The 208,911-nt window shown below is 40.9% G+C and overlaps 4 protein-coding genes and 1 long non-coding RNA gene across 8 annotated transcripts; 1 reads left to right on the top strand and 4 right to left on the bottom strand.

Moving 5' to 3' along the window:
- Nucleotides 1-267: 267 nt before the first annotated feature.
- On the bottom strand, nucleotides 268-73,952 carry LOC148819902 (uncharacterized). Its single transcript, XR_016094190.1, has 5 exons — nucleotides 73,677-73,952; nucleotides 50,644-50,715; nucleotides 45,786-45,840; nucleotides 36,145-36,314; nucleotides 268-436 (listed from the first exon to the last, which is right to left on the bottom strand). It is a non-coding gene; the product is annotated as an uncharacterized LOC148819902 (long non-coding RNA).
- A 7,751-nt stretch (nucleotides 73,953-81,703) lies between these two features.
- On the bottom strand, nucleotides 81,704-135,651 carry anapc1 (anaphase promoting complex subunit 1). The gene is made up of 48 exons (XM_088934386.1): nucleotides 135,446-135,651; nucleotides 134,309-134,545; nucleotides 133,536-133,697; nucleotides 133,223-133,265; nucleotides 132,787-132,887; nucleotides 129,376-129,458; nucleotides 128,651-128,724; nucleotides 127,993-128,138; nucleotides 127,212-127,435; nucleotides 126,529-126,738; nucleotides 126,172-126,267; nucleotides 125,131-125,221; nucleotides 124,579-124,644; nucleotides 123,812-123,949; nucleotides 122,243-122,383; nucleotides 121,597-121,657; nucleotides 119,318-119,505; nucleotides 117,390-117,464; nucleotides 115,664-115,929; nucleotides 113,668-113,759; nucleotides 111,778-111,926; nucleotides 108,440-108,518; nucleotides 107,326-107,365; nucleotides 106,813-106,886; nucleotides 105,162-105,340; nucleotides 104,338-104,564; nucleotides 103,204-103,322; nucleotides 100,909-101,180; nucleotides 98,589-98,823; nucleotides 97,966-98,057; nucleotides 97,564-97,698; nucleotides 97,000-97,082; nucleotides 96,773-96,851; nucleotides 96,182-96,256; nucleotides 95,049-95,119; nucleotides 94,645-94,735; nucleotides 94,274-94,327; nucleotides 92,903-93,096; nucleotides 90,855-90,941; nucleotides 89,861-89,978; nucleotides 88,377-88,454; nucleotides 88,107-88,174; nucleotides 87,407-87,545; nucleotides 85,737-85,823; nucleotides 85,332-85,427; nucleotides 84,522-84,720; nucleotides 82,853-82,984; nucleotides 81,704-82,049 (listed from the first exon to the last, which is right to left on the bottom strand). The coding sequence occupies exons 2-48, from the start codon at nucleotides 134,519-134,521 to the stop codon at nucleotides 81,907-81,909; spliced, it is 5,865 nt and encodes a 1,954-aa protein (XP_088790512.1). The 5' UTR covers nucleotides 134,522-134,545; nucleotides 135,446-135,651; the 3' UTR covers nucleotides 81,704-81,906.
- Nucleotides 135,652-151,495: 15,844 nt separating this feature from the next.
- vip (vasoactive intestinal peptide) lies at nucleotides 151,496-158,913 on the top strand. Of its 4 annotated transcripts, XM_088933947.1 has the most exons (7): nucleotides 151,496-151,669; nucleotides 152,464-152,580; nucleotides 153,442-153,564; nucleotides 153,836-153,940; nucleotides 155,656-155,787; nucleotides 156,121-156,235; nucleotides 157,339-158,913. In XM_088933947.1, the coding sequence occupies exons 2-7, from the start codon at nucleotides 152,474-152,476 to the stop codon at nucleotides 157,345-157,347; spliced, it is 591 nt and encodes a 196-aa protein (XP_088790073.1). In that variant the 5' UTR covers nucleotides 151,496-151,669; nucleotides 152,464-152,473; the 3' UTR covers nucleotides 157,348-158,913. The 4 variants fall into 4 exon arrangements, with proteins under 4 accessions (XP_088790073.1, XP_088790075.1, XP_088790072.1 ...); XM_088933949.1 differs by lacking the exon at nucleotides 153,442-153,564 and having other exon boundaries at nucleotides 151,515-151,669; XM_088933946.1 differs by lacking the exon at nucleotides 156,121-156,235 and having other exon boundaries at nucleotides 151,515-151,669.
- Nucleotides 158,914-193,078: 34,165 nt separating this feature from the next.
- Nucleotides 193,079-198,111, bottom strand: fbxo5 (F-box protein 5). The gene is made up of 5 exons (XM_088934311.1): nucleotides 198,056-198,111; nucleotides 196,136-196,848; nucleotides 195,420-195,501; nucleotides 194,237-194,386; nucleotides 193,079-193,684 (listed from the first exon to the last, which is right to left on the bottom strand). The coding sequence occupies exons 2-5, from the start codon at nucleotides 196,822-196,824 to the stop codon at nucleotides 193,433-193,435; spliced, it is 1,173 nt and encodes a 390-aa protein (XP_088790437.1). The 5' UTR covers nucleotides 196,825-196,848; nucleotides 198,056-198,111; the 3' UTR covers nucleotides 193,079-193,432.
- Nucleotides 198,112-198,723: 612 nt separating this feature from the next.
- Nucleotides 198,724-205,989, bottom strand: mtrf1l (mitochondrial translational release factor 1-like). The gene is made up of 7 exons (XM_088934049.1): nucleotides 205,281-205,989; nucleotides 203,095-203,174; nucleotides 202,304-202,487; nucleotides 201,799-201,962; nucleotides 200,990-201,107; nucleotides 200,019-200,155; nucleotides 198,724-199,581 (listed from the first exon to the last, which is right to left on the bottom strand). The coding sequence occupies exons 1-7, from the start codon at nucleotides 205,729-205,731 to the stop codon at nucleotides 199,378-199,380; spliced, it is 1,338 nt and encodes a 445-aa protein (XP_088790175.1). The 5' UTR covers nucleotides 205,732-205,989; the 3' UTR covers nucleotides 198,724-199,377.
- Nucleotides 205,990-208,911: the final 2,922 nt, after the last annotated feature.

Here is a 208,911-nt window from a genome sequence, read left to right as displayed (position 1 = left end):
AGCATTTTAGACCTGTTCAATTCAGGGAGTTTCATATTTTCCTCAACACCTGTCAAAATGACTCTTATTCCTTGTTAAGTTATTCCTTTAAAATAAAGAGAGCGCATTGAATAAAATAAAACTGAAAACAATAAAAGTGTGATATTCTGTTCATTAGATTAGCTGTGGTGGTTTGTGGCGATTACAATGTCAATATCATCCATGCGCTATCTCCAGCCAGAGTGGTTAAAGAAAGGAACAGCATGTTTAACCTCTGAAATACCAGACTTAATCAGCGCCGGCGTGTTACGTCTGAGTCAGTGTGTGTTCTCGGCGGCGGAGGCAGGCGTGTTGTGTGGGGGAGCAAGAGTCCATACTCGCTCGTCGACATGAGTTCGCATGGTGAGATTGTATTGCAGGTGGCAGTCTGCTGTCTCCACTCCAGCCCTCTGTCACCCTGAGAAAGAGACACGCAGTGAATCAGCCAGCTCTAACGGGGTTATTCCCAGTCTGCGTCTTAATGCAGGAGTGAGATGAATAATACTCATTTTTGTGATCTGATTTGGTAAATAAAATATATCTAATACTGTAGATTAGACAACTAGTTCCCCTGCAGAGCAGCAGACAGGTTACTCCTACACATTCATTACAATAAAACCCCTAAATTCTGCTCACACTCTTGTTTCTATTATAAAGAGTAAAATCACTGTTTGGAGGGACACATTCTCCTAAGTAAAATCAGGGAGGAATGAACATTAGGATTCAGGGGCTCAGACTTCCTAGGACCGTCTTGTTTCCCAATTGTACATACAGTACTAGCAACCCTGTAACTTCACATTTCTGGAAAAGAACAAACGGCTTCATAATACAATCTGTTTCATCGAGTGAGGTAAACCTGTTGATCACAAAAGCTTGGATTCATTTATATTGCATAAGTGCTACCAATAGTTTGTACCTTACATAAGGCAAATCATCTTTCTTACTTAAATCTTCCTTTATATAATCAGTGCCTAAAAAGGTAAAATAATGTAGAAAAGAGAAAATAAGCATATCTATATAACTAGCTTGAGATTACACTGAGAAAATATTTCAGCTTGTGTGACAAGAGCAAAACTGCCACTGTATGCCCTTCTAAAATCTTAGGAGTTGGATTTTTTTTTTAATTCACAGTTTCTTTCTAAATCTAGGTCAGATTTTATGAATATGTACGATCATTATGTACATGGCATGTTTATCTGTGTCTGCATTTCAGAAAGAGAAAAAAAAAAACCAAACGAGCTTCTGGCAAAATACGTTTAAAAATAGCACCTTAGATGGTAAACAAAACATTGTCAAACAGGAAGTGAGCAGTCAATATCTAAATGAATGTGCTTGTGTTACTGAAATTGCAGAAAAAACAGTATAATTCCAGCAAATATATTATTTTTTCTTTACATCTGTCTTGTTGCAGCTAAATATTTACACAATTTCTCGCAGTCAGCAAACTTACTAACTCAAATACATGCACCCAGCACACAAACATAGATTATATTAATACATATGTATATCTAAAGTATATGCATGCATATGTTAGCATTATTTCCATTGGTTCTGTAATGTATATTGCTGCATATAAAATAATATATTGGAAAACATTATTAATTGCTTCATTTTATTGGTTACTTAAAATGTGGGAATGTTTCAAGTAGCAAGAGAAAAGCAACACAAGACCACCAGTGTTAAAATGCTTGGGGCTTTTTGTAAATGTGTTTTAATCATCTTCACAAAAGAAATGGACTCATGGAGCAGTATCAGAACTGCAGGCTTCTGAGCTCTCACTTTGTTCAATCTGGGGTGAAGCCACACAAACAGAATCTCATGTTCCAGGAAGACAACAAAACCAAACACATTTCTGAAGAAAACTGAAAAATCATTTTTTTTTTTTAGTTTTAATCTTGAAACAGCCTCTAGGTAAGATGAGTTTGCAAAAATTACTGTAGCCATTTTACATTTGTGTAAAGCTCAGAAATCTATCAAATATGAGAGGTAATACAATTATTTTATATACATGCACACAGTTCTAAAAAAAACAAGTTTGAGAGGGAGATATTGGTTTTAAAATACAGAGCAGTAGGCAGCATAGTGTATGAATACATTCTACTACATACTTTCCATGTTGATGATAAGTGTCTATAGAGGAACTGCCACTTAATCAGCTCAGGCAGAGGAAGAAAGATGACAAAGCCAGTACATCCCTGACCAGTGCAAGTGGAAACTTTAACACAGCAAAGTGTCAGCTTTAACCAAGAAGTAATCACCATGCAAATTGATGCGATTTTTCATTTGAATTGCAAAGCAGATCTCTTACAGTTATAAGTGAAAAGCAGAATAATTGAGTTCTATATGAAAAATCCTAATCAGGCCTATTTAGAATCTACAATAATTTAATTTATTGCCATTCTAAACAAACAGATAACCGTGTTTGTCTATACATATATTATGTTCTATGTAATTAAACAACATGCCTGATGATTTCAGTCAAATATTCCAAAGAGAGTTCACAAGAAATTACATGATGCATTGTCTTTCATTAAAAAGAAAAACTGCTTGAGAACATTCTCATAATACTCAAATGTCAATATATTCTAGTGCTCTGATATTTTAGAATAAGGTTGCAGAGTCTACAGATGCTACACAGGCCACCAATTTAAGACAAGAAAAGGCTTTATTCTTGACAACATGCAGCCCTGAAAAAAAATCTGGTTTGCTCGGTTTAATATGCATTTGTTGTTGCTGAAAAGGTTAAAAGATTTTTCCTATCGAAACTGAGTGGGTTGTGAAAGAACATTTTAATGAAGAAAATTTCCCCTCCACAGCTATATATTATCACCAAAGCCATCAAAGTTTCAGAATGACTTATTTATATTTATTTATATAAAAAACAAAGATTAGACAAGTAGACCAAAATTCAAGAGTATATGCTATTTTCTTTAACTTTGGGTTGTAAAAGGTACTGGCAGGATTTACTCACAAATTTATAATGAATTGTAAATTTGTACTACAGTACAGTATGCAGGCTATATTACAAAAAACATTTTAAAACCTCTACAGTTAAAAAACACACTACTGCATTTTTAAATAAAATCAATACACTATATTACAACAACAAATATTTAAAAAGTCTACCATTTATGCAGGTCCTTGCCTGCTATGAAGTTTGGGGATGGCAAATATTAATATTTTAATAATACAGTACCATACAGCATCCTGCTTCGCAACTGCACTTGAATGCAAAAATTACATCACTTATCAAAAGGAAAAAACGGCATATTTACAGCATATCTGAATGGTTAAAAAACAGCAGACATCACTCATCTGCTGTCTCACTTTGATGAGCACAAGGTTGCGTGGTTATAAAAATTTAAAACTCTCTGCTGTGGGCAGACCTGATGAGTTTTTTCCCCTTTTCTCACAGCACTACAGAAAAAGTGAGAGGTTAGGGCGAGCTCTTTTGCAAGACCATTCAGTGTCTTCCACGCTAATTTTAAAACCCCACACTAAATGACAGTTCCAGCTGAACAATTTTTATGCTCACAACTAGAAGGAAGAAAAACTCTCTCGAGTGCAAAATTGAAATTGCAGAGATAAAAAACAGGAACAATCAAGCAAATAAACTGGCAATGTTAGCAATACCAAGCACTTAAATTCAGACGAAACATTTTGGGTTTGCCTCCGTATTATTTCAGAACGAGTTTCAACTCCCAAGTTAAATTAAACACATTTGAGAAACTGTTGGTATTTGTAACGGCAAGTTACTGTCACTCCTACATAAGGCAACCTCAACGATCAATACTGAAACTAAAAAAAAAGGAGGATACCACAATACATTCTCTTCTATAACCTTTAGTGTTAGATTTTATGTAAACAAAACGTTTCTCATTTTAGACAAACTCTCTGAAACCTTTAATAGAAAAATTACACAAAGAGGCTAGGTGCAATTGCAATTCTCTTCCAGGCAACCAAATAAGAAATTTACTTCTTATACAGAAAAATCAAATAAAACACTTACTGAAATTTATAGACATTTAAAAAACTGCAGAAACCATACAAAATTAAAACAATTATAAATTTGAGTTGCAGATCAGGAGAAGTGCCAGTAATTGTTTTTTTTTTGTGTGTTAGTTTTTTATTTTTTTACAAAAATATTTTAAAAACACAAATATGAAAGCATGAAGAAATAATAGATTAATTTGTAATTACTAGTCCAGCATATTTCCCTACAATTTAAAAGCATGTGCTCTGGGAACTAAACTGTGGTCATGTTGTCATTCTAGTTTCATGTTATCTCAGCTATTTCATTTGGATGTAAAGCTTACATTTTAACAGACCCCACACAATTTCACCCGAAGGACAGTGACAATGTATTGTGAGAAATACCACTAATGGAAGTACCCTCCTGTACTGTTATCCGTGCCCACACACTGCATGAGAAATAAGCTCCAGGCAACCATGAGCTATTCTGAAACCGATCAACAAGTCTCCCCACATTTGATAAAACTCCTCACAGTCAAATCATTTTGTGCTCGTTCCTCAAAAGTCAAATCTTCCATCATCTGCCCCGTGTACAGCAGAAGGCATGTGCAGTTTAATCCAAAGAAATCTCCTTCTTTTTTGTCATAAATTCTATGGGGACCTCTTACATTTTAAGGGAATTTAAAATGAAAAAAAAACAGGGGTATATAAGATTAACATTCTTTTTTTATTTGACAAATTGTGGACCTACAGTAATACATAATCTCATACAAAACCATTATTACCAATGAAACCATACATACAGTATTAAAAGCCCTGACCTTTTCTGGTTTCTGAAAACAACATTTAGCATTAACAGCAAAATATTGTAGTCATACTGTAACTTCATCTTATGAAATAATTAATCTCACAAAATATTTTTTTAAATGAATGTTAGCATCTTAGAGCTGGTCACTGAACCATTTTAGATTAAGACAATTTCAGTGAGATTACTGTGCTTTTATATTCTCTTCCAACAGAAAATAAAGCAAACTAAAATAATATTTAAGAAATCAAATTTTGTAAAAAAAAAAACTAACTACAATTTCATTTCCTGAAATGCAATTAACAATAACCCAATACTTCAGATTACAGGATGTTCTTATTTTTATGATTTTGTGAACAACTGCGAGTTTTAACAGAGTTGCTGCAGGCTTTCCACTTTTTCAGCTTATAGCAAGCCTTAAAATGTCTGTGTTCTAGAAGAACACAAAACCACAGGTGGGTGTCCTCTGTTACAGACTGAGATATCATGTCTTATTTTCAAAGTATCTGATATTGTTGTACCAACAAAAAATAAAACCACATTAATGAAGCTCTTTTGTTGTTTTCTGTTTTGTTGTGTAAATTGTATACTTTCATTTAATCATTAATACAGAGCAATTGAAACAGGGCCAAATTTGCCTATTAAGGCTCGGCAGTGCATTAAATTTTTCTCATATTAGCCCACACACTTTCGGTGTTTAGAAACCCTCTACATCTTAGTAATCAGGTGACGGTTTAATTAGCTGGTTTGTTTTCTAAATGGGTCATTAAATATTTTTAAGCTTGTCTCCTCTTTAACATACCTCTGTTGTATTGACTAAAAACATGTACTAGATGTGAAACATTTAAAATATTAATTAGTTTTCGGTTTAAAATTACTGTCCCTTTTTAAATATAGTTAAGTTTAGTTATAATTTGAATTTCCTGAACAGGAAAAAAAATCAATTTGAGATTCAGACTAAAATTAGATTAAAAAAAGCTTAATATCTGTGTATATAACACAGACTGTAAAATTAAATATAATAAGTGACATTATATTAGAAGAACAAAAAGTACCTTAGCAAGATATTTGTACATGTAGTTATTTTTGTTTGTTTAAAGGAGAGAGGCTGGTCACAGCATTCTGCACAGCTGTCAAATGAAAGTGTTTTTACTACCTCTAATCTGATAAGCATAATCAGAACACTCAAGAATGCACAAAAGAATATACTGAAACAGCCCCTGTTAAAATAACTGAATAGTGCCATGTTTTGCATGCCAGAATCTTATTTTAAAAAAGGCAGACTCTTCTAAAAAAAAACAACTGCTATTTTTATGAAAAAATGCAAGAAAAGAAAAGCTGTCTAATTTAATTTCTGGTTGCATTAGTATTCACACATTTCCAGCCAGCCCGTTTTTTTTCAACTGAGGTGCACATATGTAAATACCACGTGCATACTGTTAGTCTATTTCTACAGCCTTGACATTAGTAAATAGACACGCACTGAGACTCATGCTGCTCTCTGCTGACGGCCTCAGCTCCAGCTGCCTGCCCATGAGAACTGACACACAAGTAAATCGGGTGCAAAGCCGGGCAGCAGGGCACCAGCAGAAACCAGGAGGGAATCGCCAAGGGCCCTGGATATTCCACGGATAACCACGGGTTGTTGCCCGTTTCAAGAGAAGCCAACAAAAAAAGCAGTTCATGTGCCCAAAACAAGGAGAGCAGGACTTTCGAGCTGGGAAGTGCCAAGTGTCCATGTGGCAAGACCGGCCCACACGAACAGCTGGATGTGACTTGGAGTGGCACTGACTGGGCTGGGCAGTGCCACATGCCCTCCTGCCATCCTCAGCCCTGCTGGAACCCCCCCCCCCGGCATTTCACCGCCTTACGCTGCTGTCTGGAATTAGCAGGTGATCCTCAGGACGAGCCTGCCTAGTCCATTCGCCTCCATGAGGTCAGTTGTTAGTTCACATGAATTAACTAAGTTAGGAGATACAGATTTCTAAGTCACCAGCATAGAAAAGAGGGCCCGTGAATTAAACACAAACATTCAGAAATGTGTGATTTTCTATTTATTTTAAAGGATGTTATCATTCCCAGAACTCTATTCTCTGTGTTCGAACAGATAACCAAGATATAAGCTGTGAATTCAGTGAAATATTTACTCCTTCTATATGAGAGAAGACAGCAGAAAACAAAACCGAGAATCTGCTTGTGGTTTTCACAAAACGCACTTACACTATTTTAAACCAGGCTTTTGCCATACTAGGGAGAGGAATTGGTATTTCGTCTCTGACATTTAAACATCCTATGGGTTTCATTCGTACCAGCTGTGTTGAGCATTTAGACTAAACCCACGCGCATCCCGGCTAGTGGTGTCTGCTTCATCATTTCTCAAATCTAGACCTTTTGTGGGTGCCACCAGCATTTGACAAGACACTGGCAAGTAAACAAGCTTTATTCTTCTTAATTCTTAATTCCTGCCATCTTCTGCTGTCCCACTTTCAAGAAACTCAAGCCCCAGCTTCACTTGATGTTGATGTGTTGCCCTTCAGTGGCAAACTACATAATGGAAAAAGGAAAAGAATGACAGTGTGGAATTCTCCTGAAAACAAAATACCAAATGTCACACCTTCCCAAAACTGGACGACACACCAGTGACCTGATTATTGGATGATGGATTGTGTAAATACTAAATCAGGTCACAAATTGAGAACGGTCTTCTCAAGCTAAATCCTTTCCTCATTGCATCCAAAAAGAAGGTGGCAAAGGTACCTTAGTAAATAATATTTGGAATACAACAAGCTAAATGTGGCATGTAGGAATTGCTACACTTTGAATTCTTAAGTCTATATCTGTCCATCCATTTTCGAACTGCTTTATCTAATGCAGGGTCATTGGGGAGACAGAGCCTGACCCGGTGAGCAACAGGCACAACCTGACAGGATGCCAGTCCATCACAGGGCACGCACAGACACAGATAGGGACTTGCACTCACTCACACTGGGGACGGTTTTCCCAGAAGCCAGGTTATTTACCAATGTCTCTTTCGACTGCAGGAGGAGACCAAAGCACCTGGAGGAGACCCATGCAAACACGGGGAGAACGTGCAAACCCCAAAAAGATAGCATCCCTAGAACCCAGGGCCCCGTGAGGCAGCAATCGGAAACTGCTGAGTCACTGTACTGCCCCATCTGTGTAAATGTTATATCTAGGTAATATTCATTTCCACACCTACCAGGAGTGCCAACGCTGCACACTGAAACGTGACTCAGCTGTAGGGCCTCCCTTGGAGAAGAATGTCCGACAATCAGCTGCTCTGAGCCACAGACAAGGTCCTAACCTGGACCCCTGAGCGCCAGCGTGTCTCCACAAGATTTACACAACTTTCACCCCATTTTGTCTCTTGTGGCAAATATCGTCTCCAAACCAAGACACAGAGCCTATCAACAATACCCTGCCACCGAGGTACAGATGAACAGCCCTTCAGGTCTCGTCTTCGCCTGGCTAAGTATCCAAGTTTTCCTAAAACAGTGCAAGAATTACTGGGGGAGGGAGGTATGTACAACCTTCAAGAGACCTACCTTCAGGAAGATCACAGTAGTAGGAATATTGGGCGCAGATTAATTTGTTGTTATATTCCTGCATGGGTCCCGAGTACTACACCTCAACTACGACTTTGACCGAATCTTCTCCTCCCTACTTTTCAATGAACATTTAATAAATACATTTTTCTTGTGGGGTGTTGTTCTTCACAAACTGTAAGAACCAGTGGATAGATCAAAATGAAGTATCTGTGCTTTCTGTAGCTGGATAGTTTCTTGTGGCAACTGTGGAATGCATCTGGTTGCAAAAGCAGAAACTTTGTGTGAATTAGGGCATCTTCCAGCGAATGCACAGTTGGTTCTGCCAGTACACAAAAAAGAAACTATTGTATAAAGAGGCAAAAGGCCAACCAGGTTCTACAATGATATGACAAAGCCTGCTGCGCTTGGATCAAAGACTATAAATAACATATCTGTCTGTCACTAACATCACAAGGAAAGGCTCAGTTATTGCAAAACCTGAAATGTCAGCTTGCTCATTCCTTGACTCATGAGGTAAAGGTACTACATATACAATACTACATATTGTTCACATAGCTCCTTGCTGCTTTTAATTTCAGTGATTTCTTTGGATTGTTATTAATGTACTGTACAATATGTGGTTCACAGTTTTATTTGGTAGATGTTCATTTTATTCCATAAGGGTAAGGATAAGTTTAATCAAGTTTATTTGTTACATGTTGTATGAAAACATACAAACAGAAAAAAAATACAGTATGAAACTCCAAATGGCAAGTGTGATGTTCACGTGTCTGCATGCCATGTTGACAAAGATTCACTGGTTTAAGATGAATATGTGTGGGCAGCTATGAACCAGTTTCTATAGATACGATACACAGGGCACTACAACAATCCTTTGGCACAGGTATTTGCCTGTGTTTCACCGTGTCTTTCAGGTCAGTAAACGGATTAGATTGGTGGATTTAATGCAGATATGACTTCGGCCATATCTGTTTAAACTGTGTTGTTTCTGTAGTATTTCAACTTGGCCATTGAAAACGTATTTCTATCACTGCCGAGCACAAATGGTGATAATGATGGAAGAACTGGGTCTGACTTAAAAAAATAGAAGCATGAAGACCAATTGCTGGGAAAGACTAATTCAATTGAGAAATATGAAATTGTTAGGGGCACAAAGTGGTATCCATTACACAGAACAGTTGTTTTAATTTTCTTAAATTTAAGAAATGTCTCAAATGTCTTACATTTTCTTAAATTTTGGTCTATTAACAAAAAATACCAAGAGTTACTTTGGATTTAAAGTGTCCATGTTTATGATGTATACCTAAGGAATTATTTTGGATATTTTAAATTTAAAATGCCTGCAAAAAGTAAAAAAAAAAAAATGTTTTCAGAAAAGACCTGACAGCAGCCATATTTTTCTGAAGAACATTTCTTTGTCCCTTTCCTACTTCAAGGTGAGCCTGAACTGGTATTTGATTCAGATATTTTTTTACATTAAAGTTTCCATTAAAGCTTAATTTTTCATTATAATTCTTCTAAGGACATGGGACTGGGGCAAAGTCCTGTTTCCTTTGTAAAGTTAAAAAAACAAACCTGTCAGTATCTATTTACAAAAGTTCTGTAAAATCCATGCAGCACCAGTACTAGCTTATCAGACTATTTTAACAGACTTTTCTTGTCAGACTTTCAACCAAATACACAAAGTTTATCATTATTTGTATTTAATTCCAGCAATTCCTTTTGTTTTTGCGTTTAACAGGGAATCGTATTTATGTTTTTATACAGTTTCGGTAAAAGTCAGCTGTGTCCGTCTTGAAAGTGTTATTTAAATGTAACAGTACTTCCTCCATCACGCGAACTGCAGAATTTAAAAAAGCGGATTGCAACATTAACTTTGAACCACAACAAGAACACCTCTGTCAATGAATTGCTACGTTCACAACCGAATAGCAGACAATTGCGCTGTGAAACTTCAGCTGAGTTTCAGTTTGTCTCGGCTTTGCACGAAAAAAAGAGCTGTGTATGGATGTCTTAACCATTGAGCCTTTTAAAGACTACACCATTGTGCCACGGTTATTACTGTACGTCATCACCTTATTTTCACAGACTGCATTGTCACTACTCATCTCTTCTGCACCTTCATTGCACTGTTGCCCAATTTAAGGCTCATTCCTGCCTTAGGTTGTAAAATTTCAACTCCCACGATATTAACACCCCGATCTGACAAATAGTATTTATTCAAAAAAACTCTGTAGTATTCAAAAGCAGTACATTTGTAATTATTCTCCTGGTTTCTTTAACAGCATAAACCTGATTCCCTAACAAATTCAGCCACCTCCAACCATAGCATAGAATCATTTCACCTTTAAGCCAAACTAATAAAGTTAACTAGTGCTATTTTCAAACTAAAGTGACACTAACAGGTTTCTCAAGCTCAAACTGTGTGGACTACAAATCTGAAACAATCAACTTTGTTTTTCCCCTGTTAGTGATTAAATGTGATTCATTAAAAGGTTTCTTCAGATGCTTGCCTTTTTTGAAGCTTAGGCCTTATTTTATATTGTGAGCAGCAAACACTAAATATACCAGACAGTGTGATTCAAATCACAAGTTTCTTTTTCATACAGTATGTACTGTAGTTGAAGTGGCTACAATTTTCATTTTCTTTAAATGTAGCCCCAGTTTATATAAAGAGGTGTCTTTGTAAAACACAATTTTGGTGAGATTAATTGATTTCAGTTGATCAATCCCAACTTCACAGCGTGACGGTTTTGTTTTTTACAAAAAAACAATCACTTTCAATTTGTTGTCGACACAAGATATATTTTGCTTGTTCCAGAGATTAATAGAACGTTGTCATTTTCTTCCTGTGTTTTCGCTCTGGCCTGGGATTCTAAACCATTTTTAGAAAGTAAGCCAGAGAATTATTTTTAATTTTGGAATTAACGACAGATGAAGAAAAAGAACATTGTTAGGACATCAGAAAGGCCAGAAGAGAAGAGGAGGATGTCTGGCCCATCGTGGTCATTTCATTCTATTTCTCTACAGTCCCATCGGCTACTGATTTTACTCAGAAGTGCATGACTGCCCTGGAAGTTCCCTGCAAAGACACAATTTGTAGTCTTCGGAATGGATTAAGTAGCCAGTTCTCACACTGCAAAATCGGGAAGTTCGTGTGAACCCCAAACTCCACACAGGCAAGCACCCCTAAACTCAGATCTGACCCAGCACTCCTGAGCTATCAGGATTGCACACTGAAGTATTAAAACAAATTAGTAAAACCGTTTGTGTACCCCTTTCCTTGTAAGCAGACATTAATTCTGGAACCTGCAAGAAATACAGAATAATCTGCCAGTATCCTGTTTGCACACTTTGTATGCGTCTGAAGGTGATAAAAAGCAAATTGGCGTTTTATAGGTTACAGTAACGCTGCTTACCCAGAACTGACCATCACCCAAAGGAATATCAGATTTCCCGAAGTCATATTATTATTATTATTATTGAAGAAGACAAAAGTAAATCCTAAGACATATACAGTACACTCTCCATCTGCATTTCCAACTAGGTATATTTGCAATATGGGAAAAATGCTACAAAAATATATTTGCTTGTTAAACAAAGAGGAGCCTCATAGTGTAATGTTCTTCCAACTCCACAGTCTGATTTTCTTCATTTTAAAGTGTCGTTTGGTGCCATTTTCAACTTTTCAATCCATAGTATCATGCACAGTCCACAAAGAACATGGGCTTGTTTTGGTAATAGCTGGTTCAAAGAACACATTGTCTGAACAGCTACTTAAAATGATCACACCCCTTATCTTTAAAAGCAGACCTAACCACCAAGTTCTGATTATTTTCAGAAGTGTAATGACACCGAAAGGACAATCCAATCCAAGTCTCTTCTTATTTGGGTCACCACTAAAGCTGTGAAACTGGATCCTAGGCACAAGGACAACATTAGTTTCATTTAAAAATAAAATTTAAATTACTGTATATTCCAAATGCATCACTAACAAAATTAAAGTATTACCTTCAGTCCTGAGGTTGGCTGCTGAAATGGTTTCAGCTCTAAAAAAGAGAAGTTAAACAAAACCTGATCCAATTTAGAGATAAAAAAAATTTAAATAGATGATAAGTCATTCAAAAGCTGTTTTGATCAACGTTAAAGGATACCCCTCTTTTTTTCTGAACTGATTATGGCCTACATGTCAGTAAATATCTCAGGCTTAACAAAGATGTTCTGATTTTCTCCTGAAATTATTCTTGTACATCTCCTTCGCAGTTCCTCTTTGCTTTTGTGTAAACAAGTCCCTATCAGCTTCTGAAAAGCTGTCCTAACAGAAAACCAGCCATAGTTTGTATGACTAACAGACAAAAACATCCACAAGTGTAAATTTAAACATATTTAATATTAAACACAGCATCAGCAACACAAAAGCCTTAAAGTATAAAAGTACTGCAAAAATATCATAGGCAAAAACTGAAATTCATATCTGTTTCCAACAGCAGAAAGAAACAGTATAGCTGACAACCTTATACAAAAACTGCATGAAAGATGCAGAACAAAATGCCTCTGAATTTGATATTTACCAGTCTGTCACACAGTCTCATAGTCTCCCAGTTTAGTTCCAGGATGGATGACAATGGCTTTCTCTGCACTTGTAATCCAGCGAGCATTGTAGATGCGGGAATTCTATCATTGCCACTTGCTGTGGCATTTAAAATAGACGGCTGGCTAACACGATTCTTTTAACCCTACGCGCTCTCATTTTTTTCCAGTGACTAAGAATGAAATAAGTGAAAAGGATCAGTATTTTTTCTGTAACCACAGACAGTGGATTTGAGGCGGTGGATGAGTGATTCATAAAACTCATACCATCCTACATAACTTCACTTTGAACCCTGCGTTAGTTTCACTTTTTCCATTCTGTTTTGCAAAACGCAAAAGTGGAAACAAAACCAAACTTTCACTGAACCGGAACACTTATCCCAGATAAAGTCGACTGCGCCGCATCTGCCTACAGCTCATTCCCTTTGCTATTTCACAGCCACAATTTTAAATGTGCTTTATCACACTCCTATCTCATTTACAACCGGAACTCTTCTCATATTTGTCTTTGAATGCAAAAAAAACCCTCAAATATTCTGAATTCACACTTTAGAACACCTCATATACACAACATCAGAAGAAATGAGGTTAATAGCAAATCTCCAAAATATTTTTTCTGAACATAGTAGCGGTCTCTGACTTTATTCTCCAAGCCAAACATGATGTACCATGTGTCAATAAAGAATTAGAAGAATATTTAATCTGGTTAAAAATAAAATTGGGTTTTAAAAATACTGGTACTGTATGACACTCTTTTGCATACCTATGTAGTTGCATAAAATAATTCGTAATATCAAATAATTGATATTACAGCAAGGGCAGTGCCAAGATTAAACCTGTAGATCTCTGAAAGATTGCTTATTGGAGTGCTGTACATTACTTAAAAAGGATAAGTTTATCTCACCACCTAAAACACTTAATCTGCATGTGGCTTGACTTGCACTTAATCTGCATGTGGCAATAACTTGAATTTTTATCAGTTAAGATTTATTAAACATTATAGATTAATATACAGTATTAAAAATATTATAATTTAAGAAAAACAATGCTGCCTACAGTAGCTTTGGTATACAGGTTTTCCACTGCAGTTATGAAACCTCTCTCTTACTGGTGCCTCCACCTTGTTGTTTCAGAGAAGAAAACTCAGAAATGCCTAGAAATTACATAGCAGAATGATGGAAAAGATTAGCCAGGCTTACGGCTTAGTTTCTCTGTATCCCTTTTTACTTTTGCAGGTCTTATAATCTTTCCTGCAACACTTCTCTAAGAACAACAAGCACAGACAACCTGACAGACATTCAAAATAATCGGTTTGGAATATGAAATTAAAGAAGAACCTTACTGGAAATCGGTAAAGGTGTAGCAGAATGCTGCAGTACTTGTTACCTAATAATGGGACCTTTGTTGTGTGAAATGTATCGGCACTAAGCTTCGTTTGAGATACTTAGCTAAACCCAGCTACAGGAAAAATTGAGGACTGAGCTGGATCTGTACAATTCCTTGCAATCATGCATAAGCAGCTTCTTTAAAAAACAGTTATGCCACAATTATCATCTATAATTATCATTCCATTATTACGCTATGTACATCTGTGGGTGCCTCATGGCAATTTAATATAATGTTTGTACAGAAACCAGTGTAAATAAACAATTTCAGATTTTGATTCATAAGAAACAAACTCAATGTAAAACAAATCCTTGACAACAAAAAAATTAGCCTCACTCTGGCTTTTAAAAAAGCAATCAACATGAATGTTGCATTATTATTATTATTAATAATAATAATAATGATAATAATAATAATAATAATGCACATAAGGATTCAGCTGCTTCTCTGTTGAGTCGGCACAATCATGGTTTTTAGATAATCTCCAATTGCCTTGAATGTATTTTTACTGTAAAACTTGTTATTTTAATAAAACGATTTGTCCTGATGAAGAAGGGTTTGGAACACTACTAGTAGTACATTACTACTAGTACTACATTACTACTGCCAGTAAAACTCCTGATGCAACATACATCTGTACAGCACAGTACAAGGTACAAGTACCAGTGTGTAAGAACTTAATGTTTTTTTTCCCCATAGTTACCTAATTAAATTGTAATATTACATTACAACCACGCAACCTTCTGTAAAATGCTGTAAATGTGCACAATTTAAAAATGTGTTTGCACAGTCCTAATGAATTGTCACCAGTACTTACAATATTCTTTTCCTGGGGTTCCAATGGATTCTTACTTCTTGAAAGTAAGTAAAAATCACAGCAAGCTTACAAGGAGTAAGCAATACAATGTGTGAAGCAATACTGGAACATTTCTTGCCATTCCTTCATGTTTCAGTACAATAATAACAGGGTTAACTACAATTACTACATTTCATTACAGTCAAATCTGAATTCATTACAAATGCACTACTGCTCTGTTTTCATACCTCACTTGTAAAATGGTGCAGCTTACCAATAACAAGACACTACATTCATGTGGGAAAATGGAATAGTGTTTCGGTCCAGAAGTCCTTGGGTTTTTTTTCTGTGGATGTGCTGTATGTTTGAAAGTTAGTGTTTCAGCTTGTACTGGAACGTGTCTCATAGTAAGTACTGCAGTAAGATATGATGTTAGAAGATCGCTGCTTTTTTCTATGTCTTAACTCCAGGTCATACCAGGCAAATTACACATGAAACCAAGACTGAACCCCAATTAGCTCATCTTCAGATAAAAACTTAATTCAAATGAGAAATAACTGTTGCAGTCCAGAGCAAATATAATTGTATTCTGAATTCTTTGGGCTCAGTCCAAAATTGCTCCTGTTTACCTGTTCTGCTTTTGAGTTTTCTGCAGTAGTCTTATAAATGGAGGTGAATAAGATATAATTGTATACTATTTTATTGCACATATTAGTATGGAAAGCAGGATTTCCATTTAAAAATAATAAAAGGTAAAAACCACTAAAACAGAAACACACATAAGAATTAAGAAGCTTAATTAAACAAGCAAGAAAACGGGCAGTGTCAGACAAATTGCTTTAACATTTGATTGTTTTTATACTAATTATTCTGTTGCTTTAAAAGACAAAAAACATTTCTTTTTCGACAATTCTCTTAGTTTATTGTTTATTAGGAAAATAAACATTTTAAATTTTTGGGGCACCTTTACTGCGGTGATTTTCATTTCACTTTCTGTATTGTTTAAAATTATTAAATATATATAAACAAGCTCTGTTAAGAATTTAATTCTAAATTAAATCAAGAACACAGAATACACAAAAAAATCTGAAACAGGAAAACGACTCATTGCATTTTTCTACAAGTATCTAAAATTGATAATAAGGACAAATAAAACCAAATTTAAAATTGAGAAGCTCTCCCACCAAACTAAATGGTTGATGTTTTTATTATTTTCAGACATACTTTACACACAGTAAACCTTATGAAAGAAGCATAATTATTGCACAGTTTGAAGTTTAGTGTATTCTTAGAATGTTTTTAGCCTTAGTGCGTGTGTACTTCATCTAAATGCAAATTCTTGTGATAAGAAATGTTACACCAACGACAAACTTGTGAGGCTCTTGTTGTTGTCAGGACTGCCTGTTACTTGATTTCCTGGAAAAAAGTATATAAAATGTTGCATTTATCACATTTTGATCAAGCAAAACTTCCAATTTGTTTAGTAAAATTCTGTATAAACATGGCCCCAGATGGAATTGTTTTTTTTTCTCTGGGTGTTAGAATTAGGAATGTACATTATTACTACCTGCTACTTCTTTTAAAGAAAAAGAATGCTTGTGTGCTTGGACACGTGCATCGCCCTATTTAAACTGGGTTAAATGCCACCACAGCAGTAGTTTCCCAAGAACATTTGAACTGTTTCTGTTTCAGTGGATTGGAGAAACTAAAACTCAGAAATGAACAATAAGAGTGTGTGCTCTTAAAACTCCAAAAAGCTAGTAATACCTAGAATATCCCTAAAGGGAGGAACAAAGGCTCTTTGGTAAAATATTGTGCAATTTTTTCATTTGGCAGAAGGTAGATTCTTCTACTATATGCAAAATAATTAATTAAATGAAAAACAACACAAGTCATTTGATTCATTTGCTGCAAGACCACTCAGTTCAGCTGTGATCAAGACTAACCCACATTTCTTTATTAACATCTCCACCTACTGTCTCTAAGAAGTACTGCGTCAAAAGTTATCAAACAAAAACTGGATACAGTCACAGCTGGGTTTCAAAAACACATTGCAGTTCAGAGTCTGTCACCCCCGACACCATAACATAAACACCTACATTTAGAACAAATGTGTTTGTAGCTGTCAGACATACACCTTGTTTCATCTAGAAGATTTACCATTATTATATGGACCATAATTTCAAACTGGAATAAAATCACTTTAATTAAGACATGAGCTACTATTCAAGAGAACACTGTTGGATGGTTGGTCCGATGCACATTACAGTTACATGAGTGGAAATTACCTTTCCTTTTCCTAAGGAACAACATGTTGACTCAGTCACTGCTACAACTGTCACTCTCCAGGGAAATGAAAGGAAAACTGACTGAATGGGTCTAGAACTGTTATGGCCTGCATTGTGCACGTTGCAGGTTCTGCACACTGCATGTAAATAGCAGTGATATCAAAAAAGATCAATTATGTTATAGATAGCACTACAGTATGATATACTGCAAAACAGGTGTAACAAGGTACAGGACTTTAAGTACAGTTTAAAAACCATTTGACAGTGTGGATAACTTTAATGCAAGTACGATTCCATCACATTCTCCTTGGAACCAGATTGTGAAATACCAGTTATTGCTAATTCACCTCACAAAAGAGTCTCTAAACCAAGCTTTGAAAAGTTAGCAGCCCTAATTTGAATCCTTTGAATCCCAAGATGCCTTTATTGCTACATTAAATTAATGACTAGATTACATATTCAGGTTTACTGCCTAATGTCTATACAGATCGTAGTCGTTGCTTATGTCAGTAATAATGTCAAGAGAGAACCAGATCCTGCATTTGTAGGTTGATATAAATTCGACTTTCCACCATCAGTCTAGTCTGTGAAACAGCGTAGAGGAAGCTGGATTAATGTGGACAATCTTCACTCTTGACAAATCTACAAAATTTTCTGGACCACTGCCCCGAAGAATAGAAACAGAATAGAAAATAACACCGTCCAAACTAAGAGAATTACTGTGAATGGACAAAGTCTTAAAATGATTCTGCTTGAAAACTAGTTATTCTAATCAAGTTATTCTATACTTGCTCAACTAAAGGGTTTCCTTCTATAACATGCAAGACCCAGAAAGTACAGTAGACTGCTCCAGGCTTTTATCCCCCTTACAAAAGGAAAAACGAGCTGCCTTCTGTTCCCTTAAGATACTCACAGGTACAGTAAATCTGCCTCCACAGTGCAAAGCCTTCTGGCTATTTGATGACTAAGGAATTGGTGTCGGTACAAAGGACACAAGGACTAGGTACACAAATGTAATAATAATTAATTGCAATTCTATAGCATTCTTCACGCCTGAAGAACCTAAAGCCACTTACAAATATGAGGAGACACACTTTATTCACCAGCGAAGCGCAGTGTGAGCCACATTTTACAGCACGTCAGGTGGAGAAGTGAAAAATGGCTTCATCAAATGAATTCCGGATGAAGTTGAAGTAGACCAGATTGCAGGAGGTCAGAGTGAATTTAGCCAGTACTGGGATAAATGCCCCTACAGTGCCATGAGATATTTGATAACCAGCATCTAGGATCTCAGTTAAAACGTTTCCTTCTGAAGGACAGAACCTCCCACAGCACAGGGTCCCTGGTCAATATGAATAGAATATGGACCTACTGGGGCCAACAATACCACCATCGTCAAATTATTCTTTGAGGATTATACTGAACAAGCTGGCCTAAATGACTTACCACTCACATCTGGAAACAACAGCCACTTTAATCAGATCAGGAAGGAACTGCTTCAATTTATTATCAATTTATTATGGTAGCGCATTAGTCGAATTTAGACTTCGAGCAGCTACATCCGACCCTCAGAACATCACCACAAAAATACCAGAGGGATGAAAGTGTAACAGGAGAACTGGCAGTCTCATTTTGATCTTATACTGCCTTACTGCACAGAATGTTGTACAGTTTTCTTCTGTTGAAGATAAAGGCATGTTATTGTGGGACAGTAAAAACAAAAGCAGGTCAGTGTACACAGTGTTCAGATAATGAAAGGCCTCGGCAATTATAACCCACAGCAAAGCAAAAAAAAAAACAGCCATGGAAACGAACGTTTTAGCAAAAGAATCTGTATGGGCGTTGGACGAGACCCTCCCATCCACCGCCACCAAAAAATGTTTAGCATGCAACAATTTGAATAGATCTCTGTCAGAGTGCAACATGAGTTTCAGAAGACACATCTGCCTCTTCTTACTGTCAGTAGTATGACAGAGACTCCCGAAGTCCCAAACGCCCACATCATCTTCACTGCCGCCCACACTATCGATAAGAAGCCCTCTCATTACTACACTGAAGTGACTGTGGAAGACTCAGAGAAAGATCTTGCTATTTCAGCTCCTGGTGAGTGGCAAAGGCTACTCATACTCTGTTATTCTACAGTAAGTATCATATACCACCATGCTCTTCATCCAGCTCTGCTGCCTGGGTAACCAATGGGTCATCAATAAGACAGGATCTCATTAATGGCCTCCTTACTCCTCCCTGTAGAAGTTAGTGATGCACTAACAGCACAACTGCTCACTCATGGAGAACATCAGAAAGCTGAACAGTTTCATGTTTAACGTGAAAGCAATGAAAATGCCTAGTAATTTTCGGAAATATCATCCAAGCTTGTTTTCTTCACTTTTCATACAGACTTGGACCATTCTCAAATATCTGAACTGCTGCTCTCGGTTTAAAGGTGAGGCTGAGAAAGCCAGAAGAGGAAAATAAAATTCCCTTACCACTACTGGTTTTGATGCTTACCTCACCTTTCCCCAAGCTTGCATTTTTATGGCTTCACAATCTTCACCTATGACGTCTGCCCGTGCTTTGAGACGCGTTCTTGTCTACTGAAGATCATCAAGGACAGGCGAGGCACAGCCGGGCTACAGACGGCGTGCCCACGGCTGTGCTACTTTCCTGTGCTGTGTGGGGAGTGCAGTCTAAGCCCCACTCCAGCTGGATGTGGGGAGACTCTGCGTTGGTGGGGACACTGTCTGGAGTTCAGCACTGACTCGGGAAGGTAATTCCCCACCTACAGAGCAGTTTCAGTTGAAACAGTCTGCACACACACACACAAATGCAAGTGTTTCTTTTTATTTTTTTGGGGTGGGTTGCAACTGTAAAAAGCAAAGAGATACAGGAATTTAGGTTTTATGATTCACCTCATATGTTTCACATTTCCTCCCTATGGACTGTGTGACCGAGTCTACAATTACAGGAGGGGAGCAGACAGAAGGGTGAGCTCATGGTTTTGTTTTTTTGACATTGTGGGGTTTGAGCTCTCTTTGTTTCGAGTCCTCCCCCTTGTTACCAGGGCTCTCCTCATCTTTGTCCTGGTTAGTTCTCTCGCTCCTGATTCTTCGACATGCATTCTTCTGGAAGAAATCTGTGCATTTTCCCCAGAAGTTGCCGCCATGGGTTTGCCTGTGTTTTGCCCAGGAGTGAACATGGAGGAGACAGCAGGTAGTGTGCTGCTGTGTGTAGTTGTGTTCTGGATTTGAGCCACCAGCTCAAGCATACTTTATCTCCACGCGCCTTGGCCACATCAGAAACCCTATGTGAGGAGCTCAGGCTGTGGGCTTTAGTGCTAAATGCTTAACTATGAAATATTGATGCTTTTGTTGCACATTTAAACTCTGCAACATCCTGAAACTCAGGAAACACAATAGAGATAAGTAAGGGAACAGCAGGGGAGTTATTACATGTCACTGCTCAGTTAACTTGACAATGGGCATCCGACACTTTGTCAATCTAGAATCACCGATTATTTGTTATTTATGTGCTCAGTTTGGAAATGCAAATGATATAAGACTCGGCCGTCTGGTAACAAGGCCGGTACCCTCACAGGGAGACCGACCCTATCCGACCCACTCTTCTTCGGACTCACTTCAAGCTCCACGGAGCCCTACAGGAGGGTTTGTACCGATAGGAGGTGCAGAACATCTCTCACTGACGTCACGATGAGCTTGCAGGCGCCCGGCACCTGGCTGGAGTCCCACCTGCACCTAAAACTGCGAGGCTGTGGCCGAAAAAGACCCAGCTGAGCCTGGGCAGTGGCTGCCAGGTATGGACTGCCAGTGGGGGCAGCTGGTCAGATCTGCCAAGAAGACGGCCAGGCCCCATTACAGAGATCAACCTGCCCACTGACTGACCCCTCACAGAATATAATCTATAAAGGCACAACGGCACTGTATTACAGTGAATAAACTGTCCATCTACTAAGTTCTATATAATGCCAAACAGTACATTAAACAAATAACAGTGTCTAGCACAGTGATACACTGCATTCATTTCATTTAAACTGAAAAGCAGATGCACAAAATACTAGATATAGCAGTGTTTACAAGTGCACATCACCTTACATTCCTTTTATTAGAAGGGAGACATGATATGATCTCATCCTTGAACAGCAAACCACATCCACCATTTTATAATCAAGCATCTTCTTGCAACACGTTTCAAAAATGGTGATTAATTGCTCAAATGCCCTAGACTTGGGAGGCTTTATAGTATTTTGTGCATCTGCTTTTCAGTTTAAATGAAATGAATGCAGTGTATCACTGTGCTAGACACTGTAATTAATGTAATGTACTGTTTGGCGTTTATATAGATACATTTAAATTATAAATATAAACAGAAATAAGGCAAATCTCAGCTTTTTTATATACTGTAGCATTGGGTGTGGTCTTTGCAGAATGGGAACTCTCCTAATGTTATCACCTCTTTCTAATGCATTTTTATCCCCTTTCATTAGAATCAGACCAATACTTTCAGACCATACAGTACATGCACATTTCTTATAGAAATACCGACCTTCTTCTCCCCCCTAGGAAGCTTAAATTTCCACACACTTTCTCAAGTGGACCAATCTTGAAAACCAAACTCATGAAACACTGGCTTCACAATTTTAATCAGTGCTGCGGGTCAGAGGAACAGTGAGTCATCTGATGTGTTACAGTGTAGACCACTAGCTCAGTACAGCTGTCCGCGCTTTGTCACTGCTCTTGAAAAAAGGTGAAAGGCTGTAGGTCAGAGCACAAACGCCTGAATGACTGGAGACACAGAAAAGGAAGTAGGGTGAAGGCGAAACTTCAGTATTCAAGAGACCCGGTAGCAACCATCATTTGTTTTGTGTTCAGCGATCAACACACAGTTGCTGGCCTCTAAAGCACCAAGGGGGTAGAGAGCAGGTTTCTTTCAGAGTTCAGGGCAACGTGCAACACATCTGCTGTAACTCGCTGAGCCTTCATCCCTGCCATCATGAAACTAGATGAATAAAACAGATATACAAGATAGAAAAAAACGAGACAAAAAATGTCTGACTGTACTGAAGCACTTCAAGAAACCAAAATCAGTTTTCATCGTTGGAAACCTGTTTAAGCACAGCCACAATTTTAATCAGGCCACAGCGGGTCCAGTGTCGGTTTGGACACCACAAAAGGAAACCCCAGCACTGGTCCAGCACAGGCCAAACTTGGCTTTGTCTCGCATGCCTTAGGCCAGTGCTGGAGCCCAGCAGGAGGCTGCATTTAAAGCAGACATCACACAGGCAGCACATCATTCTGGGCCTCAATATCTCCTTCTGACCATTTTAATGTCTTTGCATTATCCAAATCTCTCACCCACAGAGGCTAACACACCGCAGGTTAGTCCATCTTTAAATCGAGCAATCTTTTGTTGATGCAGAGTCTTTTATTATCTTTTAGAATTCTTCCGTTTTTACTGTACATCTAGGAATTAAAAAAAAACTATCATTCTTAGGACATTAATCAGTCGAAATATGGAAAGAGGCATTTTCTTTAGACTCAAAGTAACAGTAGAGCACTTATTAAACCAGAAAGATCCACGTATAAAAAAATCTCCATCACCATTATTAGTAGTAGCATGGATTGACTGTGGCAGTTCTGAGATATCTTACAGCACTAATGTGCTTGCAATGCAAGCATACAGAAAACTGTAACAAATGCTTCACTGGCTTGTATTTAATAAATTGTGCTCATGAAGCACATTTACTGATAGTTACAGTGACCAAATCAGAGAACAATACCTCCCCACCAGGAGGGCTATGAAAGTGCCATCTAAGAATATAATGAGTAAATAAGCTCAAAATGAAAGCCACTGACAGCGAACAATGCAGAAGCAACTCCCACAACCCACTTTTGTTTCATAAGAAATTGAAAAAAACATGTTTTTCATATTAACTACAAATCTTGTGTAAGTACCTGACATCATTTCTTAAAACACTATACTGTAAATTCCCCTCGCGTCCCTGGTCTCCTGAATTACATTTTCATATCTTACTACATCTAAAGCAAAGTCAGAGTATACCGAGGCTCAGAGTCACTACAGGAGAAAAAAGTATGTCACAAGCAGTAGTGAAAACACATTTTACAAATGGTATGGCTGCTCTGTGCATTTCATTCCTCTTATTTGCTCCTTCATTTAACTTCCTAAATTTAATTGAAATTAAATTTTATCTCTAATCTTTTTTTTTTGTCTTAGGACTTAGGGAAAATATTAACACATCCGAGTTTTGCTGCTCACTAAAGCAGAGATTTAAGAAATAGATTCAATGTTAACACATACTGTACAAAATGTTGCCTGTTCTGAGAAACAGGCAGCCCGCAACATCACTATTAATCATAGCAAGATGAATTTGCTCTTAGAAAAAAGACAACAGATGAATGTGAAATGACAGAGAAGGCACATCTGGGCATATTAGAAATTCTTCTATATCATTCTCTTTCAAATCACCAATATCTATTAAAGGAAATCAAAAGGGGAAGATATTTTTTACCTTTATTTACAACAGCTATCTTGGTATTGGAGACATGTGGGTAAGATTCATGCAATCTAGAAACATGATTTTTAAAAGCTCTTAGAAACTTTACTGACTCCATTACATATAGGATACCAGACCTTACTTAAAAAGGGGTTTTTGATTACTGTACTTTATCTGTGCATACAAATAAAATGTGTCTAAAAGTATTTTGTACAGGATAATTATATTTCTCCTGTGAGATATGGAGCTGTCAGGGAATACTGCAGCATTCATTGATGTTTTTTTGTTTTCTGCCCTAACATCATACAAAAATGAATTTCATGTATACATTGTATATACAGTATAGTGGTACTGTTCTGTTTATCACTCCAATAAATGCATGTGTTTATTCTTATAATATTTTTTGTTCATTTAATTCATTATCAGTTTTTGCACAACTGGTTCATTAAAAAGATCTTAAAGGGCTTTGAGATAAAGGGTTGAATGAGATGCAAAGAAAATTAAAAATTAAATTTCTTTAATTGAAGATATTTAATTGGCTTTGTTTATGCTAGTGATACCAAATATGGGTCAAATCCCCATTCACTTAATTTAGCTTTTAAGAAAGATTTTTTTTAAATCTATTATTTTATGATGTAATATTATTGGAAGGTAACAAAAGAGCTCAAATGTCTTTACATACAAGAGGGGTCCCTCTTCATCCACCATTGAAGTACAGCCCCCACCTGGGTGACACTGAGCAGCCCCACTGCACAGTAGATCAGGGTGAGACATGAGAAACCGCTTCACAAACTGAGCACTTTCGGGAGGCCAGATTGAGAAAGCCCAGAGCAAAGTATTGCCTGGCTACTGGGATTAACATCCCTATGTACAGTCTTTAATGACTAATTAGTCAGGACTTCATTTTAGCATTTTTTGCATTTAAAAAAGTGTCCCTGTTCACTATACTAGGACACTGGTTTGGAAGCTCTGGACCAGGGGGAAAAGAACCACCTACTGCTCCACCAAAGCACATTACAGCTCCATCCCAGATGTACAGAAGGCAATGAGTTGAATTGTTCCATCAGCAGAACTCTTTCATGAAACATGGCCCACCGGACTGCTTATGTACTGTATACCCTTCGATACCCATGACAAGCCTTGTGCTGGTTTGTAATTTTACAAAGTTATGGATACAGACTGAACAGTACCAAAGCAGGTTCTGCTGGTGGCTGGCTGTACCACGCCAGAGACGCACATCCAAAGCAAATCAGAACCAGAAGAGAGCACCACAAGTCTTTCAGATGTAACGTTAGTAGACGAGCAAAGAAGAAGCTGGAGCTATCAGTCTGGCCAGTGGATCTGAGGAGGTTTCCAATGAATACAGCAAAAGGTTTAAGGCTGAATGGAAGATTCCTTATCATAGTCTGCTTCATTTGTATGAATACAGCATTCCAGAAGCTTCTAAAGGCCACAGACAGTGGATCCATCAAAGGAAAAGACTGTCCACCAAAGACTCAGTGTAAATTAAGATGGAGGCTAAGGCTAAGGAACACAGACAGTCTGATCGGTTTCAGGACCTTCCACACGTGACCCACCAACATATATTGTCACCTGGATGGCGATTTTCTCACATGTGCCAGAATTTGGACTAGAGAAAGGCATTAGCAGCACAACAGATGAGGTCTAATTTCCTGTTCCGAGCAGCGACCTGCTGTGAGTCACGCCACCTCACAGACAAGTATTTTCCAAAGGAGTCTGACCTGATGCCAACGCATACCGAGACTCCTATCAGTCAGGAGAACTATTAGTATAGACCGGACTTCGTAGCGCCCCAGCTCCCACTGCAGATCGGTCCTGTCCTTCCTCCTCACCCTTCGGAGACTGCCCTGCCCACAGTGTCTGTACCTGTCTCGCCAGATCACCGGATTGCCAGGATGAGGGGTGAGGTCACACATCCATGGCGATTACAGCCACCTCTGGATAAAGATGTGGTAATGAATGCAGTAAGCAAACAAACTCATCAACAATGCGTGCAATAGGTTGGCTCATCCAAGATCTCTGCGTGACTCTACATAATCTAAGACAGTTACAGGAACTACAATATCTAAATAAGATTTTACTAGATTGCCTGCTTTTTCATTGTGGTCAAATACACATAACCACTGAACATTCCCCATACTAGGGAAATGTACCAGAGTAAAACAGTAATATATATAAGTATAGTTTTGTGTATAATCAACTATGTTTCTTTATTAAAGGTCTAAACTTCAATAAGAATTAACTAAATTTTAAGATTAGGGTCTCAGAGTAAAGTGCTCAGATACACACAGCCATCACATATACTATTTACAGTATCGGAAATCAGAGCAATATACTGTATAATAAATTCACAGGATGTCAGAGAATAAATGTGGCTTGCTATCTCAAACCATGCCTTTTGCACCTTTTGTGAAGTGTGTTCATTTTACTGAACATCTCAATAATCCGTTTGTTATCTCACATGGTCAAATCATACGAATATAACATTTACAACCAAGAGGAGGCCATCCAATCCATCTCGCCCCTTGGTCCTTAGTAGCTAACCGATCCAGGGATCTCATCCTGCTGCTTCATGAAAGAAAGCAGGGTATCTTCTTCAAAAACATGGCCGGGTAGCTTATTCCACACTCCTACAGAAATGTTTCTTGTATTGGAGAGTTCCAATGGTTTGACTTTGTCAGTGCCCTTGAGGATTTTGAAAACTTGAACCAGGTCTCCTGGCAACCTGCTCTTTTCAAGACTAAGAAGCGTCAGGTCTTTCATCCTGTCAGTGTAGGACATTCCCTTGGAGTGTATCTGATTGCTCGTATTTTGATGGATTCTAGAGCAGCAATACCTTTTCTGGTATTATGGTGACCAAAATGGTACACAATATTCTAAATAAGGTGATGCACAATTTTAACATAATACGCCTTTGTTTAAATAATATGCTTTCATCTATATATTCTAATATTATTCACCTTGTTAACTGTTTCTCCACATTGTCAAGAAGATGTACAGTATGTGATATCGACAAACACCTAAGTCTTTTTCTTAAGTACCCTCTTCTAGTCCCCTAGCTTCTAACTAGGTTTTGTATTTAGAGTTTAGATTTTTTCCACCTTCATAAAACCCTCTGCACTTGGTCAATCTTGAATTTTATCTAAATCTTTTTAAATTTAATTTGCTGTGTATGCAAACCCTCATATTTTGTTATCATACCAAATTTAGTACGATAGGCAAACGTAACTAATTTACTAACTATAACAGAAACGAAATATAAATTAAGAAGAGAGTGGTACAATACAGATAAACTGGTAAACTTCACACACATCACAATGGTTTAGGAATCTCTGCCTGTTTTCAAAAAACTTTCTTATAATCTACAGTGATTTTCACATAAAAGCAAGACATATGCCTGAACATTCAAAATAAAATTAGCAGTACCACTGTTGAGTTCAACTCTAACTGTTAAGGCTTTCCAAATGAATTCCGGTTAAATGTCCAAATTTAAAACTTAAGTACAAAAATGTCTAAAATAAATTAGTCATTACAAAAGTGATAAAATCAATTCACCAAAATATTTAACTGAGACAGTAAATAATTAAGGTAAAGTCTGAAGCTCAATGATCATGGTATTCTCTCTTTCCTAATCACTTCAATGTAAAAAAAACACAACTAAACAGCAGCAAATCATAAAAATGATCAGTTCCGTTCTTAAGGACAGCTATTAATTTACTTCAGCTCTTCTATTACACCTTTACTGGCCACAGAAATCAGATTTCTTTTCTCACTTAACTTGGTTTCTTAAGAATGTACAACAGGATCTTAATTTTGTCATTGGAATCTGCAGCAGTAAGATAGCCTATCCTCTATTAGAGCAGACAATTCAAGCAAATTTCCCTCACCAACGCCGTGCTGCACTGTAATCTCAGACTGTGCATGTGTGTAAATTCTGTAATATCCATATTCCAGCGGTGCTGTTGTTCAACAATTATTCAGTCTTCCTGAGCCCTTAAAGGTTTCAAGTAGTGCATGGATCCCACTCTTACTAGGAGTAACTGTTGTCTGTTGTGGGGTTTTTCCAGCAGTACCTGGTATACCAGCCGCGTCACACTGAACTTGCCCGACTGTTAATGTTCATGTGCATGAAGACATACAGGGTGGTGCAGTGGTTAGTATTACTGCCTTGCAGTGCTGGGGCCCTGGGTTCAATTCTGGACCTAGAGTGCTATGTGATTAGTTTGCATGTTGTCACTGTGTTCATGTGGGTTTTCACTGAGGGCTCTAATTTTCTCCCACAGTCCAAAGACATTTGGGTAAGTGAAATGGCTTCTGGGAAAACTGGCCTTGGTGCGAGTGTGTATGTGTTTGTGTGCAGCCTGTGACGGACTAGCTGTCCAGGGCTAGGGTTAGTGCCTAGCTGTTAGCTGCCCTGTAACCTCGAACTGGAGAAAATGGGATGAGTGGATCTTTTAGAGCATTTGAACTTGCTGTTGGTCGAAAAACACAAAACTGAAGCTGAAACTGAAAAATACTTGGCTTGATATCTTATTGTTTAAGCTACATACTTGGCTACATCTAGGTGTAAGTGTAATATGAATTTGTGATTAAGCACAATATACAGTAGCCTTGTTTTTTATTCAGCAAGAGAATTGATTTACCTTTTGTAACAAGAACCTAACTTAAGTTAATCATGGCCAAAGACACACCCCTCATTAAAACAGTGTTTTGTTTCAATTAGAGATAGATAGGAGACAACCTGAAAGAGGATCACACTATGTTGCAATGGGAGTCTTTATTTCTATCCCAGTTATCATAAATTGCTCTTCTTCTTGAAGGTTAGCTGTCTCCAATGGCTGACCTTTTAATCTAGAGTTTAAAGTGCTTGTCTCCACGAGGGAAAAATACTGCTGTACATCTAGAATAGATGGGTAGTTTACATGACTTGGTCCTGCTTTTCATTTATTCTTTTACAAAGCTAACTACTGCCAATTTATTTGGCTGATATTTGTATCCAAAGCAACTTATTTTTCCACCCATTTATACAGCTAGGTATTTTTCTGGAATAATTTGGCTGTGTCTCCTGGACTTTGAACCCCAAATCTTCCCACTCCCAAGTCGAAACCTAACCACTTCTCCACCTTAGACCTTAACAAATAAATTATGCTTTCCATGTCTCAATCGGATGTTAACTGAAAGGCACTTCTAGATGTGCAGGAACCTGGTACTGGAAGACTGGAGCTGCCTGTCTATGCTCTAGATGTGTAGCCCCTTTCTTCAGCAAAGGATAATGTCCATCAAGCAGAAATTCAAAAGCAATAACCTCAGCATGAAAACAAGTCAAGTCAAAATGATCCCCTCCTATGTTTTTGAGCTGACAACACAATTTGACTTGACATATAAACATATTGTATACACAGCAATCTTCACGTCATTCCGCCATTATCAGTGAATCATATCCTTACACCACCAAATTAACAGTTTGGCAACACTAACGTAGAAAGAAATTGGTACGCAGTGCTTCGGTTCTTCTGAGAAATACAAGACTTATCTGAGGAAGAAGAGCGTAAAACTAAAAACACTGAACTAACTTCCGCTACTCGATCATTTTTAAAAGGGTCTCATCCCGAAGTGTTTAAGAAACTGAAATTTAAGTGCATGAAACACCATTAAAAACCTCTCACATAGGAAATTGTTTTTTCTTTTACAAAAGAAATCAATATGTCTGTTGCTCAAGGAGTCACAGCACACAGTGCAGCTTAATGGCAGAACTCACTCCAATACAACAAAAATCCTGCAGCCCTCAAATTGCAAAGAACTTGCTGCTCATCTGCAAAAGTGCAACTCAGACTTCCGCCAGATTGGCAACAACCAAGACCCCACTGAAACAAGCCCAGATCACAGCAGACGGCAGTCCTTTCCAGCCAGTGTCGAGAGCTTTCAGTCCCGGGAAAGAACAAGTGCCACCAAACTCACTTACCCACTTCTTCTCATCTTTTCTTTCTCAAACGTTAGAAAGCTAATCTCGGGCGGCCGCTTTGAAATGAATGAAAATTAAACACACTGTGGTGAAAATGGCTCAGATTTGCAGCTGATTGGTTACAATCTGCAAAACAAAATGTTCGCTTCCCTGGAATGCCACATCACAGAATTCTTTGCCATATTTATTTATGGTACCTCATGGACCAGAATCTTAATTCAGAGTCATCTGCCCACTTCAGCTATTTTCTTTTTTTGGGGGGGGAGACTGGAGGCTGGCAGTGATAAACCTAAGCTGATAACAGATGCATTTTTTCTGCCTAGCAACAGAGCATGTGGGGACTGTGCTGACTCATTTTAGACAAGTTGCCCACGCAGCCCTGTGCTGACTGTAATGAACAGATACAGCAGCTCGGGGCGGGGTGTGTACCACACTCAGTTTCCACAGAAAGTCATTACTAAAATCGCCTGCAGTTTGAAGAAGACCTTCTATAACTGTCAACATTTACTGTAACTGGGTTAACCAGAACTAGGCGCGTGGGGTACTGACTATACCACCAGGATATGGTCTTTCACACAGACTGTGACTGATGCCACATGGTTCAGTGCTGAGGTGGCACCCCAAGACAGAGCAGACACTCTCAGACTTCAAGAAGCTATATCACCTGGTTTATAAATTACTGGTCCTGATTTAGAGTAACTAATCACTTTGTAAAGTAGTGTAATCTAGCGTCCTAAAAGCTTACTGTTGGATGCCATTCACAGTGAAAGCAGGCTAAAAGGCACAGTAAAGCCCAGTGAAATCAGGGTAAAGGCACAGTGAAGTGTGGTAAAGCCCAGTACATTCAGTGTGGTAGCACAGTACAGAGCAGTAAAGCCCAGTGATTGCAGGATAGAAGCACAGCACAGTGCAATGTAGCCCAGTGAAATAATGATAAAAGCACAGTACACTGCAATAAAGCCCAATGGCATTAGGGTACAAGCACAGTACAGTGCAGTGCAGTAAAGCCCAATGAAATCACAATATAACTAAAGTCCAGTCCAGTAAAGGCCAGTGCAATCATGGTAAAAGCACAGTGCAGCGCAGTAAATCCCAGTAAAATAAGGGTAAAAGCTCCTTAAAGTGGTGACAAGTTCAACGTAGTTAACAGTTCATTGATCAGAGGATCTCATCCAGCCATTCCACCCAAAAACCCAAGGTATCAGGGTAGCTGAAACCAGGGTAACAGCATAACTGCTTGTTCCATACTCGTACAACTCTTCCATAAAGAAGTACCCCCTTTTGCTAGCTTTTTAATGCACTCCCATAGAGATTCCACCTGTGTCCTCTGGTTAGTGTCTCAATGTTGAATTGAGGATTCTGAAGACTTGTATCAGTATGATAATACTTAGTATCACACTACAATAACAATAGGAAACCATGGGGAACACACATGGAAAGTGCAATTAAAACACCATGCCAATTTACTGCAGTAAACTTTCATAATACTCTGATAAACAAACCTTCTTTACTCATCAGCTCGATCAACTGGCTAATTTCTGGTCAAACGTGGCAACTTTAACACACTTGTTCCTTTTTAATTTTTTACCCCCAGACTCCATTAGAGCCTGACGTTTCGTTTCGACTGCAGCGACACCACTATGCCACACAGCCACAGAACTGAGATATAAGAGATATAACGATATTGTGTCGTCTGCCTTTCAACAAGCCCATATACAGTATAGTCCTCAGCACCTCGGTAATATCTAGCAAATGCAAAAACTAAAACTGGTAGAGACCAACGACGGACATGACTTCCATCTGCTTATGCTGCTACAGAGCAATTCTTTCTTACTCAGACCACAACACGTGCTTATGCTGAGTCAATCTGATCATTTTATTAATTTGATACCAGTGCATTATTCTGGAAATCGATGGCCTGTTTCAGAACAGGTTCAGTATGCTCTCCTCTTTATTTAATTGCATTCCACAAGAGCCTGGACATGTGTCACATGCCACAGTATACTCCTTCTGTTGTCTTTACATCCTCCTAGCACTCACGTTAATCTGCACCAACTGATCTTTTGTGCACCTCTTCTGGCATATACAGTATCTCACAGACTCAGACACATGTGACACAGAGGGCTAAGCCAATATTTTCTACCACAGTTATCAGACAACCTATCTGAAAGAAGATCTGTATAAAGTGTGTGAGCTGTAGCACAAGTTTTAAACTACAAAGTGCCTTTGCCCTGCCATAATGAGCAATCCCACCCTCTCCAATTTGTATTTCTTCCACAATGAACACATTTTGGTGACACGAATTGACACTGCAATGAATAACTAACTTTGGAGTGGATTAACCTTTATTGTCCTTAAGGGAATTTGTGTTCCCCATCAAGAGCTCATAAACATATAACATACAGGTATAAGACAATAATACAATACAACAACAGTGTAATACCATAATACAAAACAGTATTCAAAAATATGCACAGCCCAATCAGAACTCTTCCAGTACCATAAGATTAAAAAAACAGCCAATGACCTTTTCCAAGAATCTACAACAACAATAAGATCTTGCAAACAACTTTTTCATTGTTCAACAAATGAATGCTTTTAGGTATAAAAGAAATACATGCTCTCTGAGTCTTTATAGAGGGGATCTAGTACCTCCCAGAGGATATTCTGAAAAGATTGGTTGAGAGTGGTCATCTAAGATTTGATGTTGCTCGGTTAGACATGTTGAGTCCAAGGATACGCTGGTAATCCTGCCACTGGTTCTGATAACTTTGCTCAGTTTAGTTTTTGTTCTACAATGACAAGGCACCTCCCCAGGTCTGAACACAAAAGGTTAGAATGCTCTGAATAAAAAAGTATCAACATTGCGCTTTCTACATTAAAAGTCCATATGGTACTTTAACGTATTTGTTAACGTATTTGTGTCTTCAAATATCTTGCCTCCATAATGGTAGTCCAAGGCAATTAACACTCGATAACAGTGTCAATAGTGTATATTTATATCAATGTACTGTTTCAGTAACAGTTCCATTAACAGTTAAAGGATCATATGGAGAGAAAACTTCTTTCTAAAATCAATTATCATTTCCTGTGTTTTGTTTGTGTTAAAAAACAGGGACCTATCCTGATACCAGTTACAAAAAAATATGTATCTCCTGTAATTGTTGTGGTCATCATTCAAAGTCGAATCAAGGTAACATCATCCGATTAATAATCAAACAGTTTTCATAGTGGCTTACACAATCATTAGTGTATAATGTGAAAAGCAATGGGGACAGCACAGAGACCTTAATTTTGCACTGGGTTCTCAGAAGAAATACATTTTTACCAAGAAGTCAGTCCCTTTTTTGTATTTATTGAAAAAAAACAATGCAAATAACCCCACGAAGTTTTGTTGTTCAGACTTAAACAATATCACCTTTTACTTATGTGCGTTCCACATAATTTAGAGATATTCATTGCGCTTAAATCTGTATTTATGCGGCAATTTAAACACAGGAAGAGCCACAGAGAGCGACTGTGAAAATCTGTCATAACCTCCATGATCTAATTCAAAAGCCCATGTGGTACTGTATATGTACTGTACTGTAACGCACTGTATGCAGGATGAATTCAGACCAAGACAGTGTTCTGAAAGCCAAAGAAAACAAAAACCAAGGAAAACACACAAATGGATGGAATTTCCTGTCATAGTTGAACAATTATACATTCAAGTTCAATTTAGGACTGCCCCCTCTTTCAAATAAATGTCGAGAGGGTCAAAGGCCTTCACTAACAAGAAGAGCAACCTATACCAGCATGGCATCCTTCAACAGCACCACCTACCCCATCCCCAGTACTTCACACTTCCTTCCTTACTGAACCAACAGCTGCACACAGAGGTGCAATGGGTAGACAGAATGCAGAGTTGAACCAGCTTATTTAAACGTCCAGGAATCGGATCTGAAACGCGGAATATCTAAATACAGTGCAGCTGCAGTTTCAAGGCTCCCTCATGTTGCGGGCAGTTCAGCTCACAGGCTTGAACTGCCCAGAAAGATTTCAAGTTCAAGTTCACGTTTGTCATTCCAGCCATATACAAGTATACAGTGGAATGAAATATAATTCCTCCTGGTCCACGGTGCAAATACAGACAGGACACTGACATAGACATTGTAGACAGGATACACATAGTGCAAAGTGCAGATAGTGCAAATTACTAAGGCTAATATATAATACAATATACACAACACACTGAGGGGATTTAAACTCTGTTTCTGGAATTGGAGTGGATGCAAGTAGATTCCAGGGTGTTGAGGAGCCTGACAGCCTGCGGGAAGAAGCAGTTCCAGAGTCTGGTGGAGCTGGCCCGTACACTGCGATATCTTTTTCCAGATGGTAGGACGGCAAAGAGTTTATGGGAGGGGTGGGAGGGGTCATCTACTATACTGGAGGCCCTGTGTACACAGCGTTTGTGATGAGTGACAGAAATGGAAGGGAGGGAGGCTCCAATGATCTTTTCAGCTTCAGATTTATCTGGGCCTAGTACTGCCCAAATGAGGTTGGGTGAAGGCAGTCAAGTAAGAATCGTCCCCAGCTGCAAAGGCCACTCCCAAGAATAGCCACGCCACGCCACGCCACACACAAGACTGAGGATTTATCAGCACAAAAGACACTCCCATCCTCTGAGTAGCACGTGAAGCTTCCTGTCTCCGTCTACAGTGTGTAAAGACACAAGCAGCCTGATGGCACATGCTTAAAAGAAATGGCTCATTCTCCCCTGTATTGGTAGGAGAGGCAGTGTCAAAACAGGCTGAATAACTCAGTGCAATAAATATCTGCAAACACACATTTAAAAGTATTATTTATAATTTAATACAATGAAAGAAACTGCTTACCATTCATTTGAAAATAATCTGTTTTTCTAATAATAGCAGTAGAAACAGTCATAACAAGAATGACCTTGCAATGCTAAGAGGCCAAAATGATTGCACACTACTGTCATATCTGATACCACACCTTTTGACAAAGCTTTATCTAATCAAAACTAAAGAATTTCTATGACTTTTACTCATTATCTTGAATATTGAGCTCCTGAAGTGAATTACATATGCTGACATAATCCTGAAAAGACTCACTGTTTAGCGTGTAATCTGGATTACGATACCTATTATGAATGTGGAAGTATAAAAGCAAGATTCTACCTACAGTATTAACACACAAACTGAATGGTGGTCATGATCTCGAAATGTTTAAAAACACGGCTAATGAGATTTTCACTACATACAAGCCTTAACACGCTACATACATTTCACATAGCCCTGACATTGTATAAGGAAGATATTCTTTCTGAAAACGCTTACAGTAAAGAAAGCAGGTAAAGAAAGGAGGTAATTTTTTCAATTAAAAAGAAAACCCTGCAGTGAAAACAATAATGGAAAGCTATCTTATAAATACCTTCACTCTGCTCTGCAAAACCTTGCTATGCTGACAACTGACAACTGACCCAAACCGAACAAACCAAAAGGTACAGGCTGGGGATACAGCCACACACATGCAGGGTATGCCACTTCTTTATCTCACGCTGTGAAATATACTGTATTTATTGATATAAAACTTATTTGGCCTATCACAGCATTGCATCGTAAAACTACACAGTATATCTGACTTGTGACATGGCCAAATTACCACGCGACAAGCATTAAATTAAGTCAAAGAGCCTGCTGTTATGCGTTATTCCTGACTACTTTTCACATAGTATTTGGAGCTATCTTGCCAACGTTCCTGTTATCCTAAAACCTCTCGGAAAAAGACGCACCCCCATCTCTCTGCAAGCAGTTTCCAGAAAATTTAGTATCCAATTTGAGCTTACAAACAAAACCACATACCCCCTTCATAACCAGGGGAATATCAACCGTTATGTAAACAAAACCAAATGAAATAATGCTTACCAAATGTCCTTGATCTTCGTTTTTACTTTAGAAGAAACGCATATAAGAAAAAAGGACTGGTTGGAGGTCTGTCCCTCACTAGTTTCAATTCATAGTGACTAAAACACACTCATTTCCCACACATGTTGAACAATGTCCCACACAGTCTTTCCCTCCCGGGCTCTAGCTATCCAAATGACTAAGACAAAAAAAAACAGTTGAGAGCTAAATGGAACATAATTGCTCATGTATGCTGACTCACAAACCACTACTTCCTCTTCGAAGCGTTCTTTTCATACCTCACAAGATGACTGGCCAAGTTCTCAGGATCTCGCCGTCTCCGAGGGTTGCTTTGCTGGGGATGATTCCTGGGTGACACCAAGGCTTGGAAGTCTTTCTACATCCACCGGGAGCCCCACCCTTTCTGCACTCCACGGACCCAAAATAATCAAGGCGAGATGTGCTCTCCCTAGAAAGACAAGCATGCAGCATGTATCACTTTGTTGCCTCACCATGAAAGAAGATGCATTCAGCTCTGAGACCTAACAAAGCTCTATAGTGGTTCGATGAAGGAAAGAGAGACACTTTGCTCTGAGATCTTTGCAACACTAAATTGTACAGTACGTATGAACTTTACGTAACTTTTTGTTACCGTTTGATGCTCTTTTGATAAAACTCGATAAAAGCCAAGACACTTAAATTAAGTGTGACAAACAGAGTTGCTTGTGGGTTTTATTGAATGAACAAGCTGCCATTACAAGGAAGTCACAAGTTGGATGCATCTGTTAAAAGATACGCAGAAAAAAAAGAGACAAAATATATTGTGTATATGTTGCAGGTTTACAGCGTAAGGATATTTGTTCTTTATTTAACAGTTTGTTAACTTATATGCTTATCGCTTTTGAGTACAACTGGCACAACTGCTTCTTAATACAGCTGTGCAAAGATCAGAAGAACAGGCGTTATGCCAAATTTGGAGAAGTTAAGAAGGAATCTCTGGGAAAACACAGCTAAGTAAAAATAGGCACTTCCTAAAAAGAGTTCCCAGGCAGTAGCCTCTCTTGGGATGAGTTTGGGGTGGAAAACTGGACAAATGTCATGACACGTTATTCAAGAGAACTGCCATACCAGAGATTCAAGACACTTAAACTGCACGGACAGCACTGGTAAAAATGACCCTACATTAGTGAAGGAGAGACAGCACATGTTTAAGTTAAGTGAAGAAACAAATTTGAGGTAAAACATATAAAATATTCTGGTTCCAGTGTTGGTGTATTTGTAGGAAAACCCTTAACACCATGTATAACCCCATAAAGGAATAGTTTGATGAGCTGAGTGGAACTACACAAATAGATTTTATGTAGAATCTGAAAGCCTTTAATAATTCAATTAATTCATGGAAAGCCGACATTTATAATTTGCTGAGGGGGCTCAAAATTTACACATGTGAATTGTTAGCTTAAAATTAGAAACATAGCACATTGGTTTACCAATAAGCCTTATCAAACAAACTAGGTTTCCATTTTTGCACTGTAGCATTAGTGTTGAGCAAACATCTTGTTTCACTTCGGACCGAAAACTCTGTCATTAGCAAGGCAATGAAAAAGGAAAATACACATGAATTTTGAAGAAAAGCAGCATCTGTAGCATCAAATGGGAGAAGTTTGCAAAGAAACTGAACTACCCCCCATGCTCCCAAAACATTTTAGTAAGTTATAACTGGAACTTAAGGAGCAGTATTCTTCCTAAGTATGAAGAAAACTCTTATTTGAATGGTGGTAGAGAAAACATTATTTTCTCCTTTACTCTTCTTTCCTTGATAAGAATATGATGACAAATGGTCAAGTCTTACTTTAAGGAGAAGGCAAAGCTATTTTTAATTGTTAGAGAGAAAAAGACCAGCAACCCAAATTTCCTCTGCCAACATGAAAGAAGATGGCAAAGATAAGAACTGAGAATAACAGAAATAACTTATACACACAAGGGAAATTGACTACAGCAGATAATAAATTATCCACCTTCTTTTAATGTAACAAAGAAATGATTTTAGAACTCAAATTCCATTGTCCCCAGTTTCTTCACTTCAGTAATAATAAGGATGCTTTATTCTCCCTTATCTTTTTTTATACAGCTTATCAAATGCTTTCCAGAGAGCACCAGGAACAAAAATTAATCAGATTCTCTTTTTTAATTGAGGCATTGGCTGGATGGGGAGCACATTATTTCATTACTAGTTTAAAGTGACACCAGGAACAATGACATCAATGTGAAGAAGAAAAAGGTAAAGAGACATGCCTTTCAGCTACTCAGAACCTTATTTACACACCTCATGCTTGTGCTACATTTATTCCATCTGTTATTAGATGCTTGAACCAATATGACAAGTTTACCTATGAGTAACCGATACTTTTCGTCATCTGTTTATCTTCACCCACTCGCCCAAAGATGACTGTAATGTGGTCAAGGAGCTGAACACTTACAAAAATAACATGTGCAGCATACGTCAAGCAGACAGCTTTTTCAAAGCAATTCAAAACGGTAATTGAACTGCAGACGTTTCACACAATACAGGTGGACATTTCATAAAACCATTTCGGAGGTCTATCTTAAGAGGAGTCTTCCTTCTCTTTTAACAATGACATAAAGGGCCAAACAGCCCTTTATAGCAATAAGATCAGATGTACAGAGGGGCTTTGATACTCAAAACAGATAAAACAAGAAAAACACATATCAGACTTCAAAAGGCTTTGTTTAATCTGTCAGATAAAGCAACTGAGAACAAATTCTCATGTGCAACTAACACCTAGAGGGTTACCCAATTAAACAACACGGCCTGGGACTGGAGCAACCCAAGTGAAGCATATTCGCCAAGATACACCAGCACAGCTCCCACAGGGCAGGAGCTCCTAACCACCACTCCACTGTGGTCTCGAGACATAATGGAAAAATATGAGGGATATCCTAAGATCCATATTCTTTGTGCTCCTGTCATCCAAAGGTGCTTAAGGAGGTCGCAAGTTCACAAATGGATTATATTATGCAGCATTCAAACCAAAAGGAACATTATAGTATAAAGATTATAGTACCTATAGTATTGTGATATATAGTGTACTGGAAATACTGTAGTTCACATGGCAATAATTACACATGATCGAATGATAAGTGTAAAAATGAAATGTTGCCTACTGTTGCCTAGTGCCATGGGGAGATGGCACATCTGGCCAACAGCCAACCTGTTTGTGCCAAACCAGCACAAGGCTTACGTAAGTATAGCCTGAGAGATGAAACTTGCGGTGAACAACAGCACTCCTGGGAAGGACATCACACGTGACAAGTTGGGTCCAAAGCAATGCTTCATGGAAAGAAGGCCACTCTTACAGACAGACTACAGCCTGACTTCACGTTTCACCCTGGGCCATACTGTACAGTAGATGAGGCCCTGTAAATGATCAGTGAAATTCGCACTGTGGACAACAGACATGGTAGAGCAAAAAAAAAACTCTCCAAAGTTTATGGAAAATTCCTTAGTGGAAATTCCCCACATGACCTGCAACAGCCCAGCAATAATCTGGTGGATGATCGCACTGCAAGAACAGGCCTCAGCATATCTTCAAGACCAACAGGCTTCACCTCCGTATACCTATGGGCAAAGTGCACATGGAGCCGCTTGGAATCCTTTGCTGAGAAGGGGCAAGAAAGAGAAAAAAAGGCTGAAACAGGCAGCAGAAACGAAAGAATGGGATGACCAAGCCTGGAAGAAAGTCCACGTTTCAGCCAGTAATCAGTGGGAGCTTGCTGGAAGGTGGGCAGTGTAGAGCAGCTACAGTAAAGCAGGCAGTATGGCTTATATGGCCACCTGTCTCTACTTTATCTAGTTATAGTTACAGTATATTTGGAACAACCTTCCACAATCCTTCATTACTAAACTGTATGGGAGAGTGGAAAATATGTCAAGCTCAATTTAAGCAAAGAGGTCACACACCAGTCATGAATGCCCTGAAGAGTTGCATTCACTTATCTTTGCATATTTTCTGGAATAATTGATTATACTGCAATTTGGGTAGAGCACTTTAAAGCTTAAAACCTCATAAATGAGTGGATTCCTAGAAATGGAAGAATTTGACATGTTCAGACTGAACATGGGTCTGTTCAAGAGACCGAATTTCAGTTATTTAATTTAAGCAGGACAGTGAGAGTTTCCTTCAGTGCAGTGGAGAGCTGTATTTGGGGAATGAACATGATATTTTTACCAAAGCTTGGTAATTATACATACTGTATGAAAACACCTATTTTTAATTCCTTAAAGAATAAGCTGCAGTACTTTTGGAAAAAACATTGGCTGGGAAAAGATTTTTGGAAATTGCTATTCATGAATGTGAAGCTGAGTAAATAGCCAACAGTTATCTCACATTTTATGGGCCAAAACTACACAATCCTTGCAGGTATTAAGCCAGCATTTGACATTGGTAATGACTGGGAAACTGTTTTTTTTTACTCTCTTGGGGTGGGGACAGAGGAATTAGTCTTTAACTGACTACAGAGTTCACATAAAACACAATAAACTAAAAACTAAAAGATTTCAAGCTTTGTTACTGTAACAGGCATTTTTATTGAATACAGTATGTCAATTTCTGAGGACAATTTGCTGGCTTTGCCAAAAATACTTGACATTTTAATGTTCTTTAGATTTCTTCCTGCTGTGTTGTTTCCACCATTAATAAAAGCAACTACAAAGAAATTACAAGCAAAGGGAAGAGTTCAACAGGGAACTAGAAACATAAATAAGAGAAGTAAAAAAGCTTGAGGAGAGAAAACTGCCTCTGCCCTGCGAGGATTAGAGGGTTTAAACTGACATCTTTAAACACTGACCAGCATCTGCATACGAGCTCTAAATATGCACTACAGACCTTTTTCACTCATGTCCAAGATAATCCACTGTGTCAGAAAGGGTAGCATCTTGTTACTGATTCAGTGAGATTAACAGTTTTGCCAGATAAACTGAAACTACTGGCGTGTCTGACTGCTTGAAGCCTATATCTAGACAAACGCTGAACAGAGCAGTAATGTCTGCCCTGGGCCAGTCTAATAGAGGTATTTCTGATGACCACCACTTAAACAAACAATGAGGCTATGCCATATGGTCATACCACGTGCTCTGTATATACTGTATATAGTATTTACTGTGTACATGGATGGTAACCATTGTGGAAACAGAGGACATAGTGGCCTTCGGTGAGGAGGGGAAGTCTGAATCGGAGAAGGGTGAGGTGGAGGAGGATCTCTGGAGGAGAAAAGGAGGCAGTGGAGGGATGACATGGAGGAAAGAGGGAGTGGAAGAGTTGAGAAAGGAAAAAATGGCTTACAATGAGACAATAGATGAAAACAGCAGCAGTTGGCAAAGGAAGGTGCTGAAGAGCAGGGAGCAAAAGAGATTCACAGCAGGGCTCATTTTGAACATCTTATATTTCTTAAGATGAAATATATTTCTGAAGATGCACAGCAATCCCGTTCCCCGTTTATGTTTTTTGACACAGCTCAAGAATTATTGAGCTAAATAAGTTTTTTCCTTCTCTTTTTAAATATACTGTAAAAGATCATATGCTTTAATGATCAAATAGCTCACAAATATAAAGAGAACTGCAGCAGTACTATTTAGTATATCACACATACTGTACTTCAATTCACAGTATTTCACTTATATTAAAATGTAAATGGTTTGTATATGTAATAAGAGAACAAAAGACTTCTGCAAAGCACTGTACATACTTCCTTAAGCAAACAAAATACTAGCCTACATTAGTACAACTGTTTTTGTCTATTAGGTTTGGTCAAGAATTCTGCGTTCTTCAGATTTGAAATAGCAAGAAAGGCAAGTCAAAATGCTCAGAGTTACTCACTGCGGCAGAAGGGAGGTGGAGAGGGGAGACAGCTTCTCTTTCTAGTATCTGATAGCAAGGTATCATCTCAAAAAACGACTGGTGCAGATACACAGACAGTGTGTTACTGCTGTAGAGCAATATGTGTAAGAACTGTACCTAGTTTGCATTTATGGATATCAGTCATCTTTAAAATGTGACATTCAGTAAATTCTTCACTTGCTGTGTGATCTGAAAATAGCACTAAGTTAGCCACTGGAAGAATCACATTTTTATGACACAGCCAACAACTACGTGAGTGGTATGGACTAAATAAGAAAGACTGCAGAAGAGTTAGTAATGATCTCTGCACACCCCCTGTACCTGGTGCACAAACATTTCAAAAAAAGTATTCACCTGCTAGACTGCCAATTTGACACGGCCATTGCCAAGCTTTCTACACATGAGGATAATGTTCATCCCGCAAACTATAATCTTTCATTATCTCTCCAGGAAGTTTAAATCAGAGGACTGTAACCTGGGGTTACAGAATACTCATGTGCAGGTGACCACAGTTGTACTGGAGAGGAGCATGCAGACACAAATACTGGATGCTCTCCAAAAGATCCTGCCGTTTGAGCAATATCGTACAGGGGGGAATTAGTCTTATGTTATGGGCTCTTCACACGATTTTCAAAACTTAAATCCTGAAAAATGGTGACCCGGGAAGTTATTTCAAGGCCAAAAACAAAGGACAGATCCCAGTGGATGAACATCCAGAACTGACAAAGTGAGGCTGTGCTGGATGTGTCCAGAACGAGCTCCTGCCAGATTGTAACGGATTCGGGTTCCCGAGCTTGTGCCCTCGCCGCTCCTAACCCAGTTCGTCCCTCATCGCCTGGGCACGAACCCGGGTCTCTGGCGTCACTCAACAAGGGTCTTGCTGGGTGAGCTAAAGAAGACCTTCCTCAGCCTGGGCGGACAAGATCACTGTTATGCATAGGGGCGTATTCATTACACAGATGACCCTTAGAATATAAAGTTACTCTGATACTCCAACTGCCCTTTACGGAAATAGGCTCACTTTCTCTTCTTAACTAACGTGACAGTAACTACTGTTCTCGGAGAGAGGAGGGAGGCTTGAGGTACAGCTGAAAAAGGCACCTAGGACACAACACCCCATTTACCAGCTACATGGTGGAGAGCAGTGATGACAGACTGCAGCACTGGTCCAGCTGTGTTCACTTATGTAATATATTACAACATAAAATTAACTTCCAAGAAGTTCTGCTATTATTTTTCCACTACTTTCTTCTTCTGAAGCTGCTGATTTACTCAATATTGGTGCAAAGAAACCGAAACTAATCACCTTCAGTCAGACTCATTTCAGTAGAACCTATTACGGTATCTTCACTCTATATATAAATGAAAAAAAAACTGTTTCTGTATCATTTCTCACTGCATAACATTAGTTTATGACTAATATCAATCACATCAGATATTTTCAGAGCACTGTGGCTTCTACTCACTCAGCATAGTAACTCCTTCAGTGTTTCAATGTTTCTGTTTTAGAAATATCTCTTGACATTTAAGGGTCAGTCCAGGTAAGCATTTTGTATGTTAAAAAAAGAACCAAATCTTTGCATCAAGCTATTTTAAGATCTTGGCGATTGAATAATTTGTTAACTTAAAAGAAACGGAACTTTGCAAGCTGAATTAATCAGTGACATGTTTGCTCTTTGCCTTTTGGACTTTTGTCTGGAGACACTGGGAGCTTGTGAAGGACCTTATTGAGCACTATAGTCTCTTGCCAAGTGTGTTCCGTGTCCCAGTCTCTCTCACTCTATCACCTCTTACACAATAAAATTCCCGTTTAAAAGAGGTATTTTGGAAACCCCATATCAACCAGATTCACTGTCTTCATCTACCAAAAATGAGCAGGTTGCTTCCAACAAAAAGTGTCAGGCTGCTGCTGCAGAAAACTTCAACTTGAGCTTGTCTTGCAAACAAGTAATTCCACATTACCAAGACATATCATCTGCTACAATTTCAAGAAACGAGCAGCGCAGTTTATTAGACTGAATTTAATCTGACATACTGTATGCAGTTTCTTCAGTCTTAGTTGTCTGTAGTCAGTAATTATTATCAGCTTGCTTTTGTTTTTACAGACATCTGGTGCAATACTTGCACTGTTAATTTTTATGAATGCAATTAAACATGGCTGTTTAATTCTAATGGACACATAAACCATAACGTTGAATGATATCATTTATAAATCTGTCATGAGAGCAACTCGGCACTGTTACTTTTCCCTAGAGCAAATACAAAGCTGGAGCTCACACTGTTACTGGCTCTGGCTCCTTTCTTCCATGGGTTCTGGGGTTCCTGGCTCAAGTGTGGACCACATGAGAAGGTCTTGACAAATCCCTTGATCAACGGCAGAAGCCAGGAAACAGAAAGTGTTACAGCCTGCAGCGCTGTTCACTCTGATACTGCAGCCACCAGGCAGGCAAGCCTGCAACAGACAACCTCGAAGGTCTTTACTAAATATTCCTTGACTTTTATTTCACATTTGGTTTGGTTAAAGATAAAAAAACATTTTTTTGGGAAGGAAATGACTTGCAAGGACTTGTTTTGATGTGAGTGTTCATTATTGTACTGTGAAGAACGGCGCAGAACAATCATCCCTACACATTTCTGGCATATGGTGTGATTTCTCTACAAATACTTAGGGTCATTTGCAAGATATTACTTTTTGTTTTGATTTCTTTACGAAAAGGCAGTTCTACGCGGCAGGCTATGAAAGACAAAATCCTGTCCTCACTTAAATTCGTAAATGAATAAAGAGCACCAGTGCTTAAAGAGGACATCATCGCAAGCTGCTTTCGCAACGTGTCTACCCGCACACTTATTTTAAGCCTGGGAACTTCCTTTTGCGAGCCTCTTTTTTAAATGGTGTGCATCCTTCAGAGTGCAGCTCTCAAGGCCCAACGGAATGACAGTGTCGTAAATCACTAAGCACCTCCTCTGAAACCCCAGACTGGGAGAGCCCACAGACTCTCCTGCCGTGTGACAAAGCCCGTGGTCCAATCCCAACTGCTCCCGTTTCGCTCGCAGACGCTTCTGTCAAATTATACACTCCGCGTCAGGCTCAAACTGAAGTGTGTAATGACCAGTTTAAAGGGTTTAAGGGACTAAAATGGAAGTTGAGAGGCCCTGCTTTTCACCGTAAAAAAACGCTGAGACGTGATGCCTTATATGGCTACAAGGACATTATGTTCTTGTTGTTTTGGGTAATTTTATTTCAGGCAATACATTTGAACAACTTAAGCAGCACATGAAAGGCTGCCTATATGGCAAATTTGTACATATAGTCATGATCCAGCAGATCCTTGTATCTAAAGCAAGTTAGTGAAAACAGGGGGTGCTGGCTGCACTTCCTGTACATCAGGCCCTTGGTTTTTCACCCCATCTGAAGGACTGAGCCTCTGGAGCTCCTGCAGCTTTCTCACTGCTTGTTACCCAGAGCTAGAGGCAAAGCTGAAGGCTAAGGCTTGAAATGGGAACTGGCTAGTAACAAAACCAGTACCTTACTGTACCTCCCTGGACAGCCTTATGGCAGAAGAGACACTCCATGTTGTTTCACTGCACGCTACATAACAATACACAGCTTCAGACATTTTTAAAGACATTCAGAATTGAGCTGCAGTACATTCAAATCTAAACAAGTGGCAAGGGACTTGTATGACTTGGCAGACTGATGAATTCATCCTGCCTTTCTGATGTGACAGATCTTGTGCCCACATGTGTTGGGAGGATGTTGCAAATGTGTCTTTGAGTGCAGGAGCTGAAATACAGCTGGAATTGGGACTAGTTACACCAGATTATAATTAAGGAAAAAAACTAATGCCTTCTAGATGTAAAAAAGACTTTTTCCTGCCTTCTTCTCCCAAAGAAACTCAATATGTAGATCTTAGACTTTCGATCTTGCTAAGTGCAAACTTTAATAAAAAAAAAACAGATTGCGATCTGCCTCTGACTCCATTATTCAGCTAGCACAAATGTCACTGTTTTAAAATACTCACAGGATTTCAGTCATATTTTACAGTATATTTTCTCCAGCAGACAATGGCTTCGCTCCTAAAACAGAAACAAAATTTGTAATTAATTTTTGCCATATTGGAAATATTCATCAACATATAGAGAAAAGACTCAAAAACATCATTTTTTTGCACTGTAAGTTATTATTTTTTTTAAATAGTTGTAACTCATTTTGAGAAGAGAGGTGAACATATTCAGCCTTATTTTGCACATATTTCCTGATAAGCTCTTCTATAATTCTTGTAATTTGAAAAGTACTTGGCAGTGAAAAATCTTCATGTTGCAAATAGGAGGGGACTTTTGAGAATCACGGTAAACGATTGCTCTTGTGATTAATAAACCACTTTCATTTAGGCACTTTCAAAATGTCTTAGACGAGCTTTTACGGCTAGCAATCACACTGCGGTAATTTCAGAAATTATGCAATCAATAAATACTTCAATTAAAGAAACCTTTGCAGCTTTCTGTGGCAAACACCTGTATGATAGCTACAAAGTCAAGGCAAATATTTCAATACAAGGCAGGAGCATGCTATCAAAATACACTTCGGAAGCCAGTGTGTTGTTTTAAAACGTTTGGAAACAATACCTTGCCTAACTGATTTTAAGGTGTGCAGTATAACCAGATTGGACTGACTTCCAGAAACGTCTGTGAATCCCATATTTCCTGTGTTCCCAGGATGGGCTTCAGGATTGTCGTGACCCTTACTAGGAACAAGCTGCTTTCTTCGATGGGATGGAAAATGTTACCTTGCTGGATTACAATGTACCACCATCCACGTTTATGAGCCTGAATGTGCCACCTTACTTAGTCACTCATAGTGCATCGTGTTCAAATGTACACCATGTAACTTAGCATTAAATGAACCCTGCAGCTTGTTAGACCATCCTGTTAAATATACACAACATTATGAGCTCATAAGATGCCATTACACATACAACAACAATTTATTAACAACATACGCAAGCTTGCACCACTCACTTTCTCCATTTTTTTGAAAGATCAAAAAATAACTTTTCTAAAGAAGCAGGACCACAAAGTAATTAATTATGACAAGTTTCAAATCATTTGCTCATGTACACATTTTGTGTTAATTGTTCTTCTCTTTGAAAAAGGTTCTCTCAAATCCTGTCTTTGCAATGGATTAAAACTCAAGACAGAACATATTCCTTATGAAGTGAATGTATTTCATACACTTGAAAAAGTCTTGACAAAACCCCCCCCCCAAAGGAAAAAAAAACGCTTACAGTGCATGGTGTTTGCGCTGTACGTCACCTTTATACCAAAGACAATTCAGATCTTTAAACCGCAGCATGGATTACAGATGGGAACATTTCCTATCCTACTTCAATGGATTACATAATCCAGTCCACTTCACTGAAAAACATTGTTTCCCCAGAAACTCTAAAGCTTGAATATTTAAATTGGGTTTGCGTCAATCTTGTTACAGGTGTTAATATTTCACATTTAAAATACTGATCACAGAAGCTTTTTATAAGGACAGTTAAGGAAAGTTATTTAATACTAAAACAGTGAAGACTGCAGCAGCTATTTATAGTCCACAATAACAATCCCTAGTCAAAATATAGCAGATTTATTTGTAATTATTCACACTGTCTTTACGTCATAACATAATAACAGATGCTGGAAAAAAATAAACACATTTGGAACATTTTATTCTTCCAGCATCCTCTAATGCTGAAAATTCCATAGCAGCACAAAGCTCATCTTGTGCAAATGCTCAGCACCTGCTATGGTCACTCATATGGCTGGTTTTCATTTCAAAGAAGCTTCCTGTTCTTTGAGGGTGATCTTTGAAGACGTGGCCCTAAAGATAAGACTGAACAGCACTCTTATTTGTTTTTCACATGGCCTTCAGCTACAGCAGAACTAGTGCAGTCAGACAGTGATATGAGGCTACTGAGGCCAGGTGCTTTGCCTGAATACTTTGTGAGTAATAGGAAATGGGGTGGTGAGTCAGGGAAACAAGCTGCAGAAGAACTGCCACCCTTTGTGTCAGAGTGAAAACCAGCTCTTGGTCCACAATATAACAGAGATGTTCTTGTGAGGCAGGTTTTTTACAGTAGCCAGAATAAAATACCATGTCAAAAAGGCAAAGACATACAGTCTTCCTATTTTCTTTTCACATTATTGATTCAAACCTCACAGGTGAATACATTCAACCACAATTGACCCATTAGCCCATTTCCAGAGTGAAATCACTTATTTGAAGCACTTATGGCAGAAGCAGATATAACCAGTGAGCACTGTAGCTACGCCTAAACAAGCACATCCCAGGACTCCTTGTATCTATCCAAGGTCATGGAACGGGCCCTTCAGAGCACAGCCAGGGTGAATGTCACAGCCACATGTCACCTGTCAAACCCTGACACAGAAATCATCTACAGTATCTCTGCAAGGCATTGATACACCCATCATCCCATAGATACTCCAACTAACTTTGCAATGCTTTCTTTCATTTTGGAGCTAATAACTACCACAAAGTTCCTCACACTTTTTTCAGTGAAGGGGGGGATTAATCTACAGCTGAGGAAAGGTTGGGCAAAAGCTGAAAGTCTCTTCAGATGGAGGGTGAAAGATTTGAAAGATCTGGACACAGGGAATGTCTATGACAACTCTTAAACATTTACATGCTCAGTTCTCTGGTGACTCTAGGTCTCTACCCTTTGAGACTGATCGTCACCCCATTGCAGACCAAAGTGATGACCTCCGGGTCCACTGTTGTCAGCTTATGGTCAAGTCAGGTTATAAGAATATTAGGATATGGAATGCAAGAAAAGACGCACTGAGATCCTATATTCTTAAGGAGAATATAAGTTATGACTTTTTCACAGCAGACAAAGTCATCTATTGTCGCCTTTGTCACCTAATCTCCCTGAACTCCAAACCCAGCCACCAATCCATTCACGGAGCACATGTAAGAAAACCCTGTCCACCTCCTTTTGAACATGTAAGAGGCAGGTGTGAAAGGAATAAAGATCTTGTACAGACACCAGCAGGCACAGAATCACGCCAGCTTCAGATCCTAACTGAGCTGGAGGCTTTTTAAAACCGCCACTGGCAGCTCAGCCAAGATGACAAAAAAATTCTATTTTTTTGGTTTTTCCGCACAAAACCATTATTCTTCTCTTTGTGTAGATGGTCCCTGGACATTTTAGCCGCTGTTCGAATGGCATTCGTAAGCTGATATTTCAAAGATGTTAAAGACTGTATGATTGTGGCTATTCACTGAGATGAGCAGTGCTGCTGTAATCTCAGAGTGGTCTCTTTAGCTCAGCTCTATCTGACGCAGGATATCTCAGTTAGGGAAATGTAAATAACCAGTCAGTGTAGCTTGTGAAGCAAACATGTGAAGCTGTGGTCAGGACAGTCATGTCACCAGGAAAAACGAGTTCCTTTTATTTAGAGAACAAGAAATCAGGACAATAAGGGTTTCGGTATAGTGGTTGGAAACAGCATACTTTATATATTTGATACTCTGTAAGCCAGTGAATCCCTTAGTGTGCAAACAAGGACCCTTCTGAACATTTACAATGGAAAGTCTGCACAGCATGTCCACATTTCCACAAGAATCTAGTTAGATTCATTGTTTTCACTGACTAGACTATTCTGTTACGACTTCACAAACCTCGAATTTGTCTTTCTCAAATAGTGCACCTGTTCAGAGGCGAACAGTGTGGCGCAGTCCCAGGTTAACTTCAATACTACAGTTTAACAGGAGTAACTCACTTATTTCCGTTCTGTTTTATTTTGAAAGTTCACCATACATCGGATAGACAACGTATAGCTCTGTACCAGGAAAAGTGCCTCCAGGCTACCGAGTGTCCAAGAAAACAGAAAAGAAAAACAATTAAAAAAACTTAATAGCTGGGCCGCATCCCAAACAAAGGCGAGGGGAGTGGGGCAGGTTTCTCAGAACAAGATTTAAAATAGATTCTTACGGTCATAAACCAGAAGCGAACTAAACCTTGGCGTCCGTTTCTTTTTTTGTGATTTGTTTTTTCTCTTGCCACAAACTGAGAGGTGGGGCCTCTGAGGGCTGAAGCCCTGCTACATTTCCAAAGGCCACCAGCACCATCCTGACGAGAGCGTCCAGTGACCACGCTGGAAGAGCTCTCAGAAAGGACTCCAGTGTTACAAAACAAGTAACTGGTATAAAATCAAGTGTGGGGCCTTCACGATATTCCACCAATTATCGGTACCAATCAGGAGCAAACCAGACAACGCAAGGCATAAATATTGTTTTTTCCCTGTTCTAACAATATTTTGGAACAAGTCTCACTGAGAAGAGGCCGAGGAGACAACAAGGAAAAGGACAAAAATGAAGGAATATAACAGTCTAACAAGACTCACACAGCAGGTATCCCGCTGCAACATAAATGTTGAGTAATGTCATCATTATACTGAAGGGGCAGGAGAGAAATGATGACATGTTCAAATGTACAAACATTTACACAGAAACTGGATAACAAGCTGGAAATATTTCAGCGGTTTGCAAACCCAAATTAGATCAAAGCAAGTCTGTAATGCAAGTCTGTAAACCTTTTCTGTGTGTTAACTCTATTTGTGTTGTGTTTTGTTAAAAGCATTGTAAAGTACAGTAGTATATGGCCTAAGATGCAGGATCTGACCATTAGAGAAAAACGGAGTTGGTTTCTTACATTCTTGTTAGACTTCTCTGAACGACATTCAGAGCTCAGAAACTATAAATCCAAGGGAAAATAAAACAAGCCAATAGTATAAATTCTCTTCCTGTGGCAACAACCTTATAACTCTGCAGGCTCTACAGATAGATCAGTTAATTACAAAAGCACAACCCACCATTCACTCCAGATATCTTCTGATATTGAATATCTTACAGGAAGCCTGGTTTTCCTCCATTTCCATCTTGCGCTTAAATGAGAGAGAAATAGGAAATGTAAGGCAACTGGCATCAGAACTAAGAATCATCATCATAAACCCTTGCATTGATATAGTGGATTTCACCCCAGAGGATCCCCAAATGTTTAGCATACAGGAGAGGCCCCACTTCATCCACTCAGGAAGTACCACTGCCGCTCTTGAGCGGGGGTCTCAGTACCCTCCGGAGGAACGCAGAGTCGCTGCTGGTGGAGCTGAATTAAGGGGAGGCCAGACATGTGATCTCCAGTGTGGAACTAAACCAGGTCAAATGGGTTAACACTCCGTACTCGTCAAAAGGGGAAAATCCGGGGGATACCAAGATTTCAGATTTCAGTAAGACTTGGACTGCTTTGTTTATTTGCAACAAAGGCCGGGCAGGCAAGCTTGCGAGACGCTTCTTGTCCTCATACACCAGAAACCTAAATGCAGTGTTAGCAATCAGCAGAACCGCGCTTCTGAACTGGCCAGACTTGTCCGCACGTGAGCGAGTGCCAGCGTGGAGCTTCTGAAACAACGCCCCCCAGAACAGAAGGCACTGGGACCCCACACTGGCATCAGCAACTGCATCACGCTTGACTGGAGCTCTTCAGGCAACAACTGCAACCCACAGCACCACCATTAAGACGAGATGGGGCGCAACACATTCTTTTTAAGATGACTAACAGAAAAAATCACAGTTCTCATATTTTTTCCCCATACGTGATGAAGGTTTAAGATACTACCTGGCTTTAGACAATTTCGAAATCTAATCTATCAGGGTGAAGTCACCAGCCTGGCTGCTCTCTGTGGCCGACCACAGACAACTTGCTGTCATTTATTTGAAAGATAAACAACTTCAGGGATTGGTAAATAGCACAGGGTTGTTTGGCGTGGTTTTGAAGATGTTCATTTATAATAAAAAAAAACATTAGACATGATCGTTTTCAGGTTTGACGAAAGACGTTTTTTTCGTGGAAACGAAATGTTAAAAAGATAAGGCCACCACATGTTTCTTTGGTGGGTGTTTCAAACAAAGCCAATATATCACTTGCTCATATAATGACTGCTGTTCCCACCTTATTTTGCATTTCAGACTCCACAGGGTATCACTTTGGCCACAACAAAACATGTTTTTTTTCTTTTACATGATTCACATTTTTTAATTATCTTTACAGGTTTTTGAAATTTTCACACATGCCCCAAAAAAGAACAATTTATTATGAGTTATGTTTACCCTCTTACAAACTCACTGTAGCCGCAGAATAAATGTTGCCATTCTACCTGTATCTTGTTCTTCAGTCCTTCCAAAACGTACTCCTGACAGCACGTACAGAGTTCCCACTTTCACTGGTCATGTTAGATCACCAGGACCTTCCTCGCCCTTTCTAGAGGGCATTGCTCACTTTTCTTGCTCCTTTATGACAATTAATCATTACCTTTTGTATTCCTCCCTTTACTTTGTTTCTCCACAAACGCATAAACAAAGTCAAGCCGGTGGATTTCTTCAGAATAAAACCGTGAAACACAAACCAGACAGCACAGTTGGAAACAGCGTGGAAGTGTATTTATAACTGTAACCGAGGATAAGAAGCAGTTCTTTACCCAAAGGGTTGTGGAGGTATGGAACAAGCTGCCCAGCCAAGTTGTTGAAGCCGATGCCCTGGCTGCTCTGAAGAAACCGCTGGATGAGATTCTTGAATCAATTCAGTCATAAATATCTTAGACCTGGTAATCTCAGACCTGGCCAAGGGAACAGTGTTATTTCCAATCCCCACCAGAACAAACTCACAAACGCCAATGGAAGCTGGAGAGAAGGCATTCAAGTTCAAATCAAGTTGTGATGACATGGATTCGACTCTTGCCATTCACTGAATGCCGCCATTACTCACATATTGTAAGGTTTACTCATTTCTCCAGCTGAACAAGCGGCAATGCATTTAATAAGATGAGTTTTCGTAATGTTGTGTGAGATGTTCTTTAAAGCATTTACTTGACATATTTGCATTCACAGTGAATTCCCAGCCTGCACCATGGCTTTGCTTGCAAAAACAACTTCTACGCTTTCACGAGTACAGAAAATAGTATTTGTTTTTCTCTGCCCTGGCATAAACAAAAGTAGAGCACTTTTTTCTTTTAAGCTGCAGGTGACAAACCACAAAATGCAGCATTTTCACAACAGCAGATGTAAATGTATCTTTTTTTCTTACATCATAAACCAAACCTGGAGAGATTAAACACGTCTCCGACTTTGATCTTTCAAACCCAAAAGAAGAAAGTCAAACAGGCTGATTGAGATGGGCTTTGTTTCGAGGAAATTAATGTGTATCCTTCTACTGCTCTAGTAAAATGCGTGTCTGTTGCAACCTCGCAAGCTATATATTTGTAAAACTGTCAAAGTTTGCTACTTTATCGATACTAGATATTTTTCGTTAACTAGTTCTGTTAAAGACTTTTTTAAAAATCAAAAGAGTTTGGAGTTTTATTTTACTCAGAGACACTTTCAGATGCCTCCTGTCTCAAACCCTAGCAGGTCTCAGCCATTGATTAGCCCCTTAGGGACAAGCCAGTTGAACCCTGTAGCCAAACTAATGCATGTGTTCATTATCAGAAAGCTCCTTGCTCCTGGTAAGAGATGCAGCAACCTGGAGCCTTTCTTTCTTGGACGCCATGTTCACACTAACTAGAATCATTTAGAGACACCAATTAACCTCTCTAGCAAGGAAAGTGGAGACAAATCAGAGCACCTTTACAAAATGAACACAAGTACTCGGCAGAACATGCAAACTCCACACAGAAAGTCCCCCAGTCCACACAGGAACTCAGGATCCACCAGGCGAGAGGCAGCTGTGCTGACTGTTGTTCCACTGCACTGCCTGTATTGTACAGAATTAATGTAATTCATGTAACATACATGTCTTATAATCACAGATTTCCTTTTTTTCATAATTTACAGTAATGGTCTGCTCATGAGTGGAAAAAGACAGGGCTTTTCATACCACAAGACGATCTTCAGGGAGCAAAACAAAAGCTCTCTGTTCACGCCACGGTGCATCACATGCCGTTTTACAGAGATGATTGAAAGAGCTCCCAAAGAAGGATTTCTCCTGTTTGAGATCCATTACCTTATTTCACGGAAGCCCTGTGGCAAGAGCTGCTGCGGCTGCAGCTCGCCCTTCTGTGATAACTCAAGAGGGAACCGAGACATTTAGACAAGAAAAAAGGGAACATCTACATGTGAATCAGCCAAACACACTCGAATTGAGTCAGCATACACTCATGCATTAAGCACCTGCAGTCTGGTTCTCTGCACAACAAACAGCCAGGCTTGAGCTTGACCAGACGAGCTCCCGGTAACGTGAGCCCAGCCCCCTCGTCCCAGACTGATCCCTGGAGCTCCCTCTCTCATTCCCCCAGGAGCTGCTCGTGTCCGTCAGTCAGGTTTTTAGGAAGGACGGATCGATCCTCTCGCAGTTTTGTCGCTCGGGTTTCCTTTGGGCTTTTAGAGGCAGAAGGTTTGTAGGCAGAAAACGAAACAAACAGGCAGAAGACAAGTTAAAACACGAGTCTCTGTGTAAAAGTGGTCTTGTCGTGCAAGTGAAAGGAGATTTTCACTCCTAAAATAAACTGCAAGCGGGTGTAAACAAAATATAATTGTGCAGGCCCAAGATGAATAAAGTAGCCTAAGCAGGGGTGCATGTAAGCCGAGTGTCCCATGATACAATTCACTGAGCTGGTGCCACCCAGCTTACAGCTCTTCTTTGTTCACAATGGAGTCAATACAGAGGAGACCGTAATTATGAACAGTGTTTCTGGAATGCAGACATAATTGTTTTCTTAATACATACGACGAGATAAGGGAGAATGATTCTTTTCTGTGAAATTTTTTTTATCCTTTCAACAGGCCCATTGAGAAGACAGGCTGCTCTTTTTGATAGGTCCCCATCCCAGCTGAAGTTAAGGATCTTTTCGCAAAATATACCAACTGGAGGAAGGCATGACGTGAAACCCAAATGTCTCATTTCAGACCTCATGCTACCCAGGCCTCCCTCAAAAAAGCAGGCACTGCAGGCTGCTGATGATACAGTGAGTCTCCAGCACTTAAGAGCAAATTCCTAGAAATCAAAAAAGATTTGAGTGAAAGAACACATGTCAAAATGTTTTCTTCCCTTGTATTGGAAACAACAACACTGGGGAAAACACGTATTTTGGCCAACAATACAAAGTGAGCTTTACCATACTTAGTACTTTTAAAATCCCTACTGTTGATGCCTGAACTTCAGGTACTGGTGTGGCTGTGAAGAGCACGGATCTGTTCTTGCCTTGACCTGAGTTGTCTGTGGTACAGTATGTCTGGAGCGGTTCACTCATAACCCGATTGTTCCCCTCATCTGCAAGCAACAACAGCACGTTTTCCCAATTCAGGTTCATCTTCACTCATGCGCACTGATATCTGCTGCGCTGCGATTTGAACAATTTCCCCACGACCCGTCTGAATCTCGGTGACCTTCTAAGAAACGTGACTGTCTTGAACTCTAGGAAACGTGTTAAACTTCAGAGACTCTTTGAACAGCTGTCCCGCAGTGTACAGTCACAGTCTGAGAGGGGGGAAAAAGCCGAATGTGAACAAAAGAGCCTGCGCCTTTGTTTCGTATGCTAACAAACAGCGTCCAAGATGCTTTGCTGCACGGTGACGGTAGGGATTTAAAGACAGAAACAGGCCTCCGGAGAAGTCTATAAGCTGGTTATTTCAGGAACTTGCTTGGCAAAATCAAGAAAACCCAAACTCTTTCACCAGCACCTGCGCTTTTCTTGTTAAATTTGGAAACTACAATCCGCCCAGTGTCTGGGAAGCTATGAAAGGAAACCACAAGAGGCCTGGGTGCATTTCTGAGTCACTGCGCCCGCCACTCAATCACATTCAAGCGCCACTATCCATCCAGCCACCTGCTGAGGTGCTGGTCCGCCACCTCTTGGTGTGACGCCCTCCAGAAACCCCCCTCCACAGACATACGACTGCTCCCACCATTACAATTCATTGTCAGGCCTGCACCTCTCCCGTCTCTCTCCGAGTAAAGACAAACCCCCACTTTCAGCTCAACCCTCATCTCCACAAGGGTCACAACAAGCGAATGTGCACAAGGTATGACTCCTGCGTGTGAGCTGGAGTGCCAGCAAGCGTTTAGGTCTCTATAAAGCTCTCATTATTGCAGCTGTTCTTACAAATCTACAAAAAGTCACACCGAAACAGAAAAACAAGTGTCACGTATCACTGTTAGTACAGCTGGAGGGTCTAAAAGGACTCCCCCCCCCCCCACCTCCTTGTAAGAAAGAGAGCTTAAGCACAGAAATTGGATGTGTGCAAAAGAAAGCAAATAATGTATTAATGTATTCATAGCTATACAATGAAGAGAAATGGAAAAATAGCAGTTTATGTTCACTTTGACCCACAAAAGTTTACAATTTTGTGAAAAGATGTTGCCTTGGACACCAGTATCACTCACATAGTGCTGACTATGCCTGACTCACTGTGTAAGAAAAAGCCATGTGTGAGCAAGGAATGTACAGTAAAAGGTTTTTGAAAACTTTCTCTTTAAAAGTATATATAACCTTAAAACAACAATTAAGAACCCTTCATGTCCTACAAGCAGGGCCTTAAAAATGCTTCCGTTAACAAAATATTCATTCTGTGTTGAATTTTAAGCATTCACTGAAGCATTCACCCAATTAAATTGTCAGACTTGGTCACTTCTAGCAAACATGAAATGCAGTTTCACAGAGATACAGGACACAAAACCTTCATATTTCCAAAATGAGTCACGATAGGAGTTTGTAAGGCTTGTGAGAAACCGCTTGTTTGGTATGTAGTTGACCTTAAACGACCTGCTAACCTTGAACATAGTGTAATAAGATAGCAGAATGTCCCATACTGACTGTCCCAGACTGACGAAACTGAACCTTTTTAGTCTTGAACAGAGAAAACAATGAGAGGAGCTAATCTGAGTGTTTGAAAATCAGTCCAATGGACATCATCAGAATGAACAGGGAAACACAGACCAGAGGGCACGACTAGAAACTACATGGAAGAGCATCTAATTTGAAGAATAGGAAGCACATTTCACATCAGGTGGGAACAAGCTGTCCAACCTTGCTGATACTCTGGCTTCATATCAGAAGAAGGATGAGCTCCCTGAATCAATTAGCTACTAGCAAACAAGTGAGCTAAACAGATTTCTTATTTGCAACCTCTCTTATGTTCAAATGATGCAGTCACTGCAAAGCAGAAATATGCCAAAGGAAATCTGGTGTAATTATCAAATAGCTGTAATAAATATCTAACTGTAAAACTACTAATAAAACTGACATTCAGATGATGCCTGAAGTGAGAGGTGATGTTTTTAATTGTAAGATTTCTTCTGAAACACTAAGGGATATTAAAATAAAAAATATGCTTAAACACCACTATTTACACATTTTCACCAACAGTACAAACATTCTCTTAGAGTGTGTACAAGTGCAAAAGAAAAGGGAATCATGGGCTCTGGTACATTACTGTTGTACCCTTGATCAAAGCCCTCTCCTCAGTTTTCGCCTGTAAGTCTCCTGCTGCACAGAAGGTCTACTCTCTAGGGCTTCGTTGTAGATAGCAGTATGTTTCTCAAGTGGCTCATCTAGTTCAATAAAGGATTAAATTGATCCTCCAAACAAGGAAGCCTGCTGCGGGTATTTCTGTTTGCTTGCCTTCCAGTTCCAATTTACATCCACCACAACTGCAAATTACAACCCCAGTGTCCAAAGTCTCTTTGTCCAACAGGTCTCTTACTTCTACCTGGTGGAGACCAGCCACAACGTAGCTGGCTTGTGATTTGCTGGAAGTATATACTGCACGTCATCTGGCTTGACAACCTACTTTACTTGCAATAACAAACAGAAACACATACATATAAGTGGAAGGTCATGCACAAAAACTAAGTGAAAGGATAAAGAGATATTTTTAAAAGGTTTTTAAAATGCAAAGAGGCCCCAGACCAGTTTTTGTCGTAGAAAACTGTAACCTTGCTGCACATCTACGGTCAGGAACAAGGTTTCTGCACGAGTAAAACTACGTGTGATCTAAGAATATCTCTGTCTCCACCCAATGTTGAAAGAGAGGTTGTTCTGCTAGAGATAGAGACCTGTAAGCAAACACTGTTGTGTCTGGAGATTTGCTAGTTTCCTGGGAGTCTTCACTGAGCAGAAGCAGCTAGGGGTCTCCGTCACACCAGACGGTCCCGGGAGTCCATGAGTCACTCATTTACCAAACGGCGCCATTACAGAACACTCCCAGAACAGTGCACCTGTGAAACAAAGAGCTGGTCTACATTCTGAGGGCAAAGTAATAGTGAATGAGTTGGTATGGTAAGTTTAAAGAGGAATACGAAGTATTAACCCATACCCACTTCCAAATTTTCTTCTTCTACACTTCTTTATGCCGCATACAGTTGATATAACTGGGAGAGAACTGATTTTAGGAAAGAAAGTCACATCAGGAAACATTAGGCCAGACGAGTGTACATATAAAAGTCAACAGCTCTCCTAAACCAACTAGTAATGTTCTGCAAAGTATAAATTCCCTAGTTATGAATGGCAGCAAAGATCACAAGCCCAGTCAAACAAGAATACAGAAGAGAGAAGTCAACTATTGAGGTTCACAGTTGTCAGTTCAACAAAAACGTTGGGAATTGTTGCCATCTATTGGCACAAGTATGAATTGCAGCCTTTTTGTCACACGTACAGTGCAATTCCAAAGACCAGATTCTGAACAGTTTAAATGCTATGCCAGAAGAAAAACAATTTAGAGAGCACCCTGCTACTGTTACATTCATAATGCTTTTGAAATTTTAAGAATGACACATAGCTTTCAAACAACAGCAAGAAAGCCTGCATTAAAACCAATTTCTCTACAATTCACAAAATACAATCCTTCAAACATGACAACTAATTAAATGGTAATGGAGCAGTTCTGATGCACGGTCCCTGACACTGGGCCATCCAGATTCCCAACCCTGTTCAGGCCCCTGAGCCGAGAGACACTATATACAGTGCCTATAGAAAGTCTACAACCCCCTTGGATCTTTTCACATGTTATTGTGTTACAGCATAGAACCATGATGTATTTAACTGAGAATGTTTACCACTCATCAACACAAAGTACCGTATAATGTCAAATTAAAAAAAAAGATCCAGACATTTTACTAAATTAATTAAAAATTAAAAACAGAAAATAATTGAATGCATAAGTATTCACCCCCTTGCTTTGACACACCTACATTACCTCTGAAGTGACCAACCCTCTTCTCCAAGTCACAGAATTACTTGACTGGAGTCCACCTGTGTACAGCTGAGGTGTTTCACATGAAATCAGAATAAATACACCTGTGTCTGGGAGCTTCCCTGCTTAGTTAGTGCATTTCCAAGGAAACACTACCCCATGAAGATCAAGGAACATTCCAAGCAGATCCGAGACAAGGTTCTTGAAAAATACCATTCAGGGCAAGGATATAAGAAAATGCCCAAGGCACTGAATATACCTCAAAGCACAGTGAAGGCCATCATAAAAAAGCTGAGGGAACAACTGTGAACCTGCCCAGAACTGGCCTTCCTCTAAAACTGAGTGTCCGTGCAAGAAGAGCCGTAGTAAGGGAGTTCACCAAGAGGCCTATGAAGATTCTATGTTCTGATGAGTCCAAAATTGAACTTTATGTTTGGCGCAAACCTAAAACAGCCCATCTCACTGAGAGCACCATCCCCACAGTGAAGCACGGTGGTGGCAGCATCATGCTTTGGGGATGCTGCTCTGCGGCAGGGACTGGAAAACTCATAAAGATAGAAGGAAACATGGATGGAGCTCAGTACAGAAAATACCTGGAGGAAAATGTACTGCAATCCACAAGAGCACTGGGACTTGGAAGACGATTCAACCCCCAAAAGGATAATGGCCCGAAACATACAGCAAAAGCCACACTGGAGTGGCTTAAAACCAAAAAGGTCAATGTCCAGGAGTGGCCCAGTCAAAGCCCAGACAGACCTCGACAAAACTGAGCATCTGTGGAATTACTTAAAAATTGCTGCTCACAAGTGCCCATTCAACTTGATGGAGCTTCAGCGATTTTGCCAAGAAGAATGGGCACAAATTCTTATTTTCTGTTTTTTAATTGAGTGAAATGTCTGGATATTTTTTTTTTTACTTTGGCATTATAGAGTACTTTGTGCTAATGAGTGGCAACAATTCTCAGTTAAATCCATCATGGTTCCATGCTGTAACACAATAAAATGTGAAAAGGTCCAAGGGGGGTGTAGACTTCTATAGGCACTGTCCCTCCCTGTCACAGACATCAACAAGTGTGTAGAACTACATGATGACCAAATACTGAACACAGAGTTGAGACTGTATTAACAAACGTTGGCTCCCCTGGTTGTGAATCTACAGTAAGTGAGGTCTACTGTTTGATCAAGTCTCTTCCAATACACCAGCTGTAAGCATTCAGATTGTCTGCCTTGTGTGGAGAGTGAAAAGGAACTGGCTTTTCACACCCTGGACATTGAAATTAAATGGACACAGGGGATAATAAGGAGCACTTCTTACAATTCTACACAAAATCCAGACAGCAAAAAGTAAGCCATCAGATTCAGCTGCAGCTCACAGTTTCAGAAGACGTGACCTTAGAATTACAGGCTTACTGACCGTCTGTTAAGACCTTACTTGGGACACTCAAATTATTACAATGACACTCACTGTTGTCAAACTGGGAAGTGGTCCTCTGTGGAATTGTCCATCTTAGATGTACAGTTCTGCTCTGTACAGCTGACAGCCTCAAAATAATGGGTTTTGCAGGAACATTAAGCACCATTTTTGTTAGTCCACTAGATGGCAGTGTAACACCTAGTTATAAGACCTGGTTATAAGTTATAGGACTCCCAAAGATCAATATGGTCTTAGCAATAGAAGCAAACATTTTGATTGTTTGCATTGTAGACTCAGGTGGTGCTACATGTAAATTTCAAGTGGTGAGTTATGTCAATATGCATTGTCTGCAAAGAAACAAGTTTATATAATTCTTTCTTTAGAAGTTGCAACTTCATCAAATATCAAATTGACTAGATGGCACGTAAGGATTTTCCAGTTAGAGAAATAGAGCACTTTGGTTGGAATAAAAGCCAGCCCCTCTCCTCCAAGACCCCTCCCACAGCTGAACACAACACCACTGCTTGTAAACACAGTTCTGCCGTGCTTAACATCTGAGAGAGGTGCTGTACTATTAGACAACCCACTCTCAAGTCAATTACATCTAATAGACAGGGTGTAATTTAGTGTAATGGAGCAGCAGATGAAACCAAATTGTAATGCTGGTATAAACCCAGGGCAGGAATAGAGCATGAGCTTATTTATGATGGTGAAATACCTAGAAAAATAATTTAGTTAAATAATCTTACAGTAATTGTAAGTAAATGTATTGTACTACCTTCACTCACGCATTTCAGCAAAGCTTTAGGCAACTACAGAGATGCACTGCTGAATCATACAGGAATAATTCTTAAAGGCCTTAAGTAGACTTCAGGTCAAATCAATTTTGTTTCCATTTCTTCTTATTTCTCCATCTGTTAGGTCTTCTCTTTGAAAAAGCAGATTTCATTCATCAAGATTTTTTTTATGACAGGAAATCAAGAAGATGATTGGAATAGAACAAAGTTGAATTTAGAGTTCGACGTCGCAAAATAAAACTCCAAGCGAGATATTTACAGTGCCCAGTGAATGCACACTATTATCAGGTAAAAAAGGGGTGCACCTTTGCAGGGACTGAACAATTCTTGCCCTTAATTCTGTTACATATGGGACCACAAAATAAGTTAGACCATCTCTCACCATACTCCAAATACTCCAAGATTCTTTTGTGAGTATAGTTAAGATTTTGGCCTTCGTTCATGAAGTTTTTCATCTGCAGCTTCACCACAAGAGTCAAGTATCGCAGGTGGTGACCCTTCTGTTTGCATTTTTCTGAATGAATTTCCTGTAGAAGACACAGCACTTCATCCAGGCCAGATGGGAGATAATAAAAGTGATTGCTTAACCACATCCTGAAATTCTTTCCACAGTATCCAAAACATTCATTTTTCCTCACAGACACATTTGCTGCTCTGCTGAGACAACTATCCCAAAGAGGAGTACAGAGACAGGTCATGTCTGATTGCTAATAACCCCTATTTTATCTATAGGTTTTCCTTTTCTCAATGATGAACATCTACCCAAGGCTTATGCAATAAACCTAACGCACATTTATCTATTTAAGTATAAGTATTTAAGCTCATTGCACAAAAGGACAGAGTTCTGAGATCATCTTCCACGAAAAGCACTTGATAAAATAAAGATTATTATAGTAACGATTTTGCTATCCCATGACAGACCTGGTCCTATATTCACCTAAAGACCACTGTATCACTGCACTGAATGGTATTTGTCATGCAGGGGCCTACACTCCAGAGACTGCTCAACCGAATTTTGCTCGAGTGCAACCACCTTTTCCCTACACTGAGGGGCACAGATGGCCAGGTGCTGCCAGGGCTGGGAGGAGGTGCTCATCCACCCAGCCCGTAAATCGGCAGCTTCTGCCTGAGGCCCTGCAGGGCAAAACAGTCCTGCTTTCTGAGGATCTGGAGGCTCGAAAAACTCTTTTTGCTGTTGTGAGATTAATAACAGGCAATGAAAGACTGCAATAGATCAATGGATTGATTCTGTATGTCAAAACATAACTTACCCTAGCTCTCCAAGTTCCGCTTATCAACTACCCTTTAATGACAATATCATAGAGGAACACAGGAGCGGTTACGAACAGGAGGACCTCATCTGGTTTTTCAGTATCTTGTATCAAGGATGCAGCTGTTTCTTGATTTCATGGTATCAGCATCAACAGCTTGTTTCATATTCTACATGTCTCTCCCCCTGCATGCCAGGCACCTTCTCATTTCAGTTGATAAACTCATCCTTTGTTCAACCAGATGAGTCAAGTGAGAATAAATACACATTTCAATTTTTCCTTCATCTATTCCATTTGCAAACGGCAAATGAAATGCAAGTTCCTAATATCCTGACAGCAGCTGGTGACATTAATAGACACGACAGTGCGCTGTGCTAGAGCTAGAAAACCGCAGGCGCCTCTCCGATCAGACGACTGCAAGGAGAGACAGGTATGTTCTTCTCTGCATTGTCAGCAGATGGCGCTAAGCCCATTTAAGAACCGAGGAAAACGCTTTTTAGAAAGCTTGCTCTCACCTACGTGGCAACTCCTGTGCCAAGCTGTAACGGAGATGAATTGCACATCCAGATAAACTTGACATGATCTGGAAAAAAAACCCATCCAAAAACAAAATACCTTATATTCAGTATGAAACTCGAACGACTGGCCCAAACTATTGCCATGCTACCTTAGGCAGAAGAAAATGGCCCCAGTGGCTTCTGATTGCTTCAGCCAGCAAACTGCTCCCTTTAAAACACAGATCAGTCCCTAGAGTCCAGGACGCTGTGGGTGTGAATCTGAGCTGTGAGCTGACTGTGACCACAGGCTACCAAGGGGACGGCACAGACCTGGCCATCAGGCTCCATCAGGCTCGACATACTCAAAGGGCTCCCTCAGCTCCCAAGGCGACGGCGAACTTGCGGAGTCACTGGAGGGAGAAATACCAGCCTTTCCTGCCACCCCTGGCTGTGTTGTCGGCACTGGGGGCTCCACGGCATGGAAGATCAAGCAGATGACAGGACGCATTACAGAAGAGGTGATGGATTTGTCTTCATCTGCGTGGCCCTGCAGGACTGGTGGAAAGCCGAGAAGTGTTGAGTGCCAGTAGACAAGATAGGGAGTGTACAAACAGGAAATCGTCTGGCTATTCCAAACCTGAAGAATTAAAAACACGAGCTTGATGAGGAAGAATAAGTATGACCACTGTCTGCACTGCACTAACTGTACTAGCAGTGGTGTGTACTGACGGTAGTACACCATAGTGGCGTACTAACCACCACGCAGAATGTGTGGTTTTCTTAGATCTTTCAAAGATGATGCTAGATTACACTGTTCCAGAAAAAGCCACAGACAAGCAGATGGGCAAGGTATGCAACAAACCCCATAGACTTCATAACCTATCTACAGTTCTTGTAGGTGTGTGAGCATGTTATACAAGCTTTTGCATTACAACAGTCCCATGGATAGTTTCCAGAACTATCAGAATATGCAGAGTAGCCTCTCTAAGGTGTCCAATAGCTAAGCTTCAGTGTCCTGCTTGTAAAAGCATGAGAATCTAGGCAATTCTGCCTCTTCATTCTACCCCATTAGTGTGCATTACAAGTGAAGAGCACCCAACAATTTATACTGATCAAGGGAACATCCTGCATACTGGCTTCTAATTTTCCAGGGGGAAGCATCTCTGTCACATTGTTCACAGAACAGCAGGAAAGCCTTTTTAGTTTGTTGTTATGTAGTATGTTAGGACTTTTTCCAGCCCGATTTTAACCCCCACCCCATTTGTTATATTATACAATGATTTTCAAACCAATCTCTGCTCAATTCTTGCGGACTCACTAACTGCTGGGCCTTCTTTGCACTCTTCCAAACAATTTCATGCAAACTGGAGCTCTCTGGCCAGTCTTTACTAATGAGTTAACACAGCAGGCGGTATCATCCAAGATCAGACAGCTTTATTTGTTCACCTCCTGTAGCAATGAAAAAAAAATCAAAGAGCTATCTTGTGAGGCTACGCAATTTGAGTACAAAGAAACTGTACATTATTACAAACCAACGCTATTTTCTAAACTTCAAGGTTTTAATGCCACTAGAGATGAGAAAAGGAGGAAACAAAAGGCTATTTTTACTAAATCCTTAGCAGTCCTGTCAACCATCAGTAGAGATCTAATGAGCACAAATGTGGACTGGAAGCTGAAGTACAGAACAAGACAAGAAGGGAACAAGAGAGAACTACAGACCTCACACATCTTCAGGGAGCTGGTGCCATTTTTAGTTGGTTCCATGAACTTGAGGAAAAACTTGCAGAAAGCAAGCATGTGTGAACATGATCCTTTGTGATTAGAGAACCTATTAAGTTACAGTGCTAAGTTAGCCAGCATGCTACAGAAAGCATCAGATGTTATAATGTGCAGCACTGCTAAAGGGTACAGAAAGAAAGAACAAGAATACCATTACCCTAACAATTAAACCGCATATTTTGCATTTTTATGTACTTGATTTGTTTATTGTCTGAATGAAAGGCCTCCTGTTTCAGTTACCTCTTTAAGGACTGACAGTTCTGTCAATCTCACCTCAGTAAGTCTGCAAGTCCCTGCATAAATCTGTGGTGCACCTACTAAATATAGCTGAACCACAATAAGTCATACAAGATTTAACAGATGAATAACGCACAATTTTGTTCTTTGCTACACACCCTGTTCTTCCCCAGTGTCTTTGTATTTTTTTAGACACAACCTTGGAGAACCCAAATATTGTGACACACAATGTAATACAAAATAAGCTTCTTTTAGCTTTTTGTAGTGTCTACAATATAGTACCCTCCATAAGTAGTGGGACAATGAAGTCAAAAGTGCTATTTTTGCTGTATACCCTAGCAATTTGGATTTGAGAAGAAAAGGTGAATATAAAGCAAAAGTATACCATGCCACCTTTTATTTCTGGGTACTTTTGTGCCTACATGTTGCACTGTTTTAAAATAATAGCACATTTTGTAATCAATCCCACCATTCCAGGTGAGCATAAGCATTGCAACAATTGGCTGCCAGGTGTCTTCTTATTGGTGACATTTTTCCTGTTGAATTTAATGTGCAGAGAGAAGAGCTGAAAATGTGTAGTGTGGAATTTAGCCTTTAAAAAAGTCATAAGGCCTAAACCAACCTGAAAACTAGAGACCTGTCCAAGAAAGAAAAGAAGAATTCCATCAGAACCACAGCACAGAAACCAGCCATAGCAAAACCACCAATCTGGATATCTTGAGAAAGAAACCACTGGGGGACTTGGCCATTGGCAATGGCTAGACAGGTAGAGGAAAACAACTGCAGTCGATGATGAAAAATTATCAGAGCTTTGAAGAAAAACTCAAAAACAACTGTCGCTGTAATCATCAACAAACTTCCACAGTGCAGGGATGTAGGTATCACAATCTACTTCACAGTATCTTTTTCCTTATTTATACCTGCCCAGTGCGCTATAGCCCTGTACTGCACAGGGAGAACAAGAAACTTCATGCACTCCCTTGTCACATTCGGCTATGTCAGCTGTTCTTCCAGGCAGGACAGTGTGGACTGCAAGAGGAGTTGTACACCTGGCAAGTCCCTGAGGTCAGGAACCAGCCCGGCTCCTGTCAGCCCAGCCCCACAAGGGCCAGCTCCAGATCCCCTGAGGGGGCTCGACCAGTGAAGAACACACACACACGTCCCCAGGATTTCCCATGTGGTGACAAGGTGGGTGTTGGCAAGCTTGGGCTCTCGCTGCAAGACTGTGACTTGTCTGAGGGGACCTGATAAAAGTATCCAACATTCAGCAGATGTCTTCAAAATGAACAGTGAAACATGAACAGGAGGACAAGTGGAAACCATGTGGAAGCGCATTTAAAATCAAGATTAGGAGGCACGTCTTTATGCAAAGGGTTGTGAAGGTACAGAACAAGCTACTTGGCCATGTGGTTGAAGCCAGTACTTTGCCTTCTCTGAAGAAATGGCTAGATGAGACCCTGAATCACTTAACTACTAACTACAAAATGGGCTAAATGACCGCTACTCGTCTGTAACCTTTGATATGTTTTCATGTTCGGTTTTGGGGTGTAGCTCAGGGTATAGGGGCCCTAATGTGACTGGTCAGGCACCTACCTGCAGGCTTGCTGTGAAGTCAGACATGGACGTGCCACCCCTCCAATTGGCAGTTCACTCTCCTGTGAAGTGCCGTCGGGCACGCAGTGTGAGACACTCAGGTGTTTCAGAGGAGCATGTCTGCAGGTCCTCATTTCCTCTGTGCGGTAAAGGGGCCACAGCCACAGAGCTGAATCTTAAAGAACTGGCAGCTCTAAACTGTGTAGCTGAGGGAATGAAACAAATTGTTGATTCCGAAGTCGTTTGGGCTCACAACATCTAGACCTTCAACCTTCACTCAGGGAAGACCAGGCTCATGGGAGACCCAGGTTTACAGCTAACTTCAATCAGGCTTAATGCACAATACCAGTGAGTTCAAAGATGGGACTAGTGTTTTTTAATTATGATCAACCAGAGAATTATTTGCTATGTATTTTGTGTAAACATAAAGTAAAAGCAAAACCAGGGCATTAAAATAAAGATTCTTTTTCAAATAAAACCATATTTGAAAAATATTTGCATATATTTGGCTATAGCCAAAATTGAAGTTTGTAAGCACACAAATATGAAATGATACTGTTACACAAGCTGATACCTTCACAAGCTATTTTTTTTAAAAAGCATGACACTTGTGACTAGAGAAAAACAAAAGACCTAAGTGAAAGAAAGTCTAGAACAGTGAAATAAGGCACAGTGAACACACATCAGATAATTCCCTTGTCTCTCATTATTTCATTACTTCACTTCTGAGTGAAAGATATTAAATCAACAAGGTTTGTATGAACCAAGATCCTAAAATGTCATCAGATATCTGATCAAATTTCCACCATTCATTCCTATGAATTATACTGCATGAGCCATCAAAGCCAGAAACCAATTCAAAAAGTAGTTATCACAGGGAACAGTCACGGTCAGATATTTGTACAGCTTTCAAAATACAGTGAACACAGCTCACTCAGAGCATGCTGCTCTCGGGCAGCTTTGCGTTACTTCTGTAGTGAATCATCGTGCTTCCCAGATGAGTTGTAACTTCATATTTAAAACCACTCTTTTACATGCCAGGCTATCTGCCATAAACCTTATTTTCCCTGGGAGGATCTACTCTAGTTAGTTTACACTAGGGAGCAGGTATCTGCCCCCTGGAAAAGGAAGAGCAGAGAAACAGCTTCTATAACTTCATTGTGTAACCGGTATCCACATAGACCTGAGACACTGAGGTGCAGAATGATTCATCGTGCTCCCTACCTCACATTATAAAAAAGCATACTGGTACACACTTCAGATTAAACCACAGACCTGTTGCAACCTTGAAATCATTTTAGAACGAAGTAATTTTAGCTCAGAAGTTGGGTAAGCAGAAGCAGGGAGCAGAAAAAACATTTATTTAGGATGGCATGAAATGCAGCATCGAAGCGCACACTCTTTTGAGGTTTACAAATTTCCATTCGAATTTCTCGTTTCGAGATTTTTAGTACCAGCGTGCTTTTGCCTCTAGCGAACTAACAGCGTCTTAACTGGTAGAAGTCACTACTACTGACGTAACAACTCATTCTGCTTTCCAAATGAGTTGGAAAACCGTAAAAATCTCAAAAACATATCAGGCCGCATTGTAACGGCCAATTTGCATTTGCTATTTTAAAACCTAGCAATTTTTTTTTATGAATGCAGGTTTCAGGCCGACCGCTTCCTGTTCTTTATGAAGAAGTTGTAGTTCAATAGCAGGATTTACTGGAAGCTGCTGATAGGAGCATCAAAAGGTTCATAATAAAATGCACTACAACATGCAGGAGAATGGTAGCGCACCACATAAAAGCTGTTTGTGTTTCACAAGTGTTTTCTACACTGTTTTCGGTAATGTAAAAAATAATACATACTTATGCTGTGGTGAGCCATGCTGTAGTTTATTCTCTTAATCAAAATCAAAGAAAAACAATTTCTCTACCACTGAAAGCCTAACTTTGTGGAAATGTAGCATAATGATTTTCATTTAAAGAGTAAAATTCAGGCACAGGGCAAAGAGGAACATTTTTACAGCAAAATCTCACCTTTTTTATTTTAACAGTTTCTGTGCAAAATAAGAGCCTAAGGTAACTCTTAGAAGACGTACTGTACAAATCTGTAACTTGTGTGTATAGTTAAATCTGGCATATTTAACCTGAAAGGAATGATTCGATTTCTCCAGTTAATCATAAAACAGTCAAAAAGGATTCTGTCCGTTTTAGGGTCACCAATCACTTACGTGTTTTTTCTACAGAAGCAATCCGGGCTAATCTTTTTTTTTCCAGCTCCCAAATGCACTCTTCTCAGACATCACACGTCCATCCCCCAAAACACCAAAGTCTGATGACGTGCGTAAAGGATTTCCTTTGTACTTCATGCCACAAACGCTAGCCAGTCCATTGACAAAAACGTGCAGCCAACCCTGTGCAATAAAGAAACGTCAATTTGATGTCAAAAGACAGGTGGAGATGTGCTCAGATAACAGTGGGGAGGCAGGTGTTTGCAGGCAGGGCTCTCTGTAGTCCACCCAGCTGCAGATCTGCACTGGTAGTCTAGTAGAAGCTACCAGAATTTCAATTTAAAACCAACAAATCCATGTATTCTAAACTAGAGGACCTAAATCATAAAGGATGTCAGTATTGCTACAGTACATTACTGTAGTGCTGCGATCATGTTTCATACGAGTACATGTCCAGCTGCTGTACTGTAAATGTTCTTTCACAATAAGCCACAATATTGCAGGACTTTTTTTACATTTTCGTCGCCCTCTTTATGGGCGGTATGTTTGATACTTTCTGAGTTTATAAAAAAAAGTCTCAAATTCAAGATTTCCGACAGCAGTCTTAATTTTGAGATTTTAGAAACGCATTTACAAGAAACAGAAAAAAAAAACAGCTATAGTAACGCCGCCCAAAACACCTTTAATCAAAGGTCACATCGCAGTTCTTAGAGGCATCAAACACAGCAGTGGAAAGCACCCCTCTGTTCACAGAATCAGTCATGAACAGAACCTGGGTGTTCGAATGGGGCACACTGCATGAATGAAATTGTGTCAATGGGGAATCCCAGAAAACACAATCTGAAAAAAAAAGCTTACAAAGACTAAGCAGAAAAAAAAACAGATTAAGCATAAAGACTGAAATAAAACAGCAGTCACAAACAAAAGGAGGCCGCTTTATCTAGCCCATATGAATGGGTAATGCTATAATGGCTGTATCCTAGCAGCTCTGAATAAGCAGGCTCCCTATGGGGAACCAGGTGAGCAGAAATCAATCATGCGTGCCATGAAAGCAGTATGCAAGCAGCTGATGTTGTAAAAGGGGGAATTTTTGTAAAAAGGAGAACAGTTCCCATCCAAATCCAGTTGTCCAAAACCTCTTACTTGTAATATGGGTGTAAAAGATTGAAATCTGTATACAGCATTGAACTAATGAAGGATTACAAATAAGGAGGCCACTGGGGTCCTCTAACTTGTTTGGTAGTTAACAGCTAATCTATCTGAGGGTTTTATCCAGCCGTTTCATATGAGAAACCCGAGTATCGGCTTGAACATGGATGGGCAGCTTGTTTCAGACTCCCACAATCCTCTGTGTTGATAGCAACTGTACTTGATCGCCTACAAGGACAGGTTTTGAATTATTATTCCTCAGCAGTAATTTGGAAAGATCAATGATCTTGTTAAAGTTAAGCAACACTGCGTCAGGCTTTGTTTCATCATTTTTATTTTCCTGGGGAGAAAAACATTTAATGCAAAATAAGGCAAAGAAGCCTTAAGTGCCACATATGGATGGTTCAAAGCAGACAGGTTTTGCCATTTTTTTTGTATTCTAAAGTGATTTGTTCATCATCAGTACTATGTTTTATTAGGGGGAACGTACTGGACACTGTACTCCACAATACCACCGTGATCCAAGCTTGGATTCAAGATCTATGACCAGAGAACCGCATCACACAAGACACAGAGATTCACAAGAACAAATTAAAGGCTGCAGCTGCTTAAATTATACGAAACTTCCCCTGATCACTTCCTTCCTCTTACAAGAAGTAAGTTTTGAAATCACGCTTTTAATGCAACAGTGTGTCACCATGGTCAACAACCATGATGGCCAGAGAATGAATGAGGTATTAAGACATATTGCAAGGAGAGCAGCAATACACCAGATTCAGTGTTGCAAGTGACTGCAAAGAAAGAATACACCTCTTTAGTCTAGAGTACAGTAAATGCAGCAAAATGCAGGTGAAGTAGACCTTTGAATGCCAGGCCAAAGACTTTCCCTGTCCACAACATCCATACTCTTTCACTTCTATTGGAAAGGGTAGTTATACTGCTGCTTCAGCTACTTCAGTGTGTGCATGATGCGGTACGTTTCAGAATTCATTCTGTAAAGCCAGTTCTCGATAACAGGCCAAATACAGCAACTGCTGAACTCCACTGGTCCTGGGGGTTACCAGACATCCACTGGGACATTTCCAAAGCTCTTAGCCTCAGAGAAAAACATGCATGAATGTTCACCCAGCAACAGCCTGCTGCAAATCTATCAAAGAAAAAAATACATATTTTTAATCTGCATTGAGAAATTAGCGGTTTATTTGGATTTACAAAAGGGGAACAAGCGATGTACTGCTGCACACTTTGTAGGAGCTGAATGGCAGCGACTGGAGAAAATGCGCATGTGTCCATATGGGTCGGCACTATCCCGGTCACTTCACAGGGCCCGGTCTGCAGGGCAGAACTGCAAGAAGGGCACCACTCCTCAAACTTCCAACACAGCATGGGAGTGATGCTGCAAACATCTGGGAAAGGGTTTTGCGGTCAGACAGGACAATACTGAAATATTTTTGTCTAAATTCCAAGCATCATGCCTGGCACAAACCCAGAACAATGCATCACTCAGTAAACTCCATTCTTGCGGCCAACCAAAAGCTTGACAGTATTAAGTTATAATCCAGCTTCTCATCAGGAAGGAAGGGACTGGGAAGCTTGTCTAGACTGAGGGGAAAACAGATGGAGCAAAACATGGGAAACCCCCCTTCAGTCTGCTAGAGAACAACACTGGGACCAAAACACCTTCCAGTTCCACAGCCACTCGAAGCACAAGGCAGACTACCCCGGAGTTGCTCAGCAAGAAGAAAATGAATGTGTCTGAGTAGCACAAAACGTGGCCCAAGTGAAAGAAAATCTCTGGTAACACTTAAAAAGTGCTCTCCATTGAAAATCCCTAAGCAACCTGTCGGAGCCTGAGCAGGTTTGGACAACACAATTCAACAAAACGGAACATGATAGGAAAGGGTATATATGTTTATAAGGCATTGTAAATATACAGTAGTATTTAATTGTTTTTATATTGATATAGAAGCAATGTAGACCATATCATCAATTTTCAATTCTGCATCTTTTTAGAATGAATCAGGACAGGCCTGCAGGATCTGGATGTTCCACAAGTCATCTCACTTCGCCTTAACCTAAATATAGACACTGAATCAAGCGGTGCTAATCGCAACGCATCAAAAACGGCGCAGTTAATTTTGCATACTGCATGTTGCATTTAAGCTGTGAGTCAACCAGCTTCAGGAGCACAGGCTTCAGAGTCCTGTACCGCAATATAACAAGCTGGGTCACTTTGACTTGTAGTCTTTCACACCTGCAGCGGAATCTGATAAAAGCTGCTGTCCTCACGTACACTTTTAAGTGTAAGTGTATGCGAACCTCGTACAGGCAGGCCGGGTGCTGCCCGCTTACATTTTGAAGTCATACCGGTAGTGCGAATCTGTAACAGCAGAAAATCATAAGTTTGAAGCCAGATTTCTTAACAGTAAGCTTGCCCCCGTCTTCTAGCGTCGCCTCCAGAAACCTTCATCTTACAATTTACAACACGTGTTTGAAGCCCGCACGAAGCCGCGCCTCAGATTCAGTCAAATTGGGTACCGCGCCGGGACCTTCTGATAACCGTTCAAGTACCTTTTTGGCCGTCTTGCGCTCTTATTCCTATGGCTGAAGGTACTTGTTTTGAGCAGCACTAAAGCGATATCTCAACGCACGCCGTTTCGGTACAACAAAACACGTTTTTCTCACTACACGCACCCATGAAGCGGCAGAGAAAGGCGGGCCCCGACCCGCAGACGCGCTCTCCTCCCTGCCCGCCTCCCTCTCCCAGGAGGAGCGAGGAGCTCGGGGGCGTGCAGAGGTGACCGAAATGGAAAGAAAGAATTGCCTGTTCCGCCGAGAACCAGCCTTTCATCTCGCCGTCGGAGCGAGTTGCAACCTCTACTTTCATTTTAAAAGTCGAGGCAAGGGATTTTATAAAGAAAAGGAGGGGCGGAGCGGGGGGGTGAGGAGGTGAGGCGCTGCGTAATTGAGGCCTCCGCGTTTAAACCAGAAGACGCAAGGCTTTGCACTGGCGTTTGACGCGGTCGTAAGAGTAGCCGGCGCACTGCGAAGCGGCTTCATGCTCGGCGTGTATAATTGTCAAACCGCAGTGCACTTACTGCAGCTTCTCCCTAGATACAGTACAGCAGGTGCTACATTTAGAACACACCCACATACTTCGCTCGGCAAAGCATCAGGCAAAACGAAACTGCGTGACTCGGCAGTCTGGCCAATTCAGCGCGATCTGTTTCTTCTATGAAATAGATGGAGAGGAACAGGAAGCCCAACTTACTATCTCACTGCCTCCACCACACACTTCCTCTTACGATAAATCTCTTTGAATCAACCAGCAGACCAACAGACGTTTTTTTTAACAAAAAAAGTTTAAATTTAAAGTCGGCCTGCCTGTAAATGCACGTTGTCGGTATCTTTTTACGAGATTAGCAGGACACAGTAACAGCTAAATATTCATACCATGGCGAATTCCAGTCCATTTATGTATAATAAAGATAATTTCTGTTACCCCGTGGCTAGTTTGAATTCATTTTCAAGTATATTTTATATAAAAGAGACCCATTTAATTCACTGTTTCTTAAATTTATGACAACGTTTTTGAGTCTGCCAAATGAAGTTTCCAAACCATGACACAAGTTGAAAGCGAATTAATACGAGCGCTTTTCCTTAAAATGAAAAGTTTTTTTTTCCAAATTGATGAGAAACAGTTCTACTTACCAGGCATTTGCTTGCTGTTCCTAAGTTTACAGCCTTCATACCGGTGGGTAGGCTCTGGTGGTGGTAACAGTAGTTGGATCTGATTGTATAGTGCAGAGCAGTGTTGAATAAACTCGAGAGGAAATGGCATGAACGCAGACTGCTCTAACAGACTCTCAGCGTGCACATTTTAGTGGTTTTGTGAAGCTTACAGTCAGGAGGTGTTTTTCGCTGGTTATTCTCTCCGAGTTCTGCTTTTTCTAAGCACTAGTCATTCGCAGCCTTCAATGGTATAACCACGACTTTCCCCTTAAGGGTTTGCGCAAAGCGGTCACACCCACCCAAAGCAGAACACAGGCAGGGCTCCTGTAACTGCCGCGCTCCGAAAGCCCTGGAAAAGCGATCACCTCACGCTTTCGTGCTTTGTTCCAGACAGACAGGTTCACAAAAGGTGCTTAAATGCTCGTGTGACGATTATATAACCAGCAACCAGTTGCTTATTCCTCGGTAGGAAGAAAAAGACTGAAAACGAAGGATGAGCCTATTAAAAAAAGGGGGGACTGCCGCGGAGACTGCGTGCCGCGTAGGAATCTGCAAACTTCTAAAAACTTTTTCAGACGGCGTTGTCAGCTCTTGGAAAAAATGTAACCATGTCACTGTGGGAAAGGAAAAACTTACATCAGTCTTCCTTGCTTAGAATCATGTGATCGCCCGCAGTGCACATTTTTCCATTAAATTAATCATCTCTGCTAACATCAGTGCTGAGTACTTCGAAATACTGTACTGCAGGTATCGCAGGTAGCCACCAGAGACTGCGAGACAGGTAATGCAGTTCGGCGCAGGTTTGACTACATAGACTAAATAATAAGAAATCCCGTTTAGTTTATGAGCCCTTCTGAACAAGCACAATACACGATAGCAAACCAGATGCAAAAGAAGCAAAAAAGTGAAATAAAAGAAGAAACTGAATTGGTCAAACAAGAGCTCGAAGTAAAATACACATGAAAAGCTCTTGTGTAAAGATAGGTGTTACAGCGAGTTCAAAATTGTCTTCAGTTACCGAGTCTCTGGGCGATAAGATCCTGGACTTATCGAGCTGGACTACACGCAATAAATAACTCCTGAACATAACCCTGGCTGCACCACTCAAAGTCTTATATGTGTTATAATAATAAAAAACTTTGTTTTATATAGCGCCTTTAAAGGTGGCTTCTCAAAGCGTTTTACAGAATGACAACAGCAATAAATAAGAAGAATACACAAGATAAAACACAATTACAATACACAGAGGAGACCGTGGATGGTGGTACTAAGTATAGTAGGAGCAGAGGGGTAAAGAATGGAACCAGTTCAGTAAAGGCTCTTCTAAAGAAGAAGGTTTTGAGTCTGGATGTGAAGGACTTTAGGGGAGGAGACTCTCTGATATCCTTGGGGAGAGAGTTCCAGAGCCTGGGGGCATAACAGGAAAAGGGTCTGTCACCCCTAGAGTGTAGACGGGCTTGGGGGACACTTAGGAGACCAAAATTAGAAGACCAAAGGTTGTGAGGTAGGGAGTAGGGTGATAATAGATCAGACAGGAACTGAGGTGCCAAGCCATGCAGAGCCTGATAGGTGAGCATGAAAATGTTAAAGTCCACACGGAATTTGTCAGGAAGCCAGTGCAAGGACTCCAGGACAGGAGTAATGTGAACACTTGCACTAGACCTGGTCAGGATTCTTGCTGCCGAATTTTGGACATACTGCACTTTGTTCAATGTAGATTTGGTACCCCAGGTCTTCAGGAGAAACATATAAATAGTCCTCTATGGTAGGTAGGTGAGGTCCCCTTTTCAGGCCATAAAGGCCCATGGGGGGAATGGGGGGTAAGGGCCACCAGTTTTCTCAACCATCCGACACTGGAGGTGGAGGTGATGTGGTCAGCATCAGGAGCTGGCCTATGACCCCCTGAAGGATTAACCCCCCTGTACTCATTTGGACAGCAGGCTGAGTGGACCTGGGAGCCATCTGGAAGGAATTAGAGAAAGCTACATGTACTGTAAATGTTGTGGAACACGTTGAATAAAGTGGAGTGGTATCATACTGTAGACAGATCAGCCAAGATATCTGAACCGGCTTCTGAGAGTCAAATAGGTGCCAAGCCAATGAAGAAGAGCCCTGGTGTTCCCTAAATAACGTCCATGTGATCCAGCAGGATGCTGTGATCGTCAGTATCTATCCAGAAGGAGAATATGGAGTGTCTTAGAGCCAGAAACCATCAGGACATCATTATCTGCCTGAACAAGGGTCACTTTAGTGCCAAGTTCCTGTCAAAACCTTGTTGGAAAAGGTTCAATGGTGATAGACCATAACTGAGATACCGCTGTCCATTCCAGGATTTTTGCAAACTGAATAAGGACTTGGGAGTCCTTGTCAGATTTCCTTTTGACCAGATTGCAGGGAGCCAATGATGAGGTTAGTTTAAGCCGTTACAGCTTCCACTTCAGTTTCAGACAAGATGGAATTAGTTTGTCAAGACAGAACAGGACTTCCCAACAAAGCCAGCCAGCAGCCATATCACCCTGCAACTCACAGCTAGCAGCCCACTGCAGCTCAGCAGGTATGAACCTGGTCAGTACCTCGATGGGAGACCTCCTGGGAAAAACAGGCTGCTGATAGAAGAGGTGTTAGTTGGGCCAGTAGGGGGTGCTCACTCTGTGGTCTCTGTGGGTCCTAATGCCCCAGTATGGTGATGGGGAAACTATACTGTAAAAAGCTGCTGTCCTTCAGATGAGACTTAAAACCGAGGTTCTGATTTTCTGTGGTCATTAAAACCACAGGGAACTGTAACCACTGTGTCTTAGCCAAATTTGCCCCTGGCCTTTACCTATCATGGCCTCCTAATAATCCCCATCTCTGAACTGGCTTCATCACTCTGCTCTCCTCCCCACTGAGAACTGGTCCGTGGGGTGTGTACTGGCGCACTATACCTGCTGTTACATCTTCCAGGTGGTGTTGGAGGGGAGTCCCCATTATCTGTAGGGCACTTTTAGTGGAGTGGCCAGAAAAGTGCTATATAAGTGTAAGCAATTATTATTAAAACAGACAGCGCTGAGCTACTGAAGTAAAGAGCATGTATCTCCTTTCAAGGTAGCAATATGTGTCCTTTAGTACATGAACATCTTTGAGGATTTATAGAGGCAATGCAAAGGTCTAGTAATGATGTCACTGTTCGCCTTCCAAGCCCTGTTTACATTTAGTGTAATATCGAGTGTGCAAAACAAGGTCTGAGTGGGCGCTTTGGAGCATTTGATGCAGCAGCACAATGCCTGCGTGGAAGAAAATCAGTCATGCCAGAAAACAGTGTTCAAAATCAGCCAGATGGTTCAATACAATTGAAAGTAAGTCTGTATGGTGATTAACTGCATCACTGTGATTCATTTTGCATTTCCACATCCATAGTACAATGTCTAGGTATGACTAGAAATACCTACAAAAAACAAAGATGCAATTAGCTCATGTACAGTACACCTTCCCAGGCACTTATTTGCCTTGGTCTCAACCTTTTTTTATTATTCAAATATACTATAATTTCAACATTTTACCTTGTGCAGATAGGTCCAAAAAGCTCCATGCTGTTAACAGTGAATGGCCTAGGATTTCTAAGGGACTTATAAAACATAGGTCTTGTTTAACTCATTTGTTATAATTCTCTGATCAAGCTAAGGATGTGGTGCATTCAGACATTCAGGAGGCTTTTGATAAAGGTTTTCATAAAAAATTACTTATAAATCGCAGGTGTTAGGCACCTGAGCTCAGTGAATTAGTAGCCTTACATTTGTAGCCTTACTTATATTTAGTATGGTCACACAACTTCAGCTTCACTATTGTTAAAACCATCAAACTTGAGTTCCAAAATGTGTAAACTTAACACTGAAACTGGGAAACAGTCATCAGATCTAAAAGCTGGCAAGTATTGATATTATTTTTCAATTTCGGGGGCTGTATTAGCAGATACCCTTAGACCAGTACTGTGACTGTTCACTGTTCCAGTTCAGTGACATGCCATTCTGTTGCAGAGTCTTTGTGAAGTCCAGATGCACACTATTTTGTGGGCCATGGTGCCAAGCACAACATTTAAAACTTTGTTGCACATCCCAGTCATTTCATATTGAATACAGGTATTTTCCCTCATTATTATTTCTGGCTAGCAAGTTTAAAATGGACATTTTTACCCTCGGAGCTTTCCTTCTAACAAAATGTGTTTGAGGACAAGGTACTGTAGAATTCATATGTTTTTTTCAGAGTAATGATTCATAAGCCTCATCAGATCCCATTTTAGTATTTTGATGGGTAGTACAAACTTCTAAAAAGTATTTTAAGTGTATATAGTCAGTATAAGAACACATAAAGCTCAGGTGCATGTTTATTTTGTGAGCCAGATATATTTAGTACAATTAAATATGTGCTGATCCTAAAAAATAAAACTGCACTTCACGTTAATGTGTTTGTCACTACAAAAAACATTGTCTTTGAAATAATGTGGTTAGTTCCTGTCATTTATGATAATAATCACCACCACACCACCGACCTACCCATTCAGACAAGCTAAGCTGACATAATCAGGGAGGCGAGATAAAAAGGTTTTCAGAGAATGAAACTTCCACACCTATAAACAGTTAGAAAAGAGAGCCAGAAGGGAAGTAAACAAACTGAAAGATTTCACATTCCTTGCCCACTTGCACTACATATTGTGCTGTTCACAGGGTTTGTGCACTGCAGGGTCTTGGACACATTTAACACTAAGAGGTCCTAATTCTAATAATAAAATTAAGGCGGCAGACATTTGAACTGAAAGTTCAGTTTTCTAGTACATCTATATTATGCGATATAGGTTTGTCTGAACACAACAGAATAGTCATTTTAGGACTGAAACACTGAACTGCACTGAAACACAAATACAAAAAAACCCAACAGATTCTGCCTTCCTTGGCCAATTGCAAAATTCTTGCTTTTTTTATGTGAACAACACATCTGCCTTTCTGAGCAATTACTCTGGAATGTGTTTACTCTGGAAAGAATTTGCTCAGGATTGCAGCCTGCATCTGTAGGTTAAATTTTGAAAACCAAAAGTTTCAAAGTATATTGGGGAGGGATTTTAGACTTTTAAAACACACAGAAAGCCAATCATTTCACACTTCACTTAAAGACGAGCTTTCTATTCATTTGTCAAGTTTGAATGCCATGTTTGAATATATTCCTATTCTAAACACATTCATCATGAAATGCTCCGTACCGCTTAAGAGCATAGCAGAGGTTACAAACAAGACGAGGGCATTTGACCCAACTACCAACAGTTGGTATATAGTAGTTAATTGATTGCACAATCTCATCCAGCTTCTTGAAAGAAGCCAGGATATTGGCTTCATCCACATGGCTAAGCAGCTTGTTGCAGATTCCCACAACCCAAGATGCTGCTGAACAGAAGGCACCTCAGATGCTGGAGCAGCTGCCTAAACACTACAGGGATGATGCAGGACTCACTTGGGGCATCTCCTTCAACTGCTTCCAAATCACCTATCCTGTGCCGTCTTTCCAGTGGCAAACATCAAGGTCTAGAAAACAAAGCTTTTCTGTAAATGCTTGAAAGCAAGACAGCTTGTCAAAGGGGGCAGAGATGATGAGAGGAGTGCACTTTCTTAATGCCTTCGCAACAAGACTACAAACACAAGAGGAGCATCAAACTCTACTCGTCTTTACCCTGCAAAACGAAAGCTTTGAACTTGACCGGAGATGTGGAATTGCCACGAATACTGTGTGACCGATACTTCCGTTGGCCTATGTCTGCTTACATCTGCAGAACATCAGCTCAGCAAGGCAGCCCATGAAAAGACTGGAAACAACACGAAAGAGAAACATGAAAGCATTCACTTCTCCTCCTTTCAGCTGTAAAGCACAAAAGAGATAATTAAGAGACCTTAATTAATCCTGTAATTAAGGTTTTGGTACGACATCCAAACAGGATGCTCAGAAGAACTGCCACGCGTAGTGCTACAAAGAAAAGGTTAAGGCCGCAACCCCATCCACTACCAGCCCTTTGCCTCCTCCTGAGCTGCTACAGTGTCTTATTAACTATTTTAAGATCTCCTACCACATCCTCTGTGGTCGGGCTCCCAAGCGAGAGAGGAACAATAGGGACTTCCTGAATTAAGTTCTGACATTTCCCAACCCTGCTGTCACCAGGGCCATCAGCACGCTCAGAGCACAGTGGCAAAAGCAGGTCAGCGGCACTTAACTTAATATCAGACAGGAAGTCCTGGGAAAAGGAATCCGTGAAATGATTCAATTCGAAAGAAGGGAAGCTGAGAAATTATGATAAATTGAGTTCTTGTGAAACAGGATGCGGGCAGGATAATTGTGTTACTGAAAACGTTATTTTCTTGCAAAGCAAACAGACCCCAACCCCTCCTCCCTTCCCTCATGAAACCGATGGGCCTAGAGAAGCGCTGAAGGTTCGAGGGCAGCATGTCATGTGGCGTCTCCAGAATTTCAAGTCCCCAGTAATGAACTCTTCAGTGCAGAAGTGAAGTTGACATTTCTGTTCCACTAATCGTGGCAGTGACTCTATGCATTTTTAAAATTACTATCAACAGGTCCACTTCAGAAATACTGAACTGTAATAAAATACATCTTAAACTCCGGTCACACTATTCAAGGCAGAGAAGATGTTCAGAGTCAGGCAAGGCCCAGTATTCTTTGCAGCAAAGCAATACCTGCAGGTTAAGTACTAATAAATGATAATATGTTTTATTTTATATAGCACCTTTAAAATTGGTTTCTCAAATATCTCTTTAAAGACAAAAAACACAGGAGAGGAGATAGCATAATTAACATGATTACAACCAGGTTTTGAATGGAGTAGGAGTGTAAAGGGGCAGAACCAATTAAATAAAAGTACTTCAAAAGAGGAAGGGTTCAAATCTCGATTTGAAAGTGCACAGGGAAGATGCCTCTCTGATATCCTTAGGGATAGAATTCCAGAGGTATGGGGCATAGCAGGAGAAGGCCCTGTCACCCATAGAGTGTAGAGTGTCACCCATAGAGTGGGCTTGGGGGACAGACAGTAGACCAGAGGCAGATGGACAAAGGCTGCAAGTCAACACGAAACCCGTTGGGAAGCCAGTGCAAAGATGCCAGGGTAGGGGTAATGTGATCACTTGCACTAGATCTGGTCAGGGTTGTGGCTCCCGAATTCTGCACATACAGAAGTGTGTTCAAAATGAAATCAGAACAGGCCTCTTTCTTTTAAGTGCAGGCAGAACAGACCAGTTTCTTCTTTAAATGGAACACAGTGTTAAGGAAAAGAGTTTTGGCAGTTCTTATCAGTCTTGTTTTTATTGTATTCACAGATTCCCACAAGACTCTACATCCTGTTGTCCATCCACTGGGAACACGTGTACAAAAAGGGAACACAAAATTCATGCTGCAGGTAAGAACTTCTCTCCTCAAAGGCCTTGGTCATATTTCTGTCATTTCTCTGGTTTTCTTTGGCTCTTATCTTTGGCCCGTATCTATTCATGCACAAATGTCAGCATGTAGCTGAAGTGCTCTTTTTTTGGAAAGTATTAAGCAAGATCTGGTTGCCATGGTAGCAAAAATCAATACTATATCTTTCCCATTTAAGAATTAGAATAGCACAAATCTTTGGATACATAAACTTTTGAATTACCTTTAAATACTTTGCATTTAAGTTTATGACACATGGGTGACAAGTTTTCTCATAAGTAGACTCTTCAATGATAATTCTTAATGTTAAGCCAAAAGTCTGAGCGACAAGCTCTAAAAACAGCTTTAATTTAATTGAAGCTGTTTTTAGAGCTTAAATCCTGGATTTCACAGGAACCATCCAGGTCCCAGAAAATCATTCCGTGAAAGAATAAAAAAAATGAGCAACAAGTGGCACAACAGAAAAAATGCTTGATGTTTCTCTTCCAAGTTGTTTTGTCACTGACACAAACTAAGCAATGTGCAGACACACAGGGTAAATAAATAACAAAAGCACTAAGTTTAATGTGTGCATTTTTTTATTCATACCATTGTATCCACAGAGGCAAAAAAAAAACACTTTCACATCCAAAGTATTCAAACTTTATGTACAACATTGTAAGAAACGATACTGCAATAATATTCTAGGCTTATGGAATGGAATAGTCCATCAGCCTTATGCATTCATCACGACTGCCAAGTGTTATGTGCTAAAAAAGTTGCCACCACTTTAGAAAGCTGGAAAGCAGCTCATGATATTACCGAAGGGGTGGCTGGTGGTTTTCAAGAGCAGTGGGGTCAGACGAAGGAGAGCACGCACAGGAACTCCCAGCCGAGTGAACTTCAGAAGGAGGTCAGCAAATGACGCAGCACCTTGGGACACAGAGAACAGCTGCTACTACAGATCCCTGTTTGTGGACTTGAGAACATAAAGCTTGCAAACGAGAGGAGGCACTGAACTCATCACACACAATCTGGCAACAGCTAATCGTATATCGTAACAGGATGTGTTCATGTTAGAAGATTTACTGTTTATCCACCTCTGCATTCGTTAATTTAGAAAACACAGGAACGCCTTAAGCAGCCCGTTTTTTCATCAATACTCTTTTGTGAGAGCACTGAACAAAATTACAGAAGACACTTCTCAAAAGCTTTCAAAAACAGACTTGACTGAGGCACACAGGTTCTGAAAGAGGTTTTTGAGCTGCGCCGTACAATCAAGTAAGGTGAAAGCAGGAGACACTCCAGCCAGAACTACTGTACAGAGGATGTGCTCAGATAGATATTGAGTACCCCGTTGTTTGACTGACTCCTCAGAAAATTGACTCCTCAGAAATGAGATACTGTATGAAGGCAGTTCCTAAATAGAAAAAAATAACTAAGTCAGATAAAAAGTACTATGAGACATGTGCCCACACAGGACTTGAGGAAAGGCTGAATACTTGCTTGGCAAATCTAGAATGATCTGTTCGGGGGGGGGGGGGGTGTAGACAATATCGGACAGATTGTAGCTTTGAATCCGGAAGTGATAATGTGGGATTCCAGCCAGACAGCCCCACCCAGAGCAGCGCAGGCTCCAGGTCTCCCATTCTGCCATTCTGCCAACCACAAGGAGTGTGTGTCTACGAAGCCCCAGCAGTGGACCCTGATCACGATAATCTTGCATGAGGGATTACCTTCAAGCTCCACGTCTGCCATCTCAGCAGGGGTGGGTATGGAGTGGTACACCAGAAAGCAGGCCAGCATGTTGGTTTCCGACTCGCCGTGAGCCTGGCCGCCCATGTAGGAGCGGAGGGCATCGCTGTTGGCTGTGGGCGAAATCCAATCAGTAAAATCTAATAAAAGCACGAGGCTTTCACAATTGTGGAGCATTTCCTAGGTTATAGGGATTGCTTCACACTAATACGGATGCATGGCAAAAATGTTTAAAAGGTACATGGGACATTTAGTTTATCACATGATCAATAATCATTTCGGTAGGGCAAGATTAGCTAACCAGTGGGGGTCCTGCCACATCTTATGGCAGTTCACAACGGGCTTAACATTTAAACTCTCATGCTATGTCCAATGCATGTCCAACATATTGAATTTTTTTAAATAATTCCACCAGCACTACTAAAAACCCAACATTTATTTACGCCCTTGGTGAACTGGAAATATTTTTTTTACAATTAAAAATCAGGCATAAGATCACAAGAAGTTGCTGACAAAATTGTATGACACAATAAAACACTTGTGTGAATTTCAATATTGCATGTATAAAAACACGTGTCAAAAATATGTATCCATTTCTAAAAGCTAGATGTTCAAATTTATCCACACCCTGGAAATTAGTATTTGTGGGTATTTTTGGCTTTGATGGCCTTGAAAAAGTGCATCCTGTAGCCTCTTAAGCTTCCTCAGTTGTAAATGGGCACCAGGAGCAGACGATGCATTTCTATTCTTCACAGAAGGATGACTTTCTTTTTCCAAACGAGCTTCACCTTTCTGTGCGAGTCACGGTCCTACTGAAACTGTCCAAAAACTCAAATGTTTCATCCAACAATATCACCTGGCCCCATTTGACCTGGCGGTCCCGTAGCTGCTGTTTGGTAGGCTCACGTGTTTTCTTTTTTTTTTTTGTTACCACAGAACTCATGGATCTTGAGGTCAAGAAAGGTAGCCATGGAGATAATGTATTCTAATTTTGCAAAGGTTTTGTTCCCCAGTTTCCCCAGTTGTGAATCTTGGAGTTACCAGCTCCCAGTTCAAAACTGAACACAAATTTGGGTGAAATTTGCTTAAATAATTCTTCCTGGTCAGGTAGCCCCAAACATACTTATATTAGTAACTTGAATGTGTTATGGATTTTCTAATGCTCACATTAGAGCTTCTGACAGCTGGTCTTGACCTGAGGTCTCCAGAAAATTCAGACTTTCCCATTATGACACATTGTGTGCAGTTTGCTTCTGTGCTCAGCCTCCTTTAAGGCCCCATCGCAACAAGGGGACTACAAGTAGCTCCTAGAATTCTATACTAACTTTCCTGGCGATATTGATATGAACTACCAGATGAAAGAAAAGAATTCGATGATCGCATTGACAGTTTACAGTTTTCAATGTTTACAGGAATTAATACATTTGAACATTATGTATTCAGAAGTATTACTATTCTTTTTCAGTTTCGTTATATACGTCTTTCATTACTATTCATGAACTGCTTGTTTGCATCTTCTTTGCTTAATCAACCCTGAGTTACTGTTCATCAAGTGGATGAATAATTTTGCAGATTACATTACACGAAATGAAGAGCCTCTGATTCATGATAAGTCCTGTGCTTTTGCGGTTGAAAAGATGTGGTCCTCACCATACAGCCACTGGTCCAGGGTGGTATCGGCAGTGCATTTCATGAGGGGCAGGAACTCCGAGTTCAAGAGGAGGCCTTTCCCCTGTGGTGCTCTCAGCCTCTCCTGCAGGACCCTGCAGCTACAGAATTCTAGAACCAGCTTGATCTGCCAAAGGTCAAAGGTCTCACAGGCTTCCTTCTTCTGCAGTCTTTTGACTGCCTGGAACGAGAGTGTGCCATCAAATCATGATGAGCGAGCTCACAGCACTCTGCTCAGGGCAACTACAGAAGCTAGAGGAATGGACTGCCCAAAGAATCCTCTCTGAGCAGTCTGTGTTCCTGGGTCTCAGTGGTATAGTTTTGAAATCAGGCTTTCTTTCTATGCCTGCACTTGGCAATAATTGCATCAAGGCAGGCTTTTTAGCAGAAGATTGCCAGTAAATCTACTTTCAAAATTACCGAGTGTCAAAGAGTCAGCTGATATTCATTATCTACATACTGTAACCACCTTTTAAAGACTTTGTCTCAGTTTTTGAATGAAGCAGAAAAAGTCTTCAAATCTAGTGCTATATCTAGGTAAGTAATAACCATAATAGCTAGCAATTATGGAAGACATGTATTTCTGGCAATAAGTGTCAAGTTAAAAATCTCCATTATACATTTTACAGTATTTACAAAGAGTGGCCCCTTATTATACAGGAATGTAGGGAAACGTTATGATAGTTAAAACCTCACTTGAAACCAAAGAGAGAGTCATTAACACATTGATGGTGAAGTACTGGAAACTTTCTCCATTTCAAATCCTTATGAGTTTATGACTAAGAAACTCACCTGATCTATTGCAATGTAGGTTGGTAACATTTCTGGATTCTCTTGGGTAACACATTCATAGAGAATTGCAGAAAATAAAGCCAGGACATCTTTTTTCTAGAAGATAAAGGCCAGTTCAAATATCGACTTAAACTTGTCAAGGGCCAGAAAAAAAAACAGTAGCATGGACATTCACAGTGAATGTAGAAAATAAGCCATTTATTCTTGATTTACTGTTAAATCACATTGATGTTTTTTCCTCCAAAGTCCAATGGACAGCCTAAAAACCAACTAAAATCGAGTTTGAAGTACAAAAGTTAAACAGAATTTTCTCATGTTTATATAAAATGTAATACATATAAATATATACACAGAAACAGGGCTCTGTACCATTCAAAAATGGCAATTTCCACCCAATGTACTTACATGCTTCAGGTTTTCAGCAGGTTTGCAGAAATATTCCGCAAATGAAACCAAGGCAGCGTCAGACGTAAAGGCTGAGATTGCTTCGGGCTGTTGGAAAGTTATTTCAGGGTTGTCTTTAGAGGACTTAAAGTTTACAAATTCATATAATCAGCGCACATGCTGGCCAAACCAATTTTAAACCGACTCGCCATCACAAGATAATGCACTGAATGTTTGCTTCATTTTTCACTACTGCGATAGCACAGTATTATCATGAGGGCTGTGGCACACAAGGAAAGGACAGTCTAGCTGCCTAGAGGGAGTACGAATGGAAAACTGAGCACAGTAGGGACTTCTTTACACAAAGGGTCGTGGGAGTATGCAACAAGCTGCCCAACCATGTGGTCAATGTTGACACACTGGCTACTTTCAAGAAAAGGTTGGATGAGCCTACTAATTAATTAATGGGCTAGATGGGATGGAAGCCTCACTCCCATTATCAAACTTCGTTTTAAGGTGACAACTGCACAGCACTGCTTGACACTCCTGATGGCTCTAATCTAATGCTATAGCCCACGTATGGAACAAGTGGCCTGTAGGCTCCATTTGAGCTGTGAAAGGGTGCCAACAGAGCCAGAGCCAAGCTGTTTGTTAGTTTGCAGCAACACTGCTTTTGGATTGCACATTTACATTTACTGTGGGGAAGAGTTTTTGTAAATCCTGAAAAGAATTTGGTAATTATATCATCTGCACCACTGTATTTTAAAAAATACAGGACAAGTGTACAATATCTCGAATTATATATTTTCATTACTGCTGCAAGGATGTCTAGACATAAAAGCAAAAACTGATATTAAGAAAAGCCCTCAATGATCACAAAACACTGCTGCATAAAAAAGTACTTTTTGCAATGCTACCCTTTATCCTCATCAGCTTCATTTTTGTGAAAGCCTGATCAGATACAATGCAAACTGCGCAACTAACTTGCATTGACCTCAAGCATATAATTTCTCTGAATTTTAATATTTTGTCAAACACGTTCGAAACACAATTCTCACTGAAATGCATGTTCACACAGACTAACTATACAGAGAAAAGGAAGGTAGGTTAGCAAAGGTACAACCTAAGAAAATATGCAGTTTATTTTTATTTTGCATGATTTTACCAATCAATGGCTTTTTTTGTAAACATTCCACAATGACAGCCGAGTGTATAAAATCTATATCTGTCTTACAGAAAACTCACTGGTGGCATGGGAAATTTTTCTGTGGCTTAAAGTAATACATAATGACAAATTTCCAGGCAACTAGATCTTGATCAATTTTTAAACGCAAATGTATTTCTTTTGTGAAAAGCTTATTTCAATCTTTAATGTAAGATCCTCTATCGCCAGAGAAAATAACTATCTTTAAAGACCAGCAAGCCTCTGCAGTCATAAACACTTTGTTCAACGACTTAATTCACTGCATCCAGAAGCTGAAATAAGCGTATATTTTTTTGGTTTAGCTCCCCATTTCATCACTTATTAGTTTCTCACCAGTGGTCCTTAATAATAGGATTAAGGAAAAAAAAAGATTTTTCTGGAATTGCAATGCGCATAACCAAGTCTCACTTCTACCTCACCCACAAGAAAGGCTTTGATATAAACCTGCCTGGAAACCAGTCAAACACCCATGGAAAAACACCCTTACCTTAAAGGAGTGCACCTCGGGATTCCTTGGATTGACATTCTGTGCCAGCAGGCTCTGCCAGCCTCTGGGGTCGTCCTTGTACGGAAGCTGTCCTGCCCGCAGTTTAACGTACAGCATGCCATCTCGAGAGAGGATGGACCTAAACACAGATCTGGGATTTCTCATTCCGCTCACGAATCTTCACTTAAACCCCCTGAAACATCTCGCCTTCACAGTTATCGCACTTAGCTGCCCAGTTGCCAGCTCATCATAGCGCTTTAGCAAAGCAACTCTGACTGATTTGATAACACGCCGCGGCCTCGATTAGTTTTTCAGGCAGGCGAGAAAGTAAACGGGTTAACAGCTGACACCAGGGTAGGCTTCTAGTAATGGCGATTGCGGTGGACAGACATCGCAGAAACAATGAAATTGTGCATCTCTAATGAGTTCAACCAGCCCAGCAGCTGCAAAGCAGGAACTGCCAAGAGTTCCTCTGCCCTGGTGTACAGCGATCATTGTGTTCCCGGGACGAGATGACCATTTTATCCCTATCCGTGTTGATCCAGACTAACTCCAGCCTGCTATTTAAGGGCATCACTTGGCTTTCTATGTTCCACCAGAACAAATGCTCCACCAGCTTAATGAAGCGGGATTTTTCTACAGGTCTGGGATAGTACACACAAATTCACATGTGTTTGAATATCGATGACGTAATACTTACTGCAAATGCTGAGTTCCTTTGTTAAGATCTATGGATATCTCCCAGTATCTTGGTCCTTTCACTTTAAGCTGCAATGATGAATACGTTTCAATGAGATTTAACTCTTTACTCTTGGAAAAAGCAGCTAGAGACTTGTACAGAGCAGTAGGAAACAGATTTGAAGGAAGCAGTGAGCAAACACATTTCCCTCCTCTTCCTTGCAAATCGGGACAGGCCCCAAGCTGTGCTGCTCATTTTGGTTTTTTCTTTTGACCCCCTCGTGTTCTGTACCTGCTTCAGGAGGTGCAGTTCTGGCAACATTGCTGGGGCCATGAGCTCCACTGTGGTCTCCTCGTACCACTGCGACTCCTTTCCAAAAACAACAAGGGAAAACCAAGAGGAGACGTGAAACCCAGAGCAACAAGCTGACAGTCAACATTTGGATAGAGGCTCTGTGGAAAGACTAATATTTCTAGCTATGCAATCCTATTTAAGATAAAAATTATATATAAAGTCAGGGCTACAAGCCTTACAAAGAGCTTGCTTTGCCACAGGCCCATCTAGAAAGATCTTTATTTTTTTAAACTGCAATCACCACATAAGTGACATCTTTAGAAAGGGTTTTCAGGTCTCGACCAGGATGAATAGAAGTCTAACTGGTCAGAGCAGTAGTTTCCGGGTTGAAATAGAACACTGGTCTGATGGGTGTGGTAGAAACCCTCATTTTCTTTGGGCTTCAAGTGAGTTTGTCTCTACCAAACACCAAAAAATCAGGTTGGTTAAAACGTATTTAAATATCATCCACCTTTAAACACATACTATCCTAATCAGCAATCATCTTAAGAGCACACTAAAGGAACAAGTCCTGCTCTGTGGAATGGCACCATCCCTGCGGTGTGGCGGAGTGGTGGCTCTGTGGCTCAGGATCTGCACCTGTGGCTGGAAGGCTGCCGGTTCGTATCCCGCGGCCAGCAGAGGAATACTACTCCATTGGGCCCCTGAGCAAGGCACCTAACCCCAACTGCTCTAGGGGCCCCATATAAATGGCTGACCCTGCGCTCTGACCCCAAGCTTCTCTCCCTGTCTGTGTGTCTCATGGAGAGCAAGCTGGGGTATGCAAAAAGACAAATTCCTAATACAAGAAATTGTATATGGCCAATTAAGTGATCTTATCCCTGCCATAATCTTAAGTAACATCACTGATTGAATTGTATTCATGCCATGGCCTGCATTTTAGCCTAAGGTCCTAAAGGAGAAAAACCTTAAGAAGCTGGTTCCTGATACAAAAAAAGCTTGAGAGACACTACACCAGGTGTCAGCCTTTGCACTTACAAGTTTTGTGACCACAGAATTGAGTTAAACACCTTTTATGCAAAAAATAGAATAGGAAATAGATTAAATTGAACAACGCTATAAATTTAAACAGCTTTAATAAAACTGATGCTTTTTCACCACACAACAGACATCTAATTATTGCTTCACATTACTAGACAAGTCAGAAAATCTCATTTGCCCATCATCGGTTCCACAGCGATGACCCGTTGGCACAGCAGGGCTCTCCCTGGAGCTGCCTGAGGTGCCTTTGCTCAAGGCTACAGCAGCAGCATCTGTGACTTACAGGAGTTGGACCCAGAAACTTCCAGTGTGGAGTCCAGAGCCTCACTGAGACAAACAGAGTAATTGGATGAACAACGCGAGAAGGAAATGGACCTTAACATTAGCAAACGACTGAACAAGGTGGCAGTGGTCCAGAAATGCTACAGGACGGTCGGTACCTTGTAGGTGACCTCCAGCAGGGCATAGCAGGGCTTGCTGGTGTCCACGTCCACAGGGACCAGCAGGCGCGGCTCCACGGCAAGCACACAGAGGTGCCTGAGGGCCTGGAGGTGGTACCTATGGGGGAGAGGGAGGGTGGCGTTAGTGTCCCTGTAGTGGCTGTCCCTCTGCCAGCGAAGATCTTGCCGCCAGCAGAGATAAATTGCTCAACACCTGATGAAGTCTGAGGTCAGGCTTGAGCAGATTCATCCTGACGCCATGACCAACAACTCAGCTCTCCCATCTTTTTTATATAAAAAATTATGGACTTTTTTTTGTTTGGACTTTTCAACAAAATATGGAACTGATCTCTAAACAGAAAAAAGCCCTCAGTGTACCACTGGGTTGGGTTGGGCAGGACATTAGTTGGCAAGTGTCCTCTTGACTGGCAGAGATGTCAGTGAGAGACATGCCGCTCCTCCCGTTAGCACTCACTGCCCTGCCTGGCACTGTGGGTACAAGTTGAAACTATGTGGACATGCATTTGAAACGGCGAACAATGAGCTACAAACAACCCAATTCAGGTATGGGATTCATCCCGCCCACGTGCTGGCACAGGCACCGCTGTCGTGAGCCCGAGATGTAAAAGATACACGACTGGGGCTCCAAACCGGGTGGGAGTACTACCCAAACAAATCGTTATTTTTCACTTTAAAACTCGATGGACACTTCCGACAGGCAAACGTGCCAGAGGAGCATTCCTTTGCAGTGAGAGAAGCCTGGAAACAACTCACAGTTCCAAACTGTGTGTGTGTGTGTGTGTGTGTGAGAGAGAGATAAAAACAGGCAAGTCTGAATTATAAAAAAAGATTAAACATGCAGGTCTGGGGTTTGCTAGTATATCATAGTTCGGGAGTAAGAACACTATTCCAAAGTAGAACCGAAAACTACCACAAACAAGATCTCCTGGAAAGCACCGCCAGGAAGAGCAGCAGCAGTATCTGGCCGGCTTACCTGTTGTCAGTGCTGTGGGCCGGGAAGTGGGGATACAGAGCACACAGCAGGGCGGCGATGGCCGAGTTGGAGGTGCTGAGGGTGTACCTGTGAAATGTCCAAACTGACATGAGTCTAGGGCAGGTGGATTTATTAACATTTGTTTCGGAAGACTTTTTGATCAAAATAAGCCGATTTAAGGGATTAAATGAGAGCTAGTGCTAGTGCACATGTTTTGAGCTGGATAGGGAAACAAGTTTTACCGAAGTCTGAAAAATGTGGGCAATTCAGGTGCAAGTCTGGCTTGGTTCAGTATAACGTTGTAAGTTTTGGGACAATCGGAGTAGCAGTTACTAAGACAGCAGCGGTTTTAGGTCTGAGAACCTAATGGCAGCCAGGTCTCCAATGCTATTAATACATTAACTCCACTTCGCCATAGTGTATCATAGCCAAACAATCACAGAATACCATGCTTGGAACTAATCGACCAAACACGTTTTTCCCCAGCAAAGGTTTGCACAGGAACAAGAGAACAAAATGGCGGTCAGGTGGCCATCTTGGATTCCATGTAGTGGAATTGCGTCGTCACAAGAATAACAACTGCCAATCAGGAGCCCACTGCATAAACAGTCATGCAGGAGCAGTTTGTGCTCGTTTTATAGAGAGAGGCCATGTTTCTGCAAGCGCTTGAGCTTTTTTTATTCCACCAGGAAAGAGAACAAATTCTCACGCACAACGACAACCTGGAGGCTCCTTTTTTCTTTACGGCAGGACACTTAATGGGGGCAATCTGAGTGAGGAGTCCTGCCCATGGGATGCCACAGGGGACTGGAGCTCCCAGTGGCTCCTTCTTCCCCTCTGATACACAGCATGTTTGCTAATCGAAAACCTTAATACAGTCGCACCGCGTGAGCCAAGACAGTCAGCTGACTCAACCTGGCTGTGTCTTGGGAGAGGCTGCACCAGCTGAACCAACACCTGGCAGATCTCACTGGGAGAGGTACACACTGCTGGCTGCATGCGCTCAGTTAGAATAACTGAGCACATCTGGGCAGATGAATGAAGAGCAAAGTTACTATCTAAAGCGAAATCTTGAAAAGACTAAAAATGCACATTTTGGGGAAACGAGTGAATGCACTACGACTATACACTAAAAATGTATGTGGAAAAAAAAGGAAAATGAACTTGTACCACAATGATGTGACATAGGAAGACCTTTTCAGAAAATGTCAAACTGTTCAATAAGTGTACTTTAGCACCTATTTTAACTGACATGGGGTCCCCCTGTGTGCTGAAGGCAGTCTCATGGAGCTGAACAGCAGCACACATTAGTGCCACAAAACAAATGGCAACAGGCACTGCCAAGCTAATGTTCAATCTTGCTGGGACTTCCTCAGCAGTTCCCAGACTTCAACACGTACAGAATAAATAGATTTGTTAAAAATTCCAGGGCTAGACAGCATGGCCCCAGTGGGTTTCCTTTTAGGAGAAGTGATATAACACTGGTTAAAACTTAATATCTCAGTTTCCTGCCTTCTGGAAATTTACTCTCAACCAAAAGGCATTTCAGCAAAAAAAAAACTGAATGAATGTAGCAGGCATGAGAGAATTCCTATCGTAGCTTAGTCAAAGCAAGAGTTGTTTCCCTATGTACGAGTATGTATCAGTCAGTATGTATCATGTATCAGTCTCAGTGACTTCTGACCAGACAGAAAACTGATTTTATTATCCCCACTTGAGGTGGAAAACAAAATCAACAATTCTAAATAAAATTCTTCCCGGAGGACCTGGACTAATTTAACCTCAGTTATTAATTCTACATTTTATCTAAAGAGGCCGCCTCAGCTCCACTGTAACTGGGGATAATCATGGCTGCGATGTAGGACCTGCCATCATTGGTACTCTAAGCATAGCTCACTCTGACATCTGACATCTGACATCTGACATGGCTTCACCACGGTGAGGTTTCTTCCATGATCTTCAGCAGCTGTCATCTTTACAAATGCTTCGGTAGCCGACAAGGAATAGGAAGGGCTCCAGTCAGAACACTGAGCGGCTGCAGCACTTGCCTTCCACCCCCCAGGAAGAGGAGGCCCAGGGCCATGTGGTGGGCCATGTGGAAGCCGTAGTTCATCTCCCCACTGGTCTTCTTGTGCAGGAAGCGGCAGAGCTGGAGCGCTTTGAGATTCCCCGAGCCGGCCATCACCATGGAGAGCGACAGCAGCACCATGCTCAGACACGTCTGCAGGTTATAGTGACCCGTCTGTGGCGAGAGGAACTGTTCAAACAAGCGATACCAGCAGCTGATAACACTGAAGAGCGGGAATCATATTTAGGTCTCCAGAAAGCTCTGATAAAGCCTCTTCAAGGTTAAACCTCAAATTAAAGGCCCCTAAAAATCTATGATAATATAAGCATTTGGATGGAGAGCTGATAATTGAAAAAGGAAACTGCACATCATCTTAATGCGTCAGTAAGAACCCACTTAGAATACTGATTTCACTTTGGTCACCAAACCACAAACAAGTCGATTGCCTTAGAAAGAGCTCAGAGATGAGCGACCAGAGTGGTTTCTTTTATTAGTGGATTGTCATATAAAACTAGTCAAAGAAACTTCTCTGCTATCTAGAATAAAGGACACGGAGAGGATTTGATCAAAGCATATATCTTGCCTACTTCCAAGTATTAACTCATGACTATACTTCTGACTCAGCAGAGAAACGAGGATGGAGGGTCACAACTGGGGATTATAAGGTGAATTAATTTGGAAAAGAAAAAAAAAGAGAAAAATAGTTTGTTGTAAAAAAAGTTGTGGGTTTGGAGCAGATTAATGTCCATACTCTGGGCTCCTTCAAAAAGTGGCTGGATGTCATTTTATAATAAGCAAATATATTCAATTCCATTTTTTTTATATAGCGCCTTTCACAACAAGGTTGCTCCAAGGCACTTAACAAAGCAAGTGACGGTACATGTTGTGAATACATAACAGAAAAGACCAGAAGACAACAGAGGAGAGGAACCAAAAACTCCTTAGTAAGGAGAACAAAAACCTCTCTAGGGGTCCAAGGTCAACTGGCTGCCCAACCCCTTTGGGGATGCTAACATGATATAATTTAAAAAAGGAATAAATGAATAGGGGTATTAATCCATCCATCATGTCTCCTGTATGTCAGTACTCCAAGCAGATCTCTGTAGACCAGCAAAATCCTCCTAAACGATAGCTATATCCATGATGTCCTTCCTTATATAATATATATAACACTTTGAAACTTAAAAAGCAAGAGGCACTGAAGGGCCCCCACTCATTTTCACCCTGTCTTCTTATTTAGTGACAAAAAAATCACAAAACATTAGGCATACGCTCCTGAATGGTAGTTCTGTATATCACTGCGGTCTGTAAGGCCATATTCAAAGTCAATAGCATAAAAACCAAAACTTACAACTGAAGCCGCCGAAGTCGACAAACACTGCATGAAGGTCCTTGCAAACTTGTACTGGAAGACAGTGCCAGAAAGGAGTGTCAATAATAATAATAATAATAATAATAATAATAATAATGTTGCAGATGAAAGCAGTGCCAACTTCAGCTCCTGAAGAGCAGCAGGGTCTGCCCAGACCCATCCTACACCCACTGCCTTCAGGCTGTCAAATCCTTTCACTCAAAGGGGAAGAAAACGAAGACCTGCGGTCAAACCAGAGTTTTACAGCCGCAGCCTGCCAAGCAGAACCTACAAGGAGATAATTAGGACTGAGTGTTTAAGAGGGATGGGAAAACATGCCCCGTGCTGGACCCCTGGGCAGAACTCCTTACCAGGCAGTCGAACGCATCTGAATTAGCAGATCCTGCAAACCGGAAACCCACTGCCATACATGCGCCTGCAATGATGTAATCATGGGCTTGCCTAAGGAAAAGAAAAGAGAGTGTTGAAGCAGATACAAGAAAAGTAAGTGCTTAGTGAAATAAGGAATTCGTTACCGCTCATTGAGCATCAATTGAGAAATCAATTTCTGTTACACAGATCTCTTCCTCTAAGAGTAAGACCTTTTAGTTAAGGCATACTTTGAAAATAGTTTCTCTATCCCTTCGTCTTCCTCTGCTGTGGCAAAGGTCAGTTTGTAGCCCCACATGACCCAACACAAGATGTGAAATATCACGTCCTGCCCATTCCTCTGCCCCGGTTTCCCTCCATGAACTGTGATGAAGTCTGCACTTACACCAGCGTCTCCATATTCAAGTCCTCTGAAGCTGGTCTGTCGTCACTTAATTCAATGTTTTCTTGTATAATCTGGAAACCAGGCATACAAAGAAAAATGCCAGTTAAGTCACAAAAATCTGACTTTAATGAGTAGGCATCCTACTGCCTGCTGTTCTTGAAGAATCTGTACTTTCAGTACACATGCTATACACAGAGCCCTGGCCAGCAGTGACCTGGCACTCGAACCCGTGGTCAATAGCTGTGTGTCCTGTATCTGGAGTACTATTACAGACCTCCAGAAAAACCACAAGCTGTACACTGCTGGTGTTTATCATAAAATCATCTTGAACATGTCTTACTGTACATGTACAGTAAGAAGGAGAATCTAACAACATTACTTACATGCAGGTTTGTCAAGGAAACATTAAGGAGAGAACAAATGCAAACTTTAAACATTACTATAAAATACTGCTGTTCCATGCTACTTCATTTCTATTGTTTAAAACCTATTTCTAGTCTTACTGCACTTGATCTTTCTTGGTTTTTTGCTACAGATAATAACTGCTTTACATTTCAGGCTACGACACACACTCGCAATAACCAAGCGATGAAACTCAAGCCTAAAGGAAATCAGCCTATTACAGACTATAGAGAGGTTAATACAAAAGCAAACAGACACAGGAAATCAGAAACCGGCTAATATTTCCATGATGATATTAGTCCACTACCGTATTCCTCTAAACACTGAACTCTAATTATAGGTTAGCAGAAAGCAATGAAGGTCGCTTCCTCATTAGAAATGCTTTAATTTATTAAGAGACAGTTTAATTATCTGTAAATAAGATTTAGAAGAAGATGGATAAAAGAGAATTAAAATTCCAAATGTTATGGAGATAAAAGACAAGAGAAGTTAATCAAAGGAAAGGTACTGCTGTAGGTTTTATTAATGTGGACTACAGCACTGCTGGTATGGGTGCTAAAGCTGTAAGCGATCAGATGTACTAAGCTTACCCTTTAACTGGGCACTAAAAAGAGGCAAGAATATCTGTGATACCAAACAATAAGGTGGCCTTCTTGTCATCATGTTTTCTTCTCACTATTGCTGTACATTCAACCATCACTAAACATGTCCACTGTGGCTGGCCCACTTACTTGGGGAACATTGCTGTTGATCCACTCAGAATTTGGTAAAATCTCCTCCCACATGATAAGACATCGTGCAAGAGTCTGAAAAGACACGAGAGGAGAGGTTTCCGAAATTTTCAGAATTGTTTTGAAACTGTTCATTCATTCTGTGCATAGGTACCCATCACACGCCCTCTGATGATACTTTAGTCTTAAGAATTCAATGGTAAAGTTTTACAGGTAGTTGTTAGAAGGCACTGGATAATCTTACCAACTCCTTCTCTTCCGAGCAACAATTAGTGTTAGTAAACTTACAGAAATCTGCAGCATATACAGTTCAAAATAACTGCATTTAAAAGACTGAATTCTCATCAGTGACATCATTACCACGCAGAGAGAGATACACAAAGATTCCGAAACATGATGCATCTGCTTTTCACAGAGAGCAATAACACTGCATTCTGAAAGCTGAGAGTGAGCTTGGTCATTCTTTTAACCAATTGTAGTGTTAAAGGCATCATTCTCAACTCTTGTACACGATGACTACAGGAAGCAAAACATTTAACAGCCACCTCATATAAGATAGCGAGAGGGAACAGTCACAACTTTATTACTCACCCTCAGCAGCAAAAACTCTGGTTTAATGAAGTCTAGCAGAAACATGGTATCTGGGGCTCGCAGCCAGTCTGCAATAGACCTGTTTGATGATGAGGGCGAGAGGTACTGTCAGGAGCTGCACAGTGTCATAAAGCCTGTAAATACTACGAACCACAACACAGCAGCGGGTTTTGTCTTAAGCTCAACAGCAACAAGGAAGCAATGCAATGCAACTGCACGATACCTACCTGTTATTAGTCTTTAGGTAGATCATCGCAAGAGCAAGCGTTGCACCAGGACAGGTTACGTCCACGTTAATGGTGTCTCCCTCCTGCCGTAAACAGAAATGAGCGTGAGCTGCTGATGTCAGCAGAGCAGGTATCACGACACTTCGTACGGGCACTCGTGCAAGACTGAAATCGAGAAAGCTCTCAAAAACGTGTAGTTGCAAATATTACATTATCAGTGTTAATTTCAGTTCCTGCCACACTACCAACATTGAACCATGGTGCACCACAGAACACGCAACACAGTCTTCTTGAACTAACATCTCTAAACTCAAGAAACACTGGGGTCTTGCAGTTCTGTCACAGCTTACAATGGAAGCACAAATAATACTTTTTGACACAAACACTTTATCTGCCAGTTCTTTGCACTGAAAAATCTTTATGCACGCCACATTTTAAAGATGGGGGTATGTGATGCAACCAAACGAGTTTCTCCTGAGCCTCAAGCCTGACTGTGATAATACCGCAGCATTACGCTTCTCCTGAAAAACACAACCAAACCCTTTCGTCACCCTGTCTCTTTACCTTTATCTGGTAACTCGGGGACTTGTGTTTCTCCCTGTTGATACCGGAATGGGAACGCCTGTGTCCTCCGACCATGTACTGGTAAAGTTGCTCAGGCACATTTAGGTCAGACATGCCTGTCAGGTTACTGCCATGCTGAAAACAATATAGCTTGAAGTTAACGCTTTCATGTGGTGGCTCTCCTTCACTCAGGATTCCTACAGGAGGGTCACTCTGATAATACAGCAATCATGACAGCAGGTAAAGGATTAGCTGATAAATGGGCAGTATGACCTCCCCTTGTTTATAAAATTTTAAGATGACAGAAATGAATACTGAAGAAGGATGAGAATGCACATATATGAACAAGAAGACTATCTGCATCAACTGTTTGAATTTTTTTTAAATATCAAATACTCTTACCCCAAGACAGACCATGCCAAGAGCCAAACCCGCCGCCAGAGAGTAGGATTCTCGGTCTGTGCAGTACTCCATCTCCGGACCTGGGGGGCGGCCTACAGGAGATCACAAAAGCAAAGAACGTCAGTGCGTAGCTTCAGCCCCAGGGACAGGAGCTGCATGCCTGGGACTACAAGCACAGCTTCAAGAACTGGGGACAGAATTGCATCAGTGAAGTGCAATTTTTAATGAAGGTTAAAAACATTTCCGGAGTAAAAGTGGCTTATAGAGCTGGATCATATTCTAGTATCTACAGTTTTAACCATCATGAGTGATGGTAAGATAGTTAGCACACCAACAGCAAAGGGACCTACGGTATGTACACAGCTGGTCAGACTGGAATTTATTAGAGACCAAAGCATAAGAAAATAATGAGAATGAATTTAGGTACAAGGTGCAAGAGCTGAGCTATGAGTAATGTAATGACAATATTAAGAAGGACGTCATTTTTCACAACTGTGAGCGAAGTATAAAAAAAGAGGCTTGGTAAGTCGCTCAAGATGATGCCCAGGAACATCCCAGTTTGCAAGTCCTTCGTCTTTACCGCTGGGCCAACCTGCCACCCTCACGTCAGCCCGCACACTGACCTATCTCGGCAAGGAGGACCTCAGCATTGCGCCGGTGACCCGTCCCCTGGTACACCAGGCCTATTCCCACCACCGCTGCCACCTGGACGTTGTGCGGCACATCGAGCTCCGTGGATGTGGGTGGCAGCAGGGCCGGAATGTGGATGCTGAGCAGGCGTGTGATGGACATGTCCATGGTCCCCAGCTTGGCCGCAGAGACGCCGAGCACTAGGCCGATGCTGGTCATTTCGTGACCCTGAGGGATTCACAAAAACGGATCAGGAGAACCACCTCAGCCCCGCGCCCTGCCCTTCTCAATCTGGATCAGGAGAACCACCTCAGTCCCACACCCTGCCCTTCTCAATCTGGATCAGCAGAACCACCTCAGCCCTGCCCTTCTCAGTCAGCCCAATGCAATTACTCCTCTTAAATTTTTTTTTTCCCCCACACTGAAATAGCCTAAACCTTTTTCATGTTAGCACCAGCTCATCCACATGTAGGATAAGGAGCAGCTCCACGAGATTCATTACAGGCTGAAATGTTATTTTCGGCAGAGTGAATATACTTTTGGTAGAGCTGAATTTATGGTCAAAAAGGTAAAAATTAATATCCTTCATTTCCCAAAGCAGAAACAAACTGCCATATTAATGAACATTAATAACGCTGTAGAACCTTGTAATGAGCATTTACTTTACCAGCTGTAGCATGAACACCAGGTAGAAAGACAAGTGATCACAATGGGCATATTGAGTATATTTATAAACAAGCAAAGTAACATAATTAAAGAAACTTTAAAACTTTAACAATGACTTGAGGTCTCAACTGAAAATAAGCTAGGTGCATATATAAAAGTAGGACACATATATACAGTAAATTTTGTGTGTAAACAATCCTATTTGAATTTCTTTTTTGGCACTGTGACCTTTCGGAATGATGCCGTTGTGAAACTGCTTTGATTTCTGGACAATAACATTTTTTTCACACAGCCGCATAAAAAGATCAACTCCAATTCTTGTGGCATTAAGCAGAGCCTCGTCTCAGCACCTGCCTGTACACTCTAAGAAAAACAAGTACCCGTTTGAGAAAATCCTGCACTTTGAAGGGCTCAAAAGGGAGAAAGCACAAGGTATTAATCATTTACCGCCATATCTTTTAAAATTCAGATGTGTTAGATAACAAGTGCAACCACAGTCTTATTACAGGCAGTTTTAACTGGAAACGAAAGAGTTAATTTGCGTCAGACTCAAGGAAAATGTCAAACTGAAACACAGCTTCGCTTTTACATTTCCCTCTTTACTTTCATGTGAGAAAAAAACAGGATGAGAGCAATGCAGAGGACAATATTATGCAAAACCAGGTGTTCCACTTTGGTGTGTATTTACTGAAAAAAGTGCCTGAGAAAGCCATGAGCTCTGATACCAGTATGTGGGTTTAGATGCACTTCACTTAGTGAATGAGCTTTTTCAAAAATGATCAATTCTATTGTATTACCCTTCCTTCCCTGAGCTCCATGCATCTGCATTCTCAGAAGCAGAGATCTAAGTTTAGCAAGGGTAAAATAAAAATATCTAAGAGCTTTGAGGATGACAAAAATAATGCATCCTATTAAATAAATTAATTGGCACAATTAAATAAAACTACTCATCACCTGGAGCAAGTGATTCTGCCTCACGTTTGAAGCCATTATTCTAGCTGGGCTGGATGAACTCATTTCTTAAGTAAACCTTCTTGTGTTCTTGGCTCCTTGGCTGCTGGGCGGAGCGGTGGCTCTGTGGCTAAGGATCTGTGCCTGTGGCTGGAAGGTTGCCGGTTCAAATCCCGTGGCCGGCAGAGGAATCCTACTCGGTTGGGCCCCTGAGCAAGGCCCTTAATCCCAAATGCTCCAGGGATGCTGTACAATGGCTGACCCTGCGCTCTGACCCCAAGCTTCTATCTCCCTGTCTGTGTGTCTGTGTCTCATGGAGAGCAAGCTGGGGTATGCGAAAAGATGAATTCCTAATGCAAGAAATTGTAAATGGCTAATAAAGTGATGTTAAAATGTTAAAAAAAAGGAAATGTCAGGATGAAATCCTTGGATCAACTATCCACTGAAAACCCACACAGACTAGATGGCTCACAATGTTTCCTTTCACTTCAGACTACTTGTGTTTTCCAGCATCTCTCACAAAAATGTGCCTTAGGGTCAAATTCTAATAGTACTATCTGTTTAGCAGTTACTAGATCTTTATATTTTTGCAGCCAGCCAGTTGGAAGTTAGAAGTGCTGTGGAACACTGTCCAGTTTGCTGAACTCTACCCGAAAGGTGATTTTGGCCAGGCGTGGCGCCGGGAGGCTCTCTGACCTTGCTGAGGTAGTCATGGATGTTGAGGGTGGCCAGCTTGGTCAGGTGCCCGTTGAGGCCCAGAGCCATGAGGAAGCCGGCGTATTCATTGGCCAGCTCCGAGTTCTTGGGCTTGTTGTAGGCTATCCAGGCAGAGTCCACCTGGGAGGCTGGGGCGATCTTCAGGCCAGCCGCCACGCCGTTGTGGAAGCTGGACCAGCTGGTCATGTTGGGAGGGACGTCAATGTTGCCGCTGTTGAGATCTACGGTGGTGTTCCTGGGCGGGCCTCGACCTGCAAAACAACCACAGCAGTGTTTCACAAACTCCTTTGGACTTTGGGTCTTAGTTAATATCAACCCTGTTATCTACGGGTCTTGTTCTTGTATCTAAATACAGGGATAAGCATCTTGACCAAATCAATACCATTCTACATCATTAAGGAGCATAACAACCTCACAGCTGGTATAATTCAGGACTAAGCAGTCTTGTGTACTGTTGCGTGTGAGGAGTAGTCACACATTTAAATTTGCTATCAAAAGGTCTCTATTTGGCACCTTGAGAGCAATGGGAAAAAGTTCCTGTTCACTCAACATCTGCTAAAGAGAATGATTAGCCTTGCACAGGATCTTTTAATTGGATAATACACTCTTTTCTTCACTCTTTCATTCTTAAGAGTCTCTCTGTTGCCAGGTAGAGATCTATATCTGAAGAAGGCAGGCCTCTGACGCTCACAGAATTGTAATATCTGTAAATAATAGTAGTGAAACTGTTTTGTATTATAGTAATTTATTAAAATACCTTTTCTTGTTGATGGCTTCTGTTTGGTCATTATTACCAGGCTGTACTTGAGAAACCAAGAAGACACATGCTGTGTTGCGCTCAGTATGTCCCGATTATTGGGGATGAAATTATTATTAATCTTTACACCCGGCTTGCATAGCAAGTTGGTGACAGGACCCGATACCGAATATTGATTTCACGTTTGATGTTTTGTAAATTTAACAAGCCCAGTTTGTCACAGTCAAACTGCAGGGACCAGTCAGGTACTGTACACAGCAAAGCAAAGAACACAGAACTGCAACCAAAGCATCATAGCCTTTGAAGTACTTGAACAGCTGGACAACACAACATCTGTTGAACAGTTTTTTTTACAGAAATGTTAAGTGATGAATTCTGGCACTGGTATCCTGTTTACACATTGAACCAGATGCTCTCTCCTCCCTTCTCCCATTTGATAAGCCTGTGCTTCTAGCTACATACTCTATAAAGATCGGTCAGGTCTGGCCAGAGCATCTGGAATGACCTCAACAACAGCCACATACTGGGGAAAAAAAACCCAAATGAGATGATTAAAGCACAACGCAAACCGGATGTCTGAACATTAAGACCTGAAACAGGCAACAATCGAATTAAATGAAGCAACCACATCGTTCGCTTGTGAAAGACTCAAGTTTGCTTTGCTGTGATCCAGTTCAAAAACTTTCTCCAGTACAAAGAGATGCAATCTGACTACATACTATGTTTCTGCAGAGTAGTGAGCAAACGTTTAAGAACACTAAGTCTGGATGTATTTATTCATTGTTAGGACATGCCAAACAGGGAAACAACCAGGAGAGTTTTGAGGAACAAAGAAGGTAAGGTACACAGCAAAGCAAACATTTGGTACACATCTGCATGTTCAGGCTTATTTATTGTAGAGGCTGATATGGCTGAAACACCCAAAGCCTCCTAGGCAAGGGCTGGTGGAAGAGCAGACAGAGGCAGCTGGAGCCAGGCTGATAGGAGACTGGAAACTGGAGCAGGAACGACCAAGACCACCGGTAAACAGGCCAAGACTGCAAACTGGAGCAGGACCGACCAAGACCACCGGTAAACAGGCCGAGACTGCAAACTGGAGCAGGACCGACCAAGACCACCTCCAATCAGCAGAGAGCAGCTCAAAAACAGAGCCCCCGAGCAGTGGCGTGAAGAGGCTTAAATACTCTGCTAATCAGGGATAATGAGTGAGGCAGCTGGGAGGGCTTGCCGAATCTGGTGTGTGAGAATGTGACTGGTCTCTGAGGAGACCAAGAGCTTTGGTCTTTCTTTTGCAAGATCATGCATTTCAAATACAACAGACTGCAGATTGAAATCACAACATTTTTCATTCTTCTGATTTTACACAGATCTAATAGTTATTTGAGTGGCGCTCTCTGCACTCCTACTCAATCCACCCTGTGTCTATTCATTTAGTGAAAACACTTGCCTCAGAAGTCACAGCTGCAACACAGACAACAAATAAAGATGGGCGTTCTTCAAAACACAAAATCGCATACCGGTCAGATTGAGTTTGGGGATTGGGAGGGGCTCCGTTAGCACAGGGTGATGGGAAAACAGTGTAAACAGCCCCCTCCCTACAGGCAGGGCCATGGTGCGCTGACACAGCTGCAGCAACCTAGAAAAGAGAGAGCAATCACAGCACAGAGCTGGAGAACCTCAAGCTTTTAACACATCCATTTAACCCATTCATGCCCACATTTTTCATAAATAGGTTTCCCCTAGAATACATATCATTGTTATTTAGCTGACACATGTATCCAAAGACTTCCATGTACTATTCATGACTTCCACACAGAACCATTGCTGAACCACAACAATTTTACAGAGTGCAAAAGCTACATAAAGTGTGTGAGCAGATGTGAGTTAATTTAGACAACGTGCGAGCAAATACTGCAAAACCTGCTATGAAAAGCTAATGCAGACAGCAGATAACCTACAGTTCTAAAGTACGCATTGTGCAGTCTAGACAATCTGGTTAGCATCTATTAGAAGAAGGGAAAATACAGCTATAGGAGGGCTAGAGTTCTACTTAAATGTAACAAATACACAACCATAGAATCTCACTGGCATCCCACCACATGTACTGGACTCCAGACTTTAAGGACTTCAAAGAGAAGTTATTTAAACTGCTGTTCAGGAGTGCATTTTGCCAGCTTTGCTACCAGTGTACTGTATACCGACTCCTCAATTAGAAAGGTGAGCTTCTTTGATAATAAGAATGACTGGCGACTCTAAAGCTCCCCTGCATGCGTCAGTGTCTGTCAACCCCTACTGAGTGTTGTCCCATCTCCGGCCGTTTGCTAGTTTAGGCTCCAGCTGCTGCAGAGGTGGATGGAATGATAAAAATGGGGAGAAAAGAAAACTGGCGCCTAATTACCTTAATTACTAATTCCTAAGAACCCCCACTTCAGACAATAACCATGGTGAACCATCGGAAGCATCCCAGATCAAGGCAGGAATGTGATAACGGTCCACTTCAGTCTGCTCTTGCCAAGATCACCATAGAATCTCGAGTTCATGCTATTCTAATCTGCATCTCACCGCTAGCCTAGATTCTGAATACTTGTGCCTGGATTCCAGTTTTCACCCAGGACTGAGCGCCCCGAGCCGGAGGTCCGGGACACACTCACTTGTTCTCCTTCTCTTCGATGTACTCGTGGTCGCTGACTTCGGGCAGGTGGACCACATTGACCCTCACGGGGCGGGAGCTCTGCAGCAGCCGCCTCACTTCCTGCACCCGCAGGTCTTGGCTCCAGATCAGAGACATCACCTCGTGGTTCATGTCATTCATCCCATCATCCTCCTCTTCTGCCTCACTGGCAGACGGCATGTCGAGCGTTATTCCCTGGCCAACCGCCTGAAAGTCAAAACACGGACGCTGGTAAATCATGACTTTTAAAGGAGGAGGGCATCTCTTTCCAAGAAAACAGCCCTTTGGAAACGCACAAAGCAACACAAGCAAAAGAAAAAAATCAAGACACTAGGAGAATTGCCAAAGATGAAAGTGAAGGCAAAATGTTTAGATCTATATAGCACCAGAAGGGTTTTAATTGCTGGATTTTTCAGATAATGCATCATTCAGTTTTTCTCAAATGGAAGATTAAGTATTCTAGCCCAAAGCAGAAACGCTTTCTCTGTTGGCATGGGCGCATGCAATAATTATTTCAAGCAATTCAGTCATTTTAGGGTTGTCTCGAAAGCGCAGAGTTAATAGGAGTGATGTCACAACCCAGCGCTGCACGAAGCCGAAGGAAAAGAATCGCTATCCTGGCTCAGGGCCTAAAATTAGTTTCAAACAGAGGTGATGACAAAGATGTGTGGGTTCCAAACATCTGCCTTTTAACAATCCTTGCAGCCAACACACCCAAAGATTATTCATTTACTGCCACCTACTGTAATTCATCACACAGTGATAGCATGGCACTTGACTACTAAGCCCATGGCGCAAACGTACCGATTTCCCTTTGGCCAGCGTGAACTCGTGTGCCTGTTTGGTCAGGTCCTGCCGGCCAATCAGCAAGCACACGTCTTCTGACCACTCCGAGGACGGCTGTTCGCGACACTGGTATATGGCATCTCTGATGGGAAGAGCAACACCAAAGGGAACAGATTCCAGGTCTTTGAGCGTAAAACCTGCAGAGAAAACCACAGAACACTCCATCTGTTGCGGTCACAGGCGTGAAGAGCTAACTATTGCCTTTGTGAATTCTATTTTTATAGCTTAGAAACTGTAAAATATAATCATTTCATCATCATTTCTTGGGGGTGGGGGCAGCGTGAGTCGTTACATTCGTTCCTTGGAAGAAGCCGGGCCACTGCCTTCATCAGTGAGGCAGGGCAGCTCTTTCCAGAATCTCACAAACTCTCCTGCTCATAGTGTTAAATGCCCTTCCCCTTAGTCTCCAATCTTGTCCTGTGGGTTGTATTTCACTGGTGATCCTGAAGAAGTCCTTTGTGCTGACACTGTCAATACTTTTTTTTTTGAGGACTTTGAACAGTCGAAACAAATTTACAGACCATGATTCACATTTTTAATGCATCCTTTCACTTATACATCAAAGTATGAGCTGTTCAATATAAGCAGAAAGCCATTCATTCTACATTAAAAATGATAAAAAAACATTTTGTATTTGAATATACTGGCTCCTCGAAAATGTAATTTTGAACTCATGTATATTTCATGAATAATACCCTAGCTCAAGCTAGTAGTAATGCCAACACACTTGTCCAGGTTGAGAGCTGTATAATATTAGCACACCTATTCTGTACTCTATAGAAATTCAGCACATTTCCGAATTTATCGTGGCTAGCAGGGCAGGTGTTAGTTAAAAAATGATGCACACTGAATAAAAGAATGGCTTCAACTGCCATATAACAGCTGCACTCTATTAAGAGAAAAAAGTAAGTTCATCAACTACATGCGGTTTGTGCCACTATGGGAATGTCATAAATTGATTAGATTTGTAGAGCCTGTAGCCCATGAGTCACTCTGAAGACAGTGCAGCATTACCTGTATGTCCTAGGGTGAAAAAAACCACCGAGAACACACTGTGTTACAGAGAGTAACACTGTCTGTTTCGGATGGCAGTGCAGAGGTGAGAATGCAGGAACCACGTTAAAGGGGCAGTGCGGTGGCTCTGTGGCTCAGGATCTGCGCCTGTGGCTGGAAGGTTGCCGGTTCAAATCCCACAGCTGGCAGAGGAATCCTACTCCGCTGGGCCCCTGAGCAAGGCTCTTTACCCCAGCTGCTGCAGGGGTGCTGTATAAATGGCTGACCCTGTGCTCTGACCCCTAGCTTCTCTCCCTGTCTGTGTGTCTGTGTCTCATGGAGAGCAAGCTGGGGTATGCGAAAAGAAATTCCTAATGCAAGAAATTATATATGGCTAATAAAGTGATCTTATAAAGTGCTTCAGAACACAACAGGGTTTCACACGGCAAAAATTAAGAAAAGCCAACAAGGTGAAGGGCTGCAGTTCTGGGGGGTTGAACCTGACCAGTCCAAGAGTTCTTGCCTGGCTAAAAATATTTATTTGAAAACAAGCATATCTTTTCCTCTTTGAGAAGCCTCTTTGAGAATTTTCAGAAAAAAAACCCACACTATTTACCTGCAGATGCTAACCAGATGACAAGCTTTTCTGCCAGGCTGGAATTTGGTGCACTCAGTCTCAAACCGCTCAGTCTAGAAAACAACTATGTGTTATCCACTCTGAAATAACGTTCAACCCTTACACATACAAACAGTGAGCTCATAGGATGAGGTCCAGTTTCTGAAGGAATGAATCACCTATGACTTGCAGCTTACTGACAGTGCCACATTGTAGTGTCAGCCTGTTCTCGTATCATACAAAGCTGCACATTAATTGCCAAGCAGCTGGTGACATTTAATTTTTTTTTTCTGTTGACAGAAATGGGCTTGAAAGTAATTAAATTGAGGGAAACATTCACGTTAGCATTGGAACTTTCAAAAAAATATATTTTCAAAAAAAAAAACATGGTTTTAGGACGTATGGCCAAACTTTATGCAGTTCTAACATTAGTAACATCTTGTAAAAACTTATCACTTGCTGCTATCTCTACATTGGTATCATAGTGACCGGGTCAGTTACTAATAAAGTTACCTTTTATTTGCTGTCTGTTCATTAGGATTTTTCTTCTGTCCTGTGGAGAGAAAAATATGCATAATATGTATTTGCATTAGAAAAAAGGTTCTGGGAAAGGCCATACGACCAAGAAGGCAGCAGCTTTAGCAGTGATACAGGATCTACAAAATTAATATTTCCAAAAGAGTGTGTGGGAGTTTCTTCAGTTGGGATCTATGCATTATTTCTTCTATGCATCTATTATTTGTTTGAAAAGGTGTGCAGATGTTTCTACTTTGTCTCACAATAAAAGAAATGTAAAATATGTATTGCACATATGGAAAATAATTAAATACTTTAGCTTGTTGGCACAGGCTATCGGTACCACTTACTCATTGCTAAGACTAATGCTGGCTCACTCACGACTCTGAAACTCTCCGTCTGATAATTAAACATCTGCTTGGGCTAATGGAAGCTTTCTTGTTGAACTGATGTGAGAATTCATCATTTCATGATATCTGAACGTTTTTGTTTTTGGAGTTTATCACCTCCAAGAGGAGGATAGAAAATTTGATAATAAGGTTGTGATCTCTACAGCCCCACAATCCCAAGGCTGAGGACAATTTGTTAAAAGCCTGTCAAAAATAGGGAATATCTGAGAGCATTTGAAAAAAGCCACTACAGTAGTTGCAATACGACAGCAATCGACACAAATGTACCAGGGCTTGTGAGAGATCAGATCCTGCAGTTCCACAGTATTCCTGTGACACAGGCTAATCAATAAGCTCCGGACATCAGTCATTATAGTAGGGGGAAAACAAAGTACATTGCCTAATAGTATTAAGATTTCTTGTTCTTACAGCATTCCATATATTAACTTAAACTTCACACTGGAAAAGATAGTGACAAACACTATGTAGCATAATATATTTAGAATTTGTTGGAATGTGTGCTTTTTTAGATGCTATGGGGAAGGATGGGGGTTTCTTTTTAATAATTGCCCTAAAACTCTGGGCTACACATTCATAGACATGCATAACAAATGTGTTGCTTTCCTTCAAAGCAGGTGAGAGTCAACGATCTCATTCTATTTCACTCATTTGAGAGTGGCAGCACACCTTGCTAATAGGAAGTTTCCCAGAGGGATTCCTACCTGCTGAGATTTTCAACAAGTATTTCGAAACTTCACTGGAAACAGCGCTGTCATCCCCGACAATGTACAAAGCAAAGCTCTGCAGAGGAAAATGAACAATATGACAGCCTGCAATCCCCAAAGCACAAGCATGCACCTCAGCAGCACACTGAAAACCAGTTTCTACAAATAACAGGAGTACGTCACACTGTTAGCCATGTGTCGACATCCATTGACCTGCTAGAAACAGGCATACTGAGTCAGATTTTTTTTTTAAATGTACATCTCAAACAAAGTAAAATGAACTGAAGATGGAAGGGTTAGAAAATGTCCTTTACTGTAAAAATAATTTGTACATGTACATTACATTAAATGTACATTAAACGCGATAGATGCCTCTGAAACCCAAGGCGTTTAAAAAAGATGGGAGAAAGCAAAATCATCAGAAGGCAGTAAAAGAAAAAAATCTTGTTTTCCTGTTAAATTATTGCTTCTAAGACGAGACTTATTTAGTTCGCAGTGGCACGAGTCATAAATGTGTTGAAACTGGGCTATTTCAAGTTAAGAAAAGAAAGAACAGCCTTTCAATGAAGCTGAAGCACTCAAAGTCAGACCTCTGACTGATTCAGAGATCTGCTTTGAGGTTCAGGATCCAATCTGCTCCCACCAGGTGCGGCGTTAAGGCGCAGCTCTGTGGAGGTACGTTTGTGCGTCCGGCGTCCACATCAGAGCACAGCCCAGGTCACACCCATGTGCCAAACAACATCAGAAAGAGGATGTCCAAGCAAATGCTTGAAAGAGCACCTCAATTCGGACGTTTTACATACATCAGGTTTTCAGGCTGAAGATCAGTCCAAGCCAAAAACATGTTCATTTTGATAATATTTTAAAGGTCCACAATTTGACACCTAAATCGCCTGTACCACTTTTTCCTTCCTTTACTTCCTTCCTTGGTTCCTTTACTATTCAGAGGACCACCAATGACTAAGCTAAACTCTTATTTGTTATACTTGCTAATTCAGTTTTCCTTGGTTAGGTAAATAGGCTAACCTTATAAAAATGATACCCCAGAGCATTTCAATAAAGAAAAAAAAGATGCCGCTTTTTCTGAGATACAAGGTCAGCTTTTCTATGGCAGGCACGTCATTTCATTTAGCTTGATACAAGGAGACACTGCTGAGTTTAGTCATCTGCAGCATGTCCCTTAGTATGAATCAGTCAGTGCTTTCAAAAGCTTAATTATAAAACCGCAGCACACAACACGAAATGGCCATTTCATTTAGCACATTCTCCCTCCAGCTGTGACTGAAATAAAACACAGCAGTCACTTAACATGACTGACAACTCCCCAATTTCCACTGCTACCTGGAAAAAACAAAGGAACCAGCTTTCATTGAAGTATTCAATATAGTTAGGTTAGCTCTTTAAAATAAAAAAAATCAGTTGAGTTTGCTTTTGAGGAATGTAAAAAAGAGCTCTTTAACTTACTGGAACTTAAAGAGAAATAAAACATAAAAACATTCAACTTGGTTTAATTAAGTGACGGTATTCAGTCTTGCAGTCTTGTAAAAAAGTCTTGTAAAGATGTCTTTTTCCACTATTTTATACAGATGGGAATATTAAAACATTGAAATATTCATGAATAAAAATGGATTATTGCAATTTAAGAAGATAACCAATGAACTAGGTATGAGCACAGTAAGGAAATCAAGATATTTTATCTTTGATTCTTGTGTAAACCAAGAACTGATTTCATGACTCAATCTCTGAAAATGCAAAAAAAAATGTTTGCCGATTAGCTTAAGCATTCTGTACTCAGAAGACTACATCTATGTAAAATCCTAGTTTTTTATCTTTTTTTAAAGCACAAAAATCACACTAATATACTTATGCCAAAGCAAAACTTGTTAATGAGACAATCATTCAGTGACCACAGCAAGAGGAAAGATTCTATAGATCTACACTTATCCTACATTTCTATAATAATATTATGTGGAACACCCAAAATTTAGGAAATGTTTAAACACTTTGTCTCATACTTTGTACCATTGTTGCCCTGCTGGCTTTTTTGTGTGGTATGCTTTGTCTCATGTTTCTGGTCAGCTTTTTGAAGTTGTGGCACTGTCACCTGGTGAACCTACCAGAACATAACTATCTCTATGGCTTTATTTTTAGTTTCTCACACCTCTATGAATATCGACGTCCATGTACAGTATGTTAAAGAATCTCATGCTGAATACAATCAGGGTCACCATGTCCAACACTGACAGTACATTGTGCACATCTGTTCACACGGGAACAAGTAAAGGTTTATTCCATGGGGAAAAGAGAAGAAAAGAAAACGTTTCTTCTGCCAAGCCTTCTTCGGGTGTCTGTACAGCTGCACGTGCTCATTACCATTAGAATTCACTTCTGCTGGAAAGAATGATGGATTGAAACTTAAACCGATTTTTTCAGGGTAAGACATACAATTGTGTCCTGTATGCGAAACAAATATATTTAATTGTTAAGGTGGGTAGCTGCGTCAGCATGCGTAGGCTGCAAAGGAACAAGTAATAGGTTTATTCTGAAAAAAAGAAGAAAGAAAACACAACGTTTACGCCGTGGAGCCTTCTTCAGGTGTGAGAAAGACAAGGCGGTAAACAAAGATAATGTAGTGGGAGAACGAAGGCTGGAAGGGAGTGAAGTAGAGAACTTCAGAGAACATGTTAGGGCTGTGAAGATTAAAGATCACTGTTTCTCATTTCACCTCTGACGGCTATGACCACTCTAATCTCTCCGTCTGTGTTCTCAAAGACGGTTTTCCGAACTCATACATCAGAAAGACTACAGAAACCAAAATTATCCTGCAGCTAGGATCACACCTTCCCCCTTCTCCTAACGACAGGCTACTTTTCTTCTAAATTTTCTCCATTCGTTGAAGGTTTCATTTCACACCTCTCTACACCTATCCTGACTTCACACCTCTTGATTGGCCTCTCTTTCTGTCCCCGGCTCCTGCCTCTCGCTCCTCCTCTCTCCCAGACTTTGTTCTCCCACTACATTATCTTTGCCTACTGCCTTGTCTTTCTCACACCTGAAGAAGGCTCCACGGCTGAAATGTTGTGTTTTCTTTCTTCTCTTTTTCAGCATGGAATAAACCTATTACTTATTTAATTGTTAGGTACTGATACCTCTTGTTTGTGTCATGGTCATTCACCTTACCAAGCAGTAGCAAGTCAATTCGAAGGAATGAACCCAGAAACATGTTTACGTCCACGAGCGGCACATGAGATGCAGGCACACTAATTCAATTACAACACTAACTCAATAATGGCGGCTCTAATAGTCAAGCACAATAAACAATAAAGACTACATACCAAAACAAGCAGCTTTGTTCTTTCACAGATGCCAGGTAAATATGGGAAAGGCAATACTTCCTCACTCTTCAAACAGGAGCTCAGCCACCTCAGCAAAGACGGGGGCTCAGTGGTGAAGAAGGATGGCTTATTCATCTGGCCAATCTGAGCTACAAGAGCAGGAAAGAAAAACAGGCAACAGGAACTTCAACCACGGCCATTTTCTTGGAGTTCTTAGCAAGATGGAGTTGGAGTTTCCTAGAGATCAGGGCAAAATGTCTTCATGAGCTTACTGCCTTCGTTAGAAACTGAGAATTTCAAATGACTTTCAAGAAACAGTTGAATGAGAACCTTGGGTGCATTAACTACTATGGCCTGAGGGCCTTAGCACCCTGCAACTAACAACTGGCAGCCCACTGAAGCTCAGCAGGTGTGAGCCTGATCGGTACCTGGATGGGAGACCTCCTGGGAAAAGCTAAGGCTGCTGCTGGAAGAGGTGTTAGTGGGGCCAGTCGGGGGTGCTCAACCTACATTCTGTGTGGGTCCTTATGCCCCAGTATGGTGACGGGGACATTCAATTGTAAATAGGCGCCGTCCTTCAGATCAGATAAGAGATAAGATCACTTTATTAGCCCTATACAATTTCTTGCATTAGGAATTCATCTTTTTGTATACCCCAGCTTGCTCTCCATGAGACACAGACACACAGACAGGGAGAGAAGCTTGGGGTCAGAGCGCAGGGTCAGCCATTGTACAGCGCCCCTGGAGGAGCTGGGGTTAAGGGCCTTGCTCAGGGCCCCAGCGGGGCAGGATTCCTCTGCCGGCCGCGGGATACAAACCGGCAACCTTCCAGCCACAGGCGCAGATCCTTAGCTACTGGCGGGCGCCCCACCAGATTGGACATAAAACTGAGGTCCTGACTCTCTGTGGTAATTAAAAATCCCAGGGTGTTTCTTGAAAAGAGCAGGGCTGTTACCCCAGTGTCTTGGCCAAATTTCCCCCTGAACTTTATCAATCATGGCCTCCGAATAACCCCCCATCTCTGAACTGGCTTCATCACTCTATTCTCCTCCCCACTGATAGCTGGTGTGTGGTGAGCGTACTGGTGCATTATGGCTGCCGTCGCATCATCTAGGTGGGGCTGCACACTGGTGGTGGTGGAGGGGATCCCCATTACCTGTAAAGTGCTTTGAGTGGAGTGTCCAGAAAACCACTATATAAGTGTAAGGAATTATTACTACTTCTACCATTTATAATGGCCAACCTGGCATCCTCTCATTTGTAACCTCTCTTGTTATTCTTGTGGAAATATATTATTTAGAAAAATGAATTTTCTGACATGTTGTAAGAAGAGGGACAAAGGTGAGCCAGCACCCTGAGCACCTGTCCAGTTCTGTCTTAGATGCATTCAAGCTTCCTGCAGCACAGAAAATGACCTCTGTAGTTATTAGCAAAAGTATAACTTTCGCTGCCCCCCTGATCTGTGCAACTCCTCCCTGCAAGGCATTATGGAGCTCACAGCAGTCAAACAAGAAAAGCTCTGACGGGTGGCTGTGTTGGAAGAGCTTGCCTGCCCAACCTCATTCCCCCCACACCCACTGGTGCACTAGAGGTGGCTTGTAACTTCTTGCACTACTGTTACAATGAAATAGTCCCAATATACCTGGAACCAGGTTCACCGAAGCGATCACTTTGAAGGAAACAATGGCAGTGAATTACAAGGAGAAGAAATTATGAAGTATTAACTGCATTAACTGCTGTTAAGACAGCCAATATTTCAATACATGCGATTTAGCTCATCACAGATAACATTTAAAAACGCATTTAGAAAAGTGACAGAAGGTCATGGGGCTTTACTAGGGAAAATATGTGAAACCCTGTCCACACTCTCACCTCATAATCAGCGCTTACCTTGGTCAATCACACACACTTCTTTAAAGGTTCTAATGAAGGAGGGGTAATCACGCCAATAGAAATCAATATACTCTTCCAAGTGCAGATCCCTATGACCAAAAAAAAGAAGCATTAGCACACCAAAAGGGGCAGAGTGAGAAAACAAAAATGCACAGTCCTCTACCTGTAGTATTCCTATTAAGACTTCAATACACATACTGTAGATCATTGCAATCTGGCTGTGTTTGTATCATCTATAACCTCAAACAACTTAAAAACAGTTGGTTAAGAATGGATAAGAGATGTCAGAATTTGTCAACCAGCTACTATGGCTGAGTTATTCACTATAACACAGCCAGACGGCCTGCATGAGTAGTATTAAAACACTGAAGGACTGGCATTTAAACCGGTTTGTCTCCTCTTCCCATTGTAATTGTGCTGATTGTAATTCTAGCTTATCTGCAAGACAGAAATGGGCATTAAAACCCTTCTGCCATCTGGTTTGTAAACCTACGAGGAGCTTGATGTTCAGTTTGGCAGAGATTGTTTCAATTTAACTCCGTGAGCATTGAGCTTTGGACAGTCATCACTTTAGCATTCGGCAGTAGGGCTCTCTCAGGATTTTTAATGAGAGGTGATCAGGTTATCATTGCAAGGTTTCCTTTTCTACAGCTCTGCTACAGTCCTCTTGCCGTTTTCACAGTTGGAACGCAAGCTGTATTGACAAGGCATGTGTCATTCGCCTACTGAAACGGGAGGTTTCGCATTAATGTTTTGCACGTCCAACGACCTCTCGCTTTCTGCTTTTCACTTCTTTCGCTTTCCTGTAACAGTGTAGGAAGCGAACATCGGGCTGAAGTGCAGGTGAATGGCTCTGGAAGGGTGGGAGGATGCCAACCAGAATAACCGATGACACAAAACAGTCACGGACGAGTAAAAGTGTCGCGATTCATCACATTATTCAAATGACTGTTGCATCTCCCGTCAGCTACACAGCTAACTACCAGCTACACAGCTAAGCCCCAGTTCTCGCGCTGCACCCCGAGCCCTTCCTCCCAGTCCGCGCTTCTGTGACGAGGATTCGAGGAGCATCGTTATAAAAAAGGTAAAGGGACACCGTTGGGTGAAACGTCACCGTTCCATGAGGAACTGGGGGCGATTCCCTTCAATGGAGTCCACTCCGATGCGGACTTCAGACAAGGGCGCATTAAAAGCACTAACGAGTGACCTTGTGAAACACAGATTTAGAAATAGGACACCCTGAGCCCTTGCAGACTTGAGCGAGAACACACATACGAAGGGCTTAAGACTCCAAGACCAAGTGCATATTTGGACACGGGCCCCCTTTCCAAGCGATGTCTAAAGAGGCGCATTGCGACGTCGTTCCTTCCCCTTGGGAGCAGTGCAGTTACCTTACCGTAGTGGCGCGCAGCCATACCACACTGAAAGTTTGCAACTGACAACCCACTGAAGCTCAGCAGGTCAGTACTTGGGTGGGAGACCTCCTGGGAAAAACTAAGGTTGCTGTTGGAAGAGGTGTTGTGGGGACAGTAGAGGGTGGTCTATGTGGGTCCTAATGCCCCCATTATAGTGATGGGGACACTATACTGGAAAAAAAAAGGCACAGTTTTTCGGATGACATGTAAAACCGAGGTCTTGACTCTCTTTGGTCATTAAAAACCCCAGGGCATTTCTTGAAAAGAGTAGGGGTGTTATCCCGTCATCCAGGCCAAATTTCCCAATGGCTTTTACCAGTTAAGGCCTCCTAATTACCCCCATCTCTAAATTGGCTTCATCACTCTGTTCTCCTCCCCTGACAGCTGACACCACTGACAGCTGGTGTGTGATGAGTCTATAGATGGCACTATAGCTGCCATCGCATGATCCAGGTGGAGCCACACACTGGTGGTGGTGGTGGTGGAGGAGAGTCCCCATTACCTGTAAAGCACTTTGGGTGGAGTGTCCAGAAAAGCACCTTTATAATTGCTTACTCTTAGATTTTTATTATGACTACCTCGCCAGCTGCTGCAGGAGGAGGACAAGTGAGCGCGTGCCCTTCCGCATGAGGGTGTCCAGCTTCAGCTCCTCGTACACCAGGTGCAGGACGAAGAAGAGGGCGGGGATGTGGCCGAAGAGCGGGGCGGAGGCGTCGAGGCCGAGCGGGGGCGAGGGGTCGTCGCTGGGCGGCGGGGCCCCGAGCGGATCCAAATACAGCGCGCTAGCCAAGAGCCTCGACTCCAGCTGCCGGTGGTAGTCGGAACTCATCTGATACTCCCAGTCCTTCGCAGGCGACAACAAAAAAAAAAAAAGAGATGTGCGTGTCAATGGCGGTCACGTGCGTAGCAGCCCGCGCTACTATCGGATTCTGCTGGGCGTCGGGAGCCTGGAACTTATCACTCAGACTCGGAAACTAGGGGGATTGTCCAGTTTACATCCCAGCACTCCCTCCCAAGACCTCGGAGTCCTGCGTTATCACTAAGCAAACACAGCAGGGATGAAGCGAGGCAATATAAAGAGGCACCACTCCATCTATGGATATTTCTCCCAACTGGAAACATTTAGCTTATGGGGAAATAAAACTCTTAAGGATTAATATAGAGTTGATATGCTAGGTGGAAAGGCGTTGTAGCTCTGAAAAAGATTTATAAGACTTGACTTGTAAGATGACAAATAAGAGGATCCATCTAAGTCACTGTCTTGTTCAGTGTCTAACGGAGTCAAGGAACTCATCCAGCTGTCTCTTGAACAATGCCAGAGAACCCATAACCATTTGGGTAAAGGTGTGTCTCCTGTTCTTGGTATTAAAGGCACTGCTATGTAGTTTCCACCTGTGTCCTCATGTTCCAATCGTGTTTCAATGTTTCACTGTTGATTCTGAAAACGTCATGTGGTTGGCAGTGCCTTTGGCAATTCTGAATAGCTGGGTCAGGACCCCTCAAAGTCTTTTGTATTCAAAACTAAAAATTCAATTCTGCAAGTCTGTTAGTGAAGGACATTCCTTGGTCACAGGAACGTCTCTCGACGAGTTTCCCTTGATTCCAGAGCAGCAAAATCTTTTTCTTTCATGCTGGCCAAAACTATACAGAACATTCTAAATAAGGTCTTACTAGTGAACCGTACAATTTTAAGATTCCTCACTTTGAAATCTACACCTTTAACTATATATCCTAATTCCTTGGCATTTTTAACCGCTCCCTGCCTCAGTCTAGAAGAGTAAAAGGATTTGCAAAGCAACACACTCAAGCTGTCAAAATGACATTCAATTTTCCAGGTGTTGGCCCAGTCCATACTTTGCTCCAAGTCTAAAACTGGGCTAGATTTTAAATTTCTTACGCAGCTTTTTACAGGGTTTTCCAACAGTGCTAGTTTGGTAGAATCTAAAGACCTGGTAGGTTCATTATTATACCAGAATGTAATTTAGAAAGAACAGTGGTCCTAACAGAGACTCCTGTGGTACTCCACTAACCCATCCCAATATAAACATTTGCCAATTCAATTTTTTTTATGGATTGATGCAATTTTCCCAATAAGTGTGAAGGCCCTGGAGTGCTTATTGTAAGTAATTCTAGCACTTAAATTTAGACTCAACCTGGACAACTCCAAAGTGTATAACTTACTGTATAACTCTTAGCATAACTTACTAGTATTGTGCTTTTTTTCCTCCAAGACAGATTCTCTGCCTACTGTGACACATGTTAATTATATACGTCCTAAAAATGTAAACTTAAAAAAAGTCTTACATCGTCTGATCCCATCTCTGAAGGCCGGGCTTTTTTTGGAGCAATCACAGGGGAAAGAGATCCTTCAAAATCAAGCTGTGAAGAAATTCAAACAATGAGGCTGAAATAAAAAATCACAAGCTTTAGAATTAAACACTTCCTGGTTACGTTTTGGGTAACTTTTAAATGCATACCACTGATTCTCTCCCCTGTTAAAACATTTTCTCAAGACTGTGCAGGAAGTCATAAGCTTTTCTAATACTTCCACCTTCTTTGTCATGACTTGGTCATCATGGTTTAATAAAATCAATTCAGAACCAATGCGGGATTAGCTTGCTTTTAATTCAGACCACTTTTAATACATTCAAAATCATTGGGTCTGTCCAAGCTAAAAAAGACCCCTGTGCAATGTAATGAAAATATTGTGCAGCATGAAAAAGACAGTCATTGCATGATGCAACATTCTCAGTACATGTTATTCTCTCCATGATGCAACAAATACAAATCAACTACATGCAGCAATGTATGAAAAATGAAGGCACTGAAAACACAGAAACCAGAGGCAAAACAAAAAAAAAAAGTCCTAGAAAAAAGCAACATCCTTCTGAAGAGCTGTTAAACCACAGTTTCAACTGTGTTATAAAAAACACCGTTATCGCAGGGCTGGTACATGATCTATTTTACTAATATCAGTACAAACATTTTGTTCTCATAGACCCTCAAACCAACCGAAGATTAAGCCATCTCTTGTGAGGAGCGAGATCGGTTTTCAGCCCAGACAGAAGAACATCAGGAAGGTTACCAGCAAGAGAAGGCTGTTCAGCCTATGTGGCCCCTTCTGAAAATTGGAAATGCAGGTTGTGCAACCTTCAGTCCTCTATAAGGAGAAGGAATTGCCTAAATTAAATAATCCTGAAGAAACCTCAGTTTCCCGTGGGAACAAGTTTCCTCAAGCTCACTCTTTGCCATTCACCCTCTCTCGCTGTGCCTATGCAGCAAAAAACCAGGGATGTGCAGGCAAACCTACTGAGCTATAGAGACGGGAAGAAGATTGTGATCCTTTCTAATGAGTACAAATACAGAAATGCCCTTTTCCTTTATTTATGCCAAAGAAAGGGCCCTCCTCTTCCTACAAGACGGCTACCTCTGCTCACCACAGACATATACGGGGTGCGTATGCATCTTATTGCCCTTACGACTCCTGGCATTGCTTTCAATAGCACTCAGAAAGCAGACTAATTATTCCCCAATTACTGTTGTTGGGCTGAAGGGCTGCAAGCCTGCCTGCAAGTATGCTGAGTTACAGATGAAAGTGAAAAGGCCAAAAGAAAATGATTCTACCTACATAGTTATGATGTCAGGTTTTAAGCATCCAGTTATTTATTAAATGAATCTAAAATGGAAGCTTGAACCATGACCATCTGGTAAAAGTTCCAGAGCTCTAAACTACTACTCCAAGGTGCCTTCTAGATGTTCAGTTTCTAGGCAAGTTGATGTGAGGAGCCCAGTTCAGAGATTAAACACATCATTCCTGAAGACAATGCTTGGTGGCTTTCAGATCACCTCAGTTGAGAATTACATCACCGAACTCAGCCAGTTCTGAGCGGAACCAATTTAACTCTTCCCTCTTTAAGTGTGTGTAAAACCCATTGGTTGGTCTGATCCAGACCTTAATTTCCTACTTGCAGATTTTAATGTCATCTTTCTGATGAAGAAAACACTTGAAACCCCAAAAGGCAGGGCCTTCCACCAAAATGAGACGAGCCTAATTGTGCTGGGGCTGGGGTCTGACACATGGCGCTGCTGTCCTGGGACATGAGCGACCAGGAAGTGAAGTTTAAAACCCAACATGCTGCCCTAGGCGGCAGCTGCAGCAGCGCAGGGCACACGGATGTGCTTGTGCAGGCTGCCCTGTGCGTCAGACAGGGCAGAAAGGGGGCGCCACTCACACTGCGCATCCACGCCAGCCTGTCGGTGTTGTAGCCCATCAGAGTCATGAGGCACGTCACAAACAGGTTCCACTCGGAGTGAGAGCTGGGGCCGCCCGGTGCGTTGTGGATGTTGTACCATTTAACGAGCACCTTCACAGCCGTCTCTTTCGGCAGGATGAACTTGATTGCGAGCAGGCATTTTTTCACTGGGGCAAAGAGAGAAGAGTCACCTTCAGATACAAAACAATGGAAAAATAAACACTTATACTTGTAATTGATAGTTACACTTATACAGCACTTTTCTGGAGACTCCACTCCAAGTGCTTTACAGGTAATTGGGATCCCCTCCACCACCACCAGTGTTGAGCCCCACCTGGATGACGCGACTGCAGCCATAGTGCGCCAGAACGCTCCCCACACAGCAGCTCTCAGTGGGGAGGAGAGCAGAGTGATGAAGCTAATTCATAGATGGGGATTATTAGGTAAAGGTCGGGGGGAAATTGGGCCAGGACAATGGGGTAACACCCCTACTCTTTTCGAGAAACACTCTGGGATTTTTAATGACCACAGAGAGTCAGGACCTTGGGTTTTGCATCTCATCTGAAGGACTGCGCCTTTTTACAGTATAGTATCCCAGTCACTATACTGGGGCATTAGGAACCACTCAGACCACAGGGTGAGCGCCCCCTACTGGCCCCGCTAACACCTCTTCCAGCAGCAACCTTAGTGTTCTCCCAGGAGGTCTCCCATCCAGGTACCGACAGGCTCACACCTGCCGAGCTTCAGTGGGCTGCCAGTTCAGAGTCGCAGGGTGATACAGCTTATAGATATGCTCAGTGGTTCTGCAAACTAAGATGATCTGATTGTCTTTATCAGAATGTACGATCGCTTCACAAACAGAAGAATATTAATTTGCTAATGAATTGAATGGCAGTCAGTGGGGCTTAAATGCCATTTCATTTAACATATGAACCACAGCTTCTCTATCAATTACAAACTAATGTGTGAATAGGGAGCGGCAAATGCTAGCAATTATAACATAATGGTTTAACCCTTCCACACTTTGCTGCTCTTTAAAAATGACGACAAAACAAATTGGACAAAGTTTGAGGCAGGACATAACTACTGTGGCAGACTCATTAGAAACAAATACATTTTGTATTTTGTCATCCAAAGAGATGCAATTACATACGATTAATCCTGACAGAAGACAGGAACATCACAACTAATAGTTCCTAATTAAGGAAAACCCATTAAGAGGTACTAATGAGAGAAAGTGAAAACATTTGCCTTTGACGTGCTTCTCAATAATTCCATAAACAGAGTCTTCCTGTGCTTTAACACTGGTGCCAGGAAACAATGTGCATGGGATATAATTACACAATTGCCTTCTATGATCAGGAGCAATGAGTAGAGAGAAACGCAGAAAGCAGCTTGCCTGCAGTGATTAAATATCTGAGGCATTTTGGTTCTCAAATCCTTGACAGACACAGGTGCCCTGTAACTCAGCTCATTACTTATGCAGAGCATGTTCATCACAACTGGAGCTCAGGAAACCTGCTGGCTGGGGAGAGAAGCCCAGAGACACACCAATACAGCACTGAAAGATTAACCGCAGCACACTGGTTTTTAAAGTAATTGCTATGACGTGCAGAACCTACAGATCCATTAACTCTGACTACTGTCCAAGTTTATTATAACACTAATCGAACAGATAATACATACTGTAAGTGCTCAAAGTATGGTGGTGGGGGGCAGCCAAACTAATTAAGAATACAATGTATTTATTGAAAAACCAAAAAAATAGTGTAACCTAGGGGTTCCCTGCAATCCAGAACGCTACAATTCCAGAAAAGGAACTCCGTGCAATTATGCTTCAATTTATTCTGTCTTTCTTATTATAGCCAGCGGCTTTTAGCTTTATTGATCCCTCTGAGAGCAAGCAAGTGGGGAACACTGGCGGGGTGCTGCTATATTTACAGTCGCAGGTCGGCTCTCAATCAGCAGGTGGGACCAATTCCGGGAAGTGCTATCAGTTTAATGAAGTAATGGGCATTGTCTGCCGCATTGGTAGCAAAAAATGTGTCAACTAAGGCAAAACCTCTGGATTTAAATCTGTAATTCATACCATTAACAATTCGCAATAATGCGATATTTAGTTGAAACTCATTCACTGAGTCGCCAACAATAAGATCTTCCAAAGATCCAAAAGCCCGGAAAACAGGGGCGATTTTACTAGACGTCATTTGATGTAACAACAACAACACTGTTGAAAAACTAAAACTAACACATTTTACCCAGTTCTGATGTCGCCATCTCAGGAATGGTTATCCTTAGCATTGAGCCATTACTCATCTCCTAAAGAGGAAAAAGAAATTCATGTCACTTGCCTAACCAGGTACAGGAGCCACCCTGGGAACTAACACGACACCAAACAGGAACATCAAAAGTAGCAGTTCCTAATTAATGCTTCTAAATGCTTAATGCAGTTCCTACTTAATGCTTCAACAAATGCTTGTTAATGAGAGAAAGAAATTAGATCTTACAGAAAACATGCTGAAAATTAAACACTATAGAAAGAATAGTTAAAGTTTAACTTGAACTTCTCATATAAACCTTAATACATTACTTTAGTCTTAATTTAATAGCTGATCCCAAACACTGAAAAATACACACATCAATATGAGCTTAACTCCCAGATGGTTTGATATCTTCATTTTAAAGGGTTTTTGAACTTGGCTTTAGGATCAGCATTGATCTTTCCAAACTGTTTTAATTTATCAAGGTCTGTGAAAACACTGATTCATGTATCCTATTATTTTTAAGCATTGCTTAGTATTCGACATTATGGTTGGATGGTTCTTCACATGGTTGAAACAAATCACCTAAACATCCCACTGAGATCCCTGAATCAATTATGCTTAAGGATGCAGAGCTACTTACCAAAGTAACTCGATTGCGAACAGGGTCTCTAAGAGAATGAATATAAGCTCCTATCTGCTGAAAGGCAGTGTCATCCAACAAGGAGGATTCATGATGCTTAGGAGAGCCTCTTAATTCAGAAACAGGAGAAAGCATCACAACCTGAGAATTGTGAAAAAGGTTTTTTACAATTGACTGACCTTAAATGCTAGTAAAAATGTTGCCACAAGGATGTTTTATCAAAACCACTCCTATATTCTAATAATAAATGTCACATTCTGGTCACTGCATCATTCAAAAAAGCTAGGCTTTGTTATGCTAGATTCCCAATAACAGCAATGACCGGCAATCTGACAGAAAATTAAGGAAGAAGTGTGGGTATTGTGGTACAGGTCAGGTTTTTTTTCAAATGATGAAACAAAATATTTGTTTTGTGAAACAAAACAATAGTTTTGTATTTTTTCTCTTAAAGGCATAAATTAAGAACACAGATTCACAGATCTTTCTTATTGTAGTTTGACAAACTGCATAGTTCACAATTCCTGTTATAGTAATGAACAGATAGATAGCCTGACCTTCCAAAACTGTGTATACCCATTTAATCCGTACTGTAGTACCACATACGTTTTCTGATGGTGCTTAAAATGGATTCGATTTTAGCTGAAATCAGCAGGCATTACCCAAAAAAGAACACCAAGATGAAAAGTTATGAAGCAGATGTATATGAAGTTTAATACAAGGACTGGGATTATATTAAAGGCTACCTTCACAAACACTTTCAACAGATTACCCCAAGGTAATTCAAACTGTTTTTCTTTTTTAATTAAAACTAACAGCTCTACTGAGATTTAACAGGATGGGAAATTTATTTCAAGGATCTTCTGTTTCAGTGCTAACCTGAGAAATTGGGTAGAAAGGTAGATAATTTGGCCCAATTATGTTTTTTTTCTCTCAGCGTTTTCTTTTACCAAGGTTAAGATGAAGCCCATCAAGGTTTTTTTTCCCCCAAAATGTGTGATATACTGCTTCCCCACACAAAGGATACATTTTCCTGATAATTGGGTTGTAATTCAGACTCCCTTTATGAAGGCTGGGGTTAAAAAAAACTGTAATTTTTAGGATGTAATTGGGATCTAATTGTAAAATTGATGAGCATATTGGGAGGTTTGTTCCCAAAACTCAAAATCACACTAGAGTAGACCATTCTGCAATTAAGCTGCCTAGCACAGACGTTACTTTATTTAAAAGCAATTTACTTGGATCTTTTCCGGGTGAGTTTCTAAGGGTAGTGAGTCACCACAAGAAAATGAATTGAGCACTGAGACCAAGAGTTTAAAACTCTTCTGATTTTTTTTCTTCCCTGAAAAAAAAAAGTTAAAGAAAAAACACTGCAGTATGCAGGCTTCTCAGCAAACTTCTCCGCAAACTTTCACCCTAGTCTGAGATCTCCCCACCCATCTCTCAATCCATCACCCAGGCCAGCACTTATTGGGAAACTTTTTCAGACAAGGTTTTTGGTTGATCCTCATTGGCAAGCACTACAAACGGAACAAGAGCTTGGGGAGTGTGCCCCCTACAGACACTGCTCACCTCATCCAGACGGCCTACGTGTCTGCTCAGAGACCTGGCAGGGGTGCTGATACTGTCCAGTGGGGTGCTTGGGCGTGGCATGGGGTTCGACAAGCTGCACGAAGGAGCCGGGAGCCCAGGAATATACACCTTCCCCACCTAGGGAAGAGATCAGCAACACAGGTGGAAGGCGTCATTCACTGGCTTGCTGTTGTTTTATTTACACAAAGGCGGCAATTTCAAGTTGCACTTGTTTATACACAGTTATCGTATGAGTTGCCCGATGCTGTCACCCAGGGCAAATAATGAATACAACCACCAAAACTTTGGTTTTAAGGCATAAAGATAGATAAAGTCACAGCATCTTAATAATATGCTCAGTATACACATTGCAGATGAAGGGATTTTATGCAGTGGAAGATAAGATGTGTATAGATTATTTTATATACGTTATATAACATACCAACTACTGTACAACACTCACCTTCAAAGCTAAACCAGTAAGTACACAGGAGACTAGTGGCACAGCAATACAATTTGAATGCTCTGATGCAGCATATTAAATATCTACAAGAAACAGCTGCATAAAGTTGTTCATGGCTCATATGATTAGTTTATTTAATCAAGCACTTTGTGTGGCAATTTCCTACCAAACTCAGTCCTAATACTGCGGGTTCATGTTAAAGCAAATTCTGCACCACTTCCACTTGATGGAAACTGCAAGGCCACAAACCCACTCTCCTACCCTCTGGAGCTAAAGCGCAATTATCAGATTTCAAAAAACATACCCGGGAGATTCCAGTGTACAAAACCAGACTCCCATTGGTTTCCAGGACCAGCATGGCACTGATATTCTGTTGAAGAAAACAAGCCAGACCGGATGAGCTACGAATAATTTTGCATTTTATAAAAAAAGGTTACCCAACAAAGCAAATGATCAGAGTTAAACTGCAGTCTCCAGAACACGGGAAACAGAAGCAAAATCTTATTGCCTGTAACATATCTTTAGTCAGGTAGAAAGAGTGAAATGGCACACTCTCACTTCAAGAAGGCCCAAATTCTATTGCTGAATATTCAAACCAAGTTAAGAACTTCCAGGCCAGGAAAGGAAAATCACAGTAAAGCCATTTATAAATTATAATGGTATTTCAAGATCTGTGTACTTTACGTCCAATACTAGAAGTTGTCACGTCACTAACACTTTGTACAGTTCTAGAATTCTTGCTCTGATGTGCAAAGAGGAAAAGAGAACTGTTCAACCCTGTAGTGCTACACTTTGGAAAAAACAGTCCGTTCCTTAACCCTCAATATTTAAATTAATATCACTTGAAATGAAGTACCTCTAAGGGGGCCGCATCTTTCGCAGGGATTGTGGTGACAGAAACAAATATCAATTGAGACGAGTCATTGCTCTCAATGAATTTTACACACCTGCAACAAAAGCCAAGTTAAGCGTTAAAGTGCCAGTTTTTAAGACTTGGTATGTACATAGCCTTAAAAAACATTTTTAACAAAATAAGACAATGAAATACATTTCAATCTTAAAATATCTTACGGATATAAAATGTTACATTTTAAAGCAGTGCTGAATGGCATCATTTATGCGTCATGAGTCTGCTACTGTCTGTGTGAGAGACTGATCTAATCAACTCATTCAGAACCTTAACAAGACACAATACTGTATTCCATCGCCTTTTCTGGTTCATTACGTTTACTCATGGAAGTCCACTAGAAAGCAGGCACAACAACTCCCTGATCGCAGCCTGCAATGACGTCTTTGTATCCGCAAGAAACATGAGGCTGGTTATAATCAATACCGTTTTGTCTATCAAATTCATTAGCATTTTTTTTACATTGGAATCGCCCATTTATTTTTAGCATGTTGTATGTTTTTCATGTCTCAGCCTGTAGTTACAATCCTCATGATTCCACTCAGGGGAGAATAAGGAAGTGGAGGCAGATTCCTCCCACGTGCCCACCTTCCAGCCAATCGTCTTGTAACATGTCACCAGGATCACTGCACTGATTGGAAGAGAGGCACGTTCCTCACCGACAGCACCCAATGACTGCATGCCACAGGGGTCTCAGTGTTGCCACCAACCGAGATAACCCTAGCTGACTAATCCCACCCAGTCCAGTTGTGCATCTCTGCCTAGAGAAGCCTGGTCACCGTCAACCAGTGAAATGAACTGGGCTCGAACCCGTGACCAGAAAGCTCAACCTGAGCCTTCAACAGCTCAGCTTCTCGAGAGGCACCATGAGATTTTCTTTGACTACAGTGCTGGAGTGAGAAGACACAGGTGCAAGGAGATCGGCACAATTCTTACAGCATACAGCATGGAGATCCATGGAGATCCACACAGAAGTGGGAGCCGACTTACCTCAGCTGCTGCTGGGATTCCACCAAGAAGCACAGAAACCTGTGATCACAGAGGTCAGTCGTGGTGAACACCTTTGTTGCTTGGCAGCTCTTCTCCCTGGGACATCCAAGGGTTAAACATCGTATGTTACAAGAGACCCAGAAATCCAAAATAAAACCAAACAAAAAAATTAAACAAAAGTTTTCTAAAGGAAAAAAAAACTAAAATTAAGTATTTTAAGGGAATTGCTAGTCTTCTGTCCAGTCAGGTGGTGTGATTCAGGCAATGTCCAGCTGGATCAATGTCTCGCCGGGAAAACTGAAGCAGTCCAGGGGATTGTCGAGGGGGAGACCAGTCGAGCGGGATTAGATCCAGTACCTGGAACTGGATGCTGTCTCCGTCCAGAGCTGCTCCATGCACAGCTCCGGCACTATGGGCTCGGTCTCCGGAGCCTGGAAGGAGTCGTTCAGAGTGCTGTTTGGAGAGTGGCACACACTGTGGTTCTTGGGCGAGGGGGAGTACAGGGACGTGTTGAACCGAGGGGCTTCAGAGAAGGAAGGCATCCCAATGGCAGGGGAATAAGATCGACTACGAACAAGGAGACAGAAGCCAAACAGGGCATTGAAATCTGATCAAGAGCGACACTCACCAGTTAGTCTCTCTTACCAGTGATCCTGCCGTTCAGCAGCTTTATTCGTATAAATATTCTATAGAACCTTCAATACCCGTTTTATGGCACAGTGTGGCACAGAAAAACTAAGTGAGTAATTAACATTTATATAGATTTCTTCACATCATTTTGATTCCAATTAGCTCTTTGGTCTAGGAGCAGTAAAGATAACCCCCTAAAACTGATGAGGAACAGAACAGCACTGGTCATGTCGCCTTGTTGCGACATCTTCAAGCCCTCAACAGTCCTGACACTCGTTCATCCTCTTGTCTGGATCCCTCAAGTCAAAGGGCAGGTGTGCGGTCTGAAGGACAGTCAGTAAAGTCCCAGTGGATGAGCTGCACAAGTGCAATTCGAGCTTCCTGAAAAACAGCACTCTGGGATGGCTGACCTGAGAGCCGCCATGTTTGATATGGATGGGGAGTGGGATCGGGAGTAGAGCCCTGGAGAGGCCGTAATCCTGCTCTGGTTGTGCAGGGAGTAGCTCTGGAACGGGGAGCCAGAGGGCGAATCCATTTTGGAGACATTCCGGAGGTGGGCAGTGAAAGAGCTGGTGGCCACCAGTTTCGGTGGAGTGCCGATCTGCTCCGGGTATTTCAGAACCACAAACTGCTCCTGCCAGGGCAACAAGTGGAGTACAGGAAGAGCGAAGTGTCAGTGCATTTCATTCCTGAATCTTATTCTTTAACCGCAACTCCACAACATCTCATCAGAACAACACACACTATCCTGAGAAGCTGAGTCTACAGTCAGCATCTGAATGTAAGTGATTGTAGTATAACCTATTATATTCCTTATGCTGACCATTTTAAGTACATTTTCTAACCTTATACAAATGTTAAAAAACTAGGACACTGGCTAATACAAAAGTCTCATCACAGTGCCAGAAAAGCATCGCAGGAACCTTACACAAAGGAACCAGCATTTACGTCTACCAAAATGCAAAGCAATGAAAGAAATCACTTAATTAAAACAAGGTTTAGATTTAAACACTAATCCACAGGTGTGGCTTCCTCAGAACTAATAAAAGATTTGGAAAATACACCAAACTGGGGAAAAAAAGCTTTTAAACAGGCTGCCTGAATTAAATTCAATAAAACGAAACACAGCCTTAATTTTGACGTTAGCCACAAGACTGCTCCAAACTCAAATATAGTATACAGAAATAATACCTCCTGAGTCACTCTGCGCAGCGCCCAGACAGTGTGAGTGTACTGAACCGTGTCGTAGGTCATGATGATCGCTGGCTCGCAGCTCGTGAAAACAATCCTCAGAGTGCTGTCGGCCACATACTGCACCTGTGCGGCTTCAAACAGACCTGCGTGCAAACAAGCCAAGACAAAAAGGACAGTCCATCCATTAACACACCGATCAGCTCCAGAAAAGCTCCCTGCTTTTCCTCTGCCTTTCCTGCCTGCATCTCAAACCGGCTGGAAACTTGAAAGCTCTCCCTCTGCTCCTGTGAAACCGCAGGTGGCAGCTACGCTTTACTGAGGTGCAAAACAGCTGGTCGTTGGTTTACTCTTTGCAAAAAAAAAAAGGAAATCCACAAAGGTTTCACTGTAAAAATAAAAGTGCAACACAATCATTAAGACATCAACATGGCTAAAGATTTTAAACACCTGGAAAAGCACACGATGATCAGTCAGCAGTGAAGTAGATATTATAGGATTTGTGCAGCCTAAATCCTGGTAAGTAGATTTCATAAAGACAACAGCTAAGAGCAGTACATCACAACATAATTTAGTCTTATGATTACTGTCATTATAAACTATGGCAATACTGAATTAGAAAATAAAAATACATCAAAACAGAGATCTCAATTCTCACCTGTTGACTTGCAGATAACAGGGGCTATTTCATCCAGTGGATGTCTCATGCTAAAAATTGTTGGCAGTGGCTCTCTGGGAAAAGATTTTAAAAGTCAGATGGCATATTGCATCCTACTCTACCAGTCTCCAGGGTAATTATGAAAACTAACAATAATCTACTCCCTTTCACATACAGTAGAAAGATCTAAAAACTGCACAATAATACTCAACATTAACACACAGAGGCCCCATGTTAAAAACAAAACATAGCATGCATGTCTCCAATATCATTTCATTGTTTTCTTTGAAAACTATTTGTCAATCGGGGATTTTAGTTCATAAGACCGGGAGATAATACATTTTCTAATTTAGCCATTAAACCACAATGGTGAACTCTTCATTAAATTTGCTTTGCTGAAAACATGTTTAGAGTGACAGTCAATACCACACACTTTGGATGGATCACCTAGCTAACAGCTTCTCCTAACCCTCTTTTTGAAGATCAAAATCGTAATGACTAAATAGCAGGATAATGTTAGCTGCTTCATCTAATACTAATAAGGAGGATGATTATTTTGTCCTGATTACAAACACAGATGCGAATATCAATTATCAATTTAAAGTAAGGGAATAAAAGAATATGCTATCTTTCACAGAGGTCAACCTATAGCAGTCATTTATTGCGAAAACCTATTGCATCCAAGAGTAAAATGAAAAGGCACAACTTAAAGTAAATATTATTACCTTGGAGGACTCTGTGGGAAATCAGAAGTAGGATTTTTACGTTCAAACAGCAAGCCAAACTTGGTCGGCCACACAGCTGATACCTTAGAGAAAAACAGAAAAATATCCCCACTGTTTTTCAGCTTGATCTACGTGGATTGTGATTAGAAAAAAAATGTTGAAGCTCTACTACAATCACTCTAAATGCTATCCAGGGTCAAACATGAGATGATGCCACAAGTTTTCTAAATACTGAAGTGTTCCTAGTCTCAGATTTGAACACTCCAACATCATATAAACATAATCTTAATATTATATAGTGTCTTCCAAAATTATTGGTACAATACTGTAAAAACTGATTTCCAGTCAAGCAATTTGAATTTGCAATTATGGGATAAATGGATTAATTTAAATAAGTAAAAGGTAATGTGCTTCATTTTTGGGTAATTTCAAGCATACATTTGAAGTGACCATACGTACTGGGACACATTTAGTTATATAAATTTCATATATTAGGTGACATCTCTCATAGAGGTTAAAATAAGAGGTAATAACAATGCATGAAGTCTGCAACTTAATGAGCTCAACACGGACTGTGTGCAATCGCCTGCCTATTCTTGGGGGGTCTTAACTTGCAGCATGTCTAAATCATGCTCCGTTGAATTCACGTCTCAAGATGACTCATCTACTGGTTCACTGCTCCCCACCCCGATGTACTCTCGGCTCCACCCAACAAGTATGGAAGCATTGTCTTCTATACAAGCAGATAAAGGGCTTCTGGAAGCTTCAGAATCCTTTCTGCTGCCACCATCAATGGCTCCATTATTGGTAATGAGAAGTGAGAGAGTTGCAGAGCTGGCCCTGCATGCCAAGGCCATGATGATGTTCAGATGTGCAAAGATGAGCCAGTAGAGTTTTAGAGCAAACATTCTAAGTCCAGATGAGACAAAGATCAACCTCTACCAAAGTAATGGAAAGGCTAAACAAAGGAACTGCAGATGCTCCAAAGAACACCAACCATGAAACAGGCTGGATGTGACATCATGCACAGCTGCCTCAGGATCTGGCAATGGGCTGTTCTGACAGAATTTTTTTAGCACTAAAGTTACAAAATTAGGAGGCAAGCAATTTGCACAATAGGAAAAACCCATCCGAGTTAAAAAAACACTGAATGGGTGACTGCATAATTGATGGAGGATCTCAATATTTTCAATTTTAGGTCAAAGGAAAATTCTCATCATGTCAGGTTATAGAGATCTGAGGAATAAACAGCAAACATCATCTTGTCAAGATTCTTCAGCTTCACACCACCACCAGCTGTGTTTTTAATGAGTTGGGCCAGGTATATCAATAAGAAGTCCAGTGCAGTAGGGCTGTACATTGTCTTTAAAGATCAGCTGACACGAATGCAAACCTGTGGGCACAAGCTCTTTCTGCAGCAATACAAAACATGCATGGCAGGTTTTCACTGGAGTGAGCAGTAACTGTAATTCAATAAGAAGGTATAAAAAATAGAGACTTAATAGAGACTCAAGAAAGTCGTTTTCGCAGAGACCATTTTCCTTTCTAGCAAGTAAATAAACTCAGGTAACCTATTATTAAACTCTTTCATATCTTTAGTAACAGATTTAAAAGGACTCTCTGGGCCCTATTACCAACCAAGTTTTGATACAAGGCAGGGCTGAATTGGAGGCCTAAATGTTCTAATTATTTTATTTGTTAAACAGATTTTACACTTTCCTGTCCAATATTGTTTGCTCAAAATGATTTCGTTGTGTTGTAAATGAAATCAGGCTCAGATGACTAAACAATAAAATTGAAATCTCTTCATCCTTTTTAAATATATCCAGCTGAGCTAATAATTAAAACTAATCCAGCTCACTGAGACCTTAATTTGGAACCAAAACTGGAAGACCATCCAGCCCCCCTTAGGACTGAAGTGTAATCCCCCTGGGCACTCAGTACATACAGGATGGCTAAGCCTAACACAATATTATTCTGCTTGTGTGCCATATTTGTCATCTATTTTAGTGTATTAGGATTTGTTAAGGGAGCATCACTCATAGTGCCTGTGGTCTGATCTAACTGATTTAGCAATTTTGTCATAGATCAGTAATCACTGACAAAACACTACAAGGCGGTGTGTAAGTTAACCGTGCTTAACTTTACATAACAGTCAACAATGAAATAAACACCACACTGATCACGGACTGTTTTGGAGATGCTGTTTTGGAGGGAAATATTTTTTTGTGTACTAAAAATAAACTGCTTTTGCGTCTATCACGGCTGTGAAAGACAGATCATATACTGTATTAAACAACGGGAAGCGATCAATGCACCTTTGTGGTGCAAGAGTGTGTTAACATCCTGACACTGAGGATGCACGTTTCATTAGTTTTTTCACTGCCATTTACAACACTTCACTGAATGACTAGTGTTGTGTTCACAACTAGCAGAAGAAAGGGAATCCTTATGTAAACGTTAAGGGATTCTTTAAACAGCAAGACAGTTTCTGGTATGATAGGAAAAAGTCTGAGATCACAGAGACTGAGGTTCAGCACATTCTGCGAGATGGAGGTGAAACTCCAAGCTCTTAGTTTCATTCACTTTCTGCACAATTCATTCTCAAGTTTCAGCACCTGCATTACAACAATATTACAGACTGACTGAGACACTTTTTGTATTCATTTCCACCTGGGTTGCAAATAGGTTAGATCACCACCTTTTTTCCCATTCATTTAATTTCTCACGTCTGATTCTAAGCGGTAGCAACTTCTGCAAAAGTCTAACAGTTTACAAAAGAAGAATATACGCATGGCATCATGCATGTAGTTTCCCATATTTTTTCCTTGCTCAGTTTTCAGAAGTCCTTCTGGATGCTCTTTTTGCAGGAACACTAATTCAGCGCCCCACACAAGCAACAACCATAATTTGCCTCATAATCTGTTCAACTATAAATCTAGTATTTTCAGCAGTTCCTAAAGAGCTTGAGATTTCAGACACGCAAGTTAACTTGAAATCAACCGTTTGTGGAAGTAAAAATGTCCAATCAATTAAATCAATGGATCAATAAAGGTTTCGGAGCCCCAACTATTGTAAATGATCAGATGTTGCACAACAGAACATCTCGGTGATTACGCCAGCACGCGATACCGATCTCCTACACGAGGCGTATACAACTTGGGATTTTCCATTCCAGGCCATTTCAGGAACAATAGTTAATCCTTAATTACTTAATTCACCCTAGTGCCAAAGATCCCTATAATTATTGAGACCGAGTTATAAAAAACACTGCAATGGAGTGAAACGGAATAGCTGAAGCGGTCTATCCAGGCCTCAGACCACAGCTGTCCCAGCTCTGGCCCAGGTCACCCTGCTGGATCGACAGCTTCAACAGGGAGTCAAACGAGGTACCAAAGAGCTGTGACTCACCTGGAAGGGCAAAGGGGAGATGAAGTCTTTCCCAGTGATACTGTGAACATTCACGCACGTCCTCTGAACAACGCAAACAGTTTGCTCCACGACTTCTTGTTCTGAAAGCAAAATGTTATATATGCATCATCTAGTCTCTTGGCCAGGAGTGCGATTTTCTCCGATTCCTCATTGCACCTACCAAACCTTTTCAATAGGCTGAGTTGCATAAGCCTAGATGCCGGGATGACACAGATTAATATTTCATACATGTCATACCTTTATAATTAAACAAAGGACTTCATCTGCTCATCAGGGATATTAATCTGCAGTCATATCTGAAGCCTGATACTGTGCTGCATGTTTACAACCAACAAACACAATGAAAGCTGATACACCAACATACAGACCCAGGGTTTTAATGTCTAAACTATAAATGAAAAAAAAGCAAAATTACCTTCTCTATCTTCCTCGGGTACACCAAAATTACACCACAAGGCCTGAAATAAACCATTAAACAATTTCAAATTCCACGTACATCTATAAGCACATACATAATACACTTTCATAACCAGTTCAAAGGGCTTTAGCCATGTCAAAAAAGGATCACTGAGAGCAGTTTGAAAATAATGACTTAATGAGACTGCAAGAAAAACAAGAGAAAAACTCTATTCTGGGGCTGAATGACATATTTTATTTTCTTTGCCCCCAGGAGTAAAGCAGACGCTGAAGAACAATAGGAGGGAGTGAATTTCCTTTGTCACGTGTACCTGTAGAACAGGACTGTCCACGGTGAAAGCCTTGTATACATACGAAGCCTGATTCTTGCTCCCCCGGCTCCATATCACCATGTTCCCAGCCGCATACAGCTCCTCTTCAAACTCCACCCCATGGACCTCTCCACCAGCTCCCTTCCTCAGCTGCCAGCTCTCCTGACAGCACAACAGAAAGGGGATGATCCATAGCCCATTCTTCACAGGGATGATGATGACTGGCATTCCAGGAACCGCCAACAGTATCACAAAATACCCCTTAACGATGAAAACCTTGACTAAATCCACCACAGCTGTATTTGAGCCATGCAAGTTTGCAAGTTTAATTTTAACAGGCATCTCTTCCTCCACACAATCTTACTAATATTACCGATACTGATTATTGATATAATGTAGCTGAATTAGAGTTTTTTTGTCCTGGGATGCTTATGTTATCAATAAAGCATATTGTAACACTTGATTTATTCAGATGGATACATTTAACATTCCATGATGCAGCACGAGCTGCAGCGATTAAAAGCTCGTTAGCAAGTCAAAAGTAAGGACCTGACCAAAATGGCTTTTCATGACCATGTTAGAGAAACAGCCACATCATGCATCACTTGAAATCGACAGGGGATACCTGGAAATAAACTTCCAGCAAAGCAATGTGGGGAACAGAATCAGGGAGGGGGAAAAAAAAATTAGTTGAAAACGAGAGAACACACAAAATGCAGCAGGACAGAAATAAATCCGAAAGGGGTTGAGCAGAAGGAAATCCGAGACATTACCCTCTCCTTCTCCTGCAGCGTTACCTCCCGAAGAGACCCCACCAGCCCGGCTGCCCCATCGGAGCACCACAGCTCGGAGGCTGGCTGAAGCTGTCGCAGCTGCAGGTTCACGGCGTTGGGGTGATTCTTACAGTGCTCGCGACCGAACGGAACAAACTCCTGCAATTCGCCTGCGGCTATCATTGTGGCTCTCTCTTCATAGACGTTCGACATGAGTTCCAGATATCAGCATTATTTCTGCAGGGGAAGCCAACAGGTAAACATGATCCGGATAAAAGCCAGCCGTTTCCCCCACCCCCCAGGATATATTACATATCTGAAAGAAAATTACCACACAAAAAAAGCAGCAGGAACTGGAAAACGAGCAGAAAGCAAAAACAACATAATCTGACAAAAGATGTAATTTGTTTATAGCGTGTTATTTTTAGGTGCTTGCTCATGTTTGCGGCCCGTTGAGGAGTTAGGTTTTACAAAGTGAGAAAACACTCTTCACTTTAAACAGCTGACAAGAAAAAGCAACCCCTTCTTCCCGTCAGATGGAACCTGGGGTGGGGGTGAACTTACTGAGGTCATGTCTATCTTGGAAGAGCTTTCCAGAAAAACAATCAATGCTTTCTACATCTGGTTAAAGCAAACGAGCGAATTCTAGGAGTTTGTTGTCCGATTTCTTAATTAAAAAAGAGTGAAGCGCACTGCTCCAAATTGTGAAAGGCATGAACAACGATATCGACTACAACATGGTCAATAATGTAGTAATGTAATGTAGAAGTGATCCGCAGTAACAGCGGCTGGATGCATGTGTTGTTCCATCCTCCTGTTCCAAGCAACCTCCCAGCCTACCTATTTTAGGACTCAGATAGTAGAAGAAAGATAATAAACGAGGGCTACGGATAAGTGACAGCAGCAGCAATATTTTAGTACACAGGAACACGTGGGCATGTCGTAGCACGTTACTAGTCAACATTTCATCTAGATTCACAATCTAAGCAGTGTTGATTAAGCAAGACTAGTTTAAGCAAAACAGGAAAAGCACGCACTTTGCCTTAATGTTGAGAGCAAAACGTCATTCTCGGAAACAGCTGCACGTTGGATAGCTATTAAACTGTGCCAGGAAATAAACAAGGGATACGGACAAACCTGTTAGTAACGAATCGTCTACCGCCGGATCTCGGAGTCCCTTGATGTATTTACGTTCAGTATAAGAGGATGACAGTTTTTGACAAACTGAAACAAAACAAACACTGAATTCCGTGGGGAAAAAGACCAGACGTAAAAAAATAAGAATAACAACACAGGGATTCAAATGGACGCGGCCATCTTGATATCCCGTGAGCCTCCGCCATATCGCTCTGACCAATCAGAAGGCACAGAAAAATCAACAGCGCGGACGGGCGTCAGCCGAGCCGAATATTCCTCCCATGTAGACAACTCAGGGAAATAATTTCATGCAGGGATGGGTTTGTCTGTCTGAGAAGCGTAATTGGCGATGATATATGTTTGACTTTGCTTGCAGCATTTCATAGTTTTGCGGCGTTTTTAGAGACTTTCATCATAAACCCGCTTAACTGTTGAATCCAAAAGCACCAGAGCTTTGCAAACCATGCAATAAGGGATATCGATCTTGTGAGACAGCATCAACATCATTCGAAATATCCCTTCTCGACAATGACTTCCCAATTAAACAAAGCGCAACTTAAGTATTTCATTATTGTACATGACTCTTTTTACTAGAGAGTTAGAACAACTACAGGTCAACAAATGCTCTGTAAGGATTGTCAGAGCAAATACAGTGATAAATTAGTGATTTAACTTACAGCTAGTCCGGAAGTGGAAAGTGTTCCTCAATATATGAACTATTATTTGCCTAGGTATTATTCACATCCCCAGCATTCACTTACTTTCCAGTTTAATAATGTGTCACATGCTTTTGTCTAAAGCAACTTTGGCAGACATTGCCATGGTAAACTTATTATTAGGGTTGTTAGATTCAAAAGCAAATACATGTAGTACAAATACAGTTTATCTGCATTGTTGCAATTTTAATTGGCCATATTTAATTCTTTGCCAACAATAGACTAGATAAATAATTATTTTCTTGCAAGACTTGTTTATGTATCAATGAATCAAGGCACTGACACAGTAGAGATGGAAAACCTTGTTTTCGATAAGACGGAATGCAAGTTTAAAACGCATGAAGTAATTATATAACGTACCACATGCAGTATGCAGTTGCTATATGGATAAAATTGCCAAGCTAATCCACATGAGCACACTGTTGCACATGAGAATTTAATTAAAGTCATCAATGCTATTGAGGACAACCCTGCTTCGGTCCTTGAAAGAGGAGGGAGAGAGAGGGAAGGTCTTAAGCCCTATCCTGAAGGCACACTCTCCTGCTGGTCCCTGCCAAGCTTAATTACTTAATTGAAGACTATGTTGAACTAACAAATTGCTTGATTGGACCATAGCCATGTGTTATACTTATGCAATCAATTAGTACTGCTACATATGAAATCCATATGAATGGTATGGATTCATACGAATCCATATTCTACATATGAATAGTTAAAAAGCAGCTCCAACATGATATGCAGAAGCACTGAAACCAGTCAAATAGCTCAAATGAATGCCATTATGGCATCAATTGTGTAACTGAGAGCTTGGTTGGAACAAAAATCAATATGGATCTCCATTACCAGAATTAAATATTCCTGTTCTATGTCACCCTTAAAAATAATCAATCTGTAAAGACTTGTGTTCTGTAAGTGGAATATTGTCATGTTTTTCTTGCTATGAAACGTTTAAAAAGAAAAGGGGTATTTATGCACACCAAATGGATCTTCACCCTCACCTGTACAGAATGTGTTTTTACCTTGTTTAAGATTTTTGTGTTTGTATGTTGTAATAAAGATCAATCATCCAATTGTTACCTTTGAATCTCTCTACGTAGACTTGGAATATTCATCACAAGAGAACAATTTCAAGTTGCTGTGTAAAGATTGCAGAATTTACTCTATATCAACCCAAATGTCATTGCATTTAAAAGACGTATGTGCAATAATGAGCAATAATGTGCTCATTAAAAGACGTACGTGCAATAATAAAGCATCTTGACATTTGACGTGTTTCTCAGCTCCTTGCTGCCATCTAGGGAGGAAGGCAAATGTCACTTTAGGGTCCGAAAGCTGGAGGAAGACCCCATGATTAGGGTGGAACAAAGAATACTGGTTCTGTTCTGGATTGCCTTGCAGTTAGAACCAGAACTTTCAGTCAGGAATGGCAGACACTATTAAAATTAGCATGAGTGAAAAGTTTTATATTGGACTGTATCAACCAATAGCAACTGTATTTGTAATGCCATACCACCACTGTTTAAGGAACATAATTGTCCTGAATCACAAAGGTAATGAGTCAAAGTAATGTGTTTCCTATCCCGCACTGTTTGTTTTACCTCACCAAAAGGTCCCACCACTGCGGGGTTCTGACACTGCTGACATGAGGGAAACTCTGGTCTCTGCTTTCCAGAGCTCATTAAACAAGTCATCACTGTCACGACCGTGTTGGATGAACTGTGGTGAGTCAGACACATATTAAATCTGATAATGGGTCGGCCACAGCTCTGGTTGAGTGTCTAAACCAGCAACCTCTCTGCTTTCACCGCCAAGCATTGCTAATGTCATGGTGGTGTGGGGGAGAGGGGCTGTGATGTCTGAACCTCAGACACAGCAGCTCATTGGTCCCAGAGCTCATCAATGACTGAGAGCAGGTGACAAACACCAGTCCACTGCAGGAACCTATCCTCAGCAATGCCGGTCTCCCCCGAACAGCTGGGTGGCCAGGAACAACTGGGGTACAGTGCCTCATTCAAGGTACACCAGCACCAGGACTCGACACCCACAACCTGGCAGTCAGGGGTCCAAAGACCCACTATGCTACACTGCCCCCAACGTAATTGAAGTCAGCCAAAACAAACATATCGATTGAAGACCACAGTCCTCTTGTTTTGAAATTTTGGCAGTCAGATCAAGTGCATTTCAGGAAAGACAAGAAATAAGTTTGGAAATACGTTTTAATATTTACAACACTAACAGTGATATGACAATCATAAATGTCTCCCCCATGTTTAAATAATGAACAGATTTGTGTGCTAAATAATATGTAAATATTTAATATCTAAAAGCATAAAATTTATTCACAAATTAAGACTATGAGGAATCGAAAATGTTACTAGTTTTCACTACACTAACGTGTTACACGTTCTCTTATTTTGCTGTTCACTAAGCTAATTGTAAAATGCTGAAATATTTATTTTCGCTCAAAAATAGCCGAAACATGCTTGAGGGAATTTAAGTAGTAGACTCAGTTTGGAAAGGAAAATGTGGAGTGTATTTTGCACTAACGCGAGTTATGTCTGTGAAGTCTAACGTTAAGAAAAAGTCCCAGGAACCGAACGGTTCTTCACACGCTGGTGAAAGTATGTTGTTAAGATAAATCAGGTAAAAAAAAAAGCTACGCACGTTTTGTGAAACGTTGGATGAAGGAGCCATACATGGAATATCTCCGAGAAGAAATAATAGTTGGAGTTATACATAAAAAAATTGCAAATGCAAAATACTGTAGCGGAAGGGGGGGGTAGGCTATCACTAATTCTACATTTTGCACGCATAGTTAATGTATAATCCCTTGGTCTAGAATAATTAAGTGTGAAAGCAAGCATACTGGTATGTTAAAGGACTACACTGTTCTAGTTCCAAAATTGCACTGGTTATATTATATAAAATACTCGTTTCCTTTTTGCTGGTCTCTGTCGTCGATTGGAAATTCAGAACTTCACTTCTTTATCTGACTCCATTACTGATGGCCTTTAGTAACGGACATGAAAAATGATTCTCTGAATCCAGAGTCACACAGACCGCCACTCTCCTCCGCTCTTGAGACATTGGTTTTAGAGAAGGACACAAAGTGAATTAAAGTTTAGTTAACCCAGCGCACAGTCTTCTTCCAATATGGTCAGTCAAAAGCAACGGAAAATATCAGTGACATGTGAAAATTAAGATGTCTCATTAACGTCAAATAAGATGATATTCATCACGCCAGCGACTCCGTTCTTAACTGACAATAATGATTTGATACTGTTACCTGGCTGCACGAAGTCTGTTAATTAGGTTTCAGGATATAGAAAAAAATAGCACATTCAAAATTGAAAGAGGTAAGCACATGACAGTTTAAGGTGGAATCATGTGTACAGTATATAGACAAGTTCTTGCCGATTACTTACAGAACATGCAGCGTTTGCGTTAAGGCTTTCCAGCTGGTTGTAGGAAGCCCAATAATAAATGCCCCTATCGGATAATCGTAGCCAAACCTAACAAGAGGCCGAGAAGAAAACGGCAACAGGGCAAGAAAATGTCATCTGAAATTAAAAAAAAACCGGAACGTGATCGCCCATGTCTTAATGCTTTCCGTAACCTTCAAAATTCAGATCCCCCGAGTCTCTGCCAGGAAGGGGTTGGACTTTCGGGGGGCTGTTTTATTGCAGTTTGAAAGTGATTTCATCTGGTTTCCTTGTAACGTTTGAAATCCCAAAGCAGAAGCTAGTATTTGCAACCTGCAGGTTTGCTTCCCCATAATATGTAAGACAAATCATATCCTCTGCCTGTACTCTTAGCAAAGGTGTAGCCTGTGAAGATAACATCGTAAAAGTCTCTGGTGCCATATAACTATTTTATTTTACGTGCCCTAGATGCATTAATACCTTTCGTTGGAGTATATTTTCATGAATATTTATGACGATTTAATAACTCAGAACAAGGGATTTTTCCAGGCATATCTGCGGCGTGTATTTTGGCTTCTACGGCTTTCAATGACCTTTAATAAAACAAAAACCTTTGATAGCAGATCCGTATTGCGGCGTTTTCATACTGGAGGGTTTATCTTGAATATAATCGTTTTTGTGTATACCGACATGTGTTTATACATTTATATCTATCTTTGATTTTACAAGGCAATAGAAATTAGGAGTCCACAGGTATAAACGTGCTGGATCAATGGGAATGGAATAAGAAAAGGGGGTTTCAGCTTTGTACCGTCAACGAGGCTGTGCAGTCTTCCAATATTCGTGAGAATCCCAGGGTAGACCACAATGAAATAAAAGTCAGATTTCAGAACGCTTATTTGGTCTTATTATTTTTCTGTAATACAATTCCACCTTGCACATCTGTCAGGCACTTCAGCAGCTTGTTTTTAATACTCCCTTTTATTCCATTATTACTTTCATGTTTTCTGTGCTGCAAATGTAGGCTGTGGCAACACTATACGTGCCTGTTTTGCACGTTTATTGGGTCTTCTCAGTCCAGGACAAATCAGGACAAGATAACACCAACAACTTAGAACACACAGCTTCTGGGACAAATATTAAAGTCATATTTTTTTAAACTGCGCTGTTTACCAAGAAAAAAATAAATAAATATGGATGGATAAAGTGAGTCTTTTCCTATTTGTGAAGTGGTTTGGAGAGTTCTGTACTAACCAAATTTACAAGAAAAAACAACATCCAAGAATCAGATTCTTTGCAAATATTTATTGAGTAATTAAGTATAATACGTTTTGGCTTAACCAACTTGGTTAAGAGGTAGCATCCTAGCCAAAGGACAAGGAGACTTAACCCCCCCCATTCAAAGAGGGGAGTTAATCAAGGGGCAGTAGCAAAGGTGGAAATGTGGTTGGGGTAGGACGAATGCACCAAAATGCGAGAAGCGCCGTGTGCAAGAGGTATTTATATAATGGAAGCCGATAATTCCACTGGGTGAGATTGGCATTGTCTGTCGTTATCCCTCACGAACTGCTGTTAAGAACTTCCATTTCATGAGGAATAATGTCATCCAAGATGCTTTGTGAATGTGTATTGAATATTTAAGTGTCATAGATTTTTGGCTTTACCCAGAGGAGGTTTGATCCCCAAAAAGCCAAACTAGTGAACCCCAAAACCACCAATGGAGAAGAAGAGACAGGGGGGACAGCCAGGCGCAGTAAAATAGGAAACGCAAACATTAAAAATAAAAGATGGATGTTGAAACCTGTCGGATGCCTGCCGGTTGAGCTGGAGGGAGCTGGACAGGCAGGGGGCCGATGAGATGGCATCAAGAGGAGCAGGGGCCACGAGGGAGGAACCCGGGGGCCACTCAAACCCCAAAAGAATCAAGCGATCCCCAAAACAGACAGAAGGAACATGGTGATACAGAGATTACATTAAAAGAGAAGGCAGCCATTAAAATGTCTGGGTTGCCTGTTGAAGGAGCCAGAGGTAGGACGCTGGACAGACCCTGGGCCTGAGGACATGGAATCAAGAGCAGCAGGGGCTGAGAGGGGGCTGCCTGAGGTCGAGTGGGACGCCAGGGATTGTATAGACTGTAGGACGCCTGCTGGCTGAGCCACAGGCCCGGGCCCAAGGAGATGGCATCAAGGGCAAGAGGGGCTGGGAAGGAAATAACCAAAGCCAAGCTGGATACCAGAGAATAGAAACAGAAGAGAGTGCAGAAGAGCGGCTCAAGATTAAATTAAAGGACACGAAGGAAGAAGGCTTGTGGCTTGAACTTCTGAGGAGCACGTGCATATTGTATAAGCCAAACGTAAGACAAGTAGCATATGTTTTCTTTCGTTCTGGCTTGTTGTTATTTTCCTGCTTGTTGCCTGAAGCACAGTCCACATATAGAATGAATCTGACAAAAATGCAAGAAGAGGTGTGCGCAAGGGTTATTTTTTTTTGTGTATAGTGAAAGTCGGTAATGATTGGGATTTAGATCAGCTGGATGAGACCGGCTTGTCTATTGTTATTCCTCCCAAACGTCAGTTAAGAACTTTCATTAAATTAGAATAAAAAACAATGTTACCAGCTACTTTTAATTGGTGCAGTTATACAAAGTACAAACAGTGACCTGTGCATCAGTATCTGCTGCTGCGAAGAACCTTCATACTAAGTGACTCTTACACAACACTGAGCTATTGTTACAGAATCCACAACAGAACATTTATCCTATTATTTGCTTTATCATATTCACAGAGCTGCACTGGTAAATGCAGAGTTGAGACTGCTGGGCAGTAAATTCCAGAAGCCTTTCTTCCCCACTCGTGATTAGGTCTTTGAAATCACATTTTAATGGTCAAGTGCTTTCAGAAAATTCATCTGATGCTTTGGACATGGTTGGTCTTTTGTGGGTACCTAAAATACGAAGAATACAGCACCATCTACAAACTGAAATATCCACCATTGCCTCAAGTGGAAATGGAATGACTGTTGCTTGCAACATTGCAAAGACTGCAGACAAGAAGAAGGCCTTTTATTTGGTTTGCTTAGTGGGTAGTTTAGTGACTACGTGAATCTAGAACTTCATCTAACTGTTTCTTAAAGGACATCAGAGCTTGACACTAACCACCTGGTCTGTACGCCTCTTCTCTACTGAGTGTGAAATAGTCTCTTTCAATCTAATTTAAATCTTCCATGATCAGTGAAAAGATTTGGATTCCTTAACCTAAATGTATATGAAAGTCCACTGAGACTTGGAATTATTTTTGCTGTTTTTCTTTAAACTTCTTCTGATGCTCTAATAACTGTTTTTTCACAGTCTGGTGACCAAATCTGAACACACTATTCTAATTAAGGCCTTACTGGTGTACTGTAAAGCATGATCATAACTTTCACTGTATTTAAATTCAGTGTTTTGCTTTCCTATTGCTTCAAACCCCATTCTCTTCATGGATGGCACAATGGCACTGTAGATGCTTGCAATGCTAGGGCCCTGGGTGCAATTCCTGGAGTGCTGTGTGCGAGGAGTTTGTATGTTCATGTGGGTTTCCTGCAGGTGCTGTGGTTTCCTCCCACAATCCAAATACCGGTAGGGTAATTGCCTTCTGGGAAAATTGGTCCTGGTGTGAGTGTAACTGTGCACCCCATGATGGACTGAATCCTTTTTGATCCCTGTATTGGATAAAGTGGTTAGAAAAGGGATGGATGGACGGCCATCCTCTTCATGAGGAGATAGATGAATATTATCCATTATGATATTGATATGGCTTAAACATTATCCAGACCCCCTCATCCATAGATTTCTGCTACTCAAAATCATCCATGTGATATGTAGAATGCATGTTTCTATGTGGATTGCTTTGCATTTACTAATTTAAAATATCATTTGCCAAATGCCTGCCCAATTCTAATAAGCTAGACAAGACCTTCCCTTTCCTCATAAGTCCTCATATGTTTCTAAACTCTTCATAATATTTTTATATTTGGGACAAAATCGAACTCCTTGTATCGACAGGAACTTCTTGTATTGAAAGTTTCTCCAGACTCTTCCATCTTACTCCAATGTTTGAAGGTCAAAGCATGCATTTATAAAGGATGTCGCAGGATGTCATGTGGTTCAGGAATCTGGCCTGTTTGGGGCAGCGTTGCTCTTTTGTAATATAGTATTTTCGTCCTGACACATCTCAACAGATGTGACCAAAGATGTTAACAAGCTCTAGACAGCCAGCGAATCCTTTAAGAATTTAATAATACCTCTTAAATGCCCTATTTATCTTGTTAGTATTGAAGGAAATGCAAAATACAATTTTATTAGCATCCCAGAAGAAATTATATAATTTCATTGACTCTGATGACCTGTACTCTCAGGAGATATGCATGCCGGGCTTTTGCTCCCATTATAATTCCACGTCTTCTCTTGGGTCTTGGCATCAGCTTTGGAATCTAATGATGCTCTGAAAGCATTAGCATGGATAATGTCTTTACAATGCTTTAAACTCTGCAGCACATACGGCTTCAGTGTTTGTTAAATGATACAGTAAACAGCTGCTATTTATTTAATTCTTCTGATACAGTGGGGTTTTTTTTTAGATTATGTGCTCCTATGCACAAGTGTATAACTATTTCTTGAAGGACTAGGCTTAGGATGGGAGTGTGGAGCACTGCTCAGGGTTCTGAACCTGTAGCTGGAAGGTTGTAGGTTCAAATCCCAGGTGAGACACTGCTGTTATACCCAAGAGCAACAATTGCACTAAATCATTCCACTAAAATGCCCAGCTGGATGAATTAGTTCAAATGTCCAAAGGCCACTTGTAAAGCTGCTTGGCTTAGTGTAGAAAACTGCATTGTGAAAACAGGAGTCACAGTGGTGTGGCCTCACAGACCCAGTGTCCTGAGTTTAATTTCATCCTCTGGAGTCTGTAGATGTAAAGCCTGCATGCCTCCCATTTCCTGTGCAGGTCTTCTCCAGCAGATATACTGATCTAGTATTTTCTGCTTAGTGCGGCCATTATCCATAGGAATGTGTTGCTCATGTGCCCTGTTGGTATCTGGAACAAAGGTCACTGATCCATGGAATACAGGTTCATTGAGAAAGGTGGGCCAAAAAAAATTACCAGTACCTTATATATATATATGTAACTGACTTCATATTGGCATTTCACTATTTTAATTAACAGATTTTTAAAATGATTTTTAAGGGTTGTGTAAACCTGGAAAATGAAATCCTGTAGGTTCCAGACTGCTTGCGATTATGACATATTGCACTTTTTACAACATAATCATGAGACTGGGGAATATGTGACATTTTGACATTAGCTCATTTAGACAAGCTGTAAATTGGTACTGGTTATAGCATTATAATTAACCCTGCACCATGAAGAAATTCAGCCCTCAACTGAGTGATATCTGTCCTCCAGACTAAGGCGTCATACTCAGATGGGATCGTTAGAAAAGACTAGAAGAAGTGGTATTCGATGTGAACTTTCAAATGTAACATTGCTCTTCGGTGATCAAGGCTTATTTCTATGCAGGTTTCACATCAGCGAATGTTTTTCGGCTTAGATTTTGTTTCGATTAGTTCCAGAACTTTTTTTACTTGTGTTCGTCAGGAAAGGCAATTTCCTCATTCAGAATCCATTAATCACACCACGCACCTGGATATTTATCCCATAAAAAGGCACTAGATTGAATCATTATGGAGGTGTTAAGGTCAGTTCCTTAATTTCAAGGTGGATGTGCATGAGAAATGCCTACACAGGAAGTATGACTCATGACAGGGTCGGTTTAAACGCACAAATCTTGTTTCTGTTACTTGTTCCTTTGTCGTTTTGTATCATCATTAATCTGTCAAAATACAGGTGATAGTTGTACTTGTGTTTCTAATATGTCAGGCTGGCTTACACTAACAGCTGCTTTCTACAAGGTGGGAACCCTGTAAATTGACAGTGTACTGCTCAAAGCAAAATAAATAGCATTAATTCCACATACTAGGACACAAATGCTTGAACAACACTGTCTCTGCACCAGTATGTGCGCCTTAAAGAATAAGTAGCAGAATTTTGAAAAATGTAGCATGAAACTTCCCCATATGTTTTTATAGGGGCTCAATTAGGAACAGATTCTGGCTGAGCAACTCACATACTTAATGAAAGTTAAGTAGAACTGGAAAAATACAGTCATACATAAATTAGATGCATGGTAATAATGCTAATATTATTCAAGACTGATAGAGTTCACCCTATAAGCAGGTCATATTTTTGACATACTCTAGTTTAGCCTGTGTGAAATACTTATTCTTCACATTTAGTACTTCATGCAATTCTTTAAGGTTGTAGTCCAAACAAGCTTTGAGACCACATCGCTATGCCTCATATTTTTGCAGTGCAGTTTTCTAAATAAGCTAACCAGTTTTACAATCGGTCTGAAGGCTGAATAATACAGTTGTGTGTGCTATAGATGAACTAATTGAGACATGGGAGCCAGCACTTAAATATATAATACGAATGTATGTGGAAAGAGTGAAATATTACTAATGGCAGGATGTCAACTTCACGCACATTGACTGGGATGTTCCCAGGGGAAATGTGGAAGCCGATATTGATATTGCTTTTTAACCCAGTTAGTAAAGGCACCTGCTGAGGGTGATGTTCTTATTGACCACAACTTCACAAATAACCAGGACAGAATAGAGAGATGAGATGTGTTACAATCACTGGAAACGTGACTATGATACGGTAACCTTGAAGCAAACTAAGTCACAATGGGCTGAGCCTAAATTCAGGTTTATGTTCCTAAAAAGGCAGTCTTTGAAAGAATGAGGCACAGGAATAAGGAATTAAGAACTGGTGGAAATATCATAGACAGATATGACATGGAACATGAAACACAGATTTTACAAAATACCTAATGATGTAAAGAGGGACTTCAGAAAAAAATTCAGAGACTGTCAGAGAAATGTTTATGCATTTTGTAAAATCCCTGGTTAAATATTTAGGGATTTCATGAAAATTGTAATGTTCTCTATCAACAGAAAAGTGCTTTTGTTATACAGCAAACATATAAGGTAAAAATCACAAATGTCCAAGTCAAGAAAAATATTGCCTAAGTGTTTTAAAGGAGATATGAAGGAAAAGTGGGAAGGTAGAGATTGTCTTAAAGGCCTCTTAATTCAAACTTTGAAAATTAGTGCATCGAGTTACACCCGGCATTGAACAGAGATAAATGAATCCCAAAGAAAGACTGGGAAGAATATCACATGCCAAATGACCAGATTATAGGATGAAATCAGCATTAAGTAATATCGGAATAATGAATATGTATGACTAATTTCCCAGTTGCACTTAACCTTCATTAATGATGGGAGTTTTGCAAAAGACTGGAGAATTGCAAAAGAGACACCGGTTGAAGAAAGGAGAGATAAGTCAGATCAGAACAAAGATAAAACACAAATAAGTAATAGGTTTATTCCCTGCTGAAAAGAGAAGAAAGAGAACACAATGTTTCGGCTGTGATGCCTTCTTCAGGTGTAAGAAGGGGGCTTCTTACCCTCAGCAGGTGCCTTTACTAACTGGGTTAAAAGAAGGCTCCACAGCCGAAACGTTGTGTTTTCTCTTCTCTTTTCAGCAGGGAATAAACCCATTACTTGTTCTTTTGCAGCCTACGCCTGCTGATGCAGCTCCCCCCCTGAGCTAAAACAGAAATTTACAAGGATCAATTATATAACGACACATGTCAGCAGTAAATGTGGAGCCCAAAACAAGAACAGGGCAGGAACCTGGTCCCTGAGGTATGTAGCCACGCAGCCATGTGAACTGAAAGATAAATCTGACTACCCAAAACTAAGGGAGAATATGAGGAGAGTAATAGAAGATGACAGAGAGGCTCCAAAACCAAACTCATGACAGCCTAAGCCTAAAGAGACTCAGACATAATGAGGGAGGAAACGAATGGCTTCCATCATGAGGGAGCACACTCATAAATCTTTGAAGTTCCTGAAATGCCTGTGACCCAAAGTGTGCTCTTTCAGGCGATGTATAATATCCCCTGATTCGGTAAAAAGAACAAAATTTCCTGAACACGGCCTCATGCAGGACTCTGTTTTTAATCATCACTGTCAATTTACCAGCATGTTTCCAAGTCGTTTGCGCATAATTCATTTAATTTTTGGCCTAACCAAATCAGGCAATGTGATGTAGCACAGTGCAGCCAGTGGCTGGAAATCAAATAGTTTTAGACGCGCTGGTTTAGCCTACGCTTAGCAGAAGTTATGGGTCTTCATCTGTGTACCACAATCTGTATTTGGTGCTCAGCACTGTTCGATTCATAAACAACGACAAATATTTGGAAAGACATAAAGATTGCTTTCCACTCTACATGTAAAAAATAGAGCAGAGTCCCAAAACGATTACATCTTTCGTAAAATGATCTGCCCTTGTGTTTGCACCCTCCTACTTCTGTTTAACATACCTTCTTCTTTCTCATTGTTGGTTTAGTTACTGTAATTTTTCCGCTTACGTTAAAAGATGAAACATCATCGCTAACTGAAAGTGCTTATAAAATTACAAATCAACCTACAACTTTGAACACGCCTGTAGCAAACATTTGGATGTGAATGAAAACGTATGAAAAATACTTCTGTCCAGATCCTGCGCATTTTTTTAATCCAGCTCCAGACAGACTCAGTGATCGAAGTCACTGACGAAACAGTAAGAAACAAGTGGTAACAAGTGAGATCAGTATCTTTCATGCTAATGCTTAGTCTAAGAGAGCAGGTGCTGCTGTTTCAAAATGTCTCCTCTCTGTATTGTATAACCCCAATTATTGAATCACAATTAGTGATTTCCTAATTTTTCACACAGGTTCATTTTTGTATTCCTTTTAATTAAGCAACACCTCTGTAATACAGATGGACAATCGCATTTGTTCTTTGTTCATTCTGCCCACACCTTATTTGATTTGATTAGTATCTCTCTCATATGGATAATGAAAGTGGATAACCAAAAATTCGATTCACCATCATGAAATTGGGTGATGATTTGGTGATAAACGGTATCAATTAAGGGAAAAAGTTTTTACAATCACCTGTTATTAATTTTAGGCCTGTTTCTCAGAATGCCACACCTCTTCCTGGCTTTAAGGAAATTGTTCTTGTTCTGTTTTGTCTTAAAATGGATCTTCTTCTAGTAGAAACAGAAAAGCTTTTTATAGTAAAGAATATGGTGGGAAGGTGTTATCATGATAGCAGAAATACAGTGAAGGGATGTCAGGGACTAGGATACTACAGGGTTAGGGTATTATGATACCATAATCTGGATTCTGTATTACGATCGCTTCTTTTTCTAAAATATAGCAACAACCTCATAATTATAGTGTAGATATAAAATTGCAGATGACTCTAAAATACAACAAAATGTAAAGATTGCTGAAGGAACAAAATACAATTAGGTAATATTCAAGAGTGGACAGATTTAATGTACATAGTGTTAGATGCAGATAAGAAAATATGGACATATCAAAGAGTATGATATTTTGAGCATGAATAGGCCAACTGAAAATTTTGCAGTTTGCATTAACACTACACTATGCTCCTTTAGACAGACTAAAATGGCAAACAAAAAAAAAACAAATGACTGCAGCTGAAGGCATAGAATCCTGAATGGAAGTTACAAACAGGTGTAAAACAGACTTGGAGGGCACTTATTCCAGGTGCTAAAAATCCCCATTAAGGCACTGACAAGGTCAGCCTGTTTCAAATCTTTGGGGTCAGCTTGGAACACCAACCACAGGATACACATGGAAAATTAAGAGAAATGTATTTACCTCTGCAGTCAGGAGGAACGTCTTTATATATACTAAGTATATATATATTTGGGTAATGCTTTTATCCAAAGTGACTTGCATTTTCATTCATGAATACAGCTGGATATTTTCTGCACAAATGGTGGTGGGAGTCTGGAACAAGCTACCCAGCCATGTTATTCCATAGAATGACCGGCTTAGTTCTGTAGCGGCAACAAAACTGTAATGGACTCGTCAATCTCTTCTCATGTTCCCATGTATATTTTCACATAGATACAAACTAAAATTATTCTCAAATGAATTTGAGAAATAAATTACACATTTAATTTTGTTTTTCTTAAGCTGATATGGATATGCTGGTTGCAGACTCTAGCAATCTGGAAGTGAAGAGTGCACAGGTTACTTACTGGTGATAAAAAAATTATTTGCAACTGAATAGACAAAAATCCTTTGTCAGAAGATCAGAGCAGCTTAAGAGATCTAGGAGTCCACATAAAGAGAACACAAGGACATTGCATGATTCTTTATGATCCATTAACAATTCAGTGATTCACAATTTACTTGGCCCCAAATGTCAATTTACTCCTGTGTTGTGATGAACTGTACATATTGTATTCTGCTGCATAGATAAATATTAAATGCTTATTTTGTATATCCTAAATAAATAGCCAGATAAATTTCCTTAAGAAAAGCTAACTGAATACAGACATGTATGAAAAAGGACTAAATATCAGCAAATATGACACATATGGATTCCTGCACGCAATTATGTCAGAGGCTTCAGAGGATTCAACACCAGTAGCATAATAGTAGCAGTAGCAGTAATTAGTGTATTACAATTCTCACAACATTGGATTGCAATACACAACTGCAATGATATAAACAAATATGCCTCCAGACTTAATGTAACATTCTGTCACATTAGGGAGCTAACACTGGTTCAGAGCTGATCAAGATCACCTGACCTTTGCAGATCATATTTATATTTAGGTCTCTAGAAAACACCTATCCAATTCCAAAAAAACTACCAGTGCCTACTGTCAAGAATCTTGACATGATAATTAAACAATGAACAGAAATCTGTGGAATCACTACAGAGGAGACATGTGCATGCAATTTTATTCAACAAAACTTTTAAATGCTTTAAAATGGGAATATTACAACGTGATTTGACAACAATCAATTCCTCTAATGTGAAAAATAACAGAAACTACAGTAATATAAGTAATTTTGGTTAGGTTGAGACTGGTATTGATTTTGCAATTATTTTTTACATTTTATACGTTTTTAAATTAAATTATATTTCATGCACCCTCATCACAAAGTACTTTTATTACGGTTTTCTCATTTCAGTTACAGAGACGTCGTGAAATGCATATTCATTTCAGACATGACTTTAACCCCTTTAAAAATATCGGACAATCCCTGCAATTTAGATTGAAGTAAATATAATTCCAGGAAAGGGTTATTTTTTCTGCAGTTCTATAATTACAGATGTCCTTCTTGTAAAATACTTATGAAAATAGAAATACTGGCGTTTTAAACTCAATTTAGTTTTAAAGGGTTAACGCTGCCTCGTTGATACGAACTACGTTTTGATTGATCTGAAGCGCATATATGTTACTCAGTGGAGTCCAGTGATTAAAAAAATAATCTGAAACCAGAAGTACAAAAGAAACACCCAGAGACAAAGCTGAAAGTCAGACCCGACTGTGTGAATGAACAGGGGCTCCCGCTTACCTTGAAACTACTTGTGATCAAAACAACAAAAAAGTTGCTCGGTTTGAAAACTAGGAAATCGCTACAGAAAAAAAAGTGATATTAGTTTGGACTCTAAACTAATATCACTTTGTACGTGGAGGGCATGAATCAATATCTTGCAGGACTTTAGAAATCACATTATGTATGATATAAATTAGTTCCACTGTGGCGGATGCTTACGGATCCAGGCTTACCAACAAGCCAATGACGAACTCGCCTGTCCCAGTGGGACTGGGCATGACGTATCTAAACTGATCGAATCTGATTGCCTTCCCATTCGGCTGAAAGTATTCAGATGTATAAAATGAGGCACACTGCTCCACATCCAGCAAGAGTGCCCACAGGAGTTAAGAAGAACCATCGGCAACGTTCTGCTGAAGAGGGCGAGCTGGCTTTGCTGGGATAGTTCTGCAGCGTGGAAACCTCTCGTCTACTGTGCTTGATTCCAGCACCGCGGACAGCGCCAGCCAAACACGCCAGAAGACTTTCACTGCTCACCTGTAAGTAGCACAGTTCATCGCAATTCTCTTGCTGCCAAATGACTCTACAGTCGCAGTTTCCCTAAACCTTTGATACAAAATAAAGAGAAGGTGTACGGGATCGGTTAAAGATACACCTTCAAATAAATAAATAAAATAAAATAAATACATAAATCCGAATAATACAATATTTAAAATTCGACTCGATTGTTTTTTTAGATTTAAGAGTGATGCGTAAGTGAAGTTATTTTAATAGATACATTATATCTTTTTAGGACAATAAAAGCACATGAGCGTAGAAGTGTAGCTTCAAGTGCTGGGCATTGCAAAGACTAGCATTTTGACAGAAAGCTCCGACGAGTTTCAAAGTTACACTTAACTTTACAGTGTACCTATTGTATTTTAATCTTATAGAGTGCAGTTTGCTGATGATACTTTTTTACGTCTAAATACATTTTAAGTGCAACAGCTTTTAGAATAAGAAAATGTGAATTGTGCTTTAAATGATGAGCTACTCGCCAAATACCTGCCGCTGTCTTTAGAATAGCAGCGACTGTTTCTCGTTAAAATAAATATTGTTAAACCTGTGGCTTCTACACCAAACTGCTCAGAAAATAAATCTGAGAGGATTGCACTGTAATTGTAATGCCTGCCCTTAGAATTATTGACTAAATTCCGTGCTGAAGTTACTAAATTGCATTCAGAATATATTCAAATTTACAGAGAACGATGCGTAAGGCTACATTCAAGTGACGAGAAACAAGCTTAAAACCAAACTAAACGTCTGCTCATTGTCTCTGTTCGTTTTTGTGTAGATTGAAAGCGATGTTACAGAGAAACAGTTCCCAGCTTCTTCTGCTTATAGCCCTGTGCAGTGTGTTATATTCCAGAACAGTGGGTCTACCAGCGCTGGGAACTTATTCGTCTATGAGGTACGACTTTCTAGATATTAACTATTCTTTGAAACAATTGAGTTGTTATTAGAGAGAGACAGATGTTAACACCGATTTCGTGTTGTTTAATTGCTCTTTCTTCAGTTGATTTTTAAGTAATAGCACACAAGCCAGACGCTATTATGTGCGATTCCGACAGAGAACACAAGTTTTTCTAAATCGGTGAGCTGAATACTGTATAAGCCTTTCCTGACCTGTAACATAAACCCATACATCTTAAGGACAGAACCAAGTCTACGATAATGATGAGGAGCAGGAGGAAGACTGGTAATAGCTAAATTGCCATTGTTACAGCAGTAAGCTTTACCATACTTTTATTGAAAATACCACAACATAATGTTAAATGTTCAACTGTGCCAACAACATAGGCAATTGACAATAAAACAAAAACAAGCAGTGACACTTTAAAATAATCGGTAACTTCAATCTGACGTCTGACAATAGTCACTGATTTATAGAAAAAAACGCAAACCGAAGAGTTTAGCACCACTGATTACGGGCAAAATGCTCTTGGCTTTTTGCAGATGACCTTTTAAATGTGCTACATCCGCCTGAATGAATGCACCTCAACGACCTTAAATAGAACGGAGTTAGATTTTAATTACATCGGACAAATTATATCGTGAACCTTCAACGAACCAAGCCTTACTTGGGAATTTGCTTATTTACTTACATTGCATGCGTTTGGTGAGCAATTAACTAGATATAAAACGACAGGCTACCTGGAATGTCATTATTCTGTGACGCGGTTCGAAATCGTTGTTATTATTACCATTAATTTTAGTGCTAATCCGACACGAAGTGATTTTAAGTGAAGTGTTTCTCTCTGCTGGTCCGTAGGCTGGGAAACACGGTGGCAATTGAAGGAGACAGCGAGAACGACTGGACGAAGAGTCCATCCAAACACGATTCCGTTCCAGAGAGCTATAAGCTTTACTATGATTTATCAAACGCAATCGCTAGGTACGACGTCTTTAATCTCCATTTATGTTCAGATAGCGTACACTACGTTTTACAGTATTTTTTTGAATGCTTCATGCGTTTCATATCGCTCTATTTGAATCAACGCATCACTACAGATATCCAATATCTTCATCAAAGGCAGCCATGCCACTGTCGAGAAACATGACATGTCTGATTTCATGCATTAACGACGTAGGGTTTGTATATGGTTTTATGGTTTTGAAACGTGTAGCGTTGAGTTATTTCACTTCAAATCGTAATTTAATTTCAGACCCACACGACATGCCGACGGTCTGTTTACAAGTGGGTACAGCAAGCTTCTCGGCCAGCTATCCGCCCGACGGTACCTGGAGTCTCTAATTGGAAAAAGAGTCAGGTAAAAATGGATTTTATTTCTGGCATAAAACACATTTCAATTTCATGACTGAAGTAATTTGTCAGACAGCAAGCTGGTATTCCTAACTAGTTTTTCCTTTGTTAGAGCAATATTGTTTAAAACTACATAAGATTGAATACAATATGCACTTGCGATCACGTTTTAAGAAGATTGCAAAAAAAGTTCTTTCAGGTATTTAGTGATTTTTTTATTGATCTCAGAAATCCTCGGACTTAAGATGCTGTCTTCGACTGTCAAGAGATGAAACAACCAAACATGACTTGAGCAGGCCTATTTATGCACTCCAGTGTAGTTTCCAAAGCTGTAGTATGGGTTTTCTCCAGTTATGGCACTAAATCTAAATAACAATAAGCTTTATAAAGCAAACTAATTTGGTCAAATGCCAAGCGATTGGATAGGCATTGTTAAATATGCTTAAAGAGTCACTGAAGCTCAATTATCTCTCAGGATTTCTAAATCCTTCTTGAGTTACTTCTACAATAGAGGTTTCAATACACAGAGCTGGTATCACAGAACTTACCACACCCTGTCTGACATGTTGTATGGACATACACATATTTTCCTATTCACGAATGAACTTGTGATAGTGAAGGTCTTGTCTACATATCCACTTACTGTATAAAGGAGTGTTTATCATGTCTGATTTGAAGCTGTATTCAGATGACTGCATACTTATGTGTCTGGGCAAAAACCTCACAGAAATTAACTCTATCTGAGGCTTCTTCAGTGTGGTGTCCTTAACAAGGTGTATACTGTAGATACAGTACATATTTATAGGAAAAGCGCGTGTAGTCAAAAGCTTAGTTGAATATCTTTTTCTTTGTTGATTAAACATAACCAAGGCGAGATACAGAATGCAAAAATGGTGTTTCAGCTATTCATGTTGTTTAAATTCAGCTCTTGCACTTTTAAAAATGTTGTTCCCAATTAGGTTTTGTATTACATTTTTTGTAGATACCAAGCTTTGAATTGCTGAATTCAAATCTCACAGATTATTACAAGTGCAGAAAATCAATGATAATATTATTTCACCATTATCTGTCTATCATGAACACTGCAGTATATTCCAGGGGCAGTTAATATCATGGTACAAGTCAGCCTGTTGTATGTTATAAAATGCACGTCATGCAGTTTAGAAAGGAGAAGTACTGTATGTTACAGAAAGTAACTTTTAGCATCATTTTGTGACAGCAAGACGTTCAGCTCATGTTACATCAATGACATTACTTGTTCCAAAAACCAAAGCAGAAGTCTCCATCCGTCTATCTGACAAACTGAAGGAAAAAAATGTACACTCAGAGAGTATGGAGGTGCTGTCCAATAAAAAAAATAAATGAAAATACTAGAATAATCCATCCTTTCTACTCCAGAATGATTTATTTCTTAACACTTGTCAGCATTTTAGCACATGAGCCTACCTCAGATTAAGCTATCTTTCTGAAAAATAATGATTAAACAGCTAATAATTAGAACATTTCGGAGAACAATCCTCTCATGATGACATTACCCCAGAGCTATATTTTAGATCTCTGTTTAGAAAAAGTCTAAAGGAATATCCTCTTGGGTCGAATCACAAGTGGACTCAGAATTTAGATACCCGAGAAATGTATCTTCCCTGAGGGCTTCCATACCATCGGAACAGCACGGCTCTGAGCCTGGCTAAAAGTTGTTGTGTCTTCCATTTCCTCTCTTAGTAATGACCTGATGGAGGAACAAATGCCAGTCAAGCGCCACTCTGATGCCCTTTTTACAGACAACTACAGCCGTTTCCGAAAACAAATGGCTGTGAAGAAATATCTGAACTCCGTGCTCACAGGGAAGAGAAGGTAAAGGCAGGGATGACTGAGAGCCCAGTAGGTCTTTCTGCACTCTGTAAAAAGGGCTATGCAGCAGCTGCTGGGATACAATGTCAAACAATGTGAATGTATAGTATTTAACGATATCGATTTAAAAATGGCATATGGCATTATTTAAGGTATTTGATTGATATAGTGCCATTAAAACCAATCCTCTAAAAGCAAAATACATCTATAAATTTGTTTGGGATTTTTATGCGTTTACTGTTTATTACAGTAGTGTAATTTCATTTTTCCATTCAATACTTCCAAGCATAATTCCAGTTTTGGAGTTCAACCCGTTTGTTTTGTCACTGATAACAGCCAGGAAGATATAAACTCTCCCAACCTTCAGGATGAAGCTGCCATAAGCGAGCCCTCCTTCTCAGAGAGCTACGATGATGTCACAGTAGATGAGCTCCTCAATCACCTCCCATTGGTAGGCTCCCATTGCAGTTTGCATCGTACCTAACAATCATAGGCCCTAAAACACAAGCGTGTCACTTCTAAATCTCTCCGCCAAAAGTCAGAACTTTTCTTCAGTTTCTGACCCCTATGGTCAGAAAAGTCAGAAAACCTGACTCTCAGAGTCCAGAGTCCTTAGATGAATTTTAGGGTATTCTGTCAGTTGCCAAATTATTTCTGTTTTGAAGAAAATATTAGCCTTGTCCAGCAATTAGTTAGTTCAGTCATTCAGTGCTTCAATAGAACCTAAAACAAAGGACCAGGGACCAAAATTTCCTATTGTTGATGTAAAAACATTAAACTTTTGGTACATCAGATGGGAAGAAGTGATGAACATGGAAAGTGGCACAACGGCAGATTTCACAGGAGCTGTTCTTAAAGACAAATGAAGACCATTATGCATAGCTGCAACTGAGAGCTGTTTGGAAAAAATCTTCCATTCAGCAATTCGGTTAGATCCTAATGAATTCTAAAAAATGTTTTAGAGGTTATTTAGTGCAACTCACCCTAGCCGAGAGAACAAGAGCCTGACTGTAAGGATGAGGCTGACCAAACTTGCCTTCACTTTTACTAGGAAAGAGCCGTGGAGCTGCGACAAGAGTAGCAGCACCTGGGGTTGACACAAGGGGTGTGCAAAGGGGAGTCCTGAAGACAAGATATATATATGTAGGAGAGGGGAAGTAGGCAAGATTAGGATCTTACTTTCCTCCTAAAGGTCTGCTGTCAAATCCATTTTGTCAGAATAGATGTCCTTTAAAAGTGGTCCACTTTTAGAAAGGTTGGTTTGCTCACAATGTTGTCCTCATTTGATTGGAGAATACAGACTTCTAGTTTAAACCTTCCCTTTATGTGTGGACTTGTACAGTCATATGTTGCACAACACAGGCTCCCTTATAAAAAAGAAGAAGTGGAGTAAATTCAGAAATTACAAACTGAAAAGAAATTAATCTCTCTGCAGCAGCTGAATAAGAACAAAATGCTTATTGTCTACAAAGACCTGTTTCTATGGCTGACTCTTTATAATCTGTGAAAATAGAATTGATCTAAATCTGCCCTCTTGTGTTGTTTCTTTTTCAGACGCTCTAAAGAAAGCCTTCCGGAAAGAAGGAGGAGATAATCTGTCATTAACTTGCTGTTTAAATACCATTATAAGAACATCAGTATTAAAACCAAATGAGAAATGTTGTGAAGTTAAGAATTGTGACAAAATTGGTTCTTATATATAAAGTAAATGTTTACACTGTAAATAAACTACTTTGATTCAGAGGTGTTGACCTAAAGCTGTACATACTGTATGTTAGACAAATTATGTGGACTAGTCTTCTGTAAATTTTAGTTCAATAAATGCATTAAAATGAGTAGTATACTGGACAATGTACAATCTTATTGTAACATAATAGTAAAAACCACGTGTAGGTCAGTTTTTCAGCATTTTGCCACTTTTCTATTGGTCTAAAATAATATAATTAATAATTATAACTGGGGAGCACCATGAAATTATATGCATGTCCAATTCATATTGTAAATCAGACTACAGATTGTATGAGTCACTCTCTAACCCCATTTCTGTGACTAGATAATACTGAACAAACATTATAACACTGCCAGGCATAATGGCTTGGTTTCAATTCCCTGAAATATTTAAATATACAATTTATGCTAATATTTATACTAAAAAGGAAATACCCAACATCAACATCCAAGTATACTTTTTCACTGTACTTTTTACTTTAGAAACACAAAACAGTAGAGAAGAAAATAAATAAATTTAAAAAAGGTGATTAAAACTAAATTCAAAAGCCTTAAGCACTTTTAAACAGGCAATGAAATATTGTGCTCTGGAAATGCACAATCTGAGTTATTTATTCCCAATTTTCCTATGTTTGTGATGAAACACAAGGAGATAAATACGAAAAATATGCACTTCTTTCTGATTCTTTCATGATTCTGTTCCATTACCAAACAGAAGTAATAATAATTTAATAAAATGTTCACAATAATTTCAAATCTGAAGTGACCCTAAAAGCCTTTAGGCTCCCTGACTAAGACTGCAACCCAAAATGCACTATAATTTACAGTTAAAATAGTTTTTTTCCTTTCCTAACCTGTAAAGACATTTATTCTTTAAGCACTGGCATGTCTTTACACTTTGAACACTTTAATTGAAACTTTATTGCCTTGTTACTATTGTAAATTAACCCAGATATTAAAGAGACAATTGCTGAAAATGTAATGATTGTTGGAAATAAAAACATGGTTTCACTGCTACATTTATACCTTTATCTCTTTTTACAAAGTTCTCTTTCCCAGCAGGAGTTCTAGAATCCAACATAATGACTGCAGATTTTCTTATGTACAGTAATATGTTTGTTGCGGTTTTCCTCACCCACAGCAGTACTCAGTTAGAAGTTAGAATGCATAAATGTTTTACTTTTAGGCACAGCACAGGAGCAGCATTTAGTTCTGACATGAAATAAGATTATATTTATATCATAGATACATAGACAATGAAGATATAACTTCAAAAGTATGATGTTTAATGCCAAGTTAATGCTATTGAATATTCTCAATAAAACACTATTCCTTCTTTCTTTTCTTCAATTGAATGTAACTTCAAAAAACATGAAACTAGTAATAAAGTTTTATTAGTGCAGAACTATGTTGTTGTTGTTTATTTAATCTGATTCTATGCAAAGGCAAAAGTCTATTAGTAGTGCTTTTTATTATTTCATGAATACAAATGGTTTAGACAACCAGGAGTGAAAGTACAGAGTGAATGTTCTGAGCATCAATAATCTACAAAAGTTTGACTGACTGTATTTTTATATATACTGAATATTTCCATAGTAGACTCTTAGAGTATTATAATATAATCATAATTACAGTATAATTATATAGGCTCAAGCTCCCTCAAAACCCTGTAGTGTATAAAGTGGTTAGAAAATGGATGGGTATATACTTATAATGCTTATTATTTTGCTATTTAAATTGAGCAAAATCTTCAAAATGTTCACAAGAACTTAAGGGGAATTACATTAATTCTGAGTTGCCAATCCAGCATTGTATCAGCTGACCCATCACGTTTACCAGTCATGCCTGTCAGGTATACCTCGTCATTTACGGAATTCGATCAGGATTAACTGTTAACTTGAAATGTCTAAACTTTCTGTAGATCACACACAAAATTCCATTCCTGAATAAAGAAGGAGGAAACAGTGAGTCAAAAGGGTAGGAGAAATACCTCACATTTTTACACAAGATCAAGATGCGTTTGTCCAAAACAAGGGGTTCTTCAGGCTTTAAATCAGACAGCTCTTCCAAGGTCCAGTCTTTACAGAGGTACAACAATCTCTTCTGCAGCTGGGGCCCCTTCCTCACGCCTGCTCTGCTCATTGACTTGCGCTCTCTGCTCTTACTCTTCACAGTGCAATCGCATCCCACACTCTCTTCAGCTTAAATTGAAAGAGCGAGTCCTTTGTCACACAACTGATATATTAACCCCACAAACCACAGCACTGACACTGGATGTGCCACCTATCTGAACTCTGCTTGTCTTTGGCCTCAAACGTAGATCCTCGGGACAATCCAGGAACTATTTCACAGTCACCTTGGAGTTGGCGTGTAGCAGTGGCAAGGGCTCTCAGCCAATTCCCTGCATGCTTAGTCTAGATACCCATCCATTCTGCACTCATTCCAGCTGTGCAAGATATGCATGAATAGAAGACGTGTTCACCAAGGGGTTGAGTTGGAATCTTTCATCACATCCAAGTGACATTTAGTCCACTTCACACTCAAAAACCAGGGAAAGATCCAGAGCTGAGTGAATATGTTTAACACAAGAACTGTTAAGTACTTTAAAAGACTGGCAGTCTGTAGAAATGACTAAATGGAAACAATAATTTGACAGTGAATACTGATAATGCTAGATAATAACAAAAGTATCAAAACCACAAAAACCGACAATCAATACCAAAATTCTCATTTCTCATACTAGTTAATTGTACTATATATAGAAAGTATACATACTATTTAAAATCCAACTAGTCTGATTCATCTTCAATGATCCCACCAAACCAATCTATATTTGATCAATACATTCATTTGCAGTGTGTTATTCCAATATTTTAAGAAGGAAAGGCTGTGTCAAGAAACAAAACTGAATCTTTTTTCTGCATGTGTTTTCATGTCCTTGGTTTACCGATCTATAAATCTGCAAACACTGATCTCCAAACACTTGTTTTGACCATCTGGTCAAGTGCAGTTTAGCTGGGTTCCTGTGCATTGCTTGTGTCATCGTTCGATTGCCAGACAATGCATAGAGTGCACCTCTGGAAGATAGAAGCAGTATACAGGGACCCAACTGAGCTGTCTCCTTCAAGAGCAGCCCAGATCAAGCAATCTGAGAACATGTAAGACAAAATGAACATGCCAAAAGCATGCTTCAGCAGTGCAAGAGTAAACTAGTGTCTGGAGACTGCAATGAAAGGGCTGTTGTGCTCAGGTGCTAATCTGACCTTCGTTGACTTCACTTTAAAGGAGACAACCACTGATATCACACAACATATTACACTCGCAGTTCTGACGAGATCTACAGTGTTCTGCGCAGCATCTACTAGAAGCAGCAGCAACAGTTAAGGGTGCTGCTTGTCCTTGTGAAGCAGTCACACAGAATCCCATGCAGACTCTGCAGTCTCCAGCGTGTGGCTATTAGAAATTGCTGCAGGAGACTGGTTGTGGCTGAGTCAATAGATTCTTTATTTGAGGGCTAGAGGGGTATCTGGTATTTATTCCGCTTCAGCTCTGATTGACCTAACAGGACTAATTATTCACTTATCAGAAACATTTCAACATTTTTCCGACATCTGCAGGAGACAGTGATTGAAAGGGACCTGTAAAATCAGAGCGATCAGAGATAAAGAACATGGAAACAGGACCTTTTGAAGCTGAAATGGAGCAGAGATCAAAAAAGACCTGCAGCACAGCAACTCTTTTAGTGAAATGCTAATATGAGCATTTTCTTATTAAATTTAGAAACAGTGTATTTTTATTAGCTGTGATTTGAGTGTTGTTCAATGGTATTAGTAATCATATGACATTAAACAATTGTCAATTAGGCAAATTACTCCAATCACACATTACCCCATTTCTGTTTAAGTGGATAATGGGAGTAAATGTGATTGTACGGTCTTATTCTTATCATTATTATAAACAGCTACAACCTAGGCAATGTGCAGTGATGTAGGATGAAAGGTTTTCTGGAGTCGCTGCATATGACTTCAGAAGCAACCAGCACAGCAAACCAAACTACAGGAACAGTAGCAGAGAGAGTGCCCTCGTTATTAGAGGCAGGAAAGGAATTCCCTGTATTAGACAGAGTAAAAGAGTGGAAATGTGTCTTTTTTTCCCAGGATAAGTAGATGATAGGGTGGCCTCTTGAACTTGAAAAACACCTTGCTACTTTGGGACAAATTGTACAGTCAAGCTTATTGTCTTCTAGATGGGAAAACCTGCAAGTGCAGAGTGTAAAAAGACTCCACCATGACTCAGTTTGTTTACAAGTGTCAAAATCAAGCATCATGACTGACCTCGAGGCTAGTCACAAATGTCAAAGGGAACGTGCTGGAAGAGGTTCAGAAATGATCAATGGACTCCCAGTGAAATCCCTTTTTAAAGTCAGTGACATGTTTTGTTGACATGCAATTTAATACCAAATGTACTGGGATGCATTCCAGATTTTAGGTGCTATCCTTTGGGTTTCTGTGGATCCTCAACTGTAGGTTCATTTGCAACCCGATACAGCCAGATCCTACCAATATGGACAGAGGGTTCAGATTACAGCACTTCAACACAGAAATATCCACAGTCCACAGAAATCCACAGTGACAACTGTTGATCAGAGGTGGAAGATGAGGAGAAATACGGAATTCCATCCCAGGAAGGGCACGAATGATTACAGGCCGGACATGACGAGCAGTGGATGCTGTGTCGAAGCCTTTTATGTTGTGTTAATTAAACACGTTTTTTTTTTTTTATTGGCAAGAAGGCCTGTAATGGCCTGCTTGACGAAATGGTAAAGTGTCAACTCGCATAAAGGCTCTTTTAGCACAAGCACTGTGAATGTAAATAGGAATTCAAATATTTGTTCATTTGGTCCTGTTGTTGCAAAAGTTTCAAAACTGATTCCTGTCCCCACTTTTAGGAAGAGGCAAAAAGCAAAAAAATTATCCAAAGAGGCCGGGAGGCTAAGAAATCTTTGTCCGGTGCCAGTTTAATCTTAATTTGTCACATCAGATTCTCGTCTCTTTGAAGCCGATGGCAAAACCAACCAAAAAAAAAAGTAAAACTGCATTTTTATGACTGAAAGATAAGTGAAGGGAAAGTGATTGTTCGACGCAGGCTGCTGCTTTTGCTGAGCGCTTGTCAAATCGCAGAGCACAGACAGAAGGGCCTGCTTTGTTGCATCTGTTTCCAAAATTGCAGACTGGCTTTGCTTGGGAAGCAGCGATTCTTTTTTCCCCTTTCAAAGTCGGAGCAATTTGCACCTGCCAACAACTCGTTGCTAGCAGCCCCCCTCCCCCAGACTAGCAGAAACATGTTCCTGCAACACGCGCACCTGCAAACCTTTAGCACACACAGAATACAGCTGGATTCTGGATACAAGACTGACACAGAACTAAGTGAACACAGGTGCTCGACTGCCGACACCGATTACTGCCCAGAGATTCTTCCCACCCTCCCCATCCCAAGTAACCCCACCACTGCTCAGAGGATAGAGGATTTGAACCACAGATCTTGGGGTTATGGTGTCCACTTTACTCTCTGAGCAGAGACATGTTCCAGATTAAAACCAATGGGCATTTTGAAATGGGCTGGAGAAATTTCAAACTTAAAAGAGAGAGAGAGAAAAGGAGATTACAGTCAGAATCAGCAATCAGTCAGGACATTTCCCTCTGTGATCTGTCTGATTCTTGATTTATCTAGGAACTTTTCCTGGAAAGTAAACCCAAGCAGTTGTTTGTAACTTCTGCGGGACAACCACGAGACGTTTAGGGAAGTTGTTTAAGATTCTGGAGGAGGACAAATCTGGTTTCTTAGGCACAAATATCTAATTTTCCTAAGCGTGCATCTCACAGCCTCACAGCCTCCCTTCACCCATCTTCACCCTGGAAGCAGCTCCCTGGCTCATTCTTCCTAAGTGAGGGTAAGTTTGTCGGTCTTGACTGCCATTTCCCCAGCCTGGGCAGTTAATGCCCATCACTAAAATAATTTATATTTGTCATCTGGTCACATAAATTAGAATTTGAAAACAACAAAGCGTTGAGGTGCTGGTACACAATGAATGACACAGGCTCTTTTGACTTGGTGCTGTTTGTTTTCATTGGGAGGGCTTATTTTGTTTATCAATTTACTTACCAATTTCTTTTCTCAATACAATAAGTATTAAAATCACTCTATTGTGATTTATTTCGTTGTCCGTTACCTTTATCCCTATTGATTTAACATGGTCTTCATTCTGTTTGAGCAATATTTGACAATTTCTTTAGTTTATACAGTGAAACACGTATCATCTTACCCTGGAATATGAAATTTACATGTAAGCACTTGTAATCCATTGTACTGTGGGAATTGGGGGGGGGGGGTGCTGATCTAACAGCAGTCAATTGCTATAATTTATTAGTCACACACTGCAAATTCTGTCGCTGGAAAATATGATTGCAATGTCCCTCAGTGCATAATTAACAAATAAAGAGATTTCAGCACCTCCTAAAGAAGATTTCTCTCTTTTCAGTTCAATCTGTCATAACACTAAGATTGATTGCAATCAATACATTAACATGATTCTCAGACAAAATCTCAAAGAGGGGTCAGAGGATGATGAGAAGTGGCTGTAAGGATGGAGGGGATTTCAGCAACAGCGCCTGTTTAGTTCCAGGGCTGTGCAAAACATCCAGCAGTGAAGCCTTTTCCTTTGCGCCTGTATTTCTGGAATAGAAACCATACTGCAAGAAGGGCCCCGTTGCCACTGGGGACCAGCAAACATACGACCCCAGCTTCTGAATCCGCTCCATGTGTTCTTACACAAAATTCAGACAGATTATATTCCTTTTGTTTTACATGTACAATTTTCATTTTACTATTATTTGTGGCAAACAGCATAGAAAATGGATTAGATTTACACTTTTCTTCCATGTTCTATGGATATTAGGCAAACTTGCTCCTACTCCTCCCTGGCAAAGATCTGTACAAGAAAACACTGAAACTTGCAAAGCGGCATAATTAAAAAAGGCACAGCCAACAACCCCACCACTGCCGAACTGAGTTTCATTATAAGGAGACACCGTGGATTGCAGTTCTCTTTTTGACTAGTCGAAAAGTCCAGGCTGCCATCCCAAATACAATAACTTACAAAGGATTTTCACATCTGACTATGCTGTAATGACTTTCCACATGGGGAAAAAATAAAAAAAATAAAAATCAAACAGCTCTTGCGATCGCACGTCTCTCTGAAAGACAGACAATCCGTATCGGACAGAATGTCCACATTAGCAGGGCTGCATGTTTTGAAGGAGGCAGAGTCATTACCACCTTTCGCCAGTGGCGTTTCGTTTCAGGTGAAGAGCGTAATTACCTGCAGGAGCTCGGGGGGTAAAAATAGAAAGACCAGGAGTGCAGCTCAGCTGGAACAGCGCGTAGCGTGATCGCTGGCTTTCACGGTCATTTTCGGAGTAATTGCCTGCCATCATCAGGGTGAAAACGCCTGACTGAGACACGGATGCCACTTTTTTTTTTCCGGGTGGCTGTACAAGGGACACAGACGCTGGTGGCAAGCTCAGCTCAGAGGGCAGGAGGAGGATAACAGGAGAAGTTCCTACAGTACGTTACTGGAATCCACTTCAGTGAATAATGGAAGCTGTCACCCAGTAGTTATGTTTTGTCACAACCGGATATTAACATACATTACATGCAGTACAACCAGATAAATATACATCCTTTCCATGAATAATTCTCTCCAGTGCAGTGGTCACTGCATTATTGGCTCAATAACACATTGCTTTTGCCCTTATTGCCCATCATCACAGCCTAAAGTTATGCCCTTTTTATTTTTATTAAAATGCTCACATCTTATTTCCCCCCCCCCAACTTAAAATATTTCCGGCAATACACAGTCCCAAGTGAAGTGAACACCTGTGTTTTCTGATGTAGGAGGAGGAAAACAGCACAGGGCCTTTTTTCTTCACATATCTCTAGTAAAAAAAAAAGACAAAGCTTTTTCACACACCAGTGCAACACTTCTAACCGTCCTTATGATAATGTGTTTCTATTATTAATATTACAGTACAGTACTGGTATCTATTCTATGAACCTTATGATTCCACTTTAATGATCTGGCTCCTAAATATGAGAGCTGTCAAAAGTATTAATCATTTTATTTTCAATGGCACTTGTCTACAAAAGAACTGTAATCCACATTAAATTGCAGCAATTCCCTTTAGACTTGGCTGTTGACACAACACCTTCTGTGAGTCACAAAACACCACATCACTCATGTTTTCAAAGAATGTATACAAAAAAAATCAAATCACTTTTGGTATAAACAAATATTATCAAACACCACACAATCAAGGAAAAAAATAATTAAGCTTTGCATTTGTCTTCAGAAACGTTACCAGATCTGCACTACATCTTTTTTACTTTGATTTACTGTGAAATCAAAAGTTGGTAAGTATTTCCTATGTTTCTTACTAATGCCACATCATCGTTGTTAATGTCGTGAACAGGAGAGTAGAAAGTTGAAATCGCAAGAAATCACTGTTAAAACGTGGTAAAACCACAGCAAAACCATGTTAAAAGCTATTCTATTTTGTGACAGATCATCTGCAAAAGAAAAGTTCCCAAGAGGACAACTCTAGAGCTTTATATTGTGAGTAAGGAACGGACAACCACATATATCAGGCAATAACTGCTGTTTTTAGCCATGTATCGCTTTTCTATACTATTTTAAGAAATACTTTAATTTCAGATAGATGAATCAATTCAAAGGCAGTAGAGCATATTTGAGAAGAGGTGTGCAGAATTATGGAATCATTATGACACAATCAGGAAAAAAGCAGCCTTAAACCTCAATGAAATTTCAAGTTACAAACAGCAGAATGAGGCGAGTTCCAACATCAGTGGTTTCACAATAAAGCCGTCCTGCAGTATTGAAAACTAATCATAAGCATCTGAAATTGTGAAATAGTCCCTGGGCTTTCCTGTCTCACATTACAATATGGACATATTTGGACATTTATTACAGAACAGGGCTGTATGTGACGCGTCTCATAAACGGAACAATGAGGCAGTTAGACTGTCAGATACATCATTGCTGGTAACAGGTTGATTAAAAGGCCCCCAAAGACCACTTGCTATTGTGAAGCAGGGAGGCAGAGAGGTGTAGATCAGACAGCAGTCACCCCTCTTGTAGCTGATTCAGCTCCATCACACACCAGAAAAGTGCGTGATAAGACCTGTTCTGTGTGGAGTTCTCATTTAGAGGAAAAAAAAACAACTGAGAACGATGCGTTTTGCCCACTAAGGCAGAAAAACCAAGAACAAACAGGCCCTTCAGCCAGTTAAAAGTTACATTCTCATAACCAGTTTCTATTTCTTTCTATGGAGGTCATCCAGAAAGTAATGCCTCCATTTTTTCCCCCTCTGTCAAAATGTCTTTCACAACTGATTGCTGAGCAATTCTGTAGCGGCATTTCAAAACTATGTAAGAACTGCACACTTAAAAATACAGGGTTACTTTACTTTCTGGGTGACCTTTACACATAATCAGCAAAGATTTGTGGTAAAATCAAATCCTTCCTATACATAACCTCTTTCTCAATCAGCCTTTTAAAAAAAATTAACCAAGGCACAGAAAATGTTTTCCTGAGCTATACAGGTAATGTTTAAAGGCTTGTTTATGGTCCAGTCTCAAGTGACATGCCGGAAGTGTACATAATACTCGAATAGGTTTTATTACATCTGTTCAGTAAAGTTCAGGACCCACTTGTTTGAAAGTTGCAGGCTTTTGCTCTCCACAGTTTCTTTGTATTTGATAAAGAAGCTCACTCCAACAGGACCCTAGAATACAGTGTGAAAAACAACAATAAAAAAAACAATAAAAAAATATATATGGATGCACTTCCATAGCTTTCTTACTCTACCGTAATATTCTTATTTACGTTTTATATTAGTAAGATTGACTTCATAATAGTTTTATGCATTTCCTCTGGTGCTTTACACAGACCCTGGAACCCCCTTTCTGCACTCATTACTCTGCACATTACCCCGTGTTTTTAATTGAGCTCTAAATACTCATTTGTCTCATTAACATAGAACGGAGGCTCTCCCAAAGTGAAAAGGACAGCCTCTTGTATCTCCTCAGAAAGGAAAAAAAAAAGTTCTGGTTAGTCTACAAGTAAACAGACTGATGACTCTACAAGAAGGATTCCATTCATTCTGAAAGTAGCCTTTTGACTCCCTGGCAAAGCCTGGGATCATTTCTTTGTGGGGAAAAAAATTTCTCAACACACTTTTGAAACCTTAAGATTTTCCACATGAGGAACTGTCATTTCTCAGGGTAGACAGCCCAGCAGAGGACTGAAATGTGGGGCGCTGGAAAAAACACTAGTGGAATAGTTACAGTTGTTTGTTATTAACATCGCTGTTTCATAGACTGCCTATTTTCTGCTGGTGAAGCAGCCCACAGTGCTTACATATACCATGAAGCACTCTTTTTGAATTCATACCAAATCTACCAACCAGAAGAAAAGGTACTATTCATAAAAGCTTACAAATTTGGAAGCTTCCATGCATACAATATAGATACAACGTTTTAATAGATAACCTATATAGAGAGACAAGTAAAAGTTTATTCCATGCTGAAAAGAGAATAAAAGAAACAAGTTTCGGCTGTGGAGCCTTCTTCAGGTGACACCCAATCTCTTTTCAGCATGGAATAAACTTTGACTTGTTCCTTTGCAGTCTACGCATGCTGACGTAGCTCCCTACTTGAACTATATAGAGAGAGACAATTGTGCGATTACATTCATATTTTTAATGTGATTTACATAACTTCTCTGAATCTGGTTTAAACATTTAAAAACATGCAAAGGAAAATTTTTCATGCCCTTAGACTGCTTAGAATATTCTCCCACAGCATAGTTTCATCACAGTATGGGGCGGAGCAGTGGCACTGTGGCTCAGGATCTGCGCCTGTGGCTGGAAGGTTGCCAGTTCAAATCCTGCGGCCGGCAGAGGAATCCTACTCCGTTGGGCCCCTGAGCAAGGCCCTTAACCCCAACTGCTCCAGGGGTGCCATATAAATGGCTAACCATGCACTCTGACCCCAAGCTTCTCTCCCTGTCTGTGTCTCATGGAGAGCAAGTTGGGGTATGTGAAAAAAGAATTTTTTAATGCAAGAAATTGTATATAGCTAATAAAGTGATCTTATCTTACAACAAAACTTCACTTCAAAAAACTGGAAGGAGACCACTTATTTCAAGGAAAAGGAATATTCCAACAATGGTGGAGAAGAACGTTGTGCTTAGAGGATGTTGTTGCAGAAAAATAAATGTGGGTGTAGGAGAACATTTCTTAAAGACTGACTACACACCCACTAACACCACTTCCAGCAGCAACTTCAGTTTTCCCCAGGAGTCTCCCATCCTGGTACAGATCAGGCTCAGCCCTGCTGAGCTTCACTGTGCTGCCAGTTGAGAGCTGCAGGACTACAACATTCAGTTAAACAAAAATAAAGCACGCCATTCCTGCCTTCTTTTCTCCTTATTGTTTCTGTGATTTTTAATACAGATGTTTGAATAAACCACATCACCATTTTTCACTGTAGAACTGTGCACAAGCTGCGTGTTCAAGTGTACAATAGGTCAGATTGCCCAGAAGGACACAGCTAAGTGGCCTCCTGTATGTGTTTGTGACTCCTTCCAGCACGTGGTCTTGTTCCCCACAATGAAAAGTAGTTTCTGAAAACAGGTTGGGCTGGGAAAACACAGGTAAAGGTTAAATTACCATGCTGAAGACAGTATCTCAGCTGCTGAGCCTTCTTCAGGTGTGAAGAACTTAGACATGCTTCATGTTTAGCACCAGAAAAATGTTAAGGAGGAAATCCCTTTGTTTTACTTAACATCTTAATAATGACTCTGAATGTTGTCTAGTGAGTAAGTAAAAGTAAAACCTAAGATATCCTTCACATGTGATAGAAACCCTACAGTTACAATAATACTGATATAATAAGTATGTATTACATTTGTATGGCTATATGTGTGATACATGTGTAACAGTATGTATCCACAGAATGTTTGAATACATAACCTTTCACTTTTATCCACCCCAGAATACCATTCTAAGAGAGGCAATCTCTCGGAGAGCTACGTTCCCACAGGCTCCGCTCAACAGCGGATCAAACTAAATTGGTAGGTTTAACAGGTGTGTCTGCAAAGTCTAATCGGATTCATACCCATTTAGCATGGGAAAGGTGTTGGGGCTTCATCGAATTTATATACAAGACGTTCAGAGCCATTGGTTCCTCGTCACCATTACCGTGTTTGCTATGTAATCACAAACAATTTGTCGCGAGGCTGCCTGAAGGCGGGTTTGTAATTGCGCTTGAGGAAACAACTTCTGAGCTTTCTCTCCAGCATCAGGCACTAATGGGACCTGGTTGACTTACCAGAAAGTCAGTGACAAACGGAATAAAACGTGTCAGAATGCCAGAAGGCATGCATGCTTGCACTTAGCTTTGACAGTAACTGTAACTAGTGAATTTCTCACCACTCCTTTTGATTACACCACTCCCATGCCAACCCTGTGTAAGGAAGACTGTTTTTGCTCTGTTCATTCTTCCTAGAGTAATGTACCTCTCGTACACGTCACAGGTGTGCAAAAAGTTGATTTTTTATAGGAAGGAGAGTAACATAGTTTAGGCATAAGTCTTGTTGGTGAAGGAATAAAAAAAGTGCTATAATATATTATTGGCAATTTTAGGCCTGATTTAGATCTTTTGCTTAGAGCTGAAGCTAGATTGAAAACCACTCTCAAATACAGCAGTAGGAAATATTTTCCAATAAATTAAACTAGAAAGAGTATTAGCATCTCTTTTCTATTCTAGAGTGTTCTCTAGAATGAGTGACACCCCTGTTTTATATGGGCCACTTTCAGATCATTGTCCATACAATGTTACAAGTGATGCAATATTTTGACTTCACATTGCTCAACAGGCAGTTTTACAGGACAGTAACTTTAAGAAATGAAAGAGAAGTTCTCAGTTTTCCCAATTTGCAAAATTCAGTATGCAGTACTTGCATAACATAGTTGCCATCAGGGCTTTCTGACTTATAGGTAGCACCAGTTAAGCCAGTTGTGTACAGGTCTAATGAAATTCTAAATAGTTCAAATTAAAAACTGAAGCCTTTCCAAAAAGTGCCACCCGAATGATCTGGAACAGCATTCCTTCTGAGCCAGGTAAGAGAAAACAGCACTGAAATATAACTGTACTCCTTACCTGAAGTTAGAGGCTGAAATTATTCAAACTAATTTTCTGCACAGCGTCAATATCATACTGTAAGATGAGCAGAACTGAACTGTGTGAAAATCTTCTTTGAAAAGCAACATATTAATGACTTCCAAGTAGGGTCTCATATGTTCAAGTGCTGCTGTGCAAACAAGAAAGGAGGTTTCCTGTTTATCCGTTCATGATTTTCCATAGCTTTATAATTCCTAAAAGGAACAGAAGGCACTTGCTCACCAAGATCACAATTTGTTTAAAAAAAAGTCAAGAAGGCAACAAGTAGCAAGTAGTTTTGAAGTAATAGAAAGGTGATACCCAGGACTGGTCATGCATGATATTTACTATTCATAAGCAAATTCAAAATCTATTATACTCAACAGCTGATAGAGAGCTAGGAAATCTCATTTGGATGTAGATAGCAACACAAACGGATTAGGACTTTCAGTTTTGACACTGAATACAACACTACTAATTCTGCAAAGTTAAGGCTACAGTCCAGTAGTGTGATCTTACATATTTCATCACATTGAGGGAGCTGTCTCCGCATAAATGCTAAGCATGAAGTTCTTTATTCTCCAAAGTAAAACCCGAGTGCTATCCTCTGGACCAAAACTTCCACACGTCCTAATATAATAACCAGGAACACTGCTGTAGAAGGCACCATCCTTCAGATAATGCATTTAACCACAGTCCTAACTTGGTCACTAAAGAGCTTGCCAAAATACTGTCCAGAAGTAAGGGAGTTAACATTGGCGTCTCAGCTAACTGCCACTCTGACCTTTCCCCTAACTCACCTGGTGCAATTTCTCACTTCCCCACCCACTGTATCTGCTGTGTAGTGGGGTTGCTGTTACCGAACAGCTTGGGAATGAATTAGACACCTCACACGAGCTACTTTGGATGAAAAGCATTATATAAACATGCAAGAAGTTAGAACCAAGTTACTGCATCCAAGTACTAGTAGCATAATGTATGGGAGTCTTGTCTCTGATCACCTGTTACATAGCACTTTCATTGACAAGCTCATCTCGGAACTAGATAAATCAGCCCAGAAAAGCACCATCAGATTGTCACCACAGTGTTTCCACTTTTTTTTTTTAAATGGTCTATTTTTCAGACCACCTTCAGGCTTCTAGTACTTTCACACACCCTCCCCCCCCCCTTAGGTAAGGCTGCACAGTCCTCTTCCTTCTAGGACAAAGAGGACCTACTCAACCCACCAGCTCTTCATTAATCACACTTACTTGATCATCATCAGCTCTTCACTCTCAGTCTGGGTTAGCTGGCCCTTCGGTGTTCAGCGCAAGCTTATCCACATGGCTCAATCCTTAGGTCACTCATCACTTTCATTGGAATTCTCTGGTGCCTGGCTGTGCCAGGCCAAGTCCGGGACATTCGCTTGCAATATTCACTTAAACTCAACTTTTTTTTCCTCCTTACTAAGGAGTTTTCGGTTCCTCTCCTCCGTTGTCTTCTGGTCTTCTGTTCTGTATTCACAAAATGTACAGTTACTTGCATTGTTAAGCACCTAAGGGGCCACCTTGTTGTGAAAAGTGCCATATAAAAATAAATTGAATTGAATTGAACTTCACCAGCAGCCCACCGTTTAAACTCCCTCTATGAGACCGCCGCCCAACCACCTGCCAAGAGCAAGACCGAGGGGTACCAGGTTGTCAGGTAGTCATCCAGACATCTCCCGACTGCAGGAAGATAACAGGCTGTTCCCTTGCCAAGCAATGTCCCTCTCCTCCAGGTACTAGGGACTCCAGTCAGCCCTGGTTCGGCTGGCCAGCATGGCTCCTCAGCAGGTCACTTTCAATCCTGTTGAACCTGGCAAATAAACCACCACCCTGCCTCCCTTCCCACCTGCCTGCCTAGCCAGAAACTGTGACACCCTCCCAAGTACAGCCAGTGCTGGATACACCCAAGTATCCCTCACCGCGCCCTACACACCTGTAAACCAGGTCAATCCATGACTAACGAGCGCAATGCCCTCCAGGGCTGACCCACTCCCTCCTTCCACCACTAGAGCCTAGACTCAGACTGAAGCTCTCTTCCTCCCAGCTACTCTTTCAAGTCTCTTCATTAGCCCAGAGGAGTGGCTAATTCCACGCAGAGCCCCTCCTGCCATCGTGTCTCACATGTGGAGTTTCACTCCCCCTGAGTGTCAAGTACTGATTCACACCAGCTGTACCTCATCCTGCAGGTTTTTCCAATTAACAGGCAGCCATAATGGCTCACCGCCTTCCTTCTGACTCTGACGTTTGAGCCGAGAGGGTGGCTTTCTCCCTACATCGTAGTGACCTGAAGCAATTGCACCTGTGTTTTCAGAAAAATCAACAACAAATTGCAAAACCTGGGCCAAATGCCTAAATCTAGTTTGGGTGAATAGTTGTATAAAAAAGTTAAGAAGAAGAGGTGAAGCTCTTTGGTTGTCTTTCCTTCCCAAACAATAAACCCATGCCTTAGTAATTTTTTAAAACTATAAAAACCTTTAATGACCTAACGTCTTCTAAATGTACTGTTGTTGGATATTTGGTAACAAGCAAGATGTTAAATGAAATCACAAATCATTGCTTTATCATTGCTCAGTTTTTTAGTCTGTATTTAATGCTTAGTAGTTTTAAAACTATTTTAAAATACACTACATAACACTCATATTTTTCTTAACTGGCTTAGTAATAAAACCCACAATTGCATTCCTGCCCATCAGTGCTCCTAAGATGAATTTTGATCTGCTTCACAAGAAAAGACAGGATGGAGCTGCAAACTAAAAGCACAAAGTTGTTCTTCTCTTGTCTTCTTTTTCAGACTTGGAATCTCTGGATACACAGAACAGAGATGGCAATTCTGTTAATTGAACAGGTGGAGTAATTGAAGACTGAGCCCACCTGTGGAGGCTAATTAAGAAATCTTATCTGAACAATTGCATTCATCATTATTACACTAAAGCTTAATGAGAGAAAATGACTGGAAACCGGGAAATTAATTTTTCTTTGTCAAAACAGCTTTTAATTCATGACAGTGTGTGAGGAGTTGCTAAGTTTAAACATAAAGGTTTTTTCAGTATGTTTTTCATTTTTGTTCTTTAAAAATCAGAAGATGTCTGCCTGACTGGAAAGTTCTTAACACCATGGGCACTTCCTCATTTAACATCACATCGAGACGTATCAAAATAAGCAATATCTTTCCAGTCACTGCTGTTTTCCTATAGCGAGATCTTGGAAGATGAACAGCTTAAGATCATGTGGTGGAGGAACCAAATAAATTAGAATGAAAGATTACTTTCAGGCTTACAGTTTTTCTTTGTAAAGCCTTTTATAGGGGGAAGAACAACTTTTGAGTCCTGTGTTCAATTCTTTTTCTTTTCTTGTTTCTTCATGCATCAGCTTCCAAAAGACTGCCAACCTTTCTCCATAAAGGCCTGTGCAATGTTCTTGTGCTGTAGAAATGCTTAATGGCTCTCTTTTAACTACTCTTAACACCATAGCTCCTCTTAAAACTCAACTCACTCTGCCCACTGGTTTACTCACCAGTTGTGCTCAGTCTAATGTAGATAGTGTCTTTCTGGCTTGAATATACATCTTCAGTCTTGGAAGGAGCACTTGATAGAATATAAGGATGCAACAGAGTCTGCTAGATCCAGCTACTTTGCCCATATAATTGAGAACAACCATAACAATCCTAGATACCTGTTTTCCTCCATCAACAGACTGCTGGAGCCAAACGGCTCCTTTACATTACCTGCTTTATCCCCAACTTTCAACACTTGGAGTTTTTTACTCCAAGATTGATAACATCAGGAATCACATTTTTTCCATCGCTCATGTAGCTATTCCACCTCCTGCATGCAGGCCTACTACTGCCTCCCTTCTCTCTAGTTTCTCTCAACTTGACACTGCACGCCTTAGTAAATTGGTATCACATGTGACATCCACCACTTGCTTATTAGATCCCATTCCTGCTGTTTCATTCCAGTCCTGTTTTTCTGCCCTTTACCCCATTGTCCTTAGCATAATAAATGAGTCCTTCAGTCCTGGACTGGTACCAATAGCTTTTTTAAATGACTGCAGTTACCAAATATGGCTCTGGACAACCTAAACAGTTTTTGCCCGATATCCAGCTTGCCTTTTCTTGCTAAAATGTTAGAACGTGCTGTTGCAATTCAATCCATGCAACCACATACTTGAGTTTTGCTCTCAGAAATGTACTTAGGGTGAATGTATGTCAACACTTGAGATGGCCACTTGAAATCACAGGGGGGAATAACAAAGCATATTTGTTCTGATATGATTAAATGTACAGGGCCTTGCAAAAGTATTCACCCCTTTCATGTCCCCGCGTAGCTCCTTCGAGGTCTTGATTCCGATAGAAAACCTTCAGGAGTCTTCAAGAGTGTCACGATCGCTACTCCTCCTCTTAAGGGCGCTCCAGCCCTTCCTTGTTCTAGCTCATTCCCCACACCTGTTCCTTATTCCAGCCCCTCTTTAGTTCCACCTTAAAAGCCAGACGTAGACGTCACCCGAGGTTCCTCATTGAATCCCGTTTCGTGAGAGCCCAGGGTCCTGCCGCGTCTGGCTCCGTTATGGTTTTAACTTTCTGTTCCTGATTCCCCCCGCCGGTTCCGACCCGGTTCCTGTTCCCTATCCCCCCGGATGGATCGCCTGGCCATGGACTTTTGCCTCTGTTTTTGATTACCCGTTTGGATTTTCTAGATGGATTGTTCGCCCCGGACTCACTCCCCCTGGACACCTGCACTCCTTGGACACGCCCCCTGTCTCCATACCCTTCTCCTGCACGATTTTTTCCATACTGTGTCCTCACCAACCGGATCATGTCGTCTGCATAGGGCCCGGAAAGAACTGTTCGTGACAAAGAGTGTCTTGAAAATTGATGCCCAACATCTATCCTCAACCAACCTGACAGAGCTTGAGCAAAGTGCAAAGAGAATCGTATCCAACAAGACTTTCTTCTGTAAAGATGCTTCCACTAAGTATCGACTCTGTGTGACCAATATATTTCTCTTTTGGATTTTTCTTTGCAGTTTTTATTTTAGTTATCTCACCCATAAAACTGTTCAGTTTGTGCATTCTTGTTTTGGTTAACATATTTCAGTTAATAAATATGCAAACATGATTTACAGTTAAATAAAATTGGGACATCACTGTAAGGGTTAATACTTTTGCCAATAAATAATTTCTGTATTATATCTATACTACTTATTAACTTCATGATCACAAATTCACAGTGCTTGACTGTAAAGCAAAATAAAAACAGTTTTGACTTTTCTGCATCATTACTTTTGGAGGGTCACATAGGGCACAATGCTGAGAAGCTGGCTAATCGGTTATTGTATGAGTTTTTAAGACTAGTACTAGCTGCATATACTGGGCTGAAAATGCTTTTGATTTTGTGAGTTAATGGGTCAAACACCTGTTTTCATGTAAGTGGTTAATTATTCTTCTCATGGCATGGTTTCATTTAGATCTTTGCCCCTGTGTGGGTATAATTTAATAAGCCATATAAGGACATGGTAATCTAGTTACTCTGATGAGCATTTAATTTCTTCCAGCACCTTTTCCATCTCGAAAAGGGCAAAGGGGTGATTAATGGCTTCTCATCTGGGAAGTACTCTGAACTTTTTACCATTCAGAGAGTGATGTGAAACCCATATGTGCTATCGGTTTAAGGATTTTTCTTGGAAATTGCTGCCACAGGTGTTCTTTGGAATACAAATGTTTTATAATTCGAAATACTCTGCCTTGCAATGCATGAGATAAGTGATTACTTCTGAACAAAGATCACCATTCTGAAATCTTCACACTAAAGATTGGGTGACATGATCACAATATACTGTACAGAAGATGAAGGTTATAGAGAATAAAACCAATTTATTAAAATTGGTATGTAGAGTGTCTTTCTTTTAAAATGTTTTTACAGTTGGTTATTGCAATGCATTCTTTTATTGTGTTACCTTTTGCATTTTAAAATGAAACGATATTGTGTGTTAGAAAAGATATTGCATATTTATATCTTAAAGCTGAGGTGAAGGGATGCATTTTTTCTAGTTTAGACACTAATTTCAATGTTCACTTCTTAGTAGCTCGATAGTTCTGCTAAAAAGTTAGTTTGTCCACAAGTCAAGCAATAATTTGGTGATTTCTGTATTTGTCTCCGGTAGTTTTTTACAATACCAAAAAAAAAGAAAGTATTTGGATATATATCAGTCACTAGAACTTCCAAAAAAATGAAAAATCAATCTTTTAGTTAATTTAAATTTGAGAAAATATATACTGATGGAAAAAAAAAACGCAACACCTCCTCCTCCACACTCTGGCCCTCCCGTCTGCCTGGAACAGGCTGAAGAGTGGCTCATCCGTGAAGAGGACCTGATGCTACTGCTGACGAGTCCATCGCAGTCTCTGTCTGGCCCAAGCCAGTCAGGTGTGACATCTAGGAGGTGTGAGCAGAGAGCCTCTGACAGGTCGCCTTGCTCTAAGGCCAGCAGCATGGAGCCTCACTGTCCTGTCACTGATGCGGACATTGTGTCTGCCGGCAGTTTCAGCAGCAGTACGGGTGGCAGATCTGAAACAATCTCTCAGGTGGACCAGTCTGATGTGTTGGTCCTGCTTTGGTGTGGTCACTCGAGGGCGACTGGATCCTGCTGGTCTGCAGAAACCTTCTCTGCAGTTGGGACACAGTGGAGCGGCTTACTCCATAGTGTCTGCAGCATGCCGGTGGCCCTCTCCCTGACATTCGAGGCATTAAGGAATGCACAGAAAACTGACTAAGTGTGACCTTTTTCTTGCAGTGAGAGAAGCTTTGAATTAAGGCCTTTTTAAAGGTGACCTGATCAGGCATTGTTCCACCTGGACCTTGTTGGTGGAAAGTGCACCTATCGAGCTTTCGTGTGACTGGCAAGTTGCAATGCCTCCCTGCACAAGCTGTATTGCTGGTCAGAGGGCTCAAAACAAAATGACAACATTTTGTGAAAGTACATAAGCTATAACTATAGTATTCTCATTCCATAAAATGTTGTGTTCCCCCCATCAGTATATCCTAAATATAGTATTACACTTCAAAAAGAAATGGTCCAATCTTCTGTTGAGCTATTTAATTCACAATTCAAGAATCAATAAAAGGAATAATGTTGCTGTGGAATGGAATATTATCACTGGCAGATAAAGGAAGTGCTGAATTTGACTGCATGGTTTAGTAACGCTGCATTTTTCATTGCAGATTGCTGCTTCATACAGGTCTTTTAGAAATTCTCACATAAACATACCAATGAACTCACAGGTATTCCAGACCCTCTCGAGAATTGTGCTCAAACACTAGTGAGCCTCTTTTTAAGACACCCCTGGAGAACAGGCAAGGCTATCCCTGAAGAAGCAGGCAAAGGAGTAAAGGGAGTAGCAGATGTCCATTGGAAGTGGCAAGCTCTCACATACAGTAGGTAACTGTACACTTCCAGGTTTATCAGTCAGTGATGCCAGGAAGTGGCCTTGAGAATAGCAGGTAAGTGTCACAGGAGCCGGTTTTGAATCCTGTGGAGTGTGTTATTAAAGACCCTATGCAGACGGTATAATCTGTAAAAGACGACGGAGGAAGGTACAACAGGGTTGGGACAGGGGGCGGTGACTGTAGTGAGCAGGCGCACGGGGGAAATGTCGAAGCAACCAAGTCCAAGGAAATCCAACAGGGAAGTCCGTGTGCAGTCTGTAATCCAAGAGCCGGGAGATCCACCCAAGACAAACAGTTAAAAAGGGGAACCGGGTCGGAACTGACACAGGAACTAAAAACATAACGGGACTAGGTACTCTGAATCCCAGACCCAGGCGGTCAGGACGCCGGGGAAAAGGCCTGCCTTCGGAGAACCCGGAAAATAAGCGAGCCTTGTGGCGTCCATCTTCCAATACTGAGCCCAGAACTGCAGAGACGCCAGGCTTTTAACCAAAAAGGAAACGAGACGCAGCAGGAAACAATAGAAATTAATCATAACCAAAAGGGGTAGGAGCGCCCTCTAGAGGAGGGATCTGGAACATAACAGTAAATAAGAAAAAAGGAAGTTTTGAAACCAAGGTCCTATTGAAAAACGCTCTGCACATCAGCTGCTTACATATCCCAGTACTTTTTCCTCAAAACAGTTTTAGATAAAAGCATCCACTTAGTTCTAATGATTTCCAGTACCTTAAATTTTCTAGGTCATAAGAACACAAGCTTTTCAACCCATTTAGACCATTTGCTAATAGTAAATTGATCAGAAGATCTCATCCACCTGTTTCCTGAAGGAAGCTAGGCCATCATCTTCAACAAGGTTTGGGGAGCTCGTTCCCTACTCCCACAACATTGTGTACCTTAGTGTGTATTCAGATAGGAATGAGTTTCTAATTAGAGAAGTTACTTCAAATTGTCAGCCCACACACCCAGTACAAATTGCAGTCTAGTGGAATCATGGTCCTTTCCATGGAATAAACACAAGAAGCTTGTGAAAGAGAAAGCCGATTGTTACCCTGGGTACCAGCAAGTAAAGAAGTTGATGGACCCTATGCAGGTGGCAAAAAGGCAAGAAAGCCATTAAAGGGGTGATCCAAATATGTGGTCAAAAGGGAAAGCGAAGAAGTCCAAAAGCAAGAAAGTAAGCAACAAGTCTTCAATATCCAAAGCAAGATCTAGAAACCAAAGTCCAAAAACAAGGGAGCTGTCCAGTAACAAGAAGGCTCTGATGTGAAGCCCACAAAGTACAACCCAATACTGAACCAAGGCAGAGGTAGACAGCAGGGTTTAAATAGACAGGAGGGGAGGCGTGCTGATGGATTAATGAGGCCTAGTTTACCCACGCCTCCCCTGAGTGGATGAAGAAAGCCGAGGCCGTGCAGGTGCCCCCTGGTGGCTGGAAGCCAGTACTGTAACACTGATAACACGCAACACTTCCATAATTCATGAATGACTTAGACGTTTAGACTGTCATCATCACTGCATCTAAAGAATAAACATCTCTTTATAATCCTAAAACATGTTGCATATTTTTCCAGGGTCTTCAAGACCCAGGTGTCCTTTCTGGGATCGGCACAAAAGGGTTGTATATCGTAAACGTCTCTCACAATATTTTGATTTGGATGGATAGATAAACTGAAATGATCAAAGTAAATACTAGACAGTCCTGGAAGCTAAGGGCAGTCCCAAAACACATCCACATGTCTCAGGGAGGAGCTCCAAAAAGAACGACAGCGTGTGCCACTGATCACGAATGTCTTGTGTAAGGATCTTGACTCGTTTCATCAGAACGGTAGTATGGAGCAGCATCCAGGCTCAGCGAGGTGACCATCTGCGTGAGGTAGAGCCAGGATCAGCATGTGGAGTGTTTACTGAACTTGACTGAATGACAATTGTCAGATCTGTGTATTTCCTGTGATAATAGGCAGCACAGCAAACAACAAATCCACCTTGTAATGAAATGATTACCAGATCATCAGCCAGTCACCAGTCTATATTAAGCCAGAATATAATTTCTCAGAGGCACACAGACTGGAGTGCAACTAAACCGTTAAAGGACAATGTATGGAAGGGTATTTTAGGATCTGACGCATACTCACTATGTGATGAATAGAGACAATTGCATAGTGAGGTGTCCAACAAGATTATAAAATGGGTGTTGTCACTCACACTGCAGGCTAACAATTTAAATTCAGATGAACTGTAAGTACTTTAAATTCAGAATGTATTTTAATATTCACTATGGATCATTCGAACCATTAAATACCATAAGGAATGGGTGAGGTCACCTGGACAAGTGATTACAGTGAAGAAACTTTTTTTTCCCACATCCACAGGCATTAAAGCAGAACTTGTATTCACTGAAAATGTATCTTGCATAATTTACAATAATTCATTGTATATGCAAAAATACGGTTACAGAATAATTTGGTGCTGTAGTTCTATTCACTCTTTGCCCCTTGTTGTTGCTTTTAATTGCAAATGGAAGCTCGACTGTTGTGACATGCAGGATTGTCTTCCTGGTGCCTTTTCAAACTCATATCCACGGCGTCTGACGTCACCCACTGAACAAAAGCTAAGGAGGGCATCCACAAACAAGAACAAGCCACATTTAGCACTGGTTTTCAGGCATGTCCACAGGCATGGAGGAAGTACCAAAAATGGCGTGCCTGTCATTAAGGCCCACAGGACATTTTCAAGACACAGTGACAGAACATTTAACTGCACATTGACATTTATGTTACAGCCAACTCAACAGCAGTGCCCAAGGCTGACAGAGCTTCACCAGGGCTGCATTGTGATGGAATTTACTGCAGCCCAGATAAATGGAAGGACTCTTCAGTCACTCTTCAGACTTCTGTGTGTGTGTGTGTTGTTTGCAAATTATTGCAAAAGACAAGTCCTGTTTATATATATCACACCCATAAAAATAGAGCAATAGAACTCTTATCCTTTAAAACTCTTTTCTAGTAACAGTAGTTGAAACCTGGATGCCTAAGGAGGGTGGAGTCAGGCTTGAAGAACCACACTTTTACACGACACTCCAGGAAGAGCTTTGTAGCTGAATCCAGCCAACCTGCACGTGTTTTAGAAACATCTTAGAGAGAAGAAGAAAAGCAAATGTTTTTTTGGATTAAACATGGAAAGCTCACAAACATTTAATATTTCTTTTCTAGCACAATAACCCTGCATGAAGAATTCTGTGAAAACTCTCTTCTCACAATCTGTCTCATGCCTGGAGTAGTGAAAAGTGTTGAGATGGCCTACAACTTTTAATAAGGAATTAGACAGTCTTTGTATGTTGAATGTTCATTTTGTGTGTCAGAAGAGTGCATGTTTTGTACTACTGACTGCTGATTTCCTGAATTCCTTCTTCCGATAATTGTGCTGCAGTAGGGAAGTATTTGGGTTATAGTGTGTGTTTTTGCAAGGCTTATTACTTTTTCCCCAGGACATCAGAGAGGAAAAAGTCCCCTACTGCAATCTCACTCCCTTGAAAACGACAACAATCCTCTGATTCTCAGGTCATTCCCGCAGAGTCCTGATGACAGAGTGAGGCAAGCTTAAAATGTCTTGAAGCTGCATGGAAGTTGTCTACTTCTCTCTACCCACAACAAACTCAGCAGTATAGTTGCTCCTGCATGATCGGGGTAAGAGCGGTGGCTCTATGGCTCAGGATCTGCGGCTAGAAGGTTGCTGGTTGAAGTCCCGCAGCCGGCAGAGGAATCCTCCTTCGTTGGGCCCCTGAGCAAGGCTCTTAACCCCAGCTGCTCCAGGGGCACTTTGTAAATGGTTGACCCTGAGCTCTGGCCCCAAGCTTGTGCCTGTGCCTGTGCTTGTGTGTCTCATGGAGAGCAAGCTGGGGTATGTGAAAAGACAAATTCCTAATGTAAGACATTGTATACGGACAATAATGTGATCGCATTTCAAAGTGTTGATTCTTCCAGCCTCCCATTGCCTTCAGCAGCACAGAAGGATAGATCATGTACTGTATCTCCAGGCAGGAATTCGTTCTACCCAGACTCATCTTCAAATCCTGATCCAGACGAAGCACATCTCTTTGAGGAAAACAACACTCAGACAAAGCAAAGAATGAATTGAGAATGTCTATGTTTGAATTTCCTCTCTGAAGCTACTTTCCTCTTATTGTAGTTAAGTATCAACTGGTTTCTACTCCTCATGTCCAGTACATGTACTGTAATGTGACTCATCTGTTTCCCATGTGGCTGGACTATTACTGAAGCCAAGTATCCCAGCAGGATCAGGGCTTTGAGTGGAACAGGATGACTGTAGTTCAGTTTTTAAATCCAGCAGCTCTGCTTCTCTCACAGCATTGTTACTGATAGTCACTGTTACCAGTACTGCAAACCTATCATCTTCGGAACTTTTAAATCAAAAATCAATAACAAATGTAATGTCATAAGCAAACCTTTTTTTATTTGTTTTCTGTCTCTGATGTTTAACAGACTCTTAGTACTTAACCTAACAGTAAAAACAAATTCTACTGTTTCCTCAGATGGGTAATTGTGCTGTGGAAGTTGATGATAGTAACTTATAAATATAAAATATCTGAATAAATAGCACGATTTTTATTAATTTGTTTGTTGTCCGTAGATATCCTGTACTTTGCCTTTGGGGTTAGACTGCTGCTGACTGTGACCCTCAGAGGATAAAGTGATCATGGAAAATGGAATAATAGCTAAATACCTTTAATATTTTTGTGGGTCCCTCTGGAGGTTTCTTAAAAGAAGTGGCAGGCACTGTTCCTACAGCCTTCAACTCCCAGGTCTTGTTTATGTATGACTAATTGACCGATTTATTGCCCTGGGGAGCTGAGGAAAGTGGTTTCTGAATGACCAGTCAATCAATCATGTGGCTGCCTCAGACAGATTGTAGATATTAAAGCCCTGGGAGGAACAATTGACCCCTATGGTCCTGGCCAGGCCAGTCAGACCTGAGCTCAAGGTTCATACTCTGGGAAATTGCCTTGACGTGAGATGCTGCTGGTCACACAGGATCTACTCATCTGCTCTTGGTTATAGGCCCTGCCTCAGAAGGCCAGTGGCCTTTGCCAAGTGGTTAGGTTAAATAAAGGTATGCACTGCTCATTTTCTCATTCAAAAAGAAATCGCTTCCATATCTCCAGAAGAAATAGAGACTGTTCAGAAATTTTTTAAAAATGAGCAGGAAAGATATCTCAAAGTGAACTTGAAATACTCGAAGCAGTGTAGAAGGCTATTTCAACACAGCTTTAAATGATTCTGAAATACCACAAAATGAACCACAGGTCATTTCTAGAAATCATGAATAAATCTGATGTGTGTGCTTATAACACATCTCACAATTGGTCACACAAGGAAAAAATAGCCTAAAACCAAAATGATGAAAAAACCTCTTTGTGTGACAGACTTCTTTTCTTGTAAAAGAAAGTTTGTACTTACAGATGAAAAGAAAAACATTTGAACGCATTTAGATACAGCTATTCCACCTCTTATCTCTAATTTATTTTGGTGTATTTTGCTTTCTGTGTAACAGCAAGTTAACTATTAAACTATAAATGTTTAACAATTATTTCTGCTGTCTCTATAAGTGTGTCCAAATTGTCACTAGAGAAGATGAACAAGATGGGCTCATAATTTTTTTAGCATAATTTGCTCACAGCTTACCTGCACATAAAATAAGGGCTCACATCTGGCGATCAATGCTGGTGATTTCTGTGTAGGTTTTATTTCTCTGTGTTTTTCTCTTTAATAATTGGAAAACATTCTAATGTCCATTGTTGTGTTTGGCAGAAGAGATAAAGAGGATAAGAAGGCAGCGAAAATGTAGAGCTTTTCATTTTTTTAAAATATAACACATGAAATAATGATGTAAACCCTGTGCTTTTTTAAGCCAAAATCCTTTATTTTGGTTCTCCTACTTCAACAACTGAAAACCATGTTCATCTGCTACATAATGAGGCCTGGGCCATCTCCCTTTAGAATCTGAATAAAGGACAGAATAGAGTAGCAGTCGTCAGGTCATATAGATCCCCTTTTTCATGCAATGTGCAAAGAAGCTTAATGAGAGAAATGAAACAGCTGCAGAGCATTAAGGCATTTCTACCTTTTTCACACTGCCACAAAGCTCTTCACTGGTACTCCTGTCGAAAATGAAGCAACTTCATAAAGGGTGAGAACAGTTTCTATATATGTACTTTTCAAAATGCATTATGCATGACTCAGAAGTAATTATCAAACTCGATATATAGTGTCATCCTAAAACATGTTTATTGAGTGACCTCCTGCTCTTTTTATTAGTCTCCACTTTGGCTGACCTTAATTGATTTCCGAGTTCAGTCCTTTTAACTTAAAGTTTCAGATACTTCGAATGTTTATGTCTGGTTCTGGTTATGTCAGCCAGTGAAATAACCTTTCGTGAAACCTTGCATTATGGTGGAAACAGTCTGACTGATTTCAGCCTGAAAAATCAAACTAAGGAGTCAATATTGTTGTCGATGTGTTGTTGTATATGTACACATCAGCGAAGCTAAGTGGTCTGGCAGTTAAGATCTGCATATTACACTGAAGCAGTTACTGCCTGAAATATATAACTGAGGTCCCATTGGACATGAATCTACTGCATAATTGTTTCTGTAAGATGCAACTAATTTTGATAAGAAACCTTGGGCATACTAGACTCTACCGGGACTGGAAAACAATTCATTTAGTGCTCTAAGTCTGCTTTGTTTTTTTCTATAAACAAATTAAATATATTTGGAAATTGCCTTTGTCTGTATTAGAGATATAGAACTCTGGGATTATGGGGCCCTGGGATTATGTTGTGGTGGTGAGTTTGTGTATGTTTTGGTCTGAGTCTGTCTTCCCAAAGCAAGCAGCAATCTCCATTTGCATGAAATTAATTTTACAGGCAGAGGAAGCAAAATAAATGGAATTGATAGGGTCTCTTTTTAATAAGAAATCTGCAATTTATTTCATAATCAGCGTAAAACTAGCTTTTGCTGGCTACCAAAAGTGTCTGGCAGATTGTTTGAATAACAAATGACAAAAAACGTAAACACCTTGTGATTTTAATTGTCTAATTGAATTAATTATTGCTCAATTGGAACAATTTAACGCTTTGCCACAGTCCTAAACCACTGCAGACAAAGTAGTTTAGTAGCAGCATTACCATCCTGTTCCAAAAAACAAACAAATAACCCAGTATGGTAACCAGGAACACCGTGCTATAGAGCTGTGTGCCCTTGGACGACTTTAACTGAGGCCCTATTTGATCATTAAAAATACCTTGGCACAACAGCAGTACAAAACGACTAATTCATTCTGCTGGAGCTGAATAGTTGCTACGGGTCACACATATGTGCTGCAATTCAGAGGTGGACAGAAATAATCCCCTCCTATATGTAAAGAGTTGCTGTCTTACATAACAAAACTCATAGTTGGTTTTAGAGATGCATGTTTTGATCATTTTATTTTATAATTATAATCCTAGCTGGAATTGTTCATTTAAAAAGCACTTTGTTCTGCAGTAATTATTGAATTCTCCTTGACTTACTAACATGTCCTTCCCTATTGTGTGAGTATGAATGAGCTGTGGAGACCTCTAGGCAGCACCCAGGTCCAATAAATTTAATCACATTTGAAATGCATGACTCTAAGAGAGTAGGAGGTGGAAATAAGATGGCAGTTCCGATTCTACTCAAATCGCTTTCCCTAGAAAGCTTTGGAGAATGACCTGCCGTCCACAGTCACCAAAAATGTCTTCCACTGATTGGTTGAGTGGCATTTCAAACCAGGAAGTGGTAACTACCAGGTGGGCAGTCTGCCTGCACTGCCTGTAGAGCTGGGAGCAAACCGAGGGACAAGCCTGTGGGCACTGGATGTGAGCTGGAGAAGATTCTTAGAGAGAGACTCGCTTTGTGAAAAAGAGCACTTTAGAGTTTCTGGAAGAAACTTCAGCTAATGCCAGTAACAGCTTAAATACTTGGCTGCTTCCGTAGGACAGATGTTTAGCTAGAGCTCAGCCAGAGTTAAGCTCTTCTTCTGCATTTGGTTGAGTGCCCTTGCACTGTAAATAAAGAGCAGTGAGATGTCTTGTGTGTGCCTGTGCTCCCCCATGACCTGTCTATTATAGTTCTTGTTATGGGACTCCACATACACGTACAGGTTATGGTCTGTGGCTCAGCACACGCTTGAAGCCATTTGCAGACAGTGCACGGGAAATTAAGTTTTTATTTGAGAAAAAAAATGACTTTAAAGGGGAACTCCTGCAGGTTCCCTCTGCAGGGAAATATGTTTTGTTCTTCTTCACTCATGGTTTCCCTCACTCCAGTCTTTAATTACTTCAATATCCTCACCATTCACTAATCTGGCCTCCCTCCCTGTCACCCAAAGACGCTTTTTTATTTCTTTCTCTAATCTAATTACTTGAACCCACAATAAGCTTTGTAGAACAAAGAGCAGGAAGAGTTCTGTGAGAACAGTGCAGCCTAGGCAAGGGAGAAACAGGCGGATGTCCTCAGATACAGTATGTGGACTGGAAGGGAGTTCATTGAAAAGCCCTTGAAATGCAGCTTTCGCGTAAAACGTTTTAGGTAATGATACAAAATAATGCTTGACCTTTTGTTTACCAGCAGCTGGTGCTGTCAGACCTGTGAAGAATGTCTGACTCACAGCACACAATGCTTTCTCTTAACTGTTCCTACATTTCTATACAAGACTGCTCTGCCCATCACGGTGGATGAATTGATCCCCACCCACAGAGTGCTGCACTTCTCTATCTGTTTAACAAAATAACACAAATGCAGAAGCTTTTTCAGGGCAGTGGGAAACACAGTGTGACACAGACCGGCACACAGGCATGCTCACGAACTGCCCACTTAAAAAGCCATCTGTGGCTCCTGTGACTACGTGAGCCAAAGGCTCTTTGTGTTTGCCAACAATAATGCAATCTGCTTCAAGTGGCACTGCCCACTCGGGGTTAGCAATAAATACAGGAATGGGAAGAATGTCCGAGCTCGATCCCCTGGGCTGGGAGAGCGGAGATGTCCTGCAGAGATTTTCAGCACCTGCGCTGTCACCCTTGACCCTTCATCGGTCAGTGGTCACCATTGTTGCCAGCTGCTGTAACTCAAACCACGTTTCCTATGACTGAGAGTTTTTTACACTGGAGAGAAGGAACAGAAAATGCATTACTGTATGTTCAGTGCATATTACTGCATGACCATGAACTATGAGAGATGGGGCTCCAGAATTTCGAAGCTCCACATAGGAGGGAAAACACTTCATCCACCACTGAGGGACAGAGCCCATCTAGGAGTTGCCCAGCAGGCCCACAATTTAGCAGATCAGGTAGAGGCATTAGACATTACTTCACCAGTTGAATTAAGGGGCCATTTGTACAAGGCAGGAGAGGAATTTAGCAAGGACACTGGGGTAACAACCCTACTCTTCAGGTGCCATGGGATCTTTAATAACACGTCTGAAGGGCAGACACAGCACCTCCTACAGGACAGTTTCACCACACAGGAGTATTGTCTTTAGGGAATTCTGGCCCAGGTGGAAAATCTCCACCTCCTGCTCCTGGTCCGGCAGACTTACAGCAGCAATTATTTTCCTAGGAGGACCTCCCTTCCCAGTGCTGGTGAGGGCCCTGCTTTGTTTCGGAGTTTTGTTTAGTTCAGGCTGGAGCTGGGGTTCCCAGTCCTGGCTTTCATTCCAGTTGAGCTTAATTACCCAGCTGAAGCCTTAACTGAACTAATAAGCTCCTTGACTTGAAACATTCGCAAATTCGACTCAAGAGTTTGGGATTTTAGTTTGGACATGCAATAGTTAAAAGGCTACCTGCAATAGGTTTAAAATCTGAAACCAGTCACAGTCTACAGTGTAAATGAATCCTGTTATGAAGTCGATTAAGGGTTCAATAGTGTAACTGACAACTTGGCTGGAACAAAAACCGACAGCACCAGGATTGGTAACTCCTTAGTTAGAGGGTGGTGAAGTTACTTCAGAAATATACATTTATTGGGAATGTGTATGTCAGAAATCCAAAGATTTGTGCAATGGTGTGACAACAACAGCCTAATTTTGAATGCTAATAAAACAAAAGAAATAGTTTTCGATCCCAGAGCAGTTGGTGATCACTCACAGGTAGTAATCCACAACAAACTTATCACTCAGGTTGATTCATATAACTACTTAGGTGGACACATAGACCGTAACCTGTGCTGGTCTACTCATGTTGAGAGTGTTTGCTCCAAAGTTCAGCAGCGCTTATATTTCCTGCGAAGACTAAGAGTGTTTGGGGTTCGACAGGAAGTAATGCTACTCTTTTACAGTGCTGTAATCGAAAGCATTATCAGGTATGGTATTTCAGTGTGGTTTGGCAATCTATCAGTTCATTTTAAATCGCAAATTACCCGCCTCATCCAGACAGCTTTGAAGGTCATGGGAGTGAAACAGCACCCCTCCCCGCAGACAGTCTTTGAAAAATCCATAATCAAACAGGCAGGGAAAATTACATCAGATCCTTCCCAAATCCTCAACCCTGAATATCAACTTCTTTCTTCTGGCAAAAGTTTTAGGGTTCCCAAATATAAGTCAAACAGATACAAACATTCCTGTGTTCCACTATCCATTAGAGCTGTCAACGCAAATGTCAAGGATAAACACAATTTTGACCCTTACAACCCACTTGAGTGCAATATGTTTTGTGATGTGTTATAAATGTTACATGTTGTTATGTGTTATACTGTACATGTGCAATAGAGTGATGTGCAATGTTTTTCTTATTTTTTGTAATAGTATAATGTGCAATGTTTTTCTTCTCTCTTTTGTTGCATGCTATTTAAACGCACAGGAGTGCTGAGTGTCCATAAAAAAATTCCCTCAGGGGGACAATAAAATCTTATCTTATCTTAAATAAAATGACTGTTGTGCTTTCTAGAGGTAATGGATATGAAAAATCCTTTGGCAGTAGCTGGCAATGAAGTAGGCCTCCTTTTAACCCGCTGGGTTCCCATCCTGGTCCCGGTGCCCCACACTCCTGCTGGGGTTCGTTTCAACCCCCTTTGTTAGAGACTTGAAGCCTTTCTTCATCTAAGACGTTGCTTCAGTTTAATATTTGCGTTTTTGTTTCTAGTCACAAGTTTTATTTCACTTTCCAGAACGTACAACGATTAGCACTCCAACATGTGCAGGGGCTCAAATTCATCTCATTATCATTAAATCGATGAAGGGTTCGTCTGGAAGAAACACTAACAGCTCGTCACCGGGAACGGGGCCGGAAATCACTGTTTTCAACCCTATAGACCTAAAATTACATGTTCACTTAAGAGTTTTGCCATAATAATGGGTCACTTGGTACATTGCATTATTCTGAGATGTTTGCGTTCTAGTTTCACAAGCAGTTGTTGACAGAAAAAAAAATACCTGTAATTTATTGCCATGACAATGAGCCATGAAAATGGGTAATTCATTTTGTTTGGAAGAGCCGCAACAGTGCAAATTGTGGCACACCAGCCAATTATTGAAATGTTAACTACTGTTTTGTTGTTACTGTTACAAGAGCAAAACAAATAGCCCACACTTTACCTCTTTCCATGAGAACAAGAGATGAGCATTTAAAAAGCTCTTGGAATCTGCCCGGGGAATTGACATTCAACGGCAGTCGTCATCGTCGCTGCTAAACAATGGGAATAACACCAGAGCAAGAATTACAGACAATGGCAGTGAAATCGCACAATGAATTAACGAGAGAAAAGAGTGTGTTACTTGTCTTCTCAAATGTCACTGATGTGAATTGCTATGAGTGTTGTGTCATCTTTCAGGGACCTGTGGCAGGCTGTTTCTGGCAAACTTTGGCTGCAGTTTCTATTAAGATGAAATTGAATTGAGCTTAACAATTGCAGCAGAGGCTGGGTGCTGGAGGTGCAGAGAATTTGCTTCCTTTAATGACTCATTAAAATGCCATTGCATACAAACAGGAAAGGCACCTCAAGCAGGGCTGAGACAACACGGGTCAAAACTGCACAACTCCAGTTAAAGCACCCAGGGCAATTTAGAAACACATAAATGTGACAAAGGGAGGAGAGAGGAGCAGAGAGGTTTGATGTCTGACACCAGTGTGCGCTGTGGATTCCCTGATGCTTTTCTCCTTGTAATGTGTCAGCAGGGCTGTGCACCAGGTGGACCAGCTGGAAAGGTGCTGGAGCTGAAGGAGCTGCTTATTATGGTGCACCAGTTCAGCCAGGAGCACGGCAGAAATCCCATTAAGACCTGAACTGCCGGGGCTTGGGAGTTTCTGGCTCGTACCCAATAAGAGAACCTGTTGTCCAAGCTCATTTTCAACTGGGAGAGGCGCTTGTCTTCAGATGTCGTTTATGCTGGGCTGCACCCTCCTTAAAGCCAGAGGGGAGAATTCTACTGGGCCAGGCTCCCTCCCAACCAGGTCCGGCCTGAGGGGCTGGACAGTGAGGACGAAGGTGTTGCAAAAGATGAAGAGGGGCGTCAGGAGCAGACTGACAACTCTGGGGAGGCTCAGCCTCGGCTTCTGTAGCACATGGCTGTCAAGGGGCGGTGGGATTTGTCCAAAGAAGACATCTGGATCTCAGGTGGCAGCACTGTAATGCCATCACAGAGGACAGTCACCATCCCAGGCATGAGCTCTTCACCCCACTGCCCTCAGGCAAGAGATACAAGAGCATACAGACACTGACCACTAGATTCCTCAATAGCTTCTACCCACAAGCAGTGCGATTGGCGAAAACATATAGTCATGCCCCTCGGACCACACCTACACCATCACCATCTACCTCATTATGATTTCTTATTTATTGCACATCTCCAGTCATTGTTTACACATCTGCATTGTTTACATTCAAACTGTCTACATGTTTACTTGTACATTGTCTACTGTTTGTTTGTATATTGTCTTGATGCACTGTCTGCACTTTGTGTTTTTACACTTGTTTCAACAATAAAGAGACTTTCTGTCAGTAAGAATTCCATTGTACCAGTACAGGTACTGGTTACATTTGGCAATCAAGTTCAAGTTCTGGGGCTGAGTGGTTCTCAGTGGGAATTTGAGCTAGTAACAAAGATGGCATAGGGGCAGGTGTGCTGAAATAAAGGGCGCTTCAGGCAAGTTCCCACGCCACTGGTCTCACCTCCTTTCACAAGACACTACGAATAAAACACCCCCGTGCAGACTTGGGGACCTGAGGGATTGTGTGTCTAGCGTGATTCTTGCCACTGCGTCAATCAGTTCTACCTGTTTAAGTGTTACCTTTTCTGTTTTTCTCAGCTAAATCTAAGGAGGTTTTGCACTGTTTGCTAAAACGAGCTCCAGTCCCTAAGGGATGCAGGGCTGCTGGTCCTCCTGTCTGCGAGCAAACTGCAGGCATGCAGAGCTGCGGGCTGCAGGAAGGCCGCGCCTCTCCTCCAATCGGCAGCGAGCTGCTCAAAGGTGGGCGGGTCGGATGAGTCTGCATGCACTTCCTCATCTCCTTCCTCCCGTGTGCGGTTATGCATTTAAAAAAAAAAACAACAGTTTTGCTAGTTGAAAAACACCTTCACAATCTAGAAAACACCCGTCACTCCAGACATACCGTACACAGGGCTGGGATCAGACTCACACGGGCCAGGGCTGAAGCTACACTCTGGAGTCCTTCCTTTCTCTCACTGATACATGTGACAGAATCTACTGCCCCTGCCATCATGGTCACCTGGATATCATGCTCAGATCACTGCGTCTCATTTACATCCTTCCATGATGAATGGGAAAGATGCCCATCTCTGTCCTAAACACGACTGCATCACTTTGTGCCGAGAAATTCTTTGAGGCCAAGATACACCCCCCTCTTTTTGTTTCACCTGCACTTCCAGTTTTCAGCGTCTATGCAGATGAGAATACACCACAAACCCAGATCCGTAAAGCTCTACGTCTTCCCAGATAAAATATTGTATTATTGCTCCACCTAGAGGATAAAATTATACTTGCAGGGCGGATAGAAATGTATTCGTCTAAAGAGCTTTCTTCTGCAAAAGCTTGCGCAGTCTCATTCAATAGACGTAATTGCACATTTCCTGAAATGACCCACATTTCACATCAGAGGCACTTCAGAACCAGCTGTTTCATTAAAGTCAACGACATCAGGGTTTCTGGACCAGGACTGCTGGGTTTAGCTCAAGTTCTAGGCTACAGTAAAGTTTATTCCGGCTGGGATACCTCTTATTTCAGAATTTTATCTAACAAATTATTTCAAAGCTGTACTACAGAACAGCATAGATCCAATAACCTTAAAGCATTTCCATTAAAATGGACAACAGCGTGCAGCATTTTAATTTTGTGGCAAAATGCTTTGACTTAAAATTTCCCACTTACTAAATTACACAAACTGGAACACTTTGACTGCTCTCTTCAAGTCCCAAACCGTTTGAGTCACTCAATCTTTTATCACGGGCACAGTTCACATGGTGCGCACAGAGAAATAGCAGAGAAAAAAGCTCATTCATGTGTGGATAAACACTCCACACCTCAGAATTACAATTAAAAAAAGGTTAGGCCATTTTCTTTAAAAAAAGAAAAAAAAGGTTTATTCACAGACAGTAACAACATATAATTATACAGTATTATAAATATTTACAGTTGTATTTACATATCAAACAGCTCATATTCAGACATTTCAAAGATGCAGGGGATTAGCCAGTCCATCATGCATTCTCAAAAGAGAACACGCCATAGCTGAACCGGTTCCAATTCCCCTTATAAATCTAAAACTGTAAAAAATCATTGTTCGATAAAACGCGACGCTCTTTCACATTTTAAACATACCCGTCATAACACTTTTAACTTTTGGCAGTCGGGAAATTTGATTTAAACTGCACCCTCCCCAGGGGCAGCCCAGGTAGCCAGGGAAGAAACATTAAAACTTCAAGTCAAATTTTTCTTAAAAATAAAATGATTGTTCCCCTACTATAAAAATGTGTGCAGACACTACTGTGCATTACCGCTTCAAAATAAACACTTTTTTTTTTACCCATACAGAGCAATGTCTACGAGGAATGCATAGAAATAATTTAAAAAGAGTTCATTCACACAAATGAGTAAAAGGGCAGATCAGAGCCTCTTCAGATTCTTCTTGCTCCTGCTGCTGCCTGCGAGCAGTGTGGTTTTCTCCCTGGCCTGGCCCCTTTTCCCAGTCCTGCAGCTCTGCGAGCCGTGGTACGCGCACAGGCAGCTGGTGCAGAAGTCAAAGCCACAGCTGGCCCGGGTGCAGGTGGCTCTGCGCAGGTAGGAGTCGAACTTGGCCGGGGAGCCGCAGTGCGAGCACGGCTTCAGGGCTTCGTGCTGCTTCAATGCGTCTGCTGCCTGCGGAGAGAAGAATCGCATGCAACCTTATAATCTGAATTACAACACTGTCAATATGTTTTGCAGGATCATGCTAAGACTTGCGCTCTGACATCCGGGTGGAGCGGTGGCACTGTGGCTCAGGACCTGCAATTTCTTCTATTGGGAATTTGTCTTTTCGCAGACCCCAGCTTGCTCTCCATGAGACACACAGACAGGGAGAGAAGCTTGGGGTCAGAGCGCAGGGTCTGCCATTTATACAGCGCCCCTGGAGCAGCTGGGGTTAAGGGCCTTGCTCAGGGCCCCAGCGGAGCAGGATTCCTCTGCCGGCCGCGGGATACGAACTGGCAACTTTCCAGCCACAGGCGCAGATCCTGAGCCACAGAGCCACCGCACCACCACAGCAAAGCCAGAGGCTATCCCAGAACCCCTGGCGTGAGGTGAAGGCCGCACGTGGCGCCACCCTGGCCTGGTGTGCCAAGAGTCGTCCCCCCTGCATCGGTCACCTCGCTCCCCCCAAACGCCCGTGACCCCGTCACGCCTGCGCGTTCCCTGGCACGAACTCGCCCGTACCTGCTGGAACTCTGTGTGCCGGCTGGGCCCGCACTCCTTCCTCCTGGGTGGCTTGTGGACGGGAGTAGAGGCCGCAACCTGGAGGCAAGACAGGACCTCTCTGGAAAAGGCGAAGTCCCTCGTGGTGAAATCCCCAGACGTTTCTGCATCCTAAGGGGGGGTAAAGAAAAAATGAGCTCAATCTCTCCTGAGCACCTAGCAACACATAACCAGCAAGTTGCTGATGGCCGAAGATCTTGGGATTACAAATAACTGCTTTTACTCTCACAGCACAGTTCTCTAGCCTTTGCCACAAAAACAAACATATAGGAGGATCAGTCCTGTATTTTAACATCCAAATGCCAAAAGACTTCACACAAAAAAGTCAAAATATGCCAGAATTTATTGACCAGTCCCTTTCCACCGGCTGTGCCAAATTCCAAGTGTGCTAGCCATAAGAACAGGACCCTCAGCTGTGGTCTAGTACGTCTGTAGCCCAGCTACGCGTAGGTTGCCGTCAAAGCACGATTAAAATCCATCGGGCTCCAGCTCCTAACATAATGCATGGCATGTCGTTTGGAAGATGTGGGATCTTAAATTAATGTCATTTGGAATTGCGACTAAGATGGAGTTTCAACTTGCACAGGTAGGGTGCGGATCGACAGCATTAACCCTTCATTCATCTCGTTGGCATGCTGCAAGCCCTGCAGAGCTGAAGAGGAGATAGATAGCTGGATAGCTGTTCAGCCAGTTAAACGAGAGCTCACAGCTGGCACCTAGCATGGCCCAGGCCTCAGCTGTGATATGGAAGATATGCTTCCAGAACAGACAATCTCATATTAATTCTGAGTATGGTGTGCAGCCATTTTCACTGAAAGGAATGGCACCCTATCAGCATCACGACCATGTTAGGCCATGTGTCTGCTCTGTGTGGTGTCGGTTCAAGAGTAGGAGGCTCTCCTAACTAATCAGTTATCAAGGATCCCATTGCACTGGTTGTAAGAGCCAAGTTACCCTGTTCTTATCCGAGAGCTAAGGTATTCATGTGCCCCGGATAAAAAGCTCTTTGGGCACATCCAGTCTTAATTCAACTGGCAAACCGAGATCGCGCTTCTCCACCCAGTCAGCTGAGCAATGAGACTGCCCTTCCTCCCCTATGCCCGGCACTCTGGCATGCTTTGGGAAGTAACGCTCGGAATATTACCTTTTTATCCGTTTTGCACATCTGGAAGGCCCACTTGTCTTCACAGATGACTCTCCGCCACGTTTTACTCACTTTTTGACAGCTGTCGATGTAAAAGAAAAAAAAATGACATGAGCATCACAGACAGCACATGAAGAGAACCTTAACCTTTCTGGAATAACTCTGGAGGGATATTCAATGTACACAATGTCACTGATCGAGGAATGGTTTTGACTACTCCCAATCTAATGGGGTCCCCAGACCTCCATCTCTCTACGCCCACATTTAGAACCCCTCATATCTCCCCACTGCTTTCCATATCAATCTTATATTGATGCTCAGATTGGCCTCTCTTTTCCTCCAACCGTTCACATCACCAACGATGCATCCACGCTAATTGTGAACATAAATTACAAACAAGTGGTGGGGTCTTTGGGCTCATCTAGCTCATCGGGCCAATAGTGGATAATTAATCACAGAATCACATACAGCCAATTCCTAAAAGAAGCTAGGGTACTGAATTCAATAACATGGCTGAGTTGCTGACCTCCCGAAAACCTTTTAAGCAAAGGAAAGTTATATTTCATTTTGTGTCATCGCATCTCCAGTCTTGAGCTGACCTCGCTTATACCCCGCACGTAAAGTCAACAGGTCCATACCCTAACTCACCCTAAACAGGGGCATCTGCTGAACAAACAAGTCAAATAAGGAACTGCATCACCGTGAATGACACTTACTTGATCAAATCCACATCCGTGAGAAAGTGTAAAATCTTGGCCAGGACGTGTCTCATGTCCCTCTCCAGTAATTCCTGGAAAATGTCCAGCTGCTCGACGCCCATCTTCCTCCCTACGACCCCCTGGAGTCGGAAGTCCTCTGCGACCTCTCCGACGACGCTCCAGTCGAATTTCTGGGTTCTCTTGTACCTCCTCCTCAACTCCTTGCAGACAGTTTGCTGGAAATGCAGCACCGGGAGCCCCAGCGCGACCGGGCTGGCCCCGCAGGGAGAGGCGTGCACAGACGGCGAGCACCGGGTGAGCTGGTGGTGCCTCCTGGGCACCTTCTGATCATCGTCCGCGGCCCCGGGGCCGAGCTCCTCCTGCTCCGTCTGGCTGCTGTGAAGCGACAGATACCCGCTGTCCTCCTGGGAGACATTGCCGCTGAGGATGCAGTCGCTGTCGAAGTCCCTGCTGTCGGAAAGCTCGACGGCGAGCGAGGTCCTGCGGTTCTCCTTGTTGTGGACGCCCCTGAGGGGCTCTCGGAACAGGCAGGGGCTGGCCGGGCGCTGGGGGTCACAACACACCGGGGGCTCCTCTTTCAGGGAACGTTTCTCCCGGCAGAAGTCCACAGTGCCGTGCCTCCCGTCGTCTTTCTCCGCGTTTTTCACGGGAGAGGGTTTCTGGAGGGGTGCGAACGGGCACTTCATCTCTCCGGGACTCGGTTAAAATATCTTTTAAAAAAGTAAAAGAAACAATGAGGAGCGTTAATACTCAAGACTCTGGGACCTGGTAGTCAGCTGTGGCACCTGACTCAAGTTATGAAACTTCCTGCTACAATTTTGTTAAATTTCTGTTCAGTTTTGTTCCACCGTGGCAAGGGTACTTAGGTACTGTATGCAGTTCACAGGATTGTTAAATGTCTAAATAATGGCCTGCAAAATAAATTGCAACCCAAAGAAACGTAATGCATATAGGAATACAAACTGCCTTGAGGACTTTTATTTCTTGCTTTCGTATATGGACCCGTGCTCACGCCAGCTTGAAAATTACCATCCATCTTTCTCAGCAGTAGAAAGCGCGGACACTACGTCCTGCAATACAACAGCTACAGCAGTTTTCTATAGTTCCTTAAAAAAATAAGCAGATTCAATCGTGACTATTAATCACTAATGGAGGGGAGTATTCTAGATGTCAAAAGCAAACTTTAGAAAGCTGTCCGCGGAGCGACCACCCCACCCCCACGGAACGCGGTGGCGCCTCTACAGTATGCAAATACAGAGCCCTGTTGTTCAGGAGCTGGGGGGGAAGTTAGGCCCATATTTCAGGATGTTTACCTCCAGATTGAATCTTACACGCTCGTACTTGGATAAATCAAACATGAAAGATGGAAAATATCGATTCTGCATTTAAACCTCTTAAAATAAAACAGCAAATGGTTGTGGCATCCAGCCTGAATGCAGAAACAAATGGATTTGCCGGGAGGCTGGGCAGACAGTCTTTTTCCTTTTAATGGATTATTCCCGACACCGATCGCAATCGTCAACAATGGCATTATTTTTAATTATTGACCCTTTCACATCTGGAGTCCAACCCGTCGGATTTTTAGGCAGACGGTGGCGCGCGATCGAGGGGCCTCCCACGGCACGGATTCGCGCGCGGACTGGACACGCTGCGCCAATACCGCTAAAATACCGACGGAACCGGATCGCTACCGCCACGACACATAACAGCAGTAAATAACGTTTTTTTTTTCCTTTGCTAAAAAAAAAGGAACATTAGTCGATTTTTTTTGAATCTGCAGAAAAAAAAAAACAAGACCGAGAAGCGCCATTCAAACTCGGTAGCCGCTGGCAGCGCTTGCAAGAACTCTCCCAGTTCAACAGCTTAATCTGCAGTTAAAACTCGCGATTCGCCCAGAGGAAGGGAGACATGTCTTACCTTCTTGCAGTGTTAAGAATTTACGCGTGATCCTTCCCCCTTCTCTACTCCAGATGCGGTATTCTCCCCAGGCTGCTGTGTTGTGGTACAGTACTACACTAGCCCCAGTCGCGCCCGCCGCCTGTTTCTTATCCAGTTTGAATTCCGTATCCAAAAAGACAGCAGCCAATCAGAATCGAGGGTGTAACTTTAAAGTGCCCCCTCGACCAATGGGGAGGGAGCCCGACTGGGCGCGCGTGAGTTTCCCGTCTTGCGTTTGACGACGTGACGCTGCGTGAGAAAGAGGGAGGGGCTTCCTCCGGGCAGGGTACACTAATCAAGCGGGCTGGTGGACTGTGCTGCGAATTCCATTTTTCTTACAAGAGCCAGCACGCCAAGGCGTCCGGCGTCACATACTGTAGGTTCAAATTTCACCGAACAAGGGGTTTAAATTTAGACTTTAAAAAGATTTCGAGTTTTGATTTTTAAAGTTTCAGCATATATAAACTGATAAAACTAGGGCATTTATTTTTTGAAATAATCCTTATTTGGTCAAATATATATAGTAAAGCAAATACTAAGTCTCTCTTTCAAAATTTAAGATTTCATATTGTGAACCAACTATACAGCTGGCATACATTTAATCGAAGATAATCTAGAATTAAGTCTGTAAAATATTTTAGCATACATTAAAATAAATAACTTTATTTTTTTAATAGTGTATTACAATGCTTTGTGTTTGTCACAATCAACTGGAAGACATTTGGCCCACCTAGCTTGTTTGCATGCTGATAGTTTGGTTTTTCATAAAAGCCAAACTAGCACCACTCAAAAAAGCAACAGGGACAAAAAATAAATTACTTTCAATTAGGCAAAAACTTTGAAAAAGTCCCATTGCCACTGTAAAATAGCAGCTTATACAGAATGCCCATGAATGTGCAAGAAAAGAAACAATGTTGTCACATCAAAAATTAAGTTTAGTTTTAATTTGAGATGACTGCATTCAAAGGAGTTTTTAAAATGTATAAATAACATTCTTATGACTGAATAACCTTCCCATTTTGGTGGGAAAGACAAGATCACACACATTTCTGAAATTAAACAATTTCATTAATTTTTGACAGTGTTTACAATTCCTGGAAACAGGAATAAGTCTGAATGTGGAGCTGTGCCAATGTACAGGTTGCAAACCAACAAGCAGAGGTTGATTCTACCTTGGAATGGAAAACAGAGTTCAGCTGTGGAGCTTTCTCCAGGGGTCAGGAATAAATTACACACATTCCCACTGCTCAATAAAAAGCACAGCTTTATTTTATTACCAAACTAGCGAACAACATCAGCTATCAGAGTTCATTTTCTTTCAGAATATCCAAGAGAGCTTCCTGCTCAGAAAAGTCCTGTAAAGATTGAATCAGGTCATTGAGCTGTTCCTTCCCCAGCATGAAGCTCTTGATATCGTACACGGTTTTGCTAATCCTGTGGTCAGTCACCCTGTCCTGGGGGAAATTGTAGGTTCTAATCTTCTCAGATCTTCCCCTGGATCCAATCTGCCAAAATAGAAGCCATTTGTTTGTGTTTTTTTGGAAGAGTGTATATATATATATTTCCCCTGAGAGAATGAAGTAAACAGGAAAAATACAGTAAGTTCAGTGTTTGTTTCTACAGTGATCTATTGTTGGCATTTCAGACAGCTGATACAGTAGTGGAATTAATTGCTGTGCCAGTTGTAGAACATGCAAGGAATTAAGCAGTTGCCAGACAGGATATTTTTTTAAGCAGAACGACTACTGTTACTCAAAAGTAGGGCGTACTGGACTCTGGATTGTAGATTGTTGAGCGCCAGGAAGCCTCAGACATCAGAGGCCAGCACATTAAAGACAATATCCTGCACGACGAGGAGCTGGCGAGGACTGCCACCCAGCGAGAGACCGAATGAACACGCGGACTCCTTGAGCTGCTGGCGCCGTGTCGGACGCGCACCCACCTGCAGTTTGCGCGCACTGTACCGCTTGCTCATCTGCTCCTCCAGCTTCATGCTGTAGAGCTTGGCGCGGAGCACTTTCATGGCCTTCTCCTTGTTTTTCAGCTGAGACCTCTCTTGCTGGCACTCAGAGACCACACCTGAATTTTACACCAAAGGGGGCAATTAACCCGAGGATTTTTGAAAAAAGAGCTGGATCAGATCCCTCAATCAATTAACTACTAACAACCAAATGGGCCACATGGTCCTCTTTTTCTGTCCCCTTTCTTGTAGCACCCTGCAGGACCATCGCAGTACATTTTACTTCTGTGTCTGTCACTCCCGAGTTAAAACTGGAGGCTGCCTTTAATAATATTATATGCTGAATGTTGGAAATGTGTCATACAAACATGGCAATGCAGGTGCTTACTTGATTCTGCTTTCATCTGTAGGTTACTGCCTTAATTACAAGATAAACATTTCTTGATTTCACTTCAGTCTTGATATGAGGAGGAGCTGCACCCATTATTTGAATATTTGAATAACCAACTAATTTGAGCCTTTGTGGCAGAAGAGATGTCCGAAAGCAATTCTCTCTTCCAGGCAATTTGTATTGGAGCACAGTCAAGGAGAAATCATTTACTGCAGAGCGCACAGCTACAACCCATGTAATGGGCACCTCGTCTTGTGTTTTTGTATAAGCCAGTGTCAATCAATCGTTTATTTGCTATAGTGACATTTGCAACAGATATAGCAGTGGCCAGTAACGTACAACAAAATACCCCTAACAATATCAATGTAGAAGCCACACTGAAGTCGACGCCCTGCAGAAAGAGTGGCTTACTGGTGCAATAATGGGCCCCTAATTCAACTGTCCTCACGTGTCCTCCCTATCTGTCATCCGTTCCCGAGGAGGATGAAGTGGGTTCTCTCCCGTACGTGGAGAGCTTTGGGAAGCAAAGGAAGGAAACGCAAATGCAAGGAAGCCCCCTCACCCGTCGGGAGGTGTACGATCCGCACAGCGCTGTCCGTCGTGTTGACATGCTGGCCTCCGGCTCCACTGGCTCGCTTCGTCTCGATCCGCAGGTCCTTCGCGTTAATTGTGAAATCAATCTGCGGCAAGAAAGACAAAACGACAAACAGAGATTGAGGTTCTTGGGGGAAAATAACTGACCCCACCTTGATGTGCACAAAATGTTGAGCGTTGCCAAGAATTGTATAATACGGTTGTTGCACGTTCAGCTTTTAACAAGAACAAACAGACCAGGCATTCTCTAATTTGTTCTGTCTTGCAGATTCCTATTCAGGAAATCGCAAAGGACCTACAATTTCAGCATACAATAAAGATAGAATTATGGTAAATCTACTGTTAATACTTACAGTATTAAACACTGAAAAGCCTGGTGTGACAGTGCAGATCTTACGTAGCACTAGATTTAGGGGTAAGAGGTATTCCCTTTGTTTCTGAAGATCTTCTGGTCTCTGGGGACCCAAAGTTATGTTCACACCTGTCTGCGATACAGGCTCTTGCATGCCAGACACCTGCAAGCCTGCGGTGACATTAGTGAAAGCTGCCCCCATCCCTCTTTCCTGCTGTGGAAAGGGGCACGAGACTGCCTCGCTCATCCCGTTTTTAACAGAACAGTCCACCTGTAAAGGTAAGGTTTACCATTCAAACAATGGCGCAGACCGCAAAACGCAAATCTCTTCCAAATGTCTGGCAAGGAGAACACGGGGCTGCGGCCTCTAGGTCCACCTGTGCGGGAAGACCGCAGTCACTCGGAGGTCTTTTATCTCGACTGACCTCGGTGGGCTGGGGCAACACTGCCACCGTCATGGTGCTGGTGTGAGTCCGGCCCTGCTTCTCGGTCCTGGGCACCCGCTGCACGCGATGCACACCTCCCTCGTACTTCATGCACCTGTAGCACTGCGCACCGCTGACACCGGCCACGGCGTGCCGCAGTCCACCTGCGTCAGAGAGAGGCACAGGAACAGGAGACGTACCCCCTTCAGCAACAAGGCACACTGCAAAGTGCACATATCCAGGTAACCTAGCTTGAGATCAATATCCACTTTTCGATTGCAATATATATTTCAACAAAGAAGTAGAATGTGGAAAACCTAACTAGAATATCTCATATATACGTATCATAGATTACTCTTATTTCAAGCCTTAGTATTTTTCATTTCTCCATCGCGAGTCCTGCTGTGCATTGCAAAATGGAGGTCCTTCCTGTGGTCTCTTCTCGAGAAACTGATCAACCGAGCTATTTCTGGAGTCATCTGCGTTCTGAATTCCAAGTGCTGACCTATTTCGCTGGGGAAATACTCCAGAGTTTCGAACCTCCATCCCTGGAAAGAGGCGAAGTTCTGGTACATGTGGAAAATCTCGGCCGCGAAGAGCATTGCCTCTTGTCCCCCGACACCCGCTGTCACCTCCAAGACCAGGTCGCCTTCGTCAGCCTCTTCAGTGGGAACCAGGTGAGAAAGGATCTGAAATCACAGTCAGCCAAACAAATTCACTTTTTGTCTTTTTTTTTAAAGCCTCTGTCGGCTTGTAAGTTATTTATACTTACAGGTATTTATATCTACAGAAAATGCAAGATCAAGCTCCAAACATTTAAAACGGCATGCCTTAGTATCAGTGCTGTAGCCTGTAGTGATGTTTTACTATACTGGGCACAGTTTACCTGCTCCCATCCAGACAAAAAGGTTATTGCTTTTTTAAATTAAATTGTAGCTTGGCTGAAAGGGTTTTTTTCACAGTGTTTTTTGATGGATACCCAATCTATCCAAGCCAACAATATAAAAATAAATGCAAGGACATACTGTACAATATAACATATTCATTTATTTAAAAAGTTTTCGGAATCTGTTGAACCGCAGCAAACAAATAAATACCTGAAAATGACATGGACTGCAGGATAAATATGAACACAGTGCTGTGAACTCTGAACATCCTGAAGCAATTGATGTTTTTAATCTTTTAAACCTTACGTACAACATAAAAATCTCCTTTTATCAGTTATACATATATAAAACAAAAAACATAAAACCTCTAGTGCACTCCAATGATGGATGCTTTTGCATTGGTTTCTACCTTTTTCTTCAAACCTTGTACTTCTTCCTGGCCCAGGATCCTTTCCTTTTCAGCAAGTTCACGTATTTCAGCATCATCGTCTGAAATACATGCACAAAGAGCGGCTCAGGAGACTTGTCCAGTAAGACAATCGTAATAAATATATAATAAACAAGGAACAAGTACGAGATTTATTCCATGCTGAAAAGAGAAGTAAGAAAGCATACATTTTGGCTGTGGAGCCTTCTTATAATTGCTTCAACTTATACAGCACTTTCTGGACACTCCAAAGCACTTTGCAGAAAACGGGGATCCCCTCCACCACCAGTTTGCAGCCCCTTGGATGATGCGACGGCAGCCATAGTGCGCCAGAACGCTCACCACACACCAGCTCTCAGTGGGGAGGAGAGCAGAGTGATGAAGCCAGTTCAGAGATGGGGATTATTAGGAGGCCATGACTGGTAAAGGCCAGGGGGAAATTTGGCCCAGATGCCAGGATAACACCTCTACTCTTTTCGAGAGACACCCTGGGATTTTTAATGACCACAGAGAGCCAGGATTTCAGTTTTACGTCTCATCCGAAGGACGGTGCCTTTTACAGTATAGTGACCCCAGAGTATTTGGACACACACAGACCGCAGGGTGAGCGCCCCCTACTGGCCTCATTAACACCTCTTCCAGCAGCAGCCTTAGTTTTTCCCAGGAGGTCTCCCATCCAGGTACTGGCCAGGCTCACACTGTTGAGCTTCAGTGGGCTGCCAGATGTGAGTTTCAGGGCGATATGGCTGCTGGCTAAAGAATTCCCACAAAAAGTCCCTCTCGCTCCCAGTTTTAAACACACTAGGAATACTTTTCATCTGTACTACTTCAGCTCTCCATTTAATTTGCTGCAACCCCATCTATTGATAAGTAAGTTGAAGCAAATGTCCATTAACCATAACATTATAAGATCGTACCATTCATTTTTAACAAATCGCACACAGTACAGTATGTCAGGGTCAACAAAACTCTTTCCGAGTCAGGATCTATTAGCACAGGTGCCCCTCAGGGCTGTGTGAGCTCTCCACTACTGTTCACACTTTATACAAGTGATTGTACAAGCAGTAGTCAAAGCAACTTCATTTTCAAATTCTCAGATGATACAGCTGTTCTTGGCTTAATGCATAGAGGTAGCAGCTCATCTGTATGCATGTCAGACATCCAAAGGTTTGTGCAATGGTGTGACAACAATAGCCTAATTCTGAATTTAAAAAAAAACTAAAGAAATAGTTTTCGATCCCAGAACAGTTAGTGATCACTCACAGGTAGTAATCCACAACAAACCTATCACTCAGGTTGATTCATATAAGTACTTAGGTGGACACATAGACAGTAACCTGTGCTGGTCTACTCATGTTGAGAGTGTTTGCTCCAAAGTTCAGCAGCGCTTATATTTCCTGCGAAGACTAAGAGTGTTTGGGGTTCGACAGGAAGTAATGCTACTCTTTTACAGTGCTGTAATTGAGAGCATTATCAGGTATGGTATTTCAGTGTTTTTTGGTAATCTATCAGTTCATTTTAAATCGCAAATTACCCGCCTCATCCAGACAGCTTTGAAGGTCATGGGAGTGAAACAGCACCCCTCCCTGTAGACAATCTTTGAAAAATCCATAATCAAACAGGCAGGGAAAATTATATCAGATCCAAAAAAGGGCTAAGCATTTTTAAATACTCATGCTGAGATCAAGTCACGCACAGAAGTAATAATATTAGTGCCAAGCAGTACACATTGTAACATCTGGACAACAGCATTTGGGAAAAGCCATTAGCCCCACCGATGCAGTAACAGGATTAAGCCTTTCGCACACATCATTGTGAAAAACTATAGCAGAAACCTTGTGTATCATGTCTCTGTAACCACCCCCACACACTTGCCTTTTAGCAACATTGGAAGAACTGGAGACTAATCCACTCAAGTCTCTCTCTTTTAACTCTTTAGTTTGGAAGTTCAGCTGGAGCTGAGGAACTTCAGCCAATCATCTCTTGGATACAGACTTGGAAGAGGCCAGTGTGAACAACATTTATTGACAGGGTGTGTGGGAGTTTCTGTTCTTTCCTTTGTTAAATACACTTCCACATAGTTCCCACGTCTCTTATAATGGCGTCCTGTATTTTGGAAAATACACAGATGACTGATGCTCATCACCTGCACCTCGCGTTACTCTCACCTTTCAGTAAAGCCTCTGTGGCTTTCAAATCCTCCTCTTTTAGCCTCAAAGTGATCAAATCATCTATTAACGGGGTCAAAGTCGCGATTTTTCTCCGTAGCACTCTAAGACTCTCCTCCTCGTTCAGTCGGCCTTCATCTGTGTTTACTCTCTTCAAGAAGTCCTTGTAGTCCGCCTCCAGCTTCTCCAGATAGCTCTGCAGCGATCTCTCTCGGAACAGCTCCTCGGGTGAGAGCACGTTTGTAGTCATCGTGGGGTGAGAAAGATGCACACTCCTTCCCATCCGTGGGTATCTTGATAGTCTGCATGGCTGCCTTCCTCCTACAGACACAGGGATTCTGTCAGTGCAGCACCTCTGAGAAAGTCTCCGGAGAGAGGAGCGGGCAGCGGCCCAGCTGTGCACTCTTGCACTGCAGCTCACAGTCCGTAAGGCCACGATCGAGATAGACATCGCCTTTGAATAATGTGGTGTCTTTAAAATGCGGCTGTTTTAATGCCCAGCGTGCAAAACTGCACATGACATTGTGTACGCTGCCACTGTTCTTCACCCACGGCGCCCACAGAACAAGCCGCAACACGCTGACCCTAAACTAGTTTAGCGCACGCCAAGCTCGGAAATTAAAGTTTTCATCTAATTGTATTCCCAAAATGTGTTCGCCCACCGCAGAGCTTTAGGTCTCCCTGAACACCACCATATTACTTAGCTCACAGCCGCATGCGCAAGTCTCACAATTAGTAGAACAGCGCTTACCATATAAAAGGGAACAAATGCGCAGCTAGCTTTCTGGTCAGGCAAGCGCATGGTTACAGGGAGGGAGATAGTTTGCAACTCGACAAGGGTTACAATTACAACTACTGGCCCGTGTGTCTGTAGAGGTGTTTCAGCACAGACGCAATGATTTCTATAGGTGGTGCTGTAACAGAAAAAAAAACTAAAGTCGTAAAGTAAAACAGTTGGATCAAGACGATTTTTGTTCTCGGTAATACATTTTGTTAAGACTAAAATCACTGACAAGTAAATTCTGTGTAATTTCACACGATGCTTCTGTTTTCGTGATTAAATTACTATAGTCCGTTTGCACCTTTAAAGGTGTGAAACGCAGGCATCCTTCAACATGTGCTGTTATATTTGCATTTTTACAGTCTGTTGTTTGTGTATCCAGCTGAAGCCCGGTGTGTCATATTCAGCCTGTTTTGGCTCCGACGGTGTGAACGTTTGACCTTTTCGCCTGTGTCGCTTAGACCTACAGGATAGAAAAGATCAATAAGGTCAATCAATCAATAAGATCAATAATTCATCTCATGTCTCAGGCGAGAAGAGACCGCTGATCTAACTGAAGGATATTGTCAGACACAATTCCCGGACTGAGGATATTTGTTTTTTTTTTCCTGTTTAAATAGTATCATGATGAGTTCTAGATAATGTAGGATCACCCCACACATTCTTGGAAATACTTTGCATTATTGCCAGATAAATCCGCTGGTGTCGCTGACATTTATTTGGAAAGTGTAATTACTCCATAACCCATACTTATTCATTGGCAACAGACATTTCCCGGAATCTTTTCCAGTTATTGGAACGTTTTGAGAAAAAAAAACTTTGCATAAATAATAATGGGGGAAAGTGGAGGAATAAGAACTTAAATTGAGTTCATTAAAATTAATTTTAAAATTTTAGCGCTCACCCTCTACAAAGGGATAGTTCTGCACTGCGGATGATTTTACAAGTTCATTTTACAAGCATTGAATCGTGATATCGGAAAATAAGATAAGATCACTTTATTAGCCCTATACAATTTCTTGCATTAGGAATTTGTCTCTTCGCATACCCCAGCTTGCTCTCCATATCACAGTGAAGCGCGTTTTTGATAATCGTTTTCATAAGCAAGTGATAGAAAATTAAAGATGATAAAATGAATCTGATTTAGGCTAAAATATAGGTAACTCATTCACAAGTAATGTTTCCAAAACACAAGACTGAGTCAGATGAACATCCAAGTACTACGGCCGGAGTTTTTAAAAGACATCTAGACATCAACCACATTCTTCTCCAGATTATGACAACGCAACAGTGAATATATTTAATGCAACGTCCAACAATCCTAAATCCCAAAGGCGTTGATCTCTTGATAATTAGGGCACACGATTTCCTTCCTGTGTTTCGGTCTTGATCTTCACCAGACATCATTCAACGGGTTAAATCACTTCATCATCTGTGCCCAAATGAACCGTCTCTCTAATAAGGTGACTGAGTGCTTATTTAACAGTCATCGCATCTCATTCGTGTAACATAGTGAGTCACAAATGATCAATCAAAACGACAGCGTTTAATCAATATCCAGAATCTGTGTACTTCTATTTTTCTTAAATGATTGAGTGGTTTCTTTTAATAGTATATTGTAACGCAACGGGGTTCAGGCGGGCGCCCTTGCCGCATTAGGTCGGCCCCGCACCGTCGAGGGCTCAAACCCGGGACTCCCGCGTCACTCAACAGGGACCCAGCCCGGTGAGCTAAAGAGAGATCTTTTTCGCCCAGTAGCTGTAGTCCTGCTATCACAGGGAAGGGCGGTGACGTCACCTGTTCTGGTAAACCGGCTCTTACACACCCTGATGGCCGTATGCGTTACAATATACATATATGCGAACTCTTCCTTAATCACGAATTCTTAAGAAAACAGCTCCATTCAACGTAAAACACCTCACCAACACATTTGAGTCCAAAAAAATTTTAGAAAATTACTGTTCAGATTAAAACTCGTTTCCTCTTTGTGCCTGAAACCTGAAAGCCCACCTTGCCACCATAAAACCAAGGAGAGTTTTGAGACACGTTAGTTTCCATTTTTAGATTTATTGACAATGCAAGAAACGTCATCTGATTTCTGAACTGTTTTAATCATCCTAACTAAATAATACAAAGATGCTTTGGAAAAGTACCAATATATATACAGTACATTTAAAATACTTCATATATAAAATGTTTGCAATTGTCCCGTTGCAGAAAGCCTGGAGAGAGAGAAGAAAGAGACACAACTAAGATAAACATGGAAAAATCAAGATACTAATAAAGATTTCAGAGATCTAGTTTAGTGGCACACAACTCTGGTCTCAGAGGTCTGCAATGTCTGTCAGTTTTTCTCTCACCTCTTCAGCTCAATGAGATCATTAAGAGTATATTAATTTTAAATGGACCAATTTAAAACCTCTCAAAGATCTTCATCTGCGGATGATTTAAAAGAAACGCTCCTGGATTCTTGCTCTCAGGAACTGGAGTTGTGCACCATTGTGCTTTTTGATAAGACTACATCGTAGAGGTAGACGTGTGGTCATCTCCTTCTTACGTGCTACAGCAGTATAGGCTTAATTCAGCCCCGGACTTCACAGTTTGGGAGGACTTAAGAGATGAAGTCCACTGCGGTCAAAGAATTCTTTAAAAATAGCAAAAACGAAGTACAAATAGAAACTCTGCGACTCTTGAGTACTGGCCAACCAGGAATTACTGACTGCCCTCTTAAACCGATCAGCTAGGCCAGTGAAGGACATTCCAAAGCCTCTAGATTTATTTGAAGAATTAGCTTTTTTTTAAAAAACAATAAGTAATGCAGCTTCAAAAGGGGTCTGATTAACTGCATTA

This window comes from Atractosteus spatula, chromosome 15 (assembly GCF_055471065.1).
Source record: "Atractosteus spatula isolate fAtrSpa1 chromosome 15, fAtrSpa1.hap1, whole genome shotgun sequence".
Lineage (NCBI taxonomy): Eukaryota > Metazoa > Chordata > Actinopteri > Semionotiformes > Lepisosteidae > Atractosteus > Atractosteus spatula.
Note: the sequence above shows the minus strand (reverse complement) of the source record. Positions and strands in the feature narration are given on the sequence as shown.

Coding starts and splice junctions, on each gene's coding strand:
- anapc1 (XM_088934386.1), bottom strand. CDS start 134,521: ATGTCGAACGTCTATGAAGAGAGAGCCACAATGATAGCCGCAGGCGAA. Junction 90,942..92,902: donor CTCTTCCTGGGGGGTGGAAG/GCAAGTGCTGCA, acceptor GACATTTCACAG/GTACACCCTCAGCACCTCCA. Junction 88,455..89,860: donor TGCTGGAGGTCACCTACAAG/GTACCGACCGTC, acceptor GTTTTTGGAAAG/GAGTCGCAGTGGTACGAGGA.
- vip (XM_088933947.1), top strand. CDS start 152,474: ATGTTACAGAGAAACAGTTCCCAGCTTCTTCTGCTTATAGCCCTGTGC. Junction 153,565..153,835: donor TTATCAAACGCAATCGCTAG/GTACGACGTCTT, acceptor ATTTAATTTCAG/ACCCACACGACATGCCGACG. Junction 153,941..155,655: donor CTAATTGGAAAAAGAGTCAG/GTAAAAATGGAT, acceptor TTCCTCTCTTAG/TAATGACCTGATGGAGGAAC.
- fbxo5 (XM_088934311.1), bottom strand. CDS start 196,824: ATGAAGTGCCCGTTCGCACCCCTCCAGAAACCCTCTCCCGTGAAAAAC. Junction 195,502..196,135: donor ACGGATGTGGATTTGATCAA/GTAAGTGTCATT, acceptor TTACATCGACAG/CTGTCAAAAAGTGAGTAAAA. Junction 193,685..194,236: donor GGCACACAGAGTTCCAGCAG/GTACGGGCGAGT, acceptor TTCTCTCCGCAG/GCAGCAGACGCATTGAAGCA.
- mtrf1l (XM_088934049.1), bottom strand. CDS start 205,731: ATGTCTATCTCGATCGTGGCCTTACGGACTGTGAGCTGCAGTGCAAGA. Junction 202,488..203,094: donor TACAAGGTTTGAAGAAAAAG/GTAGAAACCAAT, acceptor CTGTGATTTCAG/ATCCTTTCTCACCTGGTTCC. Junction 201,963..202,303: donor GTATTTCCCCAGCGAAATAG/GTCAGCACTTGG, acceptor TCTCTGACGCAG/GTGGACTGCGGCACGCCGTG.